This window comes from Choloepus didactylus, chromosome 3, assembly GCF_015220235.1.
Source record: "Choloepus didactylus isolate mChoDid1 chromosome 3, mChoDid1.pri, whole genome shotgun sequence".
NCBI classification, from domain to species: Eukaryota; Metazoa; Chordata; class Mammalia; order Pilosa; family Megalonychidae; genus Choloepus; species Choloepus didactylus.
The window spans coordinates 120,029,041-120,317,398 of record NC_051309.1 but is presented as its reverse complement, the minus strand read 5'-3'; the positions used below and the strand labels follow the sequence as shown (position 1 = coordinate 120,317,398).

Below are 288,358 nucleotides of genomic sequence, written 5' to 3'. Positions count from 1 at the left end.
GGCATTTATGCTTTGTGTATTTATATTGTGTAGAAAGTTTGGGAAGTTTTCCCCAAAAATTTCTTTGAATACTCTTTCTAGACCTTTATCCATCTCTTCCCCTTCTGGGACACCAATGAGTTTTATATTTGGGCATTTTATTTTATCTATCATATCCCTGAGATCCATTTTGAATTTTTCAATTTTTTCCCCATTCTTTCTTTTGTTCTTTCATTTTCCATTCTGTAGCCTTCAAGGTCACTGATTTGCTGTTCAGCTTCCTCTAGTCTTGTACTGTGAGTATCCAGAATCTTTTTAATTTGGTCAACAGTTTCTTTTATTTCCATAAGATCATCTATTTTTTTATTTAGTCTTGCAATTCCTTCTTTATGCTCTTATAGGGTCTTCTTTATGTACTTTATATCCTGTGCCATGCTCTTCTTCATGTCTTTTATATCCTGTGCCATGCTCTCATTGTTTGTCTTTAGTTCTTTGATTAATTGCTCCAAGTACTGTGTCTCCTCTGATCTTTTGATTTGGGTGTTTGGGTTTGTGTTCTCCATATCATCTGGTTTTTTCATATGCTTTACAATTTTCTGTTGTTTTTGGCCTCTTGGCATTTGCTTTACTTGAAAGGGTTCTTTTAGGATATGTCAGACTATTCACAGACTTACCTCTAATTTGTCAGATCTACAGCTTGGTGGTGTACACTGTTTCTAATTAACCAGATTATCTGTGAGTCACCTATTTCCCTCAAGTCAGTTCTCTCCAACTTTGTCTTTGTGGTGTGTGGGGGTCTGATTCTTATGGGGTCCAATTGGTGCACCAAGTTTGGGTGTGTTGTCAGTGCTGTTTTCCTTGAGTGTGGGGCATGTGTCTGAGCCATTAGGGAGGCAAGGCAGCCTTAATAATCAAAATTCCCAGGTGTTCCTGGATATTTAAGGCTGTTGCAAGAGTCTAAACATTCATTTCAGTCTCACCACAAATTGTCTCTGCCACTGACCCACAAGTCCTTTGTATTGGAGTATGGTCCCTGGGATTTCTGAGTGGGTCCCTCTTCCAAGCCGTGCCCTTCTAGGGCCTCTGCTAAGGGAAGGCTGTGCTATGTCACAAGTGTGCAGCTTACCTCAGGGGAAGTTCTGGGCCACCGGGCCATGTAGGGGCATTCCCAGCCTGCTGTAAGGATGGCTGAATGGGACATGCTAATTCCCCCCTTTTCACACAGCTCTGCCTTCTCAGCTCCAGGACAATTAGCTGTGGGTGCACAAAAGGCTATTGTCCACACCTGATATTGTGGCATGTATGCGTGTTGCCAGAAACACTTCCTGTCACACTGGGTTTTTTGGTGAGGCTCTGGGCTGTGGCTCTGGCACTGGGCAGGAGCATTCCCAGCCCACTGGGAAGATGGTTGCAAGGGGTATGGTTTTTTTCCCCTTTTGGCTAACCTCTCCCTTCCTCACTGTGAGACAATTAGCAGTGGTTGTGCAAAAGGCTATCTTCCACACCAGATACTGAGGTGCTTGCACAGCCTGTTCCTGCCACACTTCACTGCGCAGTTCTCGCTGCCATATCTGCTGCCACTTTTGGGTTTTTTTTAGAAAAGAACTACTCCAATTCCAAACGCCAACCCATGGTTTCCCCATACCACAGCATGGCTGCCAGACATTCAGCAGGGGTACTCATGTGTTTCAGAATGTGGACTCCCAGTTTCACCAAGTGAATTGTCCCTGTGGATTTAGCAGACCTGTCCAGCTGGTACATCACTGGAACTGGTGTTCTGGGTCACTTTCTGGCTTTTTCATGGAGGCATCTTTTTGCCCTGTCTCTCCTAGCCTCCATCTTAGATTTTCTCCCAAGACTGGTGTTTTAACACTGGCTGCTGGAAATCCTTTGTCCTGGAATCCTCTGTCACATGGCAATGCACATAGCATCCTCTCCTGGCCTTTCCTTTCTCTTCCAGGTTCTGTTGGCCTTCACCTTCTTGCTGTCAGTTTTTTTTTTTTTTTTTTCCTATCTGTTTGAATTTCACCCTGTTTATAAAGGACTCCAGTAATGGAATTAAGACCATTCTGACTGAGTTAGGCCACACCTTAACTAAGTAACCTCATCAAAAGACACTACTTACAAACGGTTCATGCCCACAGGAATGGGTAAAGTTTAAGAACATGTTTTTCTTGGGCACATAGCTCCAAACCACCACTGTGGCATAAAGAAACACAGACCTCCAATTAGGTAACTATATGGGTAATTATAAGTGCCAGTACTGTTGTACTGTATTTTTGGTATGTAACCCCACTTTTTACTTCTTACAAGTTCTAAAATGCAAATACATAAAAAGCAATGATAAATCTATGGTTTGGGACATACAATGTATAAAGATAGTCTGTAGCAAGTATGACAAAAAGTTGGGGGAATGGAAGAATATAGGAACAGTGTACATATACGTTATTGAGGTTAAGCTGGAATCAAATCAAATGTGTTTTTTATAGACAGGATATTAAATTTCAGCGTATGGTTAACAAAGAAACTATATGAAAAATATATAAAGAAAGAAGTGATAAGGGACTTGAAATTGTATGATATAAAAAATAAAATAAATGTTAGAAGAATTGAGGGACAATAATGATATAAGAATTAGAATCAAAATGGCAGAGGAAACTCATGCAATATCTATAGTTACTTTAAATGTAAATAGATTAAACTCTGAAACAAAAAGGGAGACTGGCAGAATGGATAAAAAAGCATGACCAAATTATAGGCTGTTTACAAGAGACTCATCTTACATTCAAAGACACAAGCAGTTTGAAAGTGAAAGGATAGAAAAATATATACCATGGAAATAGTAACTAAAAGAGAGCTGGGCTGCTATCTTTAATATCAGGTGAAATAGACTTTAAGTAAAAAACTTTTATGAAATACAATGAAGGACAGTATTTACTGAGAAAGGGGTCAATTCAACAATAAGACATAACAATTATAAATATATATGTATCTAATAGCAGAACCCCTAAAAGTTTTGTTAATAGATGGTGGTGATTGTCCCACAACATTATGAATATAATTAAAGCACTGAATTATATATTTGAATATGGTTAAAAGAGAGAATTTTAGGCTGTGTATATGTTTCTAGAATAAATTATAAACAATAGGACTATCCAACACAGACTGTGAACCCTAATGTAAACTATGGATTATAGGTAATAGTACAATTACAATAATATTCTTTCATCAGTTGTAACCAAGGTATCACAATTTTACAAAGTGTTATTAATAGCAGGAGGAGGGGAGGGTAATAGGTGAACTCTGTATTTTCTGCATGAATTTTCTGTAAACTACAACTTCTCTAATAAAAAAACATTTTAAAAGCTGACAAAACAAAAGTTGATGGCAATTATCTTTGGAAGGGAATATTACAGGTGATTTCTATGTTTTCTGCCTATTATTTGTTTATTGGTGTTTTCTATGTATTTTCTAATATGTATTTGTTGTAAAGATAATTTTTTAACCTTCTACATAAGCTTTATTGGGCACTGTTGAGGACTGAATCACTTCCCCCATGAAGACAGGTTCAAGCCCTAACCCCCAGTCCTGTGGGTATGAACCCACTTGTAAATGGCACCTTTGAAGATGTTACCAGTTAAAATGTTGCCAAACTGAATGATGGTGGGCCTGAATCCAATACAGCTCAGGTCCTTACAAGCAAAGGAAATTGAACACCAAAGTAGAAACCAGAGGAGGTGAGAGAGACAGATTGCCATGGATTGGAAGCAGAGATTGAGCCACCACCGGAACACTACAGACTCAGGAGAAAACAGGCCTGCCCATACCTGGGTGTTGAACTTCTAGCCTCAAAAGCTATGAGACAATAAATTCCTTTTTTTAAGGCAATCACCCTATGGCATTTTTCCAAGAAGCCCTTGCAAACTAAGATAAGCACCTAGTACCATGTGTAGGCAAAGAAAGGGATAAAAAACACTATAAGATATGTTTGCTGTCTGTGATGGTTTGAAGCTGTGTGTACCCCAGAAAATTATGCTCTTAAAGTTAATCTATTCCTGTGGGTGTGGACCCATTGTAAGTAGGATCTTTTGGTGAGTAGCATCTTAAGTTAAGACATGACCCACTTCATTCAGGGTGGGTGTTCATCCTTTTACTTGAATCCTTTACAAAAGAATGAAATTCAGACAAAGGGAGAGAACCATGGAAGCAAGAAGCTGAAAGCAACAAAACCCATAAGAGAAGGGAGAGACCAGCAGACACTGTCAAGCACCTGCCAAATGACAGAGGGATCCAGGATCACCAACAATTAGTCTTCAGGGAAAAAGCATCACCTGAAAATGCCTTGATTTGGACATTTTTCTCGGCCTTGAAACTGTAAGCTTGTAAGCTACTAAATTCCCATAGTTACAGCCAATGCATTTTATGGTATCTGCTTTTGGCAGCTTAACAAATTAGAACAGATTTTGGTACCGGGAAAGTGGGGTGCTGCTATTGCAAATACAAAAGATGTTAAAATGGCTTTATAATTGGTTAATACGTAGAGGTGGGAAGAATTGTGAGGTGTTTGATAGAAAAGGCCTAGATTGCTTTGAAGAGACTGTTGGTAGAAATACGGATCCTAAAGGTACTTCTGATGAGGCCTTAGACAGAAATGATGAATGTGTCATTGCAAAATGGAAGAAAGGTGATCCTTGTTTTAAAGTGGCAGAGAATTTGGAAAAAAAATTGTCCTGATGTCACATGGAAGGCAGAATTTGAAAGTAACAAGCTTGAATATTTAGCTGAGGAGATTTTCAAACTAAATTTGGAAAGTGCAGCCTGGTTTCTCATTGCAGCTTATAGTAAACTGTGAGATGAAAGGGATAAGCTGAGAACTCAACTCCTGGGCATTAACAAACCAAAAATTGATGGTTTGGAAAATTCTGAGCTTCTGAAAAGCAAATCCCAGAGAATAGTGCTCCAAGTGAGATTTAACTGAACATGGAATCAGTCAGCCATTTCAGTGCAAGTCAGGATTGGAAATTCAGTTATGCAGAAAGGACCCGTGGAAAGTTCTTTTGTCTTATGGCTTAGACCCCTGTGTACTACATGCAAAACCAACAAGTTTTTTGTGAACTCTATGAACAGAACTACTGACAGCCTGGACTAAAGGGACAGAAAAGGGACAGATTGAAGGACAAATGACTACAAAGGCAGAACCATGGAAGCTGAGGTCTGGACTGATGACATCTTCTCTGGACAAGACAGCAGACCAGCCTATGTGTGTGGAAAGAGTGAATCTGCCCCAGAGCTTGGAGAGGGCAGGCCTTCTGCCCCATTGTTTAGGAAATGTTTATCATCCCAGGTTTGTCAGATGCTTGGGGGATTGTAGAGAGGTGGGCTATCACCCAAAGCTCAAAGATGTTGGAGTCTTCACCCCAAAGTTTGGGGAGAGCCTGGCTGCTGCACAAGCACTTGGAAAGCATGTAGCTTCTGCTCCATCTGGCCCCAAAGACAAGGCATCATGCCGTAGATGACTCTCAGACCTTGGAATTTAAAGGAGTATGCCCTGCAGGGTTTCAGAATTATTTGTTACCTGTGATCCTGTTTTCCTTCCAATTTCTCCTTATGGGAGTGGATATCTTTATCCTATGACTATCCCTCTACTGTATATTGGAAGCAGATAACTTGCTGTCAGATCCACAGCAGAGAAAAATTTTGCACCAGAATGGACTACATCCATAATCAAGTTTGATGAGGCTTTGTACTTAATATTACCACTGAAATGATTTAAGGCTTTTTGTTTATTGCGATGGAATGAATGTATTTGCATATGGAAAAGAACCTGTTTTGAGGGGTGTGGCAACCTGTGGCCTGAGGAAAACAGGCCTGCAGATCTTTGGTGCACAGCAGTCTGCATGACCCAGGTAGCTAAATGTTTAACCTATTGTCTTCTAAGCTAGTAAAGGAAAAAAAAGGGTAAATTGACCTTAAAATGTAACTTTATGCAAGCAGGCAGGAAGTGAGAGGCTCTTAGTCTCACAAAAAAGAACAAAATGTAATTGTCCAAGTGTTATTCTAGTCCTTCCTGCATCACCCCCCAGGTCAGAATGACTTATTCCTGCATCTATGCTCCCCCCACCCTTAGGAAGGCCTTTGTCTTAAACCCTTATAAAAGGCTTTCGGCCTTTTTTGCATCACTTGGTCATCTTCCCTGAGAATGTGATGCCTGCCCAGCCTGAGAGAGCCGTCATGATCTCTCCACGACTTGTCACCCTGTAAGTAAGCCCTGAATAAAAGTTCATGTACCAGAAAATGCTCATTGTCTTCTTTGGCCTCTGGACTGGCATGGCCTTCTTGGGCTGTGACAATTGGCAGAGCCAGCCTGGAGAATTAAATAGCCACCACCGGAGACTAAGGAGATCCCAGGCACTGATGACATGAACTTGGGGAGGGGAAAGGAGAAGTCCCCAGGTGGGATACCAGGGAGACCTGCAACGTCTATGAGGGAAGGGCTGCCCACCCTCCCAGTGGAATGAATGTCTATGTGGGGAGGGATGGCTACCCTCCTAGATGAGTGGAATCTGCCAAGGGAGTATGGAAATGTTTATTACTCTCTGGCTGGACTAATAGCCATCCTGTATCAGTCCACAAGCTCACTGGGGATTCAGAAAGAAAAAAAAGGGCTGCCAGATTGCAGCTGTGGTGTGCTGGCCATTGTTAGAGGCTGTATGTGCCACTACTGAAGAAGTTTTAGCAGCTAAGGTGGCCATAAGCCACCTTGAAGGTAAATTAAAGCTAGAAAAAGATATGAGGCTAGCACAAGCAGAACTGAAAGATGCTCTGGATAAATGTTTAGAAATATTGGCATACCAGCACACTGGAGTAAGAGGACATAAGCTGCCCAAAGGACAAGTTAGGCGTATCCTGGCTTCCCCTGACTGGGACCCTAAAGTGTGGGACCCTGTTGATTCCTCCTCAGAAGATGATGAGCCCCTGTCTGACTGGGAAATTGATACTAAGGAAAGTAGACATACTCAACCTCTGATCCAACAAAGGGTTAAAGCAGAGGAAGTTCAGCACCTTGATCCCCCATGGAAGGAAGAAGGTGGGGCAGTAGCAGCAGCTTCTAATCAGAAGGTGCTCATTTCATCCTGGGAGTTTTTTCCCCAGCTGAATTAAGAGAAGTTAGTAACCAATATTGACAAAAACCTAGAGAGCCATTAGCAAACTGGTTGCTCCTGTTTAACTTTGAGTTAAACATTGCTAATATGTTATTTAGAATATTTTTAGATTTTTTCCAGTCAACCTGTGTTAGGCTTCATGTGAGGAAAACAACAATGGACATTTGCTGTGCTTCCACAAGGATACCTTCAAATGTGGACACTTCCAGAAGAGCCTGACTACTCTATCAAGTACTTGGGTTTTGTCTGGTTAGGTAAAACTAAGACTATTTCTTCAGTTGTTGTTGTTAAAATGCAAAGTTATCCCACATTGCCTACTTCTGAACAGTTGATGGCTTTTCTTGGTTTGTTAAGTTATTGGGAAGTGTTTATACTCTATTTAGCACAAATTTTGAAACCTTTGTGTACCCTAATTAGAAAAGGAAAAGTGTGGGAATGGGATTTTCCACAGCAGGCTGTATTTAAAAAGACTAAGCAACCTGTTATGCAAACAAAGACTTTAAGGGGGGTGGACCCCAATATACCCTGTGATTTGGATGTGGCCAGTACCAATATTGGCTTTGGGTGGGGTTTGTGGCAAAGGCAACAAGCTAAATGTGTACCTGTTAGATTCTGGTCCCAACTATGGAAGGGCAGAGGACTCAGATATAGCCCTTTAAAAGAGCAATTATGCACAGTTTGTAATCCTCTGTTGCACGGGTTGAAAGTTTAACTCAGGTGCCCAGTGACCTCATAGAAGACCATACCCATACAGGTATGTGGATATGGGGCACTATAAATAAACCCCACTTGGGGAGTGCTCAGGTGAGCACAAAGACAAAATGGAAAGTCTACCTATGACGTGGCATCTTTGACAACGGCTCTTTAAAAACAGAGATGCATGAAATTTTAGGACCAGCCTCCTGTGTGAAAGAGCAGCATGCCCTGCTTCCTTTGCATACTTCTGAGGTGGCTCCTCCCATACCCACTGTTAACAGACAAGGAAATACACCTGACTCTGCATGGATTGGCACATGGGCAACCTGCTACCTGGACAGCTGTGACTGTTCAGCCCAGTACTGACACCATCTGGTGGGAAGACATCTGGACTGCCTGCCGCAAATGTAAGGTAATTATTTTTCATGTCTCTGCCTAAAACACCAGTTCATTACCAGGTGACATAGAAGTGGATGCCCTAGTGAAATTCCACAGCCTAACACCAATGACACATGAAGTGGCTGAATGGCTGTGTCTGAAGACTGGGCACTGAGGACACCAGATTCCTGTCACCCGGTGGCAAGTAAACTATATTGGCCCCTTTCCTCTGTCCAAAGGGACAAAATATGCCTTCACCACTTTGGATACAGCTAAACACTTAAAGGATGATAGAAATGATAGACTTGAGGACTCTATCAGCATTAACTCCAGATAAAGGGGCTGGCTGCCTTCAAGCCACAATGGGGCAATGATAATAACTCTCTCTTGCCTGTGCCACAAACACTAGAAATTGGAGAAAATAAGGTCAGTTGGCTCTGGTTCTGGCCCATGCAGCCACACTGGTTGAGAATCCTAAGCCCACGGGTATTAGAATTACATAGGAAACAACTAACTGTAGTTCTGACACTGAAGAGCTCCCTGCAGGGGGAGGAAACATGGTATTTAAAACCCCCTCACCTGGAACCCTTTTATCTACTATGACGACTCAGTTAATATATATTGTTAAACCACTCAGCTGTCCAATTTAATGCTTACATGTGTTGTTAATTCTTGTTAAAAAAAATGTGTTACTATTTCAATAATGCAATGACTAAAATGTTTTCAGTATTTAGCCTTCTAACAAGTGTAATGTTATTGGTAATAATATGTTGCGAAATGCTTAAGAACAATTTCCAGAATTATTCTGATGACTTAAATGTAGAGGGTATAAGGGATGTCTTTTTCTTTTTATTATTGAAGGAAAAGGAAGTCATTTTTTTCTAAATGACTGGTTGTATCAGAATAAAAAATAGGGAATATGGAACAAAACCTAAATAGGTGTGAAAAGTTGCAGAAAGTTGGTGGAGGGGGGAGTTTGTTTCTGCGGTCAAGGTTGAGAAAATAGTAAAAACTGGATATAGAATAAAGCAGAATGCCTGGTAATGTTATCCTTTAGCTATTTTAGCCCAGGCAGTACTTGTGCTAAATGGTAGAACTCATTAACCTGGCCATAGCACCACTTCCTAATAGGTTTATTATCTCTCTGTACCAATGTATTATTACTATGTTGTTTATTGTATTGTTGTGAATTATAGATGTAAAGTCTGTCCTATGGTCAATGCAAACTGTTGTGCAGGGGTCGATTGTGGCAACCCGTGGCCTGAGCAAAACAGGCCTGCAGATCTTTGGTGCACAGCAGTCTGCATGACCTAGGCAGCTAAATGTTTAACCTATTGTCTTCTAAGCTAGTAAAGAAAAAAAAGTGTAAATTGACCTTAAAATTGTAACTTTATGCAAGCAGGCAGGAAATGAGAGGCTCTTAGTCTCACAAAACAGAACAAAATGTAATTGTCCAAGTGTTATTCTAGTCCTTCCTGCACCACCCCCCAGGTCAGAATGACCTATTCCTGCATCTATGCTCCCCCCACCCTGAGGAAGGCCTTTGTCTTAAACCCTTATAAAAGCTTTCTGCCCTTTTTGCATCACTCAGTCCTCTTCCCTGCGAACCCTATGCCTGCCTGGCCTGAGAGAGCTGTCATGATCTCTCCACAACTTGTCACCCTGTAAGTAAGCCCTGAATAAAAGTTCATGTATCAGAAAATGCTCATTGTCTTCTTTGGCCTCTTGACTGGCATGGCCCTCCTGGGCTGTGACAGGGGGTCTAGAGGATGGAGTGTAATGGTTTGAAGTTTTATGTACCCCAGAAAACTATGTTCTTAAAGTTAATCCATTCCTGTGGGTGTGGATGTACTGTAAGAAAGTTCTTTTGGCTAGTAGGTCCTTAAGTTAAGATGTGACCCACCTCATTAAGGGTGGGTCTTAACCCTCTTATGGGAGAGAATGAAATTCAGACAGAGACAAAACCAGAGAAGCAAGAAGCTGAGAGCAACAAATCCCAGAAGAGAAGGGAGAGGTCAGCAGATGCTGCCATGTGCCCTTCTGCATGACAGAGGAGTCTAGGATTGCCTGCATCTGGTCTTCATCCAGAAAGCATCACCTTTCTGGATGCCTTAATTTGGACATTTATCTCAGCCTTGAAACTGTAAGCTTGTAAGCTAATAAATTCTCATAGTTAAAGCAAATACTTTTTTATGGTCTCTGCTTTTGGTAGCTTAGCAAACTAGAATACTGTCCTAAAGAAGTTACAATCTAAGCAAGATATTAATGGATTCAGAGCTAGTGGTGTGCAAGAGACACCTTGATTATGGCTTTGCTCAGTTATCTCCTTTTCTAGGAGAAAATCTGAATCTTGTACTTTTCCAAGAAAACCTGCTGATAGATACATAGTCTTTGTCTTCCAGATACCGTTGTAAGCCATAGAGGATACTGCAAAGATCAGAAAAAATTCCCTAGGAGAGGTACTTTTTGGTAAGTAATTGTGGTTACTATAGCTAACCCTTTACTGATGATCAGTAAAACCTCAACCCCATGCTAAAGAGCTGCATTTGCTAACTCTTGGAGATCTCCTGGTAATATGTAGTTTATAGTTAATTGTTCTAAGTCACCCCAAATTCATTTCTTAATCAGAGTGAAAGAGTCCAGAGTAAAGTTTGTACCATATTCCTATACATTCTAAAACTTTAATATACCCTTATTTCTAAAACAATTCTGATAACAGCTGATGACATAACCCGTACACATTATCTCTAAATCTGGTTGTACACTTTTGATTATAGCCTTTGATAGAAACACTTCCATCAAGTTTACAGAGAATCTTAAATTCATCTATTATATTCTGAAGTCTCTCTTTTTGCCTGTTTCTTCAAAGGAAATTAAGTTTATTTGCCAATTACTTGGTATGTGATCATAGGCATGTTACTAAGCCTTAGTTTCCATATTTTAAAATGAGAATAACAATTATAACTCCCTTGTGAACTGCTGTGAAGATTAAATTAGATAATGCATATAAAGTACTTGGCACATGGTAAGTATTCAATAAATTTATCCTTTTTTTTAAATAAACCCCTCTAATTATTATTTCTTATTATTTCTATTTTCCTACCTGAGTGGTTGATCTTAAGATGCTACATAAATCACATCGTAAATGATTTTTTCTCATGGAGGAATCATAAGTCTGCCATCTTGGCTGTGTCTTTTCCACAATGGGAGTAGACTGTCTTCCTTCTTTTCTGTCATTCAGAAGTGCCATTGCTAGCCCAATAGACATAAATCTCATGAAAACAGTACACGTTAACTCTTATTATAAAAATGATGTCAGTGGTGTCACAGAAGCGTGAAGTGAGTGATGAATTTTACAGCAAAACTATCCTGTTTTTAAATTTTATTTCCCTTCTCCAAGAAATTCTTGGTTGCTTCCTAAACTAACACATTCACAATATAGATTTCCCTAGACTGTTCTCTTTTTATAGGTGGCTCCTTGTTACTATTGTTTCAAGACTTATATCTTGAGTACAAGAAGTTTTTTCAATTGCTAAACACCTGTCAACTGAATTTGAAGGCTCCCATTTAGAGTTGAACTTGCTTTAAACCATAGCTCAGAAGAAGTTGATGCCACTGTAGTCTACAAAGATCTAGGAGGAGAAAGCAAACCTGGATATGAACCTTCTATGATAACTAGAATTTAGATAGAGGAAAGAGATTTTTTTAGAAGCAGAAAATGCATAATCCGAAGCATGGAGGTAAAAGCTTTCTTGGGACACTGAATGAGGCAGTTTCCACAGAGTGAAACATTCTTGTAGAACTTTCATATATTCATCAAGCACTGATGAAGACCACTCTTACATGCCAGGCACTACACCAGAGGCTGGGGCTATAGATGTAATAAAATATAACAAAATATAATAAAATGCATGAGCTCATAGCCTAACAGAAAACACATAATAAATATGTGATTACAATACAATGCGTTAAGTATAGTAACAGATATATTCACTTATTTCTCCATTCCACAAAATATATTGAACAAGAATTGTGTACCAGGTAATCTGCCAGGCATTAGAGCCATAAGGGTGAGAAAAGATGATCCCTTCCCTCCTTCATGAAGCCAACTATCTAATAAGGAATAAGACATTAAATAAACAATTACATAAGTAATATATAATTTCAAACTTTAACAAAATATTATTTTTCAAAAGTACAGGATATGATGAGAGGACAAAAAAAAGGAGGACCTGACCTGTCTGAGGTTATCAATCTTACTGAAGGGAGCCTGAGCTGAGAGTTGAAGAAAGAACAAGATTATTAAGGCAAATGAAATTTCCAAAATCAGATAAATTGAGCATGGATGACCATGAGACATCAAGGGAGATGCTTAGGAGATAACTGGATATTTACTATAATGTTCAAGAGGGAGGTCTGGTTTAGAGTTAAGAGTTTGGTAGTTATCAACAAACAGAAGTAGATGAATCTTTCAGAAGAATATGTAGAGGAAGGGAAAGAATAGATGCAATGAATGCTGGAGAACATTTGGAATATGGAGCTGAGGGCAAAGAAAAACAACTCATGTAGTCTAGAAGCCAAAGGAGTAGAGGAGGGATCGAAGTCCAATGCAATAGCAATTCCATTAAGGTAAGGATTAAATATTTTCTTTGGATTTTGAAATATGGAGGGCTCAGTTAGCTCTAGTGAGAATCACTTCAATAGACCAGTGGAGGCAATAAGCCAATTTCCAATGAGTTGAAGACTACATAGACTTGGGATAGTAGAGAGAAGCTAGAAAGACTTCTCTTTTAAAACAGCTTGAATGAAAGGAGAAAAAGATACTAGAATTAAGGAAGGACACACGGTTTCATTTTGCCCTGGGGTGGGGCTGGGTGGGTTCTTGGTATATTTTTCATGGAAAATTCTTGAATGTTTGTTTTTTATGTTGAGGAGAAAAATGTAGTGGAGAAAGAGTGATTGATATTGGAGAAAGAAGGAATTGACAAATGGAGCAAGGTGCTCAGAGGCCAAGGGAATGGGATCAGAAAACAAGGGGTAAATGTTGTCATTGAACAGGTGTGAAATACAAGAATAAGTTGTTTAAGATAAGTGGGTGTCAGTAAGTCTGTAAGCAGATGAGGAAGACTTGAGAAAAATCAGATCCAATTTCTCAATTTTCCAAAGCAAATAGGTGGTTGGCTGATAGTAAAAGTGTTGGGTTAAGGCTTGAGGAAGATTTAGAATAGACATTGAGGACTATAGCAGAGAAAGCTGAATGTTTAGCAGGTGGTAGGGAAAGCTCATAAAGTTATATGAATAAATGAGTTTGTTCATAGTAGTGTCAAACCATGTATTTCTCCAGCAGTGGCCAACTGTCCAAGTATAAGAGGGAAGGTGGTTCAATAAATAAGCTTAAAATACTGTTGTTCACCCTTGGTGCCAGTATCTCTGTTTACACAATTGGTACAAGGGAACTAGCAAATATTATAACAGCGCTATCCTGCAGTAGTTATAGAATGGGAGGAACTGCATTACTCCACACATTAGGTAATATGGAGAGGAATGAGGTTGCAAGCAGTGTAAAGGTAAAGGAAGGGAGTATGTTCAAGTCATGCTAAGAAGGTAAAATAGTTTCATGACTAGTTGATCAGATGAATTGTAGGTAATGGAAGTGTCTAATTTGTTGAAACAGATTGATTTGAAGAATTAAACAATCTACATTCTGTGTGCTTTCCAAAAGAATGTAAAGTGAAATTAACCAAAATACTAGAGAAGTTGGAAGAATTAGACTTATTGTTTATTGTTGTTAGGGGAAGGAGTCTTAAGACAAATTGTTCTGAGGTGACAGAAAGTCCGTCCAAGTGAAAAGAATCAATAGGCAGTTGGTGCTGTTGGATATGATGGTCAGAGCTGCAGATCTGAATGTGAATTTTATAGAAGGGGTTGCTGAGAAGCAAAAGAGAAAAGAGAGGGAGAAAAGAGAGAGTGAGTTAAAGAGGCAAAAAAAAAGACAGAAATGCTTTATAGATATCTAATGAAAAGAAATTTTTAAGAAATAAATATTCAACAGTATCAACCACATCACATTTCTGTAGTGATCACCGGCAAGTGTGGACTCCTCACAAGTATAAAATGTCTAAGACCTCTGGAAAGGGAGGGCAGGAGGTGAGCTCATGATATAGTGATAGTTCTCTGCAAAAGTTGCCCTTGTTCATTTTTAGTTTCTATTTTGAAGGAAAATCCAGGACTTTGCTGTGGAATAAATAGAACAATGGCATAAACTTCAAAATTACATATTTCATGTACTGTTAGATTTCATATTCTATTTTATTTTCTACAGTTACAAAATTTTCCTCCAGGGCAGAGGGCAGCATCAGTCTGCTAATGTCCCTCCTCTTACCAGATCTGCTTTTGGCTTCCTCTGAGCCCAGACCCTCTTATTATAGAGATGTTTCCAAGGTACAGTCACAAGTGTGTAAACCACCAAATAGAGTTAAGCTGGCCCCACTAATAATCCTCTCTAATTAAAAAGGTGCAACATCATCAATCACACCTTCTACTATATGGGTTACCACAATGCTCTACTATATGGATTACCTTTTATAATGGTCCAATCTGAGGATTTTACCAATGTGATACCCCAAATTTTACAGGACCATTCACACCACATTTATAATCAGTCAAACCATTTAGAACCTATTTTCTCATCATGTGTCAACTGTCAATCGATGTATGCTTTTATGTTGCCATGTATTTAATCTTTTAACCAGTTTGGTGAACTAAAGTACAGTATAAAAGGTAAACAAACAAACAAACAACACGTGTTCTGGAGTCAAAGAAACCAGTGATTGAACTGGGATACCCTCAAATGCACAAAGAGGATAAAATAGTACTTATCACATAATTTAATGCATTAAAATATTTCATTGAGTAAGCACTCAGAATTATTAACATAATAACAGTAATAATAATGGGGGTAGCATATTACAGAGCAGTTCTATTGCTTACATGTGTGTGGTGATGGCCAGTATTATAGTTTCCTCTTGGTGCCCTGCTGCCTCAGCATAAAGTCTGTGTTTACTACATAAGTCTAGGTGGACCTAAATAATTCCTGCCTGAGTGACAGTCACCTCTGGGAGGCATATGAACAAGATCCATTACTATAGTGGACAGAAATGATAGTGGAACTCGAAGAAGATTTCAAAAGCCTTTCCAAATTTAAATATACAAATTCCTTTTAACCCATACTATCTCCCATTGACCTAGTCTTCTAATCATTAGTCAGCCTGAAGGTCAATAAACATGTACTGACAGGAGATGAAACTTCCCAAAAGCTAAAACACCTTTAGAAAGAAGTCCAAATTGAGGGCTGCTTACCTTGACTAACAATATCTGGGGGGAAAAAACAAACCAGAACTTTTATGACTTTTCTAAGAAGATTCCTTGAATAATATGGCTGCATAAGAAATTTTTCTGAAAAATGTACTGAAAGAATGCATTTCTAATATTTCATGACTAGTATGTTTTCAAATATTTTTATACAGATTAATGTAAAAGTTATGTGTAATTAAGGTCCATATATATATATTTGAGTTCAGTTGTGTATTTTGTGATTTCCTAAAAAAAACTTAGTCATTTGGGTCTAAAATACCTGATTTTTGTTCAGTCTTGTTAACATTCCATTTTAGCTCTGTCCTCTGTCTTTAACATGCATGGACAAGTTTAATATATATAGTTTAGCAACTGAGATTGACTCTTCCCTCTGTGCAAGCCAGTGATGGTTTCCTGAGTGCCGTCATGCTCCAAGCCTCCCTCCAGGACCCTGCGTGGTCCTGAACCTGCTGAGTATAGCCCTAGGAATCACCAAATCACTTTAAATAACCCAGTGTACCTTTGTGAGTGCAGGGGATGGTGATGCCTGGGCATTCGCCTTCATTACAGGGGCCTCAGGAGAACTGCAGGCACACATATATTCCCAGTGGAACCCACAGTAAAAAAAAACTGGGCAAGTGTAATGAAATTGCTGTATCCTCTTGGGGGAGCAAGATTGATCTTATTTCCTGTTCTCATTTTGTCCCTGGAGGGGAAGGAGTTGAGGAGAATGACAGTGGATTTATATATTCAACATGTATGTTAAATAACACTTGTTATTTCTCTCCTATTAAAGAATCTTTGAAAAAGATTGATAAGAAAGAAAACAAAGAAGGGGGGGAGGGAAATTCACCAAAATCCTATCATCTCAAAATAACTGCTTTTAATATTGGGTATATATCCTTCCAATCTTTCTTTCCATGCATAAATGCATTTTTCTTCCTTTTGCCCTTCTAAAGATAGACACAGATCAATTTAGCTAAAAATAAGTTCAACACATTTATTTTAAACTGGTGTATATGCTCTGTAACTAATTTAATAGTCTGACCTATGATCTGATTTGGAGAAATCAAGCCAAATGTCACCTGATCCTTTTCAAAGAACAGATGTACTGATAAAACATCTCAGCATTTTGTTTTCATTTGTTTTGTTTTGTTATTAGATAAGTTGTGAGTTTACAGAAAAATCATGCATAACACACAGGATTCCCATATAACACACTATTATTAACACCTTGCATTGGTGTAACATTTGTTACAATTGTTGATGAAAACTCATTTTTGTATTGTACTATTAACTATAGTCCGTGGAGTAATTAGGGTTCCCTGTCTGTGTTGTGTAATTTATTGGGTTTTAAAAAAAAATTATTCTAATAACACACATACAGCCTTACATTTCCCTTTTAACCACATTCAAATATATAATTCAGTGCTATTAATTACATTCACAATGTTGGACTACCACCATCACCATCCATTACCACAAATTTCCTGTCACCCCAAATAGAAATTCTGTACATTTTAAACCTTAACTCCCTATTCCCTGCCTCCTCCCCATTCCCTGAATTCTGAATTCTGTGTGAGGTTGCTTATTTTAACTATTTCTATCAGTGAGATCATACAATATCTGTTCTTTTGTATCTGGCTTATTTCACTCAACATGATGTTTTCAAGATTGTCACATGTATCAGAACTTCATTCCTTTTTATGGTTGAAAAATATTCCATCATATATGTATATACCACATTTTATTTATCCATTCATTGGTTGATGGGCACTTGCATTGTTTCCATCTTTCGGCAACTGTGAATAATGTCACTATGAATGTTGGTGTGCAAATATTTGTTAAAGTCACTGCTTTCAAATCTTTTGGGGATGCACCTAGAAGTGGGATTGCTGGGTCATATGGAAATTCTATACTTTCTGAGGAACTGCCAATTGTCTTCCACAGCAGCTGCACCATTTTCATTTTCCTAATGGCTAATGATGTTGAGCATTTTTTCAGGTGCTTTTTGGCCATTTGTATATCTTCTTTGGAGAGATGTCTATTCAAGTCTTTTGTCTGTTTTTTGATTGGGTTGTTTGCCTTTTTTGTTGTTGAGTTGAAGCACTTCTTTGTATATTCTGGATACTAAACCCTTATCAGACATCTGGTTCCCAAATATTTTCTCCCATTGTGTAGGTTGTTGTTTTCCTTTCATAATAAATTTTGTGCCTTGAGGCACAAACTGTTTTAATTTTGAACAGTTCCCATTTATCTCTTTTTTCTTTTGTTGCTTGTGTAAAGTCTAAGAAACCACCAAGGTCCTAAAGACTTTTCCCTACATTTTCTTCTAGGAGTTTCATAGTTCTGGCTCTTATATTTAGATCTTTGATTGATTTGGAGTTGATTTTTGAAGATGTTGTGTTAGGATCCCCCTTCATTCTTTTGCAAATGGAGACTCAGTTTTCACAGAACCATTTGTTGAAGAGACTGTGTACTAGCTAGGGTTCTCTAGAGAAACAGAATCAACAAGAGATATCTATAAGTATGAGATTTTATAAAAGCATCTCACACAACTGTGAGGATGCACAAGTCCAAATTCTGTAGGGCAGGAGGCATGAGTCCAAATTCCATAGGGCAGGCAGTGAGCTGGCAACTCTGGTAAAGGTCTTTGATGAACTCCCCAGAAGAGGCTGGCTGGCTGAAGAAGAAGTGAAGGTTCTCTCTCTTCTCTCTTAAAAGCCTTCAACTGATCAGATTAAATCTAGCTGATTGAATTCTCTCATTGCCGAAGACATTCCCTTCATTAATGTAATCAGCCACAGATGCTATCAATTGATGATTTAATAAACCAGTCTTCCGGTTTATTAACCAGCCACAAATGTCCTTGCAGTAACAGTTAGGCCAGTGTTTGCTTGAGCAGACAGCTGGGCACCATCACCTGGCCAAGCTGACACATGAACCTAACCATCAGACTATGCTTTCCCAATTGAATGATCTTTGCTCCCTTGTCAAAAATCAGTTGGACATAAATGTGATTGATGTTATTACTCCTATTTTTGTATAGCTACTCCAGCTCTCTTTGTTTACAACTTGCATGGTATTTTTTTTCCATCATTTCATTTTGAACCAACTTATGTATTTGAATTTAAGGTGAGTCTCTGGTAAACAGAATATAGTTGGGTCATGCTTTTTTTTTTTTTTTTTAATCCATTCTGCCAGTCTCTGCCTTTTGACTGGGGAGTTTAATTCAATTATATTTAAAGTGACCACTGACAATGAGCGATTATCTTTTGCCATTTTGCTATTTAGTCTTGGTAAGCCTTGAAATTTTTGCCCCTCAATTCTTTCATTAATGCCTACTTTCATATTTATTTGACTTTTTTGTGTTGTACCTTGAGTCCCTTCTCATTTCCATATGGATACATTTTTCATGTATTTTCCTTGTGATTATCATGGGGTTAACATTTAACATCCTAAATATATAACAATCATATTTGATTTGATACCAACTTGACTTCAATAGCATACACATACACTTTTCCTATACCCCTTTGTGCCAGTTTGAATGTATTATGTCCCCCAAATGCCGTTATCTTTGATGTAATCTTGTGTGGGTAGACATTATCAGTATTGATTAGATTTCTTTGAGTGTTTCTTTGGAGATGTGCCCCACCCAGCTGTGGGTGATGTCTCTGATGAGATATTTCCATGGAGGCATGGTTCCACCCATTCAGGGTGGGCCTTGAGCAGTGGAGCCATATAAATGAGCTGACAGGCAGAGGGAACTCAGTGCAGCTGTGAGTGACGTTCTGAAGAGGAGCTACAGCCAAGAGGGACACTTTGAAGAAAGCACAGGAGCTGCAGTGAGAGACAGTTTGAAGATGACTGTTGAAAGCAGACTCTTGCTCTGGAGAAGCTGAGAGAGGACAAATATCCCAAGTGCAACTAAGAGTGACATTTTTGAGGAACTGCAGACTAGAGAGGAATGTCCTGAGAGAAAGCCATTTTGAAACCAGAACTTTGGAGCAGACACCAGCCACATGCCTTCCCAGCTAACAGAGGTTTTCCGGACACCATTGGCCATTCTCCAGTGAAGGTACCCGATTGTTGATGACTTACCTTGGACACTTTGTGGCCTTAAGACTGTAATTTTGTAAGCAAATAAACCCCCTTTATAAAAGCCAATCCATTTCTGGTGTTTTGCACTCCAGCAGCATTAGCAAACTAGAACACCCTTTATCCCTTCAACTTTTTTTGTACTTGTTACAAATTATATCTTTGTACATTGTATGTCAAAAACCATAGATTTATTATTACTTTTTATGCTTTGCATTTTAATACCTGTAGGAAGTAAGACACGGAGTACATACCAAAATATAGAATAAAATATTACTGGCATTTATATTTACCCAAATGGTTACCTTTATTGGAGATTCTTATTTTTCTATGCTGCTTTAAACCAGTGTTTCATGTACTTTTCCTTTCAGTGTGAAGAACTCCTTTTAGCATTGCTTGTAATGTAGGTCTATTGATCATGAACTCCTTCAACTTTTGTTTATCTGGGAATGTCTTAATCTCTCCCTCATCTTTGAAATAAAGCCTTATTGGATATAAAACTATTCATTGGAAATTGTTTTCTTTTAGCACTTTCAATATTACAACCATCTTGACTTGATGGCTTCTGATGAGAAGTCAGCTCTTAATCTAATTGGGATTCCCTTGTACATAACTTTTTTCTTGCATCTTTCAGAATTCTTTCCTTGTCTTTTGCATTGGAGAGTTTAATCAGTGTGTGATAGGGCATATTTTTCTTCAAGTTTATCCTGTTTGATGTTCTCTGGGCTTCTTGGATATGCATATTCACATCTTTTACTAAGTTTGGGAAGTTTTATGTCATTATTTCTTTGAATATTCCCTTTGCCCCTTTCTCTCTTTCTTTTCCTTCTGGGACTCCCATAATGCATATAGTGGTGCATTATGATGGTGTCCCAGGGATCTCTTAGGCTATTTTCACTTTTTATAATTCCTTTTAATTTCTGCTTCTTGGCTTGACTCATTTCAATTGTCTTCTGCCAGCTCCAATTTGCTGTTATAACCCTCCTCAGAATTTTTCATTTCAGTTATTGTGGTCTTCTTTGGTTCCTTTTAAAATTTTCTATCTCTTTATTGAGATTCTCATATTGTTCATTCAGTTTTCTTGATATTCTTTATTTCTTTCATTTTATTTTCCTTCATCTCCTTGAATATTTTGAAGATCATTTCTTTTTAAGTCTTTGTCTGGTATATCCACAATCCAGTCTTCTTCATTGATGTTTTCTGGATTGTTATCTTCTATCTTTGGATGGGCCATCATTCCTTGTTTTTTATTTTGTTTGTTTGTTTGTTTTATAGTCTTTTTTGCACACTATACATTTTAAATTTTTAATTCGGGAATTTATTTTCCCAGATGTCTGTTTCTTGAGTTTTTAACCACCTGGTGATGTGACAGAGATTTTCTTGAGTGTGGGAAGCTAAGAACGCCAAGCAAACCATAATTTACCAGCCTTTTCTCCCTGCTGTATCCTGGATGCCATAAAGTCTTCTACTTGGACTCAGGAGTTTCAAAGTAGTTGATTCAGGTAGTTCCTGCCTGTTTAGTAGTTGTCTGTTGGAGGGACTAATTCCTGGAGCTTTCTTCTCCACCACCCTCCCACAGTCAGGGGTTATTCTGAAATTGGATGTACTCTGGGATGACAGCTCAATTCATTTCATGGCTTCTCACTGATTAACCTAGATTTAATGCATCATCCATATGCAATTTCAATCATATAAATCTCCAAAGATTTTTTAACCTTGCTGACCTGAAATTTTGCCCTTTACTTGCAATTTGCAATTTGTACACTATCTTCCTAATGCACCAAAGGAAGCAAGGGGCACCTTTGATAAGAACAACCCACCTGTCTGAGATAGTTACAGGCTAAATAAAACTGTATGCTAATATATTCGATCAAAATAATAGATTCATTTTTATAAGGAAAGACAGGAAGAAAGGATGGATGGAATCCAAGGAGAGTGCAGGTCAGTGGCAGAGGTTCTGGAAATTTTGCTTGGAGGTTTTATTTTCTCTTTGAAATGGGAGATAAGATTGTCAACAGAGAATGAGACAGGAAGAGGAGAAGATAAAAGTATAGAGTAGGTTTGAAATAGTCACTGCAGAGAAGTGGGATGAGCTTGATGGAAGCACAAAAGAATTGGCAAGTAGTATTGAGTGACTGTTGAGACTAGATACAGTGAATTTGTAGTTCCACTGACCTGCACTTGGCATCCTGTCTCTCCTGCCTCCTTAGAGTCTCTTTCTTCTGAGCTTCCTTTATGTAAACCTCACAGTATTTCATGTGTGTGTGTGTGGGGGGGGGGGTGTATAAACTCCTGTCAGTTCTGTTTTGCTGGAGAACAGTAATAAACAGCATTTGACATGATTGACCACCCGTCAGTAAAACCCTGGGCCCTAGGCCCTTTGCATTATGTCCCTCCTATCATTACAAATCTTTCATGGCTTCATGTCTCCTTTAAGATGAAGTGTAAAATCCCCAACAGTTGATAAGGCTTTTATTGATGTACCCCCTACTTTCCTCTCCAGCCTTATCACTAACCTTCTTAGCCTTAGTCTTGGTTTGTCATCTTGGTTCCAACCATAGTAACCTCTCTGTGGTCCAGCAAAAGTGCCAGACACTTCTTCCTCCTTCTTCACCTGGTTCCTTTCCACTCACCCATCAGGCCTCAGCTTTAGCACCCTTCACTCTAGGAGCCCTAAACAACAAATTTTGGATTAGGAAGTCCCCTTATGTGCTTCCACAGAAATCTCTCATTATTCATATTGTGTAGCTTATCATCATATGCTGTCCTCATCAGTTTATCTGTCTGTATCTCACTGGAGTATATAAGACCCTTAAGAGTAGAGACTAATTCTTATTCAAGACATATTTCTAGCACTTATCTTACTACTTGTCACAGAGTTGTCCCTTAATAACTATTTGTTTTTTTAACTTTATCAAAAAATTAAAAAACAAACAATAAAAAATTTTAAACAAAAACAAAACAAAGGAATAAGAAAAAATAAATAACCTAAAATAACTACATTGCTTCCAACATGTTCCCACCCTACCCAAAGAAAATTGACTATAACCCAACAAAGGAATAAGAAAAACAACCTAAAATAACTACATTTCTGTGAACTTGTTCCTACCATACCCCCCCCAGAAATTAACAAACCATAGTCTTCCCTGAGCATTTCCATAACATTAAATTTACCATCTGTATTAGTTAGGTTTCTCTAGGGAAACAGAATCAACAAGAGATATCTATAAATATAAGATTTATAAAAGTATCTCATGCAACTGTGAGTATGCATGAATCCAAACTCTGTAGGGCAGGCAGCAGACTGGAGACTGCAATAAAGATGTTCAGTGAACTCCTCAGGCAACAAACTGGCAACTCTGATGAACATGTTCAATGAACTCCTCAGGAAACAAACTGGCAATTCTGATGAGCTCCTCAGGAAATGCTTCGCTGGTCGGCTGAAGAAGAAGTGAAGGTCCTCTATCTGTCTTGCTTAAAAGTCTTCAACTGATTGGATTAAATCCAGCTGACTGCAATCTCTCATTGTGGAATACACACCCTTCATTGCTGTAATAAGTCACAGTTGCAGCCAATTAACTGATGATTTAATAAACCAGCCTTCTGGTTCATTAACTGGCCACAAGTGTCCTTGCAGTAACGGTTAGGCCACTGCTTGCTTGACCAGACACCTGGGTACCATCACCTGGCCAAGCTGACACATGAACCTAACCATCACACCCACCATAACTTAGTTGTTCATATTAGATTATCATTCCCTCTTCACTATTTGCTGTCTATCACTAGGTACCCTACATTCTACAATATAAACCATTTATTTTACATTTTTCACAGTGTGCACATTAGTGGTAACATACAATATCTCTCTTTTTGTGCCTGGCTTATTTCACTCAGCATTATGTCTTCAAGGTTCATCCATATCATCATATGCTTCATGACCTTGTTCCTTCTTACTGCTGCATAGTATTCCATCATGTGTATATACCACATTTTATTTATCCACTCATCTGCTGAAGGACATTTGGATTGTTTCCATCTCTTGGCAACTGTGAATAATGCTGCTATGAACATTGACATGCGGATATTTGTTCATGTCACTGCTTTCAGATCTCCCAGTTATATACCAATAAGGGAAATTGCTGGATCAAAGGATAGCTCTATATCTAGTTTTCTAAGGAACCGCCAGACTGCTCCTGTGTGGCTGTACCATTATAAAGTTCCACCAACAATGAATAAGAATCCCAATTTCTCCACATCCACTCCAGCATTTGTAGTGTCCTGTTTGTTTAATGGCAGCCAATCTAATTGGTGTGGGATGATATCGCATTGTGGTCTTAATTTGCATCTCCCTAATAGCTAGTGAAGATGAACATTTTTGTATGTGTTTTTTGGCCATTTGTATTTCCTCTTCAGAGAAATGTCTTTTCATATCTTTTGCCCATTTTATAATTGGGCTGTCTGTACTCTTGTCACTGAGTTGCAGGATTTCTTTATATATGCAAGATATCAGTCTTTTGTCAGGTACACGGTTTCCAAAAATTTTTTTCCCATTGAGTTAGCTACCTCTTTACCTTTTTTGACAAATTCCTTTGAGGTACAAAAGCTTTTAAGTTTGGGGAGTTCCCATTTATCTATTTTTTCTTTTGTTGCTTGTGCTTTGGGTGTGAGGTCTAGGAAGTAGCCTCCTAATACAAGGTTTTGAAGATGTTTCCCTACATTATCTTCTAGGAGTTTTATAGTACTCTCTCTTATACTGAGGTCTTTAATCCATTTTGAGTTAATTTTTGTGTAGGGTGTGAGGTAGGGGTCCTCTTTCATTCTTTTGGATATGGATAGCCAACTCTCCCAGCCCCATTTGTTGAAAAGACTGGTATGTCCCAGTTCAGTGGTTTTGGGGGGTCTCATCAAAGATCAGTCAACTTTAGAGCTGGGGGCCTATCTCTGAATTCTCAATTAGATTTCATTGATCAATATGTCTATCTTTGTGCCAGTACCATGCTGTTTTGACTACTGTGGCTTTATAATAAGTTTCAAAGTCAGGGAGTGTAAGTCTTCCTGTTTCATTTCTCTTTTTCAGAATGTTTTAGCAATTCAAGGCATCTTCTCCTTCCGTATAAATTTAATAGCTAGCTTTTCCAAGTCTGCAAAGTAGGTTGTTGGAATTTTGATAGGAATTGCATTGAATCTGTAGATGAGTTTGGGTAGGATTGACATCTTAATGATATTTAGCCTTCCTATCCATGAACAAGGAATATTTTCCATCTTTTTGGTTCCCTTCTATTTCTTTTAGTAAAGTTATATGGTTTTCTATGTATAGGTCTTTTACATCTTTGGTTAAGTTTATTCCTAGGAACTTGATTTTTTTATTTGCTATTGAGAAGGTATCTTTTTCTTGAGTGTCTCTTCAGTTTGGTCATTTCCAGTGTATAGAAACTTTACTGACTTAGGTGCATTAATCTTGTATCCTGCTACTTTGCTAAATTTGTTTATTAGCTCAAGTAGCTATGTTGTTGATTTCTCAGAGTTTTCCAAATATAAGATCATATCATCTGCAACACAGTTTTACTTCTTACTTTCCAATTTGGATGCCTTTTATTTCTTTATCTTGCCAGATTGCTCTGGCTAGCACTTCTAGCACATTGTTGAATAACACTGCTGACAGTGGGCATCCTTGTCTCATTCCTGATCTTAGAGGGAAGGCTTTCAGTCTCTCACCATTGAGTACAAAGCTAGCTCTGGGTTTTTCATATATGCCCTCTATCATATTGAGGAAGTTTCCTCAGTTCCTACCTTTTGAAGTGTTTTTATCAAGAAAGGATTCTGGATTTTGTTGATTGTTTTTTCAGCATCTATTGAGATGATCATTTGATTTTTCTCCTTATTAGCTATCACTTGACTTAAGATTATATTTTTTGAAGACCTATTTTATGTCAGGCACTGTGCTACACACTTTACAAATAGTACGTCATTTAAACCTCACAAAAATCCTTCAAGACAATAATTCTTAAGATAGGAAAATTGGATGCCCAACAAGAAAAATAATCTGCTCAAGGTCACCAAGTTAGGAAGTGGTGAGGGAGGATTTAAACTCTAGTTTCTTTGACTCTATAGCAAAAAGGGTGTTTTGGTATTTCTCTAAGCTTCAGAATAAATTAAAGAGAATTATATTTGTGCAAAACAGAGTTGCTGAAAGACCCCTTATCCCGATGCCAGGTAAGTCACTGCATTAGTTTCTTAGAGTTCCCATAACAAATTACCACAAACTGAGCAGCTTAAAACAACAGAAATTTATTTTCTCATAGTTGCAGAAGCCAGATGTCCAAAATCAAGGTATCAGTGGGGTTGGTTCCTTCTGAGGCTCTGGGGGAGAAGCCATTCCATGACTCTAGTTTCTGGTGGCTCTTGCTAATCCTTGGTGCTCCTTGGCTTGGGGCAGCACAACCCCAGTCTCTGCCTCCATGTTCACATGGGTCTGCACATCTTTCCCTCCTCTCTCTTGTAAGGTGGCCAGTTACTTGATTTAGGGCCCTCCCTAAATCCAGAATGAGCTCATCTCAAGGTCCATAACTTAATTATATTTGCAAAGATCCTGTTTCCAACTAAGGTCACATTCACAAGTACCAGCAGTTAGGCTTGGACATAGCTTTGAGGGTGACACTATTCATCCACTGCAGCCACACTGAATTCTTGTCTGTGGTTTAAAAATCTCCTTCTCTTGAACTTTTCAAACACTGCTCTTGAGCAACCTTTGACAATGATCCTTTTCTAGGATAATCTTTCCACTTTTTAATTTTATGAAGACATTTGGTCCTGATATAATAATGGTGTGGGGAAGGGAAGAGGCTAGGGGATGATTTTACCAAACATGAGATTCTCAATCTTTAAATCCTGCCCACAAGCATTTGCTTTTTACCAGGAGGGTCCCTGAAAGAAATACAGGCAGTACATCTTTTCCTTGTAGAATATTTCTTGGTTTTTAACACCCAAATCTCATACATAGTTGGTATCTCTTAATAAAACATTTTTGGCCAACATTTATATATATATACATATATATTTCTTCTAAACTCAGTACATCTTAAACAAAACAGTATACATCAAAAGTCTCTGTTTTTTTTTCAAATGATAGGACACAAGAATCGTTTGAAAAGAGCCTCAAGTGTCAACAAAAGGGATATGAAATTTGGATGTTTCTAGGGCTAAGAGAGACAATATTAACTGCATACAAAGCAAAGATTTTTAAACACCCATATCAATTTTTTTGGTAACCAGAAAATGATATTTTAAACATTTTCCATCTTCACATGACAGTTTATTTATTTTATATGGTATTTTACTGTATTTAGCTACATTTTAGGAAATTGGCTCGGGGTATGGTGTGATTAATAATGTGAAATTTGTTTCCAGTTAATGTTCTTGTACCATAAAATATTATTTTCAGGAGCAGAATCTTGGAATTAATCAGGAAATGCCTATGTTTGCATAAAATATAAAATCAGGAATAGGACTAAAATAGCACTCTTAGAACCAGACAGATGGGTCCTGCCCACTTGGGCCTTCCTCTGCCTTCCTCTGCCCAACATAGAATCTCTGAAAGCTTTCAGGCTCTGAAGTGGTCTGTAGTAAAACAAGGGGTGCAAATAAATTCTGACCATGGAAAAGCTGACCCTTCCGTGCTCTGCACCCCAGCCCCCCATTCTCATATTCTCATCTCTACTTGTAGTGAGTTGAATGGCAACCCCCCAAAGGTAAGTCCACCCAGGACATGTGAATGTGACCTTGTTTGGAAAAAGGGTCTTTATAGATGCAATTAAACTAAGGATCTCAAGATGAGACCATCCTAGATTAACCAGCTGAGCCCTAAATTCAATGACATGTGTCCTTATAAGAGACAGAGGAGGAGAAGACATAAATATAGGAGAGAAGAAGGTAATGTGAAGATGGAGGCAGAGCTAGGTGTGGTACAGTCACAAGTCAAGGAATGCCTGGAGCACCAGAAGCTGGAAAAAGCAAAGAAGATTCCCCTGGATTTCAGAGGGAGCATCGTCTGGCTGACTTCTTGCTTTTGGACTTTTGGCCTCCAGAACTGTGATGGAATAAATGTCTGTCTTTTTAAGACACCAACCTTGTGGTAATTTGTTATGGCAACCCTAAGAAATTAATACAATACATATTTGAGCACCAACATTTTACCTATAAGGCAAAAAACCCAAAAGAATATTTAAAAACAAAAAATAATAATTGTACAAATTACCTGGGGAGAATTGGAGCTTCTAGGTGGAAACAAAGCCACAGAGTAAAGTCCTCAACATTCTGGTATTTAGACCTTTCTTGTCCCTAAATTAAAGCTTGTTTCCTCCAAAAGTAAAATCTGCCTAACCAAAACAAAACAAAAACAAACAAAAAACAAAGATACAACTTTCCATATGCACAGAATTCACTGGGAAAGCAAACTAAACACACCAGAGCAGATAAAACTAATACTGGTTACTTAAAAAATGAAATTAAACTGTGATAAATTGTCCAACCAGATTCATGAAGAAGAGTCACACAACATGGATTGCATGATACATAACTCCAATAATTTCAACACAGAGAACAGTGTGAAATCCCTGAACTTGGCTACCACCTTATAAATTTAAGATGAATCCCCTCCTACCAATACATCTATACTTGTTCCACAAATAAATTAATGCCTGTCCAAATAGATTTCTCCATCAATTTTACACAGAGAATTTAAAGTCCTGGCATAATTTAAAAAAAAAAAAAAAGTTTCCCTTCCCCAAATTCTTATTCAATGGGGGCAGGGGGGATCACATTCAGGTGTAGGTCAAGTCTTGTTTCTTCTACAGCAGGTTGCACCAACTTCCGCTGAAACTGGGGTCATTTCTTCAGCACCTGCAAAGCTGGATTGTTCTAACCGGTGGAAAAGTGCTTCATTTTCACAAATGTACACATGACTAGGCCTTCGCCCACTGAGTTTAGAAAACTTTAGGGAAAGCTAGAGAACAAAATGTGAGTGCTATGATGTTTACATTTCAGCACCACCCACCCACCCTCCCCCGCATACATCATGACCTGCTCAAGGAGGAAAGTGCATCCAAAAACTCATCACCCTTATACGCACTGTGAATTTAAATCCCTTTGTTCAAACAGGGAATGTTCCATTCTTTAGGAACCTGACCCAATAAACCTGACAAGTCCGTATGCCAGTGCCGTAGGGACTCTTCCACCCCTTGAGCAATCTTCCCTACATGCCCATTTTCACAATCGCAGTTCAGTGAAACTGATCCACAGATTTATTCTCAGGGATATGCTCAAATAATTTTCTTTTAAAAGTGGTTCCAACAGTACTCAACTTGGGGAAATAAGGCCCTTAAGGGCATCAGTTAAAACAAACAAAAAGAGCAAAAGGGAAAAACTTTTATCAGATATCTTTTCATATTAAGGCATTGTAACAGTCCTACCCCTCAATGGCCCCATTGTCCTCTCCCTTTCCCCACTATACACAAACTACCACCACCATTCAGACAAGTAGATTGCTTTGTTCTGTGCTTCTTGACCATGGAAAAGGATGTGTCAGCAGAAAATGGGATTTACAGGGATTTAGAGGAGTTAGTTCCTTGACTGGGATTTTAAAACTTAGGCCATTTGGAGGTCAAAAAGAAGCCATAATACATAATACATATTTTGGAAAATACACGAAAAATAAGAAAAAAATTTCCTAGCATCCCTTCTCTTCCTGCTAATACATAACCCCTAGACTACAGAAGAGAATCCTTAGGCTGGGAGAAGACCATCTCACTGCAGTGGAAACAGAGAAATGGTAGTAGAAAGTCTAGTGGGTCCCAGAGAGAGGACCCTTGCCCCGCACTGCCACCCTCACCATTCTTAGGCTGAGTTCTGGGAAGGAGGCAAAACCCCTAGATGGGCTGGAGGTCTCTGGCAGAAGAGGAAACTTACCCATTGCTCAGCAGAGTCTGGGGAAACAGTGAGGCCTCGGAGGAGATATGGCTGCATGGTGTGCCCATGTAGAAGGCACTGGAGACATGTTAATAGGCATCCCATGCCCTGGCACAGCAGGGGAGGGAGATGATTTCCTTGTATCCAAAAGAAGCATAGAATAGTAGAAAGAGCAACGAAATTGAATGGCTTGTGCAGATAGGAATGAAGAGCCACTAGTCAATTGAATGAACTGTCATCGAAGGACCAGATAAGATGATGGCTGTTCCAGTGGTTTATGATGTTGAACACATGGTATCAAGAACCACAGTGGCAGTTCCGCTTCTGGTCTGCTGAGTGCTGGGCTCTGAGAAGTCGTTGCCGCAGTCATCGTGATGGGGAGGTCAGATTTTCTTACCCCCAAGGACATCACCAACAGGATCAAGTCCAAGGGACTTCAGAGGCTGTGCTGGTATTGCCAGATGGGCCAGAAGCAGTGCCAGGACGAGAATGGCTTTAAGTGTCACTGTATGTCTGAATCTCATCAGAGACAACTCTTGCTGGCTTCAGGAAATCCTCAGAGGTTTATGGATTATTTTTCAGAGGGATTCCGAAATGACTTTCTAGAACTTCTCAGGAGACACTTATGGCACCAAGAGAGTCCACAACATTGTATATAATGAATATATCAGCCATCGAGAGCACATCCATATGAATGCTACTCAGTGGGAAACTATGACTGATTTTACCAAGTGGTTGGGCAGAGAAGGCTTGTGCAAAGTGATGAGACACCAAAAGGATGGCATATCCTGTACATAGATAGGGACCCAGAAACTATCTGCTGACAACTGGAACTAGAGGAAAAGAAGAAACAGGACCTTGATGATGAAGAAAAAACTGCCAAATTTATTGAAAAGCAAGTGAGGAGGTCTTGAAGGAAAAGAACAGAAGGCCCCCATTTTTACAGAATTAAGTGGAGAAAATGACAAAGAAAAATTTACATTTAGTTTGAATAAAGGAGCATGCAGTTCAGCAGCAGCATCTTCCAAATCAAGTTCTTTGGGACCAAGGGCATTGAAGACAATAGGGTCTGTAGCATCAGTGAAACACCAAGAATCTTCTCTAGCTCAGCCATCAAAGAAAAGAAGAAAAAGAATTCTGCACTTGATGAAATCATGGAGATTGAAGAGGAAAAGAAAAGAACTGCAAGAACAGACTATTGGCTACAGCCTGAAATTACTGCGAAAATTGTGACCAAAAAACTTGGAGAGAAATTTCATAAGAAAAAGCGTATGGTTAAGGAAGTAATTGACAAATATATGGCTGTTGTAAAGATGATTGATTCTGGAAACAGGCTGAAACTTGACCAGACTCATTTAGAAACAGTAATACCAGCATCAGGAAAAAGAATTCTAGTTCTAAATAGTGTCTACAAAGAAACTGAAGGTACTCTAGTATCCATCAATGAGAAGACTTTTTCAGCTGCTATAGTCATTGAAACTGGCCCTTTAAAAGGACACAGAGTTGAAGGAATTCAGTATGAAGAATTTCTAAATGAACACTTTGCCTGAGTTTGAAAATTTGTTAACAACACATTAAAATTCCAAAGCATCAAGTTGGTGTTCTCTAAGGCATTATCAGACTCTACTGTGTTAGGGTATTTCCTTTCTATAAAACAAATTTAAATAAGTAAATAGTTGTGCCAGTTTGAATATATTGTGCCCCCCAAAAGCCATTATCTTTGATGTAATCTTGTGTTGGCACATGTTATCAGTGTTGATTAGACTGTAATTCTTTGAGTGTTTCTTTGGAATGCACCCCACCCATCTGTGGGTGATGACTCTGGCTAATTTCCATGGAGGTGCTGCTCCACCCATTCGGGGTGGGTCTAAGTTGAGTCACTGGAGCCAGATAAATGAGCTGACGGGCAGAGGGAATTCAGTGCAGCTGTGAGTGATATTTTGAAGAGGAGCTACAGTCAAGAGGGACACTTTGAAGAAAGCACAGGAGCTGCAGATGAGACGGCCGTTGTTTGAAGACGGCTGTTGAAAGCAGACTCTTGCTCTGGAGAAGCTGAGAGAGGACAAATATCCCAAGTGCAACTAAGAGTGACATTTTTGAGGAACTGCAGCCTAGACAGGAGCATTCTGGGAGAAAGCCATTTTGAAACCAGTACTTTGGAGCAGATGCCAACCATGTGCCTTCCCAGCTAACAGAGGTTTTCCGGACACCATTGGCCATGTCCAGTGAAGGTACCCGATTGCTTTATGTGTTACCTTGGACACTTTACAGCCTTAAGACTGTAACTGTGTAATCAAATAAACCCCCTTTTATAAAAGCTAATCCATCTCTGGTGTTTTGCATTCCAGCAGCACTAGCAAACTACAACATAGTATTGTATAATTGTTTAGCTAAACTTATATAGCACTGTAATTATGTCTTGTGAAGTATCAAAATTATGTAATTTTTTCCTCATTTTTGTTTTCTTTGTAATATTTCCTTGATGGTTTTTAAAACATTTATTAAAAAATATAAAGTTTTATACAAGACAAATTAGAATCATATAATTGGAGGAAATTCTTCAATTGGAGGAAATACTCAAAACTTATATTTCCAGGAGTAAATCTGAACTGTAAATATAATAACAGCTTTGTTGAGATATAATTTACATATCATACAATCACCCATTTAAAGTGCGCTATTCAGATTTTAATAAATTCACAGTTACCACCATCTATTTTTAGAACATTGTCATCACCCCAAAAAAAGTCTTGTACTCATTAACAGTCACTCCTGGCCCTCCTTTCCCAAGCCCCTGACAACCACTAACCTTACCTCTGTCTCTGGATTTGCCTATTCTGTAAAAGAAAACACAAATGTGTGGTCTTTTGTGACTGATTTCTTACACTTAACAATATCTTCAAGGTTCACCATATTGTATCATGTGCCAGAACTTTACTCATTTTTACAATTGAATAATATTCCATTGTATGTATATGCTACATTTTTCTAATCCATTCCTTGGTTGATGGACATTTGGTTTTTTTCCACATCTTGGCTACTATGAATACTGCTGTTATAAACATTAGCATACAAGTTTTTGCATGGACACATGCTTTCAGTTCTCTTGGTGATAGATCTAGGAGTAAAATTGCTAAGTCATATGATAACTATGTTTAACAATTTAAGGAATCCCAGAATGTTTTCCAAAGTAGCTACATTATTTTACAGTTTCACCAGTGATGTTGATATCAACCTCAACCTATATATATTTTAAATAAGTAAAGTAGTATGTTATCTAGAGATGCAGGAAACCCACCTCACACTTACTTTTGCAAACAAAAAAATAAAAGGAAATTTATAGTTCACATAACTGAAAAGAAGTAGACCCTAGCATTAATTGCGATGGGATCCAACCAGTCTCATCAGGACTTGGTCTCTGCATCTCTGGCTTCCTCTGTTCTGGCTCCATTCCCAGGCAAGATCACTGCCAACATCTCCAGGTTTACTTCTTACCCTCCAGTCTCACTAGTGAAAGAGATTATCTTCTAACACAGTTCAAACAAAAGGCCTGGAATTGAGTCTTCTTGGACTGTACCCGGATAAATCATTCCAAATAAGAATGAGGAATATACTCATGGGCCAAACCTGGGTTATATGCCAACCCCTGAGCCATCTCTTGGACTGAGAGTTGGGAAGGGGTGATTTTCTAAAGAAAATATAAGTTCTCTTATCAGAAGATGGGAGACTATATCCCGGTAAATGGAAATAATAGATGTCCACGATAAGAAGTGGCATAAGAATTAGTAATAAGATGATGTCAGTTTTACAGATGTTCTTTCTGGGTGAAATAAGGTGTTTCAGAAATAACTTGGCAGCATAATATCCTGGAAAGGCTCTGAGTTTTGGAGTTGGGCAGACTTTGGATTGAATTTTGACTGTTCTGTTCAAAGTAATCTTAGAAGTTTCTTGAATTTCAATGCTTTTAATCTACAAATTGTGAAAAAAAAAAAAGAACCACAGTGACTTCCTCCTTCCTTTCCCTCAACAACTCAGCCAGGGACACTGCTAGCTAGCCCACAGGGTACTTCTGTGCAAATGAGGAAAAGACACTGTTCCTATAGGCAGTCCATGTGTACTGCTTAGGGAGTGGAATGCAGACTAGATTTTAGCCCCCACACAACTCCGTGGTTTCCTGCCCTCCACTCCCAAAACGTAGCACAGTAGAAATAGAGTTCACATTGTCTGACTCTTAAACCTGTGCCACATTGTCTCCAACCCTGGAAGGTTAGTTAAAATTACCTCACCTCAAGGAATTTACCTTACCTCAGTCAAAACTAAATCTATAGCAAAATTAAATAATGATGTTCATAAAACAAAATTACAATTAAGGACATTCAACCATGTCCACCCATGTAGCATGTAGAAGAAAGGGAATCTGTAAGGAAATGTAATGGGATCTGTTAATAATGAGAGGTACAGATTCTCAGGGTCAGAACAATCATGAAGCAGACTGTCTAGTCCAAGTTCTGAGTTATATAGAAGAGAAAACTGAAAACAAGAGACACTAAATATGTGACATTTGCAAAGCATTTAAGAGTCTTTAAATCATTCTCATGTACCTTAGCTGATTACTGGAATACCCCTACTTCCATGGAACAGGAATTATTTCCCTTTGTTTAGAAGGGATGGGATAAAGAGGTGAAGGAAAAAGCACAGGATATATAAAAGTTTTATTTTCAATCACAGGTGTCCATTAAGATGAGTAAAAATGTTTTGGGATTCCAAGTGATCTTTATTTTCTTCTTTATACTTTTCTACAGATTTTCATTATATGAAAATTACTTTTGTAACAAGGAGGAAAAGACACTTAAAATTAGTAATAAACTAATTGCTAAGTATTTATTACTAAAAACTAATTACTAATTAATTATATCAATAATGTAAACTACTGAAAAGGAAACACCTTGGAAGAAAATGCACCAAAGTAACTTCAAAGGGATGAAAGTATAGGCAATTTATTTTTCTTTCCATTGCTTGTCTAGGTTTTCCAAGTTTTCTTGATAATTTATATCAATTTTTTAATGGATCAAGGGCTTTATTTTAAAAGAAAACATCCAAAATGAATATTTCTCAAGGGCAGAATTGACAACATTTATTTACCCTAGCAAAAATGTCAAAATATGTTGATTTTTTTGTACTGTTGATAGGTTAACAAATAGGGTAGGAATGTGTGTCTGTGTTTAATGAAAAACAAATGCCCTAAATCCATGCTCTTATGGCTCTGATGTACTCTCTCTAGTACATCCCTCCCAGTCTAGACTCTGAGCGTTATGAGGAAACCTAAGGCTATTTGAAGCTTTCTAACCCAAACTTGCACTCCATGGAGAAGTCACTTCCCTCTCAGAACCAAGAGTTTTCTTGTCTATAAAATCTGCCTTACCTTTCTTTGTGGGGAAACTGAGGCTTAAGGGAAGATATTTGGTGTTTCAAAGTGGTGCAAACAAAAAGCATGGTGTAATTAAAAAATAAAAAAAGGTGAGTGCTTGCCCAGGCAACGAATTTCACGAGTCATTCACAGACTCTTTCCTTTCCTTTCTCTCCTTTCCTTTTTCTCAAGGACTCAGGAGATCCATCTATGTTTAAGAATTTAAGGAACCGCAGAATGTTTTCCACAGTGGCTATATTATTTTACAGTTTCACCAGTGATGTTGATGTCGACCTCGACCTGTGTACATTTTAAATAGGTAAAGTCGTATGTTATTTAGAGATGCAGGAAACCCGCCTCACACTTTTTAACCCAAGCACGTCACAGCTAGTAGTCTCAAAACAAGGACCGAGAATTCGGATGGCTGGACTCTAAATCCAGGGCTCTTTCTAAGGTGCCATGTGGCCTCCAAATCTGACAGAATAGTTAACAATGATCCCCCCTCTCGTGACACCCTGTCATCTTGTATTTTAAAATGAGGATAATACCCTAAAATTAAAAAGACAATCCCTCTTGGAAATAATGTTTTGTGGAGCCATCAGGATGCTTCTACACTGGGCCAATACCAGAGGGAAGTATTGCCCTTCAGGGGATGGACGCATCTACAGCAATGACCTAAAATAAATGGCGGGGGGTGGGGGAGACACATCATCCACTTCTCTTTTTATTTCAGTCATTTATATACTGTCCTCTGTATTTGCCTGTGATAATCAAAGCAACATCAAATCTTGAATGTACTCTTTACCCCTAAAGAAACATTCCGAGGATAATAAGTGATTTTTAAACACAGGGGTTAAACCACTGCAGTGATTTATTTGCATCAAACCAGAAGTTCTAGATCTTTTTTGGCAAATGTGTTGAAACAGAGAGGCTCCTTTAAACTACCCAAGCTAACTCCCAGCTCTTCCTTTGCCGAAGGCCATTTCTTTTGACCAGAGAGTTGGGCTGTCAGGAAGCCAATTAAATCACATGTGAAAACTGAGTGTCCCATTCGGGTCTAATACTCCCTTCATGGAGACAACCCATCTTGTAAAACTTGCCACCTCTTTAAATTTATACATCGCATTTAGTACAGATGAAAAGATAAAGCAGTGGGAAACTTTTTGACATAGTTCTCATTGTTGAGATTAAGAGTTGAAGTGGGAAGAAAAAAAAAACAAACAAGTTCTCACTAGTGAGTTTTTGGGTAATTTGAAGTGAAGCAGAGTCTCAAGCTTCCCAGCTGCAGAACATTAGGTCTTTCCTACCACATCCATTTATATTTTACTGTTGGAAGAAGGCCATACATTGTGGGAAAAAAAACAATAATTTAGTCCAAATTTTTAATCTGTAGGTGAAGAAGCATTACCTGTTTCAGGTCTGAGAGATAGATCTCCTGAGTCCTTGAGAAAAAGGAAAGGAGATAAAGGAAAGGAAAGAGTCTGTGAATGACTCGTGAAATTCATTGCCCGGGCAAGCACTCACCTTTTTTTTTTTTTTAGTTACACCATGCTTTTTGTTTGCACCACTTTGAAACATCAAATATCTATATTTATGCTACCAGTGGCCAAAAATGGTTTGTTCAAGTTTCATTTGAATTACAGAAAATAAAAAGCCAACTTTGAACATTTAAATATATAACCTTCCCTAAACTGCTCCACTTTAAAACTATGCCACTTGACCTGAAAATCTCCAGGACTAACTCAGGTATACATGGATATATTTGAGTAATACTTCATTGTTCTAATTAAGATTAATGTTTTTCCTCCTTTGTATAGAGATTTGTGGTTAAAAGAAAGATATTTGGGTATGAAACTCCAACTTGGGCAATAAAAATTTTAAAAGTCTTCTCCCTCATCTTTCCCTCCCCATTAATATTACTGGAAGTGAATTAAACGAAGCTCTTGGGAAAAATTATAAGGTTTCAAGAACAATTAACAATTATATGGCTGCCCTGGTAAAATCAGTACTCTTGTGTACCTATTCCATTAAGTACCAATTTTTAGTCCTTGTCTTATCTGATCATTTTTAGTCTTTGACTCCTCTGAGGACTTATTCCTTTTCGGAACTTTCACCTTCCTTGATATATTCATGATATTATTCTATATTGTTTATCCCCCTACCTCTTAAATATCTCCTTCCTATTTTCTTTTTGCTCAGTCTCTCCTTCCCATTCCCTAAATATAGGAATTCCCCAAGGTGTCTCAATTTTAGAAATAATCCTTCTTGCTGGTTTCAATTTTTCCCATGACTTCAAATGTTAATTTTATTCAAGTTTTTTTTTTTTTTTAACAAATCCAGATCTCTGTGCTTGAACCCATTCTCCTGAATTCCAGTTCCACATTTTAAGAATGATCTAGTAGCCTTGAAGACTGCCAGCACCTTTGAGCACATACTCAACATGCAGTCATCATTTTCTGCCTAAATCAACTCCTCTTCTTGATATTCTGCTTTCCATTAATGCCACCGACATTCATCTATTGTGCCTCTTAATCTTGAAACCTCAGAATATTCTTTGCCTTTTTTCTTCCTCATTTACCATATGGAACAAAATGCCATGGCCTATTTAGTGCCTCCTTATACTTTTCATTTCTTCCCTTCTTTTCCTATCTTTTGCTGCTTATTGCTGTACTCCTCATTGTAAATCCACAGCCAATAGTCTCCTAAGTGATCTTTCTGATCCCATCTCTGCTCCAAATAAATCTGGCTCCAAATAAATGCTGCCTACAGAAGTATCCTACTAAAGCATGCAAAGAATCTGTTCACAGGATTACATCAAGTACGAAAGGACTGAAAACACTTGAAGGTAAGTGGAAAATTGAGTATAGATGCTTGTACAGTCCTTTAGGCCTTTTTCTAAATCTTATATGCATAAATAAAGCAGCCAATAAGTGTAGCAAACTATATTGAAATTTAATAAGTTATGTATATACACATCCCAGTTATCTACCTCCTTCAGACAGAAAATTTTCAGAGTGGGAACTTGTGATTCCATCATTTTAAATAAGAGAAGTAGTAATGCTCTCTAAATGCATCCAAAAAAGTCCACCCAATTTTCCCAAATTTTGCAAAAGCACTCTGATGAAATACCTATTTAACAATACATCAAGGATATTGACATAATATAAAGCACCTAAAATGAAAATGATTCAATTCTCCAACTCCTACCAATTCCTCTACGAGTTTATGTTCAGTAGAAAATACATTGTACATTATCAGAAGAAAGTATTTACCTTTTCTGTTTACCCTACCATTAATATACAGTGATACTTAAACAATGAAATAAACATACATAGTGAAAGCAAATAACACTCAGCAAAATAAAATAAACAAAAATGACAATTTAAAAAATGGTTACTTGATAGATCAAAAAGTTACCTGAGTGAGCCTGAGACAACTGATGCTGTTCAATGATGACTGGAGTTAAGAGAGAATGAGTTGGTGAAGTAGTATGTAGAAGAGTAAATGCTTGAGATTTGTTGGTGTCTGAACTAGTGGTGAGCCTTCTTGGCACTTGAGACTCTGGAATGGAAACATTTCCCAAAGGTCTAGATAAATCCAGTGTGGTCAAACAACACCCAAAATAGATATCTGTTTTCATTCCCTTTTCTTACGGTTACATAACTTCTGATAATCCACACCCCTAGGTGTCCTGAGTTTTGAAAGGTGTTCATCAGCATAAATTGGAGCTCAGCATCATCTTTATAATTTTCACCTGAAAGTAGTGTTACCTTATCTTTGGAGACTTTATATCTTTTCTTTTCATCTCTGAAATGAATGCACCAACAGTATTTGTTTCTGCAATATCCCAGTTTCAGAAAAACTGAAAATTGGTTTTGGAATATAACACCCTTCACCGATGACTTTCTGCAACACATTGGAGAAGACCGCAGCAGTCTCCATGGAAGCGGTGTCAGCCCTGGTCTTCAAATTACACACTTATGCTGGTTCTTAAATTTCTCAAAATATTCCATATTTGCTGTAACAGTTATTCCCTTTCACCTCCCTTGAGGTAGATGATCTTAATGGCCACAGGTTTTCACCACTCTCTATATCCAGACCTTTCGTCATGTGACTTTGCTGTTCCCCTCCTAAACAAGCAAAGTGTATTTCCCAGCACTTGACTTTGGAGTCAGCACATGCCTTGCTTTGTTAGCAGATGTGACATGTCAAAGGCATTAAAATCACTTGAATGATTGGGCTTGCTCTCTTGCAGCTTGGAAAAGAACATGCCTAGGATAGCCTGCTGGGCCAGAAGAATGAGAAAGACATGGGGAAGACACCTAGCTTACCCCAGATGCAAGAGCAAGTCCAGACAAGACTAATAAAACCAACTACTTGAGCCCAGCCCGAATCAGTTGAACTCCAGCAGAATTGCATTAAATGCTTACTATGGTGTGACACCGAGGTTTTGTTACACAGCAATAGAGTAGTCATATTTATCTGATACATCTCTCCTATATCATTGTTTTAATTACCTATACTGCATAACAAAATATACCAAAACTTAGTGGTTTAAAATGACAAGCATCTCATAATTTTTGTGGACCAAGAGGACTGACTGGGTCTGGAGAATCCATTTCCAAGATGGCTCACTCACAGGCTATTGGCAGGGGGCCTCAGTTCCTCACGTGTTTTTGGAAGGATGCCTCAGTTCCTTGAAATATTGGCCTCTCCATAGGCTACATGAATGTCTTCATGACATGGCAGCTAACTTCCCTAAAAGCAAGAGAGAGAGAACATAGAAAGCCACTGGGCCTCTATGACCTAGTCTCCAAAATCACATGCCATCTTTTCTGCTCTATCCCACTCATTAGGAGTGAGTCAGTAAGTTCAGCCATATTCAAGGAGAGGAAAATTAGCTTTCACCTTTTGAAGGGAGGTGTGCCAGTTTGAATATACTGTGTCCCCCAAACGCCATTATCTTTGACATAATCTTGTGTGGGCAGACGTTATCAGTGTTGATTAAATTGTAATTCTTTGAGTGTTTCTTTGGAATGCGCCCCACCCAGCTGTGGGTGATGACTCTGATTGGATAATTTCCATGGAGGTGTTGCTCTGCCCATTCAGGGTGGGTCTAAGTTGATCACTGGAGCCATATAAATGAGCTGACTGACAGAGGGAACTCAGTGCAGCTGTGAGTGACATTTTGAAGAGGAGCTACAGCCAAGAGAGAGACTTTGAAGAATGCATTGGAACTGAGAGAGGAGCTTCAGCTTACAGAGACATTTTAGAGACGGCGTTTGAAAGCCGACTTTTGCTCCAGAGACGCTAAGAGAGGGCAAACGCCCCAAGAGCAACTGAAAGTGACATTTTGGAGAGAAGCTGAAGCCTAGAGAGGAACATCCTAGGAGAAAGCCATTTTGAAACCAGAACTCTGGAGCAGACGCCAGCTACCTGCCTTCCCAGCTAACAGAGGTTTTCCAGACACTATTGGCCACCCTCCAGTGAAGGTACCCAATTGTTGATGTGTTACCTTGGACACTTTATGGCCTTAAGACTGTAACTGTGTAACCAAATAAACCTGCTGTTATAAAAGCCAATCCATTTCTGGTGTTTTGCATTCCGGCAGCATTAGCAAACCAGAACAGGAGGATTAGTTAAGGATTTGTGGACATATTTTAAAACCACCACAGAATGTCCTCCAGCTACATATTTACTTTCCTCCCACATGCAATATACACTCCTTCCCTCCCAAAGCTTCCAAAGTCTTATCTATTAAAGTATCAGCTAAAATTCAGCATCTCGTCATCTAAATAAGGCCCAGATGTGGATGAGGTTCTTGGGTTTTAGTTTTTTGGGTTTTGTTTTGGTACAGCTCCTCAAATACAGTTTCCCCCAATCAGAAAACCACTGCATTAAAGAGACCAGTTACCTGCCCCCCCCAAACCTAATATACAAAGGTGAGAAGACATAGGATAAATGCTATAATTAACTCCAGATTTCCAAAAATGTTCAGTAGCATAATGTCTGCAGTTTTCTTTTTTCCTCATGAAATCTCTGGAAGAGGTGTTCTTCCTATTTTGCAAACGAGTAAGTAGATTTAAGAAGTCTTATTTACTAACCAAAATGTGGTCCTTAGTGAAAAGACAAAGTGACCATAAGAAGAAATAAATAATCAGATAAAATTATTAATAGTTAACGGTGATGGTGGGAAACCTAGAATGATCAGATTATAAAAGGTTTAATTAGATTATAATATCACCACTCTTAAAATGACTTTCCAAATGAGCAACTATAAGAAGATATGTATTTCTGCTTGTGGTGGTTTGAAGCTCTATATACCCCCAGAAAAACATGTTCTTAAATCTAATCTATCCTGTGGGTGTGAACTCATTGTAAGTAGGACGTTTTGATGAGGTTACCTGAGTTAAGGTGTGGCATACCTCAATCAGGAGGGGTCTTAATCCTATTACTACAGTCCTTTATAAGCAAAAAGAAACTCAGAGAAAAAGCCACAGGAAGCAAGAAGCTAAAATGGAACACAGAAGAGAAGAAAGAGACCATGTGCCTTGCCATGTACAGAAGGACCAAGGATCACTGGCAACCAGCCCCAGAATGCCAAGTCTTCAGGGAGAAAGCATCACCCCAGCCTCAAAACTGTGAGCGAATAAATTCACATTGTTTAACCCAACCTATTTCATGGTATTTGCTTAAGCAGCCTAGGAAACTAAAATGCTGCTTTACTGGTATTACTTGTTGGAACAATGTTTTTATAGTACAGAATTTCTGCCTAGAATTCTGCTAAATTCAATACTATCAACAGACCAGGTGTGAAATCAAGTATCATATTTTAAAACTATGTAGAAAGGTATACTCCTTTATATCCATTCATAGTGCAAAAATGGTATGCAGGTGGAAAGGAATTGGAGATGGGCCTTTGAGCAATGGATTTTATTAAATAAATACTCTATTTATACTGAGAGATAAAAAGGTGAGATAATATACTTTTTTCATGGTTGTAATTCTCCATGTACAGAAATCTTCCTGAATCATATGTATAAAATTGTATATAGTCTGGATTACCAAACCAAGTATATTCATAGGGATGGTTCTTTTGTGTAAACTCCAATTATAAAACAGCCCCTGTTTTATTTTTCATTGCTTTCAGGTTTCTTTTCTCCTCTGTGAAATGTGATTCTTGTATTTAATTTAAAATAACTAAGGAAATCCAAAACCAGCTTAGTGAAAGTTATGATTATGATAAAAAGGAAAATATTTGACATATATATGACAAAAATGGTTAACACTCTGAAATCATAAAGATCTCCTTTATAAATAAGAAAAAGTGTAAGTTCAAAGCCCTCAGTACTGTTTAATATCAATTTCATTTCAATTTTAACCTTCTCCATGAGTGATCCTCTCTCTCCATTCAATCATTCATTCATTCATCCCACAAATAGTCTAAACCTGTAGAATCCCTAGCCGCCCTTCAAGGTGGTAGGAGATGCTATCATTGCCCTACACATCCCATTGGCACCTATGACTCTCAGCTGACAGGAGCGGGCCCAGCTTAAGGAGCAGGCCAGAAGTGCTGATGAGTTAATGCCTCTGGAAGCAAACCTAAATCAAAGATGAACAGAGTTCGTAGATAAATACCACAACTCCTCCTTCTCCAGGTGGACCAACTGAGAGGCACATGGTTTGCGATCTCTCGGTGGTCCCCTGTGAGAACAAACCCTAATTGCACCCTTTCCCCTACCAGTGCTTCCTAAAATTACTTCTCCAATCCTTGTCTCAGGGTCAGCTTCTGGGAGAGTTCAGCCCAAGAAGAAGTCTAACTCAAAGTTCTCCTCCTCCATGAATGAGGGGATTTCTCTCCCTTCTGTGCTCTGAGTACCTGTTTATATTGTTCTCATAATGTGTTTCATTTATTGACATTTTACAAGTTCTTTTCTGTCTTCCAATTTAAATTGTAAACTTCCCGAGAATAAGAATCTTGTTTACCTATTGTTTACCATAATAAATGGCACATTTTCCTATAAAATTCATCTTTTTATTTCCTTTGGATTTTTTACTTTGGACATTGTTCCAGTTTGCTAATGGTGCCGTTTCGCAAAACACCAGAAATGGATTGGCTTTTAAAAGGGGGTTTATTTGGTTTCAAAGTTACAGTCTTAAGGCCATAAAGTGTCCAAGGTAAGGCATCAGCAATAAGGTACCTTCACTGAAGAAATGCCATTGGCGTCTTGAAAACCTCTGTTAGCTGGGAAGGCACATGACTGGCATCTGCTTGCTCCCAGGTTGTGTTTCAAAATGTCGTTCTCCAAAATGTCAGCGTCAGCTTGCAATGGCCTTTTTCAAAATGTCTCCCTAAGTGCTCTCCAAAATGTCACTCACAGCTGCACTGAAATCCTTCTGTCTGAGCTTTCATATAGGACTCCAATGATTAAATCAAGACCCATGCTGAATGGGCGAAGCCACACCTCCATGGAAATATCTAATCTAAGGTGTTACTCACACACAGTTGGGTGGGTCACATCTCCATGGAAACAACCTAATGAAAAGATTCCAACCTAATCAACACTAATACGTCAGCCCCCACAAGATTTTCATTAAAGAACATGGCATTTGGGGGGGACATAAAACATCCAAACCTGGCACAGACATCTACTTTTAAAAAATTATTAAGACAACATTTCCCTCTTTCCTTTGGCATATTTTTCTTCTTCATCTCACTAGCATGTACTTATTAAGAATTTCTTAGCACCTAATATATGTAATAATTTTTTGGTGATTTTTTTATGGACACTTGTATTCTTATTTTCAAGGAGTTGACTTCCATATATAGCAATCAAAATGGATCAAGCAAATTTATTTTATTGACATAGTATTTAGGTATATTATGTCCTTACTTATTTTTTGTCCAATTCTTGTATTTTAAACTGAGAGGTTAGCTGAAGTCGACCAGCATTAATATCTGTCTAAATCTCTTTATTTTCCCATAATGTTGACTAAACTATTGTGACTAATCTGTTATAGTTAAGATCAGTCTTTGCAATAGTTATGCTCTATAAAGCTGCTGCAAACACTGAATTAGCAAATACTGAACCATTGCTCCTAGGGGAAATTGAGGAATATGTTCCTGTGAGCTTCTGGTCACAACATTTTTATCAATACATAATCTAATTTGATGTGTATTTCTATTTGAAAACTTCTTATTTTATATATAGCATTGATTTGTTAACATTGAACTCATGGTCAACAGCACTACAACACATATCTGAATGAAGCTTATCTAACACATGTATTTTCCCCATAAGGCACATGACAGACTTCTTGTGCTTAGGGACACTAGACAGAACTTCAGCAGTATGCCTGGAGGCCATTTAAAATAGTGAGATCATAAAGCAAAAATCACAGAAATGCAAGAAACCATGCACTAAATATACCGTGAAAGGGATTTGAGAGCCAAAACAGGAAGACAGAGTGTTGTCATGTTTGACCTCAGTTGAGGATGTGCATGTCAGGCAACTCAAATTTTTTGCTGCTCCATGCATGTCCACAAATGATTGCAAAGTTGCCGTGAATATGAATTTTAGGGTTACAAATAAATTTTAGTGAGTAGGCAAATTCACAAATAAAGAATCCACTAATAACGAGAATCAACTCTATGTGCATAAATATTAATAATTGCTATACCTTCTTTAAATTCTTTGCATTATAGGGTACATGACTTATTTCTTAATCTGAATTATACCTTGTCCAATATTGAGATTACAACCCCTATTCTCTTTTTGTTCACATTTCTCTGTTATGATTTTGTGCGTTCTTTTATTTTTAACTTCTGAATTACTTTGTTTTAGGTACATTTATAATATAATGTATTCAGCTGAATTTGATTTTATTATCCAAGTCCTTATAAGGTGGCATACCTTTATGAATGTTATGTTTTCCTGATATATTGACCCTTTTATCATTATGAAATATCTCCATTTATATCTGACAATATTCTGTACTGAAGTATACCTTATCTGATATTTAAGATAGCCATTCCACCCTTTGTATGCTTACTGCATACATGGCATATCTTTTTCCATGCATTTACTTTTAACCTATCTGTATCTTTATATTTATACTGTATCTGTGGCAAATAGCACATAGTTGGGTCTTACTCTTTAATCAATTCTGATACTCAATTCTTTTTTAACTGGAGTGTTTAAAATGTTAACACAGTGTAATTATTGATACCATTGCATTCAGGCTGATCATTTTATTGTTCTCTATTTGTACTCTCTATTTTGAGGTTTTTGGTCTTCTTTTTCATTTTTCATGCCTTCTTTTGGATTATTTGAAAATTTTTTAGAATTCCATTTTAATTTATCCATGGATTTTTAAGCAAAATCTCTCTGCATTAATCTTTAGTGGTGTGGTAAGAATTACAACACACATCCTTAACTTTTTTTATTCAATTTTATTGAGATATATTCACATATGATACAATCATCCAAAGTACACAATCAGTTGTTCACATTACCATTATATAGTTGTTCATTCATCACGCTGATCTATTTTTTTAAATTTTCTTTTAGTTTTTATTGAGATTGTTCACATACCATACAACTATCCAAAGATCCAAAGTGTACAATCAAATGCCAATGGTACCATCACACAGCTGTGCATCCATCACCACAATTGTTTTTTACAATTTTTAGAACATTTTCATTACTACAGAAAAGAAATAAAGACAAAACAAGGAAACTCCAAACCTCCCATACTCCTAACCACAACCCCCCCTCCATTACTGATTCATTGTTTTGGTACAGTACATTTGTTACTGTTGATGAAAGAATGTTAAAATATTACTAACTGAGGTATATAGTTTGCAATAGGTATATAATTTTTTCCTATATGCCCCTCTATTATTAACTTCTAGTTATAGTGTCATACATTTGTTTTAATTCATGAGAGGGATTTCTAATATTTGTACAGTTAATCATGGACTTTCTCCACCACAATATTCACTGTTTTATACATTCCCATCTTTTAACCTCCAAATTTCCTTCTGGTGGCATATGTGACTCTGAGCTTCCCCTTTCCACCACCGTCACACACCATTCAGCACTGTTAGTTATTCTCACAATGTGCAACCATCACCTCTGTCCATTTCCAAAGGTTTAAATTCAATCTAGTTGAACATTCTGCTCATAATAAGCAAACACTCCCCATTCTTTAGCCTCGTTCTATATCTTGGTAACTTATATTTCATACCTATCAGCTTACATATTAGTTCATATTAGTGAGACCCTGCAGTGTTAGTCCTTATGTGTCTGTCTTATTTCACTCAATATAGTGTCCTCAAAGTTTCTTCAGCAACCCATTTTTTTAAAGATGGTTTTGTTCACACACCACACATTTCATCCTAAGTAAACAATCATTGGCTCCCTGAATAGTCATGTATTTATATATTCAGTACCGTTGCCACTTTCTATATAAGGACATCCCCATTTCTTCAACAAAGTAGGAGGAAGAGTTAAAGAAGGTAGAGAGATAAAAGAAAAAGAAAAAAAGAGAGAGAGGGAAAAAAAACATGACAGCAAGAAAGCAACAAAAGGAAAGATAGCATTAAACTAAAGTAGAATAAAGAGTCAGACAACATCACCAATGCCAGGAGTCCCATACCCTTCCCCTATGTCCCCCTGCCCATATGCATTTAGCTTTGGTATGTTGCTTTTGTTATATTAAAGAAAGCATAATACACTATTTCTGTTAATTATGGTCTCTAGTTTGCATTGATTGTATTTTCCCCCCAATCCCACCCTATTTTTAACACCTTGCAATGTTGACACTCATTTGTTCTACCTCATGTAAAAACATATTTTTACCTTTTATTACAATCATTGAGCACCCTAGGTTTCACTGAGTTATGGTACCAGTCTTTACATTTCGTCTTTTGTTCTCGTGTCCTACATGGTCCTAACCTTCCTCTTTCAACCATACTCACAGTCATTTGTTCAGTGTACTTGCATTGCTGTGCTACTATCTCCCAAAATTGTTTTCCACACCTCTCACTCCTGTCTTTTCCTTTCTGTCTGCGGTGTTTCCTTTAGTGTTTCCTGTAGAACAGGTATCTTGTTCACAAACTCTGTCATAGTCTATTTGTCAGAGAATATTTTAAGCTCTCCCTCATATTTGAAGGATAGTTTTGCTGGATATAGGTTTCTTGGTTGGTGGTTTTCTCTGTCAGTATCTTAAATATATAACCCCACCTCCTTCTTGCCTCCATGGTTTCTACTGAGAAATCCTCACATAGTCTTATCAAGCTTCCTTTGTATGTGATGGATTGCTTTTCTCTTGCTGCTTTCAGGATTCTCTCTTTGTCTTTGATGTTTGATAATCTGATTATTAAGTGTCTTTGGCATAGGCCTATTCAGATCTGTTCTGTTTGGGGTATGCTGCGCTTCTTGGATCTGTAATTTTATGTCTTCCATAAGAGATGGGAAATTTTCATTGATTATTTCCTCTATTATTGCTTCTGCCCCTTTTCCCTTCTCCTCTCCTTCTGGGACACCAATGACATGCACATTCCTGCATTTCATTTTTCCCTTAAGTTCCCAGAGACCTTGCTCATATTTTTCCATTCTTTTCCCTATCTGTTCTTTTGTGTGTAGGATTTCAGGTGCCTTGTTCTCCAGTTCCTGAGTGTTTTCTTCTGCTTCTTGGGATCTGCTGTTGTATGTTTCCATTGTGTCTTTCAACTCTTGTGCTGTGTCTTTCATTTCCATAGATTCTGCCAGTTTTTTTTTTTTTTTGAACTTTCGATTTCTTCCTTATGTACTCCCAGTGTTTTCATTATATGCTTCATCTCTTTTGCCATATCTTCCCTAAACTTTTTGAATTGATTTAGTAGTTGTTGTTTAAATTCATGTATCTCAGTTGAAGTGTAAGTTCGTTCCTCTGACTGGGCCATAACTTCATTTTTCTTAGTGTAGGTTGTAGGCTTCTGTTGTCTAGACATCTGATTTCCGTGGTTATCCCAATCAGGTTTTCCCCAACCAGAATGGGCTCACATCTCAGCAGGAGACAATAATATCACATCTCCCTGAGGGTTTGTCTTAGAAGATTGGTACACCTGTGTGGCCTCGAGTCACTGTGCTTTACTGCCCAACAGGTGGCGCCTGTTAGCCTGTCACCCCAGACCAGTGTAAGGAGATGTGGCCTATGGCTGTTTTCCCCCAGGCTCTGGTTCTGAATGGAAGGCAGGTAGAGCTTGGCACCACCTTCTTCCTCTTAGGGAAAATACACCCCCTAGGGCAAGTTCATTTACATTTGAATAGACTCTCTGCCTGTGCTATCTCCACCCTTGTCTGGTCAGAGTGCTGGGAACTGAAAATGGCTGAGGCTTTCTCCACAAAGCCAAAAAAGCGACAGAAAGTCCCCTTCAGGGCCAGTCCATGGCCACCCTCCAGCTCTCCAAGGTCAAGGTCAGTCATCACCAAAAGCCTCTGTCTGCTTGTTGGGCATTCATATCTTGCATTGAGCAGTCCACATTTGTTAATTAAAACTCCAGTAGGAGCTCAGCTGAGCTATACTGGCTTGCTGGGAGAGTGCTGCTCTCTAGCACCATGAGGCTTTGCAGTTCAGGCCATGCGGGGAGGGGCCCCCAGCTTGGATCCACAGTTTTCACTTACACATTTTATGCTGTGATCTCGGACATTCCTCCCAATTCAGGTTGGTGTATGATGAGTGGACGGTCATGTTTGTCCCCCCCTCACAGTCATTCCAGATTATTTACTAGTTGTTCCTGGTAGTTTATTAGTTGTTCCAGGGGGACAAACTAGCTTCCACTCCTCCCTATGCTGCCATCTTCTTCCATCCACCATGATCTATTTTTTGAACATTTTCCTTGTACCAGAAAAAGTGAAAATAAGAATAAAAAAAAAGAGTGAAAAAAGAACACACGAATGGTTCCACCCCTCCTGCCCTATTTTTCCTTTAGTTTTTTGTCCCCATTTTTCTACTCATCCATCCATACACTGGATAAAGGGGAGTGTGATCCAAAAAGGCTTTGACAATCACATTGTTATCCCTTATAAGCTACCTTGTTATATATACATCTTCAAGAGTCAAGGATACTGGGTTGCAATTTGATAGTTTCAAGTATTTACTTCTAGTTATTCCATTGAAACCTAAAAAGGGTTATCTATATAGTGTGTAAGAGTGCCCACCAGAGTGACCTCTCAACTCCATTTGGAATCTCACAGCCACTGAAACTTTTTTGTTTCATTTCATATACCTCTTTTGGTCAAGATGTTCTCAATCCCATGATGTTGGGTCCAGATTCACCACCGAGACTCATATCCTGAATTGTTGCCAGAGAGATTTAGACCCCTGGGTGTCAGATCCCACTTAGGGGGGAAGGCAGTGATTTCACCTGCCAAGTCAGTTTAGCTAGAGAGAGGGCCACATCTGAGCAACAAAGAGCTATGTGCTGGTTTGAATGTATTATGTCCTCCAAAATGCAATTATCTTTGATGTAATCTTGTGTGCGCAGATGTATCAGTGTTGATTAGATTGTAATTCTTTGAGTGTTTCCATGGAGATGAGCCCCACCCAACTGTGGTTGATGACTCTGATTGGATAATTTCCATGGAGGTGTTACCCCACCCAATTGGGGTGGGTCTAAATTAAATCACTGGAGCCATATAAATGTCATTGGTTAAGTTTATTCCCAGGTACCTGATTTTTTTAGTTGCTATTGAGAATTGTATCTTTTTTTTTTTTTTTTTTTTTTTGAGTGTCTCTTCAGTTCGGACGTTTCCAGTGTATAGGAACATTACTGACTTATGTGCATTAGTCTTGTATCTCAGTACTTTGCTAAATTTGTTTATTAGTTCAAGTAGCTGTGTTGTCAATTTCTCAGGGTTTTCCAGATATAAGATCATATCATCTGCAAATAATGACAGTTTTATTTCTTCCTCTCCAATTTGGATGCCTTTTATTTCTTTGTCTGGCCAGATTGCCCTGGCTAGCACTTCCAGCACAATGTTGAATAGTGGTGACAGTGGGCATCCTTGTCTCATTCCTGATCTTAGAAAGAAGGCTTTTAGTCTCTCACCATTGAGTACAGAGCTGGCTGCAAGTTTTTTATATATGCCCTTTACCATATTGAGGAAGTTTCCCTCAATTTCTACCTTTTGAAGTGTTTTATCAAAAAAGGTTGTTGGATTTTCTGGAATGCATTTTCAGCATCTATTGAGATGATCATTTGATTTTTTTCCTTTTTGATTTGTTAATGTGTTGCATTACCCTGATTGATTATCTTATGCTGAACCATCCTTGCATGCCTGAATTTAACCCCACTTGGTCATGGTGTATGATTTTTTTTTTTTTGATGTGTATTTGGATTCAATTTGCAAGTATTTTGTTGAGAATTCTTGCATCTATATTCATTAGGGAAAGTGCCTATAGTTTTCCTTACTTGTAGCATCTTTACCTGGTTTTGGTATTAGAGTGATGTTAGCTTCACAGAATGTGTCAGGTAGTGTTCCTTTTCTTCAAAGTTTTGAAGAAAGTTTGGTAGAATTCCCCTGTGAAGTCATCTGGCCCTAGGCATTTATTTGTGGGAAGCTTTTTGATGACTGATTGAATCTCTTTGCTTGTGATTAGTTGGTTGAGTTCTTCTATTTTCTTCTCTGTTCATTCTAGGTTGTTCATGTGTTTCCAGGAAATTGCCCATTTCCTCTACATTATCCAGTTTGTTGGCATACAGTTGTTCATAGTATCCTCTTATAATTATCTTTTTAATTTCTTTGGGATCTGCAGTAATGTCACCTCTCTCACTCATTATTTTGTTTATTTGGGGCTTCTCTCTTCTAGATTTTTTCAGTCTAGCTAGGGGCTTGTCAATCTTGTTTGTCTCAAAGAACCAACTTTTGATGTTATTTATTCTCTCTATTGTTTTTTTGTTCTCTATGTCATTTATTTATGTTTTAATCCTTGTTATTTCTTTTCCTCTACTTGGTTTAGGATTAGTTTGCTGTTCATTTTCTAGCTTCTTCAGCTGCTCCATTAGTTCTTTGATTTTAGCTCTTTCTTTCTTTTTAATGTATGCATTTAGAGCTGTAAATTTCCCCCTCAATACCAACTTTGCTGCATCCCGTAAGTACTGATATGTTGTGTTCTCATTTTCATTCTTCTCTATATATTTAGCAATTTCTCTTGCTATTTCTTCTTTAACCCACTGATTGTTTAGGAGTGTGTTGTTTAACCTCAAGATATTTGTGATTTTTCTAAGTCACTGATGGTTATTGACTTCTAATTGTATTCCGTTGTGATCAGAGAATGTACTTTGAATAATTTCAATCTTTTAAATTTATTGAGGCTTGTTTTATGTCCCAGCATATGATCTATTCTGGAGAAAGTTCTGTGAGTATTACAGAAGAATGTGTATCCTTGTGATTTGGGATGTAATGTTCTATATATATCTGTTAATTCAAATTCATTTATCAGATTGTTTAGGTTTTCAATTTCCTTATTGGTTTTCTGTCTGGTTGATCTATCTATAAAAGAGAGTGATGTATTGAAGCCCCCACATTATTGGGGAAACATCTATTGTTTCCTTTAGTTTTGCCATTGTTTGTCTTACATATTTGGGCATCTGGATTGGGTGCATAAACATTTATGGTTGATAAGTTTTACCCTTAGGAAGACGGTTGCTGCAAAGGAGAGGCTAGGCCTCCCTGTATTTGTGCCTAAGAGTCTCCTCCTGAATGCCTCTTTGTTGCTCAGATGTGGCCCTCTCTCTCTGGCTAAGCCAACTTGAAAGGTGAAATCACTGCCCTCCCCCCTACGTGGGATCAGACACCCAGGGAAGTGAATCTCCCTGGCAACGTGGAATATGACTCCCAGGGAGGAATGTAGACCTGGCACCGTGGGACGGAGAACATCTTCTTGACCAAAAGGGGGATGTGAAAGGAAATGAAATAAGCTTCAGTGGCAGAGAGATTCCAAAAGGAGCCGAGAGGTCACTCTGGTGGGCACTCTTATGCACACTTTAGACAACCCTTTTTAGGTTCTAAAGAATTGGGGTAGCTGGTGGTGGATACCTGAAACTATCAAACTACAACCCAGAACCCATGTATCTCGAAGACAGTTGTATAAAAATGTAGCTTATGAGGGGTGACAATGGGATTGGGAAAGCCATAAGGACCAAACACCACTTTGTCTAGTTTATGGATGGATGTGTAGAAAAGTAGGGGAGGGAAACAGACAGACAAAGGTACCCAGTGTTCTTTTTTACTTCAATTGCTCTTTTTCACTCTAATTATTATTCTTGTTATTTTTGTGTGTGTGCTAATGAAGGTGTCAGGGATTGATTTAGGTGATGAATGTACAACTATGTAATGGTACTGTAAACAATCGAAAGTACAATTTGTTTTGTATGACTGCGTGGTATGTGAATATATCTCAATAAAATGATGATTTAAAAAAAAAAAAAACATTTATGGTTGTTATTTCTTCTTATTAAATTGTCCCTTTTATTAGTATGTAGTGGCCTTCTTTGTCTCTTGTAACATCCTTGCATTTAAAATGTATTTTATCTGAGATTAATATTGCTATTCCTCCTTTCTTTTGGCTGTAGCTTGCACGAAATATTTTTTCCATCCTTTCACTTTCAGTTTCTTTGTGTCCCTTTGTCTAAGATGAGTCTCTTGTAAGAAACATATTTATGGTTCATATTTTTTTTATCCATTCTGCCAATCTAGATCTAGATCTTTTAATTGGGGAGTTTAATCCATTCAATGTTATTACTGTGAAGGCATTTCTTGAATCAGCCATCCTGTCCTTCGGTTTATGTTTGTCAGACATATTTTTTCCCACTCTCCCTTAATTTCCTTCTATGTACCCTTACTAACTCTCTTTAGTTCTGAACCTTTCTCCATGCCTCTCTCTCTATTCTTTGTTTCTCTGACAGTAGGGCTCCCTTTAGTATCTGAAGTAGGGCATATCTCTTGTTAACAAATTCTCTCAGCATTTGTTTGTATGTGATAATTTAAGCTCTCCATCAAATTTGAAGAAGAGCTTTGTTGGATAAAGAACTCTTCTTGGCAATTTTTCTCCTTCAGAATTTTAAATATGTCATGCCACTGCCTTCTTTCCTCCATGGTGGCTATTGAGTAGTCACTACTTTGTCTTATGCTGTTTCCCATGTAAGTGGTGGATTGCTTCTCTCTTGCTGCTTTCAGAACTCGCTCCTTCTCTTCAGCATTTGACAGTCTGATCAGAATACGTCTTGGAATTGGTTTATTTGGATTTATTCTGTTTGGAGTTCACTGGGTGTCTATGATTTGTGTGTTTATGTTGTTTGGAAGGTTTGGGAAGTTTTCCCCAACAATTTCTTTGAATACTCTTCCTAAACCTTTACCCTTCTTTTCCCATCCTGGGACACCAGTGAGTCATATTTGTGCTCTATTTGTTGTCCATCATATCCCTGAGATCCATGTCGATATTTTTTATTTTTTCCCCATTCTTTCTTTTGTACTTTCACTTTTCATTCTGTACTCTTCCAGCTCACTGATTCTCTCCTCAGCTTCCTCTAATCTAGTAATATGTGTATCCAGAATCTTTTTAATTTGATCAACAGTTTCTTATATTTCCATAAGATCATCTATTTTTTTATTTACTCTTGCAAATTCTTCTTTATGCTCTTCTAGGGTCTTCTTCATGTCCTTTACATCCTGTGCCATGATCTAGTTGTTTGTGATTAGTTCTTTGATTAAGTGCTCCAAATACTGTGTCTCCTCTGATTTTTTGATTTGGGTGTTTGAGTTTGGGTTATCCATATCTTCTGGTTTCTTCATATGCTTTAAAATTTTCTGTTGTTTTTGGCCTCTTGGCATTTGCTTATCTTGATAGGGTTCTTTTAGGATATGCAGGTTCATTTGAACAATCATCTCTAATTTGTCAGACTACAGCTTGGTGGAGTGCACTTTCTCTGACTTCCCAGCAGATGGTGCCCCTGAGCCACCTATTACCCTCAAGCCAGTTCTCCCCAACTTTGTCTATGTGGTGAGTGGGGGTCTGAATCTTGTGGGGGTCTAATTAGTGCACCAAATTTCCCTGTGTAGTTGTGCTGCCAGCCCTGAATGTGTGTGTGTGTGTGGGGGGTATCTGAGCAGTTAGGGAGGGAGGGTGGCTTTAAGAATCAAATCTCCAAAGCATTCCTGGAGACTTAAAGTTGTTGCAGGAATCCAAACCTTCTACTCAGTCTCCCCACAGTCTGTGCCACAGACCCACAAGTCACTGGTTTTGGTGTAGGGCCCCTGGGACTTCTGTGCAAGTCCCACCTCCAAGCTGTACCCACCAAGGGCCTCCGCTGAAGGAAGACTGTGCTATGTCACAAGTGAGCACAGTCCCCAAGGGAAGCTTGGGACTGCTGCACCATGCAATGACATTCCCAGCCCACTGAGAAGATGACTCTATGGGGCATGGTAAATTCTCCCTTCAGCAGACCACCACCTTCCTAGCTCTGGGACAATTCGCTGGGGTGTACAAAAGGCTATTGTCCATGGCAGATATTGAGGCGAGTGCCTGGGGCATGGAAGGCACTCCCCACCATGCTCAATTGTGCAGTGTAGCTCTGGGCTGTGGCACTATGCAAGGACATTCCCAGGTCACTGAAAATATGGCTGTATAGGACATGGTTATTTCTCCCTTTCATGGACCTCCACCTTCCTAGCTCTAGGATAATTAGCTGCAGATGTGAGAAAAGCTAATGCCATGCCAGATACTGAGGCGGGTGCCTGGGACCTGGAAGGCACTTTCCGTCATGCTCGACTGCGTGGCTTTTGCTGCCAGATCCACAGCCACTTTTGGGGTTTTTAATCCATCTCCAAATGCCAATCCCTTGTTTCTCCTGACTGTGGCATAACTGCTGGTTCCCCAGCAGCCTCACTTACTCATTTGTGTATGCAGACTCTCAGTTTCACCAAGTACACAGTCCCTGTGGATTTAGTAGACCTTATCGAGCTGGTGCAATGCTGGAACTGATATTCCGGAGCGTTTTCTGTCTTTTACCTAGTGTTTTTCACGGAGACATTTTTTGCCCTGTCTCTCCTAATCTACCATCTTCTCCCACATCCCTAACTTTTTATAGTTAACCCATAGTTAATATTGTATCACTTTATGTACAATGTAGAAACTTTACAAAAATGTAAGTCCATTTCTTTATTTCCATCCTTTATTATATAGCTGCGATATATATTACATCTGCACCCATTATAAACCCTACAAGACAATTTCATAATTTTGTTTTAAGCATGTATATGTATTTTAAGGAATTGAGAGGAAAAATCTTTTATATTTACTCAAATATTTATGATTTATTCATTTTCTCCAATTAAAAACAATAAGTTCATGATGGCTTGACATGCTGAGCCCTGTGTCTTGGGGCTTGCCCCTATGAAGCTTATTACTGCAAAGGAAAGGATAAACCTGCTTATATTCATGCCCAAGAGTCTCCCCCGAGTGCCTCTTTGATGCTCAGATGTGGCCCTCTCTCTATATCTAAATAAGCCACCTTGGCAGGTGATCTCACTGCCCTCCCCCCTATGTGGGACCTGACTCCCAGGGGTGTAAATCTCCCTGGCAACACAGGATATGTCTCCCAAGGATGAATCTGGACCCAGCATCATGGGATTGAGAACATCTTCTAGACCAAAAGGCAGATGCAAAATGATATGAAATAAACCTTCAGTTGCTGAGAGATTTCAAATGTAGTCAAGAGGGTCACTCTGGTGGACATTCTTATGTACTATATAGATAAAACTTTTTAGGTTTTAAGGTATTGGAATAGCTAGGAAGTAAATACCTGAAACTACCAAACTCTGACCCAGTAGCTTTGAATCTTGAAGATGATTGTTTAACAATATGAATTACAGGGGGTGACAATGTGATTGTGAAAACCTTGTGGCTCGCACTCCTTTTATCCAGCATATGGATGGATGAGTAGATGACTGGGGACAAAAACTAGATGAAAAATAGGGTGGGATGGGGGGTGATTTGGGTGTTCTTTTTTATTTTTATTTTTTATTCTGATTCTGATTCTTTCTTGTATAAGGAAAATTTTCAAAAATAGATTGGGGTGATAAATGCACAACTATGTGATGGTACTGTGAACAGCTGATCGCACACCATGGATGACTGTATAGTACGTAAATATATCTCAATAAAACTGAATTTTTAAAAAATGGAGGAGATGTGGTTCTCCAAAAGAAACTGAGGAACTGATACCAAAATATTAAAGCATATGATAAAATCAGACAATATGGATAACCCAAACCCAAACACTCAAATCAAAAGATCAGAGGACACACAGTACTTAGAGCAATTAATCAAAGAACTAAAGACAATGAGAGCATGGCACAGGATATAAAGGACATGAAGAAGAGCATGGCACAGGATATAAAGGACACAAAGAAGACCCTAGAAGAACATAAAGAAGAAATTGCAAGAGTAAATAGTAAAATAGATGATCTTATGGAAATAAAAGAAACTGCTGACCAAATTAAAAACATTCTGGATACTCATAGTACAAGACTAGAGGAAGCTGAACAATGACTCAGTGACGTTGAGAGCCACAGAATGGAAAATGAAAGAACAAAAAGAAATAATGGGGGAAAAAATAAAAAAAAAATCAAAATGGATCTCAGGGATATGACAGATAAAATAAAACATCCAAATTTAAGACTCATTGGTGTCCCAGAAGGGGAAGAGGAGGGTAAAGGTCTAGAAAGAGTATTCAAAGAAATTGTTGGGGAAAACTTCCCAATCCTTCTACACAATATAAATACACAAATCATAGACACCCGGTGAACTCCAAACAGAATAAATCCCAATAAACTCACTCCAAGACATATTCTGATCAGACTCTCAAATACTGAAGAGAAGGAGCAAGTTCTGAAAGCAGCAAGAGAAAAGCAATTCACCACATACAAAGGAAACAACATAAGACTAAGTAGTGACTTCTCAGCCACCGCCATGGAGGCAAGAAGGCAGAGGCATGACATAATTAAAATTCTGAGAGAGAAAAATTGCCAACCAAGAATTCTTTATACAGCAAAGCTCTTCTTCAAATTTGAGGGAGAGCTTAAATTTTTCACATACAAACAAATGCTGAGAGATTTTGCTAATAAAAGACCTGCCCTACTTCAGATACTAAAGGGAGCCCTACTGACAGAGAAACAAAGAAAGGAGAGAGAGATATGGAGAAAGGTTCAGTACTAAAGAGATTCAGTATTGGTTCATTAAAGGACATTAAGCGAGAGAGGGAAAAAATATATCTGACAAACATAAACCAAATGAGAGGATGGCTGATTCAAGAAATGCCTTCAGGAGAACCTAAGATGGCAGCTAGGTGAGACAGGGCAAAAAAACACCTTCATGAAAAATACTAGATAAAAGCCAGAAAGTCACCCAGAACACCAGTTCCAGCGATGCACCAGCCTGACAATGTCTGCTAAATTCACAGGGACTGTGCATTTGGTGAAACTGGGAGTCTGCATTCTGAAACAAGTGAATGAGCCAGCTGAAAGTCTGGCAGTTGTGCTGCGGTGTGGGGAAACCAAGGGTTGGTGTTTGGAGACGGACTAGTTCTTTAAAAAAAAAAAAAAAAAACACCCAAGGGCTGCTGTGGTTGCAACAGTGAGAACCACACAGCAAAGCATGGCAGGAGTGGGCTGTGGCAATGTCTCGGTGTCTGGCATGGAGGATAGACTGCTGCTGATTGTCTCAGGGCCGGGAGGTCAGAGGTGAGCCAAAAGGAGAAAGAAACTGTGCCCCTTGCAGCCATCTCCCCAGCAGGCTGGGAATGCTCCTGCCCAGGTCCAGAGCTATAGCCCAGAGTCACGCCAAGGGTCCCAGTGTGATGGGGAGTGTTTCCCACAGCACCATGCACATGCCACAATATCAGCTATGGACAGTGGCCTTTAGTGCACCCACAGGTAATGGTCCCAGAGCTGGGAAGGCGGAGCTGCGCAAAAAGGGGGAAATTAACATGCTCCATTCAACCATCTTTACAGCAGGTTGGGAACGCCCCTGCATGGCCCAGGGGCCTAGGGCATTCCTGGAGGGTTGGCACGCACTTGTGATATTGCACAACGTTCCCTCAGCAGAGGCCCTGGAAGGGGACGACTGAGAAGGGGGACTTCCTCGGAAATTCCAGGGACCCTACATCAAAACCAAGGACTTGTGGTTCAGCGGCAGAGACAATCTGTGGCAAGACTGAAATGAAAGCTTAGACTCTTGCAACAGCCTTAAATCTCCAGGAACACCTGGGAGGTTTGAGAATTAAAGCTGCCCTGCCTCCCTAACCACCTAGACACACACCCCACATTCAGGGCGGACAGCACCAACAACACAGCCAAACTTAGTGCACCAATTGAACCCCACAAGAATGAGATCCCCACACACCACAAAGACAAAGTTGGGAAGAACTCACTTGAGGGGAATAGGTGACTCACGGATGCCATCTGCTGGTTAGTTGGAGAACGTGTATGCCACCAAGATGTAGATCTGACAAATTAGAGATCAGTATTTTTTATATCCTGAAAGAACCCTATAAAGTAAAGCAAATGTCAAGAGGCCAAAAACAACAGAAAATATTAAAGCATATGAAAAAAACAGACAATATGGAGAACCCAAACCCAAACACCCAAATGAAAAGATCAGAAGAGACACAGTACTTGGCACAATTAATCAAAGAACTAAAGACAAACAATGAGAGCATGGCACAGGATATAAAGGACATGAAGAAGAGCATGGCACAGGATATAAAGGACATGAAGAAGAGCATGGCACAAGATATAAAGGACATAAAGAAGACCCTATAAGAGCATAAAGAAGAAATTGCAAGACTAAATAAAAAAATGGAAGATGTTATGGAAATAAAAGAAACTGTTGGCCAAATTAAAAAGACTCTGGATACTCATAATATAAGATTAGAGGAGGCTGAACAATGACTCAACATCCTCAAGGACCACAGAATGGAAAATGAAAGAATAAAAGAAAGAATGGGGGAAAAAATAAAAAAAATCAAAATGGATCTCAGGGATATGATAGGTAAAATAAAACATCCAAATTTAAGACTCATTGGTGTCCCAGAAGGGGAAGAGATGGGTAAAGGTCTAGAAAGAGTATTCAAATAAATTGTTGGAGAAAAATTCCCAAGCCTTCTACACAATATAAATACACAAAGCATACATGCCCAGCAAACTCCAAATAGAATAAATCCAAATAAACCCACTCCGAGACATATTCTGATCAGACTCTCAAATACTGAAGAGAAGGAGCAAGTTTTGAAAGCAGCAAAAGAAAAGCAATTCACACATACAAAGGAAACAACATAAGAATAAGTAGTGACTACTCAGTGGCCACCATGGAGGCGAGAAGGCAGTGGCATGACATATTTAAAATTATGAGAGAGAAAAATTGCCCACCAAGAATACTTTATCCAGCAAAACTCTCCTTAGAATTTGAGGGAGAGCTTAAATTTTTCACAGACAAACCAAAGCTGAGAGATTTTGCTAATAAAAGACCTGCCCTACTTCAGATACTAAAAGGAGCCCTACCGACAGAGAAACAAGGAAAGGAGAGAGAGATATAGAGAAATTTAACAGGCGTATATAGACCATTACAACCCGAATCACCAGGACACATATTCTTCTCTAGTGAACCCAGAACTTTCTCCAGAATAGACCATATGCTGGGACATAAAACAAGCCTCAATAAATTTAAAAAAAAATTGAATTTATTCAAAAAACATTGTCTGACCACAATGGAATACAAATAGAAGTCAATAACCATCAGAGACTTAGAAAATTCACAAACAACTGGAGGTTAAAAAGGAGGGGGAGATGAAAACATTCCTAGATAATCAAAAGCTGAAGGACGTCATCACCAGTAGATCAGTCCTATAAGAAATGCTAAAGGGAATTGAGCAGGCTGAAAGGAAGGTACACTAAACAATCGACTGAAACCACATGAAGAAATAAAGATTTCCAGTAAAGAACCCATGGTAAATATAAATACCAATACTACTGTATTTTTTATTTGGAACTCCACTATTTACTTCCTACAGGATCTAAAACATAAAACTGTAATGATAAATCAGTGGTTTTGAACTCAGTGTAAAATACATAATTTTTGACAAGAATTACATAAAGGTGGGGGAATGGAGGAGTATAGGAACATAGTTTACATGTCCTATTGAAGTTAAGTTGGTATCAAAGAAAAACAAGATTGTTACAGATTTAAGAGGTTAAATTTTAAGCCCCATGGTAAACACAAAGAAAGCATCAGAGAATATGACCATAGAGATGAAAAGTAGAGTATGGGTTATGAGAAGTGGGGGAAGCGGCAATGGGGAGTTAAGAAATGAGTGTATGGTTTCTCTTTGGGGTGAAGGAAAATTTCTAATAATGGATGGTGGGAAGGTGATAGCATTGCAACATTCTAAATGTGATTAATCCCACTAATGGAAAGATAGGGAGGGGTTGGAATGTGAAGATTAGGCTGTATATATGTTTCCACAATTAGGGGAAAAAAAAAAAGACAGTCTAAATAGATAATGACAATTAAATGCCAAGGATGATCCTGGATGGGATCTGAGGATGGAGGAGAGGAGACTCAAAGGGACACAGTTGGGCCATAAGAAATAGAAAAAAGGAAATATAGAATGTAAGCTTTGTATCGATGTTGAATTTCTTGAACTTCTTAGCTGCGCTTAATGGGATTGCATAAAAGAATATTCTTGGTCATGGGAAATGTATATGTGAATTATATTGTTTGTTCAAGGATGTGTGCAGCTTGCTTTCGTATGTTCAGAAGGCAGAGAATAGATGATGGATGACAGGGAGGGAGGGAGGGAAAGAAAGAAATCGTGTGACAGGATGTTAAAGTTGGTGGATCGGGGTATCGGGGGAGGGGGTTCGGGGTATGCTGGAGTTCTGTGTATGGGGTTTGTATTGTTTTTGCAACTGTTCCTGTAAGTTTGAATTTATTTCAAAATAAAATTTAAAAAAAAAAGAAATGCCTTCAGAATAATAATGTTGAATGTAAACGGATTAAACTCCCAATTAAAAGGTATAGATTGGCAGAATGGATCAAAAAATATGAACCATCAGTATGTTGCATACAGGAGACTCATCTTAGACATAGGGACACAAAGAAATTGAAAGTGAGAGGATGGAAAAAATATTTCATGCAAGCTACAGCCAAAAGAAAGCAGGAGAAGCAATATTAATCTCAGATAAAATAGACTTTAAATGCAAGGATATTAGGAGAGACAAAGAAGGCCACTACATACTAATAAAAGGGGCAATTCAACAAGAAGAAATAACAATCATAAATGTTTATGCAACCAATCATGGTGCCACAAAATACATGAGACAAACACTGGCAAAACTAAAGGAAGCAATTGATGTTTCACAATAATTGTGGGAGACTTCAACGCATCACTCTCTCCTATAGATAGATCAACCAGACAGAAGACCAGCAAGGAAATTGAAAGCCTAACCAACCAGATAAATGAATTTGATTTAACAGACATATGTGGAACATCCCAAATCACCAGGATACACATTCTTCTCTAGTGATCACGGAACTTTCTCCAGAGTAGACCATATGCTGGGACAAAAACAAGCCTCAATAAATTTTACAAAAACTGAAATTATTCAAAGGACATTCTCTGACCACAATGGAATACAACTAGAAGTCAATAACCATCAGAGACTTAGAAAATTCACAAACACCTGGAGGTTAAACAACACACTCCTAAAATAAATGGTTTATAATGTAGAATGTAGGGGAACTAACAATAGAGAGCAATTAATGAAGGGGGACTGATAACCCAATAAGAACAGATAAGCTATTGTGGGTAAATTTAACATTCTGGGATTGCCCAGGAATGACTATGGTTTGTTAATTTCTGGTGGGTATGGTAGGAACAAGATCACAGAAATGTTGCTATATTAGGTTATTTTCTTGGGGTAGAGTAGGAACACGTTGGACTCCCTTGTTATGGTTTGTTTGAATTTTTTTTTAATTCTAGGTTTTTAAAAATTTTTTTTATATAGTTGATCTAAAAAAAAAAGTTAATTAAAAAAAAATGAAAAAAATATGCAGAGCCCCCTCGAGGAGCTGGAGGAGAATGCAGGGGTGTTGAGCTCCCCCACCTCGATGGTTGCTGATGTGCTCACAGACATAGGGTACTAGTAGTTTGGTGGGTTGAGCCCTCTGCCACAGGACTTGCCCTTGGGAAGACTGTTGTTGTAAAGGAGAGGCTAGGCCTCCCTATAATTGTGCCTAAGAGCCTCCTCCTGAATGCCTCTTTGTTGCTCAGATGTGGCCCTCTCTCTACCTAAGCCAACTTGAAAGGTGAAATCACTGCCCTCCCCCCTACGTGGGATCAGACACCCAGGGGAGTGAATCCTCCTGACAACATGGAATATGACCCCTGGGAAGGAATCTAGACCCGGCATCATGGGATAGAGAACATCTTCTTGACCAAAAGGGGGATGTGAAAGGAAATGAAATAAGCTTCAGTGCAGAGAGATTCCAAAAGGAGCCAAGAGGTCACTCTGGTGGGCACTCTTACGCACAATAGAGACAACCCTTTTTAGGTTCTAATGAGTTGGAATAGCTAGCAGTCAATACCTGAAACTATCAAACTACAACCCAGAACCCATGAATCTTGAAGGCAATTGTATAAAAATGTAGCTTATGAGGGGTGACAATGTGATTGGGAAAGCCATATGGACCATACTTGCCTTTGTCTTGTTTATAGATGGATGAGTAGAAAAATGGGGGAAGAAAAAAACAGGCACCCAGTGTCCTTTTTTACTTTAATCGTTCTTTTTCACTTTAATTTTTATTATTATTTTTGTGTGTGTGGTAATGAAAATGTCAAAAATTAATTTTGGTGATGAATGCACAACTATATAATGGTACTGTAAATAACTGAATGTACACGTTGTTTTGTATGACTGCGTGGTATGTGAATATATCTCAATAAATATGAATTTTAAAAAAAAGAGTATATTTAGAAGAATTGAAAACCCTAATCAAAATGCAATGTCTGTCACGAGTGTGGGAAGAAAGAATGGTGGTATATTTTTTTACCCTTTGCCTAAGCTGTCTCACACAATTCTAGTACTAATGCTTTTAATACTAAATCTATGCAGCCCTCAGGGCTATTGAAATCCCCAGTCCAACTTTAAGCTTTAATTTTAGTACGCACTATGACTTAAGTTGTTCACCTGCCTCTAGAATTCCTATTCCTCATTGATGGTTAAGTTGCTCGTCTAACTTTAGATTCAACTAGATACCAACTCCACATTAGCATTAATTCTGATTCCAGTCTTAACTGAACAATTATCAGCATCTCAGCTTGCATCTGCATGGTGTAGCTTGTCCCACCTCCTCAAGCTCCAGCAAAATACCTGAAGAACAAAGTTTAGCACAGAGTAAGGGCAGATGATGCTTCGCACAATTTTAATGAAGATGATTTGTCGTTAGAAGAACCCTCCCAGAGACCCTGAAACTGTATATTTCGAGGCCAATGTTGATTAAGGTCACATTAGAAACTGTTAATTATTATGCTATAGAATATTTTTAATAGTTAGCAAACTGGTCTGCTGTAACCTAGAATAACCAGAAAACTGCATCATGTTTTATCAGTAAGTGCATATAATCGAAGCCAACAATTGCCATTTGTTGATACTGCTTTAAACCAAATTAATAAACAAGCCAACTCAGCTTTGATAAACTTAACATTGGCCTGTCTGTAGCTAATACATAATGCCGTACATGATATAATAGCCATAAAACATAGTTGCTTCTTTGTTATGTATGTGTTTTCTTTCTTTTTAGGAATTATTTTCTATGTTTTTGGTGAGGAAAAACTAAGGATTTTATTCTAGGGAAATTAGAAATTATATATTACATGCTTACATCTTATATTTTACTTGAAGCTTTCTTTGTAAATGAAAAGCAAATGGTGGAAGAGAGGTGTTATGGAAGGTAATGATGTCTCATTCCTTAAAAATTAGGAGCTACATTTATAGGATCCTGAAATGAGATTGACCTCTGTTCACCTCACTGTACTTTGACAGTGTATTAGTCAGTGTTCAGTGAAACATACATTCAGACCAGGTGGTATTTTAAGCAGAAAGGAATTGAATATAGGGAATTGGACCCAGACTAATTTTTTGTAATGCCTAGAGCAGAGGGCTCTAGGTTGAGTCTCCAAAAATGATTGCTGAAACATTTCTGACTGGATCTTGAGGAGGAGCTAGTATCTCTGAAGTCACCACTGGGATTATTATATTAATTAAGAGCATATCACTACAGATATGATCCAACTGATGATCCCACTGGGGATACTGGATTCAAGTCACTCCTGCTGCTGCTGCCTCTGCTATAACTACATCTTGAAACCCAAGAAGCAGAAGAATGGACACTGGAAATCTGCTGCAGAAACATCTGCTGGTTCTGAGAAAAGCGCTGAAAGGGGCAGAAAGATGTCCTCCAGCTATCTTCCTCTTTCCAAATCTGGCCTACCTGCATCTAATTGAAGGAATCTAATTTGCATCCAGATTTTAGATGCAAAGGAAGGTGGCCAACTAGTTTTCAGCTATCCAGCCTCAAGGTTACATAAAGGTAGTCTAGAAATAGAGAGGAATGAAAGTTAGCAGACCCTTCTTCAGTATCTATCACAGAAACTTTGTCAAGGTTCTATTGTGTTAGTATATCCTGAGGTTACATAGTGCCAGGAAAATATGATGGAAGTTACACATCTTTGGGAAATAAACTATTTTAAGCAAATCTGTTCTATTGGAAGCAGTGGGAATGAAACTAGTACTACCTGGCAACTTTGAAGATCAATGGAATGATTAAACATACAGTTTCCATTTATTCATGATCTATGGCAACACAATCCAAATTTCCAACTGTTTGCTATTACAAGGAAAGATGAAAAAGAATCTGACATGTGTAGGGCTTATTTGGTCTTAAGGGAAAGTATTTTTAAATGTATGCCTCCTCCAAGTTTATTCATTCTCTTTCAGTTAAAAAAAAAAAAAAAAAAAAAAGCAGAAACAGCAGATGTCAGGAAGAAATGCCCTCTGGCTTTGCATGGCATAAAATCTGAAAAATCTGCAAACACTAAAGTACTGAAATATCAGGAGCTGCTACCTTAATTGCTTAAAGCAGTTTTTCTACTCTGACATGTTGCTGCAAGCACCACAGGGGAATCATTACCTCATAGTTTGGCCCTGCATTTTTACAAGTCAACTAGTGCAAGGCAGAATTTAAAAGTCAGTTCAGACCTAGTAATGTCAATGGCAAATCTGAGGATTTGATGAGTCTGTGAGACATGTACTCAATAGCTCAATGATCTGAGATCTAAAAATAAATGAACCACAAAATGCAAGGTCACTCTCCACTCCACTCCTAAAGTGGAAACCCTGTATTCTTCCTCCATTTCTCCCTTGTCCTCATACCAACACCTATCTAATGATGAAGTCCTTTCTGTCTGAACTCAGTTACAGTTCTCGAACCCCTTTCCTCCTCCCATCCCCTTGCCCCTGCATTACTTCACGCCTTTATTATCTCTTCTCTAATTCATAGCCAATTCTTCCCAGCTTTCTCTGCTCAATCTAGGGGTACTCATTACCTATCATATAAAGACCAAGACCTCAGCATTAAAGAACCCTTTGTTATCTGACCCCAGCTTTATTTTCCCTCATACCCTCTGTTCTAGTCACACACTGAATTTTTGCTGTTCTCCCATATACCAGGTCTTCACAACTCCATGATTTTGTACATGCTATTATTTTTCTGCGTGAAATGAACTTCCTATTTTTCACTTGAAACCACTGTTATTCATTCTTCAAGACTCAGTACAAATGTCACCTGTGTCATGAAACCTTTTCTGATTCCCCTGTGCCCTAGATGTTTCCTCATAAAACATGAACTACAGAGTATATGCCAATTAGATCACCAAGTCTTCAAGAGTAGTGTAGAAATATTATAAGCTGCCTATTCTGGTTTAATGATCTCCAAAGTTGGGTGTACAAGACCCATTTGTTATATGTGAAGAAAACATTAAAACTTAAATTTTAAAAAGTTTAATGTATATTTATATGTTCCCTCAGTGTTTCTAATTTTGATTTTTAATGCTTTATAATGAACACAATACATATTAGAAATACATGTATATGATTTATGGAAAAGAATATATCAGGGGACACGTTTTTTTTTTTTACTAATACAAATGGTACAGTAAAATATTTGGCTTATTTGAAGAGATTTAATAGGAAATTACCCAGATGCAGCAGATGAAGTGCTTCATCTCTGAATAACCAGCATGTTGAACACTCAGCAGATACACTGTGAATGTCCAATGAGTGAATAAATAAATGAGGGAAACGTTCTTAGTGTGCATGTTGTCATGGGAAAACAAAAAATGGTCTTTTGATCTTAATGGACTTGAGTTATAATACTGAATTTCACATTTTACTGCTTTTTGTCTTTGGTTAAGTCATTTACTGTTTGGGCATCAACCTCCTCATCTGTAAAATGAAAGTAACACACAAGGTAGTTGTGGGAATTGAATGACATAACAAATGCATGCTCCTTAGCATAATGCTGCCATCACAAGTCTTACACAAATCGTTTCAGATTTTGTTCTTAAGTCATGACCTTAGTTTGACCTCAGCATCCTTCTCCTTAGCTACAGAAATTCTTTTCTAGACCCCAATCCAATCTCTGTGTTGTTCTCTGGGTGATTTTCAGAAATTCAAAGCATCCCTCAGGATGCTTCAGTGACTCCTTCTCCTGCATAGAAATTGCAAACTGGCGGCCCTTGGGTCATATCTGGACCACAGATAGGTTTTGTTTTTGCCTCAACAGTGATTTGTTAAAAAAAGAAAATTAATTGGTGGTCAATGTTTCAAAATCTTCACATTGTCACACACAATTCATATTTAAGCTTTTCTTTAAAAACTGAAGCTCTGACAACCCTGGGCCTGTATTCTCACAAGGCCATAGTTGACAGAGCTCTACAGCAGCTGCCTTCTTAAGTGGAACCTACTTCTGAAGTTCTGCACAATCCCCGCCATGTCCTACTCTCTCTCCACCCTGAGGTCAAGTGTCAGTAGACATTTCTCATCACATTTATGATTTGTTTTACTTAAAGTTAACAGGAAAATAAAATAGTCTTATACCCAAGTTCCTAGTAAAATCAGGAAAACAAAAGATAGACTTGAAAAGGGGGTGTGCTTCAGGAAAAATGGGAAAGAGCAGATTTTTTCGAGGAGTAAAGACTGTTCCAACTTATTTAATAAGCATAGAAGTTGTGTCTGGGTCACTAATCTGCCTGCTTAACTCATTTGCCATCTATTCCTGGCCCCTGAAGGTATTTGAGCTTTTGACCCTTTCCTACAGGAAAGAGTCAAAATCACTTAATATGGCACAGGGCCTGTCACCTTACCAGTTACTGCCCCAATTCCTTAACACCATCACTGATTGTCTTATTCCATTCCTATGAGACAATTGCTGTGCAATTAATAACTGCCACTATTAAGTGCTTTCTATCTGCTAAAGACTGTGTGTGTCCCAAGCCCACGCACTGACTGTTCACTAAAGTGGTTCACAAACAGGAAGATAGTGTAGAAAATCTCATTTGAGGCTTAAGAAAAATGTCTGAGGTACACTTAGAACTGACTTTGGGCCAAGCACTGTGCTGAGCTCTTTGTACAACACCCCTAGGAGATATATTCCGTCCATCCTATTTTACAGTTGAAGGCATTGAGGCCCAGAGGAAGTAAAGAATTCCAAGGCCATGTGGTTAGTACGAGGCTCAGCCAGGAATTGAATTCAGGCTGTAAGAAAGGGTTAAGTTTAGCTTTCACATAAAGGCAACATGGAATGGGGAAAATGGAGACTCGGCGGCAGAACTCGCTTAAACTGGCTCTGTGGTAAAGGGAAGGAGAGAGAGAGAGCCATGACGTAAGACTAGATCAGCGCCAGGTCCTTATATGGGAAAAATAACCAGGGTTACTGGAATGTAAAGGGATGTGGGGTATAATCAAAGGCAGGAACTCTCCGCAGGAAATTTAAACTAGTTAACTCTCTCTGATAGGCTGTACAATTCAAAATCTCAAAGGCGGGATAGTTAGCTCTCTCAGATAGGCTGTAACCTCTGGAGTACCCAGCCAATGGGGAAACAGGGGAGAGATCTGTGTATAAGGTGTAGGGTATAAATCTTGCTGTGTTCTATTGTTCGGCGTGCCGGCCACGTTTCTTCGGTGGTGCGCCCACTTTTACAAGGTTGTGAATAAATTCTTTTCTCCTCCACAGCCAAGTGAGTGTTTATTCTCTTTCAGGTAGTACTTCGTTTCCAAAAAGGCTAAGTCAGGAATTGAATTCAGGTTGGTCTTACACCAGTGATCATACCTCAATTCTTCTCCAAGTATTGTTCCTTGGTCTGCTGTGCTCTTCCCTGTCATTAACTACATTAAACTTCTACCATTTCTTGGTGACTCAGCTCAAATATCCTCACCTGCATGAAGCCTTCCCTGATCCCCCCTCCACTTCTTCTAATACCACATTAATTCCTCAAATATTTACTGAGTTCCCATGTGAGACAATTTATGTAAAGATTATGGAGCAGTGCCTGGTAATGTAAGGGCTACATTGGCATCGGCTCGTATCTTGGTTTGTCAGGGCTGCTATGACAGATAGCACAAGCTGGTTGTCTCAAACAATGGGAATTTATTGTTTCACAGTTTTGGAAGCTGTAAGTCCAAAATCAAGATGTCAGCAGGATCAGACTTTCTCCGAAGTCTGTAGAGTTCTGGTGGTAGCTGGCTGGCAATCTATAACTCAATCTCTGCCTCCGTCACATGCCATCTGTCTTCTCCTGACTGACAGTGCCTGAATTTCCCCTGCTTATAAGGACCCATACTCATATAAGATTAAGGCCCACCCTTAACCCGCACTGCGAAAGTCCTATTTACAAGTGCATTCATACCCACAGGACCGGGGGTTGGGACTTGAACTTGTCTTTGTGGGGGATGTAACTCAATCTGTCCCAGCTATTATTCATATTATTAGCATGTGCCAGGCACTGTACAAGGCACGGAATGTGGAACACATCACTACAGACAGGATTCTGCCCTGGTGGAAGAGACAGAGAGACAAGAAACACATAAATAACAGAGATATTACAGACATGAGAGTGTTATAAAGGAAGTCAACAGGGTGGTGTGGTAGAGAATAATTAGGGGGATGTTGCTACTTTGAGTCCAGGAAACTGTCTCAGAATAATTAAGCTGCGATGTGAGGAATTGAAAAGCAACCAGCTAACAGAAAAGCCTCTGGGGCTGGGTGGGGGGAAAGGAGCAGAAAGGAGGCGTGTGTAATTACAACTGGTGAGGGAGGAGTGAAGGGATGATCTTTCATAACCCCTGCCTCCCAGGGGCACTGCATTGTAATTATCTCACTTCTGGAAGGAAAGAAAGAAGTGTGATCACAGAATTCCGGACTTATTCATATGTGGGACAACAGAAAGTTGTTACTTCAGGAAACTATAAGAAAATGAACAAACCAAAACTCTTTTTAGAAGAGTGTCAGACATTTTTATCTAAATTGGAGCACTGAATTCTGAACAGATGTTGAAATTCTTGAATTGGGTCGTATAACGCCATAGTAAAGAACTTGGAGTGCCCATTGAAAACACCTACCCATTAGAACAGGCAAACGAAATAGCAATAAATAAGCACCTAAGGGCAAAACAAATAACTTGTCTTGGGAGGGAGCCACAGGGAGGTAGTATGGTCAGGAAAAGTCATAGGGCACCGATTTTGAAGTCAGAAAGGGCCTAGGTTGGGACGTTTGCAAATTGAGAATTGAAAACAAAAGACTATTGCACAGGAAAGTTGTATGAATTAAACCGAATGAGATCATCTATGTGACAAGCCTTATCCATGCCTGTCATTTGATATGTCCATCCAAAATGTTAGTTCCCTGCCCACCCTCCCACTCCCAGACTTCCCTCCTAAATGCTGCTACGCAGCCTGTCTTCTATCTTTTTTTTGTAACAGTTGTATTCATATACCACATAACTGACCATTTAAAGCATACGATTCAATGGGTTTTAGTATACTCACTTGAATACAATCAATTTTAAAGCATTTTTGTCACCCCCCAAAGAAACCCAGTACCTTTCATCTAACACCCCCAAATTTCCTTTACCCCTCCAGTCCTACTGACCACCAGTCTACTTTCTGACTCCATAGATTTGCCTATTTTGGACATTTTATATTTTGGACATTTTATATAAATGGAATTATAGAATATGTTGACTTTTGTGACTGGCTTCTTTCACTTAACATGTTTTTAAGATCCATACACCTTGCTGCATGTACCAGTACTTTGTTCCCTTTATGCCTAAATCACATTCTGTAACATGGTATCCATTCCTCAGTTCATGGACATTTGGGTTGTTTCTAACTTTGGCCTATTATGAATAATCCTGCTATGAACATTTTCATACTGGTTTTCAGGAGGACATATGCCTTCATTTTCTTGAGTAATTACCCAGGAATGGAATTGTTAGGGCAAATCAGTTTGTCTTTTAAAAATCCATCCTTCACAATGCATGCTAGACTCGGTAACTCTTTGAAAATGCAAAAGTTACCTTGCCCCACTCTCTGAATATAAAATTTCTCAGGAGCTCCTCATTATCTAAAGAATGTAGTCCAAATTCCTTCAAATCAAAATGGCCCACAAGATCTTTTAAATTTTAGCTTCTGGCCCCCTTTCTAGTTTATCTTGCATCACTCTGCCTCCTACACCCAAGGCTTAAGGGAAACCGAAATTCCCCAATCAGGGGCAAAAACTTTAGTGTGGCTTGGAGTTGCATGTTTGTTTCTGCCTCTTACCGTGTTATCTGAACTTTAGATCCCTTATCTATGTTACAGAATCATATGTACTTTAGCCTCTGATCCTTACCTTTCTTAACTACAGTATGAGGTAATAAAACCTACCTTTCAGGGTTGTTGATGAGGTGAAATGAGATAGAGTAGGTAAAGGATCTTGGACATGGTCTATATTCAATAGATATTATTGTTGTTGTTGTTATTGTTATTATGCCTCCATGTCTTTGCAGGCGATGTTCTTTCCAATTAGAAATCAGAATTCCTTCCCACTTTTTCTGTGAATCAAATTCCTTCAAGTCTCTGCTCAAATGTTACCTACTTTCTGCCAGAAAGTTAGCGCTTTTAATTTTTTGTATTTGGCAAACATTTATTTCATGCTCACTATGTTCCAGATATTACCCTAAGCACTTTTACTACAACATTAGATCTCTTAATCCTCATAACAACACCCTGAGATAGGTACAGTTATTATTTTTACAGATAAGAAAATTGAGGCACAGAGAAAAAGAAATTTGCTTTGTCGCACAGCTAGTAAGTGACAGATGCAGGCAAGCTGTTAGCTCAGAGACCTGATAAGACATACCCTCTCCACTTTTTTTTTTTTTAACATTTTCAAAATAATGTTGAATCATTTTACAATAAAACTGTGTGTGTGTGTTGACTTTTTTTTTTTAAGAATGTGATGTCTATGGAGCTCATTGATTTAATTCTACCCTGCTCATGAAGGCAACATGGTGGCAGTTGCTATACAGGATCACATTTGAAGCTGGACTTACTATTCTCTTGGTGGAAATGTTGGGTTGCAAGTTTATTGAGCTGACAGTACCAATGATTTCCAGAATGAGGAGGTCAATGTTTCAAAAATAACAGGCTTTGAAACGAAATTCCTTTACAAAAGCCATTCTACCTCTCCAGGCCTCACTATTTCTTCATTTTTAGAATGGGTGTGGCTGGCCTAGATAATCTCAAACCTCTTTCAATTCTACTGTTCTAGATGGAGCTGAAGGAAAGGCTGTAACTGCTATGATCCCAGATACCATGCTAGTTGCATTACGTAGATGATCCGTTTAAACCCTATAATGGATTTAAATGTCATTTTCAGGGAAGGAAACAGAAGTAAGAGAAATGGCATTATATTTTGGTTAAAAGCATAGTTTCCTGAATCAGACTACCTGTGTTCCGTTTCCCAAATCATCCCCTTTCTAACTCTATGAACTTGGGCCAGTGCCTTACCCTCTTGCCACGCCTTATATTTAAATTGGGAATACTGTCATAGACCATAGGGCTCTTGTGATAACTAAATAAGATAATGCACTGAAGGCAATTAACTCAAGTGTGGGAAACAGGAAGCTATTGTTTTTATGGTTGTATGAAGAAAGGCTATCAGAAATCATTGCCACCAGGATAGAATCTGAAGCCAAATATCATGCTCTTTCCACTGCGCCATGCTATATCCCTCACAAGGGATTTCTGACATGGAGGGCCTATTTGTCCTTCAAATCTAAACTCATGTTATATCCTCTAAGAGCCCTCCCCAAAACTTGTATACTCCTTCTCTGCCTTCAAATAACCTTCACAATACATGTTTCATGGGCCTTACCTCACTATATTGTGATAACTGGGTCAACTGCCCATCTGCCCTACCGGTCTTTGGGTCTTTTAGTTTATCCTCAGTCCCTTATCCAGTGTCTGGCAGAAGTATGTACTTCAGTAAGTGTTTGCTGAATGAATACATGAATGAATGGGTATATGAATGAATGAATGAAATGGATAAGTGGGAAGACAATAAAAGAATCATCTTACTCCTGTTTAAAACCAGTTCTAATAGCACAAAGATTCTTGTTAATCTTCACTTACTCTGCATTTCAAGGCTTGTAGTTTGTACAAACATAGCTGCCCAAAGGAGAACTTTGAAGTTCCCAAACCTACAAGCTGTGGATACAGCTAGCAAAGCTTCATGTATGAAATGAAATCATATTGTTGTCTTCCAGACAACACATTTTAAAAAAAGAAATGATAATACAAGGGAAGTATAAGCAGTGCAATTTAAGTTGCCACTTCACAATATCAGCCATTTTCACATTACACTTCTTTGTGATTAGATTAATTTTTTTTCTACCTGTCTCAACATAGCAAGTGTTTAGGGGAAAGATCTAGGAGATAGTTATAGTTACACTAAAGGGGAAATTAGACTAACAGGGAGACAAATCAACCAAAGGGCTCTCTAGGAAATCTGTAGCCATTTCCTTGGTCAACAGCTCAGGCTCAGGCAAGTTCTTGTTGTTATTTCACTGACGGTGTTATTTTGTTCTATTCAAGGTTGGTTGTGAAAGGATTTCTTCAGCCACCTACAGATCTGTGACAATCGCCTCATATCCAGATGTCCTGCAGAGATACCATTGGGAGAAGCTGAAGATACAGTTCTTATCTGAAAGTCCAGAATTTGATTACCAACATTTTAAAGAAGTTTATTTTGCATTGGGCAACATTTCCTCTTTCACAATGTGCCACAGACTTGCACTTTTCCTTCATTCCCTACACCCTCTCCCTCCTCCACTTTCAAAGCACTTCCAAGTCTAAGAAATCCTGAGAGATCCCTGCTAGACATCTTGGAAGCCTTTATTCTGATTTGAAAACTGGAGAAATAATTTAACTTAGCTTGGAGGTCTTCAGGGAACTAGATGGGCTATTTAGAAACTAATACTGAGTAAACAGCTATATGTCTGGCAAAACAAATTGCCCATCATGTACAGGTCAGCAGGGTGGGGTCACTCTCTGCTTCTCACTGAAGAGTACTCACGAAGATTGATAAAGTTCATTGAATCCAGTTTACAGTGCAACCCTAAGAAGACTTTATTAGCTCTGCTTAGGTCCCATGTCCACCTCCAGAAAATCAAACTAAGCCCAGGGATTGGGATAATATGGTTTCTCCAGCCTGGGTCAAATGTTCACTCCATCCTTATGGTTGGGGAGAGTAGGAAAGGCTGTATCATGATTGACAGACCCTTAAGTCCATGTGGAGTAAAGGGGGACAGTCCTCCAAAATAACAAGGAGGATATAGTTACCAGTAGAGGAGAGGCAAAAACAACAAACATTGATTTCAATGTGGAAAGATATAAGAGAGTAGGCTCTGCTTTTCCAAATTTTTTTCTTAATGATGTTGAAAACTGAACCCCTTGTTATCACTGATTTACCCAAATATTTTCTCTGACTTTGAGAGTTTTTATTTTATTTTTTTAACTTTATTTATCAAAAAAATTAAAAACAAATGAACAATAAAAAACATTTCAAACAAAATCAAAGCAGAGGTATGAGAAAAACAAACAACCTAAAATAACTGCATTGTTTCCAACATGTTCCTACCTGTACTAGTTAGGGTTCTCTAGGGAAACAGAATCAGTGAGAGGTGTCTATGACTATAAAATTTATAAAAGTGACTCGCACAACTGTGGGTATGCATGAGTCCAGATTTTGTAGGGCAGTCAGCAAACTGTCAACTCCAAGGAAGATGTCTGATGAATTCCCCAGGAAATGAACCAGCAACTTCGATGAACACCTCAGGAAATGAACTGGGATCTTTGACAAATGTGTTCGACGAACTCCTCAGGAAATGAACGGGCAACTTCAACGAACCACTCAGGAAATGCTTCACTGGGCATCCGAAGAAGTGAAGGTCCTCTATCTGTTTCACTTGTAAGTCTTCAACTGATTAATTGGATTAAATCCAGCCAATTGCATTCTCTCATTGCAGAAGACACGCCCTTTGGTGAGTCATCAGTCACAGCTGCAGCCAATTGACTGATAATTTAATAAACCAGCCTGTTGGATTATTAACCAGCCACAAACATCCTCATAGCAATTGTTAGGCCAGTGCTTGCTCGACCAGACAGCTGGGTACTGTCACCTGGCCAAGTTTACGCATGAACCTAACCATCACAATCCACCCCTTGTCAACTTGGCAGTTATACACATCACCTAAAACCATACTTTATGTCTAAGTAGATAACAATAACAGACATATATTTTGCCTAACAATACTCCACTGTGCAGCATACAACTGGAAATGCACTAAGTTTCTCCAGAATAGGGTGCAAGTCCTTGGGTAACATTAGCTCTTAAAATTGATTTCCTTTAGCTTAAATACAGAAAAATGAACAGTACAGCTTATGCCATATGATAAAGGGATAAGACAGAGAAGAAAGCAAAGATATTTGCTTTACAGACAAATACAAACATACTCATAACAAAACAAGGAGGAAATATTCATGCCATCATAGTACTCGTTTCTGTAGCTGGTCACGTGGCTGTAGTTCATATTTATCACGACCTTCTTCCAGTACCCATTCCATGTTCCCTTTACCCTCAGCAAGCACTTCAGCTGGCTGTGGTTCTTTGCCTGGTGGGGTGACCCAAACCTTCATTCCTGAAGTTTCTTGGCCATTGGTATTCCTGCCTGGATTGGGTTGTTGTAGTTTTCCATTGACTTTAATCACAGGGCATGGTAGTACTAAGAGATGCCCTAGGGGAGCTCCTGTATTCCAGGAAAACTCTTCTTTACTTCCATTGTGTAGTTGCAGTGCTATTTCCCCTTGATAGTCAGGATCAATCACCCCAGCCAGTACAGTAATCCCCTTCCTTGCCTGTTGATTCAGAGGCATAAGAAGCCCAAAGTGGCCAGGTGGCAGTCTTAACTTCCAGTTCAATGGGATTATTGTTGTGTTTCCTGGTGGAAGCACTCCTCCTTTTGCAACAAAGACTTATAGACCAGCAGAGCTTAAGCTTGCAGGGACAGGAAGCAAAAATTTACTTAGTGGATCACTAGGAGTGATAGTGAATAGTGCCACTCCTGTTTCCAACCATTGATTCCTGGACCCATGAATCCTGGCTATGGGAGAAACAGCACCATAGAGTGGATGCTGCTTCAGAGCACACACAGCCTCCTGGAGAACACTGCCCCTGCCCTGCAAGGTATTGCCACCTAGTTGGCACCATAATTGAGTCTTCAACGGGCCATTCCACCATTCTATCAACCCAGCTGCCTCTGGATGATGGGGAACATGGTAAGACCAGAGAATTCCATGAGCATGTGCCCATTCCCTCACTTCATTTGCTGTGAAGTGGGTTCCTTGGTCTGAAGCAATGCTGTGTGGAATACCATGATGGTGGATAAGGCATTCTGTAAGTCCACAGATGGTAGTTTTGGCAGAAGCATTGCTTGCAGGGAAGGCAAACCTATATCTGCAGTATGTGTCTATTCCAGTAAGAACAAATCACTGCCCCTTCCATGATGGAAGTGGTCCAATGTAATCAACCTGCCACCAGGTAGCAGGCTGATCACCTCGGGGGATGGTGCCATACTGAGGACTGAGTGTGGGTCTCTGCTGCTGGCAGATTGGACACTCAGCAGTGGTTGTGGCGAAGTCAGCCTTGGTGACTGAAAGTCCATGTTGCTGAGCCCATGCATAACTTCCATCCCTACCACCATGACCACTTTGCTCATGACCCCTTTGGGCAATGACAGGAGTTGCTGGGGAAAGAGGCTGATTGGTATCCACCAAACGGGTCTTTTTATCCACTTGGTTATTAAAATCTTCTTCTGCTGAAGTCACCCTCTGGTGAGCATTCACATGGGACACAAATATCTTCATGTTGTTTGCCCACTCAGAAAGGTTTGTCCACATACCCCTTCCCCAGAATTCTCTGTCACCAATCTTCCAATCATGTTCCCTCCAAGTCCCTGACCATCCAGCCAAACCATTAGCAATAGCCCCTGAATCAGTATACAAATGCACTCTGGCCAGTTCTCCTTCCAAGCAAAGTGAACAACCAGGTGCACTGCTTGAAGTTCTGCCCACTGAGAGGATTTCCCCTCACCACTGTCCTTCAGGGACATCCCAGAAAGGGGCTGCAGTGCTGCAGCTGTCCACTTTCAGGTGGTGCATGCATATTGTGCAGAACCATCTGTAAACCAGGCCTAAGTTTTCTCTTCCTTGTCAGGAACTCCCCAAGATGCCATAGCTGTGGGCTGAGAAAGAGAAGGTAAGGTGGAAGGAGTGGGGGCCATGGGCATTTGAGCCACTTCCTCATATAACTTACTTGTACCTTCAGGACCTGCTCCAGCTCTATCTCGTATATACCATTTCCATTTTATGATGGAGTCCTACTGTGTACGCCCAACTTTATGGCTTGGTGGGTCAGACAACACCCAGCTCATGATAGGTAACTCAGGTCTCATGGTAACTTGGTGGCCCATGGTTAAGCATTCTGTCTCTACTAAGGCCCAGTAGCAAGCCAACAGCTGTTTCTCAAATGGAGAGTAGTTATCTCCAGAGGATGGTAAAGGTTTACTCCAAAATCCTAAGGGCCTGCATTGTGATTCTCCTATGGGAGCCTGCCAAAGTCTCCAAACAGCATCTCTATTTGCCACTGATACTTCCAGCACCATTGGGTCAGCTGGACCATATGGTCCAAGTGGCAGAGCAGCTTGCACAGCAGCCTGGACCTGTCGCAGAGCCTCATCTTGTTCCAGTCCCGACTCAAAACTAGAAGCTTTTCTGGTCACTCGGTAAATGGGCTGGAGTAGCACACCTAAATGAGGAATATGTTGTCTCCAAAATCCAAAGAGGCTAACTAAGCTTTGTGCTTCTTCTTTGGTCATAGGAGGGGCCAGATGCAACAGCGTATCCTTCACCTTAGAAGGAATATCTCCATAGGCCCCACACCACTGGACACCTAGAAATTTTACTGAGGTGGAAGGCCCCTATATTTTTGTTGGATTTATCTCCCATACTCTGCCATGCAAATACCTTACCAACAAATCTCAAGTAGTTGCTATTTCTTGCTCACTACATCCAATCAACATGATATCATCAATATAATGGACCAGTGTGATGTCTTGTGGGAGGGAGAAATGATCAAGATCCCTGTGGACAATAGTATGTCATAGGGCTGGAGAGTTGATATAACCCTGAGGTAGCACAGTGAATACAAACTGCTGGCCTTGCCAGCTGAATGCGAACTGTTTCTGGTGGTCCTTACTGACAGCAATTGAGAAAAAAGCATTTGCCAGATCAAAAGCTGCATACCAGGTACCAGGGGATGTGTTGATTTGCTCAAGCAATGATACCACATCTGGAAGAGCAGCTGCAATTGGAGTCACCATCTGGTTAAGCTTATGATGATCCACAGTCATCCTCCAAGACCCATCTGTTTTCTGCACAGGCCAAATAGGAGAGTTGAATGGGGATATGATGGGAATCATCACCCCTGCATCCTTCAAGTCCTTAAGAGTGGCATTAATCCCTGCAATCCCTCCAGGAATCCAGTATTGCTTCTGGTTTACTATTTTGCTAGGTAGGGGCAGTTCTAGTGGCTTCCACTTGGCCTTTCCCACCATATTAGCCCTCACTTCATGTGACAGGGAGCCAATGTGAGGATTCTGCCAGTTGCTGAGTATGTCTATTCCAATTATGCATTCCAGCACTGGGGAAATAACCACAGAATGGGTCCGGGGACCCACTGGACCCACTGTGAAATGGACCTGAGCTAAAACTCCATCGATCATCTGACCTCCATAAGCCCCAACTCTGACTGGTAGACCAGAGTGAAGTTTTGGGTGTCCAGGAATTAATGTCACTTCTGAACCAGTGCCTAATAATCCATGAAATATCTGATCATTTCCTTTTCCCCAATGCACAGTTACTCTGGTAAAAGGCTACAGGTCCCCCAGGGAAGGCTGGGAGAAAGATTAACAGTGTAAATTTTGGGCAGTGTAACAAGGTCCTTTCCCAACGGTACCCGGCCTTCCCTTCATTCAAGGCGCTCTGGATCTGTAAACTGTCTCAAGTCTGGAAATTGATTAAGGGGACATGACTCTCTGTTTTTGTAATTCAAGGGAGACTTTTGTTCATGTGACCTATAATTCTTCTGCCTATATAGTACAAACAAGAATTTAGTTGATTGCCCATCTATTTTACTACTTGGTACTCTATGATCCACTAGCCAACGCCATAAGTTTCTATAAGTCATATTATTTTGATTGTTTCTGGTGGTCTTTACTGACAGCAATTGAGAAAAAAGCATTTGCCAGATCAATAGCTGCATACCAGGCACCAGGGGATGTGTTGATTTGCTCAAGCAATCAGCACATTGATTGCTGCTTTGAGCCTGTTTTCCATTGTGTACCCATGCCCACCTTGTCTGTGGTGATTAACTGCAGCCACTTGGCTTCTGCCAACTTGGGACCTGATTATCCCCATTGTGTTTAAGGATTCCAGCTCAGTGACAGCAGTTCCTACAGAGAAGGGCGACTACAGAGCTCTTCAGGGATGATGGAGCTAGTCTCACAAATTTATTCCTCACAGTTTTGGTAAAAGGTGTGTCCTCTGGACATCCCAGGGGTGTGTGAGCAGATCTTCCATGATAAATCCACTCTAACATTCCAATCTCTCTAAGCCTTTGAATCCTCTCTTCCACATTGTACCAGGGCAGTTCTGGCATTTCAACCTCTGGTAATGCCGGCCACCTTTTGATCCATGTTTCAGTCAACCACCCAAACAGACTGTTAATGCCCTTTCTAGCCCCTTGAACTACAACATTGAATGCAGAATCTCTGCTTAGTGGGCCCATATCAGTAAATTCAGCCTGATCCAACCTTATATTCCTTCCACCATTATCCTACACCTTTAATATCCATTCCCACACATATTCCCCTAGTTTCTGTCTGTATAAGTTGGAAAACTCATACAGTTCCTTTGGATTATAGCGTACCTCTTCATGGGTCACACTTTGTATCTCACTCTTTGGGGCCTGTTGGGACTTTAGTCTAGTTATAGGTCTTGAAGCAAAGACTGGTGGTGGGGTGGGTCATGAAAAGAGTTAGAATTATCCCTCAACCCATTTACCTAAGGACATCCTGTTGCATTTTCATCTCTTAAAACAGGATTAATCTCTCCAGACAGAGGAGTGAGGGCTGCTTCTTCAGGGGAGGTATTTACAGGATTAGCAGGCACTGAAGGGTTAATCTCCTTAGGTGGGGGTTGGGTGGCAGGCTCCTTAGGGCAGAATGGAGGTGGGGAAGCTGTTTCCTCAGGACAGCCCTCTACCAGTAAGTCTAACAATGACTCAGCAGAATCCAGGGCTCCAAAGTCCTCACTGCCATTATTATCAGCCCACATGTCCCCATCCCAAGTTTCGGGATCCCATTCTTTTCTTTTTTTTTTTTTCCTTTATCTTCATTTTATTCAGATATATTCACATACCACGCAGTCATACAAAACAAATCGCACTTTCGATTGTTCACAGTACCATTACATAGTTGTACATTCATCACCTAAATCAATCCCTGACACCTTCATTAGCACACACACAAAAATAACAAGAATAATAATTAGAGTGAAAAAGAGCAATTGAACTAAAAAAGAACACTGGGTACCTTTGTCTGTTTGTTTCCTTCCCCTATTTTTCTATTCATCCATTCATAAACTAGACAAAGTGGAGTGTGGTCCTTATGGCTTTCCCAATCCCATTGTCACCCCTCATAAGCTACATTTTTATACAACTGTCTTCAAGATTCATGGGTTCTGGGTTGTAGTTTGATAGTTTCAGGTATCCACCACCAGCTACCCCAATTCTTCAAGACATAAAAAGGGTTGTCTAAAGTGTGCGTAAGAGTGCCCACCAGAGTGACCTCTCGGCTCCTTTTGGAATCTCTCTGCTACTGAAGCTTATTTCATTTCCTTTCACATCCCCCTTTTGGTCAAGAAGATGTTCTCCGTCCCACGATGCCAGGTCTACATTCCTCCCTGGGAGTCATATTCCACGTTGCCAGGGAGATTCACTCCCCTGGGTGTCTGATCCCATGTAGTGGGGAGGGCAGGGATTTCACCTTTCAAGTTGGCTTAGCTAGAGAGAGAGGGCCACATCTGAGCAACAAAGAGGCATTTGGGAGGAGGCTCTTAGGCACAATTATAGGGAGGCCTAGCCTCTCCTTTGCAGCAACCGTCTTCCCAAGGGTAAAACCTATGGTAGAGGGCTCAACCCATCAAACCACCAGTCCCCTATATCTGTGGTCATGTTAGCAACCATCGAGGTGGGGTAGGCAAATACCCCTGCATTCTCCACAGGCTCCTCAAGGGGGCGCTACATATTTTTTTCCTTGTTCTTCTTCTTTTTTTTTTTTTAACTTTCCCTTCTTTTTTAAATCAACTTTGTGAAAAAAAAGTTAAAAAGAAAACAAACATACAATAAAAGAACATTTCAAAGAGACCATAACAAGGGAGTAAGAAAAAGACAACTAACCTAAGATAACTGCTTAACTTCCAACATGTTCCTACTTTACCCCAAGAAAGTTACCTAATATAGCAACATTTCTGTGAACTTGTTCCTATTATATCCATCAGAAATTAACAGACGATAGTCATTTCTGGGCATCCCCAGAACATTAAATAGCTTATCTGTTCTTCTTGGATTATTGTTCCCCCTTCCTTAATTGCTCTCTATTGCTAGTTCCCCTACATTCTACATTACAAACCATTTGTTTTACATTTTTCAAAGTTCACATTAGTGGTAGCATATAATATTTCTCTTTTTGTGCCTGGCTTATTTCGCTCAGCATTATGTCTTCAAGGTTCATCCATGTTGTCATATGTTTCACGAGGTCGTTCCTTCTTACTGCCGTGTAGTATTCCATCCTGTGTATATACCACATTTTATTTATCCACTCATCTGTTGAAGGACATTTGGGTTGTTTCCATCTCTTGGCAATTGTGAATAATGCTGCTATGAACATTGGCGTGCAGATATCTGTTCGTGTCACTGCTTTCTGACCTTCCGGGTATATACCGAGAAGTGCAATTGCTGGATCGAATGGTAACTCTATATCAAGTTTTCTAAGGAACTGCCAGACTGACTTCCAGAGTGGCTGAACCATTATACAGTCCCACAAACAATGAATAAGAGTTCCAATTTCTCCACATCCCCTCCAGCATTTGTAGTTTCCTGTTTGTTTAATGGCAGCCACTCTAATCGGTGTTAGATGTTATCTCATTGTGGTCTTAATTTGCATCTCTCTAATAGCTAGTGAAGCTGAACATTTTTTCATGTGTTTCTTGGCCATTTGTATTTCCTCTTCAGAGAACTGTCTTTTCATATCTTTTACCCATTTTATAATTGGGCTGTCTGTACTATTGTCATTGAGGTGTAGGATTTCTTTATATATGCAAGATATCAGTCTTTTGTCAGATACATGGTTTCCAAAAATTTTTTCCCATAGAGTTGGCTGTCTCTTTACCTTTTTGAGAAATTCCTTTGAGGTGCAGAAACTTCTAAGCTTGAGGAGTTCCCATTTATCTATTTTTTCTTTTCTTGCTTGTTCTTTGGGTGTAAAGTCTAGGAAGTGGCCGCCTAATACAAGGTCTTGAAGATGTTTTCCTACATTATCTTCTAGGAGTTTTATGGTACTTTCTTTTATATTGAGATCTTTCATCCATTTTGAGTTAATTTTTGTGTAGGGTGTGAGGTAGGGGCCCTCTTTCATTGTTTTGGATATGGATATCCAACTCTCCCAGCCCCATTTGTTGAAAAGACCATTATGGCTCAGTTCAGTGACTTTGGAGGCCTTATCAAAGATCAGTCGGCCATAGATCTCAGGGTCTATCTCTGAATTCTCAATTCGATTCCATTGATCTATATGTCTATCTTTGTGCCAGTACCATGCTGTTTTGGCAACTGTGGCTTTATAATAAGCTTCAAAGTCAGGGAGTATAAGTCCTCCCACTTCGTTTTTCTTTTTTAGAGTGTCTTTAGCAATTCGAGGCATCTTCCCTTTCCAAATAAATTTGATAACTAGCTTTTCCAAGTCTGCAAAGTAGGTTGTTGGAATTTTGATTGGGATTGCATTGAATCTGTAGAAGAGTTTGGGTAGAATTGACATCTTAATGACATTTAGTCTTCCTATCCATGAACATGGAATATTTTTCCATCTTTTAAGGTCCCCTTCTATTTCTTTTAGTAGAGTTATGTAGTTTTCTTTGTATAGGTCTTTTACATCTTTGGTTAAGTTTATTCCTAGGTACTTGATTTTTTTAGTTGCCATTGAAAATGGTATCTTTTTCTTGAGTGTCTCTTCAGTTTGTTCATTTCTAGCATATAGAAACATTACTGACTTATGTGCATTAATCTTGTATCCCACTACTTTGCTAAATTTGTTTATTAGCTCTAGTAGCTGTATCGTCGATTTCTCAGGGTTTTCCAGATATAAGATCATATCATCTGCAAACAGTGACAGTTTTACTTCTTCTTTTCCAATTTGGATGCCTTTTATTTCTTTGTCTTGCTGGATTGCCCTGGCTAGCACTTCCAGCACAATGTTGAATAACAGTGGTGACAGCGGGCATCCTTGTCTTGTTCCTGATCTTAGAAGGAAGGCTTTCAGTCTCTCACCATTGAGTACTATGCTGGCTGTGGGTTTTTCATATATGCTCTTTATCATGTTGAGGAAGTTTCCTTCAATTCCTACCTTTTGAAGTGTTTTTATCAAAAACGGATGTTGGATTTTGTCAAATGCTTTTTCAGCATCTATTGAGATGCTCAATTGATTTTTCCCTTTTGACTTGTTAATGTGTTGTAATACATTGATTGATTTTCTTATGTTGAACCATCCTTGCATGCCTGGAATGAACCCCACTTGGTCATGGTGTATGATTTTTTTAATGTGTCTTTGGATTCGATTTGCAAGTATTTTGTTGAGGATTTTTGCATCTATATTCATTAGGGAGATTGGCCGGTAGTTTTCCTTTTTTGTAGCATCTTTGCCTGGTTTTGGTATTAGATTGATGTTAGCTTCATCAAATGAGTTCGGTAGTGTTCCATTTTTTTCAATGTTTTGAAAGAGTTTGAGTAAGATTGGTGTCAGTTCTTTCTGGAAAGTTTGGTAGAATTCCCCTGTGAAGCCATCTGGCCCTGGGCATTTATTTGTGGGAAGATTTTTGATGACTGATTCATCTCTTTGCTTGTAATGGGTTAGTTGAGGTCTTCTATTTCTTCTCTGGTCAGTCTAGGTTGTTCATATGTGTCCAGGAAATTGTCCATTTCCTCTACATTATCCAGTTTGTTGCCATACAGTTGTTCATAGTATCCTCTTACAATTTTTTTTAATTTCTTCAGGATCTGCAGTTATGTCACCTTTTTCATTCATTATTTTGTTTATATGGGTCTTCTCTCTTTTTGATTTTGTCAGTCTAGCTAGGGGCTTGTCAATTTTGTTGATCTTCTCAAAGAACCAACTTTTGGTGATATTTATCCTCTCTATTGTTTTTTTGTTCTCTATGTCATTTATTTCTGCTTTAATCCTTGTTATTTCTTTTCTTCTACTTGGTTTAGGATTGCTTGCTGTTCATTTTCTAGCTTCTTCAGTTGATCTGTTAGTTCTTTGATTTTGGCTCTTTCTTCCTTTTTAATATATGCGTTTAGTGCTATAAATTTCCCCCTCAGTACTTCTTTTGCTGCATCCCATAGGTTTTGGTATGTTGTGTTCTCATTTTCATTTGTCTCTATATATTTAGCAATTTCTCTTGCTATTTCTTCGTTAACCCACTGATTGTTTAGGAGTGTGTTGTTTAACCTCCAGGTATTTGTGAATTTTCTAAGTATCTGATGGTTATTGACTTCTAATTGTATTCCATTGTTGTCAGAGAATGTGCTTTGAATAATTTCAATCTTTTTAAATTTATTGAGGCTTGTTTTATGTCCCAGCATATGATCTATTCTGGAGAAAGTTCCATGAGCACTAGAAAAGTATGTGTATCCTGGTGATTTGGGATGTAATGTCCTGTATATGTCTGTTAAATCTAATTCATTTATCAGATTGTTTAGGTTTTCAGTTTCCTTATTGGTCTTCTGTCTGGTTGATCTATCTACAGGACAGAGTGATGTGTTGAAGTCTCCCACAATTATTGTGGAAACATCAATTGCTTCCTTTAGTTTTTCCAGTGTTTCTCTCATGTATTTTGTGGCACCTTAATTGGGTGCATAGACATTTACGATTGTTATTTCTTCTTGTTGAATTGCCCCTTTTATTAGTATGTAGTGGCCTTCGTTGTCTCTCAAAACATCCCTGCATTTAAAGTCTATTTTATCTGAGATTAATATTGCTACACCTGCTTTCTTTTGGCTGTAGCTTGCATGAAATATTTTTTTCCATCCTTTCACTTTCAGTTTCTTTGTGCCCCTGTGTCTAAGATGAGTCTCTTGTATGCAACATATTGATGGTTCATTTTTTTTGATCCATTCTGTGAATCTATATCTTTTAATTGGGGAGTTTAATCCATTTACATTCAACGTTATAACTGTGAAGGCATTTCTTGAATCAGCCATCTTATCCTTTGGTTTATGTTTGTCATATTTTTCCCCTCTGTCTATTAATATCCTTTATTGTACCCATACCAAATCTCTTTAGTACTGAATCTTTCTCCAAGTCTCTCTGTCCTTTCTTTGTTTCTCTGTCTGTAGGGCTCCCTTTAGTATCTCCAGTAGGACAGGTCTCTTGTTAGCAAATTCTCTCAGCATTTGTTTGTCTGTGAAAAATTTAAGCTCTCCCTCAAATTTGAAGGAGAGCTTTGCTGGATAAAGTATTCTTGGTTGGAAATTTTTCTCACTCAGAATTTTAAATATATCGTGCCACTGCCTTCTCACCTCCATGGTGGCTGCTGAGTAGTCCCTACTTAGTCTTATGCTGTTTCCTTTGTATGTGGTGAATTGCTTTTCTCTTGCTGCTTTCAGAACCTGCTCCTTCTCTTCCGTGTTTGACAGTGTGATCAGAATATGTCTCAGAGTGGGTTTATTTGGATTTATTCTATTTCGCGTTCGCTGAGCATTTATGATTTGTGTATTTATATTGTTTAGAAGATTTGGGAAGTTTTCCCCAACAATTTCTTTGAATACTCTTCCTAGACCTTTACCCTTTTCTTCCCCTTCTGGAACACCAATGAGTCTTATATTTGGACGTTTCATATTATCTATCATATCCCTGAGGTCCGTTTCGATTTTTTCAATTTTTTTCCCCATTCTTTCTTTTATGCTTTCATTTTCCATTCTTTCATCTTCCAGGTCACTGATTCGTTGTTCAACTTCCTCTAGTCTTGTACTATGAGTGTCCAGAATCTTTTTAATTTGGTCAACAGTTTCTTTAATTTCTATAAGCTCATCTATTTTTTTTTATTTAGTCTTGCAATGTCTTCTTTATGCTCTTCTAGGGTCTTCTTGATCTCCTTTGTATCCCGTACTATGGTCTCATTGTTCATTTTTAGTTCTTTGAGTAGCTGCTCTAGTGCTGTGTGTCTTCTGATGTTTTGATTTGGGTGCTTGGGCTTGGGTTATCCATATCGTCTGGTTTTTTCATATGCTTTATAATTTTCTGTTGTTTTTGGCCTCTTTGCATTTGCTGAACGTGATAGGGTTCTTTTAGGATTTGTAGACCAATTGAAGTCCTTATCTCTAATTTATCAGATCTATAGCTTCGTGGAGTACACTTTCTCTAACCAACCAGCAGGTGGTATCCACGAGCCACCTGTTCTCCACAAGCCAGTTCTCCCCTGCTTAGCATTTTTGGTGAGTGGGGAGTGAGTCTTGCGGGGTCCAATTGGTGTACCAAGCTTGCGTGTGTAGTTGGTGCTGCCTGCCCTGTATATGGGGCATGTTTCTGGGCAGTCAGGGAGGGGGGGTGGCTCTAACAATCAAATCTCCCTGGTGATCCTAGAGTTTTAAAGCTGCTGCAATAGTCTAATCCTTCAGTTCAGTCCTGCCACAGTTTGTCTCTGCCACTGACCCACAAGTCCTTGGTATTGACGTATGGCTCCTGAGACTTGCAAGTGGGCCCCTCTTCCAGGCTGTGCACCCCAGGTCCTCTGTTGAGGGATGACTGTGCTATGTCACAGGTGAGTGCCGTCCCCCCAGGGCAGTTCTGGGCTGCTGGGCTGTGTAGGGAGGCTCCCAGTCTGCTGAAATGATGGCTGAATGGGGCTTTGTTAATTCACACTGCTCCACCTTCCCAACTCTGTGACAATCAGCTGAGATTGCAGGGAAGGTTATGTCCACACCCAGTTTTGTGGTGTGTGCCTGTTATTTGAAGCACTTCCCTCACACTGGGTTGTCTGGGGCAGCTCTGGACTATGGGGCTGGCGACGGGCAGGAGTGTTTCCTGTCCACCAGGATGATGGCTGTGAGCAGACACTTCCCTTTTCTTGGGAAGTTGTGGTGTTTAGTGAATTTTCTCAGCCACTGGATTATTGCCTTTTGTCTCAGAGCTCTCTTAGTTCTGCTCTTGTCTTGACCTGCCCAAATTGCAAGTCTTTGAAGCTTTCTCTATTGGGCTTCTTAGAGCAATTGTTTTAGAAAAAGAAAAAAGGATTAAAAAAAAGGGCCCTCCTCAGAGATCTAATGGGTTATTGAAATGCTAAGAGACAAAGCAACCAGGGCCATTAAGGAAAAGTCCATAGGGCAGAGAGATCAGCTTTGCTTCGGGATTTGCATATGCGCCTCAAGGCCTGATCTCCGCCCTTCCCCTTTCTGTGTTCACCAGAACTCCAAAAATCCTCCGCTTTTATTTTGGAGTTTTTCGTGTTTTTTTTTTCTATGCCTGTCTCCTCTCTGCTGGGCTGGCTGCTCTCAGATTCTCTGGTGTCTGGTCTCAGTCTATCTATGGTTAGAGTTTGGATCAGTAGAATGAGTTTCTGATAAGGGCTGCCACTGCACTTCTCCCTTCTCCTTCCCGGAGCTGACAGCCCCTCCTCCCATGGGACTGAGCCTGGCAGGGAGGGGTGCGGGTCCCCTGGCCACAAAAACTTACAGATTTCGCTGATCTCAGCAGTTCCACGTTTTTGTGAGTGTTGTATGAAGTATGCCCAAAGTCAGATTGCTCTGTGGTGTCCAGTCCTCGCAGTTCCTGGCTTTCTACCTACTTTCCTGGAGGAGTAACTAAAACATACAGCTCACCAGTCCGCCATCTTGCCCCCCCCCATTCTTTTCCAACCAATGCCTTTACTTTAACAGCAGACACCCTGAGAGGTTGAGATTTTAGTTTACATTGTAAATCTGCTACTCACACAATGAGAGTCTGCATCTGGTTTTCAGAAATGTCAAACCTGCAGGCACAAGAAATAAAATTTTCTTTCAGGGCACACATAGAAACCTTTACATATGTCATATGGCATTTAAATTTGAATTTGAAGCCTTTAACTGACCTCTTTCTCTTACAGCTTTATCCAATGTATCTAAGAGCAGCCAGTCAGCATTGTTATACCTCTTAATTCTGCAAAACTCTGTGAAGGTGTCAAAAACACTTTCACCCAGAGCCTTGCTTTGTACAAGAGTATGATTAGGAGAATCAAATGGTGCTATTTTGTGTATCTCCTTTGCCAACTCATGCCATGGACTGTCAGTGCCCTCTTGATTATTGGAAATAGAGTCATTAGTGACTTTGAATCTAATCAGAGTAGAAAACAAATTGTAAAAGTCCATTTTAAGATTCTGTTTCTCAAGAACCACTCCCAGTACCAAGTTGTATTAGTTAGGGTTCTCTAGGGAAACAGAATCAATGAGAGGTATCTGTGACTATAAAATTTATAAAAGTGACTCGTGCAACTGTGGGTATGCATGAGTGCAAATTCTGTAGGGCAGTCAGCAAACGGTCAACTCCAAGGAAGATGTCTGATGAACTCCTCAGGAAATGAACCAGCAACTTCGATGAACTCCTCAGGAAACGAACCGGCAACTTCGACGAACTCCTCAGGAAATGCTTCACTGGGCAGCCAAAGAAGAAGTGAAGGTCCTCTATCTGTCTCACTTATAAGTCTTCAACTGATTAATTGGATTAAATCCAGCCAATTGCATTCTCTCATTGCAGAAGATATGCCCTTCGATGAGTCATCAGTCACAGCTGCAGCCAATTGACTGATAATTTAATAAACCAGCCTGTTGGTTTATTAACCAGCCACAAACGTCCTCACAGCAATTGTTAAGCCAGTGCTTGCTTGACCAGACAGCTGGGTACTATCACCTGGCCAAGTTGACACATGAACCTAACCATCACACTACCCTACCCCAAGAAGTTAAACAAACTATTACCAAACAAAGGAATAAGAAAAACAAATAACCTAAACTAACTACATTGCTTCCAACATGTTTCTATCATACCCCTCAAAAATTTACAAACCATAGTCATTCCTGAGCATTCCCATAACATTACGATTACCCTCCGTAACTTATCTGTTCTTATTAGATTATAATTCTCCCTTCACTATTTGCTGTCTATCACTAGGTCCCCTACATTCTACAATATAAAGCATTTATTTTACATTTTCACAGAGTTCACATTAGTGGTAACATGCAATACCTCTCTTTTTGTGCCTGGTTTATTTCGCTCAGCATTATGTCTTCAAGGTTCATCCATGTTGTCATATGTTTCACAACTTCATTCCTTCTTACTGCCATGTAGTATTCCATTGTGTGTATATACCACATTTTGTTTATCCACTCATCTATTGAAGGATATTTGGATTGTTTCCATCTCTTGGCAATTGTGAACAATGTTGCTATGAACATCATTGTGCAGATATCTGTTCATGTCACTGCTTTCAGATCTTTCGGGTACATACCGAGTATTTGCAGAAACTGTTAGAAGTTGATCTAAGTTTTGATATCTTTAGATACGGTTATATCATTTAATTCTCCCACAACCCTGTGAATTAGATGCATTACCATTCTCATTTTATACATATAAAAACCCTCATGGTTTAGAGAATTTAAGCAACTGGCCCAAAGTCAAAGTTAGTGGGTGTGGCATTCTAACCCATGTATGATTTATGTTTTAGAATGTATAATTTTCAGAGAGGTCCAAAGTAAAAATGGTCATACTGCCTATTGATTTTTCTCATCTGAAGCAATCATTAGTTTGTGGATGAGCTTTTTATTTGCAACATTATTGTCTTAGTTTGCCAGGGCTGCTGTAAAAAGGACCACAGACTTGTTGCCTAAACAACGGAAATTTATTGTCTCACAATTCTGGAGGCTGGACATCCAAAATCAAAGTGTTGGGAGGGCCATACTTTCTCTGCAGATTGTATGCTTTTGTCTGTGGCTGTTGATCCATGATACTCCTTGGCTTGTGGCATAACTTGATCTCTACCTCTGTCACATGGCTGTCTGTCTCTTACTTCCTTGCTTACTGTGTCTAAATTTCCTCTGTTTGAAAACACATGAGTCATATAGTATGAGGGTCCACTCTAATCCAGTTTTGCTTCATCTTAACTAATCTTCAGAGATCCTATTTACAAATAAGTTCACATTCATAGGACTGAGGTTTAGGGCTTGAATCTGTCTTTTTGAGGGACACAACTCAATGCGTAACAATTATGAACACAAAAAAGCATACCTTGTAAGTTCCTTTTATTGGACAATGTAGTATCCAGTTTTTTTAAATACCTGAAATTAGGTTGATAGCAAAGTTCAGTGGGGGGGGGGGGGCATGGAATCCAGAGGTGGTCTCTGCATTGCCAAACTTTGCAGGTGTGACCAGACTGAAACTGCAATTTTCAGCCCTATTCAGAGGGCAGCATTCCTTTTCCACAGGTGCCCTCTGCTTAGACCCAATGCCAGCTTTGTAGCACCAGAGAAAGTAAATGAAAAATGTACAACTTCCCATGGGACAAACAGACTGACTGAATTAGAAGGCTGGGAAAAACATGTGGCAGATTGAGTTATGTACACCAACGCAGGCAATGTTCTTAATCTGAATCCACATTCCTGTGGGTAATAATCCATTGTGAATAGGACCTCTTGACGATGTTATTTTTAGGTAAGATGTGGCCCAAATTAATGAGGGCAGGTCTTACTCCAAATTACAGGAGGCTTTCTCTTTAAAAGAAACCAGAAGCCAGGGGTTGCCAGACAGAAGGAACCAGAAGTTGGCAAAATCTGAAAGTTCATGAAAAGAGAGGTCATTGCCATGTGAAGGGTGGCAGAGATACAAATCAAAGATCCCTAAGGAATGTGGCATGCCAGCACCAGAACACTACACACACCCTTGCCCTGGAGGAAGGATAGTCTTGTGGATGCCTTGATTTTGACCTCAAGCCTCTGCAACCGTAAGACAATAAATGCTTGTTGTTTAAGCCAACCCATTGTATGGTATTTGTCATAGCAGACTGGCAAACTAAGACAACAGGGTTCACTTGTTCAGCTATGAAATGTGACGTTGGTTCAGAATTTCCAGGTACAAGACCTATCTCATGGCATTGTTTTAAGGATTAAATGAGATAGATAATGCATGAAAAATCTTAAAATGCTTAGCCTAGATAGATACTTAATAAATGATACTTATTATTTCTGACAACATATGTTTTCCTGATCACTTGATACTCACGTGGGAACTTATTCATGACCTTTTCTCATTCATCTATTCAGATGGCGCAATGGTGCAATATTTCTCATCTATTTGCAGTTGTTTTCCATTTACTTAAGACAGAACATTTCCTACTATGTGTTGCAAATATTTTTGTAGTCTCTGAGAAATATGGTCCCAGAGTTGGAATCAGATACAGAAATACAAAGAGATATATTTTCCATTCCCATGTAAATTAATTGAAAAAAGCTCTTTATAAATACCCAGTTGGCCAATCCTTCCTAGAGGGAAAAAGGAGGATTTAAGGAGGGAAAAAAAAGATACATTACATAAATTTGATTCAGTGGAATAAAGTCAAGAGGGCTGTCTCGTTTTGGTGAAGTAAAGGGAGGAGTTTTTTTCCCCCCTCAATTTGTCAAGCATGGTGGTTAAGAGAATGGATCCAGAGTGTCTGGGCTCAAATTCTGATTCTACCAGTCTGGAGCTGAGAGATCTTGGGCAGGTTATATGATATCTGTGTGTTTTGGCTTCTCATCTGTAAATTGTAATGATAATAGAACAACAGTAAGTAGGTATTATGTGTAAGGGAAGCTGCTGGCGGACCACAATCAGTAAGTCATTGTCCCTGCCTTCATGAAATGTACAATCTCTTACATAATAGCTGGGGAAATTAAGTTAAATCCTTAGAGCTGTGCTAACAAGGGCTTCCACAGTTTAGGAGGCAAGAGAGAGAGAGATCATCTCTCTATAAACAGAAAAGGCTTCAAGTAGGGAATAGCTTGTGAATATCAAAATGGTGGTCTGAATTTGACAGGAAGAAAAGGGGTGGGGGGAGGATCGGTTGGGAGGGAAAAGTATTCCAAGCAGAAGGAATTAAGGAGAAAAGCAGCAGAGGGGGGAAAACTTAAGATGTTCAGAGGATGTCAAGTGGTCCAGCTTGGCTGGACTCTGCCCATGGACTAGAAGTCTAGAAAAGCAGGCTGTTTAAAGGTCCCAGATAGGATGTGTGTGTATTTTAACATGTTTCTGTGTTGGAGAAATGTTGAGCTGGTATCAAGATAATCCAGCCAAGTCCTATTATTTTATATTTAGAAAAGAAAATTAAAGGGTCAATTTAGTGTCCCCAAGGTCAGACAACTAGGTCTGTAAAAGAGCCAGAACTAAAACTCAGATCTTTTGTCTTCTTTGCAATAAATCTCTTGTCTTTCAAATTCTCCTTCTCTGTCCGAATTTTAAGAAACTTATTATAAAATATCAATTTACTGTTACTTTTGAAGCCCCAGTTATTTATATTCAATATTAGCTACCAATCTGGTTATAGCTTAGAAACACACACAATAAATCTTTTCATAAAAATTCTTAGTGGTGTTGCTGGGTGCACTCCAACATTCCCCTCCATCTTTCCTAAACTTCTGCAGCCCCTCTGCAGGAGAATGTCTAAGCAAATAGCCAGGCTTTAGTGTATGACTTGTAATTTTAAATAAGTCTAGCAAAGACACCGTATTAAATGTTTTTTAATTTTTAATTTTTTTCAATATAGAAAAGTCTAAGCAGAAAATTAGTGACCTACTATCTTACTGCCAAGCTACCCCTGTTGACTTTTTTAAAAAATGAAATACAAGCATATGGTAACAAAATTCAAAAAGTGCAGAAAAAGTAACAGTGTAAATAGTGTGTAGAAACGCCCCTTAATTTGCTCCCAGGTCTTTCCCCAAGTGTAAATATCACAACAAATTCTTGTCTGCCATTCCAGAAAAAAAAATAATTATGCATAATTGTCAATGTTTTTCTTAATGTATACAAGATACTGTGCCTTGCTTTTTAAATTTTCCTTAAAAATATATCTGGAAGATCTTTCAGTATTGAAACCGATAAAGCCATCTCTGAAGGTTCTAAAAGGCTTCATGATATTCCATTGAAAGGGCGTGCCATAATTTATTTAACTAGCCCCTATTGTTTCCAGTGTTTTATTATTACAAACAGCGCTGAATGAACATCTTGAACTTATATCTAGAATATTTTTGCGTGCATAGAATAAATCCCTTGCAGTGGAATTACTGTTGTCATGCTATTCCACTCCTCAAAACTCTTTAATGTTCCCCCACCCTACTGCAGTTAGAATAAAATCCTAATACCTCACTGTAGTTGACTAGGTTGCCAGGACCTGACCCCTGCCTATCAATTACCCTTAGCTAAGGTTTGGAGCTGCACCAGCATTTAGTCCTCAAACCCGCAAGCTCATTCTTTACCTCAGAGCCTTTGTGCTTGCTCGCTCTTCTTTTAACAATCTACCTTCATGTGGTTGGATTTTTTTGTCATTGGTGTCTCAGCTCAGTCACCTTCTCAGTGAGAACTTCCAAGTTTAAATGAGCATCCTCACCTCTTCATATCATACTGTCTAATTTTAATCTTAGCACTTTACTCCAGATGAAATGTTCTTGCTCATTACCTGTCTTCCCTATCAGAACGTGAGCTCTAAAAGAGCAGGAGTCCTTTCTCTCTTAACTCCCCACTGAGTCCCCAGTGCTCAGAAGAATCCTGGATTGAAATATGTGCTCAAGGACTGAATGGTTAATGGATATGTAGATTTAAAATTAGCCTATGTGCTGCCAAATTCCTTTCAGATAGAGTTACCAGTTTTCACTATCACCAATAATGCCTGTTATGAATACACACGTGATCTTATCAAGCATCTATCACTTTTTGTAATTGTCCATTTAAAGGTCAAGAAAGGGCCTTTTCTCCCATTTTGGGTAACTTTTCTTTAAAAGTTGTTAAGAACAAATCAAATATTTGTTTTTAATATAACCTCTAATCTATCTTCAGAAAATAAGCAGCCCATAATGGACATTATTTTAATAAGAAACATAGTAATTTCTTTTTAATTTTTATTTTTTATTCAATTTTATTGAGATATGCTCACATACCATGCAATCATTCAAAGTGTACAATCATTGTTCACAGAGCCATCATGTAGAGTTTGTGCATTCATCACCATAATCATTTTCATTACTCTAAAACATTTTCAATACTCCAAAAAGTAAAAATAAAAATAAGAATAAAAATAAAAGTAAAAAGGAACACCCAAAACATCCCATCCTGCCATACCTCCCTATTATTTAATTTTTGTTCCCATTTTTCTACTCATCTGTCCATATACTGAATAAAAAGGAGTGTGAATCACAAGGTTTTCACAATCACATGGTCATACCATGTAAGCTATGGTGTGACACAATTGTCTTCAAGAATCAAGGCTACTAGGTTTCAGTTAACAGTTTAAGGTATTTACTTCTAGCTATTCCAAAAGTAAAATGGGATAGCTATATAATGCATAAAAATAACCTCCAGAATGATCTTTCAACTCCATTTGAAATCTCTCAGCCACTAAAACTTTAATTTGTTTCATTTCTCTTCCCCCTTTTGGTCAAGAAGGCTTTCTCAATCCTACAATGCCAGGTCCAGGCACCTCTCCAGGAGTCATGCCCCATATTGCCAGGGAGATTTACACCTCTGGAAGTGATGCCCCATGCTGGGGGGAAGGCAGTGAGTTTACCTGCAGAGTTGACTTAGAGGGAGAGACCACATCTGAGCAACAAAAGGGGTTCTGTGGGGGGTGACTCAAGTACAATTATTAGCAGGCTTAGTCTCTCCTTTGCAGTAACAAGCTTCACAAGGTCAGGTCCCAAGATCAAGGGCTTGGCCTTCTGAATTGGTAGTCCCTTATGCTTGTGAGAATATCAGTAATTCCCCAGGTGGGGAAGTTTATTTCCACATTTTTCTCCAGTCTCTTAATGGGGCTTTGCAAATACATTTTTATTCTCTGCAAACATAGTAATTTAATGGGAATTTCTCATGTTAGTTTGAAACTGATCTGATAAGTAATAAAAACACAGAATTTAAAAATCAAAGCCTTTTAAGACAAAGTTAGGACTCATCTTTCTAACATACAACAATATGCTAGATTTTCTCACTGACTCCTTTCTCACTTCCCTCCCTTCTTTCATTTATTTAATCATTCATTCACTTTACAAATTTTTATTGATTGCTCACAGGCCCAGGCACAGTGCTTGTTCTCTCATCAGGCCACATTCACCTTCCAGCCAGATCCTGCCAAGTGTGTTTTGGTTTGTGCCTTACCTTCAAATTCACTCAGACTTGTACTGCATAAGTCTCTAGAATAGCAGGCCCTATTGAACTGGGAGATAAGGAAAGTCCATACATGGAATATTTGTAATCATCAATTTGCTAATTACCAATTCTTTGATGTATATGATATTGAGCTAAAGGTTTTTTGTTTCGATTTTTAAACTATTCTTTCTTTAATTTCTTATTATACCTTTCTCCTTTACAGAGGTGTTTTTCCCAGTTATCACTTTTTAGTGATTTGAAGCACCTGTACTTTCCATGAAAATACCCTCTCTGGACTACCCTGGAAGTGGGGAGTTGCTCATCAGAGAAAGAGAATTTTCTTCCTGGTCCTAATGCCCACTTAATTGTTAAGGCACAGTCATTATTATTAACATTAAATTTAAAAATCCATTCGTAGGTTAAATGATATGATGCTCCCGTGTGTCATATTTCATATTTGCTGACTTTTTTTGTGTGTGTGTGGCTGAGTATGAGTGGAGGAATGTATGGAGGAGAAAATACTTTTCCACTCTGGGAAAAGGGAGGTCTGTTTACAAGCTGAGGTTAAAAAGTGGACAACCTCGCTTTGAGGACGGGGGGGGGGGGGGGGGGGGGGGTCAGTAGGGTCGATGTTGTATTTAACCTTTTCTGCAAATATTATTCTGTCCCACCTACACGAAACAATAAATAAGGCAAAATTACTCATGCATACGAATGAAGCTTTTTTGCATTGGACCAGTTGGTCCAGTTCTCTTATCTATTAACTTCCCTCCTCCCTTTGTCTCAGTTTTTTGACTCTCCCCCTCCCCGTACACAAGCCCTCCTGTCCTTTTCTCCTCTTCAGGCTACTAGATCCTGTCGACTTTCCACGATTCTCTTCCTCAGCATCCCCAGTCCACACGTGATCCAGGAGCTCTGCGGGCCTCTGGGCCCTTACTTTGCGTGAGTCAAAGCCGGAGCTCCCGGGGAGCTGGGGGTGGGTGGGGAAGACCCAGAGGAGACGGAGAGGGCAAGAAGGTGGGAAGCGCGTTCCCTTAACGTACGATCTCAGCGCAAATTTGTTTGGAGTTCTGATGCCAGCAGGCAGGTAGGTTTCACTATATCTCAATTGCCTACTTGCCGAGCTCGCGGGTCTACGCGCCTGGGGACTGCGCCCCGCACACTGAAACCTCATTCTAAGGCAGGGCGAGGCAGCCCACGTGGTTGGGATCGGGGGATGTAGGTGACCTGGAGGCCACCTCCTCCTTCCACGGCGCCCTTCCCGCTCCTTCTTTCCTCCTTAGCGTAAACAAAACTGTCCCCCTGGGCGGGAGAGGTCTTGCCTTTATGGTTCTCCCTCACAAAGGGTTAATTTTCCGATCGCATGAGGGGGAGGAGATTTCCCCGTAGACGAGTAAAAAGGGTGATGGACAAACGTGCGGGCACTAAGACCGCAAGGCATTCATTTCCTCCTACGGTGCATGCCGACGCCTGGAGGAGGAGAGCCCCAGACCTAGGGAAAGGGAGCGGCGGAGGCACAGGCAATGCTCAACCCTGGATGTAGCTGAGAGGCTGGGAGAGAGACCGACCGACTAAGACCCAGCGTCCGGGAGGGGAGATCTTGGGGGGTGGGAGGGGAAGCAGACAGGAGAGCACTCGAAATCAAGCGCTTTACAGATTATTTTATTTTTAATAGAGAACACGTAGTGACTCCGAAGATCAGCCCCAATGAACATGTCAGTGTTGACTTTACAAGAATATGAATTTGAAAAGCAGTTCAACGAGAACGAAGCCATTCAATGGATGCAGGAAAACTGGTAGGTGATGCTTTCGCGAGATACTGTTCCCGGGAGCCCTGCGCGTCTTTCTGGCGTGCGGTAATGTCGGTATTCCCTGCCGGGCAGTGAATGGAACGTCGAATCGCCGGCAGCTGAGAGCCGATTTCTATATTCCAGGGTCTCCCGGATACAGGAGACATTGGAGCTGCATGAAGCGCTCGGATCTGTGGGTGCCCCAGTGTGAACTGTGGTCACACATGCATCTTTAAGACAGATTATATAACATAGAACATACATCTGTGCTTGGAGTAGATGTCTGCGCGATAGGGAAGGCGGGAGCGATGCCACAGTCCAGATTTCCTGCCTGTGTTACCTCATTCTCATCTAGATTTGGGTTTTCTTGCTTGGCCTCTCACGAGTCGAGTGTGAAAAGGCAATGGAGGGAGGACCCGTTTCCCACTTCCTTAACCCTCTCCCGCCCGCGGCTCTGGTCCTCTCTCCCCATCCCTCGTGTCCTTCCTTTCTCCTTGCAGCTCTCCTACTTCACTGCCCTCCTGTCTCTGCCGCTCCAAAGGCTGGGTTCCTCCTTTCCAGTACCCCCTTCCCCATGCGTATCCCCTTCCGGTTTCAGAAAGAGAAAGGGTAGAGGAGGGGACAATGACAACTAATAAAAATGAATGAACCCAAGCGAAAGGGGCCACGCCATTATTAAGTTTCTGTTTCACGGAAACGCCTTTGGACACATTCACTTTAAATTCAGTGGTAAGCTGCTGATTGGAGTTGAAGCACAAATAAAGACCCCTCGGTCCAGAGTCCTTGGGGGTTCTTGTTTAGAAAAAGTCCTAATCGGGGAAAGCCTCTTTCTTGTTTACCTATAGAAAATCCCTGTGTGGGAGGATATCCACTGTCACCTTGCAATATTAAACAGGGGAGCTGTGTGCTCCTCTCTCTTCCTTGTATACCAAACTGTGGCAGAGACTTTCCTCCATACTCCCCGATGTGGCGTCCAGTAAACACCAAGCCCAAAACGCCCCTGAATAGGGCAGTGGCCGGCAGCTCTCCGGTACTGGACGGGAGTGTCGGGCCAAGAGGGTTCCCGGGCGCCAGGAGATTCTGCCTGCCGTGTGCTCGCGCGCCCTCCTCGTCAATGGGAAACCCGAGACGCTGGCGCGCCGGGGGGCTGGGACCGGTTGGTGCATTCGCAGGCGGCGCAGCGAACTGGAGCTGTTCAGCTTCCTCTCCGCCTGCCCCCGGAAGCCAGCGAGAATTCTCGGGAGGCTCGGCCACAGTTCTAGCCTCCTCCCGCTTGGCTGCTGCGCCCAGCCACCCTCCGCCCGCCCGCCGGACCCGGGCTTCTTGGTCATTTGCGATGGCAGCTGGGCCGAGCCTGTCCCCTGCGCCGCTCGCGCCAGCCAGGGCCGGGCCTGCTTGGGGGCGGCCGCTGGGGCCACCGCGCGTTCACATTGGCTGCGGCGTGGCTGGAGGACGCGGAGGGCGCGGTGCGGGGAGCAGGGCCGACTGCAGCTTTCGGGCAGAGCCGGAGGCAAAGAGATGGACGCAAACTGCCCCGAGAGGACCAGGAAGTGCGGCAGACACCGGGCGCGAGGCTGGGTCCCCTCGGGCTGCCGAGGCCAAGCGCTTGGCAGGTGGTGCAGAAGGTGGTTGTACACCGCGAGGCCTTATCTCGTAGGAGGTTAAACCGTGAGGGGCCTTGCCTCTCCCGAGAGCTTCTCGGGCCCTGCCATCTGGGGTTTTACTCCCGAGGCTCTTCCTTCTCCTGCGAGGGGTGGTGCTGAAAGTGGGGAGGGGTCGGTGGCCGAAGCCCGCGGGCGCCAGGAGGTACCCAGCTGACCAGACAGAGCCGGGGTCTTCTCTAGCGGTATTTGTCACATCCCTTTCGCCACGCAACTCGTGCCCTTCTTCCTACCCCATTAGCCTGTGTACTCTACGTTTTCTAACGTCTGCGGTGACCCTCAGCTTGCACCCTGATGAACCTGCCTTTCCGGAGTTTACTTCCGCATTCGGCAGGCTGACTCCCATTCACTGTCTGCGCGCCCTCCCTTGCACCCCCATGGTCGAGTCACCCTTTTATTTACTTGTTGCCTTTTCTCTGAGGCCACTTCCTGTCCCTCTGGCAGGTACCATTTCCCGCGCTGCCGTCTTCCTTCCATTCATGCAAGTACTCACTGAGCCAGCCAGGGCCTGGCCCTCATGGGATTGAAAATGGCAGACATTCGCCAACTTATCTTTTCCTGTAGAGCTGTGACCACTGTTTTTCTCCTAGCTTTTAATCTATAACTTCTGGCAGTATCTCTTCCTGGCTTTTATTTGTGTAGATGCCTGTGTGCTGCCAGACTGTCAGCTCTTCAGGGCACAGTTGCTTCATCATTCTGCTCTTGATTACGCACAGCAAGCAGAGTTCTTTGCACTTGTCGGGTGCTTGGGAAATGTTTGTCCAGTGAGTTAAAAGTGGTGATTGGTGCCCACAGTATTGTCAGTACTACTTGTTAATACCTGAGGCTTAACATACCAGGCCTCCACAGTTATTTTGAGTACTGTTAGATAGTCACAGCCTAGGGATTTTTCCCCTTTCCCAGCTTCTGCCCCCTTTGCTGATTTTTATTTTCTTCTTCCTGGCTTGCATATTGAAAAGAACCCTGTTGGCTGTCACCCCTTCCTTGCAACTCTTCCTGACCCATATTGTCTTGCTTTCTTCTTTTAGTTCAAATGGAGTACATTTCTCCCAATATTCTGGGGCCCAACCTGATAACTCCCCCTCTGAAGGAAAAAAACAAAACAAAAACCTAATAGCCAAAAAGTCTTGAACAAAGTATATAAGAAAATGAAGGTTTTCTATTCATTCCCCTTGTTAGCAGGAGAAGGGAGCTCCATAACCAAGGCTTCAACCTTCTTGGGAGGAGGAGAAGTTTAGGAAACCACAAGATGTTACTTTTTCCAATGACAAATTAACTTAAAAGAAAATGGCTTGTAATAGATTCTGGGGAAAGAACACAAGGTTGTGAAGCTTCTACTCTTGCCTTTTAAACAATTATTTGCAGTTGGCCTTAAAAATCTCTTAGACATAAACTCAAACAAAACTTACTACTTTAGAGAATTATAACATCTCTCAAAAATGAACTACAATGACTTTGGAGAATTATAAGGAAGTCCAGGAGTGGTGAGTTGCCACTTTGCTCTTTGTGCTAGCTAGCATCATTTATGAGGATCTAAAATAAGGACAGTTTATTAAACATACCTTATAAGCCATGTTCATTACTCTGGCCTGTATTAATAGAATGGGACCCCTTTTTTGGAGTGGCATCAGTATAACACCAAAGGGTTTCAATGAGGCGAATTTATCAAGTTCGTCGCTGTTTTAGTGAAGATTAATCTTATATTGATATTGGCCAAGGCATGAAATAAATACAGTAGATCTTTTTATTTGTCTGGCAAATAGTTTCATTTGCAGTAATAATTTCATTGAATATGACAATTGAAATGTTTAGTAGTAAGTATATCCCCATAGAGAATAATCCTGAGCCACATCTTGAAACTGCATGTCAAGCTAAAAATATCCTGGGTAATATCTGATAAATGAGAGTTTGTTCCTTGAGATACAGGAAGATGCATGCTTTAAGCTGCCAATAGCATTTTTGAGTTCCAATTTTACACTAAATAAAAAGCCCTTTTGATTTTACATTGAAAATACAGACATTTTTTCCTTTTATGAGATGCCTGGCCTTTAACTGTTAATCTCACCAATAGCTGACTTAATATTTAAGCTGTTAGCAAGGGAGCAGACTTGCCTAGTGATTGGTAAGGCGACATAAAATTCATTGAGTGAGAAGGGAAGCTGGGCTCTGTCTCCTCTTTCAGCAGCCTGTCAGGTTTGTGCTAACAGCAGTGGATGCTAGTTGCTCCAGTTGTAATTGTCTGACCAATGATGATTATCTTCTGATGTCGGCTGACACTGTGTTCACCAATAGGAAAGCAGGAGGACTGTGCTGACTGCTGTAACATTATGTTTGTGGGGTGACGCCATCAAAGAGCTTGCCCAGAACCTCATGAAACGCCCCCTCCCTCTCCTGACGTCCTCCACACATCCAGTCTGTCAATGCTTTGCATATTTTTCTGACTTTCTACCCTCAGGGTTGATGGATATGAGGATTTTTGGGGTTTGTTTTATGTTTCGTCTCCTATATTATAGGATAGTGTAGGAAATTTTTCACTAAGAAAAAAATGTAAAGAAACACTATTTAAAAGGAATTGTACATTTGTATGTTCATGAGTTTTAGAAAGTAACACAATGTACCCTTTCAATATTAAAGAACATGAAAAAGCATTATAAAAAAGTATTATAATGTACATTAAACTTTAAAAATACAAGCAGGGTATTAGGATATCATTTTTCCTGTAGTGACAGTTCCTCTGCATTGATCCCTGAAATCCTTGTGCCTGCTGCAGACGTTTGTAGGAAAGATGGCTGGAAAGTAGTGCAGTCTATGATCATGGAACAGAAGAGGCCACAGAGTTTCATTTAATGAATTATGTTACAAAAAAATAAACTCCGTCAGCTGTCTAGGAAAAGACTGTGTCCACATTGTACTCATGTTGCTTGCCACTTATTTTGGAGAAATCACAGCTCATATTAACCTCAGGATTGAAAGTCCTATGTGTGAGGAGTATGACATTCCATTCAATAAAATTTAGAAAGCACATAATGTACTCTAGATTGAGAATGAAAAGACAGAATATGTATAGGGAAGAAAAATGTGATCTATTTTGTAATCCTAGAAGATAATGAAACTTGGGAACTTTGATCAGAACTTTCATGCAACATTTTTTTTAAAAAATGATGTATGTTCATGAAATCCCTGGATGTTTAGGATTCCCAAAGATGAAATCCATATTCATGCAATATTTTAATGATTATATTATCCATCTGTATATTTACACTGGTTATAAATAATAGTAATAAAGCTTTTATATAATGCCTTTTGTTAAATTGAAAGGTGAATTTTATGGGCTAGAGAAGGCTGCTCATTGCTTTTGATGTTAGATGATGATGAGTCTGAAGTGTCAGGGTCACACAACTGTAACTGCAAAGTCAACCAACCTGCATTCCAAGGGTTACTTTGTCCATTTCCTTCAAAAAAGAAGAAACTTTCAACTTAGACAGTGGAGTAACTATGAGAGAGTAGCAGAAATACTTAAGACGGTAAAAAATAACCATCTAATCAATCTTTCATCAACAAAGTAAAATGGAGTATGGCACTGTTCAGGGAATTCAAGAATTCAGTCTTGCTTCACTGACCTGGGTATTTCAGGTATTTTCTGAGATATCCAAAAAATTGTTTCAATCTGCTTAATTTTTCATGTATGGATACAAGTGAGCTAAGCTATCCTTTGTAAATAGGAACCAGACATCAGTCCACAAAAGTTGTCTCAGCTCTCTACTTTTATTTGCCCCTAGGTTGAAATCAGTCCACTCCCATTTGCTTTCCACTGACCTTTGTTAGGAGAGCAGAGGCATTTACCTAGGAAAGTTTACTACGGAAGTTATCTATACCACAGACGTTAGTTCTGTTGCTAGCCCTAGGATATCTGAATGGAACTATAACATAGCTTTACTGAAATTTTAAGGCTCATAACTTCATTTCTTTATCAATATTTTGATTGTTATGTGTGTGTATGGGCAGGTACAAATGTGGTATTTGTATAGTTATTCAGATTTCAGAGAACTTTAAATACAGCATCTAATTATATTTAAACTCCAGTAATCCTGTTTTAGAAATTTTTGCCCTGGAGTCAAACACATGAATTTGTAATTTAAGTTGACTATGCTCCTATACAAAATCATCCCAGAGCAGGGGCCATGTAAAACATCTAAGTTCACATTTAAGTATTTATCATGATCAGTTGTATATTGAGCATTCATGATCTTTGTTGTAATCCTGGTATACTGGAATTACAAGTACCTTCATGGAAACTTTAGTTACTTACTGTGAACTTTTTGAAATTTAACTTTAAGCCTGGCCGCTAAAAAAAAATGAACACCTGAAAAAGATTTAGATTCATCTTTGCTGAGATAAACAGGCATGGTGACTGGAAGTAATTTTACTGGATATTCACTCATAGTTTCTAATACTTTTATTCTATTTCCTTCAGGGTTGTATACTTTAGTTTTCTAAAGCGTTTTTAGAAAAAGTTCCTAATTGCAATAAGACAAGGAGAATATTATTGATATAATGTATTTTGGAGACAGGTGTTCCTGCTATTTTAAATCAATTTTATGATCACATATTTTAAGTGAAATAAGTGTTATTCTGTTTTCTTAAAATGTAAATTTTGGATATTTTAGCTCAACCCTTAATTTTATTGGCACCTATCCTTGGAGCTAGTTTTTTTTCAAATGATCATTTGAATTTTGAGGCTGAATTTTTGGCTTGATATTTAATAAGGATTTGAATCAACTATTTAACTCTTAACTTAATGGACAATATACAAAATCATTCTTTGAAGATCATCAAAAGATCAAAGAAAATTCATGATAAATATATATGTGTATACTATACATTGTTGCACACATGTACATATACATATGAAAGTATTTTTTTAAAACTTTTTATGTAAAATTCTTTCTAACCCACAAGACAGTTACAGAAATAGTATAAACCCCACACATGAGAACTCCAACACACCCCTTCTGCCCAGTTACCTAGAGCCACCAATTTTAACACCTTGCCACATTTGCTGCATCCATCCATCCATCCATCCATCCATTATGCTTGTTCATCCATGAGTATAGGTTACATACATTATGTTCTTTGAATACTTATTACTGCCCTGTACATTTCCCAAGAACAAGGACACACATCCATGGAACTGCCCCAAGTGCAGCTATCAAGCTTAAGAAATCCAACACTGATGTAAAGCCCAGAGTCCACACTCCAACTTTTCATATGTCTCAACAATGTTCCCATGAGCCTCTTATCTCCCTTGTTAGATCCCACCCAGGACCATGAATTGCAATTAACTGTCCTTGTCTCTTTTGTTGCTCTTTATTTTTTAATTGAGAACTTAGATATATGACATAAACTTTCTCATCTCAACCACTCCCAAGCACACCATTCAGTGAGATTAATCACATTCTCAATATTTTGGTGCCCTCACCACCTTCCACCACCAAAACTTTCCCATTGCCTCAAACAGAAGCCCTATACCCACCATGAATCAATTCCCCATTCTTTCTCCCCCATTCCCCCAGCAACATGTAATTTCTGTCTCTGTAAGTGTGCCTATTCTCCTGTGTTTTCCTTGTAGTTACCATGGGGCCTAAATTTAACATTCTAAATCTATAACACTTGTTTGCTTTGAAAACAACTTAACCTCAATAGTATACATAAGTTATGTTCCTATACTCTTCTGTCCCTTCACCTTCATGTGGTTCTTGTCACAAATAACATGTTTTACACATTAGGGATCGAAAACCACTGATTAATTATTATACTTTATGCATTTGCCTTTTAGATCCTGTAGGAAGTAAAAATGGAGTTATAAACACAAAATACAATAAATAGTACTGGCATTTATATTACCCTTGTCATTACTGCCACTGAAGATATTTATTTCTTCATGTGGCTTTGGTCTATTGTCTATTGTTCTTTCCTTTCAACTTGCAGTACTTTCTTTAGCATATCCTGTAGGTCAAGTCTAGCAGTGACTCCCTCAGCTTTTGTTTATCTTGGAACGTCTTAATCAGTTTGGCTGCATTTAGAATTCTTGAATGACAGTTTTCTGCTTTCAGCATTTTAAATGTTATTGCGCTACTTTCTTGCCTCCATGGTTTCTGATGAGTGATTGGCACTTAATCTTATTGCAACTCCCTTGTGTGTGACATGTTACTTCTCTCCGTGGCTTTCAGAATTCTCTAACTTTGGCATTGACAGTTTGTTTATAATATGTTGTGGTGTAGGTCTGTTTGGGTTTATCCTGCTTGGAGTTTGGTGAGCATCTTGGATGTGTATATTCATGTCTTTGGTTAATTTTGAGGTTTTCAGCCATTGTTTCTTTGAATATTCTCTCTTCTTCTTCTGGGACTCTGACTTTGTGCATGGTGGTATGCTTGATGGTGTCCCACAGGTTCCTCCACCTCTGTTCACTTTTCTTCTTTCTTCTTTCAGTTTCTCAGGCTGACTGATTTTAATTGTCTTTTCTTCAAGTTCACTGATTCTTCTGCCAGCTTCAATCTGCTGCTGAACCCCTAGAGGGAATTTTACATTTCTGCTACTGTGGTCTACAGTTCTGGTTGATTTTCCTTCAAAATTTCCATCTTTTTACTGATTGTCTCTTTGTGTTTATTGTTTTTTTGATTTCCTTTAGTTCTTTGTCCATGTTTTCCTTTAGCTCTTTTAGGATATTTAGGATCTTTTTTTAATGTATGTCCCAAGTCTATTCCTCCTTATTGGTAGTTTCTAATGCTTTAATTTCTCCTTTGCCCGGGTCAGTGCTTTCTGTTTTTTTGTGTTTTGTAATCTTTGGTTGAAACCGGAACATTTTGATATTGCTGGACTTTAGACACTGAGGCATCTGTTCCTTAACCTTATATCCAGCTAGCGTTATCGAGTTTTTCTTGAATGCCAGGAGCTAACAACAACAACAAAAAGGTAAAAAAAGAAAACAGCTTTCCTGGTCTTTGCAGATTGACTTGTGCAAGTGCTCTGCTTCAGGGATTATTCATATAGTTAGTTTAGAGAATAGCTCTAGGCCAAATTGTAGGGGCCTCCTGATCCTTTCTGTTCATGGGTCTTGTCTTGAATATGTACATGCTGCCCTAGGAATTTCTCCATTTACATGGATATAAATGTCCCCTTTTGCCTGGGAAATATTTCCCTGTCCCTGACACTGCACTGTATGTCCTACAGCCGGCAGTCCTTTGCCTCAGGCAGCCACTTGGCTACTCAACCACATCATTCAGTAGGAGAGAGCTCTGTGAACTGCCTTCTATGTACTGTGCATATTCTTGGATGGTGGGTCCCTCAGAGAGATTGCGCCAGACACACAGGCTCCCAGGAGGGCTACTCTCCTTGCTCATTCTGGTACTAGAACCAGAGGACCACAATGGGAGCATGGCCAGCTCTTTACAGAGCCAGTGAAGGGTGGAAGGGGGGCCAGCCAGTGTGCTATGAAATCCTAGTGCTTTTAAGTGGCCTTGTTCTTGATTTAGGGCTCACCCTGTCACTGCAGAACCTTGACTGTTTTCTGGAGCCAGGATGGCAGGGCACCCAGGCACCAGTCTTCCCCTTATTTGAATATGAAGTGTGATACTCAATACAACAATACACTTGAAAACTTCACAGCACTATAAACATGTACATTACCTGTGGTTTAGTTAATGGTCTCACAAGTATCCCTGTCTTCTAGTATTTCACTAAATGATTCCAGAATAGCTACAAAGAGCACTGCTTAGCATTACTGGATATAATGAACATTAAACTGTAGAAAAATATTTTAATCATTAAGAATTATTGTTTTTAATGAATATCACTTGCTCAAATATCTATCAACACTTTTATAATTGAAAAAAGCCATGTCACCTTTAATGATGCATCTATCATAAAATATTCACAGTCTCACATAAAACAAAACTATGAGAACAGATTTGGAAAATTTTTCTTTAAAGCTTTGGTCTATAAAATACGTTCTGTGTTCTCTGTGACATTAGTGTCATACACTCAGCTTTGGATCTATACTTTGAGAGTCTTTATCATAACTAAAGAATCCCTTTGGATGCCGCCTGCAGCTAGTCTTTCCTCTGCGCAGGTTTCAGAAGAAAATAAAAAATATGTGCATTGGGGATATCCCCGTTCTTGGAGGTCAGCTCTTAAAACATGAGGAATTAAAGAGTATGTTTTAAAATTTTATTTTTTATTTTAAGTTCTTTTCCAGATTTTAAAGTAAGAAACTTATTGTAGGAAAAAGAAATGAAAACATAAAAAATACTAAGATGCAGGAAAGAAATGCGGTTTTGATTCCTAGTCAGAGGAAATCGCTGTTATTTTATCATATTTCCTTCAGGCTTGTTTGCAAAAAAAAATTTTTTTTTGATATACTTTAGATTATTCAGTATATGGCAGTAACAGATTGAGCCCCCTAACATGTGCCAGGGATGGTACTAGGCACTTTACGTTTGCTATCTCATTACAACTTTTATGTTGCTCTTTTTCATCTTCACAATGTAATGTTTTCTTCAGGTCATTAAAACCCTCCATAAGAATTATTTTCAGTGGCTATTTAATAATTTATTGTTTGAACTTAAATTTTTTCAGTAGCCATTCCCTTAATGTTGAACGTTTCTAATATTTTGCTATTGGAAGTAATCCTCTGATTATATGATTATAATATACACATTTTTATATTAATCTTTCACTTATCTAATTTCTTTGGATAAATAAATAATTGTAAATTATAATGTCCAAGGTGTAATGATTTTTTTTAAGGTTTGTGATATCTGCAGCCAGATTGATTTCCAGAAAAGTTGAACCATTTACTCTCCAGCAGGGAAGGAGAGTATCCACACCCTTGCTATCATTGAAGATGACCACATTTTAAACATCTTTAATAAGTTGATATGGAGAAAGTGACATTCTATTGTATATTTGTATTTCTTTGATTTCTAGTGAAATTCAAAAGTTTTCCTTGTGTTTATTTTCCATTTGTTCTTTTGAATTATCAGTGCCTGTCCTTTCCTAATAAGCTATTTGCTTATACTTAGTATCTATTAAGGATATTAACCTTCTATCTAATTTGCATGTCTAGTTGCAAATAATTTCTTCTTCAGTATGATTTCTGTGGTCTCTAATACTGTAACTTTCCATAGTTGGGAGTTCTCTATACTAGCTCCTATGCTAATTCAGTATATGAAATAGAAATGTATTTTCCATCACCATCTAAATTAATATAAATAACTGTTTATCTCTTTATCAATAACCTATAGGTCAGTAGATTCAGGGAGGAAAGGAGGGAGAAGAGGAGAAAAGACAATAGCTTCTGTCAGCTGGAATCATCCCGCTCAGTGTGAATAGAGAAGCATTTGTCTCTTTGAATTCTTACTTATTTTTACACTGATTTGCATTTATTTTTCGGTATTTCACAGATGTGGTGATGAGTATTCACTGAGGTATTATAGTACAGTGGCCAAGCCAGGGAATCTGGAGACAGCCTGGCTGTGTTCAAATCCTGATTCTACCACTTAGGAGCTGAGTGAACTTTGGGCAGGTTAATTAGGCCCTCTCTGCTTCAGTTCCCTCATCTCCAAATTGGAGATAGTATCAGGGATGAAGAAGAAGGAGGAGGAGGAGGAAGAGGAGATGATGATGGTAATGAAATCTACCTTAGCAGGTTGTGAGGATTGTTGTGAGATTTAAACAAATAAGTTAATGTACATTAAGCCCTTAGAACAGTGTCCAGCATGTGGATTATTTTACCATTATTGGCTATACCATGGATTCTATGGGATCAAGAGGGAGAAGGGAGGCTGTTTGCAAGATGAACATTGAGAAAAAAGAAAATGTATGACTTCAGCTTTAGCTTGAAGAAATGTATAGTCTACTTTTGAAAGATCCTGGCAAGAGAAAACATTGTTAATACAAACCGTTTATTTCAGTGTGGGGGCAGCTCTGCTGTGAACATTTGGAAACATTGTAGAAGCTTTGCTTTATCTTTATTCACACATGACAAACAATGTGAAGCATAGGCAGTCCTGGTAATAAACACTGATTACTAAATTATTTCCTAAAGAAACACTTGAGATTATCTCATTTAATAATTTATTCAGCAAAAGTGTGAAATAGTCTTTATATACATTGTACACAGTAAAGATAAAATCACCCTATATCAATCAATGAAATGATCATGGTTGAAAGTTTGGGGGTTATGAGCTTGCAAGTGTATGCTTCAAGTAAGTCTTTGGACATTGTTTAAAGACTTTTGATTTCAGTGAAAGAGGCCTGGCAGTTTCCTTTCTTGGTAAAGTTAAATAAGAGAACTTCATGCACTAGTTTTCTCTTATAAGTTGTTTTACAGCTAGACTCCAAGCTAATACTTAGTCATAAATGGACTGTCTCCTGGGTCCCTGTCAATTGCAAAGTGATACCCCTTTTAACCAAGTATTGTCCATACTTGGAATTTTTGGCTTTAAAACTTGCAGCTTCGATGATTGGAAATTGACCTGAAGACTGGAACATGAAGTGGCTTTAAATTTTGCTGAGGTCAAATTTGAGATTTGAGACGCATCCACTTGTCAGCGCAATGATATCGTGCTTTCTCTTGTTGTCTGGTAGGTAGTAAGTGTCATGGAGATGTGGAAACTTTATGCCCTTGTGAAAAAGGGCCCACAAGGAGTGCAAGAATTGGTATTGATGATGAAAATACAAACAGATTAAGATTAAGACATCAAAGAACATAGTCAGATTTGGAGTGTGTCTGTCTTTTGTGAAATTAGAGAAGGTCTATTTGGAGCCCAGGCATATTTTTAAGCAGTTTTAGTAAAGAGTACGTATGGGATATTGAGGATCTCTTCATCGATGCCTTTAAAACTATTCATGAATGAGCACTCCTTGGGAAGTTCTCACCTAACTTCAGGGGAGAGTGTATAAAGACCCCTGGAGTAAAGTGACTGCAATGGTAGAGTTTGAGAACATTCCGGCAAATGTGGAGGGTCAGAAGGAAAAAAAAAAAAGGAGATTATCATTGTGCATTGCCTCCTGGTTCATTTGTATCTTGTTTGGGGCCACAAGGAAAGAGACAGGCTACCAAGCATCTTAAAATAAGTTTTCTTGATTACAGGGAAAGTTATGCATGATAGCAATAGAAAAGTATATGTTGGTCATTGGGACTAGTCTCCTACGTGCTAGAGCAATTCTTTTCTTTACTCTCCACTACGTTAGCCCCTCTCAGTCTATTCCACTTGGGGCTGCTCTGGTTGTTTGAGGATTCTACATATTAACCCAAAAGTTATATCTCTAAAAAGTCCCTCTGTTAGTCCTAGTTCTGAATCTAGCTGTATTTTATTCCTCCTTCTGCATAATAGTCGTGGAGGTACTTGAAAATTGCTCTGTGACTTCTCTAAACTTTCTTATATAAGCTATTTCTCAAATGTCATTTGCAGTCTACTGGTAATCCACATGGATACTTCTGAAAAATAAATTTAAAAAAATATTTTATTTGGTTTGAGGAATTAAATATTACCTATAGGAAACTACTAAATGGTTTATAAAAGCATACAAAAATTGGGCACTTACAAATTGAAATTAGCAAATATCAGAACTGGGGGTTCTAGAGCATTCAGTATTCTGTTAAGAAGGCTGCCACATGGGTGCTTTGGAACATGGCAAAGCTCCTACTGTGTATATGATATTCTGCATATTTTTATATTTTATTTTATTTTATTTTTTTAAAGCAGTTTTATCCACATGATATGCTGGATATTTTAAGGACATTCTATTATCGTGAACCACTAGGTTTGTCTTGAGTTGTAGTTGATCTTTAATTTCTGTTCTTGCATTCATATTTATAAAATACTTTTTTAAAAACCTGTATTTTATGATCGCTGATATTGTGTATAATTGTGCCACTTAGGTATCTGGTTCTTCCCCAGTTCTTTGTTATTACTGAGTTCTATTTTTAATAAGAATGAAGTTTGGGGTAAAAAAAAGTTTAAGAACCATGCTCTAAGTCAGTGGTCATTCTTTTTTTTTTTAATGCAATTTTTTGAGATATATTCACACACCATATAATCCATCCAAAGTATGCAATCAATGGCTCACAATATCATCATAGTTGTGTATTCATTACCACAATCAATTTTAGAACATTTTCATTACTCCCCCCCCAAAAATAATAAAAATTTAAAAAAATAAAAATCAAAAGTAACACCTAAAGCATCCCATACCCCTTATCCCCCCTATTATTTATATATTTTTTTATCTTTATTTTATTACTTATCTGCCCATACACTGGATCCAGGGAGTTTCAGTGACAAGGTTTTCACAATCACGTGGTCACACAATAAAAGCTATATAGTTACATAATCATTATCAAGAATCAAGGCTACTGGATTACAATTCAACAGTTTCAGGTATTTCCTTCTACCTATTCTAATACACTAGAAACTAAAAAGGAATATTTATATAATGCGTAGGAATAACCCCCTGATTTCATGAATTTCTCAATTTGAAATCTCTTAGAGTAGTCATTCCTTAACCAGATAGTTGGGCCAGATTGGCCTGGATAGTTTGTTTCCCCCAAAATGCCAATGCACAGGCTTTGTCTCAGAGACTCAGATTTAGCAGGTCTATGGAGGAACCTTGGCAAGTGTTACTGTGAAATCTTCTCAGATGATTCTTAGACTTGCCTTTAGTGGGAAACACTGCTCTGGATTACACTGATTCCATCCACATTCTTTGGGTTTGTTTTCTCAAATCATTGAATTCACAAACTGAACTCCTCTGCTGCTGCCAAACCTCTGCCTTCTTTGTCTTCTACCTGGTACCAGGATATAACCATGCCCAAGCTGAAATCCTTGCCTCACTCCTCTCCCACCTCTAAAACACAACCAAATCTTGGATGATCTGGCTTTCAGTTCCATTTCTCTGTGTTTATTCCCATTGCTATTGGTCTCCTTTATTCACTTTCCTACCTCCATTCTCTTCCTTGGCATCCAGCATTATCTTTCTAAGTCACAGATTTGATCATGTCACTCCTGTGGGTGAAAACGTCCAATGGTTTCCATTTATCTGTAGGATAAATTCAAAATTTTGAATTATTTGAAAGGCCGTTCAAAATCAGACTGAAAACGTTCTTCCTAACTGTGCTTATTCCACCTCCACCTATCCGTATGAGAATTCCAAAGCCTTCCTCCTCCACCCTTCAAAATCCATTGCTTCTTCTTTTGTTGTTTTCTGATACTTGGTTCATGAACAGGTTAGTATTTTCTCTTCTAGTTTTGAAATTGGTGCCCATCATAGAATTTAGCATGTATATTTATTCACTTTCAAATGTATACAATTTATGATCCAGCACATCTTTATCTTGTCCTTAAATGAATCATGGGAGATTGTTCAGTGCCTTATTAAAACAATGATAATACTTATTTTATTCTTTCCATTTAATCTTATTTTTAAGAAGAAAGGGCATTAATTTGGCATAACTGGTTCTTAGTGAAATCATAGTAATTGTTGGGTGTTATTAATTCTTTTCTAGTTACTCAAATCATCTGCTCCAATCAGAAAGAAGTCACTTTAAAAAAAAAAAAGGCTTTGCTAAAGTGTGGGGATGGAGAGAGTTGTGTGCACAAGAAAGGAAAAACAAGAGAAAAAAATACCACATGATAAATGTAGTCGTATAATGGACCTGTTTCTTCAGTTTTCTATAATCTGTTTTATATTATTTTCTGGGTAGGTATGGGGGGTATAATATTTGCATGTGGCTTCATTATCCCATTTTCTGCATTAGCTGTAACATACTTATGTTTTATGATGAAAGATAATTTCTTTTTACAAAAGTATATGCTCAACATCTGGTTCAGGTAGCAAAGGTTTTTTAGCAAACATGTTTTTAATAACATTAAAATAAGCAATACAGCTAAACATAAAGACTGTGAGGACGTCGAACTGCACAACCTTATTCCAAATGAATACACCTTCTCAGATTAAGGTAGAGATGAGCCTTACTATTGCTGTCCTTTGCCAATAAAACAGTTTGGATATTTTTAGTAGAAAAGCATCACGTATCTTTCAATAAAGGAGAGTGATAAAAGACATTAATTTGACTTTAGCATTACACCTTTTAGATATGGGCTTCAGGAATGTATCTAATGGGGTAGAGGTTCCCCAGGGACAACAGTAATCTAATCTAATAGAGATAAAAGATTAAACGTAAACTTGTCCCTAGAGAGAAAAAAATGAAGAGAATAATTGGCTCTGGGACCTTGTGGCACCTGGAAACAGATGCTCACACGTACCTGGAATACAGCATTAACAAATATATCCAGTACTGTGGAATGCCTGGGAGATTGTGTCTGATTTAGAGGAGCTAGAAGGATTTTGCTACTTTCTGAAATGAGAGTATTAAGGGGGCCACCATACTGCAGAAATCAGGCCTAGGGGATCCAGGGAATCTTGTATGTCTGATTGGGCAAGAAGTTCTAGGAGCTGGTTGGGAACGGTGAGAAAGGAAGGCTCTGTGGGGCGTTCTTATCGGTCCTGGGCATTGCTTTGGACTCTTGGATCCTCTGGACTTCCTTTTAGAGAGAAGAGGGGGAGGGGGAATTGCCTTCAAGTCCATGGAGGGTTTTTTTTTTATTGTTTTTTTATATTATAGTTACTCTATAGCTGACCTAGTGTTCTAGTTTGCTAATGCTGCTGGAATGCAAAACACCAGAGATGGATTGGCTTTTATAAAAGGTGTTTTATTTGGTTACACAGTTACAGTCTTAAGGCCATAAAGTGTCCAAGGTAACACATCAGCAATCGGGTACCTTCACTAGGAGGATGGCCAATGGTGTCCGGAAAACCTCTTAGCTGGGAAGGCACGTGGCTGGCGTCTGCTCCAAAGTTCTGGTTTCAAGATGACTTTCTCCCAGGACGTTCCTCTCTAGGCTGCAGTTCCTCAAAAATGTCACTCTTAGTTGCACTTGGGATATTTGTCCTCTCTTAGCTTTTCTGGAGCAAGAGTCTGCTTTCTCATCTGCAGCTCCTGTGCTTTCTTCAAAGTGTCCCTCTTGGCTGTAGCGCCTCTTCAAAACATCACTCACAGCTGCACTGAGTTCCCTCTGCCTGTCGGCTCATTTATATAGCTCCACTGATCAAGACCCACCCTGAATGGGTGGGGCCATGCCTCCATGGAAATATCTAATCAGAGTTGTCACCTACAGTTGGGTGGGGCACATTCCATGGAAACACTCAAAGAATTATAGTCTAAACAACACTGATAACATCTGCCCACACAAGATTACATCAAAGATAATGGCGTTTGGGGGGACATAATACATTCAAACTGGCACACCTAATTAGCCAGGATCTAGGAAATTAGCCTGGATGTAGAAAGACTTATTTCATAAGAATCTCTTCCTCTCCATCCTCTCAGCTTTCAAGCAGAAGGGTACAGGAGAAGGGAAAGAATGCTTAGAGAAGAATTGTTCGAAATTATATGGGGTATGCTTTTTTAAAATCTTTTGTGAATGATTCAGTGATGATCTTTTGGTTTCATATTTTCTATAAATTTAGAAAAAAATCCATTGTTATAGATAACTTAAATAAGCATTCCTTTTGGATGCAAGAAAACAAATAATAGGTTAGAAAACCTCTGGAGAAGCAAAAAAGGGAATATAAAACAGAATCAGAATCTAAGGAAAATATTGCATAATTAACATTTTCTAGTCATTTTAGATGAATTTTCTAAAAGCAGTAAGTAACATACTATTTCTTCATAAGACAACTTTTCTTCAAGTAAATATAATAATTCAATTACTGACTTTTTCTTCTGTAATAGAAGAAAAGGTATATTTATCTCCTTTCTTGAGGTTTTTTTGTTTTACTTTTTTTTTTAACTTTTTTTTAAGGAAAGTCTTTTCCTATTACAGAGATTGGGTTTTTTGTTTTGTTTTTTTTTAATTTTGAAAACTACCCCCAAAATATAGCATAAGTTATACCTATCTTCATATTCTACAGCAACTTTTAAATCTTTTAATATTAAAATTAAAGCTTATGAAGCTTAAGATGTTCTGATTACAGCAACCTGTGTTATTATGTTGATACAGTTCTTTTCATTAGAGAGTAAGTGCTATATGATTGTATATCTAACTTTTTTTAAATTTTTATTTTGAAATAAATTCAAACTTACAGGAACACTTGCAAAAGTAATACAAACCCCATACACAGAACTCCAGTATACCCCAACCCCCCTCCACCAATACCCCAATCTACCAACTTTAATATTTTGTCACTTTACCATTTCTTTCTTTCCCTCCATCTCTCCCTCCCTCCCTATCATCCATCATCTATTGCTCTGTCTTCTGAACATGTAAGAGCAAGTTGCACACATCCTTGAACAAATAATGTAATTCTCATATACATTTCCTATGAACAAGAGTATTCATTTATGTAATCATATTAAGTGTAGTTAAGAAGTTCAAGAAATTTAACATTGATACAAAGCTTGCATTGTATATTTCATTTCTTTCTTATGTCCCAACTGTGTCCTTTTGAGCCTCTTCTCCTCTATTCTTAGATCTCATCCAGGATCATCTATGGCATTTAATTGTCATTACCTATTTAGACTGTCTTTTTTTTCAACTGTGGAAACATATATACAGCATAAATCTTCCCATTCCAAACCCTCCCAAGCATTCCTTTTAGTGGAATTAATCACATTCACAATGCTGCAATGCCATTACCTTCCCACCATCCATTACTAGAAATTTCCCTTCACCCCAAACAGAAACCCTACACTCATTTCTTATTAACTCCCCATTGCCCCTTTCCCCACTTCTCATAACCCATACTCTACTTTTCATCTCTATGATCCTATTCTCTGATACTTCCTTTGTGTTTACCATGGGGCTTAAATTTAATATCTTAAGTCTATAACAATCATGTTTTCTTTGATACAAACTTAACTTCAATAGGACACATAAACTATGTTCCTATACTCCTCCATTCCCCCACCTTTATGTAGTTCTTGTCAAAAATTACATATTTTACACCGAGTCCTAAACCACTGATTTATCATTACCGTTTATATATTTTAGATCCTGTAGGAAGTAAATAGTGGAGTTACAAATCAAAAATACAGTGGTATTGGTATTTATATTTACCATGTGATCTTTACTGTAAATCTTTATTTCTTCATGTGGTTTCAGTCAATTGTTCAGTGTCCCTTCGTTTCAGCCTACACAATTCCCTTTAGCATTTCTTATAGGACTGATCTACTGGTGATGAAGTCCCTCAGCTTTTGATTATCCGGGAATGTTTTCATCTCCCCCTCATTTTTAACCTCCAGGTGTTTGTGAATTTTCTAAGTCTCTGATGGTTGCTGACTTCTATTTGTATTCTATTGTGGTCAGAGAATGTGCTTTGAATAAATTCATTTTTTTTTAATTTATTGAGGCTTGTTTTATGTCCCAGCCTATGGTTTATTCTGGAGAAAGTTCCGTGATCACTAGAGAAGAATTTGTATCCTGGTGATTTCGGATATAATGTTCTATATATGTCTGTTAAATTTCTCTATATCTCTCTCTCCTTTCTTTGTTTCTCTGTCAGTAGGGCTCTTTTAGTATCTGAAGTAGGGTAGGTCTTTTATTAGCAAAATCTCTCAGCATTTGTTTGCAAAAAATTTAAGCTCTCCCTCAAATTTGAAGGAGAGTTTTGCTGGATAAAGAATTCTTGGTTGGAAATTTTTCTCTCTCAGAATTTTAAATATGTCATGCCACTACCTTCTCACCTTTATGGTGGCCACTGAGTAGTCTCTACTTAGTCTTATGTTGTTTCCTTTTTATGTGGTGAATTGCTTTTCTCTTGCTGCTTTCAGAACTTGCTCCTTCTCTTCAGTACTTGATAGTCTGATCAGAATATGTCTTGGAGTGGGTTTATTTGGATTTATTCTATTTGAAGTTCACTGGGCATTTATGCTTTGTGTATTTATATTGTGTAGAAGGTTTGGGAAGTTCTTCCCAACAATTTCTTTGAATACTCTTTCTAGACCTTTACCCTTCTCTTCCCCTTCTGGGACTCCAATGAGTCTTAAATTTGAATGTTTTATTTTATCTATTGTATCCCTGAGATCCTTTTTGATTTTTTCAATATTTTTCCCCATTCTTTCTTTTGTTCTTTCAGTTTCCGTTCTGTGGTTCTTGAGGTTGCTGAGTCGTTGTTCATCTTCCTCTATGAGTATCCAGGATCTTTTTAATTTGGTCAACAGTTTCTTTTATTTCCATAAGATCTTCTATTTTTTTTATTTACTCTTGCAATTTCTTCTTTATGCTCTTCTAGGGTCTTCTTCATGTCCTTTATATCCTGTGCCATGCTCTTCTTCATGTACTTTGTACCCTGTGCCATGCTCTCATTGTTTGTCTTTAGTTCTTTGATTAATTGCTCCAAGTACTGTCTCCTCTGATCTTTTGATTTGGGTGTTTGGGTTTGGGTTATTCATATCGTCTGGTTTTTTCATATGCTTTAAAATTTTCTGTTGTTTTTGGACTCTTGGCGTTTGCTTTACTTGGTAGAGTTCTTTTAGGATATGAAGGATTATTCAAACACCAATCTTTAATTTGTCAGATCTACAGCTTTGTGGCATACACTTTCTCTAACTAACCAGGAGATGGCATCTGTAAGTCACCTATTCCCCTCAAGTCAGTTCTCCCCAACTTTGTCTTTGTGGTGTGTGGGGGTCTGGTTCTTGTGGGGTCCAATTGGTGCACCAAGTTTGGGTGTGTTGTTGGTGCTGTCTGCCCTGAATGTGTGGCGTGTGTCTGAGCAGTTAGGGAGAGAGGGCAGCTTTAATAATCTAACCTCCCAGGTGTTCCTGGAGATTTAAGGCTGTTGCAAGAGTCTAAACCTTCATTTCAGTCTCACCACAGATTTTCTCTGCCACTGACCCACAAGTTCTTGGTATTGGCATAGGGTCCCTGGGATTTCCGAGTGGGTTCCTCTTCCCAGCCATGCTCTTCTAGGGCCTCTGCTGAGGGAAGGCTGTGCTATGTCACAAGTGTGTACTATCCCTCAAGGGAAGCCTTGGGCTGCCGGGTCATGCAGGGGCATTCCCAGCCTGCTGTAAGGATGGCTGAATGCGGTGTGTTAATTTCCCCCTTTTTGCACAGCTCCACCTTCCCAGCTCCAGGATAATTAGCTGTAGGTGCAAGAAAGGCTATTGTCCGCGCCTGATATTGTGTCGTGTGCTCGGTGTTGCCAGAAACACTTCCCATCACACTGGGTCCCTTGGCGCAGCCCTGGGCTGTGGCTCCAGCACTGGGCAGGAGCATTCACAGCCTGCCAGGAAGATGGCTGCAAGGGGCATGGTTTTTTTCCCCTTTTGGCTCTCCTCTGCCTGCCTTGCTCCAAGACAATTAGCAGCGGGTGTGCAAAAGGCTATCTTCCAGCCCAGATATTGAGGCGTTCGCACAGCCCTTTCCTGCCGTGCTTCACTGTGTGGTTCTCGCTGCCATATCTGCAGCCGCTTTTGGGTTTTTTTAAAAAAAGAACTAGTCCACCTTCAAACTCCAACCCTCAGTTTCCCCACACCACAGTGTGGCTGCTGGATGTTCAGTAGACTCACTCACACGTTTCAGAATGCAGACTCCCGGTTTCACCAAGTGCACAGTCCCTGTGGATTTAGCAGAACTTGTCCAGCTGGCGCATCACTGGAAGTGGTGTTCTGGGTCACTTTCTGGCTTTTATCTAGTATTTTTTATGGAGGTGATTTTTTGCCCTGTCTCTCCTAGCTGCCGTCTTAGGTTCTCCTGCATATGTGACTTTTTAAAACATTAAAAGAAATTTTCACATTATAAACTTCTGATAGTCTCAAACATTAAAACATTTTTGCACATTATAAATGCTTAGGGAACATTTGAATTTAATTTATTTTGAAAATACTTCATTTTAATAATATATATTATATAATAAGAATGAATATTATAGAAATTTTTAAAATAAGTGTTTATTGGGCTCAATTCATTTTAAATCCAGCAAATGTTTAATCTAATCTCTCCTTTCATTCTGCTGTGATAGTAAGAAGAGGTCAACACATCATAACTACTGTTTGGGCTTAGATTGAGGGCATTATTTCATATGGATAATTCATGCAAACCAGAGGTTTGGGTTTTTTTTGTTTGTTTGTTTGTTTTTTTTGGCTTTGTTTTGTTTTGTTTTTTGACTTGCATTACCTAGATGAAATAATACACTTAAAATTAAGAACCATATGGAACAAACTAAAGGAAAGATTACTGTGTTTTTGAGAATGATAGCCTGGATAAGGAATGGAAAGTTCAGCCTTAGAAATCTGTGATAAGGAATAAGGGACTATTCCTTCCCCACACAATTTTTGGTGTTCAGAAGCTCCAATTTCCCCAGCAATTCTGGAAGGACAAGGAATAGGGATTCTGAAGCTGGCGAACAGAACTGTAAGCCCTTTATGTTTACAGTTTATTGTATCAAAGCTGCTCTAATAGATTTAACAGTTTTCCTTATGTAGTTACAATATAACAGCTCTAAATAGCTTGTTATTAAATTGTTTGCAAAATCTAGGACATCTGAAATGTAGTATTACTATAAATTTTGTTTTTATTGATCTTGGGCCAGACAATCAGGAGGTTGCCAGTTGTCTTCAATAGTTAGCTTAAATTGTTTCTTCACTTGAAAAGAAAAAGCAGTACTCGTTTCCTCCTGAGTTCAGCTGGATTTAAAGATTTAATATTTCAACTATGTTTTCTGTATATATTTTTTTTGTGTATATATTTTGCTTCATCATTGAATTTATGCATATGGAGGTCTAGAATTTGGAGAAATACATATAATTATTTTTTCCTTTAAGACTTTACTTAATGTTAAAGAAGTACTAGGATTTATTTTGATAGCAAAGACACGTACTCCCAAAGAAACATTTTTAAAAAGGAATTAACTTCTATCAGTTGTAATTTCTGCTTTCTACAGATAGGCCCAGAGCAAGTAACTTTAAATAGTACATCGTAGAAAATGTAGGAAACATAGGGAAGCAAAAAAGGAGAAAATAAATATCACTTTGAGATAAAATGCTAACATTTTGGTGCAAATCCTTTTTAAACTTCTCTTTTTGTCAATCCATCACTATTGTTTTTCTTTCCTTTTGAGCAAAAACATCATAGTATTCATACTGTGTATTTTTTGTAGCCTGGCTTTTTTTCTTAATATATAATGGACATTTTCGCATGTTGCTAAGTAGTTCTTGTCCCAGATTGTACATGGAAGAATTAGGTTTCTTTATTGTAATGTTCTAGCTGACATGAAAAGTTCAAGGAGATAGCACTTTTTTCATATTTCATGTTGTTTCATGGTTCATATCATTTTCTATCCTTCTTAGAAATCAGAAAAAAAGAAAACTGGTAGTTTTAAAAAAGCATAAAAATACATTGACTAATAATATTAAAGTCTTAAATTTAACCAGTGATGTGAAAAATGCAATAAATTTTAGATTTTTTCTTGTATGAATTATGTCCTTTGGGTAATACTCATCAATTTGCTGCACACAGTATACTCACTGTCTTAGTTTGCCAGTGCTGCTATAACAAATACCACACAATGGGTTGTCCTGTACAACAGGAATTTATTATCTCAGAGTTTTGGAGCTACAAGTCCAAAATCATGCCATGCTTTCTCCTGGAGTCTAGTACTCTGGTGGTCTTACCAGCAATCCTTGGGGTTCTTGGCCTTGCATCTCTGCCACTGTCATATGGCAATGTCTTTGGTCTCTTCCTGTGGTTTTCTCTGTCTTCTGACTTCTGCTGACTGACTGCTTTCCTTATAAGGATTCCAGTCATAAGCATTAAGGCCCACTCTGATTCTGTTTGACCTCGTCTAAATAGGATCTTTGTCCCGATTAAGTATGAGCCCAATAATGAGTCTGTTTATTTTTTTTTCAGTATTCTAATGATAAATTTTACTTAACTGTAAGTAGCAAATTATAATATACATGCAATTTACAGTCTTTAATTACATGGTCCATAGGATCACATAAAAAAAAATTAAGAGAAAGGAAACTGATTGATAATAATAGATAAGCAAGAATCCTAGGAGTTAATTCCAGTAATTAACAATTATGAACAATTATGTTCATTCACTGGATTAAATTCTTGAGATGAGTTTAGATTCACAGATATGCCAACTTCAGAGTGAGAGTAAAAATGTAGGTAAAGATCATGGTATATTGTGTGACTGTTTCCGGTATTTCAAATATATTCTTACACCTGTGGTCTTTGCATTTGTGACCAATATATCTAATAGAGGAAACGCAGATTCAATCTAGTGAATATATGTTAACGCTACAGAAATACACTAAAGCTTAGTGCATGAGGGAATCTAAGGGCAATAGAAAAGTCTAAGACAGTCCAATCTGATTCAGCAGAGCCACACACAAAAAGAGATACCATCTGTACATCGTTTGGAATTTTTATGGGATTTTTATTTTTGGATTCATATTCAAAAGTAACATTCATTATTATGGAAGTATCTATATAAAATGGCTGCATGGTTTTATATCCTGATATTTTATTTAGCATCTTATTTTCAAATTTGCATCGAAGGTAATGTCATTTTTTTCTTTTTTTTTTTTTTTTGGCCAAAACATCTAACAAAAGGACCAACCAGTTAATCAAGGCATGTTTCACAGTTCAGGAAGTTGTTTTGACAAAATGCAGCCATAGGCTTTAAATGACATGGCATATTTAATAACAGGGTAAATTACAGTGGCCTCCTGCAGATCTAGAAATTAGGTAACGAATCAGTCCTCATCAGGTCTAATAACGTTTTAGATGATGGTCAGGAGTTTTTTGAAATGTATCAGACATGGGTACTCTAAGATGAGAAAATGGCTGGTTGAGGGTATCGTTAGAAGCATTAACAGAACTTGGAACAGTTACTGTCATCCTGGCACTAGTGCTCAGAGAGCAAATTGGTCTGCTGGGGTCACAGTCAACCTGCTTCCCATTACTGCCTACTCCTGTGCCATGACAGATGGAGATCACATTTCCCTGTTTGTGTTCATTCTTACACACAATTTGTGCTGTCTGGGCGGAGAAGCAGGTCAGAGGTGCTATTTGAATACATAGAGAAGTAGATAAAGTAAATGGATGGAATAGTATGTTATTATGGTGATGCATGGTGTGCTTTTTTTTGTACTTTTCTTACACATACCTGCAGGTTCACTCTGCATAGGGCAGACTGGAAGGTGTACTCAAACATGCATTGTGGGAAGTCAGCATGATTCTAAATTCTGCTTTTTTAGGACTTGAAGAAAAGCAGATTTGGGGCATCCGGGTGCTGTTCATTTTTGTGTTTGTTTTCCCTGCGTTATGTAGCATATGGCTCAAATGAAAAGTCCCATATTCCAGGGGGCATATTTCTGCTGTTGCACTCTAACGAGATTCAAAAGTGGTTTGTAGAGTCCACAGTAAAAATCAGCAAGAATTTTAAGTACTTCAAATACTACTGCAAGTATTTATGTATTTATTTTTGCAAGCGTTTATTTTAACCTAACCAAAAAGCCAGATCACATTTCTCAAGGAAGAAAGGTCTTCATTCATTTTCTAAGCAACCAAAATCAAATATGGATTGTATTCAGGAAGCCCCTTCCTTCCAAGAATCTGATCCATGCACGTGGGACGGATTGGTACTATGTTCCTCTAATCCATGTACTTAAAAGTGATATTCAGTTGTAGAAAGTAACATCCAGAGTTCAAGTGTCAGTCCCATATTTTGAATGGCAGCACTTACCTATATTTATCAGCAAAAATGCTTTTTCAGAATGCTGATAAGGCTGGTGTCTTTTCAGAGAGAGAAACTGTCCTTTCAAATTTGAATCACAAAGCATGCCTTTAAGGCTGGAGATTAAAAATTTCATTAAAGGAGAATTAGGTTAAAGATTTTGTTGTAGTTTCCTAAGGGAAAATCCAGAGAGAACTGGGGAAAAGGATGGATAGTTTCAAAGAAAAGATTTATTGTGGAAATTTAAATAATTAATTTCTCTATCATGCAATTAAATAGTGCCAAATCTCTACTTTGTTATTGTTAGATCAATTTTACATACCCTAAAAACAAACAAAAAAATGTAAAATATATATGTATATACATACAAGAACATGCAATGCTTCTTTTGCCATTGCGTTTATGAATGTGGAAGGTGACTGGAGTGTGTTTGCTGGAAATTATGAGTAATGCTTCCTTAAAGACTTATATTGACCATTTGATAATGGTATTCGCTAACAGTTATTGAGAACTGACCATGTGCCTACTAAAGGCTTTGTGAACATTAACTCACTTAACCTCCCAGTTAATGACATAGGCATTGTGACTGGGCATATTTTTCAGATAAGGAGCATGAGGTACAGAGAGTTTAAGCAGCTGGTGGTAATCAGCAGAGCTGGACTTCAAACCCAGGCAGACTGAGTCACCCACTGTGCTACCTGCCCTCTCTCCCTCTTTGGCTTAAGATCTCAGCACTTAAAGGGAAAATCACAGAAACCATTCAAAGACAGTATTTTTCAAAGGTGGGGTGGGATAGGAGAGGGAGTTCATTTTGTTGAAGAAGGCCCAGATCAATGGAATTGCATCGTGTGAGATAGCAGATTTGAGAAAGTTCTAGGTGTATCTGTTGAATTGGACTCTTATTCTGATAATATATAACAATATAATGCTCACATAACAAGCTAAAAATAAAGCAAGAAAATGCTGATTCACTCTTGAACAGTTTTAATCTTGTTTTTCTTTAGTAATCCCTTTTATATTCATCTATAACCTGGCTCTATATTCATTAGGCAGTACGAGGGCAAGATCACTACTGAAATATTAATCGTAGCTAATAAACATTTCCCAAGAATTAAGCACCAAATCTTAAACTTTGTGCTAAAAACAGAAAAAGGAACTTTCTTAATTGGTCTGCTATTTTTCAGCTCCTTAAAGGCCTCAAAAACTTCTGAATAAGCCATTAGCACAACTTTAAACATTGAGATAGTCATTCTGTTCTTTAAAATACGAGAACTCTACATATTGAAAAATGCTGTATCGTAAGTACTTGTTTGTTACAAATGTTTGATGGGAAGTCTCCTCTCCTGTAAAAAGATTCCTTAATATACCCTATGTAACCATTAAAAATATCTTAGAGATGAATATTGACCAAAAAACACCATCTGTTGCTAAGGGGAAAGTGTCAGCCGACAAAACAGCACATATAATACAGAGACAATTAAAAAAAGACATACACACACAACCACACATACGTATATAGCAAGTTAGTTAGTAAGTATAATTCTAACTGTGTGTACCAAAATTTTCATCTTGAGAAAAAAACATGCAGAAAATACAGAGCTCCCATATATCGCCACCACCCCTCCCAGTTTTCCCTATTATTAACACTTTGTACCTTTGTTATAACTGATGAAACAAAATTATGATAATTACACTGTTAACTATAGTCCATAGTTTACAATAGGGTTTACTGTTTCTGTTGTACAATCCTGTTTGTTTGTTTTTTAAATTTATACTCTAGTGACATATACAACATGAAATTTCACCTTTTTAATACACTCAAATATATAATTCAGTGGTGCTAATTACATTCACAATGTCATGCTACCATAACTGCTATCCATTACCCAACCTTTTCCATCCCTGCCAAACAGAGTACCAATTAAGGAAAGCATTAACTTCCGATTTCCTACCCACACCCTGTCCTCTGGTAACCTATATTCTCTATTTGGAATCTATGAATTTGCTTATTCTTACTATTTCATATCAGTGAAATCATACAATATTTGTCCTTTTGTGTCTGGGTTATTTCACTCAACATGGTGTCTTTAAGGTGTATTCATGTTGTCACAGATATCAGAACTTCATTCCTTTCTATGGCTGAATAATATTCCATTCAACAGGTGGTAGATACTTGGGTTGCTTTCATCTTTTGGCAATTGTAAATAATGTTGCAATGAACATCAGCGTGAAAATATCTTTTTGAATCCCTGTTTGCAATTCTCTTGGGTAAATACTAGAAGTGAGTGGGATTACCAGGTCATATGGTAATTCTATACATAACTTTCTGAGGAACCACCAAACTGGTTTGCACAGCAGCTGCACGATTTTACATTTCCACACAATGGATGAGTGTTCCTATTTCTCCACATCCTCCCCAACACTTAATATCTTCCATTTGTTTAATAGCACTCATTGTCATTTTCACTTGCATTTCCCTAATGGCGAATGATGGCTGAATGTCTTTTCATGTGCTTTTTGACCATTGGTGTATCTTTTGGAGAAATATCTATTCACGTTTTTTAATCTATTTGTTAATTGAGTTGCTTGTCTTTTTGTTGAGTTGTAGGATTTCTTTGTATATTCAGGATATTAAACTCTTATTGCATATGTGGTTTCCAAATATTTTCTCCCATTCTGTAGGTTGTTTTTATATTCATGATGAAGTTCTTTGATGCACAAAAGGTTTTAATTTTGATGAAGTTCCACTGACCTCTTTTTTCCTTTGTTGCTTATGCTTTTGGTTTGAAGTCTAAGAAACCAATGCCTTACTCAAGGTCATGAAGATACCTCCCCATGTTTTCTTCTAGGAGTTTGATTGTTTTGGTTCTCATATTTAGATCTTTAGTCAATTTGGAGTTAATTTTTATGTATGGTGTGAGAAGGGGTCCACCTTCATTCTTTTACATATGGATATCCACTTTCCCCAACATCATTGGTTGAAGATACTTTCCCGGTTGAGTGGACTTGGTACCCTTGTCAAAAATCAACAGGTTATAGTCATCAGGCTTTACTTCTGAACTCTCAATTCAGTTCCACTGCTCTGTATGTCTGTTCATGCTGTTGTGTTTATTTTGTTGTTGTTGTTGTTGTTTTGTTTGTTTGTATCTCTATTTTTTAAACAGTTTTATTCATACCCCATACAATCCATTCTAAGTGAACAATCACTGGCTCCAGGTAAAATCACGTAGTTATGCATTCACCACCACAATCTATATGAGAAATTTCCATTTCTTCTGCAAATAAAGAAGAGGAAAAAAGAATTTAAAAAAACCAAGAGTAAAAAAACAAAAAGCAGACGCAACAATGACAAGAATTCCATACCCCTCCCTTATATCTCCCTCTTATTGACGTTTAGCTTTGGTGTATTACCTTTGTTATAATTAATGGAGGACTATTACAATGTTAGAGTTAACTGTAGACCTTAGTTTGCATTGATTGTATTTTTTCCATATACCATTCCATTTTCAACACCTTACAATGGTGACATTCATTTTTTCTCCCTCATGTAAAAACTTTCTTATATTTGTACATTTAATCACTGTCATTGTCCACTTCATGTTTTGCTAAGATATGTGTTCCCAGTTTTAATCCTCTATCTTTCCTTCTGGTGTCACACTCACCCCTAGCCTTCCTCTTTCAACCATACTCACACTCAGCTTTGTTCATTATACTTACAATAGTGTAATATCATGCCATTTTGATTGCTGTAGCTTTGTTGTAAGTTTTAAAATTGGGAAGCATGAGTCTTCCAACTTCATTTTTCTTTTTCCATATGTCTTTGGCTATTTGGGGTCCTTTATCCTTCCACATAAAGGTGATGATAGGCTTTTCCATATCTACAAGTAAGGCTACTGGAATTTTGATTGCAATTGCATTCAATCTGAATCGCTTTGGGTATAACTGACATTTTAACAATATTTAGTATTCCAATCCATGAACACAGAATGTCCTTCCATTTATTTGGGTCTTCTTTGATTTTTTTTTTTTTTTGCAGTGTTTTCTAGTTTTCCAGGTGTAAGTCCTTTACAGCCTTGGTTAAATTTATTCCTAAATATTTGGTTATTTTAATTGCTATTGTAAACGGAAGTTTTTTTTTCTTGATTTCTTCTTCCAATTGTTCATTACTAGTTTATAGAAGCACTACTGATATTTACATGTTGACCTTGTACCTTGCCACTTTGCTGAATTCTATTAATTGCTTTAGTAGCTTTGTTGTGGATTTTTCAGCATTTTCTAAATGTAGGGTTGTGTCATCTGCAAATAGAGAAAGTTTTACTTCTTCCTTTTCAATTTGGGTGCCTTTTATTTCTTTCTCTTGCCTAATTGCTCTGGCTAAAACTTCCAGTTCAATGTTGAATAATAGTGGTTACAGTGGGCACCCTTGTCTTGTTCCTGATCTTAGAGGGAAAACTTTCAATTTTTCCTCATTGTGTTTGATGTTAGCTGTGGGTTTTTCATATATGCCCTTTATCTTGTTGTTCTAGTTTGCTAATGCTACCGGAATGCAAAACACCAAAGATGGATCAGCTTTTATAAAAGGGGGTTTATTTGGTTACACAGTTACAGTCTTAAGGCCATAAATTGTCCAAATCGGGTACCTTCACTGGAGGATGGCAAATGGTGTCCGGAAAACCTCTGTTAGCTGGGAAGGCACGTGGCTGGCATCTGCTCCAAAGTTCTGGTTTCAAAATGGCTTTCTCCCAGAACGTTCCTCTCTAGGCTGCAGTTCCTCTTCAAAATGCCACTCTCAGTTGCTCTTGGGATATTTGTCCTCTCTCAGCTTGTCCGGAACAAGAGTCTGCTTTCAATGGCCGTCTTCAAACTGTCTCTCATCTGCTTTCTTCAAAGTGTCCCTCTTGGCTGTAGCTCCTCTTCAGAATGTCCCTCACAGCTGCACTGAGTTCCCTCTGCCCATCAGCTCATTTATATGGCTCCACTGATCAAGGCCCACCCTGAATGGGTGCGGCCACACCTCCATGGAAATATCTCATCTCATCAGGCTATCACATGGGGCACATTTCCATGCAAACAACCTAATCCAAACATTCCAACTTAATCCCCACTAATATGTCTGCTCCACAAGATTGCATCAAAGAATATGGCTTTTTCTGGGGGACATAATACATTCAAACCAGCACATTCAACCCTGGACCCCAGAAAAACATATTCTTTCCAAATACAAAATATATTCATTCCATCACAATATCACAAAAACTTAAATCATTTCAGTAATAGTAGTTAAGTACAAGATCCCATTAAATCAGTTACAGGTGTGGTCTGTCCAAAAGCAAAATTTCCCTCTAACTGTGGACCTGTAAACTTAGAACAAGTTATGTGCTTCCAATGTACAAAGGAGGGACATTCTGTTGTTCATAGTATCCGATTATAACCCTTTTTATTTGGTAGTAATGTCCTCCACCTCACTCCTTCCATTTTTTATTTTAGTTATTTGTGTCCTCTCTTTTTTTCTTTTTCATCTAGCTAAAAGTTTATTGATTGTATTGAACTTTTCAAACAACCAACTTTTACTTTTGTTTATTCTGTCTATTGTGTTTTTATTTTCTATTTCATTGATTTCCACTCTAATCTTTGTTATTTCCTTCCTTCTGCTTGCTTTGGGTTTAGTTTGCTTTTCTCTTTCTAGATTCCACAGTTGTAAAGTTAAGACTGTGCTTTGAGATCTTTCTCCTTTTTTAATGTAAGCATTTATAGCTATAAATTTCCTTCTCAGTACTCCCTTTGCTGCATCCCATAAGTTTTAGTATTTTGTGCTTTTGTTTCATTTGCTCCAAGATATTTCCTAATAACTCTTTTGATTTCTGCTTTGACCCACTGGCTGTTCAAGAGTGTGTTGTTTAAATCCACACATTTATGAATTCTCTAGTTATCCCTCTGTTACTGATTTCTACCTTCCTTCCTTGTGATCAGTTCAATATTTTTTAATTTATTCAGACTTGTTTTGTGACCTAATATATGGTCTATCCTGGAGGATGATCCACGAGTATTCCAGAGATTAGTTCCTTGAAAAGAAAGGCAAGGTCTGATTATTGTACAAGAGATCCAGATACATTTTTTTGGCAGTACCTTAAGGACAAACCAAAGACATAACTTATGGCAGATAGTCAGGGATGTAATGCCAAAGGAGAGTACAACCCAGAGGCCAAGTTCGAGGGGCCCAAGCACTTTCTGTGAGATCTCACTTGATAGCAGGCTATAATTTACGTTTTCCAGGGGAGAGTAAATAATGCTGAGAGTATCTTCCTTGGAGATCAGTTCTGAGCTGGGCTTTTGTTGATTAGCAGTCCCAGGGGTGCTGGGGCTCTGTGTCACTGACAGAGGAGGCCAGGTGCACTGAAGACAGGATCACAGATTCAAAATGTATTAGGGATGTAGAGAAGTCTAATTGGTCTTGATTAGAGATGATCATCTCTCCCTCCCATCTTCCCAGTTGGGCCAAAGAGGATGGAGGATTGTCTTTAGGAATCAGTCTTGGACCATCTCCAGCACACGGGTAAATATTCAATTTGTCAAAGCAAGCATTTCCTGGCAACCACCACATACCTTATTTCATAAATCCTTGTGCTAATCTGATCAGGAATGCTTTATAATTGTTATTCTGTAGTTGAAGAAACTGAGTGTCAAAGAGATGAGCTCATCTCTGCCCTATAGCGAGTGTGTTCAATTCCCAAGACCCTGCTTCTCTTGGACACTATAGTGCTATGTGTGTTAAACAGAACAGAGCTAAAGCACAGTCCTGCTAAGTCTCTTTGAGCTGGTCAGTCTGAGCTCATTCCTGCCCACCTGTCTTGCATTGCTATTAAAAGGCAAGATTTGATAAACATTAGTAGCTGAGAAAAGAATCAGCCTGGTCTGACTGAATTTTACCTGGGGTTTGGGGAAATAAGTTTGGAAGTGTGAAGGTAGTTTGACTGAAGAGTAGTTCTTGTAGATAGGAAGGGGCATGTAAATCGGCTAGTAACATAGTGGCAGAAGTGCTCTTTTCTTTCATAAAACTGTATCATATTACGCGTAAATGATACGAAGCTGCAAATACTTAATTATTTTGACCTACGAAATGGCAATGCCATATGGTTTAACCACAACAAATTCCCTGGTATTATTTAATTGCACCCTTATTTCACTTCCACTTTTACATGAGAAGATATTGGAGAAAGTTGCTGTTTGTGAGTTTATTGTTTACAGACACCAAGCAGTCTGTTTTGCTTGTCCAACATGTGAGAAGCTGGTTCTGTTTTTACAGAATAGAGGTCAGACCTGTTCCACCAGCCTACATCATTGCCATAATTTAGATCGACATTATAAAGATTAAATGCACAGAAAGGCCAAACAAGCTTTCCTTTCATCAGAAATGAATAGCCCTACCTGTCTGCCTTCCATCCTTCTTTCTTTCTTTTAACAAATCTTCGTAACATCTCCATGACAGACTTTTGAAGACTGAGTTTATGTGAACATGTTTACTTAGTGCCTGTTGCCTAATATTCATGCTATAAATGCAATTTTCATTTTTCCTTTTCCAAGACAGTCATGGTGTCACCTCTCAATACCCTGAACTTGTCATCAGGGAAATAGTGAATTAAGCCTGGGACCTGCCGATTCAGTCACACTGAATTCCAGTCCCACTTTTGCCACTTAATAACCAGTGAACTTGCACACATTAATTAACCTCCTTGGGCTTCCATTTCTAAGTGAGAAACTGGGATAATCAAATCAGACTGATAAGAATGAAGCTAGATAAGGTGTGTAAATTGCATACAAAATGTCTAGCACTTTATAAGCACTGCATAAATGATAGGTCATACTGGTATGATTATCAATGGGTGTTTTAGTATTGCCTTATTTTTAATATGGCAACAGATTTCCTATACAGTCAACAGTATTTTTAAACTTCTCATAAACATTCAGAAACATCATTTTCAGCCCTGCCTAAAAACTTTTCATTGTTCTCAAATTGCCTACCACATTGACCTCAAATTTCTAATCCTGGTATTAAATATTCTTTGCATTATGATTTCAACTTAACCACTCTGGTCTTATAAATTTCCCTTTTCCTTATATATAATTCATGACTGACAAATTGAACCATTTGGTATTTCTCATGTGTTTCCATCCCATCCTTTTCTGTTTGTTTCTGTCATCTGAAATGTCTGTTTCCTTTCCCCACTTTTGAAACTTACCAGAAAGTCTAACTCAATGCCAGTGAACTTACCAGAAAGTCTAACTCAATGCCACCATCTTCCAAAAGCCTATTAAGGATTTCTAAATGGTTTTGATCTTTGTGTTCTTTGAAACCCCTAACTCTTCAATTTATGCTTCTTATTTGGCACAGAGGTAACCTGTAGACATATGAACAATTAAAAATATGTATTCTTTTTTCTATTTTAAAAATACAAATGGTAGTACACAACACACAATGTTGTTCTTTGCTCTATTTACTTACACTGTATCTTAAAGATACATACTTTGTTTCAGTAAACAAGGAGCTTCTGCATTTTATATTGTTGGGGTTCCATATTATTCCATCATATAGACATTTATGCTGTTTCCAATGAATGTGTATATCCATAGGATATACATGGGTTCAGTTGCATTGGGAATCTTGATAAATACTGTCAAATTGCCCTTCACAATGGCTGTATATTATGCACTCCTACCAGCATTATAAGAGAAGATAGCATTCTTTCACATAGCGACCTCTATTGCTAGTTGTAATTGCTAATGAGTTGAATCTATTTATTCTTTAATACCAATCTACTATGTTGGAAGAATTTTTGTGCTAATTTTCCACTAAAGCACAAGACTGCATATGTATAACTCCTTGAGGGATTTTAATATTCTTAATAGCAAATGCCATAATTCCTTGAGGTAGTTGGCACTCAGTAAATGTTTATGTTTTTTAATTGTTTTGGATTTTCTTAAAAAAAGATTAAAATATCTTTAAGAAATATTTTACAAGATTATCCAGGCACTCCCCTCCCTGCCCAAATACTGTATAATATTATTTGGCATCTGATCTGCTCAAACTACAATAACTAGACAAATGCTTCTCATTGCATGGACCAAGTTACTTTCCTGTTATGCTTCAGTTTTTCCTGCTTTTACCTATAAATTGTGGAACAAGCAAAGTTCATGGTTCAACACCATAGGCGAATAAAATGTTTGAGCTTTTCTCTCACCTAGGGCTTTTCCTAGGCCCGGATCTGTCTACAAGGATGTTAAAGGAGCTGTAGCCTCGACAGCCTTTGGCTTTCGGACCATCCTTCTCTTCAAATCTGCCCCCCAAACAGCTCAAAATGATGATTAGCCACTTTGTTCAGGTAGTTACAAATCAGTTAAGTGACTGCAGACAAAGCATCTTTACCAGTCTTACCATGGCTTATTTTAACTACAAATATACAACCATGGACTAACATATGAAAGATATTTTGTAGGAATAATTCTGTGCTTTTTGTGCAGATGCTGTTTTTAGTTTCATGATATATTTTGTCCTAAGGCAAACATTTGTTAGTCCAATGTTTATTTGATTAACCAAGGAAGTACAAAGCTTACTGCTTAAAAAAATTAATCCTCCTGTACCTCTTTCCTAAAAAAAAGCATGCATTTATCACACATGTAACCCTTTTATTTCTGTTGATGTACATTAATAAGATTTTAGATGGAACTCCATCAGAAACAGAAGTCTCTTGTAAAGGCCCTTATCTTTCATTATCTCCTTTGCTGCAATCTTTCAGGCAGAATCCATGTCGTAATTCTAGGTCACTGGTTACTTAATCCTGTTTTCTGACACAGCCTTCCACTCCAGAAAACATTTTAACTTAATGGATATTTCCATTTTACCAACTATGGCAGGTTCGGCAACAACTGCTAGTCGCTTGGCATTTTCAAAGTAGTTCTGGTGGAATCTTACTTTTCCAGCACCTTCTGGATTTCTTTTGTCTTCTTTATCCTTTTTCTCTTGAATAGGCATTCAAAGAAAGGAAAGCAGGCATATTTGGAGCAATTCCTGATAGAATGTTTGTACAATGCATCTTTTTTAATGCTTGTACACTTTATTGTTCCTATAGTGCACTGTAGCAGCACTACAGAGCCATTATTTAAGATAGTGTTTCTTAACATGGGCTGCATGTTGTAATCAACTGAGAAAGCTTTAAAATCACTAATGCCAATGCCCTGACGTCTCTGGAGGAGAGTTTCAGGAAGGTAGTTTTAAAAACCTTCCAGGAATTGATTTAGGTGATGAATGTACAACTAGTAATGGTACTGTGAACAATCGAATGTACGATTTGTTTTGTATGACTGCGTGGTATGTGAATATATCTCAATAAAATGAAGATTAAAAAAAAAAAAAAAACAAAAAAAAAACCTTCCCAGGAGATTAGGTAGTAGTAAGAAACCAGGGTTTAAGAACATGTTAGAAACTAAGGATCTAATTACCTGTCCAAGTGATTCTGATTATTTTTAATTACACCTGGACTGTGGAGCTATTAAATCTACCATGGCATATTGAGTTATCCTCTGGTGTGTAGACCACCCAGACCCAGGACAATTGGGTTCTCTCTTATGGTCTTGGAAAGAATGGTGTTATGTCTGAGTAAAATTAAGTGTTCCAATAAAAGGCAGTAGCACAGATTGTGTTTTAAAACTTCAATTTCCATGTGAGATCAAGGGAAGAGATGTTTATTTGGTGCAGGATCTGTATTTTCTAAACAATATAATTTCTACATTCCATTTGTTCAAACACTATAATTACATGGAGCTTTGAATAGGAAGTGAGATATGGTAGGTTTGTACAGGTTAGAGTCAAATAGTGGCAACATTCCAAAGTAACTTGGGCAGAGAATAAAAATATATATGCAGGGCCCCCCTGAGGAAATGGGGAAAAACGCAGAAGTGTTCAGCTTCCTCACCTGGATTGTTGGTGATGTTCACACAAATATTGAGGACTGACAGTTTGGTATGCTGAGCTCTCTATCATGGGGCTTGCCATTATGAAACTTGTTACTGCAAAGGAGAGGCTAAACCTGCTTAAAATTGTGCTGAAGAGAAATGTTGCTATATTATGTAACTTTCTTGGGGTAAAGTAGGAACATGTTGGAAGTTAAGCAGTTATCTTAGGTTAGTGGTCTTTTTCTTACTCCCTTGTTATGGTCTCTTTGAAATGTTCTTTTATTGTATGTTTGTTTTCTTTTTAACTTTTTTTTTCATACAGTTGATTTAAAAAAGAAGGGAAAGTTAAAAAAAAAAAAAGAAAAACAAGGAAAAAAAAAGATGTAGTGCCCCCTTGAGGAGCCTGTGGAGAATGCAGGGGTATTGGCCTACCCCACCTCGATGGTTGCTAACATGACCACAGACATAGGGGACTGGTGGTTTGATGGGTTGAGCCCTCTACCACAGGATTTACCCTTGGGAACACTGTTGCTGCAAAGGAGAGGCTAGGCCTCCCTATAATTGTGCCTAAGAGCCTCCTCCCGAATGCCTCTTTGTTGCTCAGATGTGGCCCTCTCTCTCTGGCTAAGCCAACTTGAAAGGTGAAATCACTGCCCTCCCCGCTACGTGGGATCAGACACCCAGGGAAGTGAATCTCCCTGGCAACGTGGAATATGACTCCCGGGGAGGAATGTAGACCCGGCATTGTGGGATGGAGAACATCTTCTTGACCAAAAGGGGAATGTGAAAGGAAATGAAATAAGCTTCAGTGGCAGAGAGATTCCAAAAGGAGCCGAGAGGTCACTCTGGTGGGCACTCTTACGCACACTTTAGACAACCCTTTTTAGGTTCCAAAGAATTGGGGTAGCTGGTGGTGGATACCTGAAACTATCAAACTACAACCCAGAACCCATGAATCTCAAAGACAGTTGTATAAAAATGTAGCTTATGAGGGGTGACAATGGGATTGGGAAAGCCATAAGGACCATACTCCACTTTGTCTAGTTTATGGATGGATGAGTAGAAATATAGGGGAAGGAAACAAACAGACAAAGGTACCCAGTGTTCTTTTTTACTTCAATTGCTCTTTTTCACTCTAATTATTTTCTTGTTATTTTTGTGTGTGTGCTAATGAAGGTGTCAGGGATTGATTTAGGTGATGAATGTACAACTATGTAATGGTACTGTAAACAATCGAAAGTACGATTTGTTTTGTATGACTGCATGGTATGTGAATAGATCTCAATAAAATGAAGATAAAAAAAATAAAAAAAAAAAAATTGTGCTGAAGAGTCTCCTCCTGAGTGCCTCTTTGTTGTTCAAATGTGGCCCTCTCTCTCTAGCTAACCCAGCTCGGAAGGTAAACTCACTGCCCTTCCACCTACATGAAACCTGACTTCCAGGGGTGTAAATCTCCCTGGCAATGCAGGGTATGACTCCCAGGGCTGAATCTGGACCTGACATCATGGGATGGAGAACATCTCCTTGACCAAAAGGGGGATGCAAAATGAAACGAAATAAAGTTTCACTGGCTGAGAGATTACAAATGGAGTCAAGAGGTCACTCTGGTGGACATTTTTACATACTATACAGATAACCCTTTTTAGGTTTTGATGTGTTGGAATAGCTAGAAATAAATACCTGAAACTATCAAACTCCCACCCAAGTAGCCTTGACTCTTGAAGATGATTGTATAACAATGTAGTTTACAAGCGGTGGCAGTGTGATTGTGAAAACCTTATGGATCGCAGTCCCTTTATCCAATGTATGGATGAATGAGTAGAAAGATGGGGACAAAAGCTAAATGAAAAGTAGGGTGGGATGAGGGTGATGATTTGGGTGTTCTTTTTTACTTTTATTTTTTATTTTTGTTCTTTCTGGTGTAAGGAAAATGTTCAAAAATAGATTGGGGTAATAAATGCATAACTATATGATGGTACTATGAACAGTTGATTCTACACCGTGGATCATTGGATGGTATGTGAATATATCTCAATAAAACTGAATTTAATTTGAAAAAAAAAAAGCAAAGTATTCTATGCTGATACTACTAAAAAAAAAAGGCAGTAGCAAAGTTAAATCCTGAAACTATGTGATACAAATTTATAAACATTGATTCTATAAAATATCCATTTTGGAATAGAATACATTTAAATGATTTCAATAGATTGAAAAAATTATTTTTTTATGGCTATGAGAGAAAGAACCACAGTTAAACATGGTCAATACGTACTACAAAACTGTATTTTCATGAAAGCTTAACAAATGTTAGTAGTGGTACTGAGAATTTGCTCAAAATTTATAGGTGTTAAATAAATATTAATAAAAAGAGCATGGGAATAAAAAGTGATAAGGTATCAAGCACCTGTCATGTGTTTAAAAATACATTGCATTTTTTCTGAGGCAAGATGGCGGACTGGTGAGCTGTATGTTGTAGTTACTCCTCCAGGAAAGTAGGTAGAAAGCCAGGAACTGCGTAGACTGGACACCACAGAGCAATCTGACTTTGGTCATACTTCATACAACACTCACGAAAACGTGGAACTGCTGAGATCAGCGAAATCTGTAAGTTTTTGTGGCCAGGGGACCCGCACCCCTCCCTGCCAGGCTCAGTCCCGTGGGAGGAGGGGCTGTCAGCTCCAGGAAGGAGAAGGGAGAACTGCAGTGGCAGCACTTATCAGAAACTCATTCTACTGATCCAAACTCCAACCATAGATAGACTGAGACCAGACACCAGAGAATCTGAGAGCAGCCAGCCCAGCAGAGAGGAGACAGGCATAGAAAAAAAACAACACGAAAAACTCCAAAATAAAAGCGAGGATTTTGGAGTTCTGGTGAACATAGAAAGGGGAAGGGCAGAGCTCAGGCCCTGAGGCTTATATGCAAATCCCGAAGAAAAGCTGATCTCTCTGCCCTGTGGACCTTTCCTTAATGGCCCTAATTGCTTTGTCTCTTAGCATTTCAATAACCCATTAGATCTCTGAGGAGGGCCCTTTTTTTTTTTTTTTTTTTTTAATCCTTTTTTCTTTTTCTAAAACAATTACTCTAAGAAGCCCAATACAGAAAGCTTCAAATACTTGCAATCTGGGCAGGTCAAGACAAGAGCAGAACTAAGAGAGCTCTGAGACAAAAGGCAATAATCCAGTGGCTGAGAAAATTCACTAAACACCACAACTTCCCAAGAAAAGGGGGGTGTTTTCTCACAGCCATCATCCTGGTGGACAGGAAACACTCCTGCCCATCCCCAGCCCCATAGCCCAGAGCTGCCCCAGACAACCCAGTGTGACAGAAGTGCTTCAAATAACAGGCACACACCACAAAACTGGGTGTGGACATTAGCCTTCCCTGCAACCTCAGCTGATTGTTCCAGAGTTGGGAAGGTGGAGCAGTGTGAACTAACAAAGCCCCATTCAGCCATCATTTCAGCAGACTGGGAGCCTCCCTACATAGCCCAGCAGCCCAGAACTGCCCTGGGGGGATGGCACTCACCTGTGACATAGCACAGTCATCCCTCAACAGAGGACCGGGGGTGCACAGCCTGGAAGAGGGGCTCACTTGCAAGTCTCAGGAGCCATACGCCAATACCAAAGACTTGTGGGTCAGTGGCAGAGACAAACTGTGGCAGGACTGAACTGAAGGATTAGACTATTGCAGCAGCTTTAAAACTCTAGGATCATCAGGGAGATTTGATTGTTTGAGCCACACACACACCCCCCCCCCGACCGCCCAGACACACGCCCCATATACAGGGCGGGCAACACCAACTACACACGCAAGCTTGGTACACCAATTGGACCCCGCAAGACTCACTCCCCCACTCACCGCAAAGGCTAAGCAGGGGAGAACTGGCTTGTGGAGACCAGGTGGCTCGTGGACGCCACCTGCTGGTTAGTTAGAGAAAGTGTACTCCACGGAGCTGTAGATCTGATAAATTAGAGATAAGGACTTCAATTGGTCTACAAATCCTAAAAGAACCCTATCAATTTCAGCAAATGCCAAGAGGCCAAAAACGACAGAAAATTATAAAGCATATGAAAAAACCAGACGGTATGGATAACCCAAGCCCAAGCACCCAAATCAAAAGATCAGAAGAGACACAGCACCTAGAGCAGCTACTCAAAGAACGAAAGATGAACAATGAGACCATAGTACGGGATACAAAGGATATCAAGAAGACCCTAGAAGAGCATAAAGAAGACATTGCAAGACTAAATAAAAAAATAGATGATCTTATGGTAATTAAAGAAACTGTTGACCAAATTAAAAAGATTCTGGACACTCATAGTATAAGACTAGAGGAAGTTGAACAACGAATCAGTGACCTGGAAGATGACAGAATGGAAAATGAAAGCATAAAAGAAAGAATGGGGAAAAAAATTGAAAAAATCGAAACGGACCTCAGGGATATGATAGATAATATAAAACGTCCGAATATAAGACTCATTGATGTTCCAGAACGGGAAGAAAAGGGTAAAGGTCTAGGAAGAGTATTCAAAGAAATTGTTGGAGAAAACTTCCCAAATCTTCTAAACAACATAAATACACAAATCATAAATGCTCAGCGAACTCCAAATAGATTATTTGGTGATGAATGTCCAAATAGGATAAATCCAAATAAACACACTCCGAGACATATTCTGATCAGACTGTCAAACACGGAAGAGAAGGAGCAAGTTCTGAAAGCAGCAAGAGAAAAGCAATTCACCACATACAAAGGAAACAGCATAAGACTAAGTAGTGACTACTCAGCAGCCACCATGGAGGCAAGAAGGCAGTGGCACGATATATTTAAAATTCTGAGTGAGAAAAATTTCCAACCAAGGATACTTTATCCAGCAAAGCTTTCCTTCAAATTTGAGGGTGAGCTTAAATTTTTCACAGACAAAGAAATGCTGAGAGAATTTGCTAACAAGATCCCTGCCCTACTGGAGATACTAAAGGGAGCCCTACAGACAGAGAAACAAAGAAAGGACAGAGAGACTTGGAGAAAGGTTCAGTACTAAAGAGATTCGGTATGGGTACAATAAAGGATATTAATAGACAGAGGGGAAAAATATGACAAACATAAACCAAAGGATAAGATGGCTGATTCAAGAAATGCCTTCACGGTTATAACGTTGAATGCAAATGGATTAAACTCCCCAATTAAAAGATATAGATTCGCAGAATGGATCAAAAAAAACGAACCATCAATATGTTGCATACAAGAGACTCATCTTAGACACAGGGACACAAAGAAACTGAAAGTGAAAGGATGGAAAAAAATATTTCATGCAAGCTACAGGCAAAAGAAAGCAGGTGTAGCAATATTAATATAAAATAGACTTTAAATGCAGGGATGTTTTGAGAGGCAAAGAAGGCCACTACATACTAATAAAAGGGGCAATTCAACAAGAAGAAATAACAATCATAAATGTCTATGCACCCAATCAAGGTGCCACAAAATACATGAGCGAAACACTGGCAAAACTAAAGGAAGCAATTGATGTTTCCACAATAATTGTGGGAGACTTCAACTATGGTATGTGAATATATCTCAATAAAATGAAGTTAAAACAAAACAAAACAAAACAAAACAAAAAAAAAATACATTGCTCATTTGAATCTCCTAAAAATGCTCCAAGGAAGCTGAGGCTTGGTCATAGAATTAATAAATGACAAAAAGGCAGAATTTGGTCTCAGATCTTTCTTTCTCCATAGCTTTTATTATTTCTGCCACATAAGTGGACTTACAGCAGCTATGTTCATGAAATAATTTCTCACCCAAGTTAATTACTGACAAGAATGGGTTTCCATAGTTGAAGAGAACAACATGGCATATTGTGGTGTTACTTTCCTGCTTCCCTTTCATGTAGCACCAAGCCATCTTCTCAACCTGGCAGTGATGGTGTAGTGGAGAAGTTGGCAGCTGAAAAGAAATTCACAGTTTGGGTCTGATGACAAAGATAGCCAGCTTAAGAAATAATTTTGGAGGGAGATAAATCTCATTAGTCTTCATATTTAGAAATTAATATTGATAAAAACCTAGTACATTTAAATTTCTTAACCTCATTAAATAAAAGTTATGTGTATTTTTAATAATAAAGTCTGTGCCTTTGTATAAAATTGTGGTTGGGGATAAAAATGATTTCTGTTTCCTTGCCAGTGAGGTAAAGAATGCTGTTAGGTCAGTGGAGACGGCTAAGCTTTGTAAAGCTGCTTACCTTTCATTAAGAAAGTACTAAGTAAGAAGTCTATTATTCTGCTTCTAGAATTATTTCAGGAATGGCACTGGTAAGTGCCATGGATCTTACTTCAAACAATCATTTATTAGCTTTTTTGTTTTTTGTCTAATTTGTAAAACCACCCTTAAATTTTCAGGTAATAATAGTTTTTTCACATTCTTATTTATATAGGAGCCTAAGGCTTAAAAGTTTGAATTTTCAGGACCCCAAGAAGAAAATTGTCTTCTAAATATGGGGGGATAAAGTATATCAACAGTTTATGAATCTTAAGGGAGTATTTATTATACTTTATTTTCTTTTCACCTGACCACCCTTGTGGATTTTATATTAACGAGTGCATGTCCCATTTTGCAGAACTGCAAAGAATCTTAAGCTGTTTCACTATCAAATAAGTTCCACTCCAATGTCTAATAAGCAGTATTAAATTATCCCACTATCTATTAGGCTTAAAAGCATTCAAGTGAGATAGGTAGTTGGTAACTGCTGTTTTCTATTTTGAGATAAGTATTTTAAGAGATTCAGTAATATATAAGGTATCCGAAGGGACTAGTCACATGCTTTCAATAGAATATTCCACTCTTTTACTGTAATTATGGTTCCTTTTTTGTTTTTTTTTTTTAAGATTCAACTAGAAAAGTCTTATCCATGACACCAGGAAATTTTCCTAATGTATGTTCTGGTTGCCTACTTATAAGCTAACACAGGCCGTGCTTCCTGCTAATGACTTTAAAAAGTGAATTTGGGAGAAGTCAAAGTAAACCAGATTTACAAAAATTTTATAAAATAAAGGGGAAAACAACTTAAAAAAAAAAAAAGTGAATTTGTAATTTTTCAGAACCACGTCTAAGGGAACAGCAAAGAGAAGTGGCTCTCGACTGCTGCGTCATCCCTGCCCTCTAATAGACCAGTCTGTTTACTCATGGAGGGGTCACATAGGTTTGACATCCTAATTTTAACAGAAAAAGAATGGTCTTTGCCAATTTAAGAAAGCAAATTGAAAGAACCAGATGTTCATTTTGAAATAAGGTTTCTAGGACAGTACAGTAAGGTGCTTTCTCTTTCTTCATCTAAAAGTTTCTGAAGTATTTTTAACCTCCTAAAACACACAGATATGCTCTAGAGTGACCTAGTTGTTGCAGTCCTCCTCACTACTCATCAGTGTGATCTCCATGTAGTCCATCAGCGCTGCTGGGGAGCTGGGTAGGAAGGTAAGCTCTCAGGCCCTGCCCAGGCCCCCCGAGTCAGAGCTGGCATTTTAACAAGATCCCCATGTGTTCATATATTCAAATATGTTCAGAGTTTGAGAAGGAATGCCTCATGGGTGGAAAGCATGATGTTATCTGTATTTTTAGTGAATATATTCTCTTTCTTTGCCCGAGAGAATCCTGTACTCTATTCTAAACAAGGGAGATCCTGAACTATGTGATGGAGAAGTGATTTCATTCTTCTTTTCAAAATTCATCTGTTCACCAAAAAAATCATCTGCCTCTTAGATTGCATGACTTTTCTCTTTGCCTCTACTTATGGCCTGCTCAGCCTTGTTTTTGCTTGTACCGTTTTTCATACCAAGAGCACCTACACTCTTTCATCTTCCACAAGTCCATTCATTTGTTTATTCATCCATTGGCTCAACAAACATGCAGTTGCTGCTAGGACTGGATTCAGGATTTATCTCCCCAATTCCATCCATCCTTTAAAACCCAGCCCTAGTTATTCCAGCCAAGAATAATTTCGCTCTTCTTTACCTCTAGTCAAACCAGAGTCTGCAAATGCTTCAAGCGTTTCACTTTATTTTCCCAGGTACATATTCAGCTTCTGGAGAGCATATTACATCTTACATCTTTTGTACACCCCTGGAAACTTGCCTAGTTTTATGCACATACAAAACACTTACTAATAGTTATTGACTGATTGACTAATGTTGACTGCAATTGTCATGCTTGAAGACATTAGATGGCATGTCTAGAGAACATAACTGCATGGCAATGGCATCTGTAAATACAATGCCAGGGAAATAATTCATGAGAATTTTTCTCAACAGTTTCTTCTCTGAAGAGAAGGATCCATAAGAGGAATTAGGTGATGTAAGGCATGACCTTTTCAATAGTCCCTAAAGAAAAATATTTATTATAATAGTGTGATCCCATTAGCATTAAGCATTTAAAAATACTTATTTTGGGTGAAGGAAAGCTAAGAGCCAAATATATAGCAGTCAACTATTTTTTAATTGAATATTCATCTTACTGTTACCCTGTATTAGATATACCATTTTCAGTTTAGAACTTAAAGATGCTAATCTGTTTAGGTAATAATTTATTATTATTGACTGCTTCAGCATCTGTTAAGATTGGGATTCGTCCAGTGATTACTAAATGTGTCCTGCACTATCTGAGTTAATATTGACTGTACTCCTAGTCAACAAGGTACTCTTGCCCTCCCTTATCTCCCCTTTTATGAGGAATATACTGGGAGACCAAGAGATTAAGAAACTTCCCAGAAATTACTAGTTAGTTATCAAATCCAAGAATTCTTATTCCAAAGTCCCTCCTCTTAACTAGGACAGTAGATTGCCTCTAAAACATGCTTCTAGACTTCCCTGTCTCTGAGGGATGAATGGATAACAAGTCAAATCCTAGCATCATTATTTCTCTAATTAGCAGGAAACCCTTTTAGTAAATAATTACATCTAAATCACCTGACACACCCAAATATTTATCCTATTGGTCATACTCAAATACCAATCTTATTGGTGACCTATTCATATAGCAGTGGTATTAGATGACCTCAGTCAAGATCTCTCTCTTCATGTGGCACCTGTGCAATTAAGGGGAATAGAAATTCAGTTAAGCTTTTTCCTCATCTGGTGCATTCTTTTTTTTTTTTTTCAAAGAGAGAGTTTCATTGCTAGGTGCGAAGCAAGAGAACAGATGGACTATCAGTCCATGATCTGTCTCCTCAATTGATTTTTTTTTTTGATGTGACACATTCTTTTTTCTTTTTTTAACATGCATTTGAGACACAGTATAGCATCCTACATTGATTTGAGGTGAGCATGTCAATATTATTACCTTGTTCTATGTGGCAACTAAATTTTTTTTTTTAATTCAGTTTTATTGAAATATATTCACATACCATACAATCATCCATGGTATACAATCAACTGTTCACAGTACGATCATATAGTTATGCATTCATCACCACAATCTATTTCTGAACATTTTCCTTACATCAGAAAGAATCAGAATCAGAATAAAAAATAAAAGTAAAAAAAAGAACACCCAAACCATCCCCCATCCCACCCTATTTGTCATTTAGTTTTTATCCCCACTTTTCTACTCATCCATCCATACACTAGATAAAGGGAGTGTGATCCACAAGGTTTGCACAATCACACTGTCACCCTTGTAATCTACATTATTATATAATCATCTTCAGGAGTCCAGACTACTGGGTTGGAGTTCGGTGGTTTCAGGTATTTACTTTTAGCTATTCCAATACATTAAAACCTAAGAGATGTTATCTATATAGTGCATAAGAATGTCCACCAGGGTGACCTCGGCTCCATTTGAAATCTCTCAGCCACTGAAACTATTTCGTCTTATTTTGCATACCCCTTTTGGTCAAGAAGATATTCTCAATCCCACTATGCCACGTCCAGATTCATCCCCGGGAGTCATATCCTGCGTTGCCAGGGAGATTTACACCCCTGGGAGTCGGGTCCCACATAGGGGGGAGGGCAGTGAGTTCATCTGCCAAGGTGGCTCAGTTAGAGAGAGAGAGGGCCACATCTGAGCAACAAAGAGGTACCCAGGGGGAGACTCTTAGGCACAATTATTTGCAAGTTTAGCCTCTCCTTTGCAGTAACAAGCTTCATAAGGGCAAGTCCCACAGTCGAGGGCTTGGCACATCAAACCGCCAGTCCCAATGTTTGTGACAACATCAACACCAGTCCAGGTGAGGAAGTCCAACACTTCTGCACCTTCCCCCAGCTCCTGGCGGGGGGTGGGGGGGGTGGGTGGGTGGCCATAAATATATTTTTTATTCTCTGCCCAAATTACTTTGGGATGTGTCACTATTCACTCTAACCTATACTAACCTACTGTATCTCACTTCCTATTCAAAGTTCCATGTAATTGTGGTGTTTGAACAAACCAACTGTAGAGTTATACTGTTTAGAAAATATAGATCCTGCACCAAATAGACATCTCTTCCCTTGGTCTCACATGGAAGTTGAAGTTTTAAAACACATTCAGTTTTGACCTTTACCCTTTGGCCTGGTTTGCCCTAGTCTTAACCAGATCTGCTTATTTCATATCACTAATTGAAGTCTGGGCTCTTTTTCAGCTTTTTTTTAAACAGTGGCTGTATGCACTAATACTGACATTCATATCTGCTGAGTTCTAGCTCTGAGTTTCAGGTGTCTCAGAGATACACATTGTTCCAGAGACCAATCAGGTTATACACTAGGGGATCAGCATCTCAAAGTTTAGAGATAGGCGTTACAATTCAGGAATAGAGTTGACTGCTGTAAGAGCTTACGATCTAGTTACCATTACAATAATTGTTTCCCTGTTAGGCTGTACTCTGAGATTCAATTCTGAGTTTACACATTGTAGTTAGTCCATGTTGGTGAGGCATTACAGTGTTTGCCTTTATTTCTGGCATACTTCACTCAAACACTGTGTACAGGATCCATTCACCTTGTTGTGTGTGGTGCATTCTTGATAGAACAATGACCATGGTTTTTATTACAACTTTTTTTTGCATCCAGGCTAAAACAAATTGGAAACATTGGTCTGAAAAATAAGGCAAAGAAATGGAGACTATTGAAAAATTATGAGTGTTAATAAATAAGTCATTAAAAGAAAAGCATATAAAAAGAATAAATTAGAGTAAATCTATATAGCTATGAATGAACTGTGGTGTACACTATTTGCTAAGTGACTTAAATACTCATCTTTTGGTCTGAGTGAAAAAAGTATTCATGCTAGGATATCATGGTAATATTTTATTTAACGATATCAGGAAACTAAGCATCCATTGCTATTAGCAAGCAGTTTCCTTGCTGATATCCCTCAAAGTCTAATATTAGGAGATAATCTCTGCTGTATGGGAGGGAATTTTTCAAAGAATTTTTGTCTTTGTCCTCTGGAAGGTAAGCATAGGACTTCTCTGTCTTGTTAAGTGAAGATCTTCTATTTTAAATAAAAGTTATATTTTTATTTCCAAAATGTCAATCTGTATCATCACCAGATAATAACCTTAAAGTGTAGAAATGAAAGGATCATAGAAAGACTATCCAAAACCATTTAAATAATGTCAAGATTAAAGTTTTAAGTATTGTGCTTTGAAAATTTTTAAATATTGTAAGCTTTTAAAAAATACAAATTAGAGAGTTCTTTAAAAAATATTTACTTGGTTTTCCTTAATTGTCAAGAAATCATCTGTTTTAGAAATTGGCATTTCTTGACAGAGTGATAATGAGTTTGGGATTCTCTTTTGCCAGGTGAAATTTTAGTAATGAATAGTAATATGGAATTACCCAGTATGCTTAGGTATTTATTACATGGAGAACCATCAAAAACAGATCTAGAGTTTAATTCTTGCTACCTGTCTGTTGATGATTGGTGAGACTGCTACATAAACTGTAGTGTAATACATTTGTGGAGGGTGCTTTAGTCCATGGATTTTCGGGGTTATTTTTAAAGTGTATGGAGTGTAAAGCAGAAAAGGAGAAAACATTTCCCCTTAGATTTCTACTTGCAACAATGATACATAACGACTCATCCTAGATTCCTAATATGCTTATTCTAAACTAAAAATAAACATTCAACTAAGAATTTGATTAAGAAGATATTTAAGCATTGTCTCTAAATTGTATAGGATTTGGCCTTTGATAAAGAATACATTTATTCTTTCATTTATCATTTATATGTGGGGTGTCTACAACAAATATTTTTCTATGTAGGTCTTTTCTAAGTGATGATTTTTCAATGTCAGCAGGTAAGTACCAGTCCTAGGAAGAGTTTTTAACAGGAAGGTAACAGATATTTCAAAATATTTTGGTAAAATATACAAGAAGATAAATTTGATATATTTGCTAGGCATTTTGTTAGGCACTTTCAACTTCATTATTTTGTAAAATCCCAGGATTTATAGAAGGAAGGTATTGTTATCTCCACTTTATATAAGAAGAAATTGAGAATAATTCTGCAAGTTTGCAGAGCTATGAAGTGGTTCAGATAGAATCCAGACTCAGATCTGTTTTATTTCATAGTCTTCATTCTGTCTCCAACAATTGTCCTTTCCTTTCTCAACTTGGCTCTGTTTTATGATCACTGAGATGTAGATAGATCGGTTTACCTATCTCCAAGAATCAAATCAGGCGCCCTTACTATGGTAAACTGCTCAGTTTGGGAATGGCTTTGGTGACATACTTCCCAATCCCATATCTGAAATAGGGAGGTGCTGGCCAAGAGCCCTTCTGCCTGCTGTCCTGGGAAGGAGGTGGTTATGAAACAGTCCTTGCCTTGGCTCCAGGAGGTTGGCTAGGGTTTGCTTTCCCTCTTTATTCCTGCCAGCCTTATTGGCTAGGGACTGAGTTCTGTTTCCACTCTCACCTGTTTGAATCACCTTGCATGGCCTCTGTCTATCTCTTTCCTTCACTTTTGTCTACTTGTGTGCTTTCCCAATAAGACCATTCCTCCCCACTCTTGCCACCTCTACCCAATTCCTCCCCCATCTTGTATGGACTCCGTGCCAAACACCAGCATTCTCACACCCTGACAAGAATTCTGTCACACTCCTGGGGCTCATGCTACAAATGAGAGTGCAAATCAGACCAAAAAGGAGGAGGTGTGGCCTGATGACAAGACAAGAGTAAAAGGTTTCAACAGTCAATGGATTTTGACATCTAAAATTAGATGATTTGAAGTGCTAGAATTTTCACCTTTAACAAATGCCTTGGCAGACAGCAATTATAGTTGTTCCATTTGGAATTAGTTCACTTCTTCAAACTAGGAGAGTCTATTTTTAAAGAGTTAGCTACTAATTATGTTTTTATTAGTGATGCTCACTCCTGTGTAGCATCCAAGCAAGGAGGCACTAACTGCATCCATCCCAGCAAGGGATCCTTTAATTAGGATCCTTTCTACAGATCAGGTACCAGTATAAGTTTGGAAGGAGAACGACCATGGTTAACCTCCTGAGTCATCTGTACTCTGATGAGGTCAGCAGCTCAATAATGGTTCTTCAGGTTCTGTTTGGGAGGAAAATTATATATATTAGAAAATGTTCATATTCATCACCAAAAACATTGGCAATAGGTCAGCAAATATGTTTTTAATGCCAGTACGGTAGTATAGTATGTGAAATACTGTAAGCATTGTACCAAGGTTATTGATTTACAGTGGAAGACGGCTTTTCCAATACCTAAAATATTCATGACTACTCCCTCTGGCTTTGTTTCTTGCAAAAGCATTGACATAAAGATTATCGATTGGGATAGAACCAGAATGTAGGGAACTACATTGTTTTGTTGGTTACAGCTACTTCAGGAACTGATGGACTGTGCATGTCTAGTATCCAGTGGGTCATAGAGAATGCCCTGATATGACAGATTTTGTGTTTTTGCTTTGAAATTGCTGTATAAGTTCCTTGGCTTAAATTTTTCTCAAGACCATCCCTCTTATGTTATGAAACCTACTGAAATTGGTTGGACCCTGGCTTATGTTCCTTGTCGTAGTTTTCTTAATGGAAAACTAAATTTTCTAATCCAACAGTTATGAGCATCCATATTCCCAGGGAATCTGGTTAAAATGTATATTCTTTTTTAGTAGGTCAGCCTGTAGAAATAGATTCTTATCCTTAGATTATGCTGATGGTACTAGTTGACACCACCCATTGAGAGGCAAAGGCTCTAGTTTTGTCAACAACTTTGTAAGTCATTTCGTAGGGTGGGTTATTTCTATAAAAATGAGCTTTATACATTTTTCTTTTGAATTTGCTTTGCACTTAACTCTATAAATTCAAAGCATGATGTTAGAGCATGCAGTTTTCCGGCCTTATTAATCTCAGATGCAGGAGTGCCATTAAAAACAATCAAATTAATGAAGTAATTGGATGATGTTATGCATCAAAAAATCTTCAAAGGAACTATAGGAAAAACTGATTGTAAAAATAAGTTAAAGAAACAGCATGGGGGTCTGGTTTGTGTTAAAATCTCACTTCCATTTATTTGAACTGACATTGATGAGACATAACACTTCCACCAAAGTCAGATGAGGTTGTTTCTGTTCTTTAATGATGAATCATCATCAAATCCTGGAATCAGAAGTGATTTTTTTTTTTTTATGAAACCATAAATCAGTGAAATGGTGACTTATGTCCCAATTTATGGTTCCTACAGACTTGACAGGCACATGGTAGAGTGATAGGTTACTAACTCTTAATTGGTCGATTTTAAGGGTCCTTGGAATTTAGCAGAGGGATAAGCCATTCTGTATATGCTGAGGGGCAAAGGAGATGAATGAGTATAGGAGGATAATCGGCAAGTTGTAATAGTTTTAGAAGATTTAGTGTTGGTCTAATTAATAACTTCAACAGATTAAAACCACTATTTAAAGAAGAGTGCTGCCAAAGAGTTGATATGTGTTGTAGGATTGACAATAACTGGAAACATGGCAACACAGCCCACAAAGCTCCCAAACAAGGGATTCTAAATGACATGAAAAGGAAATCACTAGAAGTCAGTAATTACCTGTTTGCCTGTTCAGTGTGAATCAGGAATTGCCATGATCTACCTGAAGGAGGAAGGATCAGTGTGATCATTGAGAGAGCTACTGTTAATTCTTACTATTGGAGATTTGAGTTTCCTGGTTATTACATTAATGAATTCATTTGACTGTCCAGAAATTCCTTAGGCAAACAAAATGAGTAGAGTGATCACATCAAATGGCAGTTATTGCAGTTTACACAGGCATAGAAGGGATGTTAAGCAGTGTTGGTAAATTCTGGTAAGAATGAGAGCGAGATTAGCCCTGTTAAATCCTGTTAAGCAGGTCAAGCAAATTCTTATAGCACATTACTAGTTAGTGAAGGGCAGGCAGCCCAGGAGGAAGTTCCTGGGACTGCAAAGCTCTCAGAAACAGATGGCATTTGGCAGCACTGGAGCCAGAAGGCAGGCTTGACAGTTAGACATCACATCACCCACATGTCTCTTCGTTTTAAAGTTCCAGTTCTTGAGACGAATGGGAAAGTCAGTCATGTGCTGCCAAATTGACAGGACAATTATTCTCACAGTGAGTAGTTTACATAGAATTTACTAAGTAATCTGCATGAGGAAGGACTAAGGGGAAATAAAAACCACTAAACCAAAAAAAACATATTTTTTTTACCTGCAGTTAAAATTAGAAATGTGGTTAATACTCTTAAAACATACACATGAGTATCAAAATCTTCTGTATTTTGAAGTCTAGTCATGGACTAAACACAGGCAGGAAAGATAGAAGTGGATATCACAGTATAGTTGTCACTTCCAGCACTGTCGCTACAATTTACCTCATGGGTCATGTAACCTCTCAACCGGTTCCCTCTTTTGTAAAACTGGTATGATAAAACCTCGGCTGTTATGTTTTTACACTATGATTAGTTAAGTGAAAGCACATTAAATAGTGACAAGTTTTTTAAAAATACAATATACAGGCAAAGCATTTGCAGATCTACATTCACAATTTAAACTATTTGGAAACAATTTCTTGTTTTGCTGGGGACAGTGTGCAGCAGTGAGCTACTCCTCAGATGTGTGTGTCTAGCCAGCTCTGTAGCACTATATCTAAGACCAGTGAGAAGTTGTATTAGCCCTTACCATAGCAGAAATGGTACCTCTGAGAATGAGATAATTTGGGGGGGGGGGGGGGGGTTGGAGAAAAAGGGAAAAAAAAAGAAAAACCCCTAGTATTGGAATGATAATTCCAATTTGAGGAATTCAGTCAAAATAATTCCTACTGAATATCAAAAACCCTTTATATTTCTATTAAAGAGAATAACTACTCATTTCAGAATTAATACTTTTACAATATCTGAATGAATGGAAAAGGAGCCATCCAATCAATGAAGAGGAAATTTGATAAGAAGCAAATGTTTCTGTAATCTTAACAAGTTTCCTCATTGTTTGTCAGACTGCCAACTCCACAGGGCTAAGGAACACAGAAGTTACTAAGCATTTGATAAAACAGCATATTACCAATAAGAGGTGGACAGATTCCAATGGTTGATAATCATGGATAAGTGCACTCTTGTCCCCCTATCGCCAGAGTCTCTTGTTGCTGCTGCTTTTAGAGCCATTGAAAGAAATGTAGAGTATTTGGGCATGTTGATTGGAAAAGCAGGACCAACTTCTGGAAAAGTCGGTTAGAAGTGAAGATAGTATAGCAAGGCTAAACTATTTTTATGGCAGTCATCTGTTTTATAATATATTCTCCCCAACTAGCTGAATTTCTTTGATTTCTTTTTAAACTTTGCCTAAAATCACAAATTTTAAAGCTACGCTATGAAGTTCAAATACTCCTGTAAGGATCACAGTGATTCTCAAGATAAGGACCCCTCTTCCCCACTGGGGACTTAATCTGTCATCCGCGTTTCTTCAGATCTTGCAGTCCCCCAGAACATAGCTCTTTCTATGCCTGCCTTCTGAGGATGCGGCCCCAGGAAACACTTTCTCTAATATTCTTCAGGTGCACTAAGGATATCCTTCAGAAGTGCTGGGCAGAGTGTTAGAGTTATTGCCTGGGCAGCTTTTAAAAAATACCAATGTCCCAGGCCCCACCCCAGCAGGCAGCTCTCAAATATTGTCTTTAATACACAAAACCACAACTCTTTAGGTGACTCTATTGTGTGGCCAAGGCTCAGAACCACACAACTTTAAAGATGAAAAGTAAGGCCTGCCAGTCATCCATGTCCCCGGGTGAATTAGTTCTTATGCACTGAGTTTTTCCAAAACAAAAGAATTATGATAATGAGTGAGTAAGAAAATTTTAATACTGGGGGTGGGACTTAAGAAACAAATGCTTTAACAGTCTGTAAATCCGGGATAACAGAACTTAGCTTAATAGTTTGCACAGACTAACTCTTCAATTAGGCTGCAAAAAACTGGCAGACGGCCTAAGGCTTTGCCACATTCTCAGGGCCAAGTGGGGAATATTACTGCTGCATATTCTCAATAAGTTATTTGTTAAATGTCCCTAATAAAAGAGGTTATCTAAGAAGTATTAGAATAATCATTCTGGGGAAGTTTACTATGACTAATAGTATTTTTATGGTGCCCAAGAATCTACCATTGTGGGAAATAAAAGGGTGTACACAATATTATTCAGATTCTGTTAAACCTTAAGGACTTTAATATATTCATTTAAAAATATTACCCTTGGTTGCAATTAACAAGTGGTCATTGAGGGTACTTAGGCAATAAAAGACTTGCTTAAGGTTATACAGACTTTATTAAAACTATTTAATAAAGTTTATTAAAACTTTTAATAAAGTATCTCTTGATGACTTTAATTCATTTTTTAAAATATTATCACTTGGTTGCAATTAGGAAGGGCTCATAATTGAAGGCAGAAACCATTCAAAAGATTAAAAAGAACTAGAGCCCCACAGTCAAGGTTTATTTATTAGCAGAACAAATTTGGTGGTGATTTGAGTGTGCAAATACTTAGGAAATGAAGAGCAGAAAGCAGGCTGGTCATTGTAGTTTTTGAAATTAAAGAAATAGGATGGATTGCCAGGCTTCCTCCTGCTCTTATCATCTCATGGAAAGAAAAAAAAAAGAGGTTTATGACACAATTTTTCCACCCATCTGTGAAAAATAAGTCAAAGTTTAGGACTTAATATACCATCCATCTCCAAAGAAAGATGGGGAATGGAGGACTATAACAGTAACCTGACAATAAGCTGACAATAACCCAAGAGGCACATCTTCAGCCCAGCGAGTGAGTCAGCCCTGGTAAAAGAAGCCCAGGAATTAGGGATGTCACAGATAATCACCATTCCTGTGCCCTTGTGTCAAGCCAACTGGGGTGATAGATACAGCATTCCCCTAGGGTACTTAATGACTGGTTTAAGGGGCCAGTTAGGTAAGGTGTTCTAAAGGGAAAGATAGGGAAGAGACAGGAAAAAGGCACATCAAACACAGCAATTACAAAACCGTATATTAACAAATGATGAGCTTTGAGATTCTTTGCTATGAAGATACGGTAATGGTAGAGATTGTTTCAGCTATGGTAGAGATTATTACCTGCTGAGTGGCCAGGCTTGCCTGAAATTGACTTGAGAAGAGATGAGGATAGAGTTAAGTACCTGAAAATCATCTTAGAGAAAGCTCATATCCACTAAAAAGTTCATGTCCAAACACTGTTGATAGGAAGACTATGGTACACTATACAGCCATGTTCTTCTTTGCTTCCAAATCTCTTCCAAAAAGAAACAGAGTAGAAACATCAGGGGGAAAAATTCCAGGTCCAACAGAGCAAGGGGAAGATTTTTAAAGTGCATTTTAAAGATTTAAAAAATGTCTTTGGATCCTAGACAGGGAGGCGGGGCAAGATGGCGGACTGGTGAGCTGTATGTTTTAGTTACTCCTCCAGGAAAGTAGGTAGAAAGCCAGGAACTGCGTGGACTGGACACCACAGAGCAATCTGACTTTGGGCATACTTCATACAACACTCATGAAAACGTGGAACTGCTGAGATCAGCGAAATCTGTAAGTTTTTGCGGCCGGGGGACCCGTGCCCCTACCTGCCAGGCTCAGTCCCGTGGAAGGAGGGGCTGTCGGCTCCGGGAAGGAGAAGGGAGAACTGCAGTGGCAGCCCTCATCAGAAACTCATTCTACTGATCCAAACTCCAACCATAGATAGACTGAGACCAGACACCAGAGAATCTGAGAGCAGCCAGCCCAGCAGAGAGGAGACAGGCATAGAAAAAAAACAACACGAAAAACTCCAAAATAAAAGCGGAGGATTTTTGGAGTTCTGGTGAACATAGAAAGGGGAAGGGCAGAGCTCAGGCCCTGAGGCGCATATGCAAATCCCGAAGAAAAGCTGATCTCTCTGCCCTGTGGACCTTTCCTTAATGGCCCTGGTTGCTTTGTCTCTTAGCATTTCAATAACCCATTAGATCTCTGAGGAGGGCGCTTTTCTTTTTTTTTTTTTAATCCTTTTTTCTTTTTCTAAAACAATTACTCTAAGAAGCCCAATACAGAAAGCTTCAAAGACTTGCTATTTGGGCACGTCAAGTCAAGAGCAGAGCTAAGAGAGCTCTGACACAAAAGGCAATAATCCAGTGGCTGAGAAAATTCACTAAACACCACAACTTCCCAAGAAAAGGGGGGTGTCCGCTCACAGCCATCATCCCGGTGGACAGGAAACACTCCTGCCCGTCGCCAGCCCCATAGCCCAGAGCTGCCCCAGACAACCCAGTGTGACGGAAGTGCTTCAGATAACAGGCACACACCACAAAACTGGGCATGGACATTAGCCTTACCTGCAACCTCAGCTGATTGTCCCAGAGTTGGGAAGGTGGAGCAGTGTGAATTAACAAAGCCCCATTCAGCCATCATTTCAGCAGACTGGGAGCCTCCCTACACAGCCGAGCAGCCCAGAACTGCCCTGGGGAGACGGCACTCACCTGTGACATAGCACAGTCATCCCTCAACAGAGGACCCGGGGTGCACAGCCTGGAAGAGGGGCCTGCTTGCAAGTCTCAGGAGCCATACGCCAATACCAAGGACTTGTGGGTCAGTGGCAGAGACAAACTGTGGCAGGACTGAACTGAAGGATTAGACTATTGCAGCAGCTTTAAAACTCTAGGACACCAGGCAGATTTGATTGTTAGGGCCACCCCCCTCCCTGACTGCCCAGAAACATGCCCCATATACAGGGCAGGCAACACCAACTACACACGCAAGCTTGGTACACCAATTGGACCCCACAAGACTCACTCCCCCACTCACCAAAAAGGCTAAGCAGGGGAGAACTGGCTTGTGGAGAACAGGTGGCTCGTGGACGCCACCTACTGGTTAGTTAGAGAAAGTGTACTCCACGAAGCTGTAGATCTGATAAATTAGAGATAAGGACTTCAATTGGTCTACAAATCCTAAAAGAACCCTATCAAGTTCAGCAAATGCCACGAGGCCAAAAACAACAGAAAATTATAAAGCATATGAAAAAACCAGATGATATGGATAACCCAAGCCCAGGCACCCAAATCAAAAGATCAGAAGAGACACAGCACCTAGAGAAGCTACTCAAAGAACTAAAGATGAACAATGAGACCATAGTATGGGATACAAAGGAAATCAAGAAGACCCTAGAAGAGCATAAAGAAGACATTGCAAGACTAAATAAAAAAATGGATGATCTTATGGAAATAAAAGAAACTGTTGACCAAATTAAAAAGATTCTGGACACTCATAGTACAAGACTAGAGGAAGTTGAACAATGAATCAGTGACCTGGAAGATGACAGAATGGAAAATGAAAGCATAAAAGAAAGAATGGGGAAAAAAATTGAAAAAATGGAAATGGACCTCAGGGATATGATAGATAATATGAAACGTCCGAATATAAGACTCATTGGTGTCCCAGAAGGGGAAGAAAAGGGTAAAGGTCTAGGAAGAGTATTCAAAGAAATTGTTGGGGAAAACTTCCCAAATCTTCTAAACAACATAAATACACAAATCATAAATGCTCAGCGAACTCCAAATAGAATAAATCCAAATAAACCCACTCCGAGACATATACTGATCACACTGTCAAACACAGAAGAGAAGGAGCAAGTTCTGAAAGCAGCAAGGGAAAAGCAATTCACCACATCCAAAGGAAACAGCATAAGACTAAGTAGTGACTACTCAGCAGCCACCATGGAGGCGAGAAGGCAGTGGCATGATATATTTAAAATTCTGAGTGAGAAAAATTTCCAACCAAGAATACTTTATCCAGCAAAGCTCTCCTTCAAATTTGAGGGACAGCTTAAATTTTTCAGACAAACAAATGCTGAGAGAATTTGCTAACAAGAGACCTGCCCTACTGGAGATACTAAAGGGAGCCCTACAGACAGAGAAACAAAGAAAGGACAGAGAGACTTGGAGAAAGGTTCAGTACTAAAGAGATTCGGTATGGGTACAATAAAGGATATTAATAGAGAGAGGGAAAAATATGGCAAACATAAACCAAAGGATAAGATGGCGGATTCAAGAAATGCCTTCACAGTTATAGCGTTGAATGTAAATGGATTAAACTCCCCAATTAAAAGATATAGATTCACAGAATGGATCAAAAAAAATGAACCATCAATATGTTGCATACAAGTGACTCATCTTAGACACAGGGACACAAAGAAACTGAAAGTGAAAGGATGGAAAAAAATATTTCATGCAAGCTACAGCCAAAAGAAAGCAGGTGTAGCAATATTAATCTCAGATAAAATAGACTTCAAATGCAGGGATGTTTTGAGAGACAAAGAAGGCCACTACATACTAATAAAAGTGGCAATTCAGCAAGAAGAAATAACAATCGTAAATGTCTATGCACCCAATCAAGGTGCCACAAAATACATGAGAGAAACACTGGCAAAACTAAAGGAAGCAATTGATGTTTCCACAATAATTGTGGGAGACTTCAACACATCACTCTCTCCTATAGATAGATCAACCAGACAGAAGACCAATAAGGAAATTGAAAACCTAAACAATCTGATAAATGAATTTGATTTAAAAGACATATACAGGACATTACATCCCAAATCACCAGGATATGATACACATACTTTTCTAGTGCTCATGGAACTTTCTCCAGAATAGATCATATGCTGGGACATAAAACAAGCCTCAATAAATTTAAAAAGATTGAAATTATTCAAAGCACATTCTCTGACCACAATGGAATACAATTAGAAGTCAATAACCATCAGAGACTTAGACAATTCACAAATACCTGGAGGTTAAACAACACACTCCTAAACAATCAGTGGGTTAAAGAAGAAATAGCAAGAGAAATTGCTAAATATATAGAGACGAATGAAAATGAGAACACAACATACCAAAACCTATGGGATGCAGCAAAAGCAGTGCTAAGGGTAAATTTATAGCAGTAAATGCATATATTAAAAAGGAAGAAAGAGCCAAAATCAAAGAACTAATGGATCAACTGAAGAAGCTAGAAAAGGAACAGCAAACCAATCCTAAACCAAGTAGAAGAAAAGAAATAACAAGGATTAAAGCAGAAATAAATGACATAGAGAACAAAAAAAGAATAGAGAGGATAAATATCACCAAAAGTTGGTTCTTTGAGAAGATCAACAAGGTTGACAAGCCCCTAGCTAGACTGACAAAATCAAGAAGAGAGAAGACCCATATAAACAAAATAATGAATGAAAAAGGTGACATAACTGCAGATCCTGAAGAAATTAAAAAAAATTATAAGAGGATATTATGAACAACTGTATGGCAACAAACTGGATAATGTAGAACAAATGGACAATTTCCTGGAAACATATGAACAACCTAGACTGACCAGAGAAGAAACAGAAGACCTCAACCAACCCATCACAAGCAAAGAGATCCAATCAGTCATCAAAAATCATCCCGCAAATAAATGCCCAGGGCCAGATGGCTTCACAGGGGAATTCTACCAAACTTTCCAGAAAGAACTGACACCAATCTTACTCAAACTCTTTCAAAACATTGAAGAAAATGGAACACTACCTAACTCATTTTATGAAGCTAACATCAATCTAACACCAAAACCAGGCAAAGATGCTACAAAAAAGGAAAACTACCGGCCAATCTCCCTAATGAATATAGATGCAAAAATCCGCAACAAAATACTTGCAAATCGAATCCAAAGACACATTAAAAAAATCATACACCATGACCAAGTGGGGTTCATTCCAGGCATGCAAGGATGCTTCAACATAAGAAAATCAATCAATGTATTACAACACATTAAAAAAAAATCAAATGATCATCTCAATAGATGCTGAAAAAGCATTTGACAAAATCCAACATCCCTTTTTGATAAAAACACTTCAAAAGGTAGGAATTGAAGGAAACTTCCTCAACATGATAAAGAGCATATATGAAAAACCCACAGCCAGCATAGTACTCAATGGTGAGAGACTGAAAGCCTTCCCTCTAAGATCAGGAACAAGACAAGGATGCCCGCTGTCACCACTGTTATTCAACATTGTGCTGGAAGTGCTAGCCAGGGCAATCCGGCAAGACAAAGAAATAAAAGGCATCCAAATTGGAAAAGAAGAAGTAAAACTGTCATTGTTTGCAGATGATATGATCTTATATCTAGAAAACCCTGAGAAATCGACGATACAGCTACTAGAGCTAATAAACAAATTTAGCAAAGTAGCGGGATACAAGATTAATGCACATAAGTCAGTAATGTTTCTATATGCTAGAAATGAACAAACTGAAGAGACACTCAAGAAAAAGATACCATTTTCAATAGCAACTAAAAAAATCAAGTACCTAGGAATCAACTTAACCAAAGATGTAAAAGACCTATACAAAGAAAACTACATAACTCTACTAAAAGAAATAGAAGGGGACCTTAAAAGATGGAAAAATATTCCTTGTTCATGGATAAGAAGACTAAATGTCATTAAGATGTCAATTCTACCCAAACTCATCTACAGATTCAATTCAATCCCAATCAAAATTCCAACAACCTACTTTGCAGACTTGGAAAAGCTAGTTATCAAATTTATTTGGAAAGGGAAGATGCCTCGAATTGCTAAAGACACTCTAAAAAAGAAAAACGAAGTGGGAGGACTTACACTGCCTGACTTTGAAGCTTATTATAAAGCCACAGTTGCCAAAACAGCATGGTACTGGCACAAAGATAGACATATAGATCAATGGAATTGAATTGAGAATTCGGAGATAGACCCTCAGATCTTTGGCCGACTGATCTTTGATAAGGCCCCCAAAGTCACTGAACTGAGTCATAATGGTCTTTTCAACAAATGGGGCTGGGAGAGTTGGATATCCATATCCAAAATAATGAAAGAGGACCCCTACCTCACCCCCTACACAAAAATTAACTCAAAATGGACCAAAGATCTCAATATAAAAGAAAGTACCAGAAAACTCCTAGAAGATAATGTAGGAAAACATCTTCAAGACCTTGTATTAGGCGGACACTTCCTAGACTTTACACCCAAAGCACAAGCAACAAAAGAGAAAATAGATAAATGGGAACTCCTTAAGCTTATGAGTTTCTGCACCTCAACGGAATTTCTCAAAAAGGTAAAGAGGCAGCCAACTCAATGGGAAAAAATTTTTGGAAACCATGTATCTGACAAAAGACTGATATCTTGCATATATAAAGAAATCCTACAACTCAATGACAAGAGTACAGACAGCCCAATTATAAAATGGGCAAAAGATATGAAAAGACAGTTCTCTGAAGAGGAAATACAAATGGCCAAGAAACACATGAAAAAATGTTCAGCTTCACTAGCTATTAGAGAGATGCAAATTAAGACCACAATGAGATACCATCTAACACCGGTTAGAATGGCTGCCATTAAACAAACAGGAAACTACAAATGCTGGAGGGGATGTGGAGAAATTGGAACTCTTATTCATTGTTGGTGGGACTGTATAATGGTTCAGCCACTCTGGAAGTCAGTCTGGCAGTTCCTTAGAAAACTAGATAGAGTTACCATTCGATCCAGCGATTGCACTTCTCGGTATATACCCGGAAGAACGGAAAGCAGTGACACGAACAGACATCTGCACGCCAATGTTCATAGCAGCATTATTCACAATTGCCAAGAGATGGAAACAACCCAAATGTCCTTCAACAGATGAGTGGATAAATAAAATGTGGTATATACACACGATGGAATACTACGCGGCAGTAAGAAGGAACGATCTCGTGAAACATATGACAACATGGATGAACCTTGAAGACATAATGCTGAGCGAAATAAGCCAGGCACAAAAAGAGAAATATTATATGCTACCACTAATGTGAACTTTGAAAAATGTAAAACAAATGGTTTATAATGTAGAATGTAGGGGATCTAGCAATAGAGAGCAATTAAGGAAGGGGGAACAATAATCCAAGAAGAACAGATAAGCTGTTTAACGTTCCGGGGATTCCCAGGAATGACTATGGTCTGTTAATTTCTGATGGATATAGTAGGAACAAGTTCACAGAAATGTTGCTATATTATGTAACTTTCTTGGGGTAAAGTAGGAACATGTTGGAAGTTAAGAAGTTATCTTAGGTTAGTTGTCTTTTTCTTACTCCCTTGTTATGGTCTCTTTGAAATGTTCTTTTATTGTATGTTTGTTTTCTTTTTAACTTTTTTTTCATACAGTTGATTTAAAAAAGAAGGGAAAGTTAAAAAAAAAAAAAAAGAAAAACAAGGAAAAAAAAAGATGTAGTGCCCCCTTGAGGAGCCTGTGGAGAATGCAGGGTTATTGGCCTACCCCACCTCCATGGTTGCTAACTTGACCACAGACATAGGGGGCTGGTGGTTTGATGGGTTGAGCCCTCTACCATAGGATTTACCCTTGGGAAGACGGTTGCTGCAAAGGAGAGGCTAGGCCTCCCTATGGTTGTGCCTAAGAGCCTCCTCCCGAATGCCTCTTTGTTGCTCAGATGTGGCCCTCTCTCTCTAGCTAAGCCAACTTGAAAGGTGAAATCACTGCCCTCCCCCCTACGTGGGATCAGACACCCAGGGGAGTGAATCTCCCTGGCAACGTGGAATATGACTCCCGGGGAGGAATGTAGACCCGGCATCGTGGGACGGAGAACATCTTCTTGACCAAAATGGGGATGTGAAAGGAAATGAAATAAGCTTCAGTGGCAGAGAGATTCCAAAAGGAGCCGAGAGGTCACTCTGGTGGGCACTCTTACGCACACTTTAGACAACCCTTTTTAGGTTCCAAAGAATTGGGGTAGCTGGTGGTGGATACCTGAAACTATCAAACTACAACCCAGAACCCATGAATCTCAAAGACAGTTGTATAAAAATGTAGCTTATGAGGGGTGACAATGGGATTGGGAAAGCCATAAGGACCACACTCCACTTTGTCTAGTTTATGGATGGATGAGTAGAAAAATAGGGGAAGGAACCAAACAAAGGTACCCAGTGTTCTTTTTTACTTCAATTGCTCTTTTTCACTGTAATTATTATTCTTGTTATTTTTGTGTGTGTGCTAATGAAGGTGTCAGGGATTGATTTAGGTGATGAATGTACAACTATGTAATGGTACTGTAACCAATCGAAAGTACGATTTGTTTTGTATGACTGCGTGGTATGTGAATATATCTCAATAAAATGAAGATTAAAAAAAAAACAGGAAAGAAAAAAAATAAAAATAAAAATAAAAAATAAAAAATGTCTTTGTAAGAGAGAGAGATCATCTTAGACAAAAATACAAAGGAAATAAGATAGTAAGATCAATTTAAATAAAGGAAGGAGGTTTACTGAGGTCACTGTGACTATCTGTGTGTGTCTGCCTGTCTCTTAAAAGTAAAATAGTGACAGACAGAACCCCAAGTGGGTAAAAATGTATCCAATTCTCAAATAAAAATGTATTGGGCTCAGTTCCAGAGAGCGTTCTTAGATCAGATCTTTTTTTTAGCTCCCTAAATTTAACTAGCTGAAATTCTTCTTCAAACCAGGCTTTCATAAACAGATTTTCTTCATTTTGTTGTTTATTTTCTTAAATTGAGAAGTATATACCCACACACAAAAAGGCAGATTTTTTCTCTTTAAATGTACAAGAACTGAAAGTTTCCCAACCCTCCTATCCTAAAAGATAATACTTTTAGTAAAGTAAATTAATTAATTAACACTTTTCTGAACCATTTTTTTTCTAAGATAGATGTATCTATAGCCATCTTTCTTTTTTTTTTTTAAATTCAGTTTTATTGAAATATATTCACATGCAATATAGTTGTCCATGGTGTACAATCAACTGTTCACAGTACAATCATATAGTTATGCATTCATCACCACAATCTATTTCTGAACATTTTCCTTACATCAGCAAGAATCAGAGACAGAATAAAAAATAAAAGTAAAAAAAGAACACCCAAACCATCCCCCCATCCCACCCTATTTGTCATTTAGTTTTTGTCCCCACTTTTCTACCCATCCATCCCCACACTAGACAAAGGGAGTGTGATCCACAAGGCCTTCACAATCACACTGTCACCCCTTGTAATCTACATTATTGTACAATTGTCTTCAGGAGTCCAGACTACTGGGTTGGAGTTTGGTGGTTTCAGGTATTTACTTCTAGCTATTCCAATACATTAAAACCTAAGAGGTGTTATCTATATAGTGCATAGGAATGTCCACCAGAGTGACCTCTTGACTCCGCTTGAAATCTCTCAGCCACTGTAAGTATTTCGTCTCCTTTTGCATCCCCCTTTTGGTCAAGAAGATGTTCTCAATCCCATGATGCCCGGTCCAGATTCATCCCTGGGAGTCATATCCTGTGTCGCCAGAGAGATTTACACCCCTGAGAGTCAGATCCCATGTAGAGGGGAAGCCATTGAGTTCACCTGCCAAGGTGGCTTAGAGAGAGAGAGAGGGCCACATCTGAGCAACAAAGAGGTACTCACGGGGAGACTCTTAGGCACAATTATATGCAAGTTTAACCTCTCCTTTGCAGTAACGAACCCCACAAGGGCAAGTCCCACAATAGAGTAGCCATCTTTCTTTATGGTATATCTATGTCCATATTTATAATTCTATATATGATTTAAGTTAATATAAACCCTTCATCAAAAAGAAGGAACACTGTGTCCTTGGCTTATGTAGTCTAGCAATATTATGTTTTTAGTTTTATATGCTTGATTTATAATAATTTCTAGATCATAGGGTTTAGTTTTATATGCTTGATCTATAATAATTTCTAGATCACAGGGAAATTATTCCAGCCATGGCTGAATATTATTCCAGACATGGAAGCTCTGGGACACGTGGTTACTGAGCCACCTACGGCTCCATTCTTACCTCATACCATCCTGTACCCCTCACTATGTCCTACCCACACTGTGACCATTTCTCAGCTCGTTACCCAAACCAAACTCTAGATGTCAAGCTTTCCCATATGCTGTTTCTTCTCTTTGGAATGTTCTTCCTTCCACTTTTCTTAAGGTGGGTTCCTTCTCATTTTTGAGCAGCTTATGTGCCATCTTCCAGGGAGACATTTTCACCCCCTTTTAATAGAACTCTCTCCCCCAATCCTCAGTCATTTTGTCTCCTAGTCCCTTGTTCCTTCAAAACCCATCATAGACAGTTATTGTTTTGATTGGTTAGTGTCTATCTCCTCCCTACTCAATAGAATATTCTCTGGGAAGTCCCCAGTGGTGCTCATCTTGTTCACTTATTGTGTATCAGCACCTAGTATGGGGTCTGGCAGATAACAGGTGCCCAATAAGCTTTTGTGGAATTAATGAGGCATATAGAACTTCATTAGCACAAATCCAGAAACATTATATTATTAGCTTCTTTCACAACCATGAGGCCATGAAGAAAGAGAATTTTGTCATTTGAGTGGTTTTTATTAGATGTGATTTACCATATTAAAGTTTCTAATGAATCACTAGTCAAGGAGTTAAAGAGTCTATAGTAAGTAATAAAGGATGTTGTACTGCTAAAAGGAGTCACTGCTCTTTAGAAGTCCAAGCAATAAAATGCTCTATGCATTTCTGTAATGACTTGAGCAGATGCTGTGGGTTGGAGGAAAGAACTGGACTTGCTTTGGACTGGGGCCTCCTATTTATTAGCCATTTATTACTAAGTCATTGTCTGAGCCTCAGTTTTCTTATCTATAAAATGGCAATAATTTTATTCCCTAAGAATGATGTAGATGCTACATGAGATACAGCTGAACTCTACCACAATCGAATAAATGAATGTGCAGAGGCTTGTCACTTTGAAATTAATGAAATGAGAGGGTGAGAGCGTGCAGCTACCTGGCTGGGAGTTCTAGGCATCTGTGAGCCCCTTGCCAATTTATTTTTGTCTCAGGAACACATTCTCATCCCCCTGTAAAAAGACTCCTCTCCCCCATCCTTAGTCAAAAATGTGTTAATTGTCTCAGTGGGTTGTTGAGGACTTTATGTAATGTTAGTGAAAGAGTTTTGTAAGTTTCAAAGGGCCATACAAATTTATGTTCTTATTATTAATATTATTATGATTGAGATCAGAAAATTCTGTTATTAATAATTATTAATTAATAAACAAAAGAAATCTGTTAATAGTGATTATTAGCTTTTACCTTTTCAATTTAGATAGACTTAGTGGAAGCATAAGCTTAACTGACACAGATATAAGAAGGTCTGCAGGTAAGTCAAAATAGCTTGTAAGACTTTGGATGATGTTAATGCTTCATAGTGGAAATTTCCCCTTCACCAGGTATTGGAAGATGTGTTTGCTCTATTTCTGATTAACTTTGACCTCTGCTTCCCAACTCTTCCAAAAGAAAGTTAGTTACAATGGTGAACTTCTTAAGAGGAAGCTGCCATAAATCTGAAAATCAATACGGGCAATCAGCCAGGGATCCAGGTTTCTACTCAACTGGAGCAGAGGCAAAGAATTACTGAATTCCAGGGCTGGAAGGAAGTGAAATTTACCCTCATTAACTCCAGAGTCTAGCCTTAAAGTTCTCTTTCCAGATTTCTGGGGGAAACCAAAGAAATTGTTTTACTATATTTCTTGACCTATATATGATACCAGACCATAAATCTCCAAAGGTGTCATTTTCCCCACGAAGCTTTCATGTCTGGTACTTTTTACCATGGTGCCCTTGGCCTTTTAACCAAGAAAGAAGAAAGAGAGTAACCGCATTTATGTGAGTTCCATAGCTCTTTAATAGGTAATCCCAGAAGACATCTGGACATTTCTAATTTTCTTTTCATGACTATTTCTTCTCCATGTCCACCTTTCTCATTCTCCTGTGGTCTTCTCTCTGTGCTATATGTAGGGATGGGGTGGACTTGGTGTCGTTGTCATTTAGCTACTAATTTTGTTAATTTAGCCTCAAACAGCAACTTCACAAATAGTTAAAATTTGATGATCTGAAACCGTAAAGGTGATATGAAATTTAGAAAAGCACAGCTGACCTTGAGCTCCTACTCAGAGGGTAAAACAATATTATTCAGTGTGGTCATTTGGTGCAGCTGGTATAATTAGAGGTGGCTGGCAGATCCTATGGGATTAGTTATTCTGGGTGAATAAAGACAGTATTTATCAAGTGACGCAAAGACCATGTCTCCAGTCATTAATGCCGTTTGTGAGGAAGTGCCGATTGCTTCAAATTTAGGTGATTGTATCAGTTGGTCAGTTGAATACATAATCAGTCATAGCTTTGGTTATAGGAGGACAAACTTTATTTATTGCTACTCATATTTCTGATGTTTTAAATAAGGCTTTCATATACAGTAAGCATTTTATTAAAGATAGATCTGTAGTTGTGACAGAGAACTGTCAGCATGGCCTTTTAAACATGTTAAGATTGATCAAGTTTAAAATATGAAACTTAAAGTATTTTATTTATGTGTTTAATCCTAATGCAGGGTCATTCCTAGCTCCAGGGGGAGCATCTGAGGGCATTTACGATATGTCAAAGAATGAAATGGAAATTGGACATTCTTATTTAGAAAATTGAGATCAAAATAACACTTAGAATTTCAAATATCTAGAACCTATGAAATACCATTAATTGAGAAACAAGAATTTGGTGAACTAAATTTTGTGAATGGGTACATCTCAATCAGATTCTCTCATCTTCAGCAATCTTACATCCACATAATAAGGGGATATCCTAGGCTCTACTTTCAAAGTCTGTTAAGTGAATATAAATTAATGCAAAGGCCTGTCCTGCCCCAAATTCCTTCTTCGACTTTCTCTCCCACATCATCACTAAACACGTCTACCAAACGGGAATATGCTTCATTTCCTGGCCTTTATTCTCTACCCCTTGTTTTATACCATTCTGTCATTCCAGAATATCATAATTCCCTATCTCCACCATTCCCTATGCAGCCAGCATGCAAGTCCTAACAGAGGCCTTGTTTTCTTAGTCTGAAATAATCCCACTATCCACTGATCTAACATAATTTTTAAAATAATTTTCTTATGACAGATCATGTTCTACCATATGTTATAGTTGCTACTAGTTCACAGACTCTTTGAGGGCAGGAAATGTTTTAATGCTTCTCTCCCCACTGTGCTTAAAATGAAGCTTGGTACTTAGTAGGTCTCAGTGATGGAATACTGAAGGAAGGAATATGTTGCAGTAATCAGAACCAGACATCAGTTATAAACTCAAATATATTCTCGTCCTTTCAAACATCTTTTCATATATTTCTATTTAATATAGAAAGTCTTTCCTGAGCTCCATACCTAATGAACCCCTGTCACTCCTGACCCACTTACTATGCCTTATTTTTATACATCCCCTTTATCATTATAAAAATCTGTTCTAGTTTGCTAATGCTGCAGAATGCAAAACACCAGAGATGGATAGGCTTTTATAAAACGGGGGTTTATTTGGCTATACAGTTACAGTCTTAAGGCCATAAAGTGTCCAAGGTAACACATCAGTAATCAGGTACCTTCACTGGAGGATGGCAAATGGTGTCCAGAAAACCTCTGTTAGCTGGGAAGGCACGTGGCTGGCGTCTGCTCCAAAGTTCTGGTTTCAAAATGGCTTTCTCCCAGGACGTTCCTCTCTAGCAAGCTTGCTCCTCTTCAAAACGCCACTCATGGCTGCACTCCGTCCAGTCTCTTTGAGTCAGCATGTTTTATATGGCTCCACTGATCAAGGCCCACCCTGAATGGGTGGGGTCACACCTCCATAGGAGTATCCCACCGAAGTCACCTCCCACAGCTGGGTGGGGCACATTCCAAGCAAATCTAACCAGCACCAAAACGTCTGTCCCACAAGACCACAAAAATAATGGCATTTGGGGGACACAATACATTCAAACCGGCACAACATTGTTATATATCCTTAGGATTATTTGCTAACGTCTGTCTCTCCTGCTAGAATATAAACTTTATGAACTCAAGAACTGTGCTTTTTTTAAAAAAAAACTTTTCACCCTTAGCAAGAACTCTAGATATTCGCTAACAGTATCTAGTCTATATTAAAGTAGTATGGCTGATAATTTGTAGTATTATTTTTCTAAAAGTATGTGAATAGGCTTTCTAATCACAGTTATTTTTCTGAATTTAGAGGTTAAGTTTTCAGAGTGATTATTAAGAAATGGACACTTAATCTGCTTAGATCTTGGCTAAATTACTATAAGATGAGGTATTTCTATACGTTGTAGTAAAAGCCCAGAAACATTTTAGTTTGATTTGTTGAGTTTTCTTCTCACATAATAAAGTGACTCCACCTCAGCCTCTGATTTAGTTCCTCAAACAAATCTGGAAGTGAAGTTAAGGGTTAAGAAGAGTAAGAAGATCAGAGGACAACTGCGGCCAAGCCCCACCTCCCACCGCTTCCTCTCAGGCTCCTCTGATCCACCAAACCTCATCTTCCCAATGCGCTGCACCCTACCACACCCTACCTTGCATCCTACCTTATCCTGTTTTCCCAAGTGCAGTATCAACATGGTGCAATATCAGCATATCAGCTCCTGGGTTGGTGTCTTGATTTATATTCAGTTAGCCATGGGCTGTATTCTACATACTGTAACTGACTCCACCATATTAGGAAAGAGAAAATGCTTTTGCAATGCTATCAAGTTTTGGAATGCAGTGGGGCACTGTCCTTGAGATTTGAGGTTAATCTACACAGCCCCTGACACCTAGGGAACTACAGTAAATATTTTTTGAAGAAATGAATGAACCACTCACGGAGGAGGCACTAATTAGGTTACTCTAGGTCACAACACTCTCCTTATCATTCCTAGCTGACTTGATTGGACTTGATTGCCTCGTGACACTTGACCCCTCTTTTTGCTTTGACCCTATTTTCCTTGACACTCCTTATTTTTCCTCTTACCTTTTGGTCGCCCCTTCTCATTCACTGTTTGTTTCTTTTCCACCTCCCCTTTCAATGATGATGCTTCCTCCCAATTAAGCTCCTCCTTGGCCATCAGAATCTTCCCTTTGAGTGACCTTATTCATGTCTGTGACTTCAACCACCACCTCTCAGACATGGATGACTTCCAAATGGATGTTCTCAGCTTAGCAATTCTACGTCCCACCACCTGATAGATTTCTTCCCGTATCTGCCAGTAAGCCCTACAGTCTTTTTAGCTATCTCTACTAATAAATACAAAAATGCTATGTCTCTACTTACTCCTCATCCCCAAACTAACACCAACTACCCAGACAAGCCAGCTGCCTATCCCCTCTTTTTGCCTTCTCCTCTCTTCCATATGAAACTAGTTGATAAGCCCTGTCTATTCTATCTCCTCTGTTAAATTTATTTCAGTAAACATAGGGATGAGTACTCTGTGATGGGTTATCAGCTCTTCACCCATCTCTGTCTCTACTATCACAGGCATCTTCTCCTGATGAGAACTGCGGTTACCATCCAGTCTGCCTCCAGGTTGCAATCCTCCAGTCTGTCCTCCATGTCAACTGCTGCCTCTTGGGCTTTCTAAAAATTGACTCAATTATGCCCCTCCTCCCTCACTTAAAACACTTCGGTGGCTTCCAGTTGCCTTCAGGATAAAGTTCCAACTAGTCCTAAGTGGGCAAAATGTCATTGAGGATTTGACTTCATCTTAATTCTCTTACCTCCTTTCCTGCTCCTACATTCCCTGCTCCAGCCATTCCAAACTCCTCGTCCAGGTTCTCACCACCACTCCCACAGAGTGGGTCTCCACCGTTCCTCCTTCCAGAACACCTTTTCCCCTTTTTCCCTCTAGCTTTTCTACTACTTGTTATAAACTGGCCATTTCTGCAGGAAAATTTCACTTCTGCCCTGAAAGACTGTGTAAGAAGACCCCATTTTTATGCTCTTCTACTCTCCTCTTCACATCTTTCTGAATAATGAGACTGCATTATAACTGTGTTTGTCTAGCTCACGAGACTAATTTGAGATTTGTGTCCCCAGCATCTAGCACAGTGTCGACCAGTGTTTCTCAAAGTGGGGCCCGCAGTTCCTCCAAAGTCAGAATCATTTGGGGTGTTATTAAACCTGTCAACTCTGGGGCCTTCCCCATCCCCTCTAGGACTTAGTGAATCAGAATGCCTGTTTTGTTTTGTTTTTGTTTTGTTTTGTTTTTTAAAAAAAAACAGACTCCCCAGGTAAATTTTTATGAATGTAGATATTCCATAAATGTTTTTGAGTAAACAAATAAGTTACAGCCCTTGATTCTATTTTTTTTTTCACCTGCACTATAGTAACTTGGATTTTTTGCTGATAATTTAAAAAATACTCATCATATTTATCAAAGAGGCAGTGTTGTTCCTAGAAAAAAAGATCACCTATCTTATCCCTGTGGCTAATATTAAATAATTTGAATCATTCAGTTTAAAAAATAATCCACTCAACTCTCTAGATTTAAGCAGATAATACAATAATTTGGTTTAGGAGGGGTTTTTTTAACTATAAAATGTTCTGTTATATACAAATAAGAAAATAAAAAATAAAACAAAGCAGTGAACCAGAGTTTCTTTATAGGAATGGGAGTGAGAGAAGCTTCTACTGATCTTCATACTGTGTTAAACTATCCCCCGAACAGAAATGTGTACTTACATATGTATATATGTAGATGTATAAAAATGTGCATTTATTAAATGCCCATATAAATACATATTTGTGCACAAATATAAATTTGTGAACAGATGTGTACTTACATATGTTTATATACATATGTATAAAAATATGCATTTATTAAATGCCTATATGAAGACATTTGCACACAAATACAAATTTGCTGTCTTTGATATTCTAGAATGGTATATAATTATATGCATATAAACTAGGCTGAGCCCGCCAGACAGGTTTGTGCCTTTAAATAACAGAGTTGCTGCAGACCTCATTCCACATGATAGTTTTTGCTTAAAGTAAACTATCCAATCTCTGATGGCTACCTCCTCTGGGTGGTTTGTGTAATGCTGTTTATTGCATTACTTTAATTTGCTGAAAATTGTTCAAAAACAGTTTGTCCTTTAATTTTTCTTGGAAGTTCCTTTCCTTGGGGCCACTGTGTCAATTCTGCTTTAGCATCCTGGGCTCAGTCATTTTTAATACTTGACCAATCAAGCCCAACTAAATGAGAGTGATTGTTGCCAAGATGCCCAGAAAAAAAGTGTGTGGGGAGTTTTTTGTTTTTTGCTTTTTTTTTTTTTTTTTTTTTTTTGTCCCTGCTCTTTTATGTAACAACACAGCTCCCATGGATCAGGCAGCTCAGCATCTTTAAAGGGTGCTGCTGCAGATAGACACACAGTGGGGATGGCGTGCCAGTTCTCACCCATGCTAGTAAATCATCACAGAATTCCACATACTCTCAGTAGCAATAGAACTTGGTACGTTACATTCAGAGACGTTTCAGTAGAAATTCAGTATATTGTTTAAGAATGTATCAGTCTGCAAATAGTAGAAAAATCAGCAAATAGAACCTTAAAATGCATGGGGATTCCTTTGTTTTATTCAACCTAAGTCCAGGCACACAATTCAGAGCTCATAAGGCAGCCCCGGACACCGTCAGGAATCGAAACTCTCTTTCCTCTCTCGACTCCACTCTTATTCTCGTGTGTCTTGCCTTATGGCTACAAAATGGCTGCTGGCAAGCATCAGATCTGTGACTAGACAGGAAAGGGAAGAGCAAAGGAGTAATATTGCAAAGGGACATGTCAGCCAAGGCAATATATCTTAAAATGCTTTCCCCAAAGTGCCACCAGCCACCTTTAGTCACATATCATTGCTGGAATGTCATTGTATGGCTACACCCAGACCAATCTCTGGAAGGCAAATAGGGCAGAATGTTGTGGATGGGAGTTCAGTCATATGGCCATACCCAGACAGCCTCAATAAAGATCCAGTCCAATGAAACTGGGGTTTCAGTCAACAGATGTCTTGTATGTAAGTCACTTATTATAACATCTGTCCTGGTGTTGTGACAACCCCTGAGGGACTTGAGAACTTTTCCAGTTGTACCCCGGGAGATAACACTGGTGAACTTCCTATCCTCTCAGCTACCAAGGCAGAGAACAATCATCTGGTATAGATGTACCTCATTTGAGAAAATACATAACAGGATTTCATCTTTACAAAGCGTCATTAAATTTTTTTAAGTACCAGAACTCCCCAGATGTTTTCAAAATACACTTAACTAGAGGGGGGAAGAAAAGGACTCAGACATGATTTTCCTATTAACTATTGCATAAAGCAAGGTAAACCAGTACCTTTAAAACAGTTTGTTTTACCTTTGAGTTCTGACTATAAATCTTGGTAACTCAATCACATACTTTTCTATCTTGGCCAATCCAGCATTTTTTGGAAATTTAAAGATGAGTTCCAAGTGAAGTGGGAAGTTTCCTTTACAAGTTCTGTCTTGTTGGTTGGGAGCATTCATGACCGTTTCTTAGTTTGGAAACTGACCTTGTTACACTATCAGCAATTGACACATTGATGGGAGGGGCATAATTTATATCTAAGAACACAGTACGCACCAAAACAAGTGAGGAAGTATTATATTTTGCTATATGTGCCCTATGCTCACAGGTAAGTGTTTGAGTGAAAATAGTTTGTAAAGGCATCTGACCAACATCATACAGTCGACTATATTTTGAATATTTACCATATAATCAGCTCCTATGAAATGACTTCCCAACTGGGAGTGTTGCAGACTCAGAACTTCCTGTAGACACCACTGTTCACAACACTTGCCTTATCCTTAGCTTCAGGCCACGTCTAAAATCTGCCACACACATGAGACTTCCTATAGCACCAGCTTTGATTTCATCAGTGAGTGATCCTTTAGTCATCACAAATCAAAATATATTGACTTATTTCATTCAAACAAGCCTTCAATGACTTCCCATTGCTCCTAGAATTAAAAAATAAAATAAAAAACTGCTATATTTAACAGATTTAATGTGATCTATAAGAGCCCTCCTAATCTAGTGTCCACTTATGTCGTGGGTTTTCATTTCTCAACACTTTCTGACCCAGCTCTTTCCATTTGAAAGTGAGACATACTAAATTTCTTATATTGGTTTGAATATGATGTCTGCCTCTTGTCTCTGTTCTTTGCCTGTGATTTTCCTCCTTATCTCCTGCCCTTTTTTTGCCAGGCTCATACTCATCCTGTCTGACTATTTCTCCAGAAAGCAATCTGACCCAACAAGACAGGTTGGAGTACTTCTTGTATGATAACTTATGATCTATTCCTCTTCCTATCCCCCCATTTTCTTGTTCTATTATCCTAGAAGACTCTTGCTCTACAGCAATATGGAATGTGTGCTTTGTTACCTGTTCTGAACATCCAGCATGCAGTGAGCATTCCATAAACATTTGTTGAATAGCTGTATGAAAGAATGAATGAATCAGAAGTTTCCATACCCTCAGCCCAGATAAAACTCTTCTTAGTAATAATAATTCAGCAAAACTTTGAACCATAAACCAAAAGGCTTAGCAAAACTTTGTTAATTAGGATGTAAATATCTTTGATCTTTGTCATGAGACAAAAGGAATTCCTGTACAACTATATCTTTCACTTGAAGTAGCTCATTACTTATGAAGAAAATAAATATGTTATTCCTAGTTTTCAGTTTAAAAAGGTAAGGAGTTTTAGATTAATGTAATGTTTTTGTTCAATTCACACATAAAGTGAGTTACTTTAGGAGCTTAGTGAGTGAGTCATAGGCTTAGATTTTCAGGGGCCTGTAGAAACTGTCATGGTTTTGTTTCAATTGTAGTGCTTATGTCCGCAGAGTACAACAGATGGTCTACTATCTTTGTTTTCTTCACTTCTCAAGACCTTACTAGTTTTAATGCGCTGATTTTTTAAAATACAATATTAGTCAGAAGTTCCTTATTTGAGTGTAGGATATGATTTTCAATATGCATTACAGTTGTGTTATCTTTGGACTAGGAAATCAAGATAGTTGGGGGGTTAGGACAAGCAATGAGCCCTAATGTAAGCCATGGATTACACTTAATAGTATAATTATTATAATATTCTTTCAATTGTAACAAATGTACCACATTAATGCATGGTGTTAATCATAGAGGGGGTATATGGGAACTCTGTATTTCCTGCATCATTTTTATGTAAACCTACAACCTAATACAAAAAAAAAATACCTTCCAAAAAAAAAAGGCGTTAGGAATGGTCATGAATATGGAAACCTGAAGATATGAAGCTAAATAATCATGATGATCTTGAAGTAGTGGTTCAAGCTCAAGTCTAAAATTCTCCTCTTAAGTGCAGATTTCTAGGTCATTCTACTAGATTCACAAGGTCTGGGAGGCGGTATTTGGCATCCCAGGAGATTCTGATGTAGATGACCTGTGGAACATAGAAAAACACTTAAAATTAGCTCATGAAAAGTGCTGAGTTAGAAAATGTGAACAGGTATAGGCGCTAGTCCCTCCAGGATCCCCTTAACTCTCTTTCCATAGCACCAGGGAGCAAATTAGAAAGTTAGGGGACATGGGCATCTCCTCTCTCACCACCTTTCATATACACACTTCCTTAGGAGGCCTTTCAACAGCAGCCCCAAGGGAGCAAAATCTAGTTAATGGTTTCTCATTACTGGGAATTCCAAGCTTTGACCCCCTTTTTTCAGTTCCCTCCACTCAGGCTAGGGAACTGACATTTTTGGTCAGTAACTAGGGCCAATTTAAGTTTGTCACAATCTCTCATTCTCACTCTTTCTCTCTCTTCAAGACTTATATTTTTGTTTTCTTACTATAGAAATAATAAATATCTATTTTAAAAGTGTATAAACTGCATAAACATAAAGTAGAAAATAAAAATCACCCACAAACCTATCTCCTCAGTGTACTTTTTAATAAAAAGTAGAGAAAATACCTATAATCTAAAGGCTACAAATATATCTTCTGTAATTAACTTTTACCCATCCCTTTATTTTACATTTATTGATAGAGTCTTAGCCTTTCACACATATACACAGAGATCCCTTTGAGTTCTGTAAGGATTATCGGAGAGGCTGAGCTTGGGAAATGTAGAGGTGTTTTGTTTTCTTTTTCCCCCCCCTTTTTAAAGGTATGTCTTTGTATTTTTTTTTTTTAATAAAACAGCTATATCTTATCTTTGAAGTATTTATGTTTTTATTTTATAATGACTTCCTAAAGTTACAAACTTCTTCTCAACTCACTTATGCCCTGGAGTGAATGACTTAATTTTTGTATGGAAACAGATATTGCCAGGAAATCTTTTTAAAAGTAATTTTGTATTCATTTCCATTGGCTTTTAAAAAAATATTCTGTACATTTAGAAAAATGAACATTAAAAAGTCACTTGTGATACAACCTACTGTCAATGTTTAGAAAAGATGGATGGATAGATAGGTAGATAGATAAATAGATGATGGATAGATAGAAAGATATGGCAAATGTGGCAAATTGTTAGAAGTTGGATCTATATATTTGGATTAGGATTTGTTGGACTTTGTATAGCTTTTGTATTACTTTTGCAGCTTTCCTGCTTAAATTTGCAACTATTTCAAAATAAAAAGTTTTTAAAAAACTGTCTACAGATTGACCCCAAAATAGAAGAAAAAGTCACTTGTGTCCTCTGCCACCCTGCTACTCATGAAAAAATTAAGAACCCATTTCCTTGTCCTTGTCAAGAATCATATATTTTTTGCAGCTTGGACCTAAAAACATTTTGCCAGTGAAGTGGAATTAATGTGCTTGTAGAAAATCGACTCTAGTTGATAAGTAATCCTGGCAATTTCTTGAAGAAACAGTCTTTGTTTTTGTATATTCAGGTTTGGGGTTGCAAAAGGAAATCCTGAAAGAAAAATACCCACTTTCTTTGTGGGGAGAGGTAAAATAAATTCATCTCTAGTATCATATCACTTTAAAATATGTCTTAATTCAAAACTCTACCATAGTATAGAGCCTTCTAATATCTTCTAAGTTAAAAATGTCTGACTTAATTCTCAAAAGGTGGTATTAAAAACTCTAAAGTTCTGGGATTTCTTAGTAACTCAGATTTATAATTATAATTAACACCCTAAATAAGACATTGGTGACTTATAAAAATTAATAAACTTTCTTCATCATAGTCTAGATTCTTTCATGCTGAATGATATTTATGATCATGCAAACATCATTGTATTCATGTGAAAAGATACCGAAAAACAGAAATTATTACCCAGATACACATTCGTAGATATGTGCTAAAAAGATATCTCAGTATACTCATGGCCATGAATTTTCCAAAGACAAAATTGGCAGATTCTGGCAAATTTAAACTTTAAAGATAATTCTTGCCCTGGCTTGCACACTTGGCTTATGCACTGTCATATTACTTCTGCCTTATATATTCCCTTACCTCCTTCATTTCTTTGCTCAAATTTACCTTCTCATTGAGGATACCCTGACCACACCATTTATAATTATGGTCACTCCCTATCCCATTTCCCTTTAAATTGCCTTATTTTTTCTTCCCTTATAACGTATATTTACTTATTTATTATTTTTCTTATTTATTGTCTGTCTTCAGATATGCAAACTCCATGGGGCAGGGTATTTTGTCGGTTTTGATCACTGATGTATTCCTAGAGCCCAGAACAGTGCTTGGCTCACAGTAGATGTGCACTTAATACTTGTTGAATGACTAATTCAAACTACTCAATACTCAGAACACTAGAGTAATAAAAACTTTTTTTTTCAGCAATTCCTCTCATTCCTTTTATTCTTTGAGAATAAAATATATTTGTTGAGGAGTGGCAAAAGTATTATATTCAATTGCTTTACTCTAGGGAATTCATCAATTTAATGGAAGCAAAACAAAACAAAAACAGGATCAAGTCATTTTGGTGTCATTTAGGCAGACACCTGCTTTTGCTTTGTTATCATGCACAGTCATGGATGAGAAGTTTTGAACACAAAGCTTGGATACAGTCAAGCAAGGCTTTCTTGGCCCATAATCTTATACATCTTTACAGAGAATTTTATACACTATTACAGCTCAGAATGTACCTAGCCAAAGAGTTTGTAACTGGGGGAAAGATCTAACTCTAAAAATAGAGATTAGGATTTTGGTTTTCATATACCACTCTAGAAATTAACACTTTCCCTATTCAAGCTACTTTGCATTGAGAACTGCCACTTACGTCCCTGCTACTTGACTGTTTGGGTGAGTGGAGCCTGTGCTCAGCTGAAAAGCTGGCTAAATGATGATATGGTTGAGAAGAACAGTATCCCCAAACCCTTTCATAATTCCAACTCCTTTTGGCTTGCATAGATTCTCTTGGAAGTAGCTGTATCAACAGATCTAGGGGAAGTCATGGGCAAAAGGCATGACTAAAACTATCTGCTGCTGTTGACCCAAAGCAAAAGGTACACTTCATGCCAGACAGCTGGTAAACATGTGCCATGATCAGTCAGGTTTACTTAGTACCAGGGGTGTGGAATTGAGTTCAGATTCTTGGCCAGAAGCTGATTCGGAATAGTCAGGTGATAGTGCCTTGTTTGAATGATGCAAGTTGATGCTCTTTGAATGTCAATGAAATGGAGCTGTTTTTAAAAACCTAGGATAGATCAGACTTTAACTCTGTGGCCAGACTTGCTTTATGCTTTTTACCTCCAGTGCAGAGAGCAACCTCAGAATATGGGTTATGATCTCTCAGCTCAGACTCTAATTCTGAAACATTCCTATATTTAATATTTTCATTGTAAAAAATACTGTTAAGTTGTGAAAAGAATGAGCACTATACAGCATTAATGTCATGATTGCAAATAGTGATGGTATTACTAACATTCCTTGGGCGTTTTCACTGCAGTAGGAATCAGCAAAATGGTTAAATTTAATTCCTTTCTTTATTGCTACCCTAGTAATTAAATGGTCATAAAGAGGTCAAGGGAAAAAAAGTCATCTATCCGTAACATTTTTTTTTGTTTATATTTTCTTTTCAGCATTTTCTTCTAGAAATATCTAACTTAGAAGACTTATTCATAGCCATTTTTATTGTCACTCTTCTTCAGCATTCCTCTTAATAGGTAGATGAGTGCTTTTCAGTTCACTTCAAGAGGGATCTATTCATGCCATCTAAGAAACTTAGGACTGTGTTCTATACTGGGAACTTTCATAAGAATAAAGTGTTCAGATTATTGCTTTATAATATTTTCTCCAAATTCAAGCTGGGGTATCAAAATGACTTTTATTTACTTTTAGACTCAGATTGTGCTGTTTTGCTTGTTTATTCTGTTTTAAATTCATGCTTTCACCAAGGGCCAACATCAAATTCATGAGAATTCTGGTATCATTTCATGTCTTTAAAATAGTTGACCAGGACTTGAAAACCCTCAGGCCAATAAAGACCCAACGAACCAGAGTTTGATTTGATTATTTTATTTAATGTCTACTTTTCTAAGAAGCAATAACATTAGCTAAAATGGATTGAGTGATGCTGCCAGGTTTAGTATTTTGATGATTTATATCAAGCCTTAAAAGTAGCTATTATTTTTCTCAGTTTTTTCAATGCAGATACTTAAGCTGAGAAATGTAAAGCAATTTACTCAAGATTGTAGAGCTAATATGTAACAGCCAAGATTGAAACTCAGTTCTTTGTGACTCTAAGTAGATGTGATGGTGTGTGACTGCTTCCAATAAGATATATGTAGAAGTATATAGAAGAAAAATTGCATAAATTTATATGAAACAAAGAACTTCTACAAAAATATTTGGTGTGTTGTTTAGCATTTTGTATTTTTAAAATTAAAATACATTTATTTTTTAAAAATTTATATGTATTCTTTAAAATTTTCATTTTTAAACTAGTAGGAAAAAATCTTATGTACATAAAAATAAAGTAGGAGAAAAGAAGCCTACCTATTCCTGCCACACAGTGATAACTATTACAAGTTTAGGGGTGTATTTCATCCAACAATTTGTAATGATCTCACATCTTGCTTTCCCTCCCCATTTAGTGTTTTATAATCCATCTTTTAAAGTTATTAAAATCATATAAATTTTACAGAACTTTAATGGCTGTATAATAGTTCTTTGAGTGAATACCATAGTTTACACCCCTACTCTAATGACTTAGTCTACGTTTTCACTGTTTTACTGCAGTGATTACCTTAACTTTGCAGTGATTATTCCCTTAGGCCAGATTCCTTGAAGTGGAATTGCAGGTTTAAAAGGTATGAATGTTTTTAAGGTTCTTGATAAATATTGCTGTTCTGGTTTGCTAATGCTGCTATTATGAAAAATACCAGAAATGGATTGGCTTTTGTAAAGGGGGTTTATTTGGCTACAAATTTACAGTTCTACAGCCATAAAAGTGTCTAAACTAAGGCACCAAACTAAGAGGATGCCTTCACTGAAGAACGGTCGATGGTGTCCAGAACATCTCTGTCAGCTGGGAAGGCATGTGGCTGGCATCTGCTGGTCCCGGGTTGTGTTTCAACCCCTCTCTCTTGGCCTCTGTGCAATCCTTGCTTCTTTCTCCCAGGGCATTTCTCTCTAAGCATCTGAAGGTCCTCTCTTAGCTTCCCCATGGCAAACTCTGGGCTTCATCTCTTAGCTTAGCATCTCCAAATGTCCTTCTGTCCACAACTCCAAGCTTCTCTAAACGTCAGCCTGCATCTATGCCAGCTCTTGAGTTCTCTAAGTAGTCCAGTGAACTAATCAAGATCCACCCTGAATGGGCAGGGTCCACACCTCCATGGAAATAATTCAAAGTTCTCACCCACGGTTGAGTGGGTCACATCTCCATGGAAGCATTCAATCAAAAGTTTCTGCCCAACAATATTGGATGAAAAGATCATGGCTGTTGTGGGAGGGCATAATATAGCCAAGCCAGAACAGTTGCCAAATTGCTTTTCAAAAGGATATCTCATTTTACCTTCCCACCAGAAAAATAGATGAGTGCCTGCATCACCGTATCCTCACCTGATTTAGATATTATCAGTTTCATCTTTGCCTACTGATAGACACCAAATGGTATTTTCTAGTTTTCTTGGATTATGTAATGATCCTGATCAAAACAAACATGTTTTATTTCGAACTGAAATATTATGATGTTGTTTTAGACATGATTTTGATTTCAGATTAAGTTTAGCCCATGCAGACTCTTTATCAGTGAATGTGTCAGAATATTTATCAGTCTATAGCAGATTCTATTGATTGCAAATGAGGATATTATTATCAAGAAGAAAGCATGCTTACAGAGGGTCAATCTCACTTTAAACCTGTTTATTCTGTCTTTTGCTTCACTCATGCAAAAAATTACATTAAGAAATAATACCTTGGTCTCTGGCCTTAAAAACCTAAAGAAATTGGATGGTACTTTCCCAGCATTCTTGAGCAGTACCTGATAGAGTATGCTATTCCATGCCTCTGTAGAACATAATCATATTTCCAAAGATATATTCTTTTAACCAATAGAATCAAATTCACCTAAATTTGTAGGATTCTTTCACCTTCAGAGGAAAAATCTGTAATATGAATCATAGATTCATAGGTGACTTGAGCACTGATTATTCTAGTTAGTCTATCAGTAATATTTTTTTCCTTTTCCCTTAAAGTATTTCCAAAATGCAAGACTCTTTAAATACCCAATATTTCATTCATTCATTCATTCATTCATTCATTCATTCATTCATATGTTAGGGGCTCATTTAAGGCCAGCACTGGTATAAAAACCTGAGCATACTAAGTTAAGTAAGAAACAGTTCATTCTTAAGGAGTTTGAAGGAGAGACAGACTTGTAGACTTATATGTGAAATGCAAAGAAATAAGTACTAAATAGGCATATGAAAGAGAAAAATTGACCCAAAAACAGGGAAAATCTTCACAGAGATCAATAAAAATGACAAGTATGGGTTGCAAGGGCAAGGGCATTCAATGAAGCAAGAATGGCATGTGTATCCTTGGCAAATAAGACATTATGGCTGTAGCATAGGATGATTCAGGGGAAGTTGTAAGACTTGATTCCAGAGAAGTAGGCGGAGGTCAATTATTTGAACAATGTGAAAACTTTTTAGATTGTCTTACAGAAAATGTCAAATCTTTAAACATTAATGACATTCATTTTTAAGTAGACAAGGTGGTTTGCTAATAGTAGAGATTACCTGTTATCAAAAAAGGTAAAGCCTTTACTGTCTCAGGTGTTTTAATATTTACATTCCCATATGTATAGTCTTGTGCACAGCAGTTTACTATATTGAATTTTAAGATTCTGAAGCACAGGAGCATTGTATGTCCTTTTGGCCAGTTGGATCTACAGAATAAATCAAGCTAAATGGGAAGAACAGCTGTGTCATGTGCCAAAGATCTTCCAGTACATGTTACCATTAAGTGACCAAGGGAATATGTCTGTCAGCATACAAAACAGGTAGAGCAAACATCAGCCTGGGAAAGTAGATAGTCAGCTTCTAGTATGCAGTGACTTTCTTGGAAAAAACTCTTTGGGGACTTTGACTTCTTAAGCAAGGTCATAACAGGAGCATGCTTTTTAGTTTTTTTTTTTTTCTTAAAGAGGTATTTCTCCCTAAGAAAATCGATCATGTTATGAATATGACTTAAAGCAAGAAATACGTTTTTGGAGAAAAGATGAATTGCAAGTATAAGTGATTACATTTTTGAATGTCAGAATAGTGATAAGGTTGAAAAGGAGCTAGGAAAAGTGGGAATGAAAACCACTATATTAAAAAGACCAACTGAAGTTGAACATTCTAGTTAAGAATACAATGTAGTGGATAAGAGCAGCAGCTCTGACACCATTCTGCTTAGGTTTAAATCCTGGTTGAGTTCATACAAGTTATTAACTTCTTTTTTCTTAGTTTCTTTGTCCGCAAAATGGGGATAATGGTGGGGTTTGGGAAGTACAAATGAGATATTATATATCAAGTGTTTGAACATTTAGAAAAATGCCTGGAATAGTAAGTTGCTTAGTAAAAATAAAAGTTATTATTCCTTTGACCAGATTGAAACACAGTCTAGATGTACAATTGTGAATTCTATGTCAAGCCTCAACTTTGTGTCTACTATTAAGCAGTAGGTTCCTGTATCGGAGAGCTATTTGGAGAGTTCTATCCTGTTGATGTTCAATAATTAGCATTTCTCAAATTGCTTAAAAAATGCTTAGATTCAAGGAAGTATCTTGAGTATACACTTTAAACACTTGTGGATTTTTTTTTTTTCAGTAGCACCCTCTGTAAACATAGCTAATAATATTGCTACTCTCACATCTTGGTGTTTAGTAATTTGGGCTTGACATAACTAGAAAATAGAATAGCAAAAGCAAAGGCTCAGGCTTATCATATGGAGTGATTGCTCTCTGTTTGCATAGCATGTGCATGTAGTAAGCTGGCCCAGCATGAGTAATGTAAAGGACACATTCCCTTACAATGCACAATCTTAAAGAGAATGTTCTTCTTGGGAATATGGGAAGGCACATTAAACGCTTTGGCTTCCAAAGAAATGATAAATCAGATATATGTTTTTCCCTTCCTCAACATGTTTTTCTTCTTTCTGAAGCGTATGGAAGAAAAGGTTGCCATGGCCAGTGTTATTTTGAAGATCCCCTTTTTTGAAACCAGTGCTTTGTAAATCCCAGCTGTGTCTTAGTTACGTCCCAGTATTCACCTGACATGCAAGTGAAGAAGAAATTCTTCCTCTGCTTAACAACCTAGTGGTAAAAAGAAACTTGTAAAAAAATTTTTTAAAAAGCCCCCTTTCACTTTCTCAAGAAATGGGAGCTGTGCTCTTAATTTCCATGTCTTCTGATCCCACTAAATTTTTTTCTCCAAAAGGTCTTTTTTAAATCAATTTTCCTCATTTTGAACCTGTGAATTTGAAAACTCAACAGAAAAAAAAGGGGAAGAAAAAATCTCTGTAGGAAATGATGTGAACAAATGCAAAGATAAAAGTCTCCTCAACTGGCCTTGGGCACTCGGGCAGGTTTTACTCTTGTTCTCTCTGCAGAAACTGATACACACACTAAAGAAAGCAGCTTCTTGTTCGACTTGGTCATCATGGCAAAATGTAGGGGAGCAAAGGCATGATAGTAGCTAGTAAAAATAACCAACTGATTTGTTCATTACAATTGGCATAATTTATAATTTATCATATAGCACCTGTTTTCTTTGTACAATTCTAAGAATTACAAAATAGAGCTATTCCCTCCCTTAATTTTAAAAGTATTTCCCAGAAACCTTTGTTACATGATCGAAACCTTCATTTTATGGTTAAATGTTTTAGAAATTGGATGAGAACATTAAGAGCAATATAAAAATTTAAAGTTTTAATAGTCTAATGTAGTTTCATAACATTGCCCCATCCTGGGCTAAGTAAGACTAGCCATTGCTGAATTATGCTCTAGTACAGGGCTGGTCAATAAAGAGGTTACTAGAAGTAACTGGAATGCTACTTCAAGAAGAATTCAAACTCAGTGTGAGTTGAAAGCTGTGCTTGGCAGTTGTTTCAGTCTGCTAGGCTGCCGAAATGCACATACTGGGAAATGGGTCAGCTTGTAACAATGGGGATTTATTAGTTTACAGATTTACAGTTCTCAGGCCATGAAAGTGTCCAAATCAAGGCATTATCAGGCGATGCTCTCTCCCCAAAGACTGACTGCCGATGATCCTTAGCTCCTCTGTCACATGGCAAGGCACATGGTGGTTTCAAGAGAAAGAAAAAGAACACATGGTGAAATAGGAGAAGAAAAAAAAAAAAAGAATGTCTCAGAAACCAAGTTAAGGAAATGTTTCAGAAAAGAGAGAGTTGCCACTTATGTCCAATGCTGCTGCTAAATAGGCCATGTGAGATGAGGACTGGTACTTGACTGCAGCATTGTGGAAACCCACTTTTTTATGGATTTAGCAACAAGAATGATGAAGGAAAAAATGACTGGATTACTGCAAATAGAAGAATATATTTGACGTAGCCAGTAATATAAATTTAAGGTTGAAATTCAGAGGATGATCACAAACAAAATAATGTGCTGTTGCAGAGGAGTGTGGAAAAGATGTCAATTTGAAACCACTGGCAGTTGGAATAAATTGAACACATATTAGTAATTTCTAATAAACTGTATATTCCACTGGAAATTCTCAACTTTGGTGTCCAATCCATTATCAGGTATATGATGAGTTATATGTTACTAAGTTCAAGTATTGACATTTGTGAGTTACACATTTATGAGTGGCTTCAAGACCATCTCTGTAACAGTGTGACTCAGCCCCATGCATTCTAAAATGCTTTCCTAAGTTGGAGGAAAGAAGCTGTCATTGGCTTTTGTAAACCAAGAACATATGAAAGTTTTGCATCTGTAGGGCATTCATCTATATGTTGCAGTAAAATAGTGGTTTTAGACCTGCATAGTAATGCAGGTTAATTCCTGTGGGAGACTGAGTTATGGCACCCTAAAGATGGCCACATTCTGATCTCTGAAACCCTCTTATGTCACAGAATGAGCATTCAGACATAATCAGAACACCTGATCCAAAAATATGCCACATTTGTGGTTCATTCTTGGGTAATTGGGTGATAACTCATCTCATGGGAGAAAATATTTTGTCATTTTCACTTATTAATGTTTTTCTTTTTGTTCTTGCCAGTTTAATGAAGACTTAATTTCTTAAGTAAATTTCAATTTGTTAACAAAAGTGTCTGAGCTCTACCATGATATAACCTTCATCACTGCTGAGCTATTTTCTCCCTTTTCCATAAATAGCACTTGGGGTGTATCTTCTTATTGCTTTCCTGTCCCCTTTTTGGAAATTTTTATCTAGGGAAAATTTAAGTGACAATTTATTTTAATCATCCAATAGTTAACATGAAAATCAGTAACTTTTTCCTTGACTTTATTTCCTATCTGCTTTACATGAGGGATTAAGTGTAAACTGAAGCCTGAACAAATGTGAGTCAGTATAAATTGCAACAGAACTGGGTCCTCTTTCAATGTAACATCTAGCCCTTGAGAATAAAGTTCTCACAGATCTGGATATTTATGCTTGTTTATATACTTGTCTACACAGTTGTCATTCTTCTCCGTTTTGGTTTAAATCTGGGAAAATTCTATGTCTGAATTGGGCTATGTCTTGTAAACCTGAAATCCTGTTTCCATTCCTTTGGGAATATTCATATCCTTTTTATAGTGTTTCTTCACTTCTGATTTTAGTCTCCAGCTCTCAGTTAATTGTATTATCTATACAACATTTGGGCCCTTTTTAGGATAAAGACAAATGGAAAACAGATTTTTATATTTAACTCTAAAGTGTGATCTGTTAGTTTTAAGGTTGTTGTAAATCCATTTGGGAAGAAATGGGAAGGATAAGTGACTTCAGAATGTGGGTCTTTTTGTGAAGAAACCTACCTGTACCACATGACCAATGACAAACACCAGATTCCTTTTATTGTTATTTCTACATTCAGCACAAATTAGATGACCATCAGCCAGTAATTTTTTTAACAGGATGCCTGAAGTTCAGAAGTTTAGAATAGAAGATCTCTAATGTCATTTCTAATCCTGAGGTTTTATTTTTCTATGGTCTGCAGACCCTTAGAGTGGATGAGATTAAACAAACAAAGCTGCTGCCTTGATACGAGTCCATGATTGTACTTTAAGACCATGCAAGGTGAAGTTTAGCCTAGTGTAAGGGAAGTAACTCATTGCTGGATATAGTACTCTTTCTGCATTATTATTATTGTAGTTTGAAATGATCTTATCAAGTAGGCATTTCTTCATTGGTAATTCAGATGAAAGCTTTCTATATCTTAGAACAGAAGGCATTGCTTCAAGGAAATTATCACAACGAATCTGAATTGTTGATGGGGAAATGCTTTGGGGGTTCCAATTCTTCTGCAGTGCCTGCATGCTCTCTCTCCTATATAGACCTTTTGGTTTTAAATGGCCACTAGAGTTTAATGTTTTACTAGGACTAATATCAGTAACTGATGTATTATATAAAACAATTATCTGGCAATTCTAACTTGAAGTGACAAACAGCACTTGTGTCAAGGTGTGAGTATTGACAACAAAACAAAACAGAAACTGTAAACTATTTTGGCAGTGCAGATGGGAAAAGATTTGCATTGAAATGGGAGGAGATTTGTCCAATTAGAACATTCACGTTTTTTGTTACATTTTTATTCTGTAGTGGTGGCAAACTTGCTTGCCAAGAAGATATGAAATTGTCAGTTTTATGAAAGAAAGTATGGATTTTAATTCTTAGTTTGATTTAGTAGGCTCTACAATCCTTGGTTCTAACCTTGGTTCTAAAACAAAAAATACTCTTACACTTCTCTGAGACGTAATACTTGAGGATTGAAATTGACATTTCTCAATGTGGCAATTGAACCAAACCCCAGCTTTAGCCACGATTAGTTTAGCAATTGGCTATAGTTATGATTAGTCTAGCAATTATCTATACTTTCTACTGTACAAAAGAATATTCATTCATAAGTATATGAACAAGTAAAGGTGGTCCTATCTGATAATTCTGGAGAAGAACAGCAATTTGTTAAAGAAGCTCTTTCAATTCACCTACTTCAGTAACTCCAGCACAGCTACGAATGCTGCAACTATGGGCTGTGGGGAATATGCAGTGATTTATAGAAAATCAAACTTCTGCCACATCTCCCCTCTAGAATAGAAATAATCCATACCAAGTTTCTCTTTGTACATATCTTTTTTTTGTTCTGCTCCCTCCATTACTTAAATCAGCAGTTTTCCATTGATTTTTCTAGGAGCCACTAGCAATAGCTCTTCTCCCTTCCTCTCCACTCAAGGCACATAATGGGATGCATAGGAGTGAAGCTACTCTTATTTATTTAGCAAGAAGAAGGAATGAAAAGAAACACACTTCAGTATTGTACTCTAATTATCAGTAGTAACAAATTACTGGCCCCATACCTCACAGCCCTAACTCTCCTGCCCAGTTTTCAGAGTTCCACACAATATGAGTTTAACCTACCTTCCCAAACTTATTTTCTGCCATCCCCAACCCGAAGCAGCCAGTCTGATATACTCCCCTGCTTAGCTCATGCCTAGCTTCACTGCTTCATCCTGTTGTTCTACTTTCCTCTTGTCCATCTATCCATTTAGTCTTCAGGGTCCACCTCAAGTTTGCTTTTCCACAGGGCATTTTCTCATGACAATAATATCTCCTTCACTATTTTTATAAAACATTGTTATCTATAACCTGCATTTGGTGCTGCTTCTTCTGTAATCATATGTTATCATGTAGTTTTTTTCCCTTTCCATCTAGACTAGCAGAGACAGAATTTATTCTTGCATGGGGATTGGTTTATTATTTTTTCATCCAGTAGCTTATGAACCACACTGCAAATGAATATAAAAATTTATTAAATTTTTAATGGATGAATAGATGTCAGCATTTTTCATTTCATTTTAGCTATTGAATAACAGTACCTAAGAAAACAAAGGGAACTAATTGATATTCTGCCAATTTAAGTGCTAGAGATTGCATATTTTAGATATGTTTTTTTTTTTTTTACATTCTGAACATATTTTCTTTCCAAAGAGCCTATTTCCAGTTATAAAAAGAAAGCCAATAAGAAAACAGGATTTAATAAGTTAAAAAAAGGTGACAAGGTGATAAAAGATGTGTTCACAGGAAACTTTCTATATTAGGTCTGTTCTAAGTGGGGTATACTTTCCGGAAAAGGATATGTAACTATTTTATTGAATCTGCTGTACTAAATGTAACTCTGCTTTGATCATGGCCTACTTCAAAGTCAGGAAAACCAGATTTACAAAAGAATGGTTTTCTCACTTTTTTTTTAATAGATAAAGAAAAAGTGTGATCTTCAAATTTGCATCTTAGAACAAGCAGAACAGGAAAGAGATGTTTGCAAGCTCAGAAGCTTTGGTTTCTTGGGGCAAGCATAACAGATTAGAATAACACACTTTTCCTTGTCATGGCTTTGTCTTACCATTATTTGTTGGGACAATAAGCTTACAAAGCTTTGCCTTTAATAAAGCCACTGTTCATTTTTATTAATTAGGTTCTAATTTCCATTATTATTCACAAAATTATTCTTTATCAGAATTTCTGGGCACGTAGTTAATTTCCAGATACAATTTATGTATGAACAGAGACTGCTGAAAATATCCCATTACTTTTAATATAGAAAAAAATGCCAAATTCTTGGTTAAACCTCAAAAATGTGACAGAATCCAGTTTTCACTAGAACTCCAAGAGTACAACTTTAGGCTACCTCTCAAAAAAAAAAAAAGAAAAGAAAAGAAAACCATTCTTTATATTCTTATCAAATTACAACCACCAGAGACATCTGATCATTGTTTAGTCAACATAAACTGCATATCAATTCCTTCAGTCTCTGGGACTCAACTTACTTGTGGCCTTAAAATCACATTCAGAACCTTGAACTGTTTCCTGTCTTGAATCAGCAACTGAACTGGAGGTGGCTTCACCATTTGGCATCCTGTCTCACGTTCAGTGCCTTCAATTCAGAGCATGAAAACTTTCTTTGCAGTGCAGGTAGACATCAGCCAAAGCAGAGGGAATGCTTTTAGGTCTCCTTTTCTTTTCTCCCTCAGATATCCACCACAGCCTGATTTTCACTTTCACAACTCTTGTCATGTTATCTGTGTACAGAAACAAGGTGATTAAGACATCCAGTAAAAGAGTTGGGTGGTGGCTCAGGCTATCTTGCTAAGGTGTTCATTAGTAATTATCTTACATTGAAATGCTACCCAGATAAAAAGTTTCTTCATTCCCAGATGGACTTGTTTCACTCTTTAAGGATTATAGAATAGCTGGCAGAGATCTTTATTTGAGTGCTGGAGTTTCATGCTAAGTATTCCTTTCAGTGGAATCCCTCAAGGTGAAACCAGAAACGGTAGTATAAGACCATTTGAGCTTATATGTGTTCTTTCAGAAGTGCTATTGGATAGAGCAATAAATACAAATTATATAAGGCTTGTTCAGTTACTCTGGTAAAATAGAAAAAGCATACTCTAGGAATGTTTTGAAATAAGGTAGCGTGGTAGAGAAATCCAGATCGATAAAGATGTTATACTTGGTGGAAGTAGAAGTGGGTAAAAGGATAAACACAAGCACAATAAACTCAAAGCATATCAGTGTTCCATTTAGGTCATCTTTGTTTGACTGGTTACCTAATAATCACAATGCCACAATCATCATCTTGAAAAGTATTTATGAAGAAAAGACTTGCAATTTGGGCAGGTCAAGACAAGAGCAGAACTAAGAGAGCCCTGAGACAAAAGGAAATAATCCAGTGGCTGAGAAAATTCACTAAACACCACAACTTCCCAAGAAAACGGGGGTGTCCACTCACAGCCATCATCCTGGTGTACAGGAAGCACTCCTGCCCATCGCCAGCCCCATAGCCCAGAGCTGCCCCAGACAACCCAGTGTGAAGGAAGTGCTTCAAATAACAGGCACACACCACAAAACTGGGCATGGACATTAGCCTTCCCTGCAACCTCAGCTGATTGTCCCAGAGCTGGGAAGGTGGAGCAGTGTGAATTAACAAAGCCCCATTCAGCCATCATTTCAGCAGACTGGGAGACATAGCACAGTCATCCCTCAACAGAGGACCAGGGGGTGCATGACCTGGAAGAGGGGGCCCACTTGCAAGTCTCAGGAACCATACGCCAATACCAAGGACTTGTGGGTCAGTGGCAGAGACAAACTGTGGCAGGACTGAACTGAAGGATTAGACTATTGCAGCAGCTTTAAAACTCCAGGATGACCAGGGAGATTTGATTGTTAGAGCCACCCCGTCTCCCTGACAGTCCAGAAACACGCCCCATATACAGGGCGGGCAACACCAACTACACACGCAAGCTTGGTACACCAATTGGACCCCACAAGACTCACTCCCCCACTCACCGCAAAGGCTAAGCAGGGGAGAACTGGCTTGTGGAGACCAGGTGGCTTGTGGACGCCACCTGCTGGTTAGTTAGAGAAAGTGTACTCCACGAAGCTGTAGACCTGGTAAATTAGAGATAAGGACTTCAATTGGTCTACAAATCCTAAAAGAACCCTATCAAGTTCAGCAAATGCCAAGAGGCCAAAAACAACAGAAAATTATAAAGCCTATGAAAAAAACAGACAATATGGATAACCCAAGACCAAGCACCCAAATCAAAAGATCAGAAGAGACACAGCACCTAGAGCAACTACTCAAAGAACTAAAGATGAACAATGAGACCATAGTACGGGATACAAAGGATATCAAGAAGACCCTAGAAGAGCATAAAGAAGACATTGCAAGACTAAATAAAAAAAATAGATGACCTTATGGAAATTAAAGAAACTGTTGACCAAATTAAAAAGATTCTGGACACTCATAGTACAAGACTAGAGGAAGTTGAACAATGAATCAGTGACCTGGAAGATGACAGAATGGAAAATGAAAGCATAAAAGAAAGAATGGGGAAAAAAATTGAAAAAATCGAAACGGACCTCAGGGATATGATAGATAATATAAAACGTCCGAATATAAGACTCATTGGTATTCCAGAAGGGGAGGAAAAGGGTAAAGGTCTAGGAAGAGTATTCAAAGAAATTGTTGGGGAAAACTTCCCAAATCTTCTAAACAACATAAATACACAAATCATAAATGCTCAGCGAACTCCAAATAGAATAAATCCAAATAAACCCACCCCGAGACATATTCTGATCACACTGTCAAACACGGAAGAGAAGGAGCAAGTTCTGAAAGCAGCAAGAGAAAAGCAATTCACCACATAGAAATGAAACAGCATAAGACTAAGTAGTGACTACTCAGCAGCCACCATGGAGGCAAGAAGGCAGTGGCACGATATATTTAAAACTCTGAGTGAGAAAAATTTCCTACCAAGAATACTTTATTCAGCAAAGCTCTCCTTCAAATTTGAGGGAGAGCTTAAATTTTTCACAGGCAAACAAATGCTGAGAGAATTTGCTAACAAGAGACCTGCCCTACTGGAGATACTCAAGGGAGCCCTACAGACAGAGAAACAAGGAAAGGACAGAGAGACTTGGAGAAAGGTTCAGTACTAAAGAGATTCGGTATGGGTACAATAAAGGATATTAATAGACAGAGGGGAAAACTATGACAAACATAAACCAAAGGATAAGATGGCTGATTCAAGAAATGCCTTCACGGTTATAATGTTGAATGTAAATGGATTAAACTCCTCAATTAAAAGATATAGATTCGCAGAATGGATAAAAAAAAATTAACCATCAATATGTTGCATACAAAAGACTCATCTTAGACACAGGGACACAAAGAAATTCAAAGTGAAAGGATGGAAAAAAATATTTCATGCAAGCTACAGCCAAAAGAAAGCAGGTGTAGCAATATTAATCTCAGATAAAATAGACTTTAAATGCAGGGATGTTTTGTTTTGTTTTTTTTTTCATTTTTATTGAGATTGTTCAGATACCATACAATTATCCAAAGATCCAAAGTGTACAATCACTTGCCCCTGGGTATCCTCATACAGCTGTGCATCCATCACACTTAATTTTTGTTCAATTTTTAGAAACTTTTCATTACTCCAGAGAAGAAATAAAGTGAAAGATGAAAAAAGAAAAAAAGAAAAGGAAGCTCTAATCCTCCCCTATCCCTAACCAACCCCCCTCAATTTTTGACTCCTAGTATTGATATAGTACGTTTGTTACTGTTTATGAAAAAATGTTGAAATACTACTAACTGTAGTATATAGTTTGTAATAGGTATATAGTTCTTTCCTATATGCCCCTCTATTATTAACTTCTAATTGTATTGTCATACATTTGTTCTGGTTCATGAAGTGATTTCTAGTATTTGTACAGTTGATCATGGACATTGCCCACCATAGGATTCAGTTTTATACATTTCCATCTTTTGACCTCCAACTTTCCTTCTGGTGACATATATGACTCTGAGCTTCCCCTTTCCACCTCATTCACACACCATTCAGCACTCTTAGTTATTCTCACGTCTTGCTACCAACACCCCTGTTCATTTCCAAACATTTAAGTTCATCCTAATTGAACATTCTGCTCATACTAAGCAACCACTCCCCATTCTTAAGCCTCGTCCTATATCCTGGTACCTTATATTTCATGTCTATGAGTTTACATATTGTAATTAGTTCCTATCAGTGAGACCCTGCAATAATTGTCCTAATGTGTCTGGCTTATTTCACTCAGTATATTGCCCTCGAGGTTTTGTCATCAACCCATTTTTTTTAATATGGTTTTGTTCACTCACCATACATTCCATCCCAAGTAAATACTCAATGGTTTTCTGCATGGTCATACATTTATGTGTTCACCACCTTCACCACTATCTATATAAGAGTATCTACATTACTTCCATAAGGCAGGAGGGAGAGTCAAAGAAGGTAGAGAGGCAAAAGAAAGAAGGAAAAAAAGAAAATGACAGCTAGGAAGCCGCAAAAGGAAAAATAAACTTAAATCAAAGTAGAATAAAGAATCAGACAATACCACCAATGTCAAGTGTCTAACATGCCTCTCCTATCCCCCCCTCTTATCTGCATTCACCTTGGTATATCACCTTTGTTACATTAAAGGAAGCATAATACAATGATTCTATTAGTTACAGTCTCTAGTTTATGCTGATTGCATCCCTCCCCCAATGCTTCCCCATTTTTAACACCTTGCAAGGTTGACATTTGCTTGTTCTCCCTCATAAAAGAACATATTTGTACATTTTATCACAATTGTTCAATACTCTAGATTTCACCAAGTTACACAGTCCCAGTCGTTATCTTTCCTCCTTTCTTGTGGTGTCTCATGTGCTCCCCACCTTCCTCTCTCAACCGTATTCATAGTTACCTTTGTTCAGTGTACTTACATTGTTGTGCTACCATCTCCCAAAATTGTGTTCCAAACCACACACTCCTGTCTTCTATCACCCTGTAGTGCTCCCTTTAGTATTTCCTGTGGGGCAGGTGTCTTGTTCACAAAGTCTCTCATTGTCTGTTTGTCAGAAAATATTTTGAGCTCTCCCTCATATTTGAAGGACAGCTTTGCTGGATACAGGATTCTTGGTTGGTGGTTTTTCTCTTTCAGTATCTTAAATATATCACACCGCTTCCTTCTTGCCTCCATGGTTTCTGCTGAGAGATCCGCACATAGTCTTATTAAGCTTCCTTTGTATGTAATGTATCACTTTTCTCTTGCTGCTTTCAGGATTCTCTCTTTGTCTTTGACATTTGATAATCTGATTATTAAGTGTCTTGGCGTAGGCCTATTCATATCTCTTCTGTTTGGAGTACGCTGCACTTCTTGGATCTGTAATTTTATGTCTTTCATAAGAGATGGGAAATTTTCATTAATTATTTCCTCTATTATTGCTTCTGCCCCCTTTCCCTTCTCTTCTCCTTCTGGGACACCAATGATACGTACATTACTGTACTTTGTTTCATCCTTGAGTTCCCGGAGACGTTGCTCATATTTTTTCATTCTTTTCTCCATCTGCTCCTTTGCATGTAGGCTTTCAGGTGTTTTGTTCTCCAGTTCCTGAGTGTTTTCTTCTGCCTCTTGAGATCTGCTGTTGTATGTTTCCATTGTGTCTTTCATCTCTTGTGTTGTGCCTTTCATTTCCATAGATTCTACTAGTAGGTTTTTTGAACTTTTGATTTCTGCCGTATACATGTCCAGTGCTTCCTTTACAGCCTCTATCTCTTTTGCAATATCTTCTCCAAACTTTTTGAATTGGTTTAGCATTAGTTGTTTAAATTCCTGTATCTCAGTTGAAGTGTACGTTTGTTCCTTTGACTGGGCCATAACTTTGTTTTTCTTAGTGTAGGTTGTAATTTTCTGTTGTCTAGGCATGGTTTCCTTGGTTATCCAAATCAGGTTTTCCCAGACCAGAACAGGCTCAGGTCCCAGAGGGAAGAAATACTCAGTATCTGGTTTCCCTGAGGGTGTGTCTTGGAAAATTGCTCCACCCTTTGATGCCTCGGGTCACTGTGTTTTCTGCCCAGCAGGTGGCGCCTGTCAGCCTATAATTCTTGACTGGTGCGAGGAGGTGTGGCCGTGTTCCCCCAGGCTCTGGGGTCTGGTTCTGAATGGAAAGGGCCCCACCCCTTTCCTCCTAGAGAAGACAGACCCCCCAGGTGGAGGTCATTAGCATTTCAATAGTCTTGCTCTCTGCTTGTGCTGTCTCCGCCCTTCCCCAAGTCACAGCCCTGGAAACTTAAAATGACTGGGGCTTTCTCCACTGAGCCGAAAAAGAAACAGATAGTCCCCTTCAGACCCAGTCAAGGCGACCCTCCGGATCTCCCAGGTCAGTCGTCACCCAAAGCCTCTGTCTTTTTTTTGGGTCTGCGTACCTGTAGTGAGCAGTTCACACTTGCTACTTAAAACCCCAGTTGGAGCTCAGCTGAGCCGTATTCGCTTGCTGGGAGAGAGCTTCTCTCTGGCACCACGTGGCTCCGCAGCTCGGGCTATGGGGGAGGGGGTCTCCCGACCTGGTTCTGCAGGTTTTACTTACAGATTTTATGCTGTGTTCTCGGGCATTCCTCCCAATTCAGGTTGGTGTATGGTGAGTGGATGGTCTCCTTTGACCCCCCCCCCCGTTAATCTGGATTATTTACTAGTTGTTTCTGGTTTTTTGTAGTTGTTCCAGGGGGACTGCTTAGCTTCCACTCCTCTCTATGCCGCCATCTTGCCCCTCCTCCACAGATCTCTCTGCAGGGATGTTTTGAGAGACAAAGAAGGCCACTACATACTAATAAAAGGGGCAATTCAACAAGAAGAAATAACAATCATAAATGTCTATGCACCCAGTCAAGGTGCCACAAAATACATGAGAGAAACGCTGGCAAAACTAAAGGAAGCAACTGATGTTTCCACAATAATTGTGGGAGACTTCAGCACATCACTCTCTCCTATAGATAGATCAACCAGACAGAAGACCAATAAGGAAACTGAGAACCTAAACAATCTGATAAACGTATTAGATTTAACAGACATATACAGGACATTACATCCCAAATCACCAGGATACACATACTTTTCTAGTGCTCATGGAACTTTCTCCAGAATAGATCATATGCTGGGACATAAAACAAGCCTCAATAAATTTAAAAAGATTGAAATTATTCAAAGCACATTCTCTGACCACAATGGAATACAATTAGAAGTCAATAATCATCAGAGACTTAGAAAATTCACAAATACCTGGATGTTAAACAACTCACTCCTAAACAATCAGTGGGTTAAAGAAGAAATAGCAAGAGAAATTGCTAAATATATACAGACAAATGAAAATGAGAACACAACATACCAAAACCTATGGGATGCAGCAAAAGCAATGCTGAGGGGGAAATTTATAGCACTAAACGCATATATTAAAAAGGAAGAAAGAGCCAAAATCAGAACTAATGGATCAACTGAAGAAGCTAGAAAATGAACAGCAAACCAATCCTAAACCAAGTAGAAGAAAAGAAATAACAAGGATTAAAGCAGAAATAAATGACATAGAGAACAAAAAAACAATAGAGAGGATAAATATCACCAAAAGTTGGTTCTTTGAGAAGATCAACAAGATTGACAAGCCCCTAGCTAGACTGACAAAATCAAAAAGAGAGAAGACCCTTATAAACAAAATAATGAATGAAAAAGTGACATAACTGCAGATCCTGAAGAAATTAAAACAATTATAAGAGGATACTATGAACAACTGTATGGCAACAAACTGGATAATGTAGAGGAAATGGACAATTTCCTGGAAACATATGAACAACCTAGACTGACCAGAGAAGAAATAGAAGAACTCAACCAACCCATCACAAGCAAAGAAATCCAATCAGTCATCAAAAATCTTCCCACAAATAAATGCCCAGGGCCAGAGGGCTTCACAGGGGAATTCTACCAAACTTTCCAGAAAGAACTGACACCAATATTACTCAAACTCTTTCAAAACATTGAAGAAAATGGAACACTGCCTGACTCATTTGATGAAGCTAACATCAATCTAATACCAAAACCAGGCAAAGATGCTACAAAAAATGAAAACTACTGGCCAATCTCCCTAATGAATATAGATGCAAAAATCCTCAACAAAATACTTGCAAATCGAATCCAAAGACACATTAAAAAAATCATACACCATGACCAAGTGGGGTTCATTCCAGGCATGCAAGGATGGTTCAACATAAGAAAATCAATCAATATTTTGCAACACCTTAAAAATTCAAAAAGGAAAAATCAAATGATCATCTCAATAGATGCTGAAAAACCATTTGACAAAATCCAACAACCATTTTTGATAAAAACAGTTTAAAAGGTAGGAATTGAAGGAAACTTCCTCAATATGATAAAGAGCATATATGAAAAACCCACAGCCAGCATAGTACTCAATGATGAGAGACTGAAAGCCTTCCCTCTAATATCAGGAACAAGACAAGGATGCCTGCTGTCACCACTGTTATTCAACATTGTGCTGGAAGTGCTAGCCAGGGCAATCCGGCAAGACAAAGAAATAAAAGGCATCCAAATTGGAAAAGAAGAAGTAAAACTGTCATTGTTTGCAGATGATATGATCTTATATCTGGAAAGCCCTGAGAAATCGACGATACAGCTACTAGAGCTAATAAACAAATTTAGCAAAGTAGCGGAATACAAGATTAATGCACATAAGTCAGTAACGTTTCTATATGCTAGAAATGAACAAACTGAAGAGACACTCAAGAAAAAGATACCATTTTCAATAGCAACTAAAAAAATCAAGTACCTAGGAATAAACTTAACCAAAGATGTAAAAGACCTATACAAAGAAAACTACATAACTCTACTAAAAGAAATAGAAGGGGACCTTAAAAGATGGAAAAGTGTTCCATGTTCATGGATAGGAAGACTAAATGTCATTAAGATGTCAATTCTACCCAAACTCATCTACAGATTCAATGCAATCCCAATCAGAATTCCAACAACCTAATTTGCAGACTTGGAAAAGCTAGTTGTCAAATTTATTTGGAAAGGGAAGATGCCTCGAATTGCTAAAGACACTCTAAGAAAGAAAAAGGAAGTGGGAGGACTTACACTCCCTGACTTTGAAGCTTATTATAAAGCCACAGTTGTCAAAACATCATGGTACTGGCACAAAGATAGACATGTAGATCAATGGAATCGAATTGAGAATTCAGAGATACACCCTCAGATCTATGGCCGACTGATCTTTGATAAGGCCCCCAAAGTCACTGAACTGAGTCATAATGGTCTTTTCAACAAATGGGGCTGGGAGAGTTGGATACCCATATCCAAAAGAATGAAAGAGGACCCCTACCTCACCCCCTACACAAAAATTAACTCAAAATGGATGAAAGATCTCAATATAAAAGAAAGTACCATAAAACTCCTAGAAGATAATGTAGGAAAACATCTTCAAGACCTTGTATTAGGCGGCCACTTCCTAGACTTTATACCCAAAGCACAAGCAACAAAAGAAAAAATAGATAAATGGGAACTCCTCAAGCTTAGAAGTTTCTGCACCTCAAAGGAATTTCTCAAAAAGGTAAAGAGGCAGCCAACTCAATGGGAAAAAATTTTTGGAAACCATGTATGTGACAAAAGACTGATATCTTGCATATATAAAGAAATCCTACAACTCAATGACAATAGTACAGACAGCCTAATTATAAAATGGGCAAAAGATATGAAAAGACAGTTCTCTGAAGAGGAAATACAAATGGCCAAGAAACACATGAAGAAATGTTCAGCTTCACTAGCTATTAGAGAGATGCAAATTAAGACCACAATGAGATACCATCTAACACCGATTAGAATGGCTGCCATTAAACAAACAGGAAACTACAAATGCTGGAGGGGATGTGGAGAAATTGGAACTCTTATTCTTTTTTGGTGGGACTGTATAATGGTTCAGCCACTCTGGAAGTCAGTCTGGCAGTTCCTTAGAAAACTACATATAGAGTTACCATTCGATCCAGCGATTGCACTTTTTCGGTATATACCCGGAAGATCGGAAAGCAGTGACCCCAACAGATAGCTGCACGCCAATGTTCATAGCAGCATTATTCACAATTGCCAAGAGATGGAAACAACCCAAATGTCCTTCAACACATGAGTGGATAAATAAAATGTGGTATATACACACGATGGAATACTACACGGCAGTATGAAGGAACGATGTCGTGAAACATATGACAACATGGATGAACCTTGAAGACATAATGCTGAGCGAAATAAGCCAGGCACAAAAAGAGAAATATTATATGCTACCACTAATGTGAACTTTGAAAAATGTAAAACAAATGGTTTATAATGTAGAATGTAGGGGAACTAGCAATAGAGAGCAATTAAGGAAGGGGGAACAATAATCCAAGAAGAACAGATAAGCTATTTAACGTTCTGGGGATGCCCAGGAATGACTATGGTCTGTTAATTTCTGATGGATATAGTAGGAACAAGTTCACAGAAATGTTGCTATATTATGTAAGTTTCTTGGGGTAAAGTAGGAACAGGTTGGAAGTAAAGCAGTTATCTTAGGTTAGTTGTCTTTTTCTTACTCCCTTGTTATGGTCTCTTTGAAATGTTCTTTTATTGTATGTTTGTTTGTTTTTTTTTAATTTTTTTTTCATACTGTTGATTTAAAAAAGAAAGGAAAGTTTAAAAAAAAAAAAAAGGAAAAAGAAAAACAAGGATAAAAATATGTAGTGCCCCCTTGAGGAGCCTGTGGAGAATGCAGGGGTATTGGCCTACCCCACCTCCATGGTTGCTAACATGACCACAGACATAGGGGACTGGTGGTTTGATGGGTTGAGCCCTCTACCATAGGTTTTACCCTTGGGAAGATGGTTGCTGCAAAGGAGAGGCTAGGCCTCCCTATAATTGTGCCTAAGAGCCTCCTCCCCAATGCCTCTTTGTTGCTCAGATGTGGCCCTCTCTCTCTAGCTAAGCCAACTTGAAAGGTGAAATCACTGCCCTCCCCCCTACGTGGTATCAGACACCCAGGGGAGTGAATCTCCCTGGCAACGTGGAATATGACTCCCAGGGAGGAATGTAGACCTGGCATCGTGGGACGGAGAACATCTTCTTGACCAAAAGAGGGATATGAAAGGAAATGAAATAAGCTTCAGTGGCAGAGAGATTCCAAAAGGAGCCGAGAGGTCACTCTGGTGGGCACTCTTATGCATACTTTAGACAACCCTTTTTAGGTTCTAAAGAATTGGGGTAGCTGGTGGTGGATACCTGAAATTATCAAACTACAACCCAGAACCCATGAATCTCAAAGACAATTGTATAAAAATGTAGCTTATGAGGGGTGACAATGGGATTGGGAAAGCCATAAGGACCACACTCCACTTTGTCTAGTTTATGGATGGTTGAGTAGAAAAATAGGGGAAGGAAACAAACAAACAAACAGACAAAGGTACCCAGTGTTCTTTTTTACTTCAATTGTTCTTTTTCACTTTAATTATTATTCTTGTTATTTTTGTGTGTGTGCTAATGAAGGTGTCAGGGATTGATTTAGGTGATCAATGTACAACTATGTAATGGTACTGTGAACAATTGAATGTACGATTTGTTTTGTATGACTGCATGGTATGCGAATATATCTCAATAAAATGAAGATTAAAAAAAAAATCTAGTAAAAAAAAAAAAAGGAAAGTATTTATGAAACAACTCCAGATAAAGGCTGTGCTGTAGGATATACATTGAAGATTTGTTGAACAAGAAGATTCCATACGATCCAGAAATTAATAATTACCTGGTAGTATAGTATCACTTATCCCCAGCTATGGAGGCCTTCCAGAATATGGAATATTATTTGGTTTTCACTGAATCACTAGGGAAGTAATCTATCCATATTAAATAGTAAGTGGGTTAGCAGCAGGTCATTATTCATCCTGACTATAATTGAACCTTGACCCAGAGTTGCCAGAAAGGAAAGACAAATTTAATCTACTTAAATTTCCCAGTTTGCTGAAGGAAATCTTATATTCTTTTAATTAAAATGGAAAAATAATCATACATTTAACCATAAACCATGCATTTTGATTACTCAATTGAAGAGGTAAGAGTTAATGCTTCCTTAGCTTACTCCCTCTTAAAGGAGCCGAAGCTTCATTTGAACCTAATCCAAAGCCTTATTTGAATTTCACCACAGGTTGAAGATTTATATAGCACACAATAAGCAACTTAAGTATGATTGCACTTATACTTAATCAAACAAATGTCACCTCCCATTTTTGACTGTTTGTGACCCAGAAATATAGCCTAGAAAATCAAATTATGTTTTACTACCTGCTAGATGACAGCCATGACAATTTTGTGTAGTCTCGACTAATTTCCCATATACAGTGATACACAGAATAATGGCCTGTAAGCCAGAGGGCCCAGGTGAGTGACCATGAGACACTAATGTCATCAAGCCCCCTATGAGGAGGGTGGCTCCATCTCTAAGGTCCCTTGCATTTCTCAAATTCTGTGACCAAATTGATTGACGTAGTTGCCATAACTGCTGAACTGATGGTTTGTAAAGAGAGCTGTAGAAAGTATGTGGAAAGGGAATATTCCTTCCCAGGAAGTTAGCAGTGCATTGGGACTGTGACTCTAGCATTGAAAAAAATCATAGAAAAAAATACAGCAAGAAGGTTTTTATTCTTTTCTTGGGTCTTCATGGCACATGATTTTTCCCCCTTAATTACTAGAATGATAGACACATATAAAGACATTCATGTAGCTTGATTGGTAATTGCAAGTAATACCATTAATCCAACCAAAACCAAAATCTGCATTATATTGAATGAGTGAGAGAAAGAATGATAAGTAAGTATATGGACAAGTTTTCAGTGATGTATATCATTTATTTGTATTTTCAAGGAAGAGAAAAGTCATCGGATGTTCCAGGCCCAGAAAATAAGAGAGTTGAAGTATGTAGGTGGAGAATATTCCCCTTCATCCTTTCATGGTTACACAATGTTTCTACACAGTTGCACAATAACCCTGTACTTCAGCAGGACCAAAAGAATTCTTACATGTTTATAAGAGAACACATCCAAAGAATACCATGGGAGAGAAGTGAGGCTACTTTTAACCTCTAAGCCTGTTTCATCATCTGTAAAATGAAGATTATACTTTACTTACATGGTAGGGTGATTGGGAGGATTAAGTGGTTAGGTTTTTACTATACACCAAGTTAGGACTCAATAAATATTGTGGTTATCAATATTAATGCTACTATCACTATTTTGTCACATGCCATTACCCTTATAATTTGTTAGCGAAGAATTTATACTTATATTTTATAATACTATTGCCTACCTTAACTTTGTAGAATTTTTATTTTTCTTTAGTGAGTCCTTCCTTATAAACCTAATCTGTCATATAGAAAGAGTCTATGTCTTTCTAGAGGAGGAAAATATATTGTAAATATTTTTCTGAATCATTTATTCTTTTGTTATTATTAGTATTTTACTGGGAAAGTGCAACTGGTCAGTCACTCCTTGTTTGCTGAGCATGTACTGTATGCAGTTGCATGATTATTTTCCCATGTCAGAAAATTTGACAAGACAAGACCATATTCATTGGACAAATATTTACTAAGCACTTACTGGGTGCTGGGACTTACGCCTTCGGGAGGAGAGCTTGCAAACCTCAAGGGAAGTGATCTGTTTGACCCTTATGTATGGATTGATTTCTGGAAGCATTGTTTTATTTAGCAATGCTCACCAAGTAGGTCATTTTCATTTACTTAAGTAGGAGTGCTGTGTGCGTCAATAATCATATTCCTTGTGGGTCAGCAAACTGTTTTACAACAGTTAGAAAAAATAGCAAGCATGTTACAAATAATGCTCTTTAGGTTATGCATTTTGCTTTTTGTATTGTGTCTTGTAACTTAATTTTCAACCCTTTCCCTATTGATGCCATTTATCGGGGAATCCCTATTTTAAAAGAAAATTGTTTTTCCAGGATATATGCTCAGATGCTTAAATTATTTACAAGGCCTCTGTTGCTTTCTATTGAATCATAGTTCCATTGAAGCTTGCTTTGTTTTTTTCCCTCTTGGCACCATCAGTACTATCGTTCACTTCTACTTTGTACATCAATAAACCCGTAGGTTTATTGAGGCCTGCAGATTCTATTTTATGTGGTTTATACATTTCCAACTAAGAGCCCCACTATAGCCTGTCTACCAGAAATCTATGGCTCAGAACTTAGCTACTCCCAAAATGAAAATCTTGGAATGTTACCCTATCAGATATTTCACTGAAACAATTATTCACACAGATATTTTCTTCCTCAATGAAGCATCTTTCAAAAACTGTTTACTAGAGAAATTGCTTAACATGTGCAAAGAGAGAGAGAGAGAATAATGAGGCCCATGTGCCACCCTCCCTTTTGTCATTTTTGTTTCATCTCTTTACCCTCAGTACTTTTTTTTGGTCTTGTTTGTTTGCTGGGATATTTCGAAGTAAATCCAAGACATCATGTAATTTCATGCTTAGTGAATGTCTGAGAGTGATATTTAGTATTAATGATTATATTGAATTTAATATATTCCTTCTTTGGAGAGGATTTCAGGAATCCATCATGGGGTATCCATAAGTTATGTGGCTTGTGTTTCAATTTTAAATCATCAATTATTACTCCAATGTCATCTTTTCACATCATTAGCCTATTAGTAAGATGAGGTTCTAAAGGACTATGTTTTCCCCAGATACTGCCTTGTTACCAACTAGTTGATGTCCAATAAAAATTATTTTCAATTAGTGTATCAAAATTGGCTCAAAAACTCTGCTATGTTGTTGAAATTTTTCGAGTCATAGAGCCTGAAAATAAAACACCTACCCTGACATGATACTTAATGTATTGATTAATCTTGCTGTGTGAGCTAATTTGTCAAGGGAGATTTCAACAGAATGGCATGATGCCAAATGGATGGGCCACTCTGTCTTCAGAGACAGAAACACATTCCCAAGAGCACGTTTTCAATGCTTCCAAAGAGGAGAACTGGTATACAATTTGATGTGTTTTGATCAATGAAATTAATTGCTTGAAGATTCATATTTCATGAAATTTTATTTGTTTGTTTATAGGAAGAAATCATTCCTGTTTTCTGCCCTGTATGCTGCCTTCATATTTGGTGGTCGGCACCTAATGAACAAACGCGCAAAGTTTGAACTGAGGAAACCATTAGTGCTCTGGTCTCTGACCCTTGCAGTCTTCAGGTAGGTTTTCTTCATTTTCTGATAAAACCCATCCAGACCTGGTGAAAGAGAGCAACAATTGAGCTTTCTATTTTATATTCATATATTTTGGATTATTGACTACCTCAAGGACACAAAATCATGTCTAAAGAGAAAAGAAAGTCTTCATTGCAACCAAATTTACAATGCTATACTCAATCTTTGATTTTGAGAACATTTGGGGGATCTTCTTTCATGTCTTAATTGATCATGCAGTGATCTGATTGGTCTGTTAGGACCAGAGACTGTATTTTAATTCCGTTATTTCTGCTGCATAAGTATAAATGAAGGACTAAATGGAAAGCCATGCCAGTATAATGCTCAAGTCTGTTGGGAGGTGGGACTGGCTCAAATGTAAGGGGCATGCTGGTTCTGACTGATACTGAATTAAAAGATGCCACTCAGACCCTGAACATGACCTGGGCAGCATTCCTAGACCAGAGAATACTTTTGTTCTACATCCCCAGAAGCACCCTCCACCCCAACTCCCAGAACTGGCTCTCATGCATATGTTTATGCAGCCACTTCTTACTTTGCATCTGGCAGGACTAGTCTCTCTCAGGGGCATCCCCAGCCAACATATGGACACATTCCTCCAAAAGCTCGAAGGATCATTTCCAGCCTTGTCATATTTGGTGATCTAGGCAATCACAAGACTAATTAGCACACAGCTGGTGTCCAAGCAGGTGGCAGAATTTATCTGCCGTGCTTACAAAGGCACCTGCTCTATTTGTGTTTTGCTTGTGTCACAAACCAGCAAATTTATAACTATATTTTGCAGTGGGGAGGGATGTAGATATGCTGCAAATTACAAAACTATTAATTTTTAAATTTATGAATATTCATTTGTAATTTTTCATATTGTTATATAAACTGCCCTACCAGTAAGCAGAACTAAATAGTATCATTAAAAGCTTCATTCGTCGCTTAAGGCTTATTAAAAATGATGAAGCAGGAACAGGATTTTCACATTAACTTCTATGATCTGCACACTTCAATATGTTGGATGCCTGCCTCTAAAACACCCATTTGTCTGCTAACTGCTGAATATACTTTTTATTCCAATTCATTTTGTAAGGTATTAGGTTTAAGATACTCACGATTTGAATCCATCATTAGAAAATCTTATTTCAGTCTATGGCATGTCATTTCTCTATTATATAAAGTAGCATTATCATTTTGATTTTCATTTAAAGATTGACAGAGCATTTTTGATATTTGGGGGAAAACAATCTTTATCCTGGTGAGGCCTTTAAGGATTTTGCAGATTCTTCAGTATCTCCTCAGCCTTTATTTAATTTGTTTATTGTTTTAATCTTAAACATCCATAAGTTTAAGTACAATGAACTCCCATGCACCGGTGACCCTGCTTAAATGATTATCGACACTTTGCTAATGTTGTTTCGTCTATACTCCTTCCTACTTCCTCCTTTTCCCCAGATTATTTCAAAATAATACAGACAAATATTTCTGATTGAAAGGATCAATTTAAAAGGTAGGTTTTTTTTCAAAAAATATTATTGTTTCACTTAAATTAATCATAATTCAGGCATTAATCAAATTTCCCCAGTTGTCTCATAAATGCAAGAATGTGATCAAAATAACACCCATGCATTGCCATTGGTTGATCTCTTTTAATTTATTTAAAATTTCCACTTTCCTCTTTTTTCTTTGCAATCCTTTTAAAAGACACCAGATTATTTTTCCCAGTTTCCCACAGACTAGATTTTGCTATCTCTTGTAAAATTGTATATTGGTATTTGTATCTAGAAGGTTCATTATATTTAGATTTAATGTTTCACAAGACTTTCTCTAAGAAGAATCTTGCCTTCATCAACTATTCAGTTGTCTTTAAGTACATATAATTCTTTTAGAAAACTCAGGATAAATGCTTGATTCTTTGCTTATATTTACCAGTTTAAAAAAAAAAGAAAAAGATTTGATTACTTAGCTTGTCAGTGTGAAGATTTGTTTTTTTGAGTATAATTTTGTACTCTTGGTTTACAATTCTAATATGTGTCAATGATTTTGAGGTGATTTAGGTAAGTTTCCATTGCTATTTTTCATTTGTGATGCTAAATCTTGGCCAGTGGGCATTTCTTCAAGTGATAATTAATCCTTTTCACATGCCTTGAGTAGTGCTGATGGCTTGATTTGTTTGTTTGTTTGTTTGTTTTGCTGTTCTAGGCATCTAATATATTCCTTGTCCAGAACTGAAATCAGACATTTCTCTAAGGAGCCCTTGTTCCTTTGCCAGTCTAGGGATAGTATTTTGAAACCACTATCTGAGTACCAGGGATGCTCATTCGTGCTTAGTTAGCTCTGATTTCTAGGCCTTTTCAGAGACCAGAAATGGAAGATAATTTTTTTTAAGAAATGTACTGATCAGAAATTGATACTGATACTTCCCATTCAAATTTCAGTCTAGAGTTTTTACTTTACTTAACACTTCTCCTTTCTCCCATGCCAGAAACCCCAGTTTCAATGTCAGCACTCATGTACTTTATCTCACAACACACATGCAATAAACATGAAGAATACATTATCTTTTTTAGATTGACAAGTTCTCTTTTTGTTTCCTCTTCCATTGCCTTAATTCTTTTAGTTACTTTACCTTCTTCAAGGCAATATTTTATATAAAATCAAGAAATCCAGGACTGCATAGAGGAGTTCAGGCATGGACAGTCTCCAGACTTTTTTAAGAACTGATAGTATTCTAAACAGGAATTTGGAAAAAGTTAATAATGAAATTCTGTGGTGGTATTAACTTAATGTAGTTCCATGTTTGGAAGGTATAACAGTAAAAGTATTTTTTAAATGATGCTAGAAGAAAATACACTGAATTCTTATATCTTTAGGAAGGGAGAGGAAACAATCAGGCTTTAATTTATTGAGTGCCTACTATTTAATGGAAAACGAAACAGAAAAATTGCAGCTCTTGGTTCCAGTAGATTTAGAAATGAAAAGGATTTAAAATATTTACGTGATGTTTTATCTTATTTAAAACAAGGAAAGCAAAGTCATGTAAACAATTCTCATTCTGAATTCTAGGTGTTTGTTTTATTATTCTTGTGCTTTTTTGCATGTAAAACACTTTCTAAAATATTATTTACATACACATTTATATAACTACAAATGATTTCCTTCACTATACCAGAGAGTCTCAGATACCCAAATATCTTTTCCTGAAGGAAGTTGATATAAAGCATTCATTAAAAAAAAAAAAAAAAAAAAAAATCTCTTCTCACAAATAGATATTTGGATGAGTTTTAATAAGAATTTCCCTATTTGGTCAAGGATGACTTCATTATTACAAGGATGTTTTTGGCAGAAATTTTTGAATGGCTCTTATCTTACTATAATTTACAAATTTTTAAATCCATCTGTGTAAAGTATCTAATATAATACTTATGCAGATTATATAGTATGTGTGTGTGTGTATGTGTGTATATATATATATATATATATCTTCATGTAATTATAGAAATTACTTGCTTGATCTTCCCTTTGATAGATGATGTGCAATTAGGTGATAGCCTAAGGACTATGCATACTTTTCTTTTGCCCCTACAAGGTAACATGTCATCAATTTGGAAATAGAAGGAAAGACAGACAGAAAATTTGTCCTAACCAAATTTTCAGTTAGAGAAATTAGAAATGGGAGGGGAACATGGTAAGATTTTTTTTTAGGAAAATGACACAAAAAAAAGATGATTCTTCATGTATTTTGCTGTGTAGGAATAATTTCTTTTTTCTACTAACTTCTCAAACCTGCTTGGCAGACTTTTCCAGTAGCCAGGTATCCAGTTATAATTATGACTAATTTCCAGATCCCCCATACATTGCGTTTAGTCACAACTGAGACAGCTGAGGTGGAAATTAAATCAGATATGCAGGGTATTTAGCAAAAGAAAAAAATTCCTCTTTTCATGAGCAGTCTACAGAAAGCAGTGGGGGGGGGGGTGTTTATGTTTTGGTAAGAACCACCTATTAAATATTCTTATTGTAAAGAGAAATCTTTTCCTTTGGGCCTACTATGAAAATGACAGCAGTCTTTATACAGGCCTTATTCAGTGTAATTTATTGAAAGCAGTTAAAGATTTTGATAGAGCACGTAAAATTGATCAGCTGAGTTTTTCCCAGGCCCACAAACAATGATTAATTTCATTTGAAGATGATTTCTGTGGGGTTCTTTGAAAGTATCTCCCCCCTTTTCAGAACCAAACCATCAACTTCTGATGTCAATTAGCCTTTATAACCATTACCTACTTCAACCTATATCCCACCTAACATAAGGATAAGCATTTCTTATTTGATGAGATTATTCCCGTGGGACCTTTGACCCTAGATATTTGACCATTTCCTTAGGGTAAATACAGATAAAAAGTAGTAATTTGAATGAGTGAATCCTTTAAATGCCGTCGTTCCCAGTAAGCACAGACATTTTAAGGTGTCTATGACCCATTCTTTTCAGGCGCTGCTGACTCATTCAGTCATGGTGCATGACATCATAGGTGGGTTACTACAGTTCATTTGTAAAGGACTTTTGTGTATTTATTTTATACATTTAAATTCAAGTCCTTCCAGATTGGGTGCAGATGTGTGTGCTTTGGATTCAAGCAGCTCTTAACCAGGTATCTGGCAAGATTTTTTCTCAGTAGCAACATCAGGAGTTCCAAGGAGCCATCTTTGAGCTCTCTGACCCAGAGCAGGTCAAAACAAAGTGTCTAGTCAAAGTACCTTATAATATGATAATTACTTTGTGATGAACATTTATGGATACCAGTATCACACTTGCTTAAAATTTGCTTACTCCTGTTTCCTGGTGATTCACTATGGTTTCAATTGTTTTATGCTTTATAAGTCAGATGTTCCACATGTGGTGGTTTGACTTCTTGCCAGGTTCCTACCCATCAGATTTCCCTGTTGAACCTCATTTTTATTTCCTGGCTATATTTTCATTTTGTTATTAAATTTCATCTCAGGCTTAAGTATGAAATATATTCAGGATTAGCAGAAAATTATTCCAATTTTTTTTTTCCTTAGTGGGATTTCCATGAACAAAGTGTTTAAATATAGCACAGGAAGCTTTCAGAAGAGTTTGTTTAACATTGCAGAGCAGATGAATGGTATTAAGCAAATCATCGGAGGTCTGTTTTCCATGGATTTTATACACACACATCACTATTTAATATTTGAAGAAGTGGTTACTGGCAATTGCCTCATTATTTTCAAGGCCAACAAATATATAATAAAAACTAACTGAAACTGTTCAGGTGAGAAAAACATGATGTTTTAAAATTCATATTGAAATAGTGAGGACTTCAATGGCCTGTAAAACAATCTTAGATTGAAAATGAAAAATTTCAGGACAACTTAATTTATGCTCGAGTCCTTTGTAAGCATCTAGTATTTTGTTCTGTGGTTGCCAAAAGTGATCCCTTAATCCACAAAGAGCAACAACTAGACAATGATAACAGTGATATCGTTGATACAATGCATAAACTGTATGTTTTATAGGAAAAACACTCCTATTTTGTTAATAATTGATTGTAAGTTTCACATCTTTAAAAGTAGCACCAAAAAGGCAAAAGTAACAAAGCAAAAGATACCTCTAGAAAGCATAACGCTGCCTTGTAAAAAAGCAAACTGCCAAATAATCCTGAGTATGATACCATTTATGAAAAGTTTAATAACCCATAAATTAATACTATATTTTGTTTATTTATATAAAATGTAGCAGTGGTATACAAATGTTGGAAAACTTCAGGATGGTGGTTATCTCTGGTTCTGAGGAGAGGAGTGGGATCAGGGAGAGTGCAAAGCAAACTTGGACTCCTATGCAAGTAAAAGCTAAGTTTTTGATACAAAGTATGGCAGTTTAAAAAAAAACCTTGAAAGCATTAGTGGGGGAAATTTTTGCTTTTCTACAGGAGGGGAGACAACTATAGCCGTTCCATGAGATTCTGGTGAAGTGCCAATGTGCATTAAATAAAGCAAGTTTGTATCAAACCTTATTGTACTCTACTGATTCACCCACATCCCCAAAATGGCAGACAGATAGCTAGAATTGAGAATACTTCTTGTTCTCCCTCTTCTGGCAATAACCCTTAGGTAAGTGGCTATGTATAACCAAAAGGATTGATTTGGGGACTTTCTTTTCTGTCTGTTTGTTGTCTTCACTGGTAGTGTTTATGTCTTGTAGACTCCTGGTCAGATATTACTCATTTAATCACTTGTTAACCATCTAATTTTATCAAAATCTGGTTAGTTATTATGTTTAGGTCCACTTGAAAATGTAAAATACCACCTTACCTGTATCAATACTTTGTGCTTTCCTTCCCTCCCCTCTTGCTTTTGTGCCATTTTATCAAAGAACTATAGAAATTCCTCAATTCTTTAATGTGTTGGTTTGATGCCATACATTTTGTAAATAATCTGCAGCAACTTCTCATTTTTTAAACTTAAACTAATGGATATATAGAAAAATACTCTTTTCTGAGGATGGAGTACATAAAAGTTTATATTCTTTGCAGAATCAAATTTTTTCTCAAAAATAAATTGCTGGAGGGAGGCGGGGCAAGATGGCAGACTGGTGAGCTGTATGTTTTAGTTACTCCTCCAGGAAAGTAGGTAGAAAGCCAGGAACTGCGTGGACTGGACACCACAGAGCAATCTGACTTTGGGCATACTTCATACAACACTCATGAAAACATGGAACTGCTGAGATCAGCGAAATCTGTAAGTTTTTGCTGCCAGGGGACCCGCGCCCCTCCCTGCCAGGCTCAGTCCCGGGGGAGGAGGGGCTGTCAGCTCCGGGAAGGAAAAGGGAGAACTGCAGTGGCAGCCCTTAACAGAAACTCATTCTACTGATTCAAACTCCAACCATAGATAGACTGAGACCAGACACCAGAGAATCTGAGAGCAGCCAGCCCAGCAGAGAGGAGACAGGCATAAAAAAAAAACAACACGAAAAACTCCAAAATAAAAGCGGAGGATTTTTGGAGTTCTGGTGAACATAGAAAGGGGAAGGGCCCTGAGGTGCATATGCAAATCCTGAAGAAAAGCTGATCTCTCTGCCCTGTGGACCTTTCCTTAATGGCCCTGGTTGCTTTGTCTCTTAGCATTTCAATAACCCATTACATCTCTGAAGAGGGCCCGTTTTTTTTTGTTTGTTTGTTTTGTTTTAATCCTTTTTTCTTTTTCTAAAACAATTACTCTAAGAAGCCCAATACAGAAAGCTTCAAAGACTTTCACTTTGGGCACGTCAAGTCAAGAGCAGACCTAGGAGAGCTCTGAGACAAAACGCAATAATCCAGTGGCTGAGAAAATTCACTAAACACCACAACTTCCCAAGAAAAGGGGGGTGTCCGCTCACAGCCATCATCCTGGTGGACAGGAAACACTCCTGCCCATCGCCAGCCCCATAGCCCAGAACTGCCCCAGACAACCCAGTGTGACGGAAATGCTTCAAATAACAGGCACACACCACAAAACTGGGCGTGGACATTAGCCTTCCCTGCAACCTCAGCTGATTGTCCCAGAGCTGGGAAGGTGGAGCAGTGTGAATTAACAAAGCCCCATTCAGTCATCATTTCAGCAGACTGGGAGCCTCCCTACACAGCCCAGCAGCCAGAACTGCCCTGGGGGGACGGCACTCACCTGTGACATAGCACAGTCATCCCTCAACAGAGGACCCAGGGTGCACGGCCTGGAAGAGGAGCCCACTTGCAAGTCTCAGGAGCCATACGCCAATACCAAGGACTTGTGGGTCAGTGGCAGAGACAAACTGTGGCAGGACTGAACTGAAGGATTATACTATTGCAGCAGCTTTAAAACTCTAGGATCACCAGGGAGATTTGATTGTTAGAGCCACCCCCCCCCCTCCCTGACTGCCCAGAAACATGCCCCATATAAAGGGCAGGCAACACCAACTACACACGTAAGCTTGATACACCAATTGGAACCCACAAGACTCACTCCCCCACTAACCAAAAAGGCTAAGCAGGGGAGAACTGGCTTGTGGAGAACAGGTGGCTCATGGACGCCACCTGCTGGTTAGTTAGAGAAAGTGTACTCCACGAAGATGTAGATCTGATAAATTAGAGATAAGGACTTCAATTGGTCTACAAATCCTAAAAGAATCCTATCAAGTTCAGCAAATGACACGAGGCCAAAAACAACAGAAAATTATAAAGCATATGAAAAAACCAGACGATATGGATAACCCAAGCCCAAGCACCCAAATCAAAAGACCAGAAGAGACACAGCACCTAGAGCAACTACTCAAAGAACTAAAGATGAACAATGAGACCATAGTACGGGAGATAAAGGAAATCAAGAAGACCCTAGAAGAGCATAAAGAAGACATTGCAAGACTAAATAAAAAAATGGATGATCTTATGGAAATTAAAGAAACTGTTGACCAAATTAAAAAGATTCTGGACACTCATAGTACAAGACTAGAGGAAGTTGAACAACGAATCAGTGACCTTGAAGATGACAGAATGGAAAATGAAAGCATAAAAGAAAGAATGGGGAAAAAAATTGAAAAAATGGAAATGGACTTCAGGGATATGATAGATAATATGAAACGTCCAAATATAAGACTCATTGGTGTCCCAGAAGGGGAAGAAAAGGGTAAAGGTCTAGGAAGAGTATTCAAAGAAATTGTTGGGGAAAACTTCCCAAATCTTCTAAACAACATAAATACACAAATCATAAATGCTCAGCGAACTCCAAATAGAATAAATCCAAAAAAACCCACTCCGAGACATATACTGATCACACTATCAAACACAGAAGAGAAGGAGCAAGTTCTGAAAGCAGCAAGAGAAAAGCAATTCACCACATACAAAGGAAACAGCATAAGACTAAGTAGTGACTACTCAGCAGCCACCATGGAGGCGAGAAGGCAGTGGCACGATATATTTAAAATTCTGAGTGAGAAAAATTTCCAGCCAAGAATACTTTATCCAGCAAAGCTCTCCTTCAAATTTGAGGGAGAGCTTTGCTGTTTTCACAGACAAACAAATGCTGAGAGAATTTGCTGACAAGAGAACGGCCCTACTGGAGATACTCAAGGGAGCCCTACAGACAGAGAAACAAAGAAAGGACAGAGAGACTTGGAGAAAGGTTCAGTACTAAAGAGATTTGGCATGGGTACAATAAAGGATATTAATAGACAGGGGAAAAATATGACAAACATAAACCAAAGGATAAGATGGCTGATTCACGAAATGCCTTCACGGTTATAACGTTGAATGTAAATGGATTAAACTCCCCAATTAAAAGATATAGATTCGCAGAATGGATCAAAAAAAATGAACCATCATATGTTGCATACAAGAGACTCATCTTAGACACAGGGACACAAAGAAACTGAAAGTGAAAGGATGGAAAAAAATATTTCATGCAAGCTACAGCCAAAAGAAAGCAGGTGTAGCAATATTAATCTCAGATAAAATAGACTTCAAATGCAGGGATGTTTTGAGAGACAAAGAAGGCCACTACGTACTAATAAAAGGGGCAATCAAGCAAGAAGAAATAACAATCGTAAATGTCTATGCACCCAACCAAGGTGCCACAAAATACATGAGAGAAACACTGGAAAAACTAAAGGAAGCAATTGATGTTTCCACAATAATTGTGGGAGACTTCAACACATCACTCTCTCCTATAGATAGATCAACCAGACAGAAGATCAATAAGGAAATTGAAAACCTAAACAATCTGATAAATGAATTAGATTTAACAGACATATACAGGACATTACATCCCAAATCACCAGGATACACATACTTTTCTAGTGCTCATGGAACTTTCTCCAGAATAGATCATATGCTGGGACATAAAACAAGCCTCAATAAATTTAAAAAGATTGAAATTATTCAAAGCACATTCTCTGACCACAATGGAATACAATTAGAAGTCCATAACCATCAGGACTTAGACAATTCACAAATACCTGAGGTTAAACAACACACTCCTAAACAATCAGTGGGTAAAGAAGAAATAGCAAGAGAAATTGCTAAATATATAGAGACGAATGAAAATGAGAACACAACATACCAAAACCTATGGGATGCAGCAAAAGCAGTGCTAAGGGGGAAATTTATAGCACTAAATGCATATATTAAAAAGGAAGAAAGAGCCAAAATCAAAGAACTAATGGATCAACTGAAGAAGCTAGAAAATGAACAGCAAACCAATCCTAAACCAAGTAGAAGAAAAGAAATAACAAGGATTAAAGCAGAAATAAATGACATAGAGAACAAAAAAACAATAGAGAGGATAAATATCACCAAAGTTGGTTCTTTGAGAAGATCAACAAAATTGACAAGCCCCTAGCTAGACTGACAAAATCAAAAAGAGAGAAGACCCATATAAACAAAATAATGAATGAAAAAGGTGACATAACTGCAGATCCTGAAGAAATTAAAAAATTTTAAGAGGATATTATGAACAACTGTATGGCAACAAACTGGATAATGTAGAAGAAATGGACAATTTCCTGGAAACATATGAACAACCTAGACTTACCAGAGAAGAAATAGAAGACCTCAACCAACCCATCACAAGCAAAGAGATCCACTCAGTCATCAAAAATCTTCCCACAAATAAATGCCCAGGGCCAGATGGCTTCACAGGGGAATTCTACCAAACTTTCCAGAAAGAACTGACACCAATCTTACTCAAAGTCTTTCAAAACATTGAAGAAAATGGAACACTACCTAACTCATTTGATGAAGCTAACATCAATCTAATACCAAAACCAGGCAAAGATGTTACAAAAAAGGAAAACTACCGGCCAATCTCCCTAATGAATATAGATTGCAAAAATCCCTCAACAAATACTTGCAAATCGAATCCAAAGACACATTAAAAAAATCATACACCATGACAAAGTGGGGTTTATTCCAGGCATGCAAGGATGGTTCAACATAAGAAAATCAATCAATGTATTACAACACATTAACAAGTCAAAAGGGAAAAATCAATTGATCATCTCAATAGATGCTGAAAAAGCATTTGACAAAATCCAACATCCCTTTTTGATAAAAACACTTCAAAAGGTAGGAATTGAAGGAAGCTTCCTCAACATGATAAAGAGCATATATGAAAAACCCACAGCCAGCATAGTACTCAATGGTGAGAGACTGAAAGCCTTCCCTCTACTATCAGGAACAAGACAAGGATGCCCGCTATCACCACTGTTATTCAACATTGTGCTGGAAGTGCTAGCCAGGGCAATCCGGCAAGACAAAGAAATAAAAGGCATCCAAATTGGAAAAGAAGAAGTAAAACTGTCATTGTTTGCAGATGATATGATCTTATATCTAGAAAACCCTGAGAAATCAACGATACAGCTACTAGAGCTAATAAACAAATTTAGCAAGTAGCGGGATACAAGGTTAATGCACATAAGTCAGTAATGTTTCTATATGCTAGAAATGAACAAACTGAAGAGACACTCAAGAAAAGATACCATTTTCAATAGCAACTAAAAAAATCAAGTACCTAGGAATAAACTTAACCAAAGATGTAAAAGACCTATACAAAGAAAACTACATAACTTTACTAAAAGAAATAGAAGGGGACCTTAAAAGATGGAAAAATATTCCATGTTCATGGATAGGAAGACTAAATGTCATTAAGATGTCAATTCTACCCAAACTCATCTACAGATTCAATGCAATCCCAATCAAAATTCCAACAACCTACTTTGCAGACTTGGAAAAGCTAGTTATCAAATTTATTTGGAAAGGGAAGATGCCTCGAATTGCTAAAGACACTCTAAAAAAGAAAAAGGAAGTGGGAGGACTTACACTCCCTGACTTTGAAGCTTATTATAAAGCCACAGTTGCCAAAACAGCATGGTACTGGCACAAAGATAGACATATAGATCAATGGAATCAAATTGAGAATTCGGAGACAGACCCTCAGATCTATGGCCGACTGATGTTTGATAAGGCCCCCAAAGTCACTGAACTGAGTCATAATGGTCTTTTCAACAAATGGGGCTGGGAGAGTTGGATATCCATATCCAAAAGAATGAAAGAGGACCCCTACCTCACCCCCTACACAAAAATTAACTCAAAATGGACCAAAGATCTCAATATAAAAGAAAGTACCATAAAACTCCTAGAACATAATGTAGGAAAACATCTTCAAGACCTTGTATTAGGTGGCCACTTCCTAGACTTTACACCCAAAGCGCAAGCAACAAAAGAGAAAATAGATAAATGGGAACTCCTCAAGCTTAGAAGTTTCTGCACCTCAAAGGAATTTCTCAAAAAGGTAAAGAGGCCACCAACTCAATGGGAAAAAATTTTTGGAAACCATGTATCTGACAAAAGACTGATATCTTGCATATATAAAGAAATCCTACAACTCAATGACAATAGTACAGTCGGCCCAATTATAAAATGGGCAAAAGATATGAAAAGACAGTTCTCTGAAGAGGAAATACAAATGGCCAAGAAACACATGAAAAAATGTTCATCTTCACTAGCTATTAGAGAGATGCAAATTAAGACCACAATGAGATACCATCTAACACCGATTAGAGTGGCTGCCATTAAACAAACAGGAAACTACAAATGCTGGAGGGGATGTGGAGAAATTGGATCTCTTATTCACTGTTGGTGGGACTGTATAATGGTTCAGCCACTCTGGAAGTCAGTCTGGCAGTTCCTTAGAAAACTAGATATAGAGTTACCATTCGATCCAGTGATTGCACTTCTCGGTATATACCCGGAAGATCGGAAAGCAGTGACACGAACAGATATCTGCATGCCAATGTTCATAGCAGCATTATTCACAATTGCCAAAAGATGGAAACAACCCAAATGTCCTTCAACAGATGAGTGGATAAATAAAATGTGGTATATACACATGATGGAATACTACGCGGCAGTAAGAAGGAACGATCTCGTGAAACATATGACAACATGGATGAACCTTGAGGACATAATGCTAAGCGAAATAAGCCAGGCACAAAAAGAGAAATATTATATGCTACCACTAATGTGAACTTTGAAAAATGTAAAACAAATGGCTTATAATGTAGAATGTAGGGGAACTAGCAATAGAGAGCAATTAAGGAAGGGGGAACAATAATCCAAGAAGAACAGATAAGCTATTTAACGTTCTGGGGATGCCCAGGAATGACTATGGTCTGTTAATTTCTGATGGATATAGTAGGAGCAAGTTCACAGAAATGTTGCTATATTAGGTAACTTTCTTGGGGTAAAGTAGGAACATGTTGGAAGTTAAGCAGTTATCTTAGGTTAGTTGTCTTTTTCTTACTCCCTTGTTATGGTCTCTTTGAAATGTTCTTTTATTGTATGTTTGTTTTCTTTTTAACTTTTTTTTTCATACAGTTGATTTAAAAAAGAAGGGAAAGTTAAAAAAAAAAAAAAACAAGGAAAAAAAAAAGATGTAGTGCCCCCTTGAGGAGCCTGTGGAGAATGCAGGGGTATTCGCCTACCCCACCTCCATGGTTGCTAACATGACCACAGACATAGGGGACTGGTGGTTTGATGGGTTGGGCCCTCTGCCACAGGTTTTACCCTTGGGAAGACGGTTGCTGCAAAGGAGAGGCTAGGCCTCCCTATGGTTGTGCCTAAGAGCCTCCTCCCGAATGCCTCTTTGTTGCCCAGATGTGGCCCTGTCTCTCTAGCTAAGCCAACTTGAAAGGTGAAATCACTGCCCTCCCCCCTATGTGGGATCAGACACCCAGGGGAGTGAATCTCCCTGGCAACGTGGAATATGACTCCCGGGGAGGAATGTAGACCTGGCATCGTGGGACGGAGAACATCTTCTTGACCAAAAAGGGGATGTGAAAGGAAATGAAATAAGCTTCAGTGGCAGAGAGAATCCAAAAGGAGCCGAGAGGTCACTCTGGTGGGCACTCTTGCGCACACTTTAGACAACCCTTTTTAGGTTCTAAAGAATTGGGGTAGCTGGTGGTGGATACCTGAAACTATCAAACTACAACCCAGAACCCATGAATCTCGAAGACAGTTGTATAAAAATGTAGCTTATGAGGGGTGACAAGGGGATTGGGAAAGCCATAAGGACCACACTCCACTTCGTCTAGTTTATGGATGGATGAGTAGAAAAATAGGGGAAGGAAACAAACAGACAAAGGTACCCAGTGTTCTTTTTTACGTCAATTGCTCTTTTTCACTCTAATTATTATTCTTGTTATTCTTGTGTGTGTGCTAATGAAGGTGTCAGGGATTGATTTGGGTGATGAATGTACAACTATGTAATGGTACTGTGAACAATCAAAAGTACGATTTGTTTTGTATGACTGCGTGGTATATGAATATATCTCAATAAAATGAAGATTAAAAAAAAAAAAAAAAAAAAAGACATAATGCTGAGCAAAATAAGCCAGGCACAAAAAGAGAGATATTGTATGTTACCACTAATGTGAATTCTGTGAAAAATGTACAATGTTTTATACTGTAGAATGTAGGGGACCTAGAGATACCAATTAGTGGAGGGGGAATGATAATCTAATAAGAACAGATAAACTATGGAGGGTAATCTCAAGGTTATGGGAATGCTCAGGAATGATTATGGTTTGTAAACTTTCTTGGATATAGTAAGATCACGTTGGAAGCAATAGAGTTATTTTAGGTTTTTTTTTTCTCTTATTCCATTGTTTTCTTAGGGGTTGTTAATTTTCTTGGGGTATGGTAGGAACATGTTGGAAGCAATGTAGTTATTTTAGATTATTTGTTTTTCTTACTCCTCTGTTTGGACATGGTTTATTAATTTTCTTGGGGTATGGTAGGAACATATTGGAAGCAAAGTAGTTATTTTAGGTTATTTGTTTTCCTTAATCCATTGCTTTGTTTGAAATGTTGTGGGGTTTTTTTGGTTGTTGTTTGCCTGTTTGTTTTTAATTTTTTGATAAACAAAGTTAAAAAATTGAAAAAAAATCAGTAGAAAAATGGGAGTAAAAACTAAATGACAAATAGGGTGGGATAGGGGGATGGTTTGGGTATTCTCTTTTCACTTTTATTTTTTATTCTTATTCTGATTCTTTCTGATGTAAGGAAAATGTTCAGAAATAGATTGTGGTGATGAACGCATAACTATATGATCATACTGTGAACAGTTGATTGTATACAATGGATGACTGTATGGTTTATGAATATATTTCAATAAAACTGAATTAAAAAAAATAAATAAATCAATAAATTGCTGGAACATTTATTTAGGGAAACTGGAAATAACTGAGACTAAGAGCAACACAACAGACAGATGATATGAGGTACACTGGTTGTTTCAAAGGTGAGGCCACATAAAGATACCAAAACACATTTTGTTGCCCTCTGCATACACCAGGAGAAATGTGAAGCATCTATACTGGGGCAGTGGGTGGGGTGGAAACTCACTATCATAGAAAACATAATCCTTACATTTATTCAGTACTCCCAGAATTGGCTCCCTTCCTTGATGAAGGACACAGTGGTAATGTTTTCATAAATGAAGATAACAATGTCTAGTCTGAAAGATAATGGCTTTGGTTAGTGTTTCAAATTGTATTTCAATTCCTTTCAACCTGAGAGCTGTCTATCCTGCACACCTCCCTCCCTCAATTCTTCTTAGTTTGAGTGTCAGTTTTGTTATTTCCTTAACCTATACGTGCAGCACAGGCAAACTGTAGCTACAGGATAAAGAAAACTCTTTTCCTATCTGCCTCCTGCCCCCATCCACACACACACCACATACACTTTTTATGTACTCTACCAGCTGCCAGGGAATTTATCCAATTCCTGTCTTCAGAGACAACTCAAATACTGCTGTAGCTGGCACCTGGCTCCAAAAATTCTAGATTACTAGAATGAAAAATCAGTACTTTGCATGTAAAGAATTTCAAGTTATTTAACTTAGAGGGTTTTTCTGAAAAATCTAATAAAATATTTGGTAGAACATTAAAAAAAATTAAAAAATTAAAAAAAAAGCCTTGATTCTCCCCTTCACATTAAACCTCCACACTTTAGCCATGCTAGGAGCTTCAATAATAGGTAACAGAGAGGCATTATATTGCATTACTTACTTCATTAACATGGTTTTAATTTTTAGATGTCTAAAACTGGATCCTTTGCCAGAAAAGGCACTGGTCTCAAATCACAATGAAATGATACTAATTGAATCACTTGACTCCCTTGGAAAAACCAAGAACAATGATAAAAATAAGATATGGCCACTTGTCATCCTTTGAAAGTAAGATAGAGCTTATAAACTGGAGTCCATACATCCTTGTTTTCTCTGGACAATGTTAGATTTATGCCTATTGTCTCAGTATTATTAATAGTTCCCCTTTCTTCTCAAAAGTGTCCCAATTTGGATGATAAGTGAAATGGTCATTCTATTCATAACCCATTGAGAAATTGTGTTGCCTCAGTGAAACAGGAAAAGGAAGAATGACAAAGAACATTTGCCAACTTACCAGTAGCCAGTCTTTATTTTTAGCATTGACTTCTCATCTGATACTTGCTTTCCTGTCTATAACATTTCTGAATGTTTGCCACACCATCACTCAAATTGATAATATTCAAACTGGATCCCTTTTTCTAAAATGCAATTTTATTGAGATATATTCATATACCAGATAATCATCCAAAATGTACAATCATCATTTATTTGTGCATTCATTACCACAATCACTTTTTGAACATTTTCATTACTCCAAAAATAAGAATAAAAATAAAAATAAAAAAGAACACCCAAAACACCCATATTCCTTATTCCCCCTATATTTTATTTATTTTTTGTCTTTATTTTCTTACTCATCTTGTTCACACACTGGATAAAGTGAGTATGAGCCACAAGGTTTTCACAATCACAAGGTCACATCATAAAAGCTATATAGTTATGCAATCTTCTTGAAGAATCAAGGCTACTGGATTATAGTTTAACAGTTTCAGGCATTTCCTTCTAGCTGTTCCAAAACACTAAAAACTAAAAAGGGATATCTATATAATGCATAAGAATAACCTCCAGAATGACCTCTGGACTCTATTTGAAATCTCTCAGCCACTGAAACTTGATTTTGTTTCATTTCTCTTTTCCCTTTGGTCCAAGAAGGTTTTCTCAATGCCACGATGCCAGGTCCAGACTCATCCCCAGGAGTCATATTCCTGTTGCCAGAGAGACTTACACCCCTGGGAGTTATGTCCCACATTGGGGGAGGGCAGTGAATTTACCTGCTGAGTTGGGTTTTCCTAGTGTGCATATTTAAAGTCATTCAAAATATACACGTAACTCTTTCAGCCTCTCACAGTGTTCTGGCTGTTCTTCTTTTTAAGTATCTTGAGTAATTGTCTACATCTCTCTATTTCCATGCTATGCACTCCAGTCATGGTCTTCATTACTTCACATCTGAATTATTGCAACCACTACTTGGTGTCCCTCAAATATTTTCTATATGTAAACTGTTTTACATGCCATGTCATTTCCCATTTAAACCTGAAATGGAACTCCATTGCCTATAATTTAAATCTTTCCCTGTGCATATTTTCCATCCAAGCCAAAACAGTATGTCTGGACATTGTCCAAACAGCCTTGCCCATTCCTAATTCATGTCTTTGAACATGTCTTCTCTTTCACCATTTTTCTTCTTCTTTTTTCCCCTCTCTAAATCTTAACCATCTGGCCCTGTCAAAAAGTTTTCTCTGACTATATCAGTCCATATTTTACCTTCCACTGACCTAGTTGCTGTCTCATCTCTTAACCAGACTATGTACTGCTTTACTAATGCATCTCCCAATAGACTATGGGTTCCTTGGAGCGAAAATTGTGCGTTGCTCTCCCTGGAACACCTAGCACACACTGTTCCTGAATTAATGAATAAAAATCTCATGCTCAGTCAGTTCTCCAGCTACTTTTTCAAATAGTCAATGCTCACTGTGCAATTAATTACATGTTCCCATACAACTGATGTTTTCAGTCCTTTCACTTTTTTTACCCTTTGTAGTTTCTGTATCAATTACCTCATACTTACCCCAGTCCGATCTTCATTTGGCATCTGTGAAAGTAGAGACATGCTTAAAAAATCAGAGACTGATGTCATGTAATCTCAGGAACCTTCCAAAGACCTGCAGGCGCTGCATTATCTGCCCCTGAAGACTCTCTGACCTCTCTCCTACTCTCACCTCTCTGTAGTCACTCTCACCTCCTTGCTCTTCCCCTCTTCCATAAACATGCTAGTAAGTTTCCTTGCTCAGTAGCTTCTCAGTTGTGGCTCCTTTTGTCTGGCACATTCTTCACCCAATAATCTAATGGCCCAGATATTCTAATGGTTTGCCCCTCTCCTCCTTCTCAGTGAGGACCTCCCTGGCATCTCTATTTAAATTACAATATTCCCCAACCACACTTCCTTTTGTCCTTTCCTGATTTGTTTTTCTCCTTAGCACTTATCACCTTCTAGCCTACTATATGTGTTACTTATCATGTTCATTATCTGTCTCCTCCCTCTAGAATCTGAATTCCATGAGGTCATGGATTTAAAGCTTATATTCTGTATTCCATTTTTTCTTCTGTCCCAATAATGTTGTTTTGAGTCTTTTCTCCTCCATTCTTAGATCCCACACAGTATCTTTTTTGCATTTAATTGTCATTATCTCTTTACTGTCTCTCTTTATTTTTAATTTCTTTTTTTAAAATACAACATAAATCTTCCTATCCCAGCCCCTTCCAAGCATACCATTCCATGGGATTAATCACATTCACAATGTTGCAGTGCCTGCACCACCATCCATTGCTAGAACTTTCCCTTCACCCCAAACAGAGCCCTGTACTCATTTTGCATTAACTCCCCATTGCTACTACCCCTCCCCTCACAGCTGATAAACTATACTCTACTTTCTATTTTCACGTTTCTGGTATTTCCTTTGTGGTTACCATGAGGCATAAACTTAAAATTTTAAGTCTATAACAATCTCATTTGCTTTGATACTAACTTAAGGACTTCAGTAGCATGTATAAACTGTGTTCCTAGAACCCTCTGTCCCCTCACCTCTATGGAGTTCTTATGATAAATTACATATGTATGCATTATGAGTCCAAAACCATTGATTTATCATTACTGTTTTTTTTTTGCATTTGCCTTTTAGATCTTGCAGGAAGTAAAAAGTGGAGTTACAAATAAAAAATAGAATAGTACTGGTTTTTATATTTACCCATGTGTACCAGTTTGTATATATTATGTCCCCCAGAAAAAGCTGTGTTCTTTGATGCAATCTTGTGGGGCAGACATATTAGTGGCGATTAAGTTGGAACATTTGGATTAGGTTCTTTCCATGGAAATGCGCCCCACCCAACTGCGGGTGATAATTCTGATTGGATAATTTCTATGTAGGTGTGGCCCCATCCATTCAGCATGGGCACTATATAAGCACCATGTAAGCTTAAACAGAAGGAGTGAGCTTGCTACAGTGAAGAGGGACACTTGAGGAATGCACAGAAGCTGAGAGAGTAGCTACAGAAGAGAGACAGTTTGAAGATGGTTGTTGAAAGCAGACTCTTGCTCTAGAGAAGCTAAAAGAGGACAAATGCCCCAAGAGCAACTGAGAGTGACATTTTCAAGAGGATTGTGGCCTAGAGAGGAATGTCCTGGGAGAAAGCCATTTTGAAATCAGAACTTGGAGCAGATGCCAGCCACGTGCATTCCCAGCTAACAGAGGTTTTCCAGACACCATTGGCCATCCTCCAGTGAAGGTACCCGATTGTTGATGCCTTACCTTGGATACTTTATGGCCCTAAGACTGTAACTGTGAAACCAAATAAACCCCTTTTTATAAAAGCCAATCCATTTCTGGTGTTCTGCATTCCAGCAGCATTAGCAAACTAGCATAACATGTCATTATCTTTACCAGAGACCTTTATTTCTTCATGTGGCTTCAGTCAATTGTCTAGTGCCAATTCCTTTCAACTTCTAGAACTCCCATTAGCATTTCTTGTAGGGCCAGTCTAGTGATGATGGAGTCCCTAAGGTTTTGTTTTTCTGAGAATGTATTAAATCCTCCCTCATTTTTGAAAGATGGTATTGCTGGATATAGAATTCTTGGTTGGCAATTTTTTGCTTTCAGAACTTCAAAGATGTCATTCCACTGACTTCTTGCCTCCATGGTTTCCAGTGAGAAATTAACACAATCTTATTGAGACTCCTTTGTATATGATGGGTGGCTTCTCTCTTGCAGCTTTCAGAATTCTCTTTTTGTCTTTAGGATTCAGTAGTTTGATTACAACATGGCACAATGTGGGTCTATTTGGGTTTCTCCTGTTTGGAGCTCATTGAATACCTTAGATGTATATATTCATGTCTTTCATTAAAGTTGAGAAGTTTTCAGCCATTATTTCTTTGAACAGTCCCTGTTCCTTTCTCTCTTCTCCTTCTGGGACTCCCACAATGTGTATATTTGGTTTGCTTGATGGTACTACACAGGTTCCCCCAGCTTTGTTCCCTTTATTCATTCTTTCTGCTTCTCAAAATAGATGATTTCAATTGTCTTATCTTCAAGTTCACTGATTCTTTTTTCTGCCAGTTCCAATCTGCTGTTGAACCCCTCTAGGGAATTTTCAATTTCTGTTACTGTGGTCTTCAATTCTAATGGGTTCCCTTTCATAATTTCCATCTCTATTAATCTCTTTGTGATCATCTGTCATTTTCCTGATTTCCTTTAGTTCTTTGTCCATGTTTTCCATTAGTTCCTTTAGCATATTTAGGACCTTTTTTTTTAAAAAAAATCTTTGTCTGGAATGCCCCAAGCCTGATCCTCTTAATGGTGTTTTCTAATGCATTAATCTCCTCTTTCACCTGGGCTATCACTTTCTTTGTATGTTTTGTAATCTCTTGTTGAACCTTAGACATTTTGATGTTTCAGTGTGTTTCGCTGGAATTAAGATTGAGGCATCTGTTCCTTAAGCTTGTATCCAAATACTGTTATGATAGAGCTTTCCTTAAATACCAGGAATTAACCAAAAGAAGAAGAAAAAGAAAAGAAAAGACTTTTCCTGGTCTTTGCAGATTGACCTGTGCAAGTGCTCTCTTTTAGGGCTTATCCATACAATGAGTTTGAAGAATAGCTCCAGGCCAAAGCAGAGGGGTCTACTGCTGAGTTTTTCTGTCCTATCTGTTGTCTTGGGCATGCCCACATGTTGACCTAGGAATTCCCCATTTGCTTGGATAGAAGTACTCTCTCTCCCAAATGAAAATGTTTCCCCAGCATCCTGGACACTGCACCGTATGTACTAAAGCCAGCAATCCCTTGCCCCAGGCAGCATGACTTGACTGCTCTCCTACAACGTTCTATAGGAGAACTTCGTGAGCTGCCTTCTACACACAGGGCAAGTTCTGGAATGGTGAGTTCCTCAGGCAGCACCAGACAGATTGGGCCAGACGTCCAAGCATCCAGTATGTGTATGAAGATTACTCTGTGCCCTCTGGCACCGGGACCAGGGATCCATGCTGGGAGAGCAGCAGGCTCCACACAGAGCTAATGAGGGTTGGGGAAGGAGTCAGTAAGGGCACCATAAAGTCCTACTTCTTTTAAGTTTGCCTTTTTCTTGATTTGGCACTTGCTCTGTTACTGTACTCCTATAAGTTTTTTGGAGCTTTAAAACAGAGTTTTCTGCCAGTTCTTGCTGGTTGTTCAAAGCTGCTATGGGTGGTTTCATTTTTCTTGGAATGTCTTAATTCTTTTTACTTATTTTTAAAAATAAAAGTGTCCCAGTAAGTGGGAGAATTCTCAGGAACTTACTCAAAAGAAGGCAGGAAAATGTCACCCTGCCTTGAAGGACACAATTTGGGCACCTGCCAGTGTGAGCAGTCTAGCCCTTCCTTGCCTTAGCTTGGTATCTTTCCTGATGGCACTGACCTACTGCTAAAGGCTTACCTGAGTAACATATTTCCTACCAAATTAAAAAAAAAAAAAATCACTCCTAGGTCAATGTTATCCAAATAGCACAAGAGTTAACAGTTTGTACCATTTTATTATCGGTGTAATGAGTTTATATGGAGAACAGTGTGATGCAGGCAAGCTCAGAAAAGAGATGCAGGTTAATATAAGAATATGCAAAGAATGGCCTCTCTTTCTCCCAGAACTACAGCTGGTTAAGAACCTTTCCTTATTTACAATTAGAAAAGCTACCCAGTACAGTTTTCTTTTTAATTAAGTAATGTTTCTTTCTGGTTATAAAAGTGATAATTCTCTATGCATAAAAACTGAAAACCATAGAGAAACACACACACACAACGCCTTTACTCTCACAACCCACAGATATTGTGAATATTTTCATGCATGCCTTCCCAATAATTTAACATTAAATGTGAGATTCTTTTATCATAATTTTATCTGTAATCCAGTTAATATGCTTGAGTTTGGACAAAAATATGACTTCAATGATATATATGCTTGTATTACAGGTGCTATAACAACTTGAAACAGCTGACATGTAAAATATTTTAAATCATTTTACCAAAATGTCCTCTGAACTAGTATTTAAATAGCTGGAATATTATAACTGTTCTGAAATTTTATTGAAAGATAACATGAGCATTCCAGAAGAGATTGCATGGTAATGTAGGGTGTAATTATAATAATTCCTAAAACATTTGTTAAGGATTACTTTGAGTTAAGACTGGGTTAAGGACTCCAGTGCTTACAAACTTCCTGTTACCTTACAAATCCTTACAGGATCCTTCTTGTTTAACAGGTTTAAAAAAAGATACAAGATCTTGAACTAAAAACTGAGTCCTTAAAATATCATTCAGATCTAAAGAATTGAGCAATTGCATATTCTGGAATACGTTGGATGATGGTGACATCCATTATTAAGCTGAAGGGACCACAGTTGTAGATTGACAGAGCATATGAAAGTGAGTAATAAAGAAAAGTACTAGAAGTTTCTATGGTGGAGAGACCCACTAGTGAGCAGAGGATTAACTAAAATAACATTGAGGGATGAGTCTTCTTTCCCCTAACTCCTTCTGACATGAGTAGACGAATGTAGAAAAGAAATGGGTTCAGGGTTTGGAAAAGAAATATTAGCCAAATACCATATGCTTATCCAATGCTACTAGATAAATAAAATCATCTTCCTTTCTTATAGGAAACTGTTTTGCAGACCTATTAAAATCTCAGTGTGGAAAGCATTGGCAATTCTTTCCTGAAACCTATCAATATATTTAAACTTTATTTATCAAAAAAATTAAAAATAAACATTTCAAGCAAAACAAAACAAAGGAATAAGGAAAATGTCCTAAAAATCATTCAATTTTCATTCACCCAAGTGCACATGTAATTTTTCTAAAACAGGTTTTTTGAGATAAATTCACATACAATACAATCCATCTAAAGTGTACGATCAATGTCTTGTAGTATATTCACAGTTGTGCCTTTATCATCACAGTCAATTCTAGAACCTTTTCAACCCTGAAGAGCATCACTATGTATTACAGTCCCATGTTTCATCCTCTGGCTTTCCTTGTAGGGACATACACAACCCTGACATTTTGCTTTCAACCACAATCGGACCCACATATCATTGCTGTTAGTTACACTCACTATAATGTGCTCCCATCACATCCATCCATTTCCAAACATTTATAGTCAACCTTATTACATATTCTGCTCAAATTAAGCATTGGCTCCTCATCCTCTGCCCTCATTCTATCCTATGGTGACCTATGCTTTAGATATTAACACATGAGTTTGCTAGTTATATTTACTTCTTTTAGTGAGGTCATACAATATTTTTCCTTTTCTATCTGATTTATTTCACTCAACATAATATCCTCAAGGTTCATCCATGTAGTCACACGCGTCATGACTTCATTTCATCTCACAGCTGCATAATATTCCATTGTGTTTAATTTACCACATTTTGTTTATCCACTCATCAGCTGATGGACTCCTGAGTTGTTTCCATCTACTGGCAATTGTAAATAATACTGTTATGAACTTCAGTGTGAAAATGTCTGTTCACATCCCTGCTTTCAGTTCTTATGGGTATATACCTGGTAGCAGAATTGCTGGATCATATGGCAGTTCTACACTTAGCTTCCTGAGGAACTGCCAGACTGTCTTCCACAGCGGCTGCACCATTCTACATTTGTGCCAGCAGTGAATGAGTGTTCCTGTTTTTCCATATCCTCTCCAACACTTGCAGTTTCCTGTTTTTTTAATAGTGGCCATTTTAGTAGGTACAAAATGACATCTTGTAGTTTTGTTTTGCATTTCCTTAATAGATAGTAAGGTTGAATACCTTTTCATGTCTTTTTAACCATTTGTACATCCTCTTTGGAAAAATGTCTATTCATGTCTTTTGCACACTTTTCATTTGAGTTGTTTGTCTTTTATTTTTGAGTTGTAGGATCTCTTCATATATCCTAGATATTGAAACCCTTATCGGATATGTGGCTTCCAAAACTTTTCTCCCATTGAGTAGGCTGCTTTTTTACCTTCTTGACAAAGTCCTTTGAAGCACAAACTAGTGAATTTTGAGGAGGTCCCATTTATCTATTTTTTCTTTCAGTGCTTGTGCTTTGGGTATAAGGTCTAAGAAACCACCTCCTTCCACAAGGTCCTGAAGATGATTCTCTACATTTTCTTTTAGTTTTGTGGTCCTGTCTTTTGTATCTAGAACTTTGATCCATTTTGAGTTATTTTTTGGTATAAGGTATAAGATAGGGGTCCTCTCCCATTCTTTTGGATATGGATATCCAGTTCTCCTAGCAACATTTTTTAAAGAGACTACTCTGTCCCAGTTGGATTGCTTTGGCAGCCTTGACAAAAATCAATTGATCATAGATGTGAGGGTCTATTTCTGAACTCTCAATTCAATTACATCGGTCAATATATCTATCTTTAGGCCAATACAATGCTGTTTTGACCACTGTAGCTTTGTAATATGCTTTAAAGTCAAGAAATGAGAGCCCTTCAACTTCTTTTTTTTTTTTTTTTTTCATTATGTTTGGTGCCCTTCCAAATCAATTTGGTAATTGGCTTTTCCGATTTTGCAAAATAAACTGTTGGAATTTTGATTGGGATTGTACATTGAACTGTAAATCAATTTGGGTAGAATTGACATCTTAACAGTATTTAGGTTTCTAATCCATGAACATGGAATATCCTTCCATTTATTTAGGTCTTCTTTGATTTCTTTTAGCAATGCTTTGTATTTGTAGTTTTCTGAATACAGATTCTTTATACCCTTAGTTAAGTTTATTCCCAGCTATTTGATTGTTTTAGTTGCTATTGTAGATGGCATTTTTTTCTTGATTTCCTCCTCAGATTGCTTGTTACTAGCATATAGAAACACTATTGATTTTTGTATGTTAATCTTGTGTCCCACCACTTTGCTGAGCTCATTTATTAGGTCTAGTAAATTTGTTGTGGATTTTTCAGGATTTTCTAAATGTGGGGTCATGTCATCTGCAAATATATGAAAGTTTTACTTCTTCCATTCCAATTTGGATGCCCTTACCTTTTATTTCTTTTTCTTGCCCAGCAGTTCTAGCTAGAACTTCTAGTACAATGCTGAATAACAGTGATGACAGCGGACATCCTTGTCTTGTTCCTGAGCACAATGGGAAAGCCTTCAATCTTTCACCACTGAGTGCGATGTTAGCTGTAGGTTTTTCATATATGCCCTTTACATGTTGATAAATTTTCCCTGATAAAGTGTTTTATCAAGAAAGGATGTTGGATTTTGTCACATGCCTTTTCTGCATCAGTTGAGATGATCATATAGTTCTTCTTTGATTTTTTAATGTAGTGTATTACATCAATTGATTTTCTTGTGTTGAACCACCCTTGCATACTTGGGATAAAACCCACTTGATAATGGTATATAATTCTTTTAATGTTTTGTTGGATTAGATTTGCAAGTATTTTATTGAGGATTATTGAATCTATTTTCGTTAGAGAGATTGGTCTGTAATTTTGCTTCCTTGTAGTATCTTTATCTGGTTTTGCTACTAGGTTATAGAATAAGTTAGGTAGTTTTCCCTCTTCTTCTGTATCCTGGAAGAGACTGCATGGAATTGGTATTTATTTTGCTTGGAATGATTGGTAGAATTCACCTGTGAAGCCCATCTGGTCCTGGGCTTTTTGTTTTGGGGAGGTTCTTCATGACTGAGTCAATCTCTTTACTTGTAATTGATATGTTGAGATCTTCTGTTTCTTCTGGTCATTGTGGGTCGTTCGTATGTTTCTAGAAAATTGTCCACTTCATTTAAGTTGTCTAGTTTTTTGGCACGCAGTTGTTCATAGTATCCTCTTAGGATCTTTTTTATTTCTGTGGGTCAGTTGTAATGCTATCCCTCCTCATTTCTGATTTTATTTATTTATTTGCATCTTCTCTCTCTCTCTCTCTTTTTTTTTTTTTTTCTTTGCCAGTCTAACCAAGATCTTGTCAATTTTGTTTATCTTCCTAAAGAACCAGCTTATGGTTTTGTTGATCTCTCTAATATTTTTTGTTTTTGTTGTTGTCCTCATTATTTCTGCTCTAATCTTTGCTATTTCTTTCTTTCTGCTTGATTTCAGATTAGTTTGCTGTTCTTTTTCTAGATCCTTCAGGTGTGCATTTAGGTCTTTGATTTTAGCTCTTTCTTCTTTTATAATGTAGTTATTTAGTGCTTTAAATTACCTTCTCAGCACTGCCTTCATTACAGCCTGTAAGTTTTGGTATGTTGAGTTCTCATTTTCATTCATCTCTGGATATTGACTGATTTCTCTTGCGATTTCTTCTTTGACCCACTGATTGCTTAAGAGTGTGTTGTTTAACCTTCACAGATTTGTGCATATTCTGCCTGTTGTTGACTTCCAGCTTTGTTCCATTATGATCTGAGAAAATGCTTTGTATAATTTTAATCTTTTTAAATTAATTAAGGCCTGTTTTTGACCCAATATGTGATCTATCTTGGAGAATGATCCATGACCACTTGAAAAGATACATCCTTCTGTCTTGGTTGCATTATTCTGTATAAGTCTGTTAGGTCTATCACACTTATCAAATTACTCAAGTTCTTTATTTCCTTATTGACCTCTGTCTAGATGTTCTATCTATTGATGTAGTTCTGTATTGAAGTCTCCAACTGTTATTGTAGTATGTTTATTTCTCCCCTCAGTTTTGCTCGTGTTTGCCTCATTTTTGGGGGGATTACCCTGTGTTTTGGTTTGCTAATGCTGCCATTATGCAAAACACCAGAAATGGATTGGCTTATATAAAGGGGGTTTATTTGGTTACAAATTTCATGAAGGCCATGAAAATGTCCAAATTAAGGCATCAGCACAAGTATACCTTCACCAAAGGAAAACCAGTGGCATCCGGAAAACCTCTGTTAGCTGGGAAGGCATGAGGCTTAAGTCTGTTGATCCCATGTTGTGTTCCAGCTCCTCTCTCAGCTCCTCTGCATTCTTCAAAATGTTGCTCTTGGGGCGTTTTGTCCTCCCTTAGCTTCTCCAGAGCAAACTCTGAGCCAGCATCACTGAAGCATTGCAAAAGTCTGCTTTCAATGGCCATCTCTAAAATGTCTCTCTCAGCTGTTCTCCAAAATGTCACTTGCAGCTGCTCTTAGCTCCTTCTGTTTGTAAGCTCTTTTATAGGACTCTAGTGATTAAATCAAGACCCACCCTGGATGGGTGGGATCCATAGCTCCATGGAAATAATTTAATCAAATGGTTTGCCTACAGTTGATTGAGTCACATCTCAATGGAAGCACTCAATCAAAGGATTCCAACCAAATCGACACTAATATGTCTGCCCCCACAAGATTGCATTAAAGAATATGGCATTTTGGAGGACATAATATATTCAAACCAGCATACCTTGGTTAGGTGAATATATATTTAAGATTGTAATTTATTCTTAGTGGATTGCCCCTTTATTAATAAATAATGTCTATTTTTGTCTCTTATAACAGCTTTACATCTAAATTCTATTTTTTTCAATATTTGTATAGCTTCCCCAGCTTTTTTTTTTTTTTTTTTTTTAAATTCTGTTTGTATGGAATATCTTTTTCCAGCCATTCAGTTTCAACCAATTTGTAGCCTTGGGTTGAGGTGAGTCTCTTGTAGAGAGCTTATAGATGGCTCATATTTTTTATCCATTCTGCCAGTCTGTGTCTTGATTGGGAAGTTTAATCCATTAACATTCAGTGTTGTTACTGTAAAGGCAGTATTTATTTCAATCATTTTATCCTTTGGTTTTCATATGCCATATCTTTTTTTCTCTCTCTCTTTTTACCCTTTTAGTTACCTTTACTGACAATCTTCATTTCTACACTCTCTTCCAAGCCTCTCTCCTGTCCTTTCCTTTCAATACTCCCTGTAGTATTTCCTATAGGGCAGATCTGTTAATGAACTATTTCGGCTTTCTGCTTATCTGTGAATATCTTCAGTTTACCCTCAATTTTGAAGGTCAGTTTTGCCAGATAGAGAATTCTTGGCTGGCAATTTTTCTCTTTCAGTATCTTGAATATATCATTTCACTGCCTTCTCACCTCCATGGTTTCTGATGAAAGATCAGTGCTTCCTCTTATCAGGCATCCCTTGTAGGAAATGGATCACTTTTCTCTTGCTGCTTTCAGAATTCTCTTTATCTTTGGCATTTGACATTCTGATTAGTATGTGTTTTGTGGTAGGTCTATTCAGATTTATTTGGTTTGGCATACATTGTGCTTCTTGGACCTGGATATCATTGCATTTTATTAGAGTTGGGAAGTTCTTTGCCAATATTTCCTCAAATATTCCTTCTGCCCCTTTTCCCTTCTCTTCTTCTCTGGGACACCCATGATGTGCATGTTTGTGGATTTCATGTTGTTAATCAGTTCCCAAAGACCCTGCCTGATTTTTCCCATTCCTTTCTCTATCTGTCCTTTTGTCCGCTTTAATTCAGATGCTTTGTCTTCTATCTCACTGGTCCTTTCTTTTCCCTGTGAAAATCTGCTGTTGTATACTTCCAATTTTTTTCTAATTTATTTTTAATTTCATCAATTGTGACTTTCCTTCCTATAAGATATGTTATTTTTCTTTGCATGCTTTCAAATTCTTCTTTATGTCCACCCAGTGTCTTCTTAATATCCTTTATCTCTTTATTCATCTCACTGAATTTGTTTAGGAGATTTGTTTGAACATCTTTGATTAATTGTTCCAGATTCTGTATCTCCTCCAATTTTTTGATTTGCTCCTTTGATTGGACCATATCTGTCTGTTTCTTAATATGGGTTATTATTTTTTGCTGATGTCTGTGCATCAGATTATCTTAGTGAGTTTACTCTGAAGGTCAGATTCATTCTCTTACCAAAGCTTTTGTTGATTGGGTTTGTGTTAATGCTCTTCTTTAACACTTGGTTCATTAGTATTACCCAACCATTGCTGGGCCAGGCACCCACAAAAGGGGCACACACCAATTCCAGGGAGAAAGGCAGGTAAAGATGCTAAAAAGCCTTTAATTTTGCTCCCTAAGGATGCATTTTTCTGGCCTGCCCAGAATTTGGTCCTCTTCACTGAAAAGCCTTTCAGATGTCTTCCTGGAGGTATGCTTTCCTCGCCTGCAAGCAGATGGTCATCTTTAGCAACCTTTTCTCCTCAGCCCTCAGAATGCAGGATATTTTAGCTGTAGGCACCAGACAATGGTGTAGCCAAGCCAGGCAGGACAGGTTGAAACCACCAGTCCCAGAAGTCCAAATTCACTGGCCAAAAGCTGGCACAGTGCTAGTTCATGTTGCACCCTGTTCTGTCCCACCTCCATCATCCTTTCAGTCTGGAGCTGCCCACTCACCAGAGACTAGAGGACCAGATACTTTCTGCCCTGAGAATGGGGGGTAGGCACTAGGTGCCAAGGCTGAGGGAGATTACTCATGATCTCTCACCACAGCTTCTCTATCTCTTCATCTCACATGTTCCTGTGTAGAGCACTCCCCCCAGTCTTCGAGCCCAAGAATCCATGGTATGGACAGTTTCTGTCTGACCCCTAGTTGTTTTTCTGGGAGAGAAATGAATCCAGCCTCTTTGTAACCAGCCATTTGGGATCTCTATATACACATCTATCTTTGATGATGCTATCAAATTGATTGCCTGTGATCCCATTCGATTTGCATTAACATAGGGATTACAGTTTTCTTCCTCACAACCACCAATTCTTTTATCCAGTGCTACCAGTAAATGAATTCTTTCAGTTGGTAGTTAGCACTCCTTGGAATTCATTTCCTACCATTTGTTTAAAAAAATTAGAAATGATTATTGGTGGAGCTATTTAATTCCTTCTTATTGTCTCTTATAATTAAAACATTGTGCTTATTGGAGGCATGATATCCAAACAATGCTCAGTGTATTCATTGTTATCCATGATGATTCTTAACAATTTTCTGAGCCCTAGGTTTTAGAATCAAATCTTTGTAATTATAATGATTGATATGAGACAATACTTTATTGCTCACACACTGTAATTTCCTAGCAACATATTAAAAGCAATGATTTTCTTCTGCTCCTTTCTTTCATACTAATGGTACAATGGTGGACAAAAATGGCATTTGACATTTTTTTGTTCTGAGAAGTGGATGAGCATCATTGACTTAGAAGTGGAGTGCGGGTGAATAAAATAACTTGGAAAATATGTTCACTGGTATTGTATTATCCCAGAGTTGGAACAGAAATTATGATTTTCAGAAATTAATAATTAGCTATTCAGAGTTCATTAATGCACAAGGCAGGGATTTTAGTTCTGATAGGTTTTAGCTCTAAATTCAACTTTATATGAGGTTGATGCAAAAAAATCAATTAGAATCAAGGACAAGGCCACAAGAGCTTCAGGAGAGAAGGGCTGAGAAGAGAATTTCTGCCTTTAAAAGGAACACAGTTGAAACTCTAGAACTTACCCAATCTTTAATGACAGACTGGCTCACAAAATATCATCATATCTTCTCAAGCTAGTACATTTTTTGCTGAGACCAAACCCATCTTTGTTACACACAGGAATTGCTGTGTGTGCTATAATATGGAGATTGACCTCTAGCCTGTATATGTAATTTTCTGTGCTCCTTAGGATACAGATCCTTAAATTCATTATGTAGAACTAGGTTATAGTTTGAAACCATTAAAAATAAAGGCAAATGCACATTTTCCTGCCTTGTTGATTTCTTTTAAACAAATGGAAGGAATATTTCTTTCCATCCTTGCCTGACCTGTGAATGATATCTTATTTATGTGATCCCTTTATGTGATCCCTTTAAAATATATTCTGTAATTCTTCTTTCACATTCACACACAAGATATGATTAAAAATGGAATTAGACCTGAATTTAGTCTTAAAGTGTGTGCTTTGCTTTTTTTAAGAGTTTCATCCCGGGCTACCCCTGCTGCTCTGTGAGCACTTCGTGCTCTCCAGCTCTAGCACAAAGTGTGATCTGCATTTATGTCTCAAATCACCAAGTGACTGAATGGAAAATATATCTTATAAGCAATATGTAGTAGCCTTTATAAGCAGCATGTTACTCACGATGAGCACAAGCATGCCTCTTTTGAAAGAGTTATCATTGACAGAAATAAAAATAGAGGTCCTGCTATTCCTGCTCTACTGAAGGTTCCTATGTAGTTAATAAATGTCAGGGAACACCTCACTCAGAAGGAACCCAGAGAGAAATGTCACCCTGTTCCACATGTGGTTTAAATCTCCACCTCAATACTCAAGATTGCTTTGTGGAATTGGGGTGGAGGAGATAGATTTGAGAGGATTTTGGTCCTTGCCTTTATGACTGCGTGCTCTTTAAGAACCTAGAACTACACTAACCTCTCATTCTATATATTGTTTATCCAATTCTCAAAGCTGTCTTGAGTTATGTACTTTATTCTTCTTTTACTAATGAGAAAACAGGCTCAAAGAGGATTAAGTAACTTGTCCAAAGCCAAACCCAGGCAATAGACTGTTGTTATTAATGATCTCAAGTCCCCAAAACTTGTAAACCTGTTGACCTCAAATGCAATGCAAACAAATTAAGAAAATCATGTTTTGTAATGAATGATAACCAGACATTTGTGCAAAAAAATGATATGGACTGGCACTTCTTATAAAAACTCAGTGAAGACATTGCTCTTTTGCCTGACTGAGTTGAGCATTTTATCCTAAATTAAATACATGATTATCACTTGAAATAGTTGTCAATGTAACATCTCCTAGAAGGGCATAAAAGGAGTAACCCAAGTAAAAACCATAAACAGATCTTATTTTTAGAGAAAAAGAAATCCATTGCAAAAGTTGTGCCTAAGTTAAATCATAGAATCCGTGTATTAAACACTAGTATACCTAAGTAACTCCTCATGTTTTCACTTGTTGTTGCTATACCATGCCCCTTGATGAAAACAAACTCCATGTTCTAGTCTACCAAAGCCTTTGATTAGGAATGACGAGAGAACTTGGAAGCTTCTGAACCATGTGTCAGGCTCACCTCAGCCTGGCCATCCATCACCTCTTGTTTCCTTAAATCTTCTAGACAAAACCCTGTAAGATGCTTTAGAAAGCCTAATTTTAAATGCTCTTCAAAACATTAATAAAGCCATGTATGTTGTACTTTCTTCAGAAAGGCAGGCGTCTGAAAAAAGAAAAGGCAGATCCAAAATGATTGATAGTTACAGACAAAATGAGCAATCTTTTGACTAAAGAAAGCTACCAGAAATCTCTTTGATTAGAAGTATTTTGTACTGAAAACCAACCAAAAAAAAAAAAAAAAATGAGCTACTTAAAAAAAATTAACACCTCTCAACCCATTACAAGTTTTAAATTTCTTGGTTTGAAAACTGTAGGTGCAGTTTAAGTAAGTGTATGAACAAGGTATAGGTAAACACTGAGGTGTGTTGACAACAGATGCAGAGTAAGAAACTCATGCAAGTATTTTTGCAGAATGAGGAGGAGAGCCACAGGCAGCTGGGCTTGGAAATCTTCTGAAGTCTCTTATTGTTCCCTGTGCTGTATCAGAGTCCAAAAATGAGAGTAATTACCCTTTAGAACTGCAAAGTTTTCAGGCCATTCAGATGACTTTGGTCTCGGAGTAGAAAGATAATGTGACCCAAGTTTCAGGGATGAGAGACTGAAATTTATTTAAATATTTCTAAGGGAGTAGTTTTCTTAGAAGTGGTCTATTTGCTTTAACTAATGGGATGCACTCTAGAGAACCATCTATTCAAAGCAACAGAAAATAAAGGAGAGAGAAAATCATACAGGAGTGGAATGTTTCAACCCGGGTTCCTTGGGACTTTGCGTAGTTTGCAGAAAGCTTTTGGAGGGCGTTAAGGGGGGACAGGAGAAGCTTTCAATGTTGAATGGAAATTTTTTTATTCTGAAAACTCTCCATCTTCCAAAAGTGTGTAAGGATTCCCTGATTTGAAGTACACAGGTGCCCTTTCTTGAGACTAGAGAAGTCATATTTGTTTCTTCCACTAAACTTCCAAACCTTGCAATCAGTTTGGATGGAATGTGCCAGATGCTTTATCTGCACCATCTTACTCATCCTCACAGCAGCTCTGCAAAGAAAATACTGTAAGGTAGCTATATTTTGTGAAAGCAATGAATTCCTTGTATATTTCAAAATACTCAAATATTTTCAAACTTTTATAATTCAAGATCAGTTTTCCCATAGGAATAAATGCCAAGTGGATGGTATGTTTTCAGAGCCTATAAATCTATGTCCATATCCATGTAATGTTGTGTTTTAAAGCATAATTTTAAATTCAACAAGTAAATGCATACCCAATAGTAACCTTTCATCATGTCGAACTTTTGTTCCTTCATTCCAAAGTTCTTGGGGTCTGTTCCATTTTTTGTACTTGTAGTACTAGCACTACCACTCAGTGAATACTTGGATGACATTGTTATGCTTTACCAACAGTGGTTGTTAAAATAACAAAATAACAGCACAGGAATCACCAAAATCACACTTGGGACTTCTGAAGCACCTGAACAACAGAAGATGCTGACCAAAAATGGTAGAAATTTGTTTCTTACTGAAGTGGTTCTCCCATGTAGCAAAATTGTAAATGCAGTTTAAATCACTTGGGACACCAGCTTTGAAAATATGTGGTTCTTGAAAATTTTTTAGATGGAGGAATTCTTATTTCAAATTTTACATAAAGTACATATTTATTAAATGTTGTGCATAGCAATTTTCAAAATGTCATGATGCAAATGCAATGACACCCCCACTTTGTAGATGAGGAAACTGATACTTAGATTAAGAAACTTATCCAAGGGCACATAGCTTACAGGTGACAGGATCAGGGTTCCTTGGTCTGACTGAAAAACTCTTTGCTCAATGCCATGCTACTTATATACCTGGGAGAGCAAAAGTTTAAAGAGTACTAAATTCAGACTTTGTGAGCAGCTTTCAAAGAGAGAAATATGATTCTATCAGCCTGCAAGGGTGGGAGATAGGTGTCTCAAACTGATCTGTGGACCCTTTTCATCAGAACACTTGGAATGTTTATTAAAAATTCCAATTTCCAGGTCCTTCCCCAAAGCTGTTAAATTGGAGCCTCTGTCCTGGGAATCTACATTTTTAACCATGGGAAGTTCTTATCTGCACTAAAATTTAAGACACACTTCCTTAGCAATAACAATTACAGACTGTTCTATATAAAGTTAAACAGAGAACTGAAGAACAGAAGGATGAGAAGATGTCAACAGGGAATTGTTTTGTAACCAAATCAAGACAACAGCATTTTTCCATCTTTAAGAAACTCAAAAATAAATTATGAATCCCAGAGGGTTTAAACCACAGAGTACTTCAACTTCAGTCTAAAAATCCCTTTATTGCTGTGTTTAGAAATTTCCCTTGGGCATGCAATATAAAACATACAGGAATAGCTACAAAGTTTATTGTTGCAGCCTCACGCCAATCCTAACCATTAGTAGACCAGAAGTCTGATTAAACTTCAGAGGAGAAAGTATGCTTTGATGGGAAATTCCTTTAAAACTCAAGCTTCCTATATGAAAACATAAAGGCCAAAGAGTGAGGATAATTGCCCTAAAGAATAGTGGGTTAAATTTCTTGGGAATCATAAACCCCTTTGTGAATTTGTTGAAAATGTAAGATTCTCCTCTCAGAAAAATGCACGTACACAAGCACACATAACTCACACACATTTATACTAATTAAAATCTGCATCTAATTTCACCACCCTTATCCCCAATCCCCAAATTCAGGACCCCTATGCCAACAATCCCTGTTGAACAACTAAAGGCTTTTGGAAGATGTTCAGTAGATGAAAAGTCCAATGCCTGGTGCTCCTCTCTGGAGAGGTATCAGACTGTGATTCTTGGGCAGACCCTGGCATAGTTGATCCCTATTCATGTGCTTTTTATTATGCCTCTGACCTTTTTACAGCCATTTTTTCTAGCACCATGGACTATTAACTGGGTGCTTGTACCTGAGATAACATCAGTGTTCCCATAAACTTTTACATGAGGACATTACATTCATAGTCAGTTTCCTGGTCATCCAAATACCACCTCTGCAGAACAGGGAGAAGCAAAAAGAGAACTTTCTTATACGGGAAATTTCTGTATGATTGTGACTTCTTCTACCCCCACTATCCCTCCACACGCACATATGGTGGAATATATAGTTTTGCCAAATATCTTGAGTTTCTGTTTCATATCAGTCTGCATTTTCTCTGATGTCCCATCTTGCTCAAACTCCCAATGGTCTGAAACTGTTTTGTTTTTTTTAATTTTTTTAATTTTTTTATTTTTAAATTCAATTTTATTGATATATATTCACATACCATGCAGTCATAGAAAGCGTGCATTCAGTTGTTCACGATACCATTATATAGTTGTACGTTCATCACCAAAATTAATTTTTGAACATTTTCATTACCACACACACAAAAATAATACTAATAAAAATTAAAGTAAAAAAGAAAAGTTAAAGTAAAAAAGAACACTGGGAGCTTTTTTTTTTTTTCCCCATTTTTCTACTTATCCACCCATACACTGGACAAAGGGGAGTATGGGCCATATGGCTTTCCCAATCACATTGTCACCCCTCATAAGCTACATTTTTATACAATCGTCTTCAAGATTGAAGGGTTCTGGTGAAACTGTGTTTTATGTAAATGTTCTTAGCCAGCCCGTTGACTCAGTAATTGACTGGGTATCTCTCTATCCCCAGGAAATAATTCAAAGCAAAGAAAAGGTTTCATATAAAATGATGTTTATTACAGTATTTATTATACTTAAAAGATATTAAAAGCAGTCGAGATAGATATGTAGAAATAGGGGAGCGGTTAATTAGATTATGGTGCATGCATATGATGGACAATTATGGAAGTATTAAACAGAGGATTCCCGAAGATTATGTAGAAACAGGGAAAATTTGCTAATGTTAAGTAAGAAACTTGGGCTGTCCTCTTTAGGTACACTGAGCTCAAGTATGAATGGAAATTGAGCAAGACTGAAAAGTAATAAATATGATAGTAGTTGTGTTATGTTGATAGGATCGTGACAGTTTCTATTTCCTGAATTTTCCAAAATATATCTACCTGTTATTAAATTGGCCTCTTTAAAGATCATCTTTATTCTAAATCTAACCTCCCCCATGGGGACAATGGCATGGTTACTCCTATGTACAAGGCTCAATATTTGGCATAATCTTTGAATTCTCCCTGCTGTCCTTCATCTCCCGGATCTATCCAGTCATCAGCACCACTCTGTGAGTTCTCTGTTAATACCTCTAGAACGCCCACCTTGAGAGTGCTCTTTATCTTGAATATTGACCTCAACAAGAATGTCCTGACCCATCTTTCTGTCACTGTGCTCAATTCCTCCTCCTCTTATCTGACCTCCAAAGTTGAAATGCCCTAGGGCTCAGTCCTGAAGCCCTTCCCCTCCTGTTTACATTTTCTCCCTAAATGATCTCTCCCTTGTGAAATATCAGATTATTCTCAAATTTAAGTTTCTAACTCTGACCTCTTCCCTAAACTCCTGACCCCAGGGCTACTTCATCTTCACTTGGATGTCAGATAGGCATCTCAACTCTAACATATCTAAACAGAAATCTTGACCTCCTCATTCTGCCTCCCCACCCTATAGTAAAATTAATTAATTAGCAAACAAATGAATTAATACAAAATAAATTAAGAATAACCTGATTCCTCTCTCTCTCCATGAGTAGCTAGCATCAGCCTCCACCTTGCTGCTCAGGCCAGTAGCTTAGACCTTCCTTACTGTGCCTTGCCACCAATATGGTCTTTCGGGAAGTTCATTCAGCTATTACTGCCAGAATACATGCCAAATCTGTCTACTTCCTATTCACATTCACTGTTACTATGCCCCAGCCACCATCTCTCATTTGGAAATGAGAGACATACTAGCCTTCTAAAGGACCTCAGTGATTCATTTCTTATATTACAGTCCATTCCCCACACAGAAGCTGAGTTACCATTAAAAACATAAACCACAGCATGTCTCTTCTCCTCCTAAAACCCACCAATGTACAGACATTGAAGTTAGAATAAATTTTATTAATATTTATTCTTATTATTAATATTACTATCTCTGTGCCATATAAAATCCTCAACAGCCCTACAAGATCTGGTCCACGCCTTCCTGTTGAACTTTATCTCATCTCAGCTCCCATTGCTGCCAGCCTCTCTGGCTTTGTGCTTAAACATGCCGACCTTGTTCGTGTTTTGCAACTGTCCCTCCATCTACCTGGTGGTATGTCCTTCTCTCAGGTCCCAGCAGGAAGGGCTCCTTTTCATTTATCAGTTAGCTAACTTGTCAAATCCAAGAGGACTTCTCCGACTTCAGCAGAAAACCTCCCTGGTTGTCATCCTTTCATCCAACTTGTATTGTCATCATGACACTTAGAAAACTACCTGAAATTTTGAAGCTCATTTTTAACATGTTTGTTACTCTCCTCCACTATAATATAGACTATGAAAAAAGATTTTTGTCTCTTTTTTTAATCCCTTGGACCTAACAATTATACATAGTAAACATAGAATAATTTTTTAATATATAACCAAGATAGAAACATTAAGTCAGAATTTTCCAAGGAGTTATCTGTGCTCTTGATTTTGCTCATTATGGGTACCAGAATCTTGTTTTAGTAGTCAGGTAAGGTTCACTAGTACTGATACTTACATGTAACAGCATCTGAAGGGGTTCCTTAATTTGACATTTTTATGGAGCTGCTAAAAGAGTTATATATGGATAATGATTGAGTCTATGTTTAATAATGAAAATGTGATACAGCTTATCTTTGTATACAGTAAATTATAAAGAACAGCTTTGGTCTCATCCTTATCCTTTCTTGTGCTTCACAGCATTCTTATCCCAAGGTATTTGCATTAATATCTCTTCCTTTCTTCAGTATTCATCATTAATTCTTCATTTTTACTCATAAATGGATTTGATTTGTAGCTTCAAGGGCTGAGTTATTATCAGGCTATTTCTTCAAATCTGTCTGGTAGGAGGCTGGACACAGGTGCTCAGATATTTTTTAACCTTCTTGCTCTATTATACAATCACTATGTGCCTCTTTCCCTGCTACAGTTTTGATCAAGTTTTGTTTTATTCCATCATGTCTTCCTTGTTGGAGGCTTTTCCTTTATTTCAGCATGTCATTTTATCATTATTTGGCAGACACACATTGCCTAGTTTTGTTTGGACTTTTTTAGTTGACTTGGGTTCCAACATATTAAAAGTCATTAACATGTTGAAGGTCTCCATTTAGTGTTTGAAAGTCATTCCTCAAGGGATAGGAGATAGGAGTTTGGGCTGGGAGACATGGCAGGACCCTTCTAGTGCTCTTTTGATTTAGATAAATTTGTTCCCAGAGTAATAAAGATTGGACAACATGAATTTTTGGTTTGGGGCTTCTCATTCTACCGCACTGGAGACAGAACCTGGGACATGAGTCTTTTGATGGCATAAGGGACCCAAGTCTCCTATGAGCCAGTCACAGTTCCAGCTCTAGAAGATGAATGAATAAATGAATAGGGCACAGCTTGGCCTGGGGATATTCAAAGGAAGGCCCCAGGTTGTGTCCGAGAGCAACCATGGGGCTCACTCTCACTCCCATCAAGTCTCTGCTCAAGTGTTGCCATATTGTTGAAACCTCCTTACTTTACAACAAAATAGCAAGCTCCACCCCCAGCCTGCACTCCCCATCCTCCTTATCATCTGATACTATATATCTCCCCCCTTTAAAATGCAAATTCCAAGAAAAGCGAGACCCATCTGTTTCGTTTACTGCTGCATCCCCAGTACCTCATGTCTTATCCATGTCCCTTCTAAACTTCCCCAGGTCCAAAAATTCCAGACATCTCTTTCTTTACCTGGAATAGGGCCTGGCACAGGTAAACCACTCAAGAACTATTGGAGTACTGAAGTATTAGAAACTCTTGCCCCTCCTCTGTCTAAAATCCTTTACCTGGACTTGGACTAATTTGCAATTCCATCAGTTGAAACTTTACCTAATGCCCCAGGAAAAGTAAGGAAGTTTCACTGATTCCCTCCTCCAATCGCCTTTGTAATCCCCTAACATCTAATTAGGGAATTATGGGAATTGTCTGCATAGATGGAGTTGCAGAAGAGTCTATGGTTTGCAAACTGCGGTTTTGAAGGCCATGGGTTATGGGGAAGGCAAGGAACAAGGATAAGAGAAAAGGGCAAAACTAGGCCAGAAATGCCAGCCACAAACTGCTTTTCAATTGTCTTTGAGGCTAGATCTTTTCATTTTCCCTCTCAAACATCAGATATTAGCTGGTTTCTCCCCATATCAGCCCTTCCAGAGAAGAGAGAAGTCCTAATGCCTCAAGGGCCCCATCTGCTTGGTCAGGGGCAGAGGTGGAAGGAATTCTCCATTTAATAATGAAGTGAGAAAAAGACCTCTCCTGAATGTCCAGACACTGATCATTACTATCAGCTGCTGAAGGAAAGTTACAGAAGCCTGGGGAGTTTAGCCCTGCCTGCTGAGGCCATTTGGAAAATTCATTCTCCTGGGGGGGGTCAGTGAAGCAAGAAAAACCAAGGTCCGCTAGGCTTTTTTAAAGCTTTGTTTGACTGTCCTCTTATATTCATCACATTCATACAGATCATAACCCACAAATACCCTTCAAGTTATTTATGCCTTGTCTAAGAGCCCAGAGTTATCCCACGGACACAATCCACTTCGAGGTTTTTTCCCCCAAAGACATTTAAGATAAATATGAAAGTACACTTAGTAGCATTTTAAGCTTTTTCTACCATTAGAATTAAAGAAGGGGAAAAAAAAGGCCTCTTGGGAAAGAAAGGGGCAACACTCCTGGGAGGTGAGTGGTAGCAAGCCAAGCCAGGGCTGCCATCCAAAGCTGTGCCAGTGGGCAGCTCCTAGGAGCTTTGTGGCACAGGCTGTGTGGAAACATTAACCCGTGGCCCCAACTGAGGGACTGAATGGGCTTGAAAATTTTTCCAATTAAACAGGGGAGCAAAGCTTTAATGATCTCCTTATTTTTGTGGTTGACATTGTTTTTAAATTGTCAATCTGTTAGTAGTCAAGTGTGGTTTCTTACTAAGAGACAAAGGTATACATAGATGTCTAATCTTGAAAGTTTCCAGATATATGTCCTTAAATCTAACAGATTGACCTCAAAAAAATTTCACAAGGAATACAAAAAAAAAAAAAAGACAAAAATAAACAGAATAAGTAGGAAAGAGAAGGGAAATCTAGCTTCATGTTCCTAACTCGTACAAAGGTCATAGTTACTCTTTCTCCCAATCCTTTCAGGTTGTGTGTTTACTTAGAAATTAGAGAGATTGTAAATGAAAATTTGTTGACAACAAGATGAGAGATTGTAGTGGTATCAATAATAACGTTTTGCCATGGTTGATCAAACAATTTTTAATTTCCATCAGCTTATTTGACCCTCACAACAGATGGTGACGTAGGTAGAATTTTAGACATTGCCATCTCCATTTAACAACAATAGAGGTGAGAAGATTTATGGGGCATGCCCCAAGAACTCAGTAAGTGGAGGAGATAAGATTATTAATTGGGTTCCTTGACTCTTGGTTGTCTGATTTTTCTCCACCTGTCACCAGGATGCCTCTCCAATAATACTTTAAACTTTAGAGGATGTCATAGTTGTGACAAGAATTGCCACATAGATTATCTCACTTGATATACATTTTATCAATGATTAGTATTTCATAAAGTTCTTCCTACATGAATTGTTATTCAGTGATATACAAGTCCTGTTTAATTGGGTTTATACAGATGAAAATTTATACACAAAATATAAATGAATTTTACATTTAAACTTGACTGCTTTAGTCATTTTGGTTATCTCTGTTTTTTGCTGCTAGCAAATAACAAACTAGTTTGAATTACCTACTCAGAAATCTGAATTAATAGGTAAAAGAAAGAAAAACAAAAGAGGGAAAAAAACATAAGAAGCCAAAGAGCTGTAAAAGAATAAGGGACAGTGTGAATTTTTCTTCTTTAATTTGCCCTGGCATACACAAATGTATAAAACCATGCATATCTCTGCTATGATTTTTGAGTTCAAAATCTTTTTGTAATTAATTTAGGGCTGTGAGTTCCAATTGCCTCTTTGTGCTGGACTATGAGAGGCTTTGATTTGGGCTCTGAGAGCAGGTGGGTGAATGTTCTTAGGCTTCCTTGGAGCAAGGATATTCCTGAAGTGGAAGGTACAAGGACTCCGGAACCATCCATATGGGGCACCTTCTAAGGAGTCTCCCATTGGATATTCCCAAATGTCAGTAGCCAGGTCAGCATTTTGGAAATTATGAGATGGATTCTGAGTTGGCCACAAAATCTGAGATGTAAGTGCTCCCCAAGGTTTTTTGCTGGGGTTGCTTTTTGTTTTTGTTTTTGTTTTATTTTTTAAAAAAACTTTATTGAAACCTTTTTAAGTTCTAATGAATTGGGGTAGCTAGTGGTAGATACCTGAAACTATCAAACTACAACCCAGAACCCATGAATCTTGAAGGCAATTGTATAAAAATGTGGCTTATGAGGGGGGACAGTGGGATTGGGGGGGCCATGGGGATCACACTCCCCTTTGTCTAGTTTGTGGATGGATGAGTGGAAAGGTGGGGGAAGGAAGGAAACAAACAAACAGACAAGGGCGCCCAGTGTTCTTTTTTACTTTAGTTGCTCTTTTTCACTTTAATTATTATTCTGGTTATTTTTGTGTGTGTGGTAATGAGGGTGTCAGGGATTGATTTTGATGATGAATATACAACTATGTAATGGTACTGTGAACAATCGAATGTACAATTTGTTTTGTATGACTGCGTGGTATGTGAATATATCTCAATAAAATGAATATTAAAAAAAACTTTATTGAAAAATTTAAAAACAAAAAAAAAACACACTTTAAACAAAACAAACTGAAGGAATAAGAAAACAAATAATCTAAAATAAGTACATTGCTTCCAACCTTTTCCTACAATACCCCCCAAAATTTTAACAAACCGTAGTCGTTCCTGAGCATTCCCGTAACATTAATATTCACTTGGGTTGCTTTTAAGGAGCCAATGAGCTCTGCAAGGTAGTCACTGCCAACTAGAAAGAACGGTGCTGCCCAGATTTGAAGATTTGGAGAATAGTGTTGTCAGATTTGAAGGATGACCCATCTAAGCACAATCTATAAATGCTTTGTAATGGAAGAGTTTAATACTGGGTTTCACCTGGAAGATAAATTCTCATGATTCCTAGAGGTAAAATACAAAGGATTTTTACAGCTGCCACTTTTTTTCAGTCTCATTGAGACATACCCATCATCCTCTGAGATTACTGGTCAGCAGTTTCTTGCAAGTTTTTCTGGTTTCAGTTGATAGCTCTCTATTTGACTACTTATCAGTCTACCTGTCTGTCTGTTTGTCTGTGTCTCGTGATGGTGGTGATGGTAAATTGATTTTGTTTGAGAACTGCTGCATTTCTAATACAAAGGACCCAGGTGATGGGGAGGCAGGCCCTCCCCTTCTACATTTTAAAGTTTACTTGCCATGGAGTTCACCAGATGTTTCAGGCCCTGTAATCCTTGGGAAAGTCTGCTAAACTCCCCTTGAGGTCTATATAAATAACCTCATCTTTAGAAATATTAGAAAAGATGTGATTTAGAAAGAAATACCTTTCCTTTTCCCACCATCTCTTTCAGTGGTGGTATTTGAGTAATTTCTTTCTTTCTTTTTTTTTTTAATACAATTTTATTCAGTGAGTGATTTCTTAAGAAAAGTAAACTCTTCAGTTAGGAGGAAGATATGGTACAAGACCTGTCACCTAATAGGCAGTTATCCTTGGTAAATATTTGTGAAATGAAAATTAAGTTTACCTTCTGTATTAGTCAGGGTTCTCCAGCGAAACAGAATCAGCAAGAGATATCTAAATATAAGATTTATAAAAGTGTCTCACGCTACTGTGGGAATGCACAAGTCCAAATTCCATAGGGCAAGCAGCAGACGGGCAACTCCAATGAAGATCTTCGATGAACTCCTCAGACAGTGAACTGGCAACTTCGATGAACATGTTCGATGAACTCCTCAGGAAATGAACTGGCGACTTTGACGAACACCTCAGGAAACGCTTTGCTGGTCAGCCGAAGAAGAAGTGAAGGTCCTCTATCTGTCTTGCTTAAAAGTCTTCAACTGATTGGATTAAACCCAGCTGACTGCATTCTCTCATTGTGGAAGACACGCCATTATCAGTCACAGCTGCAGCCAATTGACTGATGATTTAATAAACCAGCCTTCTGGTTTATTAACCAGCCACAAACATCCTTGCAGCAACCGTTAGGCCAGTGCTTGCTTGACCAGACACCTAGGTACTATCACCTGGCCAAGTTAACACATGAACCTAACTATCACACCTTCTATGGTAGTCTTGTGATAATAGTAACTCAGTTACTGTGAATGACTGAAAATTAAAAAAAAAAAAAAAAAAAAAAAACGATATCAATCAATATGCTGCTGTAAAAGGTTGTAAACATTTATCTAATGGATCTTTAGATTAATAAGCCCAAAGGAAGAAATTGAAAATATGAAAGAGCAGAAACTTATGACTCATGTTTCCTCCCTTTCTTATAGTCTTACCATGAGCTTGCAAAAGTTCAAAGCTGAAACATAAAGGACATTTCCAGTTCCGTTTTTTTAAGGATATGGAAGACTGAGGGTCAGAATGACTTTTTCTCCTTCCCTTCTTCCTTTGTTTTGTTGATGGTTAGTTTGGTTCACTTCAATTCAGTTCAGTTTGGTTCATGGAGATACTATTTAAATAAATGCCACATATCATGATTCAAATACTCATCCGGTAAAATTTTCACTAATCACCCCTCAGGAAAAAAAGGGCAATCGGTTTTCTCATGAGGCTATAAAACCTGGTTAAGACTGGGAGTTGGAGTTACTGGAGCAATGCTATTAGTTTTGGCATTGCAGTTGTCACTCTCTTAATGATTTGGTAGTCCTCCAAAGAAAATTAAGAGTTTTTTCAAATGAACAAAGCTTTCTGTAAAAACAGAATGACTAACCACTTTTATGATCCTGGTGAGTTGTTTCGTTTCTAGCATCAATCTTGACTACTACCCTCATTTTTTTCAGTTCTTATTAGTTCATAGAAGTCTTGATTTTCTGCCACACTTAATTGGGGTCACTAATAGTAGTACGTGATCTCTTTTTCTCCACTGTAAAGGCCAAGAAGCCAGCACCTTGCTTTTTGCATGTTGGAAAACCAGTATACCTTAGGCATAGGCACACTTTCATGGGAATGCATTAGATGACATCTCATCAGTGGCTCAGACAAGAAGATAAGGCAGAAAACGTTAATTTTTATAAAATTTAGCAGAACTATAAGGCTTCAAATTCAGAGAGAAGGGTTCTCACCTAGGACATAGTGATGCGTAGATACACAACCTTCTTCACCAGTGACCTGAGCAACTTCATCCACTGTTTACTGGGGTGGAGGTGGTAGACAGAGAGAGGCAGGAAGACATCTTGGAGGGTGAAGTCCCCAAGGATGCTCCTAACTCAGAGCCAGGAGCTATTGGTGTTCCCAAATTGTAGGTTCTGATTGAGTTAGTAAGGGCATCAGAATTATTTTAGAATGTCCCTGTGATTATAATGTCCAACCAGAGTTGAGAACCACCAACATAAATGACACCCTGGTGAGGAGTTCAGAAACAGCTCTGTGATAAAAGGCAAAGCACTAGAGCTGCTGTTGGAAGATTACGATACTTAGTAACTGTGTGACATTGGGAAGTCTCCTAACCTTGTCTATAAAATACAGATTAATGGTGCCCTATGATGTTGTTGTGTGAATCAAATTGCATAATGTAGAAGCCCAATAAAGTTCTTTCAGTGTGAGCTATCATGCCAGCTTCTACCACATTGCTTGCACAGACTCAAATACTTGTCACTTAGAATTGAAGCTGGGATTGTTTGGTCAGAGAATCAAGATGAAGCAAACAGTGCCCACCTTTCACTCTGGTCCTGAATGGGGACTAAAGCTATGAGTAGTGCCAAAGAGATGAAATCCCCTATTTCCCAAATTGAAACATAATCATAACTCGAGTGACATAAAAGAAAATCCTATTTTATGAAACAGCATGATCTTAATTAAAATCCCAAGGTTTTATATTTCGTTTTGGAAATTCTAATTGGGATCCATTAGGGTACCAACTGTCATTTTTAAAATAATAATAATAACAATAACTATAAAACACCTCTCCACCCCTCATCATTCCCTAATCTGCCAGGATTGTTTAGCAGTTTCGTTTTTCAAACTTGGCCCCAGCATTTATGTGCTCAGCCAGATACTTGGAATAAGTGTATTATATCCAAGCTGTTGTACCTTCCAGATGTGAGGATTGTTTTCATCAGTATCTACCATGTCAGATCTCTAAGGAGCAAAGAGGTTGTCATCTATGCAATATTCAGTTCTTTAAAGGTTCTTCTTCTTGTATGCCCACTCCCACCCCCCCCCACCCCCACCATTAGACAAAGAACTTAGATTTACAAGTTAAGGGAATAAACTAATGCATCAGAAAACGAATCAAAGCCAACCGTCCTATCAAACATTCAGTAACATTCAGAACTTTAAGGTTTAATTTTTTAATAAAAAATATAATAATCCTAAGAATTACTTGACATGATATATCAACTTAAAATACAAAAAGGCATTATCAATATTAGAAATGAGTCATGTGGATATGTTGAAACAAAATTCTAATAGCAGGCATCCTTACCAGTTTCAAATATTTGTATGAAGGTAACAGTCTATATGCAATGAAAATGTACACAGACTTGATCACACTATATGGACTACTGTGCTCCTGATATTTTTCACTTAATTGTGCATCTCAGTGCTCTTCCATGCCCGCACCTAATGCAGATCTATCTGGTACATTTTATGGCTGTATTGTATTCCCTTCTATGATTTATTTAATCATTCTTATGTCAAAGGGCACTAAGGTTTTGTCCTTTTATTATTTTGATATAAAAAAGATATGCAACCTGGTATACTTTTGCAAGTATATACAAAGGCCATGTTATATTTCTAGCAGTAGAATTTACTAGGTCAAAAGTTGTGAGTGTTTTTGATTTCTGTAATATGCAATTTTTACTTCATATTTCTTGATTCACAGGTGTTTGACAGATTTTTTACCTTTCAAATGGAGGTATCTGACTGAGTATCCCAGTAATAAAATGAGTCAAACATGAAGATGATTGATTACTCAATAGTAAAAGGGAAAGTGAAATTGTACACTCTGAATTGTTAGTGGAGTAGAGGAAGTAAATTGTCAGAACCTCAGTTGCATATCCTCATTTGACTACTGAGTTGTTGGATTAAAAAAACATATATCCACACTGCAATGCCTTGTTATGTTATTACTGAAAACTGTGTTTTCAGCAAATGCTAAACACAAAGTCATATTAGATAGTCTCTGTTCTAGTTTGCTAATGCTGCAGAATGCAAAACACCAGAGACGGATTGGCTTTTATAAAAAGGGGGTTTATTTGGCTACACAGTTACAGTCTTAAGGCCATAAAGTGTCCAGGGTAACACATCAGCAGTTGGGTACCTTCACTGGAGGATGGCCAATGGCATCCGGAAAACCTCTGTTAGCTCGGAAGGCATGTGGCTGGCGTCTGCTCCAAAGTTCTGGTTTCAAAATGGCTTTCTCCCAGGACATTCCTCTCTAAGCTGCAGTTCCTCAAAAATGTCACTCTTAGTTGCACTTGGGATATTTGTCCTCTCTCAGCTTCTCTGGAGCAAGAGTCTGCTTTCAACGGCCATCTTCAAACTGTCTCTCATCTGCAGCTCCTATCTCAGCTCCTGGGTGTTCTTCAAAGTGTCCCTCTTGGCTGTAGCTCCTCTTCAAAATGTCACTCACAGCTGCACTGAGTTCCTTCTCTTTGAGTAAGCTCATTTATATGGCTCCACTGATCAAGGCCCACCCTGAATGGGCGGGGCCACGCCTCCATGGGAACATCTCAGAGTCATCACCCACAGCTGGGTGGGGCACATTCCAAGCAAATCTAATCAGCACCAAAATGTCTGCCCCACAAGACTACATCAAAGATAATGGCATTTGGGGGACACAATACATTCAGACTGGCACAGTCTCTATTGAGGAAGCCTATCATGATGTGTGAAAGGTTTTTAGTTGGAGGCTTATGATACCAATGTGGAGATGCCATTTATGCTGTATGGCAAACGCCAATCCTGTATCACCTCCTAAGCCTAAAGGTATTTCAGTGGATTGTTTCGATTGTTGGTTTGTTTCAACCTGTTCTTGAATCAGTGGATGTTCTTCCTACTCGAGAATCTGTCAGTGTCTAAGACAATGAGCAGTTTTGGCTTCGTTATCAGGAAAATCAGTGACCTCTCCTACGTTTTGTTTCGTTTTGTTTTGCTTCCTTTTTCTTATTGGAGAGTAGATGTGTAATAAAGCATTTTCCATTGCTCAATACTGGATTTAATTGCACTTATGTTATTGAGTTAATGGAGTGGGTAAGGGTTAGTGGATAGTTGGCACTTCAGAATAAAAGGTCCTTAAAATCTTGCTTTGATGTTAAAACGCTTTACATGTAAATTGAGGGCCACTAAGTAAACAGTGTAAGTGTGGTTTTATTGTCTATTGGTGCTGATGTTGAAATAATTGAAGGTATTCTTGATGATTTATGCCCATAGCTCTTTCTATCCAAGGCAGAATTCTGGAATTCTCAGAGTTATTACTGAGATATTACAGTTCGACTTCCAGATGACAATAAAATTGTGATGTTAGAATACAGTTATTCAACTTTTTCTCAAGTACATTAATGGCCAGAGCTTGAATTTGAAAGATTAGCTGTATCTTTCACACTTCTTTAGACAGGAACTCAATACTTACACTTGAAAAAGAAAAAAATCAAATACAACCTAAAAACAAGGACTTGTTTTCTAAACTTTTACTCTAAATGTCCCAACATCTGTTTATATAGCCCATGATATATCCAAAAAAGAATGCCATTTGCATATATACACACACAGACCCTCCCCTAGTATTCTTTGTTAGCACCATTATTTGTTTCCATCCGAACTTGAAATTTGTTTATGTTATACACATACTATATATAATTAAATTTTTTTGTTTATTTACATGTTTATTGTCTTCCCCAACAGGCTGTAGAGAAGAGACTCTCTCTCTGTCCCAGTGAGTACCATGATATCTGGCCCTAGAGGGCATTGATTAGGTGTTGAATCAATACATGAATGAGTCTTTTTCCACTGATCCCAATGCCAATGTGTCATGCACCAGCTAATGAGGAATTAGGGTTATATCACAGCTTCCTAATAACGCCTTATAAACTAGTACCATTGTGATTGTTAATTCAGTGTCCAGCACCTATTTTAAAATACATTTTAAGAATTATAAATCTAATATATACTTGTTTTAACAGAGCAAAAAATGCAGGCTTTTATGTAATTTAAAAGTAGTGTTTGTAAATAAAAATTTATTTTAAAATATAAAACACTCCCCCGCCCTCAGAGTGATCACAACAAACCTTCCAGTGGGCATTCCTGGCAACCTCCAGAGGGCATGCTGTGGCAAATTGCTAATCATGAAGAAACAAGGCTACTTCTGGAGAAGGAATCCAGAACTGTAGTTTGAGAAGAAGCACCTCAGCTAATTAGGGCTGCAATGTCCTTCCAATCTTCTCCCTGCATTGCATTGTGCTAATGTGGCTGAGGGAGGGAGCAGAAGCTCCACTGCTCCTTCCCCTGAGGGCTCTGCTACTCCTTTAACTGTTACAATCAAAACTGGGCTTTGACAAGAAAAATGATATATTGCTCCCCCAAGAAACAATCAAACAAGTTTTTAAAAAGGATGCCAGTCTGACCCCACAGCGGGGAAAGGACCTCTGATATAGACCTCAGCTGCCCTCGTTAAACACAGTGGCCCAGACGGTCAGCCTGTTTGAGACTCTAGATTTAGAATAATCTTTATCATCTGATTGATAAATTTCACATGAGCCAGATGCTTTTCTACACAAACATTCTCTCTTCTTCATGATATTCTATGGAAAAATACTCAATTCCACATTCCTTTGGGGACTTACTGTCACTTGCTTCCTGGAAAAGTTGGCTCATGAAATAAAACACTTAACAAAAAGAAATGGAAATTCTCAAAGCAATAGAACAACATAAACAATTACTGTTGCAAATCACATTCTCTGTGTATCGTTTCCTTGACTTTAAATTAGGGATAAGTAACCGTTCTTACCTGGTGAAGTGAGATGAGGATGGTGAAGGTGATTTTTCAAAATTGAAGAACTGACAAAGTAAAGTGGCAATAACAAAAACAATAATAAATAGTAATAATTTTTTAACTCGTATAATAAAACTGTTTTAAGCATCTGCATGTCAGGCTGTGTGTTAAATGCCTTAATTATATTATTTTACAAAATTCATAAAATTAATTTGCAAGTTATTTATTATTACCCTCATTTCCGATGAAGGAAGACCTGAAGTTAAGTTTATGAAACTAATCAGTGATTGTTTGTGGTGGATTGAATTGTGTTGCCTGGTTTGGACATGTTCTTGGTCTTGGTCAACATTCTCGTGAGTGTGGATCCATTGTAAATAAGATCTCTTCAAGATGTCACTTTAGTTAAAGTATGGCCCAATTGAATTGGGTTGGGCTTTAATCCAGATTACTAGGGTCCTTTATAAGCAGAAGGAAAGTCAGACAGAAAAAAAGAAGCCACAGGGAACGGACAGAAGCTGGAAGTCAACAGAGCCTGCAAGAAAAAGGAGAAGACACCACCATGTATCTCACTGCCACGTGATGAGAAAACCAAGGAACGCCAAAGGTGGCCAGCCAGCCAGAAGATACCTACCCCAGGAGGAAGCAAACCTTGTAGCTTCTTAAACCGTGAGCCAATAAATTCCTGTTGTTAAGCCAACCCTTTATATGGTATTTGTTTCAACAGGAGGAAACTAAAACAGTGATGGAGCTGTGACTGGAGACCAGTCTACTACAAGCTATTGGTAATGGCTTAGCATGGTCAAGAAGAATTTTGATGCTATGTTGAAGTATGGCCAGAAAGAGTACTGAGACTGATTAGCAGTGTCTGCCATGAGCATGGGAAAGGACTGAGAGTAGCAGAACATGAGCTGCTTATTTGCCTGCTTCATCATGCTGTCTCTCAAGATAATGTAACTTAGGGAGGAAAAAAATGTCTCCCTGCCGTCAAGTATTTTGGTAAAGTGCCACACTGTAAGGGCACTGTTCCCAGTTATAATTAAAAAGCCACATGGTTCCAAAGTGTGCAGTGGCCGAGATGTGCCAGGGGCAGAGCTAGCAACTTCCCACAAATAACAATCAACCCTTTGCCCAAGCAGCTCCCCCACTGCTCCCCAGCACTAGCATTGTCACAACACAACAACGCGCCTTTACCCACAGACACATGTGGGCCCAATGGCTGGCACTGACGGTTTCCCTGAAAAGTGCCATTGTCCTCTGTTCTGAGTCAGGCTTATTGTTCAGAATTTAAGGAATGAGGCTTATGTCCAGATATGTATATGCTTGTTGTAAACAATAGTGTAGGTCACTATGATGTCAAAACTTTCAGTTCTGCAGTGCTCTAAAATGCCTTCTCCACAGCCTCTCCACCCAAGTGGTGAATACCTATTTGCCCCTCACTCACAGACCACTTCCTCTGAAGTGTCCCAGGACCACCACCAACCAGTGTTAGCTTATTGACTGTTTTCACCCCGGCACCTAGCACAGTGCCAACAAATATTTAATAATTGAAGGAATAAACTAAATTGCAAATACTTAAGCAATTGGGCACAGATTTTGAAACTTGAGGAGATGAAAGGAACCATTCCAAGGTATTTTTCCTAGATCTACTCTGATTATGTGTGAAGCACACACTCGAGCAGCAAAATACAGTTGATGAAGGGCTCTGGGCTGTGTGGTTCCTGGGTATGGTGGGCTAGAGTCAGCAGGGAAGAGGATGCTTTGTAAAATGTGCTTGATGGTTAAGAAAAATCATAGATCTGGGGCTAATAAGCAGAGACTGATAAGTCTTGAAAGTTTGTCATTTGTGTGTTTTGTTGCTTTTGGCTTATACAAAAGTCATTGACCCCACCCAGCTACCCACCCACCCCTGGTATTGAAAAACAGATAACTGATCTAGTAACTAAGCCACCAGCACTATATATGCTAGATGGAGTTTATTACCATGGAGGGAACTTCTGCACAAAATGTTAGCTAGTGTTCAAAAGTCTACAGAATATCAGATCTTGTGTTCTTTGTCCACTGGAATGCTTTGAGCACAATAGGAAGTAAAACTCAGAATGGCTTATACAAAAAGGAAGATCTGTTATCGCAAACAGAGGAAGTCTAGAGATGGGGTCATGGGAAGGTTGATGAATTTAGCAGCCCAGTCACATAATCAAGGACTACTTTGCCATCCTCTCTGAGGTGGCCTTTGTCCTCAAGCTAGCTACCTCATGTTTGCAAGATGACTGCTGCAGTTCCAAGCAATGTGTGCTAAAGAGCAAGGAACTTTTCCAAAAGACCTGCAGTTGCCTTCTCCTCACATCGCATTGGCTAGAGTTGAGTCACATGCCTACCCTAGCCAGGTAGGGGAAATGGGATTACCAAAACTGATTTAGATAATCAAGGCTTACTACTGAGTTAGAGATAAATTTACTTTCCTTGGGGAGAATAAGAGGTTGGGAGAGCCTGAACAAAATGATGATTCTCTTAGTATGGAGAAGGAGGAAAGGACTTTTGAATAGGTCACCAACAGTATCTGCTACGTATTTCAGGGGAAATGTCACATCCATATTTCCATATTACCTTCCACAACAGCCAATCAGAGTATCTAAGATGGAATACCTTGATTTGTTGGCAGAGGCAACGTCTCAGGTTACATTTTTGACAGAGGCCATGATCTGTTGATTTAAAGATGGAAAAATCTTTAATTTGGAAATGGAAAAATCCATTCAAAAGTCTCCACTATGTGATTTTACCAATAGATATCAACTCCTCATTCTATACTCCTCATTAGAACAGCTTTTGGGAGGGGATATTTCTCTGAGATGAGAAAGTAAGAAGCATCCAGCCATGGCATGAACAAAGGAGAAAGCTTCCCCAGATAGAATAAATAACATGTGCAAAGGCCCTGAATCGGGAAACAAGGTGACAGAAAGTGCTGGAATGACTGGCCCACAGTGAGAATGGCAAGAGGTCAGGGTAGAGATGGGACGGGTCAAGCCTTTCAGAGCCTTATAGGTCTTGATGAGGAGGTGAGGCCTCTTTCTAAGAGCAGTGAGAAGCTACTAACCAGATCTGTAAAACTATAAAATGACAACAATAATCCTATACAGGATTGTTTCATGTATTGGAAAATGTAACTGTTTATGATAGACTGGTTGAGTGCAACTCATTCCAGGCCTGTTTCTTTAGCTATTTGATAAAGATTTCATATGACATTTTCTCTTTTTTTTCCTTCATGTTTTCAACAATCTTTCACTTTTTCAGTGATCTTTGTTGAATACTTAGGTTGGAGCCAAACACATTACAAGGCATTGAAAAACTGTTAGAGCAGAGGGATGTAGTCAGTCCGTTTTTATTCCATGGTGCTTCCGCAGTCATTCAAGGACATTCACAGAGCAGGGAAGGATTTTGGGTTGTCAGAGGTCGGTGTTCCCAGTTGACGTGGAACAAGCAGACACGCTGCCGCCTTCTTTCAACTCATACACTATAAACAGTATTTAAAGGTCACTCTCAAATGTTCTGAAGGCAGTGATACTGTTTCTGGATGGGGTTAAATGCAGACAGTCTCTAAAAGGCTCATGAAACAAACCACATCCTAGGGAATCATTGCATGCAAATTTAAGAAAGAAGCAAAAGCTATAAGGCCTCTTTAAACAGAAGCATACACTAAAACAGGTTATGTATTGCTCAGTGAGCAGAGGCTCTCCGGAACCAAGCCCTATATTTCCCCTAGAAGCAGTGGTTTCTTATCTCTGCCTGGGTGGGCTTCCTGGAGGTACCTAAAGAAAATGATAGTAGAGCTAAGCCTTGAAGGATGTTCCTTCTGGCCTTCTGTAAGAAGGAGAGATTAGAGAATGGAAAGGGGTAATGAAGGACAGTGGTTTGGAGGCTGCTACGGTCCAGTGTAGATGCAAGAAAGAGTTGAATTAAAGAGATAGTCAGGGGATAAGGCCAGTGGGACTTGCAGAATCATTGAACATAGGATGGAGTTGAGATAATTCCAAGAGTTTACAGCAACCAAAAGATATCTCAGCCTCAATGGATAGTTCTCAAGCTGCTGAACTACAAAGGACACCCACATTTCTAATGAGATCCTGCTCTGGATCCATTCTCCCTTTTGGACCTCTTTTTGGGATATTGATAGAGTAAGTAGTGTCATCTGTGGCCGTCAGAATAAAGCAATGAAAAGTTTCATTAGCTCTTGGTTTACAGAACATTTTAAGATGCTTTGGGGTAAATGCAAATTTTTATGATTCATCTATACCTACTTCCCACCAATGGCAAACCACTCTGCTAAGTTGACTTAACGTCAGAAGTGAAATTAATTTCCTGAATGTTGGTTTTGTTTGTGTTTTTGTTTTTGTTTTCTCTTTTCATTATGAAGTATATTCGGTGCTCTTCGAACTGGTGCTTATATGGTGTACATTTTGATGACCAAAGGCCTGAAGCAGTCCGTTTGTGACCAGGGTTTTTACAATGGACCTGTCAGCAAATTCTGGGCTTACGCATTTGTGTTAAGCAAAGCACCCGAACTAGGTAAGTGTCTTCTCCTCCTTGCATTTTCTCCCCCTTCTCTCTTTATAGCTACACACCAGCAATATTTATTTTAAAACAAAAACAAACAAACAAAAAACAGTTTTTGGAGGTCCTGTTTTATTGCTTGCAGGAAAGTTACAGTTATTGAATTTGAGTTATTATTGACTGTCTTCCATTTTCTTTTTCTCTCCTCCTTCCTTTTAAATAATTCTGCATTGTGTTTATTAAGAGCAAAATAGTGATAAGTGGAGCATGCAGATATTTCAGCACTACTAAAAATACACTGCAGAGGGCTTATAAAGTATACACAGCCCCTTCTTTAAGGCCCATTAACAGCTGAGCTAATAATAGGCTATGGGGTGGGGAAGGAGGGAAAAGAGCAACACAGCTATTTCCAAGTCCCATATCTAAACATACTTTCATCTCTGGAGTCAGGATCCAGATAAGGAAATTAAGCTTTTCATTTAGGTATCCTCCTGTTCTCATTAACTAGTGCTAAGGGTTGGGCTCTGGTGTTGTTTGATTTTAATCATCAAAGAGAAGGTCCCCCGGGAGGGAGAAGTGTAGTTCACTTTGTGGAAAGTTAATAGAAAATACTCACTGTATGTATAGATTCCTAAGGTTTTTCCTTCAACTTTTTATTGATCTTGAATGTTAGTGTACCACAGGTTGGGAGAAACAGTGAAAAAATCAAGTGGCAAGGATTTGACATGGACACAGTTCTCCAAGAAAATATGGCTATTGCTGGAGAAAGGGATTCCCTATAATTTATAAGCTCTGACACCTGTGAGCAGTGCTGTCTACCATCCCACTACCTGCTAGTGTATGTTCTTGGGGGAGAAAAAAATCCTTTGCCACTCTTTCTTAATTTTTTATCTGGAGTTAGGTAAGAATTGTATGTATTCAGTCCAAAATATTTATTTATAGATTGCGTAGTAGCCTCTATGCCCCCTAAAAAAAAGATAGTAGCTGTAATTTCCTTATAATGCAGCTATAATATGAGCTGTCAACAGTCCTTCTGTAAGCTGCCTCTGGTTCATGTCCTATGTCTACTCATAAGGCTATGAGGTCTCTGTGTGGGTCAGTGACTTATACATTTTCCACCCAGCACTCTACATCTGCTGCCTACGAGTAGCTGGCAATTGGTTGGAATTATTGCTTTGGCCATTGATCTTCCCAGATTAAACAACAGAAGAGTAGCAGAAAAAATTTTTTCTGAAAATTTTCCTACAAGGGGCAGGGGTGTGAAGATAAGTCAGGTCCTCTGTATAGTTCAAAACAATTAGATTACGGTTTCACTCTCACATATGCATTTGCAACACACACACACATACACTTCCTATGAAAACAAAGCCTTAGAGTGAAAAACTTTATTATGGACTCATTCGTTAATCTATTCAATAAATTTATGTTAAGCACACATCATGGGCCAGGCATTTAACAGAGGCTAGAATAGAATAGTTACTTTATCTAAAAAGAAATTTATGATATAAATTTTATGAACCAGGCCCCAGGAGGCTATTTTTTTATACTTGAATTGGGACCACTAGATGCAAAATCTTAGACTTGAGAAGTGATTTTCAAACTTTGATCTGCAGACAATGCCCCAAAATCTGCAGATGTTATTTTCTGGAATTTTAAAAATTATATCAGGAGGTGGGGCAACATGGCGGATTGGTGAGCTGTATGTTTTAGTTACTCCTCCAGGAAAGTAGGTAGAAAGCCAGGAACTGCGTGGACTGGACACCACAGAGCAATCTGACTTTGGGCATACTTCATACAACACTCATGAAAACGTGGAACTGCTGAGATCAGCGAAATCTGTAAGTTTTTGTGGCCAGGGGACCCGCACCCCTCCCTGCCAGGCTCAGTCCCGTGGGAGGAGGGGCTGTCAGCTCCGGGAAGGAGAAGGGAGAACTGCAGTGGCAGCTCTTATTGGAAACTCATTCTACTGATCCAAACTCCAAACATAGATAGACTGAGACCAGATACCAGAGAATCTGAGAGCAGTCAGCCCAACAGAGAGGAGACAGGCATAGCAAAAAACAGCAAGAAAAACTCCAAAATAAAAGCGGAGGATTTTTGGAGTTCTGTTGAACATAGAAAGGGGAAGGGCAGAGCTCAGGCCCTGAGGCTTATATGCAAATCCTGAAGAAAAACTGATCTCTCTGCCCTGTGGACCTTTCCTTAATGGCCCTAATTGCTTTCTCTTAGCATTTCAATAACCCATTAGATCTGTGAGGAGGGCCCCCTTTTTTTTTTTTAATCTTTTTTTCTTTTTCTAAAACAATTACTCTAAGAAGCCCAATACAGAAAGCCTCAAAGACTTGCAATTTGGGCAGGTCAAGACAAGAGCAGAACTAAGAGAGCTCTGAGATAAAAGGCAATAATCCAGTGGCTGAGAAAATTCACTAAACACCACAACTCCCCAAGAAAAGGGGGGTGTCCGCTGACAGCCATCATCCTGGTGGACAGGTAACACTACTGTCCATCGCCAGCCCCATAGCCCAGAGCTGCCCCAGACAACCCAGTGTGATGGAAGTGCTTCAAATAACAGGCACACACCATAAAACTGGGTGTGGACATTAGCCTTCCCTGCACCCTCTGGTTGTCCCAGAGTTGGGAAGGTGAAGCAGTGAGAATTAACAAAGCCGCATTCAGCCATCATTTCAGCAGACTGGGAGCCTTCCTACACAGCCCAGCAGCCCAGAACCACCCTGGGGGGACGGTACTCACCTGTGACATAGCACAGTCATCCCTCAAGAGCGGACAAGGGGGTGCACAGCCTGGAAGAGGAACCCACTCGCAAGTCTCAGGAGCCATACGCCAATACCAAGGACTTGTGGGTCAGTGGCAGAGACAAACTGTGGCAGGACTGAACTGAAGGATAAGATTATTGCAGCAGCTTTAAAACTCCAGGAACACTAGGGAGATTTGATTGTTAGAGCCACCCCCCCTCCCTGACCACCCAGACACATGCCCCATATACAGGGCGGGCAACACCAACTACACATGCAAGCTTGGTACACCAATTGGACCCCACAAGACTCACTCTCCCACTCACCACAAAGGCAAAGCAGGGGAGAACTGCCTTGTGGAAAACAGGTGTCTCGTGGATGCCAACTGCTGGTTAGTTAGAGAAAGTGTACTCCATGAATCTGTAGATCTGATAAATTAGAGATAAGGACTTCAATTGGTCTACATATCCTAAAAGAACCCTATCAAGTTCAGCAAATGCCAAGAGGCCAAAAACAACAGAAAATTATAAAGCATATGAAAAAAACAGACGATATGGATAACCCAAGCCCAAGCACCCAAATCAAAAGATCAGAAGAGACACAGCACCTAGAGCAACTAATCAAAGAACTAAAGATGAACAATGAGACCATAGTACGGGATACAAAGGATATTAAGAAGACCCTAGAAGAGCATAAAGAAGACATTGCAAGACTAAATAAAAAAATAGATGTTCTTATGGAAATTAAAGAAACTGTTGACCAAATTAAAAAGATTCTGGATACTCATAGCACAAGACTAGAGGAAGTTGAACAATGAATCAGTGACCTGCAATATGACAGAATGGAAAATGAAAGCACAAAAGAAAGAATGGGAGAAAAAAACAAAAAAATCAAAATGGACCTCAGGGATATGATAGGTGATATAAAACGTCTGAATATAAGACTTATTGGTGTTCCAGAGGGGGAAGAAAAGGGTGAAGGTCTAGGAAGAGTATTCAAAGAAATTGTTGGGGAAAACTTCCCAAATCTTCTAAACACCATAAATACACAAATCATAAATGCTCAGCGAACTCCAAGTAGAATAAATCCAAATAAACCCACTCCGAGACATATTCTGATCACACTGTCAAACACGGAAGAGAAGGAGCAAGTTCTGAAAGCAGCAAGAGAAAAGCAATTCACCACATACAAAGGAAACAGCATAAGACTAAGTAGTGACTACTCAGCATCCACCATGGAGGCGAGAAGGCAGTGGCACGATATATTTAAAATTCTGGGTGAGAAAAATTTCCAACCAAGAATACTTTATCCAGCAAAGCTCTCCTTCAAATTTGAGGGAGAGCTTAAATTTTTCACAGACAAACAAATGCTGAGAGAATTTGCTAACAAGAGACCTGCCCTACTGGAGATACTAAAGGAAGCCCTACAGACAGAGAAATAAAGAAACGAGAGAGAGACTTGGAGAAAGGTTCAGTACTAAAGAGATTCGGTATGGGTACATTGAAGGATATTAATAGAGAGTGGGGAAAAATATATATGACAAACATAAACCAGAGGATAAGATGGCTGATTCAAGAAATGCCTTCATGGTTATAATGTTGAATGTAAATGGATTAAACTCCCCAATTAAAAGATATAGATTTGCACAATGGATTTAAAAAAATGAAACATCAATATGTTGCATACAAGAGACTCATCTTAGACACAGGGACACAAAGAAATTGAAAGTGAAAGGATGGAAAAAAATATTTCATGCGAACTACAGTCAAACGAAAGCAGGTGTAGCAATATTAGTCTCAGATAAAACAGACTTTAAATGCAGGGATGTTATGAGAGACAAAGAAGGCCACTACATACTAATAAAAGGGACAATTCAACAAGAAAAAAATAACAATCATAAATGTTTATGCACCTAATCAAGGTGCCACAAAATACGTGAGAGAAACACTGGCAAAACTAAAGGAAACAATTGATGTTTCCACAATAATTGTGGGAGACTTCAACACATCACTCTCTCCTATACATAGATCAACCAGACAGAAGACCAATAAGGAAATTGAAAACCTAAACAATCTGATAAGTGAATTAGTTTAACAGACATATACAGAACATTACGTCCCAAATCACCAGGATACACATACTTCTCTAGTGCTCATGGAACTTTCTCCAGAATAGATCGTATGCTGGAACATAAAACAAGCCTTAATAAATTTAAAAAGATTGAAATTATTCAAAGCACATTCTCTGACCACAATGGAATACAGTTAGAAGTCAATAACCATCAGAGACTTAGAAAATTCGCAAATACCTTGAGGTTAAACAACACACTCCTACACAATCAGTGGGTTAAAGAAGAAATAGCAAGAGAAATTGCTAAATATATAGAGATGAATGAAAATGAGAACACAACACACCAAAACCTATGGGATGCAGCAAAAGCAGTACTGAGGGGGAAATTTATAGCACTAAATGCATATATTAAAAAGGAAGAAAGAGCCAAAATCAAAGAACTAATGGATCAACTGAAGAAGCTAGAAAAACAACAGCAAACCAATCCTAAACCAAGTAGAAGAAATAAATAACAAGGATTAAAGCAGAAATAAATGACATAGAGAACAAAAAAACAATAGAGAGGATAAATATCACCAAAAGTTGGTTCTTTGAGAAGATCAACAAGATTGACAAGCCCCTAACTAGACTGACAAAATCAAAAAGTGAGAAGACCTATATAAACAAAATAATGAATGAAAAAGGTGACATAACTGCAGATCCTGAAGAAATTAAAAAAATTATAAGAGGATATTATGAACAACTGTATGGCAACAAACTGGACAATGTAGAAGAAATGGACAATTTCCTGGAAACATATGAATAACCTAGAGTGACCAGAGAAGAAATAGAAGACCTCAACCAACCCATCACAAGCAAAGAGATCCAATCAGTCATCAAAAATCTTCCCACAAATAAATGCCCAGGGCCAGATGGCTTCACAGGGGAATTCTACCAAACTTTCCAGAAAGAACTGACACCAATCTTACTCAAACTCTTTCAAAACATTGAAGAAAATGGAACACTACTTAACTCATTTTATGACGCTAACATCAATCTAATACCAAAACCAGGCAAAGATGCTACGAAAAAGGAAAACTACCGGCCAGTCTCCCTAATGAATATAGATGCAAAAATCCTCAACAAAATACTTGCAAATCGAATCCAAAGACACATTAAAAAATCATACACCATGACCAAGTGGGGTTCATTCCAGGCATGCAAGGATGGTTCAACATAAGAAAATCAATCAATGTATTAGAACACATTAAGAAGTCAAAAGGGAACAATCACTTGATCATCTCAATAGATGCTGAAAAAGCATTTGACAAAATCCAACATCCGTTTTTGATAAAAACACTTCAAAAGGTAGGAATTGAAGGAAACTTCCTCAACATGATAAAGAGCATATATGAAAAACCCACAACCAGCATAGTACTCAATGGTGAGAGACTGAAAGCCTTCCCTCTAAGATCAGTAACAAAACAAGGATGCCCGCTGTCACCACTGTTATTCAACATTGTGCTGGAAGTGCTAGCCAGGGCAATCCGGCAAGACAAAGAAATAAAAGGCATCCAAATTGGAAAAGAAGAAGTAAAACTGTCATTGTTTGCAGATGATATGATCTTATATCTAGAAAACCCTGAGAAATCAACGATACACCTACTAGAGCTAATAAACAAATTTAGCAAAGTAGCGGGATACAAGATTAATGCACATAAGTCAGTAATGTTTCTATATGCTAGAAATGAACAAACTGAAGAGACACTCAAGAAAAAGATACCATTTTCAATAGCAACGAAAAAAATCAAGTACCTAGGAATAAACTTAACCAAAGATGTAAAAGACCTATACAAAGAAAACTACATAACTCTAGTAAAAGAAATAGAAGGGGACCTTAAAAGATGGAAAAATATTCCATGTTCATGGATAGCAAGGCTAAATGTCATTAAGATGTCAATTCTACCCAAACTCATCTACAGATTCAGTGCAATCCCAATCAAAATTCCAACAACCTACTTTGCAGACTTGGGAAAGCTAGTTATCAAATTTATTTGGAAAGGGAAGAAGCCTTGAATTGGTAAAGACACTCTAAAAAAGAAAAACGAAGTGGGAGGACTTACGCTCCGTGAGTTTGAAGCTTATTATAAAGCCACAGTTGTCAAAACAGCATGGTACTGGCACAAAGATAGACATATAGATCAATGGAATTGAACTGAGAATTCAGAGATAGACCCCCAGATCTATGGCCGACTGATCTTTGATAAGGCCCCCAAAGTCACTGCACTGAGTCATAATGGTCTTTTCAACAAATGGGGCTGGGAGAGTTGGATATCCATATCCAAAATAAGGAAGGAGTACCCTTACCTCCCACCCTACACAAAAATTAACTCAAAATGGACCAAAGATCTCAATATAAAAGAAAGTACCAGAAAACTCCTAGAAGATAATGTGGGAAAACATCTTCAAGACCTTGTATTAGGCGGCCACTTCCTAGACTTTACACCCAAAGCACAAGCAACAAAAGAAAAAATATATAAATGGGAACTCCTCAAGCTTAGAAGTTTCTGTACCTCAAAGGAATTTCTCAAAAAGGTAAAGAGGCAGCCAACTCAATGGGAAAAAGTTTTTGGAAACCATGTATCTGACTAAAGACTGATATCTTGCATATATAAAGAAATCCTACAACTCAATGACAATAGTACAGACAGCCCAATTATAAAATGGGCAAAAGATATGAAAAGACAGTTCTCTGAAGAGGAAATACAGATGGCCAAGAAACACATGAAAAAATGTTCAGCTTCACTAGCTATTAGAGAGATGCAAATTAAGACCACAATGAGATACCATCTCACACCAATTAGAATGGCTGCCATTAAACAAACAGGAAACTACAAATGCTGGAGGGGATGTGGAGAAATTGGAACCCTTATTCATTGTTGGTGGGACTGTATAATGGTTCAGCCTCTCTGGAAGTCAGTCTGGCAGTTCCTTAGAAAACTAGATATAGAGTTACCTTTCGACCCAGCGATTACACTTCTTGGTATATACCCGGAAGATCGGAAAGCAGTGACACGAACAGATATCTGCACGCCAATGTTCATAGCAGCATTATTCACAATTGCCAAGAGATGGAAACAACCCAAATGTCCTTCATGAGTGGATAAATAAAATGTGGTATATACACACAATGGAATACTACACGGCAGTAAGAAGGAACGATCTCGTGAAGCATATGACAACATGGATGAACCTTGAAGACATAATGCTGAGCGAAATAAGCCAGGCACAAAAAGAGAAATATTATATGCTACCACTAATGTGAACTTTGAAAAATGTAAAACAAATAGTTTATAATGTAGAATGTAGGGGATCTAGCAATAGAGAGCAATTAAGGAAAGGGGAACAATAATCCAATAAGTACAGATAAGCTATCATGGGTAAATTTAATGTTCTGAGAATGCCCAGGAATGACTATGGTCTGTTAATTTCTGATGGGTATAGTAGGAACAAGTTCACAGAAATATTGCTATATTAGGTAACTTTCTTGGGGTAGAGTAGGAACAAGTTGGAAGTAAAGTAGTTATCTTAGGTTAGTTGTCTTTTTCTTACTCCCTTGTTATGGTCTCTTTGAAATGTTCTTTTATTGTATTTTTTTTAATTATCATTTTCTTATTTTTTTATTTTTCATACAGTTGATTTAAAAAAAAAAAAAGGGAAAAAAATATGTAGAGCCCCCTTGAGGAGCCTGTGGAGAATGCAGGGGTATTGGCCTACCCCACCTCGATGGTTGCTAACATGACCACAGACATAGGGGACTGGTGGTTTGATGGGCTGAGCCCTGTACCACAGGATTTACCCTTGGGAAGACTGTTGCTGCAAAGGAGAGGGTAGGCCTCCCTATAATTGTGCCTAAGAGCCTCCTCCCAAATGCCTCTTTGTTGCTCAGATATGGCCCTCTCTCTCTACCTAAGCCAACGTGAAAGCTGAAATCACTGCCCTCCCCACTACGTGGGATCAGACACCCAGGGGAGTGAATCTCCCTGGCAACATGGAATATGACTCCCCGGGGAGGAATGTAGACCTGGCATCGTGGGACGGAGAACATCTTCTTGACCAAAAGAGGGATGTGAAAGGAAATAAAATAAGCTTCAGTGGCAGAGAGATTCCAAAAGGAGCCGAGAGGTCACTCTGGTGGGCACTCTTATGCACACTTTAGACAACCCTTTTTAGGTTCTAAAGAATTGGGGTAGCTGGTGGTGGATACCTGAAACTATCAAACTACAACCCAGAACCCATGAATCTCGAAGACAATTGTATAAAAATGTAGCTTATGAGGGGTGACAATGGAATTGGGAAAGCCATAAGGACCATACTCCCCTTTGTCTTGTTTATGGATGGATGAGCAGAAAAATAGAAGAAGGAAACAAACAAACAGACAGACAAAGGTACCCAGTGTTCTTTTTTACTTCAATTGCTCTTTTTCACTTTAATTATTATTATTGCTATTTTTGTGTGTGTGCTAATGAAGGTGTCAGGGATTGATTTAGGTGATGAATGTACAACTATGTAATGGTACTGTGAACAATCGAATGTACAATTTGTTTTATTAGTTTTGAAACCCATATTCATAAGCAACTGTGACCCAAGCAAATTCTTTCCGTCCACTAAGTTGAGTTCATCTGCCCAGGATATATGTTGATTACACATTACCAATACTTCCTCTGTATCAGATGTTTGGAATATGAATTAGTAGCAATACCACCATTTTACTTGAAGAATTTATTAGTTCCCTTGCCAGATTTTCTTTTGGGGATTTAGCCTTCAGTAGTAAATACATGTCCAAAAAAAGGGATAAAGCATTTCTTTGTAAACTTGGAACACTTACAAACTACACTGATTCTTCCTTGTCTGCAAGATGGTCAACAATTAAGCAGGATCTCCTAAGTAACCGAAAACCCACAAAGTATACTTGACCATGCTCCCATCTCAAAACAAAAAAAATTTTTCTCAATGATAGAAACAATAGCCTTCACTTTCTCATTCTCTTTGAAGAAGATTTTTTGGTATAACTTTCTTAAAAGAAAAAAAAAAGCAAAATGCAGACTAGCATATTTTAGGTGGTTCTATTCTGTAATTGCTACTCTCAAGGCACAAATAATAATATCCTTGCTAGACTGGTGTCTTTCAGAAATCATTCAAGGAGAAGAGAAGAGTGGTGGATGAAGGAAGATAGATCACTTTAAAATAATTGTAGATTGCATTCTTGCCCTATTAAGCTTAGTAGAAGTGCCAACACTGGAATTTAGGGGTTGTCTTTTTCTCTTCCCACTTTTTTTTTTTTTTTTTAACATACTGTCTGCTGAAGCTCTGATCCTGCAAGGGCTGCTTATCCAGTTGTATTTGAATGGAATGAAAATAGTCCTTTCTACCTTTTGGAAGAATATTTCATAGAACAGGTACCCTAAGCTATCCACAGCGATCACTTGCCTTCAAGACATAATAAGATCAATGTGCCCTGTCCTCCCTACTCCTATTCCAGATTGAAATCAGAGTTTAAGATGACCAGTAAGATTCCTAGAGAATGACTAATAGTGCAGTATTCATCCTGTCTCCTGCCTTTTGTTGGTCCTGATGATGCTAATTCATCACCCCTACCTTAATTAATAGAGACTAAATGTGAGACACACTCCCCACCACCCCATGGCAGGCATTATAATAGAGCACAGTCTTTCTTCTTGAGCCCAGAAGGAGGTACATTCAAGTCCACTGTTTGCAGTTGTTTGGAGTCTGTGTGTCATTAAGACCCCTTTCCCTGGAGACACCTCATTCAAGTCATTTGTAGATTGGATATCAAATAATCGACCCCTTCATGGTTAAAATATGGGATTGAAGTGTCCGTAATGGACTGAAGAGTTGGAAAAATTAAATCCTAATATTGACATAGCTCTTTAATGAAACTAGTTGTTGATACACATTATTCATTCAGTTTCAGATATGTTATGCAGATATTTTCATGTTCCAAGTCCCGTTTTTCAATTTTAAAATAAGACTTATTTTCTTTGAAATATTCTGGAGCATAGTTGACAATAGCCTTCCAGAGGTGAACTGCTGAGTCAAAACAGATTAAAAAAATAAAATAGGTGCCATTTGGGTGTCTCCAAGACAGCCAGACAGCTAGCTACCTACCCCTCATTTTGTGAACATGTTTGCTTGAATGCCTTTTCAGTCATTTTGGACATGAAATTCCTTCTCAGTTTTTCACTCTTAGAAAGCCTTTCACTAGCATGTAATTAAGAGAGATTAATCTATTGGATTATTTTTTCTTATTTTTAGGCCCTATGTCCTGCCTTTCATTTATCTAAGATTCTGAACTCCCTCATGAGCTCTAGAAAGAAAAGGACTGTGAGATTTAAAAAAAAGAAAAAGAACAATTCTTCCACGTTCTTCCACGTTGATACTGAAGCTGTATTTCCCTGAAAATCCACATGCCTGTACTAAATTCTTGATAGATAGAAAGAAGGGCTTTCTGTTTCAGCAGAAATAATGAACTTGTTTCAATGAATTATAGGGTTACAATCTACTATAACAAGTGAGAAGTAAACCACAAACCGGCTTTATGTATCAAAATCTTTGAGCACCTGCTGTTCCAATTATATTAAAACCTGCTGAGCTTTGGATTTGCTAAAACTTGGACACATCTGCTCTGAATCTAGGTCCTTGCTCAGTTGAGCTCGTCATTGTTTTTGAAACTGGCTCATCAGTTCTTGAGCTAACCCTGCGAAGTGGAATGCAGCAGTCATGACAAAACTACACACACAGAGTGGACTCTGTGTCTCTTTGTGGCTATGAGTGTGCTTGGGTTCTCAGTGCTCTTAGACATTTCCAGAGCTGTGCAGAGATCTACACTTACCAGGCACATGAGCAACAGTAAAGAGAAAAGCAGTCATGAGTTGTAGCTAAAAGAAGCGACATGGCTGAAACATTCAAGTCAAAAATCCTATTGCTCAGACTTGGCCAAAATCCTTTATATAAGGTCCATCAGACCTTTGGCTGAGATGGTTTGCATTTCTGGGTCACTCTCTAGTTTTGGCAAGCCTCTAAATACCATGAGTTGGCATGACTCTAGCTCATGACAAATCAAATGTGCCGTGTGATTCCCCCGAGGGAACAAAACCATAACCATGAGAGTAGCACGATGACACGTCTCAGCTACAGTATCAGCAAGGAACCATGAGAGGTCTCTGTAAGCCCCTCTGGAATTGTGCCACCTTCCCCCTTGCCTACGAGAATACCATGTTCTGGGTCAGCAGCAATACTGGGAAATGACCTTGGTATGGCATTGGAGTGACTCTTCTGGGGGCTTTCAGAACCATCACTGGGTTATACTCATCTATCATCCTGTGTATTTTCTCTGAAAAAAATTCGTAAGTTAATTCAAATTAATTTTGTTTTGAAAATTTTGTGACACCTCCCTCCACCCCACCAAGTAATTAGAAACCTATCGTGTTTCAGATCAAGCCTGAGCCAGCCCCCCTGCCTTTTAAGACAGGAAACATGCAAAGCAATTCTCAACTCCAGAATTGTGTGTTCCACTTTCCATTGCATATTAGCCCATTCTAATCGGGTCTGTCTTTGGTCCTCTGCTACTCTCCTCGCAGAGAAATCATTCTTTAGGCAATAAAGTTTTGTATCTCGTTTCCTAACAGAAAGTGATGGTAGAGCTAAATTAAATCTAAAGAATCACAGGATGAAATGCATATTACTTTACGGCAAATGACTTTTATTACACTGTGTTCAGATACTGTGTGGGTTTTATATTTTAATGCTTAGCGATTCATAAGAAAAGATCCTCTTAATTACGAACAACTAAATTTGTTTTTTTTATCTTCATTTTATTGAGATATATTCACATACCACGCAGTCATACAAAACAAATCGTACTTTCGATTGTTTACAGTACCATTACATACTTGTACATTCATCACCTAAATCAATCCCTGACACCTTCATTAGCACACACACAAAAATAACAAGAATAATAATTAGAGTGAAAAAGAGCAATTGAAGTAAAAAAGAACACTGGGTACCTTTGTCTGCTTGTTTCCTTCCCCTATTTTTCTACTCATCCATCCATAAACTAGACAAAGTGGAGTGTGGTCCTTATGGCTTTCCCAATCCCATTGTCACCCCTCATAAGCTACATTTTTATACAACTGTCTTCGAAATTCATGGGTTCTGGGTTGTAGTTTGATAGTTTCAGGTATCCACCACCAGCTACCCCAATTCTTTAGAACCTAAAAAGGGTTGTCTAAAGTGTGCGTAAGAGTGCCCACCAGAGTGATCTCTCGGCTCCTTTTGGAATCTCTCTGCCACTGAAGCTTATTTCATTTCCTTTCACATCCCCCTTTTGGTCAAGAAGATGTTCTCCGTCCGACAATGCCAGGTCTACATTCCTCCCCGGGAGTCATATTCCATGTTGCCAGGGAGATTCACTCCCCTGGGTGTCTGATCCCACGTAGGGGGGAGGGCAGTGATTTCACCTTTCAAGTTGGCTTAGCCAGAGAGAGAGGGCCACATCTGAGCAACAAAGAGGCATTCGGGAGGAGGCTCTTAGGCACAACCATAGGGAGGCCTAGCCTCTCCTTTGCAGCAACCGTCTTCCCAAGGGTAAAACCTATGGTAGAGGGCTCAACCCATCAAACCACCAGTCCCCTATGTCTGTGGTCATGTTAGCAACCATGGAGGTGGGGTAGGCCAATAACCCTGCATTTTCCACGGGCTCCTCAAGGGGGCACTACATCTTTTTTTTTCCTTGTTTTTCTTTTTTTTTTTAACTTTCCCTTCTTTTTTAAATCAACTGTATGAAAAAAAATTTAAAAAGAAAACAAACATACAATAAAAGAACATTTCAAAGAGACCATAACAAGGGAGTAAGAAAAAGACAACTAACCTAAGATAACTGCTTAACTTCCAACATGTTCCTACTTTACCCCAAGAAAGTTACCTAATATAGCAACATTTCTGTGAACTTGTTCCTACTATACCCATCAGAAATTAAGAGACCATAGTCATTCCTGGGCATCCCCAGAACGTTAAATAGCTTATCTGTTCTTCTTGGATTGTTGTTCCCCCTTCCTTAATTGCTCTCTATTGCTAGTTCCCCTACATTCTACATTATAAACCATTTGTTTTACATTTTTCCAAGTTCACATTAGTGGTAGCATATAATATTTCTCTTTTTGTGCCTGGCTTATTTCGCTCAGCATTATGTCTTCAAGGTTGATCCATGTTGTCATATGTTTCACGAGATCGTTCCTTCTTACTGCCACGTAGTATTCCATCGTGTGTATATACCACATTTTATTTATCCACTCATCTGTTGAAGGACATTTGGGTTGTTTCCATCTCTTGGCAATTGTGAATAATGCTGCTATGAACATTGGCATGCAGATATCTGTTCGTGTCACTGCTTTCCGATCTTCCGGGTATATACCGAGAAGTGCAATCGCTGGATCGAATGGTAACTCTATATCTAGTTTTCTAAGGAACTGCCAGACTGACTTCCAGAGTGGCTGAACCATTATACAGTCCCACCAACAATGAATAAGAGTTCCAGTTTCTCCACATCCCTTCCAGCATTTGTAGTTTCCTGTTTGTTTAATGGCAGCCATTCTAACCGGTGTTAGATAGTATCTCATTGTGGTCTTAATTTGCATCTCTCTAATAGCTAGTGAAGCTGAACATTTTTTCATGTGTTTCTTGGCCATCTGTATTTCCTCTTCAGAGAACTGTCTTTTCATATCTTTTGCCCATTTTATAATTGGGCTGTCTGTACTATTGTCATTGAGCTGTAGGATTTCTTTATATATGCAAGATATCAGTCTTTTGTCAGATACATGGTTTCCAAAAATTTTTTCCCATTGAGTTGGCTGCCTCTTTACCTTTTTGAGAAATTCCTTTGAGGTGCAGAAACTTCTAAGCTTGAGGAGTTCCCATTTATCTATTTTCTCTTTTGTTGCTTGTGCTTTGGGTGTAAAGCCTAGGAAGTGTCCGCCTAATACAAGGTCTTGAAGATGTTTCCCTACATTATCTTCTAGGAGTTTTATGGTACTTTCTTTTATATTGAGATCTTTCATCCATTTTGAGTTAATTTTTGTGTAGGGGGTGAGGTAGGGGTCCTCTTTCATTCTTTTGGATATGGATATCCAACTCTCCCAGCCCCATTTGTTGAAAAGACCATTATGACTCAGTTCAATGACTTTGGGGGCCTTATCAAAGATCAGTCGGCCATAGATCTGAGGGTCTATCTCTGAATTCTCAATTCGATTCCATTGATCTATATGTCTATCTTTGTGCCAGTACCATGCTGTTTTGGCAACTGTGGCTTTATAATAAGCTTCAAAGTCAGGGAGTGTAAGTCCTCCCACTTCGTTTTTCTTTTTTAGAGTGTCTTTAGCAATTTGAGGCATCTTCCCTTTCCAAATGAATTTGATAACTAGCTTATCCAAGTCTGAAAAGTAGGTTGTTGGAATTTTGGTTGGGATTGCATTGAATCTGTAGATGAGTTTGGGTAGAATTGACATCTTAATGACATTTAGCCTTCCTATCCATGAACATGGAATATTTTTCCATCTTTTAAGGTCCCCTTCTATTTCTTTTAGTAGAGTTATGTAGTTTTCTTTGTATAGGTCTTTTACATCTTTGGTTAAGTTTATTCCTAGGTACTTGATTTTTTTAGTTGCTATTGAAAATGGTATCTTTTTCTTGAGTGTCTCTTCAGTTTGTTCATTTCTAGCATATAGAAACGTTACTGACTTATGTGCATTAATCTTGTATCCCGCTAGTTTGCTAAATTTGTTTATTAGCTGTAGTAGCTGTATCGTCGATTTCTCAGGGTTTTCTAGATATAAGATCATATCATCTGCAAACAATGACAGTTTTACTTCTTCTTTTCCAATTTGGATGCCTTTTATTTCTTTGTCTTGCCGGATTGCCCTGGCTAGCACTTCCAGCACAATGTTGAATAACAGTGGTGACAGCGGGCATCCTTGTTTTGTTACTGATCTTAGAGGGAAGGCTTTCAGTCTCTCACCATTGAGTACTATGCTGGTTGTGGGTTTTTCATATATGCTCTTTATCATGTTGAGGAAGTTTCCTTCAATTCCTACCTTTTGAAGTGTTTTTATCAAAAACGGATGTTGGATTTTGTCAAATGCTTTTTCAGCATCTATTGAGATGATCAATTGATTGTTCCCTTTTGACTTCTTAATGTGTTCTAATACATTGATTGATTTTCTTATGTTGAACCATCCTTGCATGCCTGGAATGAGCCCCACTTGGTCATGGTGTATGATTTTTTAATATGTCTTTGGATTCGATTTGCAAGTATTTTGTGGAGGATTTTTGCATCTATATTCATTAGGGAGATTGGCCGGTAGTTTTCCTTTTTTGTAGCATCTTTGCCTGGTTTTGGTATTAGATTGATGTTAGCTTCATCAAATGACTTAGGTAGTGTTCCATTTTCTTCAATGTTTTGAAAGAGTTTGAGTAAGATTGGTGTCAGTTCTTTCTGGAAAGTTTGGTAGAATTCCCCTGTGAAGCCATCTGGCCCTGGGCATTTATTTGTGGGAAGATTTTTGATGACTGATTGGATCTCTTTGCTTGTGATGGGTTGGTTGAGGTCTTCTGTTTCTTCTCTGGTCAGTCTAGGTTGTTCATATGTTTCCAGGAAATTGTCCATTTGTTCTACATTATCCAGTTTGTTGCCATACAGTTGTTGATAATATCCTCTTATAATTTTTTTAATTTCTTCGGGATCTGCAGTTATGTCACCTTTTTCATTCATTATTTTGTTTATATGGGTCTTCTCTCTTTTTGATTTTGTCAGTCTAGCTAGGGGCTTGTCAATCTTGTTGATCTTCTCAAAGAACCAACTTTTGGTGATATTTATCCTTTCTATTGTTTTTTTGTTCTCTATGTCATTTATTTCTGCTTTAATCCTTGTTATTTCTTTTCTTGTACTTGGTTTAGGATTGGTTTGCTGTTCATTTTCTAGCTTCTTCAGTTGATCCATTAGTTCTTTGATTTTGGCTCTTTCTTCCTTTTTAATATATGCGTTTAGTGCTATAAATTTCCCCCTTAGCACTGCTTTTGCTGCATCCCATAGGTTTTGGTATGTTGTGTTCTCATTTTCATTCGTCTCTATTTATTTAGCAATTTCTCTTGCTATTTCTTCTTTAACCCACTGATTGTTTAGAAGTGTGTTGTTTAACTTCCAGGTATTTGTGAATTTTCTAAGTCTCTGATGGTTATTGACTTCTAATTGTATTCCATTGTGGTCAGAGAATGTGCTTTGAATAATTTCAACCTTTTTAAATTTATTGAGGCTTGTTTTATGTCCCAGCATATGATCTATTCTGGAGAAAGTTCCGTGAGCACTAGAAAAGTATGTGTATCCTGGTGATTTGGGATGTAATGTCCTGTATATGTCTGTTAAATCTAATTCATTTATCAGATTGTTTAGGTTTTCAATTTCCTTATTGGTCTTCTGTCTGGTTGATCTATCTATAGGAGAGAGTGATGTGTTGAAGTCTCCCACAATTATTGTGGAAACATCAATTGCTTCCTTTAGTTTTGCCAGTGTTTCTCTCATGTATTTTGTGGCACCTTGATTGGGTGCATAGACATTTAGGATTGTTTTTTCTTCTTGCTGAATTGCCCCTTTTATTAGTATGTAGTGGCCTTCTTTGTCTCTCAAAACATCCCTGCATTTGAAGTCTATTTTATCTGAGATTAATATTGCTACACCTGCTTTCTTTTGGCTGTAGCTTGCATGAAATATTTTTTTCCATCCTTTCACTTTCAGTTTCTTTGTGTCCCTGTGTCTAAGATGAGTCTCTTGTATGCAACATATTGATGTTCATTTTGTTTGATCCATTCTGCGAATCTGTATCTTTTAATTGGGGAGTTTAATCCATTTACATTCAACGTTATAACCGTGAAGGCATTTCTTGAATCAGCCATCTTATCCTTTGGTTTATGTTTGTCATATTTTTCCCCTCTGTCTATTAATATCCTTTATTGTACCCATACCGAATCTCTTTAGTACTGAACCTTTCTCCAAGTCTCTCTGTCCTTTCTTTGTTTCTCTGTCTGTAGGGCTCCCTTTAGTATCTCCAGTAGGGCAGGTCTCTTGTTAGCAAATTCTCTAAGCATTTCTTTGTCTGTGAAAAATTTAAGCTCTCCCTCAAATTTGAAGGAGAGCTTTGCTGGATAAAGTATTCTTGGCTGGAAATTTTTCTCACCCAGAATTTTAAATATATCGTGCCACTGCCTTCTTGCCTCCATGGTGGCTGCTGAGTAGTCACTACTTAGTCTTATGCTGTTTCCTTTGTATGTGGTGAATTGCTTTTCTCTTGCTGCTTTCAGAACTTCTCCTTCTCTTCCGTGTTTGATAGTGTGCTCAGTATATGTGTCGGAGTGGGTTTATTTGGATTTATTCTATTTGGAGTTCGCTGAGCATTTATGATTTGTGTATTTATGTTGTTTAGAAGATTTGGGAAGTTTTCCCCAACAATTTCTTTGAATACTCTTCCTAGACCTTTACCCTTTTCTTCCCCTTCTGGGACACCAATGAGTCTTATGTTCGGATGTTTCATATTATCTATCATATCCCTGAGGTCCATTTCGATTTTTTCAATTATTTTCCCCATTCTTTCTTTTATGCTTTCATTTTCCATTCTGTCATCTTCCAGGTCACTGATTCATTGTTCAGCTTCCTCTAGTCTTGTACTATGAGTGTCCAGAATCTTTTTAATTTGGTCAACAGTTTCTTTAATTTCCATAAGATCATCCATTTTTTTATTTAGTCTTGCAATGTCTTCTTTATGCTCTTCTAGGGTCTTCTTGATTTCCTTTGTATCCCGTACTATGGTCTCATTGTTCATCTTTAGTTCTTTGAGTAGCTGCTCTAGGTGCTGTGTCTCTTCTGAGCTTTTGATTTGGGTGCTTGGGCTTGGGTTATCCATATCGTCTGGTTTTTTCATATGCTTTATAATTTTCTGTTGTTTTGGCCTCGTGGCATTTGCTGAACTTGATAGGGTTCTTTTAGGATTTGTAGACCAATTGAAGTCCTTATCTCTAATTTATCAGATCTACAGCTTCGTGGCGTACACTTTCTCTAACTAACCAGCAGGTGGCGTCCACGAGCCACCTGTTCTCCGCAAGCCAGTTCTCCCCTGCTTAGCATTTTTGGTGAGTGGGGGAGTGAGTCTTGTGGGGTCCAATTGGTGTACCAAGCTTGCGTGTGTAGTTGGTGTTGCCTGCCCTGTATATGGGGCGTGTTTCTGGGCAGTCAGGGGGGGGTGGCCCTAACAATCAAATCTCCCTGGTGATCCTAGAGTTTTAAAGCTGCTGCAATAGTCTAATTCTTCAGTTCAGTCCTGCCACAGTTTGTCTCTGCCACTGACCCACAAGTCCTTGGTATTGGCGTATGGCTCCTGAGACTTGCAAGTGGGGTCCTCTTCCAGGCTGTTCACCCCGGGTCCTCTGTTGAGGGATGACTGTGCTATGTCACAGGTGAGTGCCGTCCCCCCAGGGCAGTTCTGGGCTGCTGGGCTGTGTAGGGAGGCTCCCAGTCTGCTGAAATGATGGCTGAATGGGGCTTTGTTAATTCACACTGCTCCACCTTCCCAACTCTGGGACAATCAGCTGAGGTTGCAGGGAAGGCTAATGTCCACGCCCAGTTTTGTGGTGTGTGCCTGTTATTTGAAGCACTTCTGTCACACTGGGTTGTCTGGGGCAGCTCTGGGCTATGGGCTGTCAATGTGCAGGAGTGTTTCCTGTCCACCAGGATGATGTCTGTGAGCAGACACCCCCCTTTTCTTGGGAAGTTGTGGTGTTTAGTGAATTTTCTCAGCCACTGGATTATTGCCTTTTGTCTCAGAGCTCTCTTAGTTCTGCTCTTGACTTGACCTGCCCAAATTGCAAGTCTTTGAAGCTTTATGTATTGGGCTTCTTAGAGTAATTGTTTTAGAAAAAGAAAAAAGGATTAAAAAAAAGGCCCTCCTCAGAGATCTAACGGGTTATTGAAATGCTAAGAGACAAAGCAACCAGGGCCATTAAGGAAAGGTCCACAGGGCAGAGAGATCAGCTTTTCTTCGGGATTTGAATATGCGCCTCAGGGCCTGAGCTCTGCCCTTTCCCTTTCTATGTTCACCAGAACTCCAAAAATCCTCTGCTTTTATGTTGGAGTTTTTCGTGTTTTTTTTTTCTATGCCTGTCTCCTCTCTGCTGGGCTGGCTGCTCTCAGATTCTCTGGTGTCTGGTCTCAGTCTACCTATGGTTGGAGTTTGGATCAGTAGAATGAGATTCCGATAAGGGCTGCCACTGCAGTTCTCCCTTCTCCTTCCCGGAGCTGACAGCCCCTCCTCCCATGGGACTGAGCCTGGCAGGGAGGGGCGCGGGTCCCCTGGCCACAAAAACTTACAGATTTCGCTGATCTCAGCAGTTCAATGTGTTATGAGTGTTGTATGAAGTATGCCCAAAGTCAGATTTCTCTGTGGTGTCCAGTCCACGCAGTTCCTGGCTTTCTACCTACTTTCCTGGAGGAGTAACTAAAACATGCAGCTCACCAGTCTGCCATCTTGCCCCGCCTAAATTTGTTTTTAATATGAATTTCCTTGAACTTCCACCTTCTTTCCACTGTGAACAAAGGTAGGCCAGAATTATTGTGTCTACAGAAGAAGCAGAGCCAGAGTAGTAATTACACAGAAATGACGGATCTTTGACAGGCAGGCAAAAATAGCACAGTTTAATACCAAGAAGTGGACCCCAAGTCTCCCGACACCAGTTTTGTCCCTTAAGTATACATCTGAGATTTACCATCACCATCTATCAGTATTAGCCTGTCTTAGACATTTATTGTCAAAATAAAAGTCAGGCATCTCCCAAGAAGAAAGAGGGCTTCAAAGAAAATTTTATAATAGTTTCAGAAACGCAGCAACTGGCAACTTTCCTTTTCTATGCTAAACATATCCTTCCTAACGATTAACAATCCGGTAGGGAAATAAACTAATAGCTCCTGCTGAATGGATTTGGACCTCCAGCTCTATTATTTCACCATGGCCATCAGAACCGTGTAAGTCTTTCCAAGGCCCAGCATTCCTGGGATCTTCCTAGTACCAAGCATATTAGCAAATGTGTGAAGCAAAAAGAGGGCTAAGACAGCTGTGGTTTTACTGATAGGGAGGGCTCTCTGCTAGTTCCCTTTATGCTTCACTACATTCCAGAATAAGAGGGAGTTTCTAGTTAGGCAGTCAGGTTTGAATTCACCTAAGGCCCTGAAGGGTACTGGTTTTTCCCACGTCTGATAATAAAGATAGGAAAAAGAACCATACATCTTCCTGCATAAATCCTCTGTCTCAAATCCCAGCATCTATATCCATTTTTACTGATTTTTTAATAGAATTTGGATATATTTATTACCTCACTTGCCATTGATAAGGATACACCTAATTTATTTTGCTACTATTCCTTTTTTTTTTTTTTTTTTTTTTTTTTGGTTAAAGGAGAACATTTATTATACAGAAAACTGTGTAAATTTAACCCAGTTTAGTGATAAGTTCTTTAGCCTTTGCCCTCTCTAGCTTGGCAATGCAAGCCACAGATTTTGGACCCAGGACATTGTCTCCCCAGTGACTGCAGATCTCATCATATCTGTTGTTGTAATGGGTCCCAATAGCTTCCACCAGCTTAGCTAGTGCTCCTTTGTGTTCCAAGTTAACCTGTGTGAAGCAACCCTGGTGCAGGTCTTTCTGCAGACAAAGCATCCCAGCCTGGCCTTCCCCTTGATGATGCAGTAGGGGACCTCCATTTTGCTACACTACATGGGCAGGAAGACAGCCAGCTCGATGGGGTCCACATCATGTGCAGTCACTATCAGCTGGGCCTTCTTGTTTTCCACCAAGGTGGTAACCATGTTCACCCTTACTCAAAGCACAGGTGGCCTCTTGTGGGGACATCCCTTTGCCTGCAGCTTTCTTCTCAGCCTGGGCCAACAGCCTCTGCTGCTTCTCTTGCTTTGTCTCTGGTCTGTACTTTTGGATTACCTTAACCAGTTGAGTGGCTGTTTGGAGGTCCAAGGCCTGGGTGAACTGGTTGATGGTGGAGGTGGGCAGGGATGGAGGGGCATGTTCTGCTGCTTGTAGTGGATAGCCCTTTGCCACTGCAGCCAGATATAGTGGGGCCATTTTACAAAGCAGGTGGTGTCCCTTTTGGGGTGGATGCCCTGTCCAATGCCAAAATTCTTGGGCCTTTTCTCAAATAGAGGATTTACCACCTTCCTGGCTTCCTGCTTCTTCACGACAGCAGTGGCTGGGGCCACCTTTTTTCCCTTTGCCTTCTTTTCTTTTGGCACCTTGGGTGATGGGGCGAGAGACACTTCATCATTTTTAACATAAATGATCTACAGTATATTTTTCAGAATCTCCAGACTTTTCAGAAAATCACTGTAGATATTTAGGGTCTACTTAACTGATTATAATTCTAGTTTCTAGAAGTATAAATACCCTACCCCAGAAACAGCAGTCTTTTTCTTGAAAGGGATAGTGTTAAAAAAATTTTTTGATAGATTTTGGAAAGCTTATTCAGAGTCAGTTCCATAAAATCTTGTCATTTCCAGGTTTTAATCACTTTATTTATTGGTATAAAGCTTTCTTATTATCCTCTTCAGCAAATGTGTGCCTGTGTGCAAATGCCTTTTGTTCCCACTTTTCTTTTTTTGCCTTTTGCTTAAATCTTACTTTCCTCATTGCCATTTGGCTACAATTTACATTTTACAGGGAGATCATAAAAATATGTGTTTGAGGGGTACCTTTCATCATGTCACATATAAAAATAATGGCATTACTATTCTAGAGAGCCCAAAGAACATTTCTCTGGGCACCTGTTTCACTCAATTGATACTTGACCCAAGGCAAGACACTTGACCCCTCCATGTGATATTTTCCTAAAATATACAGTCTGAAAGAGAGTTGGTCAGCATGGTTGTTGATGTCCCTTACACATCAGAAATTAACAGGATTTTCTATACATTGCCTTTTTTAGAGTAACAATTATTGAGTCCTTACTATGTGTCAGGTAGGCATGTTGATTATCCAGTTGAATTTTCAGACAACTCCACAAACAACTATCATTATCCCCATTTTTATCCTCATTTTACAGAAGTGGAAACTAGAAATTAGGGAGGATAAATAACTTGCCCAAGGTGATAGAGCTAGGAAATTACCGCGCAGGATTCACACCTGGTTAATCTAGAAGTTCTCTACCTTCTTGTAAAAATAGAAATTATCATGAGGTCATTGTCAAAGGATTCATGTATGTTCTTTTCCTTCTTTGTCTTTCAGGGGACACGATATTCATTATTCTGAGGAAGCAGAAGCTGATCTTCCTACACTGGTACCACCACATCACTGTGCTCCTGTACTCTTGGTACTCCTACAAAGACATGGTTGCCGGGGGTGGTTGGTTCATGACTATGAACTATATCGTGCACGCCGTGATGTACTCTTACTATGCCTTGCGGGCAGCCGGGTTCCGAGTCTCCCGGAAGTTTGCCATGTTCATCACCTTGTCCCAGATCACCCAGATGGTGATAGGCTGTGTAATTAACTACCTGGTCTTTTCCTGGATGCAGCAGGAGCAGTGTCACTCTCACTTTCAGAACATCTTCTGGTCTTCACTCATGTACCTCAGCTACTTTGTGCTCTTCTGCCATTTCTTCTTTGAGGCCTACATCAGCAAAATTAGGAAAACGAGAAAGGCTGAATAGTGTTGGAACCAAGGAGGAAGCTGTAGCTCAGGGTCATCAAGAAAAATAATAGACAAATGAAAATGGCACAAGGAATCACATATGGTGCAGCTAAAACAAAACATAACGAGCAAACACAAAACCCAAGGCAGCTTAGGGATAATTAGGTTGACTTAACCCAGTAAGTTTATGATCCTTTTTTTGGTGAGGACTCACTGAGTTCACCTCCATCTTAAAGGACTGCTGCTGGAAGACCCTATTCTCTCCTTCTCTGTGAACTCCAGGACAAATGAGAACAAAAGTGAATCTAAGATAGGGAGAAAGAAAGAAAGGCAAACAAAGCTATTAACGCTATATGAAAAAATGCGTTTACTGAGTGTTATATTTCTCTAAAGCTGAAAGAATTTAACTTAAAAAACTGTGCGAGCACACATACACAAGCCTCTTTAATGTTTGTAGACACTCAAGTGGAGCCAATAGAAAAGATAAAAATGAAAGAGACACAGGGTATGCATCTAGAAAAATTATGCTTTTGCAAACATTAAAGCCTTTTTTAAGAAAGGTTGGTAGATGTAGCCCCCATGAGAACAGATGTCTCTATCACCTCTTGTGAAAATGGATGTAAACAACTGTATTTCAACTAAGAGAAAGACTGATATTTTTCCCCTTGCTGCACAGCCTCAAGCTAGTGAGTTTGCCAAAACCAAAAGGGGCACAATACTTTTCCAAGGTTCTTCCTGGGCAGATTGAAACACTGCAGACCAGTTCCCAAAGCATTTCTGATAGTTAAACTGCAATTTATACTCTTAAATGAGAAAGGAAGCTTTATCCTTTCTTCAGTTGCCCAGGCTTTGAACGGAATGGTAAAGACAGAATAGAAGAGATGGAAACTCAACCAAATGATCTGCAAATGAATTCAGTACTGTCTGTAAAAACGTTCCATTCCATACCATTTCTGAGCTGGGAGAGGGGAATGGCAGTAGGAAAAAGAGGCAAGCTGAAGATCAATTCAGTAGACAAACAACACGTATACCCCTCCCATCTAACCTCATGCATACTCACAACTTTCCAAACGAAACCCCATGGTACAGTCCTTATTTTCTATATTTTTGTGAATTTCAAAAAGAGATCTGCAGGGATCTTCTTGATTTGGGGTGAACACTGTGTTTCTGCATCATCTGCATTTGCTGCCCAAGCAATGTAGAGGTGTTTAAAGTGCCCTCTGCTGGTCAAGTGGAGATCCTTCAGCAAACACACTTCATTCCCAGGCTGGCTGAGAACAGTTGACAGCAAAGGGCCCCTTATATGTAGACTTACCCCTCAAGTTTTAAATGATATACAATAGTGATCATATTTTTTATCAAATCAGAATGCATCCCGCTTCAAGTCAGCTTCAGACATTTTTTAAAAGGGACTTTTGCTCTGGAACTCAGAAAATCAATTTATTAAGAGCCATATTCTTAAAAAAAAAAAAAGTTAGATTATCTGTAATATTTCAGTCCTTTACAAGCCAAATAAATGTGTAAACGCTTCTAGTATTTTAAAGAAGCAATTATGTAAAGTTGTTCAATGTGATATAATAGTATTCTAATTGGTCAAGTAGTTTAATGATTAGACAAACTAGATGAAAAGATTAGGGGCTCCCCACACTGCATAGATTATAGACACACAACCACACATGCACACAGATGTGGGGGGCACTGAATTTCAAAGCCCAAATGAATAGAAACACATTTTCCGGCTAGCAGAAAAAGAAACAGTTGTTTATCTTTTTTGCTTTATTTGAGAGTGTACAGTAAAAGGGATTTTTCAGATTATTTTTATATTATTTTAGCTTTAATTGTGGTGTCATTCATGAAACAGAGCTGCTCTGCTTTTCTGTCGGAGATGACAAGAGCTTTTCAGCATCTATGTGTGGAATTTAAAAAGAATAAAGTTTTATTCCATTCTGTGTGAATGGTTTGGACAATGAACAGAGAATACACGCAAACCAAGTCGTGGAAAGTAGACATGGGGGTTGTGGGAAGAAGGTGAAGGGGAGGGAAGCAAAACTGTTGCATCTGTGCTAAATTATTGTGAACAGTTTATAATGTGTTGACATTGGTTCATAGATGAGAAACAATCGATGGAGGAATGTACTATTACTAGGGCAAAAACTGACATGAGCTGAAAAGATAGGTCCTGCTATAAGAACCAGCTAGTAGATTCTTGGGATGCAAATAATATTGTTTTTGAACCTTGAGAATACATAATACTGTGCAATAAGCTTTTTTTTTCCTTATAACAGAAAATGAGCAGAGTAATTAAAATGAGGAAAAGGCAAAATAACAACTGACTTGAGTTTAATGGAGTAGTTAGAAGCTCACTTGGTTGATTTAATTTAATTATTTAATTCAATGATTTGTCTATGATCTTTTAATGATGGTTAGAATATGGAAATGAACATAAACCTTAAGTAGATTGCAAATGATGCTTCCAAAGCACTTTTATCTTTATATTGGGTTCATACTTTTGTTCAGTGTGAAACAATTTAGAATGGTTGTTGACAAGTTGAATGTCTAAGAAATAGTTCTTAAATTATGGTGACTATATCTAAGGCATTTCCAATGTTTATCATGGAAAGAAAAAAAGACATTTAAAGAATTATTCTGGAATTGCAGTTTCAGTACAATACATTTAACATCTCAGCTTAACTGCTTAATTATAATCATATATGAGACTGGGTCACTAGCTCATGGGAAATGTAAAACCTACCTGAGAATGGACTGCCACATAGATAGTTCTACTGTCAGTTAGCATTCCAGTAAACTTAGGCAGGCAAGTTTTTATAGCTGTCCCCCTATGCTGCAATAGATTATCTTTGTATTCAAGATTTTCCATTGCATTCCAATCAAAGTATGATAGAACATCATTCCTGGATAAAAACAAATCCTTGATTTCATATATCTATATGTGCAATTTCATATACTGGGTCTGAGCCTCAGCCAGGGTCCATGAGTTTGCACTGGAAAACATTCTGGTGAGAAATACTCTATTCTTCGAGCAAGGGGTGTTATCTGGACCTTCTAGTTTGCAGCTACCACCTTACTTATATCCAAAGCCAGGTCTAAAATATCGAATTGAAATCATGGGTTGAGGATATTAGTCCAGGTAATTTTCTCCCATCCTTTCTAATCACTCTCCATATAAAAATAAGGTGGTGGGGGTGGTGTGAATGGAAATAATACTTACATGCATGTGCTAGTGAAGAAAGAAAGGACAGATAATATCTCCACTTCTTCACCTCTCTTTACTAAGGTAGCTCTGGACTGGGTCAGAAACTTCATTTGAGTGGGGTTTTTATAGAATTGAATGTTAAGACAGTAGGAACCTAGGAGAGTAATTCTAGGAAAGAGATCCATAGAATTCTTTTAAAAATCAGATGTGGTATCTTCATGATAACATAATGCCTGTTACATCTCAGTAACAAAGTGACTTCAATTACACAGTGGTAGAACATGCCAGAAGTCTGGCCTCATTCCCAGACTGCTGAATTACCAGGGAGAAACAGCATGGTCAGGTTATGATTTCTTCTTCATTCTGATAGAACTTAGAGACTCTGTGTGTGTTGCACAACTGAGAGATCTACAACAAAATTTGAGGGCTTTTCCCTACCAGTTTGGTTAATGATTCTTTCAGCTGTTGGATGGGCCATCTGCTGATTCAGAACAGGTGTTAAGAGAGCAGTGAAGACCAATTAGATCTTGCCTCCAGAGTCCAGCACTTCATGTTGCACCGGCATGGCCCATGTCTGTCTATTTTAGACACTTATTTCCCTGAAAGTTTCCATCCTGAAAATGTAGTTGTGTGGGAATTTCGTGATGAAAGCCAAAACTTTCCAGTAGTTGAAGAGAAAATAACTTTTCTAATCTTTTTTGTTTTTGAGAATAAATATTTTATTATCAGTTTGGGATGGTATGTTAATGCTGTGAGTCATTGTCTCCTGTAGCTTTTTATATTGTTCTTCTGTCCCTTTCATATTTGTTTCACATATATTAGACCTGATTCTTTGTGCCTCGGACCCATTACCACACAGAAGAGATTCTGCTGAGAATGCACACAGCAAAACTTGTGCAAAAATATCCTATTTTGTGCAGACAATCAGTATGAAATTTGCCAGCAAGTCAACGCCCTTCACGTGCAGGTACTTAGTACAACTAAAGTGTCAGTGCAGTTAAAGCATTTTCTTGAATGCCAGTTGTGACACACTCCAGTTATAAACGTCCATGAGCCATATGGCAGAATCCATAGCTGAAGAGCCCAGTTAGGTACACCTTGGCAGAGCATCATAACATTTTTGCAAGCCTATTGTATCACAAGTTGTTTTCCTCATCAAGACACTTTTCAAATTCATGGCTCACAGAAGAAGTGGGGGCAGGGGGGTGGCGCAAAAAGAAAAACAAGCTTCTGGTTTCCCCTTTCTCCTTCTGAATTACACATTCTTTTTTTAAGTGAAACAGGAGTTGTCCTAGTACTAAAGAGATGGGTAATGGGAGCACATCAATGTGTGGATTTGGGGAAGGGTCAATCAAGGCACTTTGGTTTTAGGTTGGGCCGGCAAAAGTCTTGCCATAGGTACATCAACAAAACCAAACTCAAAATTTCACTGCAGTAAACTTCTTCTGAAGCAACTGGTTAAATAAAAGAAACTGATTCCATAAATCAGAGCCAAGCCATATTTGCAGCTCATTTAGGCCAGAACCGAAGAGGCCCAACTCATATGTTGATATGTAAACCCTGCTATTTCCCAATGCGCAGTTGCACTTGAAGCTTTCTCACAGTGGACAAAATCAGGAAAGGTACAGAAGTAGCCTAATAGTGTTCCCCAGTTGTGTCCATTTCAGACAGGTCTGCCTGTCTGGAGGTGGTCAGACAGGAGGTTGCTTGCTGCTACCTTGAAAACCACTAGAAAATTGAGCCTCTTTAGGACCACAAGGCCTATATGTTCAAATAGAAGCCTATTCATAGACGCCTCACAGAGCAAATCACAACAATGTCTGACTTGTTATTTTCAAGTGCTTATTTCATGACATTAAAAAAGTATTTTTTCTGGTGTATTAGAATTAAAATAATTACTTTTGATTTAAAATCAAATTCTGTTTTTGTTTCTTTTCTCTGCTGTTCCAGGTCCAAAGGGGCACCAATGATACTGATAACTATGCAAAAATCTTAGAAAAGCTGTTTCCATACTTGACACCAACGTGCTCACAGAACACAGACGAGTCACTAAAACTCCTCATTTCCTTAGTAGAGTCAGATAATGATGCTGTCCCCAAAATCCCACAAGATGTCTTGCCTTTCAATACTAATCATAGCTTTCATGTGGATAACATTTTACAATTTACATGATTTCCACCATCTGTTAGTTTACCAGAGCAGTCCTAGTGGGGAAGTCTTAAGTTGGACCCCCATTTTACAGATGAGAAAAATTCGCTCATTAGATCAAATATCACAGGAGTAGAAGGAATGAGATTTGAATCTAATCTTCAATTTCATTGCAGTCATTCAAATCTTTTGAAAAGAAGTATAGTATAAATGAATAAAATTCCAATAGTCTACACTGAACTAGTAGCCACTTTGCATGTCATTGAACGAAGTGTTTTTGGAGGAAAGTATATGTTGGGGAAAATATTCAGCAAGCAAAGCACCTCCCTCATAGTGATGAGTAAGCCCTCTACTTACATAGCTGCCAGCTGTTAACGAGGATAGTCCTAGTTATTCATATCTTTGTCCTAAGATAATTTGGCCTTCAACTTCCGGTGTTGGTTTCCCATGTTCTATTGCATACTTTTTAGATTAAATGCCTTATGTCATTGTTTGTGGAATTTTTGGAGCATCCATACAATACATGGCAATGACGGCCTTAGAGCATTTATATTTTTATTGAAAACCCAAGAACCTCTATTTGTGGATATTTTCCATAATCAAATTATTATGAATATTATGTCTTCACATAATCTCAGAATATATTAAGACAGAACTTTTTATTTATTTGCATTCTAATGTATTTTCTTATCTCCAGACATCACCTGAAGTATTGACTACACCAAAAAAAAAAAAAAAAAGGAAAATCAAGCAGGTCCCAGAACTTAATATAAACAACTGCGCTATCACGTAGCTCCTGGTAGAAACACGACCTCATAAAATGCAAGCCTCAGTGATGAATAAACAAGCATTAAAACATACAAGCATTTTATACTGTCCAGCTAACAAAAATACTGTACTTGTGAAACTCCAAGACCAAGAAGTATAATAGGTTTCCTAGGTAAGAAAATAAGAAGGTCAGAATGTCAATATTTCCACTACATGATCACTCTTGGTTGCTTTTTGTTGTTTTTCAGTATGAGTGAAATCAGTTGGAGCCACAAGGGATGTCCTCAATCAGTGATCAGGTTTAAATAGTTAAAATAGATCCCCACTGGTTGATCTTTAACATTAGCTTCTTATTCTCCAGGCCTGGTAGAGAGGCCACATCTGAGCAATGAAAGAGAAAGAGGTTCTCTGGGGGTGACTCTCAGGCAGAATTTTAAGTAGTCTTAGCCTTCTTTCAGTAACAAGCTTCATAAGGGCAAGCCCCAAGATTGAGGGCTTGGCCTTCTAAATTGGTAGCCCCCAATGCTTGTGAGAACATCAATAATTCCCCAGGTGGGGAAGTTTAATATTTCCACATTTACCCCCAGTCCCTCAAGGGGGCTTTGGGGAGGGATTCTTGATTACTGCCAGACACTGCTCCAGGAGATCAAAAGGGGAAGCTCTGCTGAAAAGCTACACTGAACACAAGGATTTCCATAGTTGGGGGGTGGAAGGGAGATTACACTGAGGGTCTCCCCAGTACCACAAAACTATACACCAAACACATGCACACAAGAAATGTTCTTGTGCTCTCTGCCTCTCTCAGTCCATGATATAATAACACTAATCAAAAAACTCCAGGCAAGTTGAGAGAAGCACTGCATCAGAAAAAGATTCAATCTTACTGACCTAAAAAGAAATTATCTAATTAATTATCCCACTGAGCTGTAATCTTTTATGTTTTCACCACTGTTTTTCATCTACATGATAGCTGAAGGAAGGAAGCATTGGTTTTTTACCTTATATATGTATGTATTATAGAATATGTATTTATATGGCAAAAATTCACACACATACACACACTTAAAACAAGATGCAGTCAGTCCCCTTCTGACACACCAGCCTATGCTCTTACTACTACATTCTCTCATCTTTGGTATTTCCAAATCCCCAGGGTTAAAACACTGTGCTATACTCTGGGATTTCATACACAGCTTCCTTTTCTATTGACCACACTAATTCCTTTCATACTAGATGGAAAATCTGTCCCCCTGGGTGTTTCTCTATTGTTTTATTTATGAAAATGCCAGTGGGTGTTTCTTAAGGCAGCCAATCTCCATGAAGGGAAAGCAAGTAATTGTTTGCTATTCCTGCATCCACCTCTGCTCATATTTATTTATTAATTACTGTAAAATCCAGAACATTTTTGCAAAATGAACCCTTTATCTCCAAACTAGATGCACTTATAATTTTTACTTAGTTTCAGAATTATAAAACCAATTCAGCATAAATAAACCTACCGAACTTCCAAATTGCCTTAAGTGGACATGCTGACTCATTTGTTCATTTACATGTAACATGAATTTCTCCAGGACCCAACAGCCTATAGAGGCAAATGTTTTGCTAGTTTGTTGCTCCCACTGATGGACCTCTGACTTCCTGCCAAGTGCCTTGCATCTAATTTTGGAAATTGCCAAGGGGTGTCTCACAGTCACTGCTCTCTCAGGCATTTCTTTTATGAATATTCTGCTTCACCAGATGTGGTCAACCCCACCTCACCTCACATCCCCACCAAGCCCAGCTGCTATTTCGTCTCTCCACTGGATCCTGAACTCTCTCTGTGCACAGGCAGGTTTAGCAGTTCTCAGCAGGTTTCCACTATCGCTCTGAAACGCAGGGCACCCTCTGCTCTGCTGTGAGGCAAGATGCCTGTTTCCCCTAGGTTAGGTGTTCCGTGTGAGAAAGCTGGCCTCCTTCCTACTGAGGACCCAGATACGCACTGAGAAAGCCAGGGGATGGATTGGGGTAACAGCCACCGCACTTTGCATTGGAATCTCTACTCCTTCCCCTGCATGGGCCAAAGCTTTCCTTGGGTTGAGTTCATTGGGATTCCTTCACCTTCCCCTTGAATGGGTGCCCTTCCTGAAGGTCCTCAGCCCCATTGTAAATGGACTCCTACGGCCACCAGACATATCAGAGCCCAGCAGAAGACACCGTTACTTATCTAGACTCCTTCCAACCATCCCCTGCCCAGCTCTCCTACAGGCTCCCCATCTCTCTGCCCTGCCCCAAAACCAAAGGTTCGGACATGAGTCTCACTTAAATTCCACCTGGGTGCCCAGTTACACATGTAAGCCAGTGATGAAGGGCAAACATTTTTGAAGCAAAACAAATTCTTTCTCTTTGAGTGAAAATTGGCTTTCTGAATTAAAAGAGCAAAATGCAGCAAGCCACAATAATTGCTTGGCCCTGTTTGTTCCTGACTCATGGCCTTCACACGTTCTGATTTCCTCTGCCTGAAAAGGGCAGGTAAGGACACCCCTATTATGTACTCAGAGCACTGTGCTCTCCTACTTCATGGGACTTATCACCACAGTAATTAACCATTGTTTGATGTCTCCTTCAATAGATTACAAACCCTGTAGAGCAGGAATTGATTTGCCTGTTCTCCCTGGCATCTCCAGGACCTGGCAGAATGGATGAATAAATGTTAAGACATGGTTGTAGAAAGGCCATTCTGTTTTGAATGCAAATGTTTGTGTTTGTATTAATAGCTCTGGACATGTCAAATTGCATTACGTCAGAAAGCTGGTATTTAAGATACAAGGTGCCAGAACTTATCTCTATTTTCTGAACCGCTTTTTTATTAAAATTTCCTAGAAGCAGGCCTATCATGAAAAATGCCC

General features: G+C 38.4%; 1 protein-coding gene and 2 pseudogenes across 4 annotated transcripts; 2 read left to right on the top strand and 1 right to left on the bottom strand.

Annotated features, from left to right (window-relative positions):
* Positions 1 to 30,007: 30,007 nt before the first annotated feature.
* On the top strand, positions 30,008 to 31,183 carry LOC119530402 (annotated as a pseudogene).
* Positions 31,184 to 96,335: 65,152 nt separating this feature from the next.
* ELOVL6 (ELOVL fatty acid elongase 6) lies at positions 96,336 to 283,290 on the top strand. 4 transcript variants are annotated; one of them, XM_037830464.1, is made up of 5 exons: positions 96,336 to 96,487; positions 97,221 to 97,341; positions 201,256 to 201,387; positions 255,592 to 255,743; positions 278,938 to 283,290. In XM_037830464.1, the coding sequence occupies exons 2-5, from the start codon at positions 97,253 to 97,255 to the stop codon at positions 279,360 to 279,362; spliced, it is 798 nt and encodes a 265-aa protein (XP_037686392.1). In that variant the 5' UTR covers positions 96,336 to 96,487; positions 97,221 to 97,252; the 3' UTR covers positions 279,363 to 283,290. The 4 variants fall into 4 exon arrangements, with proteins under 4 accessions (XP_037686392.1, XP_037686393.1, XP_037686391.1 ...); XM_037830465.1 differs by lacking the exon at positions 96,336 to 96,487 and adding an exon at positions 96,536 to 96,632; XM_037830463.1 differs by lacking the exon at positions 96,336 to 96,487 and adding an exon at positions 96,957 to 97,065.
* Positions 277,135 to 277,920, bottom strand: LOC119529773 (annotated as a pseudogene).
* Positions 283,291 to 288,358: the final 5,068 nt, after the last annotated feature.

What these genes read in the sequence shown, in the direction of transcription:
- ELOVL6 (XM_037830464.1), top strand. Translation starts at nt 97,253, where the DNA reads ATGAACATGTCAGTGTTGACTTTACAAGAATATGAATTTGAAAAGCAG. An exon ending in CTGACCCTTGCAGTCTTCAG is followed by an intron (nt 201,388 to 255,591) that starts GTAGGTTTTCTT and finishes TTCATTATGAAG; the next exon opens with TATATTCGGTGCTCTTCGAA. An exon ending in AAGCAAAGCACCCGAACTAG is followed by an intron (nt 255,744 to 278,937) that starts GTAAGTGTCTTC and finishes TTTGTCTTTCAG; the next exon opens with GGGACACGATATTCATTATT.